Source organism: Bubalus kerabau, chromosome 1 (genome assembly GCF_029407905.1).
Source record: "Bubalus kerabau isolate K-KA32 ecotype Philippines breed swamp buffalo chromosome 1, PCC_UOA_SB_1v2, whole genome shotgun sequence".
NCBI classification, from domain to species: Eukaryota; Metazoa; Chordata; class Mammalia; order Artiodactyla; family Bovidae; genus Bubalus; species Bubalus kerabau.
The window spans coordinates 140711397-140955189 of NC_073624.1; the positions used below are offsets into that span (position 1 = coordinate 140711397).

General features: G+C 37.7%; 1 protein-coding gene across 9 annotated transcripts; it reads left to right on the forward strand.

The window, feature by feature from the left end:
- Nucleotides 1–79806: 79806 nt before the first annotated feature.
- On the forward strand, nt 79807–243555 carry CABCOCO1 (ciliary associated calcium binding coiled-coil 1). Of its 9 annotated transcripts, XM_055590189.1 has the most exons (9): nt 79969–79999; nt 93069–93172; nt 113992–114069; nt 116021–116190; nt 133993–134131; nt 142346–142418; nt 236487–236609; nt 237045–237185; nt 243203–243555. In XM_055590189.1, coding segments are annotated over exons 3-9 (723 nt in total). In that variant the 5' UTR covers nt 79969–79999; nt 93069–93172; nt 113992–114067; the 3' UTR covers nt 243278–243555. The 9 variants fall into 9 exon arrangements, with proteins under 9 accessions (XP_055446143.1, XP_055446149.1, XP_055446158.1 ...); XM_055590168.1 differs by lacking the exon at nt 113992–114069 and having other exon boundaries at nt 79807–79999; XM_055590199.1 differs by lacking the exons at nt 113992–114069; nt 236487–236609; nt 237045–237185; nt 243203–243555 and adding exons at nt 179672–179757; nt 208227–208383 and having other exon boundaries at nt 79810–79999.
- Nucleotides 243556–243793: the final 238 nt, after the last annotated feature.

Consider the following 243793-nt stretch of genomic DNA (forward strand, 5'->3'; position numbering starts at 1 on the left):
CACCCTACTCCAGTACTCTTGCCTGGAAAATCCCATGGATGGAGGAATCTGGTAGGCTGCAGTCCATGAGGTCGCTAAGAGTCGGACACGACTGAGCGACTTCACTTTCACTTTTCACTTTCATGCATTGGAGAAGGAAATGGCAACCCACTCCAGTATTCTTGCCTGGAGAATCCCAGGGATGGGGGAGCCTGGTGGGCTGCTGTCTATGGGGTCACACAGAGTCGGACATGACTGAAGCGACGCAGCAGCAGCAGCAGCAGCAGCAGTAGCAATCATGTGATTCATGTGTCTCATTGAATAGGATTATATCACATGGCTGGCTACCTCTCCCTCAAGAGAAATTGGTAAATGTAATTTTTAAAGCCATATACATTGCCACGTCAAGTGAAACTGGAGATCATTTAGTTATTTTAAAAACCAAGGCATAAGGGAAGAGCAAATAGATGACATAGGTGACTAGCAGTGTTGCCGTGTGTGGAATGTTATTCAGTGGCTATGTATCATCTTAGCCAATCATTCTACATGCTCTGTTTTAATTAGCATGTGATTTGAGAACAGTGTTAACCTAGCCAAGAAAAAATAGCTATATATAACATATATTTCTTTAGATATAATTATTGGGATTATTTCTTTCCCACAGCCTTCATCACTGGACTCAAATGCCAAGGATTTTTTTTTTTAATCTGAGAATTATCTCAAGAAAACAAGGAGACAGTTATTCACTGCTATGAGTCAACTCTTAATAGATTTGTTTAAACCATGATTAAGAGAGTTTAAAGATCAGAAATTCTCAATATAGGAAAAGTAAGTGATTAGATAAAAACAGGCTACAAACTGTACTTATTCTCTAGGTCACTCATTTGTCATTTAATTAAATGTGCCCTCAATCCCAACTCTTCTCTCTTCAGGAGCAGTGTAAGCGCCCCTTGAGGACTCCAACCAAACTCTGTGGTTTGAGTACCAAGAGTACCTGCACTCCGTTGGTGCTTAAGGATTACTTGTTTGAGGATTCTGGAAAGTATTTCCTAAAATTACTATTTCAAACACTGAACAAATAGGTTGTTAATACACATTAAACTGAAAAGCATTCAGATTTTTGTAAGGGACTAAAGCTCAATGGGAAACTATACAAATGAAGTTAATCTTAACTGAGAGAAATATTGCAACCAGGATCAAACAAATGATCAGTCTATATAATTTTATTAATTCTTCCTGTGCTTCCAACATGCTAACAGGGCTACCTGTATATTAAGGAGTTTGCTAGAACACAAAGCAACTTTAGTAATAACCTAATCCAAACCCTGTATTTACAGATGAAGACACATACTTGGAGAAGTCAAGAGACTTGAAGCCATTTAGCTCTTCAGTAGAACAGGTTTCCTGCCTTCTGGGGCTCTTGGTAAAATCAGTACAGTGAACTGTACTGATATCCCATCTCATTCAAATGTTTGCTTTGTTCCACGTGGCCTAATTGTTTTACATCAACATGTTTCATCCACCTGTGAGACGTGCCTTTCACAAAGGCTTGCAATGTGGTATGTAGCACCATATGCTTTTTCTAACCCTTGTCAGTGCCTTCCCTCCAACTTTGAGGAAGCACACTTCTGACTCAGTTACCACAGTAAAGGAGCTGGGTCTGCCTACAGAGGGATAAGTCTTTTTACCATGGTGGTGAAAAGATCCTGAGCTACTGTATTATCAGTCCTTGTGACTGGAATAATTGAGCCACCATAATGTATGGCAATGGCTATGATTACTCCAAAGGGCAGAGGCACGTGCTGTAAACTAACACCAACATTAAATTCAAGGAAAAGGACTCAAAGGCAATGACAATTATTTGAGATGTAAGTGCTCCCAAGAGGAAACCAGGAAAACATAATAATATGAAAAGAAAGGAAATACCTTTTCTAACTCAGCCAGTACCTCTGTGACCCCTGGCATGACACATGCTATGTCTGAGCTATAGTCTCAACATCTTTGAAATGCAATTGAACAATGCATGTGGCCCTAAGGTCCCCATCAGGTCTAACTTTTAAAAATCTCTGAAAGGTAAGAACTCCATTTTACTTTTAAAGGGCTCACTCTATTAACATTTCTTTCTTTATGGGTAGACACGTAAAAAAGCTTATAATCAAGTCCCTTTTCCCTTGATGGGCTTTTTAAAAGTGTTTTCTTACTTTCCAAGAAAGTGCTGGGTTGTTTTTTGTTTTTTTTTTTTTAACCAAATCATACAATTGTAATTCCAAACATGAGCCATGATTGTTTAGATCCATTTGGCCTATTGGACTATTCCCTAAAATATCGTAAAAAAACAAACAAACAAACAAAAAAACAACTTGATTCTCATTCTCGTCTGTTCTTTCATCCAACATATTTTTCTCCTCCAGCATTTTATTTGCCACAGCCAAGCCAGTTCGGCAGAAACTGATTCACAAACGCTTTAATCTGTGAGCCATTGAGGTTTCTGACCAACATACCAGAAACATGGGATTCTGGGTTGTGTTGAAATGAAAATAAGATAATTCCCCCAAGCCTATTTAAACTGCTGAAATGATACTGCCATCACAAAAACCAAATATTTAAATTTTAAAATATTGAGAGATAATAAAGTCATTATTAAAGTGAAATAATTTAAGCCTCCTTTTCTTTTGTTTGTTGATTCATTCTTTCTAGTCCATCACTCAGCCTGTGAATCAGACCTCCCAGAATAACCTGATTGGGGCAAATTCAACACATTTTAGTTTAATTTTCTCCAATTCAAACACAACTTGCACAATGAGGTGAGCGTCTAACAATTCAAAGGAACAAACCATTAAATTAAAATTCCTAACTTGATTGTTTGAATCACACTGGGCTAAATTTACATCCTCCATAACACTGTGGGAATTCACTCTGTGGGAGATTTTTCTAGCTACTTTTTTTTTTTTTTAAACAAACCTTTTCTCTTCTGTTGTTTTTTAAAGGGTGAATTACTTGTCCCTGTACCTTTAACGATAAGAGGAAAGAAATAAAACTGGGCTCTAGGAGAAAACAATGAGGCAATAATTTTGAAATTAAAATACAGCACATGATATATCAATATAATTGTCTTGCATATGTGAAGATAACTCTGTTTTGATGGTGTTATTTCCCAAGCACACAAAACCTAATAAAATCTGGAGGGCTGAATTGATGAGAAATTCAGCATTAGAGATTATGAAAAACACCCATTAAAATAGCCAAACAAAATTACTGAAAAAAACAATTTTAGTGGAAAATTATTTATCTAAGTAATGCAGTAAGATTTATAGAGATCTCCCAACATTAAAATAAATTAGTTACTTAAAACACTGAACTTCTTTGACAAAGGAAAATGTGTTTATGTAACTATCTGTTTGACCTTGAGCAAGTCAGTCAGCATATCTGTTCCTCAGATTTCTACATTGCTTATTATTCATCCTTAAAGAAATTTAAAAAATTTTTTCTATGATTATATTCTTGTGTGACAAGTGTTTTTTTCCTTCTCCTTTATCTCAGTTCTTCAAAATGGAATCATTAACTATAAAACAGAAAATAAAGGTTTGATAGTGACCACCTCACTAGCTGATGATACAAATACCAAATTCCAAGAGAATCAACCATGAGAGCATGCAGAATCATGCTTCCAAGCCTCCCAGCAGCATCTAAGGAACAAAATCCATGCAATGCCAGCCTTCACTACACAAATTACAGTTTGACCACATATAGGTTTGATGTGACCTTGAGCATGTCTTGTAACTGTTCTGTAGCTCTTTCCTTTTCTTCAGTTATAAAAATGGAGATGTAATAACAATCTCTGTTGCAGATTTGCTGGGAAACTTACATAAAGTCAAGTGCCTGCCATACAATAAAAGTGCAAGAAATAGTTCCCATTGTTATTATCATCATTATTATAAATAAGTTCTCATCTATCTCATTTGGAGAATAAATTTGAATGAGCAGAATATTCACTTCAATTAAATATTACGATTTAACATTAGATAGGAGAAATTTGGTAGAAGAAATTCTTCCCCTCTATCCCATATAAATAACAAAGTTGTCTCCCAAATCAAAACTCCCTGGAGAAGGACAACCCACTCCATTATTCTGGTCTGGAGAATCCCATGGACAGAGAAGCCTGGCAGGCTATAATCCATAGGGTTGCACAGAGTCAGGCATAACTGAAGTGACTTATCACGCACAACAAATCAGAACTAATTGTCTTATAAGAATGTGATACACGTTGAATGTATAGCCTTAAAAAGAAAAGGAATTGGCAAGCTATGGCTCTTCTATGAAGACAAACATGAAGGAGAAGGTGGAGGAAGAATTTTCTTTCCATCTCTTGGCATCTGTCCCTAGATTTTGAATTATTTTCCTAACTAGTTCATTCTATATATAAATCTACAAATCAAACTTTATTTAAAAAATACTCAAAAAGTCTTTAAAAAATTCTTTTTACACTTTTGATAACTTCCATTTCTCCTTGTACTCATCCTCATACACACATACTAGGTTCTACCAGCTTACCTAGGAGTTAGGAAGGTACACGTCTTCTGGCTGCTCCATCAGATGTTGACATGTTAGACCAAAGAATTTCCCTAGCCTCAACATGCACTGCTAATTCTTAACCCCAAATTATTTTAGGTCAGATTTATTTATCTGACATTAATAACAGAGGTCATTCATAGGTGGTTCTAAGTATTAAATCACAAATTTTTAGCAGATTGCCCAGGAAAGGAAAGTGCTCAAGGTAGAGAGGAGAGAAGAAAGCTAGCAAGATGGAGGTGGAGGCCATGGCAGCAAGAAGAAAAACAGCCAACAAGAATAGCTGAAAACTTTTAATGTACCATGGATGCTGTGCATCCATATTAAAGACATTTATCTTGCAAAAATGCAAATGTAAAATGTTCCCTGTTCTATGTACTGGCTCAGTTCTGCACACATACTCAACTTTGCCCAAATCTCTTATACACTGTATTTTGTGTCCTTAGTCTTCTCATAATAAACCAAAGAAGCACTGACTTGTGACCAGTAAATGACAAAAATCTCAGAGACAGTTATTTAAAAGAAAAAAAAAAAATTAATGGAAGAAAGCTATCAGAGTCAGAGAAATCCAAGCTCCCAACCCCGAGAACTTTTGGAGAAAGTAGGAAGGATTCTTGAGTTTTACCCCCATACATGGAGTGAGAAGTCCAGTGAATTTCATGTGGCAAGTACTTAATCAGAATGGTATCAGTGATGATCAGTTGTACTATTAGTGACGTTTTCTTTGTTTTTATTTCAGTTGGTTTTAGTAATAATGCTAACAAAGAAGCCAGTCAGAGACTAAGCATGTCATATGCCCCTTTCTGAAAGTTGCTGACCTTTTTCATATCCTGAGCATGAAAGAATGAGATAATGCTTTGGTTATTTGCTCTAATATCTGCACTCTATCTTTTCCCCTCATACAACTTAACAAAATTGTAACCATATATTTAATTTCATGGCCTAATTGATTGTCCTTCTTTAATCTGGTTAGTTTTGGTAGAATAACTATGCCAAATCTCTCATATTGCCACATACACAGAAAGAAACTTGCACAGCTCAGTTTTCCTCTTTGCCAGGTATGAAAGGACACCATTGACCCACAATTGAATTAGTCTACAGATTTCTTTACCTTGTCATTTCTCCTGACTATTCTCTGGCCACCTCAGGTAGATCTCCAAAATGCTCTAGTCCAAGAGAAGACGATTACAGGCTTCTACCCAAAAGGGAAACTTCAGCAAATGATAAAGCAGCATGAGACAACTCTATTTGACAGAGGGAAAAAGGAAGAGAGGAGATTTAATCATCATAAGACTCTAAGTGAGTCGGTTACTGAGTTAGGTTTCTTTACCTGCAAGAAACATAAACCAACTCTGCCTAAATTGGTCACACACTGAAAAGAAAATGGGACAAGGAAATTGTAATCAGTAATTTCACATAAAACTGAAATTTCAGGAGAAAAGTCTTTGTACTGTTTGATCTGTTATCATTAGTGTCTGTTTTATCTCCAACTTCCTGTTCTGCCCTGTGCCGAGACAGTTTCATTGAAAGTGAAAGTGAAAGTCACTCAGTTGTGTCCGACTCCTTGTGACCCCATGGACTATACAGTCCATGGAATTCTCCAGGCTAGAATACTGGAGTGGGTAGCCTTTCCTTTCTCCAAGCGATTTTCCCAACCCAGGGATCAAACCCAAGTCTCCCGCATTGCAGGCAGATTCTTTACCAGCTGAGCCACAAGGAAAGCCCAAGAATACTGGATTGGGTAGACTATCCCTTCTTCAGTGGATCTTCCAGACCCAGGAATCGAACTGGGGTCTCCTGCATTGCAGATGGATTCTTCACCAACTGAGCTATCATGGAAGCCCCTCACAGTTTCATTATCTGGCTCCAAGTAGTGATAAGGTCACTGGGAACTCTAGGGCTATGTCAACTCAGGTTCACTTCTACTAGAAAATAGAATATTCATCTAAAAAGCCCAAGAAAGGACTTTGATTGAACTTGATTGACTTGCTTCTTTCCTAACTCAACCAATCACCGTGACTAAGGAAAACAAACTATGCTCTTATCTTAAGCTTAAGTCATAAATGCACATGAAGGCCAAAACTTGGAGAAGAGGGAAGTTGTTCCCTAAAGGAAAAATAAGAATCTGATACCTGGAAAATAGTGCCTAATAACAACAACCATAAATTTAACATTTTAATGGTCCATTTTATTGGTCCAAAGTAATTCCTGTGTGTCAAGAATTATACTATATACTTTATGTATGCTAACTCATTTAATCTTCAACCACTCTGTGCACGGCTATGTGTTATTTCACAAATGAAGATATTTGGCTCATAGCACTTAAAAATAACTTGCACAGAAAAAACCAGATAGTAGATGACAGATTTGAGATTTAAATGAAGGCAACATGGAGCCAAAGTGTCTTCATAATGATTTTAATACAATTGTGCTATGCCTACATAGGGGAAAAAAAAAAAAAAGTCAGTTATAATTGTAAATTTTCATAGTTTCTAGATAGGTATTTCTGCTCATTGATTTACCCCATCCTAAGGATAATATTTGGCATTAGGAAACACTTGTTGAATAAATGTGTGAATAATAAATGAGTGAATGAATGAATGGTATATTGCCAGGGTCCAGCCCCGGCTGATCCAGGGTATTCGAAGGAGAGACGGCGTAGGCGAGGGTCAGGAAACAACTGCTTAATTAAATGTTAATTAAGGATATAAAGAATAATAGAATGAGGATAGCTCAGTAGGAAAATTCAGTGGAGAAAAGAGGCTGAGTAGCTTGGTTTACGCGGGAGACCAATAAAACTTCAAGACAAGAAGTTTGCACCACTTACGTAGGCCGCAGGCGTCCTTCCATTCTCCGGAAGGAGAGGAGACACTGAGGCCTCCCCGGTTGGATCTTAGAAGCCCAGGCATAATTAGCAAGCATGGCGGGTTCTGCACTCCAGATGGAGACTCAGCCAGAATTTGAAAGAGAGCGCGACATGGGGAGACCAAGTTTCGGTGAACAAGGCCCGCACTTTATTTTCCAAAGTAGTTTTTATACCTTAAGTTGTGCATAGAGGATAATGGGGGAAGGGGTGGAGTCATGCAAGGACAGCAGTTCCTGGTCCTAATCGAAGCCAGGCTTTCAAACTTATCATATGCAAAAGTTCAGGTGAATTATATCATCTTCTGGCCCGGAGGCCTGTTAACATTTTAAGAAACTTATTTTTCTCTAAAGGTGATTATTCCAAAGTCAGGCACCAGCCTCCCAAAAAGCATTGGACAAAGCCGCATTTTACATTTCTATACACCCATTATATCAATCAATACACTGCCAAGGACACAGTAGGTAAGGAGTATGGAGACTTAGCAGCAAACATTGACCCAATAAGTGAAAAACCCTTCACCAATACAATTTCTAATCAATCTTTTAACTACTCAAAGGAATCTGTGTTTAGACAGTTTAGAACATCTCCTGCCTCTCACAGTTGGGAGGCTCTGAACAATCACATGTGGCTGGAAAAACCTATTCAGGCAGGCTAGAGGACCTCCAAAGGAGTTTGTAGGTTAAACACTGTCACACCCAGGAATTATTAACTGGAGCTGTAAGCTAACTCTTTTTTCAGAGAGAGGTAGTGGGGGACAGCCCCCCGTAAAGTCAGAGGTGTAGGTGAAAGCACAAAGCAGAAAGTAGGCAGACTCTGGTTTTGGGGGTAGATGCTCGAGAATTTCCAGGGGGACTCCTGAGGCTCGATCCCGCCTTTGCGTATGCCGAGCCTCCTTCCTCATGACCTTTGCCACTGGTGGAGTGCCTCACACTGGCCCCCGGCAGTGATAGAATTCTAGTTGAGCTATTCCAGATCCTCACTAAATATGCAATATGCCGGCTCCCGGCAGTATATGAAGCCCACTGCAATATATCTGAGCAAACTCTAAACTTCAACTAAATTGTAAACTCTTGAGGACAGTCATATCTTGTGAGTTTTCTTTTCTTCTTCTTTTTTTTAATCTCAATTTTATTTACTTATTTTCTTACTTTACAATATTGTATTGGTTTTGCCATACATTGACATGAATCTGCCACGGGTGTACATGTGTTCCCCATCCTGAAGCCCCCCTCCCACCTCCCTCCCTATCCCATCCCTCTGGGTCATCCCAGTGCACCAGCCCCAAGCACCCTGTATCATGCATCAAACCTGGACTGGCGATTCATTTCACATGTGATAATTTACATGTTTCAATGCCATTCTCCCATATCATCTCACCCTTGCCTTCTCCCACAGAGTCCAAAGGACTGTTCTATACATCTATGTCTCTATTTCTGTCTCGCATACAGGGTTATCGTTACCATCTTTCTAAATTCCATATATATGTATTAGTATACTGTATTGGTGTTTTTCTTTCTGGCTTACTTCACTCTGTATAACAGGCTCCTGTTTCATCCACCTCATTAGAACTGATTTTTTAATGGCTGAGTAATATTCCATTGTGAGTTTTCTGTATGCTATCCAAAGGCAAGCACAAGTACCCTCCTCCAGGGGATCTTCCTAACCCAGGAATCAAACCCCTGTCTCGTTAAGTCTCCTGCACTGGCAGGTGACTTCTTTACCACTAGTAGCACCTAGGAAGCCTGCTAAACATACATGAAGTTCTTAAAAATAATCATTTCTAATTTGAAAGCCTACTGTGCAAGTAAATTTTACAGATGACAAAAACTGATGCTAAAAATGGTTAAGCCATTCTCAAGGTCATATAACTAGTGATGAGAGAGCTGGTGTTAGAATTCTTGTCTGTCTCCCCATCATTGATATTTTCCACAACTTCATTTTCCAATGTACTTCTTCCCTGGCTCAGAGCTCATACTTACAAGAGGTCATATATAGCAACTAAGCATTTCTGTATTTACAAGCTCTCATGTAGGTGGAGCTGTCTGTGCTTGTATGAAAGTTCAAAAAATTCATATTCAATATTTAAATTTAAAAAGCAAATTTTTGGAGCCATATATGGGTGGGAAGAAGGTGTGTTTTCTTTCATTCTATTGATAGAAAAAGTAAAGAAAGGAGAAATTTTTTAAACAGAAAAGAAATAGTCAAAGAAACTAATGGGATATACTGTGTCAGGAAGGTGAATAATATCAGTGAAGAGATTCAAAGACAAGCACCTTTTATTGAGAGTGATTTGACCTGCCTTAAGTCTCCTAAATTCAAATCTGGAATCTGCCAAGGGTGCTCAAATGTATTCAACCAGTCAACTGCAATAAGGACAATGAATGGGCTCCAGAACTTTCTGTTACTTAACTCATTGTGAAAAAGTTTAGGGTTTTGTTTCTGTATTAGATTACTTGTCAGTTGAATCAAAAGTTCAGAACTAACAGTAAGGAATAAATCAGTAGAGAATGAAAGCTTTTCTCCTCAAAGACTCCAATAATATAAAATTACTAGAGCTAGCTAAGTTGGAATATACTGAATAACTGAATATATTTATACATTACAGATGGTGTGGAATGCTGCCAGTGATACCTTAGGGATAACTTAAAGTCTGGCTTTCCTAGGGGCAGAGAGATAAAATAGCCAAAATAGAATCCCTTCAAACTTGAATCAAAGAGATGGAATGAAAATGTAAACTCATTTAAAAAACTCGAAGGACTTATCTACTCTAATACAAACCAAGGGAATAACTCAATACCTTTGGAAAAAAAATATTGTTTCTTATCAAATAATCAGAGTAAAAGGTCTTTGGAAAAATAAATAGGCCCACAATGCCACCATACAGATGAAAAATCTGAAACTGTGTTCAAAGGCAAAGTGGAAAGAAGAAGAGATGAATTTATTTTTCTAAAAAAAATAACTCACATAAACTGTTCTCCATTTTAAAGAGGCTGGAGGCCCAGAATTAACCAGATTGGCAATGTTGATTTAACTCACAGAGCAATTTAGAATTTTATTTTTATTAAAACCAAAAGGAGACTTAAAAAATCTAGTCCAACTAATTCATTGTATAGCTCAGACAGTCCAGGTTCAAAGGGATTAAACTGCCTGCCCGAGGTCACACCAGCAGTTTAACTGTAGCTAAAGAATAAATATCTAGGATGATTAACTCCTAGTCAACTGTTTTTTCCAACACGCTATCCAGAACTTGATTTCTGTGTCTATTATATTTTCTCTGGGCAGCCACACTTACAAAAACATATCTAAATATAAGCAGAAAACAGAATTTTAGGGAGCTCAGTTTAGTTGCAAAAGAAAATGCTAAATCTGAATTTTTCTAAAATGTATTAAGGCAAATATTTTATCATCATTTCATCAGGATATCTATTGGACATCTGTGATGTTCATGGCATACTTAAATATTGTGCCTTGTTTTCATTGAAGAGTAAGTTGGAACTAATGTTTCCTTAATATTTATCTTATTTGTATTACAACAAATTAACTTAATAGGGCAAAAAATTTCCAAAGTGTATGAATGTATGTATGTATATATATGCATATATATCCTGTTTGCTGAGATCACTATTTTTCCTGTCTTTTCCATTTGTGACCTCATTGTTATTATAGGGCCTCTTGACATGTTTGAAGTATAATCATTATACATGTTTAATTTCACTAAGATTATGCTCTGTGTAAGAAATGTTTTATTCTTCCTTCCATTGCTATAAAGCTTAAATATTCTTTTCATAAGTCTGACTCCTTGTCATCAGATAATCTATTTTAAATGAATTTTCCTTCTCTTGGTTCCAAAATGCAAATTATGGCGGGTGCTTGAAAAAGATTATTCCCTTGTTTTTAGACTGCCTTCTTCAAAGAAGATGTAGATCTATCTTGTTCCCCATAGGACCTTTAAGAACACCAGGTCACTTGTCCCATAAATATTCTGACTAAATGCTGATACTGTAGTGAAGGGAAATTACCCAGTGGTTTGAAATAGGAGTCTCCATTTCCTGCTCTAATTTGTAATTAAGTGTTCGCTCAGGATAGTGTTCTGTATTACAGAACCCCTGTGATTGGGTTAACAGCTTCATCCAGAAGCTGGACACCCTGGACCCAACTGTTACTGGTAAGAGATAAAGCAACTTTTAGTGTCAATGTGAAAAGTTCAGTAGATCCCTTAAAATGGCCAGTGTTAATCTTTTAATATTATCTATATTCTACTGCCTTTAAGGGTATCATATTTTGCTTTTTAGGGCTAAAAATTCCTTTCCTTCTAATGAGTAAAGAGACCAGAATTAGTAAAACATAGAATTACACAAATAACAATAACCTCCAAGGAACTGCCAACCCCAGAATCTGATTCTATTCTGGGTTTCTCCAAATAATAGCTCATTAGATCACAAAATACTTTTCATTTGTGAGGGTTCATCTTTCTAAGAAGGTTAATGGAAAGTGGATGGATGGATCCAAGCTGTTTCGAGCATGCCAAATACATCTTCTGCGAATTTAAATGATCTTTTGCATTCCCTCAGACAGATACAAAGCCACACAACTGCATCCTTAAAAGTAACTCTATAATCTATCATTTAGATCTACTACTTACGCACTTCCACATTAGTGATGGTGTACTAGGATAACCGCCCTCTGCAAGTGTTGAGTCTTGCATGGGACATACAAACTTCCCCTGTGTTTATGCCTCTTATCGAACAGTTAAGGTTCTAGTGGCGTCTTCAATGGAGCAATCAATGAATAATAACTGTTCAGCCAAAATCTCAAAAACTTCAGTGAAATAAGAGAAGCAGCTATTGGTTAACTTCATTCATTCAACAAATATTGATCTCTGCCTGGCCTTTTAAAGCTTCTGATTAGATAAGATCACCTTAGGGGGAAAAAAACATGATGTCAAAGAACTACACTGGCTCCTGTCAAACCCTCACACATCATTTATTTATAATCTCTCAGAGACGAAAGGGCACAGACTTCTTGGAAAAATTGAAACTATGGACCCTCACAAAGACAAAAACCTAAGTTCAGATGAACATACCAATTGCTTACATGCATGCTACTTTAAAGGTTTCAAGTATTCCTAAAATTTACCTAAAGACACATGCTTAACAAGTACTGCTCTAGACCAACATCCTAATTAATTAGCTGCTGACATTTCACACTGAGTGCCATATTTCTTATATCCTCAGCATTCACTTTAATACCATACACCTCAGTGATACAAAATTTTGAGATGAAAACACTAATTTGACTCACCAGTTAAGTCCATTGCTCTACTGTAGGAACAAAACACTCTCAAAAACTATAACCATTCAATAGAAAGAGTAGAAGAATAGTTCATCTATTCATGCATGTTCCATAAACACAAATTTCTAGGCATCAAAGTAACTTTAAAATTATTTTAAAGACTAAATTATTATTTCAATGATAAATAGTACAATTTTTCTCCAAGAAAGTAAGAAAGGAAAAAATATCAACAGAAGTAAATATTGATAATCGCAGTGAGTTCCAGATATTTTGCCTAAGAGAACAGATTGTATCCTACTTGGAACTTTGATTGTCACTCATTTCCCCCATCCAAGCTAGTGGTACTGCTTCCACCCTCATGGTATGGCCTGGGCACAGACTATACTCTTTGACCCAGATGTATAGAAAGGATTCTTGGTTGGCAGATCATTCTTTCCACAGCAGATCAACATCACCTTGCTCCAGTCTATGAGGTCTTGGGACAACTTGTCTCTGTCAGATCTTAGCATTCTGATCTCTCTCTGGACTCTATGCTCATGTACCTCTAAATACCTCTAAACCTGGGGAAGGGCATTTGGGGATCCACGAATGACAGACAGATGCAGATTATGCATGTGATAGCTGTCATCATGTCTTACACGAAAGACTTCATGTCTTACAATTTCATAGAAAAAGAGAATAATAGCATTTATTATGGTATATTATGCTATTATCCTCTAGCATAATAAATGTTCCTGTAGAAATCAATTGTCTTTGACAATTTTAATATCCACTAAGTAAATCAATCTAATATAGGAAGACAAACATAGCTGTGAAACATTAGGACATCAGTTAACCATATACCTGATGGAATTAGGAACTACTGTTTATGTTTTAGGTGTGATACTGGTGATATCTTTTAAAGGAGATCTTACCGTTTACAAATATATGTTGAAGTACTTACAGATGAAATGATATGTCTTGGGTTTGTTTCAAATAACCTAGAGAGAAAGGGAATGCTGAAATATGGATGAAACCAGATGGGTCACAAGTTGATAATTGTGGGAACGATAAGATTCTATTTGGGAGTTGGTTATACTACTCTCTTTTTTGCATACGTTTGACATCTTTATAATAAAGTATTTTTTTTTTCAAAAAAGAATTCACCCAAATGAATAATATGTGTGTGGTATATGCATACAATAGAATATTATTTGACCATAAAAAATAGTGAAGCACCAATACGTGTACAACATGGATGAAGCATGAAATTATGCTAAGTGACAGGAGTTGGACATGAATGACTACATATTATATTATTCTGTTTGTACAAAATGTCTCAGATAGGCATATCTCCAGAAACAGAAAGTAGATTACTGGTGCCTAAAGCTGGGGAGGATATGGGGATTTGGGGGTGACGGCTAAGGAGAGTAGGATTTCTTTAGGGGTTAATAAAAATAGATTGCAGCAATGGATAACACAATTATGGATAGACTAAAAGCCCCTGAATTGTACGTTTAATAATGGAGAAAGGGAACTATTTAGAAAATTTGAATATCAACTGTGTAAAGAAGTAGTGTTAATTTTGCTAGAGGGGATAATGACATGGGAAATACAGAAAGAAATCTCATATTTGTTTAAAACAGCATACTGGAATATTCAAGGATATAAATACATAAAAACATTATGTTGTCTTGGATTTGCTTTAAATTACCCCCTCAAACTAAGTAAAGCAACATGGCAAAATCTAGAGAGTTGTTACCAAGTGATAGGTATATGGGATTCATTCTTTTGCAGAATGAAAAAAAAAAAAAAAAAGGAAAGAAATCAATGGAACGTGGGGAAAGTAGACATTTTGTACCAGAATGGACCTGGTCGGAGAACTAGATGCACATTCCATAACTAACAGTTCCCATATGAACCTTGCTATCTCCCACAAAATCCTAGTTCCATGTTAATAATGGTTACTGAAAGGGGTATTTTTATGGTCAAATAAGTCAAGAAAACACTGTCAAGAAAGGCTGTGAAGACTTTTCAGCATCTTAACTATGTGAAGCCAAAATTGAGGATATATTGTATTCTTCTTAAAGTTTTGTTTTGTTTTCCATACACATGCTACTTATAGGGGCTTCCCTCGTGGCTCAGTGGTAAAGAATCTGCCTGCAATGCAGAAGACTTGGGTTGTAAAGATTGCCTGGAGAAGGGAATGGCTACTCACTTCAGTATTCTTGCCTGGGAAATCCATGGACAGAGGAGCCTGGCAGGCTGTTTATTAGATAATAAATAGTGAGGCAGCAAGATCATTCTGTAAATTATAGCCTATAATTTTTTAAATTAGTTATTTATTTGACTGTACCAGGTCTTAGTTGTGGGATGTGAACTGTTAGTTTGGCATGTGAGAACTAGTTTCCTAGGCAGGGATCAAACCCAGGCACCCTGCACTGGGAGCACAGAGTCTTAGCCACTGGACCACCAGGGATGTCCCTATGCCCCATTATTTTTGATAACTGATCTTTCTGCAAGGAGCCCACTCTCAGACTAGTACTGATCCTTTAATCTAGAAGCAAGAAACTAATAGACTAGCTCAATTTATTCAAATTTCTCAAACTCCCACTTATTTGAAAATTTGTTTGTATGGCCCAGAACAAGCTATAGTTTAGACTAGTGGTGCCAGGTCTGAATCATATATTGGATATTGCAGAACTTTAACCCTAGCCAATTCCTAAAGTTTTCACTGTATGTGTTCAATAGGCTGACACGTGATGGTGGAGTACATGGTTTTGGTTGACCTAACCAGAAGCCCATGCTTTACAACTCTTGTGCTACAGTCACTCCTCCAGTCCTTCAGAGTATAAAGCACATCCATGGCACAGACAGATGGACAAGTTCAATGTCCATAGTCCCCTAGAAATGGCATCATCTCCTTATGCTAGAAACTGTGCTGACAGTCATGGGCTAAGGATTTTGAAATACTCTTCGACGTACCACACTTTTGCCTTCAGCTTCCTGGATCTTTTGGTGATCCCCTGGGCCATTTTTTGCAGAAACAGCACAGAACTAGAATTGGAAATTATTTGTCACAATTCTCAATGCCACAGTTCACTCAGCTTAAAAAAAAACAAACAAAAAAAAAAAAACACCTAAAAGATACTAAATCTTGGGTACAGTAAAATTTGCTTCAAGGTGATTCCGAGAAGATATAAATAATTCAACTTTCACATTAAAATATAGCATCAACTAAACTGGTCCATCATGGGAAATAACTGTTAAGGCCCTCTAGACATGCCATTGTATTACAGGGCTGAAACTGTCAGGTCTAAAAATCAGATGCCAGGGCTTCCCTGGTGGTTCAGTGGTCAAGAATCCACCTGCCAATGTGGGAGACATGAGTTTGATCCCTGATCCGAGAAGATCCCACGTGCTGCAGAGCAATTAAGCCCATGTGCCACAGCTACTGAGCCTGTGCTCTAGAGCCCGGGAGCCACAATTACTGAGCCCATGTGCTGCAAGTACTAAAGCCTGTGCACCCTGGACCCCATGCGCCACAGTAAGAGAAGCCACCACAGTGAGGAGCCTGCGCACCACAACTGGAGGGAAGCAGGTACATCAAGGAAGACCAAGCACAGCCAAAAAAAACAATTTTTTAAATCAGACAGCATTCAAAGCTCAGCTTTACCATACGTTAGCTATAGAACTTGAAACACTTCCATTAACCTTTTTAATCCTTAATGACCCTCCTGAAAAAGGGAATATAATAGTACCTACTTTTAAGGGCTTTCATGAGGACTAAATGAAATGATAAGGAATGGATAATAGAATCAAGGGTTTAGTATACTGTTTGCACATCCTATTGTTAGGCAGGAAGCTAGAGCATGGAGGGGCGGCCCCTTAAGCTAAACATCCAATGGCTGCCTAATCCCAACGAGCAATTTACCAGCCCTCCTCCTAATATGCCCCCACCAATACTCCAAAATAATCAGGGGGCAGGAATAATTCCCCATCTGCCCACCGATGGGACTTTCCCTGCTCTAGTACGTGCACACACTTCACACTATCCTGTACTTACATAATCTTTGGCAGACATTGGACTCATTAACTACTCATAAGTATTCCGTGAATACATACATCTAGTTATAACAGACTGAATTTTGGGAAGGACATGCATGGTAGAATGTCTTGTTATATAACCTGCAGCTGTCTATCAAGACTGTCAATCAATGACACATTAGATTATGAAATGACCTTGCCTTAAAAACTCTGTACCCCAGTGCTTGGGAGTCATTGCCTCCTTTGGCATGTCCCACCTCTCCCTTGAGGTGTTCTCTCTGTTCTTTATTCCCTTGTCATTTATAAACTTTCTTGCAGTGGTAAGACCTGGTTATTTCCCTGGTCAGGGTACCCGCAAGCCTCAAGGCACAGCTAAAAAAAAAAGAGGGGGATTAGTATGTCACCAAAAAGAACATCATGACCAAATTCCATACAATGTTGGCATCAGAACTTCTTTGAATCTGATTATTATATTAAACCACATTCCAATGGGCCAGAGTATCTTATGAGGAAAATAATTACTCAATTACTAGTAATTGGCAGACATCCCATTAAAAAAAAAAAGACTTTTAACTTGCCTTTGCATTCCTTATTTCAATACCAGTTAAATCAAAAGTAGATTGTGATTAAAATGGAGGCATTTTATGCACTAACATTTACAGTATATATTTTCTAAATTATACTCTGTTTGGTCTTGTTTAACAGAAGGTTTAGTTCTTCTTGGTTTTTCCTTTCCAGATGAATTAAATTTTAAACCTTTCTTTTTCCAGTGAGAAAAGTATTAAAGTTCTACATATGCCCCTAAATGACATATGATATATGGATGACTTCACTTCTCCCCATTTACAGACTTTACATTCAGAAACTACTTAAACGGAAAAGACTTACTGCTTAAAACCTGACTTCTTTGTTTAAAATGTTCAAAGAACACAGAAGTTGAACAAGTACAAGTTTGTTTCAAATTCAGAAGCACGCAAGTAATGATTTGATTTAATAGTTATGTGTTTTAAGAAAAGTCACAATAGAACAACTTTAGTTTGAAGTCATTCTTAGGGATTTTGGAACATCGTTCTGGGTTGGATTTAGAGTATTGTGTATAAATAAAAGAAATGTTTTTTTAATAAGTTCAAAAGTATTTTAATGATCAACCATGTAATATTCAAGCTTGCAGTGACCTGGGGGAAATGAGGTCCATGGTTTCTTCTTAGATTTGCTAAATATTGGCTGTATTACTAGCACTGGTCACAAAGTCTCCCAGGAGTTGGGTTTCCTCATCTCTAACCTAGGAGATTGGACTAAATGACCTCTAAAGTCCCCTTAAGTGCTGTGACCCTATGTTGGAGTCAAATAGATTATGGGAAAATATAAATCACTGTGATCTGAAAGGAATGTGAAAGATGCTTTTGATAGTAAAATATTCTGAAATATCCAAACCTTATTGAATGAGAATTAGGCTATAATGCAAACAACATCTGGATGTGATTGTTAAAAACCAAATGCAAAAGGGGAATCCAAATTATGTTAGATGTTACACTAACATCAGAATCTTGGGAAAAGAAACAATTTAAAAGAAAAAACAAGACAGAAATGGCCCATAAGAAAAGAGTGGTTACAATAAACTAGGGTATATTCAGAACAGGGGAAATGATACTGAAGTCCAGGAGACTGACAAATCCAGAAAGGTAAAATACTCCAGCAATATACTGCTTCATGTTGGGCCTAATTGACTTCATAATATTTATTCTAAATAAAATACAAATTTATTTCTCCATGAAAGTCTAAATGATAGGCATTACCCGGACAAGTTAAATTAGATTTACTGCATTTGTCAGCCTGCTAAGCATTTTTATCTATCCTTTCCAGTAAAAACAGTTTCAGTGGTTATGACTACTAAATGTTCCCAAATTAGATGGGAATATTTTCAGTGGTGGGGTTAAATATTTGCTAAAATTTTCTTTGCTCTAAATTGACAAAAATTGAAAATCTCCCTGGGCCCATTGTTATCCATGCATCATTCCAAGTTCCCCAACAGTAGAATCTTTTGAGGAATACAGCCAGTCAGAACCTCAGGGCTGTGAAAAACAAAGGTGATCAAAAAAATAATGAAAACTACTACTCCTACCATTTATTGGGAAACGTATACATAATCTTATCATGTACCAAGATGTATTAGGTAGGTGTTATCTCTGTATTAGAGTTGAAGAAATTTAACTGAAGCTCAAACATGTTAAGTAACTTACCTAAATTCAAGGTTCTAGTAAGAAGCAGGGCTAGAACCTTAACCCAGGTCTACTAGTCCATGCTTACTCCACTATGCTGTACTGTCATTGACAGAGGTAGACAGGATATGAAGCCATATGCATATAAAGTGTGTGTGTGTGTGTGTGCGTGTGTGTGTGTGTGTGTACTCATGGGCACAGACCCATTTCTCTGCAGTGAATCCAGCAACAGATCCTGGCTGAATATTTCACTTGGAGAAAAAGCCAGAAATAACAGCATTAGAAGCTCCCATCTAAATTACTTCATATGTGTTACCATCTGCATGCTTCATAGATGCATAGTACTTTAAAATGTACACAGCTCTTTTTTCATCCTCATCAGAGCCTTTCTACAATCACCAGTTCTTCACAGGAGGAAACAGGCTCAGAGTGAATAGGAATCTCATGTAAGAGTTCCTCATGAGGTGAAGGTTGAACTATCCACTCCATCCTCACTCCAAATCCGGTCCTCTTCTCCTCCTGAGCCAGGCATCCTGGTAATGTGCCATCACGCAAGGCATGCAGATTCTCAGAGCCTCTCTCTCTCCCTTGACCAGGTCTCTTAAGTTTCCTTTACCAGTATGAGATTACTGAGGCTGCTGCCAAATGTTCTAGAAAGTAATACAGAATCAAAGGAAGAATTTTCCAACTCTTTCTGATGTCCACCAAGAAAAGGAAGAACTTGAGTTTCCATTAAAATAATTAATATTTTAGTCTGTCTGTTTTTAAAGTAAACTCAGTCCTTTTCTCCATGGTTATAAAGAGTGATTCTAAAGTAATTGCATACTGTCCCCACCCCCTCAAATACTCGTTTCCTTTCCCAGGCCACTAAAGGATCCAACTATTTCAGAAAACACTCTTGTTTCAACAGTTGTCCACCAAAACTGAATTGTAATATTGACTGATGCCTAATTTATGAGTCTGCTTAGTCTCATATTTTTCTGATTCTTTCCAAAGTATTTGTTATACATCTATATATCCTTCAGGCCCTGTTCAATTTCCAAAAATAGTCAACTATTTCACTATAAGTTTAACCTTGCCAAATATTCAGTTCAGTTCAGTCGATCAGTCGTGTCTGACTCTTTGTGACCCTATGGACTGCAGCAGGTCAGGCTTCCCTGTCCGTCCCCAACTCCCAGAGTTTACTCAAACTCATGTCAATTGAGTCAGAAATGCCATTCAAGCATTTCATCTTCTGTTATCCCCTTCTCCTCCTGCCTTCAATCTTCCCCAGCATCAGGATCTTTTCAAATGAGTCAGTTCTTCACATCAGGTGGCCAAAGTATTAGAGTTTCAGCTTCAACATCAGTCCTTCCAGGGAATATTCAGGACTGATTTCCCCCAGGATGGACTGGTTTGATCTTGCAGTCCAAGGGACTCTCAAGAGTCTTCTTCAACACCACAGTTCAAAAGCATCAATTTGGCACTCAGCTTTTATACTGTGCATATAAGTTAAATAAGCAGGGTGACAACATACAGCCTTGACATACTCCTTTCCCAATTTGGAACCAGTCTGTGTCAAATATACACAGATCTTATCACAGTTGCTAACCTAAAAAGGAGGAGGAGACAGCAATGGGGAGGAATGGAGACAAACATACAAAAAATGTATTGTATACATGTGTTCCCCATCCTGAACCCTCCTCCCTCCTCCCTCTCCATACCATCCCTCTGGGTCGTCCCAGTGCACTAGCCCCAAGCATCCACTATCGTGCATTGAACCTGGACTGGCAACTCGTTTCATACATGATATTTTACATGTTTCAATGCCATTCTCCCAAATCTTCCCACCCTCTCCCTCTCCCACAGAGTCCATAAGACTGTTCTATACATCTGATATTTGGCAAAACTAATACAATTTTGTAAAGTTTAAAAATAAAATAAAATTTTAAAAAAATGTATTGTAGGATTATGGCATCTTCATAACTGCTCTGGAGGGAGAGAATGAGGAAAAGAGGAAGAGAAAGAGATGGAAGGAGAACATTTTTTTTTTGGATAATATGGACTAGCTAGAGATTACAGCTATCAAGGATTTAGAAAAGGTAAATACTTTCCTTGGAAAGATCTTCTCCTTGGGGTTACTCTTCTGCCTTTCCTCCACTCATCCTAAGGTGCAGAGTGGTGGTATGTACCTTGGGGCAAACGTTCAGGTTTGTGGCCCAAAAAAAGGCTATGACCATCTATTTTGTATTGTTCTATAGCCAAGTTAAGCAATTAAATCTCTGCATCCTATCTACGTAATTTGGAAACCAATGGTCAGAGACATTATCAATACCCCTTGTCCCTTGCACATTCCAATAAATCAAACTCCTCCCTGGGACTTCCCTGGTGTTCCAGGGGTTAAGAATCTGCCTGCCAATTCAGAGCACACAGTTTTGATCCCTGGTCTGGGAAGATCCCATATGCCAAGGAACAACTAAGCCTACGCAGCACAACTACTGCTCCTACACCCTACAGCCTGTGCTCCGCAGCCAGAGAAGCTACTGCAGTGAGAAGCCTGTCCACCACAAGTAGAGAGTAGCCCCTGCTGGCTGCAACTGGAGGAAGCCAGAGCACAGCAGTGAAGACCCAGAGCAACCAAATTAATTTTTTTTAAAAAAAGAGCTTCACTATGATTTAAAAAAAAAAAAAATTCCAAAAGCCATTCCAGATTTTCATCTTGAGAAGACAGAGAGAACAGCTCTTATATGGCAAGTCTGGTTCAGGGCTTCATTGCTTTTCAGTGAGTCAGAAACATGACAAAGAATATCTTTGGCATAACATCTATCAGTGACCATTGAACATTTTCAGTGGGAGGATTCTGACTCTTTGATTCATGCCTTTAACAGGCTCTTAATTGATTTTCTTTAAGTAAGTGAAAGGCAAACTAATTTAAATATTAAACAAATTCTAATTATTATCTCTTAATAACAAGACTCTCCCTTATGGTGATAACTAATCTAAGTCATGGTCTCTGCTTTAGCCCCTCACCCAAATATTTAATACATCATTCCTTTCCTGCGTAAACTTCCCTAGATCCTGTCTCATGTTTCTGGGTTGTTTATGAGAACAGATAAAGGAAATGACTTCTCACTTTGTTCTTTTACCCATATGGCATAGATGTGTCTAAGAATAAAAGTCACAGGACCCTGGGCAGAGAACAGAGGAAGAGAGAGAGTGATTTATGATGGCCAAAGTGTGGGATGGTGCGGGAAGATAAGAGAATACAGCAATCTCTTGCATGAGCCTTGTTTTCAAGGATGATTAAAAATAAACAGCTAATCTTTCCTTCTGCTTGAGTGAAAGACTTATACTGACATGTGGGTGGAGAGGGAGGCCATTTCTTCTCATAAGGACTTGAACTCAAATTAGTCAAGAGATGTTTATTGACTATTTACTAGGTATAAGACTCTGTTATTAATTCCACATTCTGTTCTTGAACCAGATTTATCTAATGTTTACCTAATTTTGCCTCTCTTATCACTCCTGGCTCTTCTAACCTAGAATCTTGCTTAGCTCCTATTTTTCCATTTAATTCTATGGTAATGTAAGAATATATTACCCATTTGCTGTTAGTCATCAAAACTATTTCCCCCCATATGTTCATTGGGTAGCTGTTGTGGCACAGATTTACCAAGTTACACGCCATGGATCCCTGCATATCCCTTTTACCCGCAAGTTGACTTATTGTGCAGGTCCAGAGCTCTGTGCAAGCCTCAGGGGACATGGGACCCATCTGCTCAAAAGATTCTCAAAAATGCTCATGCCTTTAACTTTAAAAACTGTCAACTATTTCATGGTGAGACTGAGTCTTGAATTTACTTTTATTCTTCCCAAGCATGGGGATATTAATAAACCAGCAACCCAGTAGATTTATATTAAATAACTTGATTCACTCCTCCTCTAGATATTTTTCTTTCTCAGAAGCTGAGTTCATTTTCTCCATTTTTCAGCTGGTATATAAAAGTGATTGTCAATCAGCTTCATGGCTATGGCTAGTATTATCTGAAGTTTGTTCAACAAGAATAGTCCAGCTTCTGGGACTTCCCTGACAGTCCAGTGGTTAAGAATCTTCGCTTCCCAAAGGACAAAGAATTAATCTAAAAAATATACAAACAACTCCTGCAGCTCAATTCCAGAAAAATAAACGACCCAATCAAAAAGTGGGTCAAAGAACTAAACAGACATTTCTCCAAAGAAGACATATACAGAGGGCTAACAAACACATGAAAAGATGCTCAACATCACTCATTATCAGAGAAATGCAAATCAAAACCACAATGAGGTACCATTTCACGCCAGTCAGAATGGCTGCGATCCAAAAGTCTACAAGCAATAAATGCTGGAGAGGGTGTGGAGAAAAGGGAACCCTCTTACACTGTTGGTGGGAATGCAAACTAGTACAGCCACTATGGAGAACAGTGTGGAGATTCCTTAAAAAACTGGAAATAGAACTGCCATATGACCCAGCAATCCCACTGCTGGGCATACACCCCAAGGAAACCAGAAGTGAAAGAGACACATGTACCCCAATGTTCATCGCAGCACTGTTTATAATAGCCAGGACATGGAAGCAACCTAGATGTCCATCAGCAGATGAATGGATAAGAAAGCTGTGGTACATATACACAATGGAGTATTACTCGGCCGTTAAAAGAATACATTTGAATCAGTTCTAATGAATGGATGAAACTGGAGCGGATTATACAGAGTGAAGTGGGCAAGAAAGAAAAACACCAATACAGTATACTAATGCATATATATGGAATTTAGAAAGATGGTAACAATAACCCTGTATACAAGACAGCAAAAGAGACACTGATGTATAGAACAGTCTTTTGGACTCTGTGGGAGAGGTAGAGAGCGGGATGATATGGGAGAATGGCATTGAAACATGTAAAATATCAGATGTGAAACAAATCGCCAGTCTACGTTCGAAGCATGATACAGGGTGCTTGGGGCTGGTGTACTGGGATGACCCAGAGGGATGGGATGGGGAGGAAGGTGGGAGGGGGTTCAGGATGGGGAACACATGTACACTCGTGGTGGATTCAAGTCAATGTATGGCAAAACCAATACAATATTGTAATGTAAAATAAATAAATGAATTTTTTAAAAAAAGAATCTTTGCTTCCACAGCAGGGGGGTGCGGTGGGTTTGAACCCTAGTCAGGGAAGTAAGATCCAACATTCTGTGTGGTTAAATAAATAAATATTAGAAAATAGGAACATGCTAGCCAGAGTAGTTACGCAATCTGAAAGAAATAAATATTTTAAAAAGTAGCCCGATCTCTTTAACAAGTGGTGCTGGAAAAACTGGTCAACCACTTGTACAAAGAATGAAACTAGAACACTTTCTAACACCATACACAAAAATAAACTCAAAATGGATTGAAGATCTAAACGTAAGACCAAAAACTATAAAACTCCTAGAGGAAAACAGAGGCAAAACACTCTCTAACATAAATCACAGCAGGATCCTCTATGACCCACCTCCCAGGGTAAGGAAATAAAAGCAAAAATTAACAAATGGAACCTAATTAAACTTAAAAGCTTTTGCACAACGAAGGAAACTATAAGCAAGGTGAAAAGACAGCCTTCAGAATGGGAGAAAATAACAGCATATGAAGCAAATGAGACAAAGAATTTATCTCAAAAATATACAAGCAGCTCCTGCAGCTCAATTCCAGAAGAATAAATGACCCAATCAAAAAACGGGCCAAAGAACAAAACAGACAGTTCTCCAAAGAAGACATACAGATGGCCAACAAACACATGAGAAGATGCTCAACATCACTCATTATCAGAGAAATGCAAATCAAAACCACAATGAGGTACCACCTCATTGCCGGTCAGAATGGCTGCTATCAAAAAGTCTACAAACAAATAATGCTGGAGAGGGTACTGAGAAAAGGGAACCCTCTTACACTGTTGATGGGAATGCAAACTAGTACAGCCACTATGGAGAAGTGTGTGGAGATTCCTTAAAAACTGGAAATAGAACTCCCATATGACCCAGCAATTCCACTGCTGGGCATACACACCAAGGAAACCAGAACTGAAAGAGACACGTGTACCCCAATGTTCATCACAGAACTGTTTACAATAGCTAGGACATGGAAGCAACCTAAATGTCCATCAGCGGATGAATAGATAAGAGAGCTGTGGTACATATACACAATGGTGTATTACTCAGCCATTAAAAAAGAATGCATTTAAATCAGTTCTAATGAAGTGGATGAAAATGGAGCCTATTATACAGAGTGAAGTGAGTCAGAAAGAAAAACACCAATACAGTATATTAATGCATATATATGGAATTTAGAAAGATGGTAACAATGACCCTATATGTGAGACAGCAAAAGAGACACAGATGTAAAGAACAGACTTTTGGACTCTGTGGGAGAAGGCAAGGGTGAGATGATTTGAGAGAATAGCATTGAAACTTGTATATCACCATATGTGAAACAGATCACCAGTCCAGGTTCGATGCATGATACAGGGTGCTTGGGGCTGGTGCACTTGGATGACCCTGAGGGATTGGATGGGGAGGGAGGTGGGGGGGGGTTCAGGATGGGGGACACATGTACACCCAAGGCTGATTCATGTCAATGTATGGCAAAAAGCACTACAATATTGCAAAGTAATTAGCCTCCAATTAAAATAAATAAATTTATATTTTAAAAAAGTAGCCCAGCTTTACAATAGAAAGGATAAAGCTCTCTGGTTGTGTGTGTGAAATATTGCTAATGAAGTGAAGTGATGTGAAAGTCGTTCACTGGTATCTGACTCTTTGCAACTCCCATGGACTGTAGCCTGCCATGGAATCCTCCAAGCCAAATGCTGGAATGGGTAGCCATTCCCTTCTCCAGGGCATCTTCCCAAACCCAGGAATCGAACCCAGGTCTCCCACATTGCAGGTGGATTCTTTACCGTCTAAGCCACCAGGCAAGCCCAAGAATACTAGAGTCGGTAGCCTACCCCTTCTTCCACCAGATCTCCCTGACCCAGCAATGGAACCGGGGTCTCTTGCATTTCAGGTGGATTCTTTACTAGCTGAGCTACCAGGGAAGCCATATTGTTAATAGATATCTATTCACATGGTGTTAATAGATAACAACATATAAACATATATAATAAGCAACAAAGCAATCAAGAATAAGTAACAGTTTTGTGGTGGACTTGGTGAATAAAACACATACGTGGCAGGCAGTGGAGCCACAGGATATAGAATGAAAAGAGCCGGTGATGGGTGAAAGAACTATACAGACCATAACCACCTCCTCCCTCTGAATTTAAAGTAAGCAGAAAGTCACGGTGAAGGTTAAATGAGATAATAAATGTGTTTGGAAGGATACCTAGCCCACAGCAAGTGCTCAGGCAAGGTTATTACTACTACCGGGTTCTGTGTGCTTACTATTACTATGTGCCTGGCAGTATGGGAGATGCTAGGGTGGCATGGGAAACAAAGCCAACTAGGAGTCAGGTCTCATGGAGTTCACAGTGTAATGAGCAAAATAAACACAAAACAAAATGCATCTAAATGGGAAATTTTAAATGGGAAATTTCATAATTGGACAGGTCATGTGACAGGATCAAGCAGAATGCAGAAAGAATAAAGAATGTGCAGGTGTTCATTTCCATAGAGCAGCAAAGGAAGGTCTGAAGTGGAAATGTCTGCACTGGTCTGGGGACCTCAGATGGGAAAGTGCCTTCACCATGACCTCTTATGTTCTTCTCCAAGAAAAGAAATGATGTCTTCCCCTTGCCCTTAATTATACCATCAAAGTTGCTCATGAGCTCTCTTCTCTTAGTTACAATTCCATATAAACCAAGCACACTTCTTAGTTATCCCTGTATTTTTTTCTAACTAGTGATTAAGTGTTTTATGATTTTTGGCATCAAACGGATTTGGGTTGAAATCCCACTTCTGAGCTGTGTGCTCCTGGGCATTTTCTTCACCGGTAAAAATGTGGAAATAAAACTGCCTATTTCATAGAGATGGAATTGGATAAGTAAAATAATTTATGTGATGTCATTACATAGTTACTGACGTAAAGCAAGTGTTCAATAAATAGGGAGCATTTATAATAAGAATTGGACATTTTGGATTATTCAGAAAATTTAAGTGGATTTATTATTGAACAACCATGGTGATACCACTTTTTGCATTATTCATGATTATACTTATTTCACCTTCCTCAATCCAAGCTCTTTCAAAAAAAAAGAATGAAATAAGAAAGAAAAAGAACCCAAAACTCAAATGCATATATTCAAGTTGTTCACCTGTGAACCTAATTTGTGGACATCTTGAGCATCAACTGTTAGTTTTCTTTATTTTTTAAAGTTTTTTTTTATATGAACCATCTGTAAAGTATTAATTGAATTTGTTATAATATTGCTTCTGTTTTACATTTTGGGTTTTGGCCTTGAGGCATTGGGATCTTAGCTCCCTAACCAGGTATTGAACCTGCGTATCCTGCATGGAAGACAAAGTCTTTACTGTACCGCTAGGGAAGTTCCTGTTTGTTTTCTTTATGTGACTGTCAACTTCCCCAGTATCACCAAATAGTTGCTGGCAACTAGAAAAATCCATGCCATTGTCCACATAAATGCTCACATTTCCAAAAGCAAAGCTTATAAAAAGCAAGGGAAAGGGCTCATTCTGTCAACTCCTTTCATAGGACAGCTCAACTTCTTCCAGTTTTGCTAGAATGACAACATACTCCTTCTTTTACATCTTTTCTTAAAAATCACAGATAACTCTTTGCATAAGAAAGTGGCAGTTCTCACTGTGAGACATGTGGATTCAAAGCCAACATCCACTCTTGCCATATTTCGTCACGGGTGTCTGAGAGCCTTCACTCCCCTTGTATAGAGTACATAGATACACCCTCCAGCAGTCCACCCTCCAGACAGTTCTACAATGACTGTAATGAACTCATATGAACTGTTGGAAATACTGGCCTGTGTTGCTTTATACTTAGAATCCTACTTACTGCCTCTGCTTACCAGGCCCACATACACACAGAGGGAGTGTGTATCATTACCTGACCCCTAACAATTTACACAATACTCTACCAACAAGAAATGGTGACAGACTTTTATTTTTTTGAGCTCCAAAATCACTGTGCATGATGACTGCAGCCATGAAATTAAGAAACACTTGCTCCTTGGAAGGAAAGCTATGACAAACCTAGACAGTGTATTTAAAAGCAGAGACATCACTTTGCCAACAAAGGTCCATCTAGTCAAAGCTATGTTTTTTCCAGTAGGCATGTACAGATGTGAAAATTGGACCATAAAGAAGGCTGAGTACCGAAGAATTGATGCTTTTGAACTGTGGTGTTGGAGAAGACTCTTTACAATCCCTTGGAAAGCAAGGAAATCAACCCTAAATGTTCATTAAAAGGACTGATGCTGAAGCTCTGATAATTTGGCCCCCTGATGCAAACAGCTGACTCATTGGAAAAGACCCTGATGCTGGTAAAAAATTGAGGGCAAGAGGAGAAGGGGGTGGGAGAGGGTAAGATGGTTGGATGGTATCATTGATTCAATGCACATGAATTTGAGCAACCTCTGGGAGATAGTGAAAGACAGGGAAAGCCTGGGGTGCTACATACAGTCCATGGGGTCGCAAAGAGCTGGACACGACTTAGCAAATGAACAACAACTTACCAACAAGAGTTGTTTAGCCCTCTGAACTTACCAAGGCTTTGGGGTGTCTATTTTCTGATTCAGCTTTCCAGTTCTGTGGAGTACGGCAGCTGTCACAGTGCCACTTTACTAGAGTTTAGAGGATTTCTAAAAGCCACTATCAATAATTTTAGTATTTGCAAGTCGCTCATTAACAGGCCATCTGAAGGAATTTAGATTAGAAAGATCGCCTCATTTTGACGAAATTTAAAGCAAGTGTTTTCAAGCAAGTTCAGTTGGAATATGTGCATGCGAAGCAAAAAAGCTTACAGTTCAACATTTTAGTCCTCAGAACCACTGATTTTGACTGGTATGGACATCCTTTTAAAGTAGGGAGACAATGAAGCCTCGATCAAAGGTGCGATCTTCTCCCAGGTGAGTTACACTCTCCAAGTGCTAAATCTTTTCTCTTCTGCAAAGGCCCACCCTGGAGCTTAGTGGGCTGTTTCATAAATCCACATTTCTGATCACAGGAACAACTAGGTGAGACAGTGTGAACACTTCAAGTAAACTCATAACAACTTCTGGAAATCTTTCTAAGCAAATGCCCTTTTGCCTCTTGACAGTAAAAAGGGGCAGACATTGTGTATTATTTTTAATAAAAAAAATTGGGGGGGGCTGCCCCACATGGCATGTGGTATCTTAGTTTCCCAACCAAGCACTGAACCTATGCCCCTTGGATTGGAAGTGCAGACTCTTAACCACTGGACTGTCAGGGAAGTCCCCAGAAAGAAATTTTTAAATACATCAGAATACAGAATATAAAGTTTCTATTCACATACGTCTTCCCTTAAAAATAATAACCTGTAGTTCTTTTACATCACCATGAAAGAGGGGATATTTTTAAAAATATAATAGAACAGCAAACCACAGCCTGCCATCTGTTTTTTGTAAATAAAGTTTTGCTGGAACCCAACCATGCCCATTGATTTATGGTTTGTCTATGACTTTTATGCTGTAATGGCAGAAACTGTATGGCCCAGAAAGCCTACAATATTTACTATTTGGCCTTGTATGGAAAAAATTTGCTGACTTCTGTTAAATAATGTGGTCCCAAGGTATGAGGCAGAACAATATCCTAGTTTAAAGTACAGGCTCTGAAGTCAGTATTCTGTGCTTAAAGCCTGGCTCTGCTGTAGAGTAACTGAAACCTTGTGCAAAATACTTAATGTCTCTAGGCCTCCATGTCCTCATCTGTAAAACAGGAAGATTAATAGCATCAACCTCAGAGAAGTGTGGAAAAGATTAATTGAGATAATACATCTAAAGGGTTTTGAATATTGCCTGGTATAAAACATCATTATTAGTATCACATTGGGAACAGCTGTATAAACTGAACTCCCACAGAAAAGCTTCAGCTGAGTTTCAAATGGCACTTAAACATGCTTGTAAGAATTTCTAAGATTCATTGCTGTGTTATACAAAGGGGATTCTCAGCTTATTTCCACCGACAGGCTACAGGCTGACACAAATGACAGCTTCAGAACACAGCCCTTTTATATCCCTCCCTTATTCTATCCCCAAACCATTGCTTTTGATTTCAATAGCTTATGTCTACAAATGTTATATGTTAGTCAGTACTCAGGCATTCAGACTTCAAATTATTTGATCTTCAAACTTGTCATTCTTGGTGTTTTTCTTCCTCATCTCACCTCCCTTGGATGTTTTTACTCCCAGCACTCTCCTTTAATATTGATTTTATAGCTGGAAGATGCTGGAGAAGGGAATCCTCATACTTCCACCTGAGCCTGCTGCTGCTGCTGCTAAGTCGCTTCAGTCATGTCCGACTCCATGCGACCCCATAGACGGCAGCCCACCAGGCTCCCCTTTCCCTGGGATTCTCCAGGCAACAATACTGGAGTGGGTTGCCATTTCCTTCTCCAATGCGTGAAAGTGAAAAGTGAAAATGAAGTCGCTCAGTCGTGTCCGACTCTTAGCGACCCCATGGACTGCAGTCCACACCAGGCTCCTCTGTCCATGGGATTTTCCAGGCAAGAGTGCTGGAGTGGGGTGCCTTTGCCTTCTCCCCACCTAAGCCTACGATACTCAAAAGATACTGTGCTAAAATCCCTAGTAAGATTATTTAAAATGCAGATCCAAGCCTCACAGAATCTTATTTCATAGGATTGAGATGATTCTAGAAGACTGCTTCTGTAGGAAGCAAAGGAGCTGATTGCAGACCTTCCTGACCCAGGAATCAAACTGGGGTCTCCTGCATTGTAGGCGACTCTTTAGCAATTGAGCTATCAGGGAAGCCTGATTCTTACTTAGGATATTTCGAAATACACTGCCCTGTTCCTACTCTTTCCCCTGCTTCACCTAGACAGCAGCTTTTTGTGGTCAATACATTTGCATCACCATGTCCTCTTTCTCTCTGAAAATATGGTTTGTGTGTTTGAAGAGTTGGAAAGGATGGAAGTAGGGTTAATATTTTTATGGGCTTCCAATGGTCCCAAATGGCTAGCATGAATGGACTTACTGAAAAGAAAACAGAGTTTTATGTCTGCTTGTAGGAACTGTATAGAATTTTCCAAGTTGCATAATGATGTGTGCCGTGTACCAGAGGGTAAAATTAAGCTTATAAGACTCTTCAGCTGTATTTGATACTTTGGAACATGAGGGTCCTTATAGATCCATTTAAACTATCTGGTTGAACTATCTGCTTTAGAAATTACAGGACTTTTTTTTCCCTGACTTAGCCAGTTTTGATTTGTAACTCCAAGTTTGGGGAAATCATCTCAAGTTCAAGGCTGGTTTTTGAAAATAATTCTGTTCACCACCACCCTTCCTCACTTCCCTTCTCAGCAATGGGATGAATTATTAATAATATGCTGAGGGTGTACAGCGCTGCCAAGATTTACTTCCTGTTTCTACTTGGGCTGGTTTAGTATTATTTTCCAATGTTCTGAAATTACATGTCAGAATTTATTTGAAAACATAATAATTTGGAAATGGATATCCTGCTAATTGGATCATCTGTCTCTAGCTACAGCTCTTTTCTTCTCTTTGTAACATCCTGATTTATAATGATCATCTCACCTTTGCAGATATTGCAGTATTTAGGAATAATGCTCAACCCCATTCTGTCTCTGGAATAACATAAAGACATCTTGGATTATGCTATTATTCTACTACCTAAGAATTATCTCTATGCTTCCTTCCTGATCGTGTTGGTTTGTTGCCAAAGTGGTGATTTATGTTTGCTTGCTTCCAGACTATATTATGCAATGCTTTCATATACAGACTGATTAGACTCTACACAGAAAGGAACACAGTTCAGTTAATCAAGTATGTTACACACCAATCCTTGTTTCCTTAGGCTTCCTCATGGCTTCCTTTCTGAGATGGGATATGGAATTCACACCACCAATGTAAAAACCCTGACCATTCTCACTGATGACTTGCAAGCTTACAGAGCTTCTGTTTCTAGAATTAAAATACTTCTTGTATCTGGCATAGCAAAAGAGCTGCTGCTGTTTTGATAATTGAAAGGTTTAACAGTTGTACATACCAGAACTGGTTTTGGTTTTACTCTTGTCATTTAAATTTATGCATGATTTGTACATATAACCTATTCCTTATAGAGTTGGGCCCTTCAGACTGCCCGGAATCAAGGGACTATGGTCCTGCAGAAGGAAGGGGCTTCTCACATAGTCTAACATTTCTCTGCAGGCAGCCAACCCTTAACTAGCATCCCTGACCAATAGCTATTCAGCATCCCCATGGTCACCTTCAATGATAAGGGGTTCAGTATTGGAGACATAGCTGATCCCACTGTTGAGTATTACTAGTTGATGATTCCTTCTTTCTTTTCAATAGGCACCAAAGCTTCATGTGCAGTAATCTCTACCCTGTACCCTAGTTTTTCCTTTTTTTCTATAGCACTTACTATGGACTGGATGTTTGTATCCCTCAAAAGTCACATGTTGAAACTCTAATCCCAAATGTGATGCTATTTTGAGGTGGGGTCTTTGGGGGGTAATTGGGTCCTGAGGATGGAGCCTTCATAATGAGATTAGTGCCCTTATAAAGAAAGACAGAAGCAATTTTGCTTCCTCTCTCACTACCAAATGAAGATACAAAAAGATGGTCTTTTGTGAACCAGAAAGAGGGCCTTCACCAAGAACCCCACCATCCTTGCACTCTAGTCTCTGAATTCCAAATTCCAAAATTATGAGAAATATGTTTATTGTTTAAGCCACACCATCTCTGTTATTTTTGTTACAGCAACCCAAACCAAGGCAGAACTGATGAAGAACTTGATATGGCAACCATTCAAATAAAAAGACGTATCAAATTCCCTTCTCTAGCAAAACATGCCCAATTTCCCTTGCTATCCTTCACATCCATAGTTTTCAAGTATTTCACCTTTCCTTCAAATTTTTAGCAATCACTTCTCTCTGTCAGTTTCTCTTTCTGCTTCTAACCAGCCCATGTAATCCTAGAAATAATCATTTCCTAACTTGTGTTATGGATGAGATGGCTGGATGGCATCACCAATGCAAGGGACATGAACTTGAGCAAACTTTGGGAGATGATGAGGGACAGGGAACCTGGCGTGCTGCAGTTCATGGAGTTGCAAAGAGTTAGACATGACTAGGTGAGTGGACAACAACAACTTGTGTTATAACAAATACACATACCTTCCTACTCAAAAATTCTAGATTCTAATAAATCCACAGGAGAAACCCACTGCAGAATACTTATCAAATTATTCTATACAAATTACTCTATATAACTCAGTGGGAGAAGAAAAAAATATATATATGTACTTGCTAAAAGAATGAACATACTATTATTTTTTTTAAGTTTGAAAAGATAGAATCCAAATGATAATAATTATTCTGGAAATATTATAGATACATTTTTCTGTTTTTGCGTATTTGAAACTTTTTTCTACAATGAGCCAGCATTTTTTATGTAACTCTTTTTACAACCATTGTAAGAAAGACTCTGTATTTTTTAAACGATTTGTCAGTTAATTATTATGGCATAGGCAACTTCCAAGTGTTTAAACTCTGGGCATTTAAAACTTGGAAATTATATTTCAAAACCATTTAGTGTAAGACAATTATAGTTTTATAATCGATGCAGAATCATGAGAAATTATCCATGATCTGAAAGTAAAGGCAAGGATCTTGAACAAAGAATTCATTGGAAACATTTGAGCAAAAGCACTGCCTCTGGGTACATTGTTTTAAATCCATTTCTTTGAGAACCTTAATGTGGAAGATACACATACAATGATGTTAGCCTACGGTAATACGCAACAGAAAAATTTTATTATACTTGGAATACTTATAAGCCTCCTTAGACAAAAATGTCCAAAGTAGCTGCCTGAATTGAGACATCTGGAAAATGAAGGCATTATGTGTTGACCTAGGATAATTTGCCATGATGCTGGTGATTTTCTATTCATTTTCTTCAGTACTTTTCAAAAGACTATTGTATTTAAAAGCCAAATTGCTGGCACCATGCAATTTGAAAAAAAAAAAAATACATCAAGTACACAAATTACTGAAGAAAAATACTGCCTGTAGTTTCCAACCAAGTGAGATCCACAGAAAATGTCATGTCAAAATCCTGCAGGGTCATCCTTTATACATTTGTGGATGAATTTACTACCTTATTACCCAGACCGTCCCCACATTATAAAGCAAAGCTGCCTATGTAATGGAAGCTTATGCAAACATTGATTTCTTGTGGTTAACTTCCAAATATCTTCAGATCATTTCTGTGCACTCTGAAAGTTTATCTCTTCCCCCCCAGCAGCAGACCAGAATGTTAATATAGAATTCTTGTGTGTCCATTTCTGTTGACACAATGCCCAGACTATCAGTCGCTATTAATTCCAGGAGAATAAGGGCAGGGCAGAGGCCAGGCAAAGTGGAATCCCAACGAAACAGGAAAAAGAATAAGCGCTGTCAGATCTCTTTTTGTCGAATAGTTCAGTTGGGCACCACTGATCCTTTAAAGTCTGTGTTTGCACTACCTTCAATTATTTGTTGAAAGGAGCACAGATTGGCTGGTACATGTCATTGTTTGTATAGCACAGAAACATGAATTAAATCTGTCAGTCTTTTGATCTGCATGCCAAGTCAACAGTGTACTCATTGTAAGTACTTATCAAAAAAAAAAAAAAAAACAAAAAAAAACTCCTGTATTCTGCCATGAAGAGAGGAAACAATTTTTGCCCTTTTGCCTAATTTTGTCACTCTTCCTGTTAGATTCCTTTTAAAAGTGACATTTATTTGTCAGTGAAAACAAAAACAACAACAACAAAACCCTCTTGTCAGATACAATCTTAATTACATATTTTGAGGTCTGTGAAGACTTGAGTTACCTCTTTCCATTCCCTACATAACCACACAAGAGAGAAAGGTAAATAGTAACACAAGGAAAATACTATTTTGCATTGGTCTTTGGAGGATGGTGTGCCATTTCTTCCCTTAGAACTTTTTATAAAATCAAATACTGTGGAAGCAGACAGAACATAAAACAATATTTTAGGAAGAAAATGGAGAAGACAGTGAGTTCCATACAGGCTGAAGTTCAACATTAAAAAAAAAAAATCATCTACTGGAAAAAATTAAGCTGGTACTCTTCATTTTATTTAATCACCAAAAATAAACATTCTTGTCATGGAAAATGCTTCAAACAAGAGGAGATTTCTCTCCAAATCATGTCTTAGAAATCTCAGAATTAGAAGCTCCCTACTTTTTTATTTAGCTTGTATTATGGTTAATATTAATAGAAAGTGTGCAAAAATGTTACATTTTAATAGCCACAAATAATTAGAAGGAGATGGGTACCATTAACAATTGAACAATCTCTAAATCTCAATTTATTAACTGTTCTTTAGATAACTAATAAGTAGAGAATTCACGTCATCCAGTCATTTGTTGTGAAAAGGGATAAAGAAAGCTACAAGGAAGGTAAGAAAAGTAGACCAAACGATCTCAATAATAAATTATATAATCGAACTCTGAATATAGAGTAGGTAGGTACTTTATGACTAAAAATCATTTTTGAATTCCTTATCTCCACAAGACAATTTGAAGGTAAACCAATCCATGTTCCATGTGGAACACTTAGTCATTTATCTCTGGAGCTTTGGGGTAAACGTCTTTTATGACGGCTACATTTATTTTATTTGATGAACTTGAGAGAACCCCGCCATCTGACCAACAATTAATATTCAAACGAATGATGTGCTGAAAAACCAGGATGATCATAACTGGAAGTCACTGAAAGTCACCTCTTTTAGACTGAGCTGAGAACAAAGATGCTACTGAACGTGCTGTCTTGGGCCTTTTTGCCGGGCTGACCTTACTGTAGATGAGCAATCGGTGACAGCTGTAGCCGTGCATGACACAAAGACCGCGCTCAGTGTTCTCTATAACACACACTCTTCAGCTCACTTTGCTTTGTTTCCAGAGGCGTTTTATTCTCGAGTTTCAAAGCTGAGAGGCAAAAAAACGTGCCAACTGGAAGTCAAAAACGAAACAGCGAGGAGATACACTTTAATAGATTCATCTGCATTGCTTTGTTAACAATCTGTGATTCAGATTTTTTTTTCTCCATTGCTTGAATGAAGTACATCTGAGTCACATAAAGACAGTCTCTGAATAGAAAATTGTCATAGAAAGGTGAATAATTTGAGGCCCCCCATTTCCAGCAAATCAAGTTTCCAAGTAGCCATGGAAGAATTACACATTTTGTTTGGTCTGGTTCTACTGCCAGCTTCCAGGGTTTAATTATCTATATAAACCAAATATTTTATCCTTCAAAAGTAGGGTAAAAATTGTCTGTGTGTGTATGTGTGTGTGTGTGTGTGTGTGGCTGTTTCCTTTCATGAGTAGTCTGTCCAGAACTTAAAGCAATGTGAATCTGAAAAACAGTCTCTTATGTCTCTAATGCTTTTGTCAATCAGCAATGCCTCTGTTTGAACTTACTTGCTGAATATCGTATGTCTGAATTCTCTCATATAAAAACAGTAAGTATTAAAAATATTCAATCTGACAAAGATTTGGGGAATGTAAAACTTCAGGATTCATAATGTATGGATGGTTTTTTAGTGAATTAATATCAATGGGTTAAAGGAGTACTTTTAAAAAATGCACTAGTCAGCAGAAAATCAGGGATATTTGAGTCTGAAAATAAAAGCAATCCTATTTTCTATACCTTGGTGGAAGGCCAAAAATATAACAGATCCTCCTACATAGTAACACAGAAAATCTGTCCGTTAATTAAAACAACAGTTGCCATGATTGTGAGACTGTTTTCTAAGTTCCTCAGACAGCATCACAGTGGTTGATTTCCTCAGAAGAAAAGCTATGACAAACCTAGACAGCGTATTAAAAAGCAAAGACATCACTTTGAAAACAAAGCTCCATACAGTCAAAGCTATGGTTTTCCCAGTAGTCATGTACAGATATGAGAGTTGGACCATAAAGAAGGCTGAGCACCAAAGGATTGATGCTTTCAAACTGTGGTGCTGGAAAAGACTCTTGCAAGGAGATCATAGTAATCAATCCTAAAGAAAATCAACTCTGAATATTCATTGGAAGGACTGATGCTGAAGTTCCAATACTTTAGCCACCTGATGTAAATAGCCAACTCATTGGAAAAGACCCAGATACTGGGAAAGACTGAGGACAAGAGGAGAAGGAGGCAACAGAGGATGAGATGGTTGGATGGCATCACCACTCAATGGACATGAATTTCAGCAAACTCCAAGAGATAGTGAAGGACAGGGAGGCCTGGCATGCTGCAGTCTATGGGGTCACAAAGAGTCAGACACAACTTAGCAACTTAACACACACACACACACAAGATTCTGGAGAATCTTGATGCAACATCTTAAAGTTTAGATAAATTGAGACCCTATAGCTTAGTAGTTATAAATTTGGAATCTGGAACCAGATCGACCTGAGTTAAAGTCCCAATTCTGTCACTTACTGGCTGTGTGACCCTAGGCAAATGACTTTATTCTCTGAACTCGTGTACTCAACCATTACAAGTGGAAAATAAAAGAGCTTTACAAGTTTGTACAAAAGAGCTTTTGCGTTTGCTGGAAGGATTAAGATAGAAAACTCCTCTAAAGCGCTGGCAGGTAGTATGTACTTAGCAGAAGTCAAGGACTTAATTATTACATTAAAGGTTCCATCAGTTGTCAGATGACTCCCTGGGGGAATGTGGCTCATTGATTGGTCACAGATTAGTCCTTCACACACACTCAGTGAAACTTTCAGGAGTTTCCGGAATAAGAAACACAAGTAAGAGGAGGGAGGCAGAGAAAAGAGCCAGCAAGGAAGGAAAGTGAAGGTGGAAGAGAAAAACTCCTCTAACCAACTAATGTGACGTTGACATTGAGCCTTTCCACCAAAAGGATAAAATTAAGCTTTGACATCTAAACTGTGAAAAGAAACTCTAAAAGTCTCCCAGACATTTTCTCACTTGCCACTCCAGAGATCATGAGGAAGACTACAGGATTTCTAGTTGTTTTAAAAGCAGAAAACAGTAATGAGAGAACCACACCTGAGCAAAGTCATAAAGATTATGCGAAGTGTAAGACAGTCCAAGTGATGTGAGCAACAGGCTGCTTTGAGACTGGCTCTGAATTCCCTTCTGCTACCAGAAGTCAGCAGCCTCAAGAACATATTACACACACACACACATGTTCACATGTGTGCATTCACACACAAGCAGGCAGGCACAAATGCCATGTTGATTTCAGAAATGATTCCAGCACAACCATTTCATTACCAGATAAAACAGCTTAAGACTTAAGAGACAAGAATTTGGTCCCAAGCCAGCATCTAGGACACAAACACTTTAATATCAATAGTCAATCCAGAAACTCTTTATGATATAATACCCAACAGCTCACCAAATGGCTTCTCAGAAAAAAATAATTATAATTAAATATCAGTAAATGTCAAGACAGTAAATAGCACCTAGTTGTTCAAGCCAAAAAAACGATTTCTCTATTCCTTGCTACATCCAAACTGTTGGCAATTCTGTGTTCTCTGCTCCAAAACAGATCCCAAATCTGACTGGGTTTCACCATTTCTAATTCCACCATCAGAGTCCAAGCCCCACTCTTTCTCACCTTGTGACCCTATAGCTTCTCTTACCCCTTGAGAATCCAGACTTTAAATAGAAGTCAAAGACGTTGTTTTAACTGTGAATCAGAACACCTCATCTCATGCTCAATTTCCTCCAGGGTCTTCCCAAAGGAGAGAGGAGTTACCCTATGTTCAGCTTTCCAAAGTCACATCTTAGCTGTCTCCCCAGCCTTCGGTTCCTTCGAGTGAACTGTGCTGTCCTCTGTGTCTGGAATACTTGAATCCAAAATGTCCCAAGGCCGTTTCCTTGACATTAGCAAGGTGTCATCTGAAATGATATTCCTCACAGGGACCACTCAGGGAAAGGGTGATCCTTCTCACAGTCATTACCACCTAGAAGGTCACTGTCTGGCATGTATTTTTGTGGAATAATCATGTGTTGAGTGCTTACTCTGGACAAGTAGATGGTAAGCTTTTTGTACAGATTCTCTTATTTAATGCTCTCCAACATGCTGGAAGAGTCGACTCACTGGAAAGACCCAGATGCTAGGAAAGATTGAGGGCAGGAGGAGAAGGGGTGACAGGGGATGAGATGGTTGGATGGCATCACCGACTCAATGGACATGAGTTTGAGCAAACTCTGCGAGATGGTGAAGGACAGGGAATCCTGGCATGCTGCAGTTTGTGGGGCTGCAAAGAGTCAGATACAGCAGTGACTGAACAACAAAAACATGTTGGAGGCAGTACAACAGGTAGTCCTACTTTTACGGAAAGAGCATGAGACTGAGATCAGTTAAATAATTTGTCCAATCAGACAGCAAGGAGATGATGGTACCTGTATTTTAAAAAGTCAAATCTATTGAGACTTTAGTAGTTTATGTATAGAAAAATGTTCCCATTTTAAATGTAGAGAGTTTTGATAAAAGAATACACCTTGTAACCACTCCCACAATTAAAACCTAGAGCACGGCCATCACCCCCAAGATTCTCTTATGCCCTTCCCAAGCTAACCCCCAACTAAGCCTGGCCCCCAGCAGCTAATGATCTGCTTTCTGTCAATGACAGATTAGATACAGCCTGCATTCCCTTGTGGCATCCATATTTAAATCTTCATTAGAAGCCATATTCAGCTCCCTAAAGCCATTTCTTTTAAAAAATATTTATTAACTTTTCATTTGGCTGCATCAGATGTTAGCTGCAGCACACAAGATCTTCACTGCAGTGCACAGGCTCAGTAATTATGGCCTGAGAGCTTAGTTGCACCACAGCATGTGGGGTCTTAGTTCCCTAACCATTCCTACATTGGAAGATGAATTCTTAACCACTGGACAACCAGGGAAGTCCCCCTAAAATGGTATCTGAAGTTTACATCTTCTTTAATGCATGACCAGGTAACATTCAGTAGTTTAGATTCAATTGCTATGCATTCCAAAAATTTTAAAACAAAAGCTAACTGTGCAAGCATGAATGTAGATAAATAATAATGCATATAAATAAATGAATAACCATCACTTTTAAGGTAAAAAAAACTACACAGAGACTCACAAATTAGGTTCAGATTCTGGTTTTGCCTCTTACTAATTTGTTGACCATAAATTAGTCACACACCAAATCTTAGTTTCCTGATGTACATGTAAAAATAAGTATACCCACAATGGGCTTCCCTGGTGGCTCAGCAGTAAAGAATCCACCTGCAATGCAGGAGACCCAAGTTCGATCCCTGGGTCAAGAAAATCCCCTAGAGGAGGGCATGGCAATCCACTCCAGTATTCTTGCCTGGAGAATCCTATGGACAGAGCCGAGCTGGCTAAAGTCCATAGCGTCACAAAGAGTTGGGCATGACTGAAGCGGCTGAGCACACAGCACAGCATACCCACATTGCGTTGACAGTTAAAAGATTATGAGATCATGTAATTAATGCAAGGCACAGGTAGGTCATTGATAACTGTCATTACTCACTACTATTGATATTTCTATTCCAGAAGCTAGGCCATACTGCCCTAAATTCTTAGTACTGTTTGTCTTTTCAAAGTATCACAGTTGCCTTCTGAGATACAGACATCTCTGCAAAATAGGTAGAGGAAGAAAGTATGACTCATATTGTTCAGATGGAGAAACCAAAGCAAAGAATAATCAAAGTGTCTTGCACAGGCATCAAATAGACTATTGGCAGAGTAGGGTCAAGAACTCAGATTTTTCCAAAGACTCTCAAAGTAATTCCTGTGCATTATTCATTGCCACTATATTTTAGCTAAGTTGATAGAAGGAAACGGCCCTCATTGCATTTGCTAAACGGGGAATAGAAAGCAGGAGTGTGTTAAATGATTTATACAAATTGTAAATGTTAAATAATGACAGAGCAAGAACGAAAACTTCTGCCTGTGGATTTCTGAGCTTGCCTATCCCACCAACTTTAAAACTGGAGCTTCACAAAAACGAATTACTAGTCAGCACATTCAAGAAAAATGAAGAGATAAAGAGACAGAAGGGAAATAGAAAAAAAAAAAAAAACTCTGAAGAAATTTGATGGAATAAAGATAAACACTGAAAATGGTTAGAAGTTGTGAATATGGCCCATATGTTCTTCTGGAGCCAGAAATTACCCAGACAAATAGGTGGGAATATATGCCTGCTAGACAGACAATGTACCAGAAATACCCATTTAGGGATATAGTAATCAATGTGTTATCAAGAAATGTGTCTTTAGGATCATGGAGAATATGCTATTTCCAGTGATGCCTTCGAAATTTCAAAATTCTTGGTCTGTGACTGCATAAAATGAGTTATTGGCTTGAACTAGAACAGAGGAGACAGACTTGCAATGCAAAAAAAAAAAAAAAAAAACTTGACTCTCTTTTAGCCAGCTCCTTGCAAAAGAATGTTGTGATAGTTAGTGAAAAAGCACTTTCTAAAATAAGATGATCTGTTTTGGGTACAGAACAATTCTTAATATTTCAATGTTTAAAAGCAGTAGTTTGCAGCAGTCTTTAAAAAATTATTAGGGTATGATGTTCCAGAATTCGTGTGCCCCTTTTCTGAAAGCACAGAGTGGAGAGGAAGGTTTTGCTGATGTAAGTCATGAGCTATATAAGGTTTACTTCTCGAACACTTGCTGGCATGGACTTAATTCCACTCCCTACATGCTAACCTACTTTTCTTACCCTTTCAGGTAGAGCAGAGTAAAAGCTGTACCTTCATGTTTCTGATGGAGATACAGAACTTTGTTCTTTAAGAGAGATACTTTCTGAGTATTTTAAAGGAGATCTTATTTCCAGGAGGGCTTAATGAATACCACAGGTGTTCATATGTCAAGAACACTTTAAGACCAGTCCTGCCTAGAGGCAGAATGACAAATCTTCGTGGGAGGTGTTTGAATTATGCTGGAATTCAGAACATGCAATGACGCATGGCAATATTCAGTTCATTCCCATGCCCGAACTCTCAAGAAATAAAAAGAGCAAAACAATACTCCATGTTTCTACATGTTTGGAATGTGTGGGATTTGTGTGTGTATATGGTTAAGGTGGGAGAAGGAATGTCTTCATTCCTTACTGAAGTGACCCTGTCACTCTCTGAGCTCCACAGTTCAATTTGAACAACTGATCTAAGAAAATAAATAGCAGGGGAAGATAGACACTCAAAAAAATGTAGAAATCAGTAAAAGTTGTCATTGAGGGCTTTTGATGGGACCACAGCCACCCTTCCTCTCCAACGTGCGACTTTTTGATTCTCTGGATGTGCTATTCCCCCATCCTAAGCCACTCCCACATAGCGTTGTGTTCCACCCAAGAGCCATAGGCCTGAACTTTCCTGAGCTCCTGTCCAAATACTGAACTAGACCCAAAATATTGTACTAGTGTTTCTCCACAAGACACAATGACATGTGATTGTAAATGCATCTATTATGACTTGAATAGCCTCTTTTCAGATGTGATATCATGCCAATCATTCAAAATAGAGTGTTCATATACAAATCTGATTTTGTGCTTTTCTAGTAGAACTGGAAGATCTAAAAATACTGGGCTCACCATCCTCCAACATAGCAAACTCCAAAACAGCTGCCCCCCACCTCTTTCAACAGAATGGGCACACTACTCTTCCCCAAGCTTTCAGGGGGCACCTGCAGGTTTTTTACTGTTTCCTGGGGGGCTCAGGACAACAGAATGGGTTATTTCCCATCTGGAAGCACAGACTTGAGCGGTCTGGGGCTGCGACCTCTGACTAGAAGGTAGGTGAATGTTGACTGTAAACCTACAGGCACAACTAAGTCCAGCAGATTCGGGAAATCTTTGTTTCATTATTTTACCTTAGAGCAAAAACTAAAACAACAATAGGAAGGAATCTTAGACCAAACTACCCACAGCCCCATCACCTAAACAAATCAGCATTGTCTTTGAATGTATTATCTGGTGACCTTATCTGACACATTCACCAATTCTGTATTGTTGGTAATGGTGTAGAATGGACTGTGTTACTACTATGCATGTTCCCTTCACATTATATTAATACTAGGAATAACTTAGTGTTCTGCCTCCTTTAAAAAAAAAAATTCCTTTCAGTACTCAAGCTGCAGCTGCTGTTTAATCTCTAAGTTTTATCTGACTCTCTGTGACCCTATGGACTGTAGCCTGCCAGGCTCCTCCGTCCATGGGATTTCCCAGGCAAGAATGGAGTGGGTTGCCATTTCCTTCTCTAGGGAATCTTCCCAACTCATGGATTGAATCCATGTCTTTCACATTAGCAGGCAGATAGGTACGCAAGGTACCTATGCAAACATATACCAACATCTATAAACATACGTATAAAAGCATTTTGTTAGGGAAAAATGGGATTATGCTATGAACATTTCTCTGCAGTGTTCTTTTCTTGCATAACAATGTACCATAAATATAGGGAAGATTTATGCCACTTAAAAACCTGTGACAAAATTTCAGAGCATCCTATGAAGCCTTCAGCCTCTTTATGGAGGTTCTGTCTCCACCTATAGGGCCCCACACAGCCAGGACTGGGAGGCATCTCAGGCATGGCTCACTGGGAAAGCCACATTATCAAAAAGCCTGGGCTTTGGCATCAGACACACCTAAATTTGAATGCTTTCTCTGCCATTTACTGGGTTTGTCACCTTGGCACCAGGCCTCCATATAATTAAGGAGGAAAGTAAAAAAAAAAAAAAAAAACTGTCTTAAAACTCAACGTTCAAAAAACTAAGATCATGGCACCCAGTCCCATCATTTCATGGCAAAGAGTTGAGGAAAAAATGGAAACAGTGGCAGATTTTATTTTCTTGGGCTCCAAAATCACTGCAGAAGGTGATGCTTGCTCCTTGGAAGAAAAGCTATGACAAGCCTAGACAGTGTATTAAAAAGCAAAGATACCACCTTGCCAACAAAGGTCTGTATAGTCAAAGCTATGGTTGTTCCCAGCAGTCATGGATGGATGTGAGAATTGGATCATAAAGAAGGCTGAGAACCAAATAATTGATGCTTTTCAACTGTGGTGCTGGAGAAGATTCTTGAGAGTTCCTTGGACTGCAACGAGATCAAACCAGTCAATCCTAAAGGAAATTAACCCTGAGTATTCATTGGAAGGACTGATGACGCTCCAATACTTTGGCCACCTGATGCGACGAGCTGGCACATTTTCCTGGTGCTGGGAAACAGTGAGAGCAGGAGGAGAAGAGGGTGACAGAGGATGAGATGGTTGGATGGCATCACTGACTTAACGGACATGAGTTCGTGCAAACTCAGGGAGACAGGGAAGCCTAGCATCCTGCAGTCACCATGAGTTGACTCACATTATAAAGCAATTATCCTTCAATTAAAAATAAATAAAATTTTTTAAAAACATTAAGAAAAGGGAATGCAAGCTAGAGTGACAACAGCTGAAGATGGTAGCCGCCTTCAGCACTGATACCGGAAGCAGCTCTCTGTTTTCACTGCCTGCCTTACAGTGTGTATCAGTTAGTGAGTAGAAGTTAGGTGTTGGCTCACAAAGAGTAGAACATGACTTAGTGACTGAACAAGAACAACAAACAATAGCCCCTCAAATTTGATACAAGTCCACCTTCAAGTAATTTACCTGGGATTTAGCCATAAAACAATCTGAAAATAAGCTATTTTAACAAAGCATATATGTGAATGTATTGTGTGATGTGTTATTTTATTTTGAATTATATTGAGGAAGGGATGCCATAATCTCATGGAACATAATCTAGCTGTTCCATGAATCTTAGCCATGTCTCATGTGTATGTATGTGTGTGTGTGTGTGTTATTTTGTTTTAAATTTTATTTAGGAAGGGATGCCATAATCTCATGGAACATAATCTAGCTGTTCCATGAATCTTAACCATGTCTCGTGTGTGGTGTGTGTGTGTATTGAGATAAAATCTATTGTTTCTAAGTGAAGCTGACCACATTTGGGTTCATGAAGACTGCAGGAGACAAACTGATGGGAAGGTTTCATTCGGGCAGAGGCTAGGTGTTCCTCAATTGTTTCCCCTCATGCAGCCACCAATCCTCTCCATTCGGCCCATTTTCCCTCCCACAGGCCTCAAGGTTTGACCCCTGACAGCCTCCCTCCATAAACTTTCCTCATCTCCCTCTTTCTGTCCTCCTCATCTCCTTTACCATGTTCTTGTTTTCTGCATTTTTTGGTACCTTTATCTCCACCTCCAGATGGAAAGCTCCTTGAAGGCAGGCACCGAATCACTGCATTCCCAACACCTAACTTCTACTCACTAACTGATACACACTGTAAGGCAGGCAGTGAAAACAGAGAGCTGCTTCTGGTATCAGTGCTGAAGGCGGCTACCATCTTCAGCTGTTGTCGCTCTAGCTTGCATTCCCTTTTCTTAGTGTCTTTAAAAAATTTATTTATTTTTAATTGAAGGATAATTGCTTTATAATATTGGTTTCATTTCTACCATACATCAACATGAATTAGCCATAGGTGTACATATGTCTCCTCCTTCCTGAACCTCTCTCCCACCTTCCACCCTCTAGGTTGTTACAGAGCCCTGGTTTGAGTTCCCTGAGTCATACAGCAAATTTCTATTGGCTATCTATTTTATATATACAGCCACTATGGAAGACAGTATGGAGATTCCTTTAAAAGCCAGGAATAAAACTACCATACAACCCAACAATACCACTTCTAAGCATATACTTGGAAACCAAACTTGAAAAAGACACGTATAACCCAGTGTTCATTGCAGCACTATTTACAGTAGCTTGGACATGAAGCAACCTAGATGTCTATCAACAGATGAATGAATAAAGAATCAACCTATCTTTTTTAGCTCAGGCGCTGGAGTCCAAGTGTTAAATGCCTCATTAGCACCTTTCTTCTAGTGACTTGGAAGAACTAAGGTTCTCATGTGACTCTGAAGTTGACCAAGGTGCAAGGCTGTGGCAGTGGGGCAAGAACCCACCTCCCTGGGTGAAAGCAAAAGGGGTTGCAACTTTGTTTCTGTCCTAGTTCTTAAAACAGCTCTCATTTGGGGCTTTTCAGTTTCAAGTTGTACAATCTGTTTTTTTTGTTTTGTTTTTTGTTTTTAAGGGGCCAAAGTGAATTCTTTCTGCACTGGACTACAGCCCACCAGGCCCTCCATCCACGGGATTTTCCAGGCAAGAATACTGGAGTGGGGTGCCATTGCCTTCTCCGGTTTAAAAGAATACACAGCCTTAAACACTAAATAGGGTAGCGCTATAACTCGGGTTGCTCAAAAAATTAGGGGGCTTCCTAGGTGGCGCTAGTGGTAAAGAATGTGCTTGCCAATGCGGGAGACTTAAGAGGTAAGGGTTTGATCCCTGGGTTGGGAAGATCCTCTGGAGGAGGAAATGGCAACCCACTCCAGTATTCTTGCCTGGAGAATCCTATGGACAGAGGAGCCTGGCAGGTTACCGTCCATTGGGTTGCAAAGAGTCAGACACAAATGAAGCGACTGAGCATGCAAGCAAAATGAAATTAAGATAGGCAATCATAAAAGGGATTTTAATATATAAAAAGACTCATTGCCATAATTTGCCTCCTAAATAATAACACCCAATGAGCTGTAGCATATTTTATCTGAAGTTTTGGCTGCCTTTATTTACTCCATGAAACGGGGCCCAGAACCTACATTATTGTATTAAGTTTGCAAAGCTATCAAGATGGCCTTGAGTAAGATTCATCATCTTGTCCTAAATTCTCCACACGCTCCACTAAAAGCCTAGTGGCAGACTGAAGGGATTGTCAGAAAGCATAAAAGGCAAAATAAAAATTTTATGCTCTTTTAGGCAAGTGAAGATTTGCCCTCTAGCAATTTCTGATATTAACTCATTAATCCTCACAACCTATCTAGAGGATGGATTTCAGGAATGAACAACCCTTGTCACCTCAATCGCTTTTAAAACCTGCACCAGGCACAGCACTGGCTATTTTCCTGGGTTGGTCTGAGCATCGCCTCAGAGCCCAGGAAGAGCTGAGACTGAGACAGACAGGATTCAGAAGCATCTCTACAACTCCCTTCTTTCCCTGTCACCAGGGCCAGCAGCTGCCCAGGACCTGGTGCTTGGTTGATGCACTGTGCTGCCATCTTGAATTTTTTTTTCCAAATGAATACTGATCAAGAAGTACTGCATTTTCATTCTACACTGGGTCCCACCAATTATATAGCCAGTCCTGCCTGTCACACATCCTGGGTGAAAAGACATCAGTAGTATAAAACCTAGGCCTGGACGTGTTTCCTTGATCTCCATACTGATGCCCATAACAAACAAGTCCACCTCCTCTGCTGTGGCATCAGTCCTCTAGTTTTGCAATGCTTGTTCAAAATGAAATTGGACTATATGTTTAGAATTGTATATAAAACTTAAGGCCATATTCCTTCTCAACTGTATTCATGCCACATTTATGTTTTCTCGGTTTGAAATTTACTTTAGTGTGTTTTATTATTGCCACATAATACTGTACCTTCTTTGGCTGTGGCATCTCAACAATGTGCAATTTCTAATAGTCAGCATGAAATCATAACTTAGAAAAACATTGCTGAGCTAATTACAGGGACTATCAAAATACATCTACATCTTTTCTGGGCCACCGTCCATATCTGAATCATAATAAGTGTGAAAATGTTTACAAATCATTACAAGTTTTCCACCGAGTTTCGCTCTGTGTTGGGACCAATCGTGTTCTTTCAGTCATTTGAGTCGACAAGCTGGATCATCTCCAGTGAGAATGCCAATTTTAGAAAACAGCTTATTAGAGATTATAAAAATCAAAAGACAGAATTAAATAGACCTGAAAATGCAAAATGTAAGGAACATTCTTCGTGTAACTATTAGAATACACCCCTCAGCACAATATTTATTTTGCAAAACATTCCACTGAAGTTAAAAAGGGGAAGAATTGAAGGAAAGTAGCCAGGTACTTAATTTTGTATATTTTGATGAATTTATATGTTTTTTAAAAACCCTATTTAGAAGCCTGGAAATTAGGTGGTAAGGAAGTTAATAGTTCATGACAAAATAAAGGAAAATTATTTTAGTAAGTATTCACCTAGTATTAGTTTTATGACATTGGAACTGAGCTGCTACATCAGAATTCTGATTTTTCATTACTTCACATAAGATTCATTGTACCTATTGTGTACAAGGTATTGGAAGAATCCAGTAATGCTCCAAATTTCCTACTCCTTCACATGTTCTTAAGCCTTAACAACTGAACTAGACATATATTTTGAGGAATAATGAACCCATTTTTTTCCTCTAAATAGTTAGATATTATATGTTTTAATTCAAGGAACGAGGGTTTAGTTTTTGCATTTTGATAAAAATGCTGTGTATATGGTTGGATGGCGTCACCAACTCAATGGACATGAGTTTGAGCAAGCTCCAGGAAATAGTGAAGGACAGGGAAACCTGGTGTGCTACAGTCCATGGGGTCACAAACAGTCGGACACGACTGAGCGACTGAACAAAATATATATATGTGTGTGTGTGTACATATACATATATATGTACATGTATATATATGTATATATGCTTGACTCTAAAAATGAGCTTTAAATATGTATATGTATAACTGATTCACTTGGCTATACAACTGAAACTAACACAAGTCAACCATATTCCAATAAAAATTTTAAAAAATACAAATGAACTTTTGGGACTCCATAAAACCCCAAAATCGTTAATGAAATTTTGGATGGAGGAATGTTTTTCTGGTGTCAGCACTTGTAGTTTTCATGATTCTCAAAGAATTCATGATTCCAGGTCCTAACAGACTTCCCATAGTAGTGCCAACTTCTAGGCTTCTCAATCACTATCCTGAGAACCCGGTGCACTCAAAAACCATGAAGTTCAGAGTCAGGCAGATTCCTTATTCTGAAAGCTCTCTGAGATTGTCTGGTTGTAGCATTTTTTGCTCTTGGCATCATTTGGTTCTGTGCTTATTTTCCCTGTGAGTGAGGTGTGTACTCTCCATGGGGATGCAAACTACTTTGGAGCTATAAATATTTTTAGTCTACTGCAGCTTAGATACATGTTGTATCCTCAGACATTTCTGCAGTGTGATCCATAGTGTTTAGAGGATGTCAGAATTGAGAGCATTAAATTCCTTGATAGAAACAGAAAAGAATTTCCAACTTGACTAATATTGTTAAGTAATGTGTGAAACAAGAAGGGTTACAATGTTGATAATGTTATGATTTGCTAAAAGTGGAAATTACTTTTGTGGTTGAAATGATTCAAATGAATTCATTCCAGTCTCACTTCTATCTTGCTTAGTATTTTTTTCTGATAGAAAATTCAGCTACTTTTCAATAGAAAATAAACCAAATTATTTGTCTTTGACTTCAAAGTTTCACATATCATTCTCCAGAGATTCTGCAATGTGCTATATTTAATATAATTCACCTAGACCTCCTGTCCAGTCAACAATAGTAAACTCTTCCAAAGGTCACTGCTTGGGGAGAAGACTGATAAATTTTGAATAAGTGAAATTCTTTAACTATATCCTTGCTTACATGCTTATATCCATAGCTATTATTTATCTGTATAAAAGCAAAGAATTTGATGATATACAATGAAGGCTCATAATTACCTCTGACAGTGTATCTCAAACTTGGAACATACTACTAGGTCGGAAAGATGTAGTAGACATTTTGGCCTTCCCATTATCCATTGTCTTTTTTTCTTAGTCACTATAATCTAATTTCCTTTTGAGTATTCTCTCAACACAGCAACATTATATATATATATATATATATATATATATATATATATATATAAGTACAGTTGCATTGCCTTGTTGTATTAATTTCTGCTGTACAATAAAGTGAATCCACTATATGTATACATATATCCCCTTCCTCTTGAGCCTCTCTCTTGCCTCCCCCCATCCCACCCAGTCATCACAGGGCACCCAGCTAAGTTCTCTGTGTTATACAGAAGCTTCCTCCTAGCCATCTATTTTACACATGGTAGTGTATCTATGTCAATGCTACTCTCTCAATTCATCCTGCCCTCCCCTCCTCCAGCATGTCCACATGTTAATTCTCAATGTCTGCATCTCTATTCCTACCCTGCAATAGATTCATCTGTACCATTTTTCTAGATTTCATATATAGCAGCAATATTTTCTGATGAGAAACTGACTCATCCCCAATACCAGACATGTTGATGACTGGCCAAAACCAGTCAGCAAGTCCAATCTCTGACATAATAACCAGAGTCCAGCAGGAGTCAATTAAACAATATTTTGCTGAGAATTTCCCAAGAACTAAGTTTCCACCCTCTTCTTTGAGAACTTCCAGGGAGATCTTCTCTCTTTTATTGCTTAATATGAACTAGGATGCTTTCAGTTCCCCAAAGCTGAGGCTTTCTTGGTTGAAGCAAACACTTTGGCAGGCAGAGAGGATAGTCAGAAAGAAAATGGAAACATTGATAACACTGTTCAACCCTCTGAATCAAAACCTCACTTGAACTCTAACCTACCTTCGACTCACTAGCAAGTCAGTAAAATACCTTTTCAGTTCTTTTTTTCTGCAAAATACAGATGAAGTCATGAAGTCTGTAAATCTAGAAACTGCAGGCAAGCAACATAGAACACGTTGACAAATTTTATCTCTGAACTATCACTTTTTCAATAATACAGAGTAAGAAATATATTTAGAGATAGTAATATAGCCTCAGACATCTTTCCTAGATTCAGCTGCCCAATAAGCATTTACTGAATGATAATGAGAACAATATTTATCGACAACTTGGCATGTTCACATACACAAACAAAAGCTATTTTTCTTGTGACAAAACAGGCTTAGGTTAAGGTATTTGTCAAATGTCACCAAGTCAGTGTCAGAGGCAAAGCTTGAATCCATGTCTGTCAGACAAAAAAGCTCATGCTCTGAACCCATCACTTACCCTAACTTCAGTGGCCTAAACAGCTTAAGTTTAAAAGTACTTGTAGGACTCCCACGGTGGTCCAGTGGGTTAAGAATCCACTGCCAATGCAGGGGACACAGGTTCCATCCCTGGTCCAGGAAGATCCCAAATGCCACAAGGCAACTAAACCCATGCACCACAACTACTGAACATGTGCTCTAGAGCCCTTCAGGTGCAACAAAAGAAGCCATGGAAATGAGAAGCCCACGCACCAAAACTAGAGAAAGTCTGCATACAATGAAGACTCGGTGCAGCCATAAATAAATATATAAATAATTTTTAAAAGGTAGTATGCATCCCTATTAGACATCTATGCCTCACTCACAAAAATAATCCAAGAATCAAATGATACAAAAACACTGCAAAATAATGAAGTTGTAGAAACTCAGAGAAATTTCAGAATCTTATACCATGAAGCAAGTGGCAGCATGGTGCCAGGAAGAGATGTGGCCTTGTCGCAGGAAGTTGAGTTGATTACTCTGGACCTCAGTCCCCTCATCTTGCAAACGACCTGGTAAACTGAATAATCCTTAGATTCCCTTCCAGCGTGTAGAATCTGGTAAGCCTCATCAGAGGAAAATGTCAGAGCAACTGCATGTTTTGTCTTTAAACATGGAACTCTTCTATTTTGAGAGATAATTAAGTAGATATTCCTTTTATAACTTTATTAAAAGGATTCTATACCATGGTTAAACAATTTTAATCCTCAGAAAAATTAGTTCATGGAATAATACAATCAAGAAAAATAAGATGGTCTTCCATGTATATGACACTGAGTTAGTTCTGATTTTTATAATCAACTGCTGGCTGATTCTGTTATACAGTGTTACTTTGTACAGGTCTTTAAAATATGTTACTTATAACACTGGGAATTTTCCTGCCAATAACTTCATGATTTTGAATTTCCAATAGGAAAATTAGGAAGAAGATGAGTATTCTATGTTAAGTCTTATTATTTTAATCTTAATACACTGTTTTTCAAATTGGCTCAAGAGCTCTAGATCAAATTCAGATGTTAAATGGAAACTCTACACTGATTGACTGCTTTCAAAGGGACAGAGTTGGCTAAATATGTCACAGTTGCTTCTTGATGATGACCTTTTGGGGGGAAAACTAAAATCAAGTCACAGAATTAGGATCTGATCTAAGGTTTTCAATAATGATACTCCATCTTCCTAAGACATCTACCAGTGTGCATATAAACCAGCAAACCTGTCTATACCTTCCATCCCCAGAGCTCTAGCCCCCACTTTCATTAAATGTCAAAATTACTAATGGATGGGTAGGTATTACACAGAAGCTCTTTAGAGGAACACAGACTTTCAGAAGGGAAAAAAAAAATCAGGAATATTTTGCAACATTACACAGAATGACCCAAACTGACAAATTGACATATAGTATATCAATAAAATATGGCCATAGAGCAATAAATAAGCACAGGAAGTCTGTAGATGACTGGAAGCCACATGAACAATCTCAAGTCTCTTGGGTCCTAACTAGCATATAGAAGTCATTTGTTAAATGAGCCTCCAACCACTTAAAATCTGATATGCAGCTCTGAAGAGTAAGTTACATCCTGGGAAAGTTAGGTTAATTGAACCCCCTTATGGCTCTATTTTTATCAATTTAATGAACTTTGAAGAATTTGAAAATGATGCAGGACCTGTGAAATCTCTAGTGATTTATAACTTTGGTGTAATTCTCCACTAAATTTGCCCCACAGAGTACCACATAACAGATATTTATTGAAATGGTCAATAGGAAAAATTATGTTGACATGAAAATCATTCAAATATTTGTTAAAACAGCTTTAAAGAGGCCCACAATTCTGCACTGAATGTAGCATTGGATATCCACTATTAATATATTAAATGGCAGGTGCCAGTTAATTATTTACACAGTTACTAACAGATCACCTAAAGGCCTGAAAGAATTAATGCAATTACCTCATTTACACTAAGGTCATACTTGAACTATGAGAACTGATCCTCCAGCATTCATTCATTGATGATAGATCCAGCTGTCATTACTTCTAAAGAACTAGATACATTGGTCCCTATTTCTTCCCACTTTCCAGGAACATATTTATTGAATAAAGTGCATATTGGGTAATATTTTTGCATTGACTTCACCACTCTCCCATAAGAATTTTCTTTCCTAAACAGATTATGTCTGTCTACCAAACATATTTTACCTTTTCCTATCACTAACCATAGTTACATAGCATTGGATTGGCCAAAAAGTTTGTTAGATGCTATGGAAAAACCCAAATAAACTTTTTGGCCAACCCAGTATTTCCTTGTGCATGCTAAGTCACTTTAGTCATGTCTGACTCTCTGCGATCCTATGGACTGTAGCCTGCCAGCCTCCTTTGTCCATGGGATTTTCCAGGCAAGAATACAGGAATGGGTTCCATGTCCTCCTCCAGGGGATCTTTCCAAGACAGGGATCAAACCCTTGCCTCTTTCATCTCCTGCATCGGCATGCAGGTTCTTTATCACTAGAGCCACCTGGGATGCCCAGTATTTCCTCACCTGGAGCTTTAACTCCTCAACCTTGCCACACTGGATCCACCCTTTAGACCCAACTCTAGTCTTGCCATTACCTCTATTCCTACTCAAGGGCCTTCCCTTTCTTTCTGTTATTTATGTATGTGGTCCTCTCCACAGCTAGTTCATAAGCAGCTTGGATAAAGAAACTAGGCATTGCCTCTTTTGGCATCCCCCGAAGTATATAAGACTATTTCTTATAACCTGTGCTCACAATTTAGATCCTGGGGGTCTGACTTTGAAAGACAGCATACTCTTTTTCTATTTAACACTCGATGTGCAGTTGATCCCAGATTTTGCTGGACATGCCACTCTGTATTTGTTCGGCCATTTCAATCATTGCTTTTCAAATTACATATGGAGTTGAGAGATGACATCAAGTAGAAGACTTTTTAAAGAAGTTTGGTTCTAGGGACTTCCCTGGTGGCTCAGTGGTTGAGATTTCACCTTCCACTGCAGGTGATAAGGATTTATCCTTGATCGGGAAGCTATGATACCACATGCCTTGCAGCAAAAAGACCCATAAAAAAGAAACAATGTTGAAACAAATTCAATAAAGACTTTAAAAATGGCCCACATACAAAAATTAATAAATAGATAACAAACTTGTTGCCTGGGGGAAAGATAGGAGGAAGGGATAGTGAGGAAGTTTGGGATGAACATGTACACACTGCTGTATTTAAAATGGACAACCAACAAGGACCTACTGTATAGCACATGGAATTCTCCTTAATGTTATATGGCAGCCTGGATGGGAGGGGAGTTTGGAGGAGAATGGGTATGTGCATATATGTCTGAGTCCCTGTGCTATTCACCTGAGACTAACATGGCATTGTTAATCAGCCATACCCCAATATAAAATGAAAAGTTCAAAAAAATTTAAAGATAAATTTTAAAACTTTTTTAAAAGATTGACTATGAAGGAAAGAATCAAGCTAAGTCAACTGCTTAAAGAGAAGCTTAGATTAAGGACAAGTATCATGTTTTATGGACTGGATTTGGGGGGAAACTTGAGAGTGCAAATTTCAGGAAAGAGGATGGTGGAGCAAGAGAGACTGAGGTGATTCCTAATGGAGCAAAGTCTAGGAAACAGTGAGAGAGGATGAGATCAAGGGAAAGAGTTTTATATCCTTTGTAAAGATACACATTTGTGGGCTAGAAAAAAAATAAGAGGAGGAGCACAGCCAAGTTTTCAAAACAAAGCAATTTAGGTGGATGCCCAATTGAGGCTTCATGTATGATGTGAACAAGGTCAATAACCAGCATCATTGATGGATATTAATCATGTGCAGAGTGTTCATCATCTACCAGGCACTGTACCAAAGGACTCACATACATCGTCCCATTCAATTACCACCCTGGCACCTTAGCATGATAACATCATTAAGATATTAAACTCAGCATTAACGACTTCCACTAGGAAAACTTATCCAAAGGGTCATGTTGTTTTTTTAACTGAGTTGTAGCAGGAATGTCTTGATGCCACTTATAAGGCAACTGAAGGGAAGTGTTTACAAAGTGACTGCCTCAGAATAACTCCTTCTGACAAAGTTCCCATGCGGCAGTTCCTGGAGTAACTAGCAGTGCTGTTCTGGAGTCATAATAAAGCAAATGATTCAGTCAGTTGAATCCTTCCATTGTGTGATTAACAGAGGCACAGAACATTACACAGATCATCAAACTGCAGTGTGATCACAGCAAAGCCCCAAAGCCTTAGCCTGAGAGCCTAGAGGACTGGATATATACCACTGTCCGGAGGAAAACCAGCCTGACCAGTAAAAATGTTTCATTAGAGAAGAGTCCAGGAACAGGGTTTTCTTATTTTTGCTGTTTTGTTTTACTAGTTTTTCTTTACTGCACAGGTAAACCAAGCATCATTAAGCCATTAAAAAAAAAAAAAAAAAACAATGTATACATTACCTTGGGGCTTCCCCGGTGGCTCAGCAATAAAGAATCTTCCTGCAATGAAGGAGATATGGGTTCAATCCCCAGGTTGGGAAGATCCTTTTAGAGAAAAAAAAAAATGGCAAACCACTCCAGTATTCTTGTCTGGAGAATTCCATGGACAGAGGAGCCTGGTGGGCTACAGTCCATGGGGTCACAAAAAGTCAGACAAAATTTATCAACTAAACAACACCACCATACATTACTCAGTTAACCCTTTATATTTTTAAACAGTTATTATTAAGAAATACTTGCCACAAAGATATGAAGTATCTGGATATGTGTCACTGTTAACTCTCAATTAACTTAGGTATTTATGTTCTGAAATCATAAATTAAAAAATTCATAATCACTGATTAATATATGGAAATGCAGCAAAAACAGGAAGGGTTAATAATAATAACACCAACAGTCATACTTATGGAATCAATGGAATGTTTTATAATACACAGAAAGAAGTATAAATAAGTAACATTTTTAAAGAGAGCCCAAAACCAGGAAGTGGGCCTAAGAAGCATAGCTTCTCATCAGGATCACTTCCTCATAACATCAATGTCCATTCAGACTGCCCTGTACTATCCCAGAACGCTGGGAGTTTTAAAAACAAACCCTAAACTCAGGAGGTTAGTCTTACCTCATACCTCAGACACTACTTCACTAACCAGTGCAAAGGGAATCCTAAAATCTAAACAGAGAGACTGAGACACTAAAACACAGAGAACAAAATATAAGTCCTGACAACACCTATAGTATTCCAAACTTCAAAAGAAAACAAAGCTAAATTGTGATGAAACTGCCAATGTATATGTGCATATGTTCAGTCACTAAGTCATGTCCAACTCTGTGAAACCCCATGGACTGTAGCCTAGCAAGCTCCTCATGTGATTCTCCAGGCAAGAATGCTGGAGTGGGTTGCCATGCCCTCCTTCAGGAGATCTGACCCACGATTGAATCCACATCTCCTGCCTTGGCAGGTGGATTCTTTACCACTGAGCCACCTTGGAAGCCCATAAATATACACACACACACACACACACACATATATGTATATATTCATATTTGTTGCTTTATCTCATACAGTAGAAAGCTTAGATTACAGCCAGATTTTATGATTCTATTCAACACGTATAGATTGAGGTAACACTTATCATCATAAATCACATTAAATGAAGTAGGATTGATTCATGGTTGGCATCAATTTTTTCCATATTACTACTTTCCATGAACATTGCTGATACCAACATACACACAAACACAGTCACCGCAATCATAACCATAAACTAAATAACTCCATACTCAGAATAGATGGCTGTTAGAAAATACTCACACTAATTGATAATGACATCAAGCTGCTATGCACATTACAATGTAAATGAGACTTCCAGACTCTTTTATGGCTCTTTTATTCAAAGTTTAGTACTTATTAGTTTTTTTTTTTTCATGGTTTAGAAGGCTCTTCTTAAGGCTGTGGGATTACTTATTCCTGCTAATTTTGCCCCTTGGAATTGGACCAGGAGTACCCATTTTTGACTGTATTTTAAAACAGATGCTTAGCAGCAATGAAACAGAATTGAAATGTCTAATGGAAACCACATTAGTGAAAGAAAACAAGCAAAGAGAAAAACTGATTAACAGATTTACTCAGGCAGCCATTTGGCTTTATGAAAAACGTGAATTACTCTTTGCATCAAAATATAACAGCTTCTGTGCTTTTGTCTAGGTATGTGTGAAGAGAGAGCATCCAAATGAACACTTTTCGTTGGTGATATATTTTTGAAAAGAGGTTTAAGATCCATCTCAAACACATCTGTAAACTTAAGTGACTTCTCAGGCTCATATGAAAGATCTAGGAATACGATACAGAACTCTGAACTTCCCCTAGTGTTTATAAAACTTAGCCAGATTTAGCAAAACCTGGAAAGAAAACAATGCTTGATATAATGCCCAACTTTTCTTTGGCTTCTATTAGTGATGATTCACAGCAAGACCACATGGTTTCCCGATGTCTCAACTCCTTTTTCTAAGAGCTTGTGTTTCTAGAGCCTCTGTAATCTCCTCAATGCTAGAAAGTAAAGAGAAAAATTAGAGAAAGGCAAAGTTGGGGCCCTGATGGAGATGTAGAATATACTTGTTTTCTTTAAGTTACAGAAAGCTGATCGATCACACTGCTGCTGCTGCTGCTGCTAAGTGGCTTCAGTTGTGTCCCACTCTGTGCGACTCCATAGACAGCAGCCCACCAGGCTCCCCCATCCCTGGGATTCTCCAGGCAAGAACACTGGAGTGGGTTGCCATTTCCTTCTCCAATGCATAAAAGTGAAAGTGAAGTCGCTCAGTCGTGTCCGACTCTTAGTGACCCCATGGACTGCAGCTTACCAGGCTCCTCCGTCCATTTTCCAGGCAAGAGTACTCGAGTGGGGTGCCATTGCCTTCTCCAGATCAATCACACTACATGGTGGTAAAATTTTAAGTACAAGAAGGCTTACTTTTGCTGAGCTTAGCTCATAAGAACATTCCTTTATAACAATTGCAAATTCCATCTATAAATCACAGCATGTAACTCACTGCCTAGATTGTACACCTATTGCACTGTTCATGATGAAGATGGGAGAAGACTTCATGTGTTTAAAAAACAGGCTGAATAGTCCTAAAAAATATAGATGAGGGGATATATGTGTACATATACCTGATTTACAGTGGTGTACAGCAGAAAACAACACTGTAAAGCAATTGTACTCCAATTAAAAACTAAAATGAAAAAACAGACTACCAAAAATTAATATAATGAAGGAAGAGAAAATACTTTATTACCAAAAATAATTTATGGAGCTGTAAAATTGGGATCAGGAATGATGGAAACTTTGTGAGAACTCGGCCGTGATGACCTCACCAAGTGATATCACTAGTCATTTTTCAGTGCAGTAGTAATTTGGCAGAGGGATGGTCTGACAGTAGCTCTACATTTTGCTTAGCTGAGAGCTTCCCTGTAGCTAAAGACATCACAAAATTGAAAGCATTAAGCTTTGTTTTGCAAGTCACAATTCAGCCCAGGTGGGCCACTATTACACAATAACTGTGCAGCTGTTAGCATCATTGCCTAAATTGCCCTTCCTTTTTAAAATTTACAGTATAATCTGCTCAACCAATAGATACTAATGTCCAAAAACTCAGCTCTTATTTACCATTTACTCCCTATAAAGGTCCAAAATAACTAACAAATCATTCTCAAAGGAATTCCAATTATGCTGCTTGTTCCCTTAAAGAGTATAAAGGAGTAAAATGTCAGTATTGTGTGTAAGACATAAAGTACTCACACCTGCTAACAATACATACTGTATAAAGCACTTAGCCTATTATGCATTTCTGGAAATCATTTCAGAAATTTACAAACATAATTTTTGGCCTATCTTCCCACCATTGTAAAGACTCGCCATATGCTACAATTTTTATCTGAATTGCCTGATTCTTTAGTCCTGATGTTAACAGGGTGGCAGTGCTCTACAGGCACATAGATTATGTCAAATACCTAGATTTTTGTCAGTTAATGCTTATAAAAATTAATAGTTTCTGCTAAAGCTTTCTGATCCCAATGAAATTGTTCATTTATTTAACTGATCATATTTGTCTCCACAGTGGTCATGTATGGATGTGAGAGTTGGACTGTAAAGAAGGCTGAGCGCCAAAGAATTGATGCTTTTGAACTGTGGTGTTGGAGAAGACTCTTGAGAGTCCCTTGGACTGCAAGGAGATCCAACCCATCCATTCTAAAGGAGATCAGTCCTGGGTGTGCATTGGAAGGACTGATGCTGAGGCTGAAACTCCAATACTTTGGCCACCTCATGTGAAGAGTTGACTCATTGGAAAAGACTCTGATGCTGGGAGGGATTGGGGGCAGGAGGAAAAGGGGACAACAGAGGATGAGATGGCTGGATGGCATCACCGACTCGATGGACATGAGTTTGAGTGAACTCCAGGAGATGGTGACGGACAGGGACGCCTGGGGTGCTGTGATTCATGGGGTCGCAAAGAGTTGGACAGGACTGAGAGACTGAACTGAACTGAAGAAGTGTTGAGCACATCCAAAGAGCTTTGGTCAGACAAAAATGGTTAAGCAGAACATGTGTTTGTTCATTTGTTTTCAAGGCTTTTAAAATATTATTTTGGAGTTCTAAGTGCCTTCAGAGAGGACAATAAATTAAACAAATGAGTGAGAACTGAAAGGTCAGACTCCAGTGTAGTCTATGATTTGTTAATAGATAGTAGCTAAAATAACACAGTAATAAGACTAATAGTTTTTATAATACACAGGTGAGACTGACTACAAACTAGAGAAGCTGTTATAGAAACAGCACCTGGGTCTGCTTGCCTGTGTACAGTAAAGTCAATCTACTGACCCTGGTTTGTGGTGAAGGAAAGTGCAGCATTTACTGCAGTGCCCCAAACCAGGAGTCCAGAACAGCTAATGCTTAAAGAGCCCAAACTCTTCCTGATGGGTTTCAGCAAAGCATTTTTGAGGGCAAGGTGAGGGAGGGGAATCCTAGGGTGTGTGATCAGCTCATGCACAATTCTGATTGGTTGATGGTGAGGTAACAGGGCAGCATAACTGGAGGTAACAATATCTAACAACCCTTAGATTCTGGTAGGTCTGGGATGGTGGTGCTTATGGTCATCAACTACTTCATTCCTTCCATTTGGTGGGGGTTTTAGCATCTGTAAAACATCTCAGGAAATGTACACCAGGTACTGTTATCTAAGTACTTCAGAGTGGAGCTAAAGCAGAGGATATGGGAGAGGGGCCTGTCCCAGGAAGGCCCCAGAGGGACCTGCTGTTAAACTCCCTTCTATTCTTTGCTACTTCTCCATCCTGACTAAAGAAGGGAAATGATCTCTCTGGGTCCATCCTGCTGAACAGGGGCACAAGTCAATTTTTCAGGATTAGAGGAAAGAAAATCATTGACTTTCATTTCAAAGAATTCTTGAGTTCCAAGAAGCTTAGCATCAGTATTTTGTATTATGAAAACATTACCTCTCTTTTTGATGGTTTTTGTCAGAGTACCCAGAGAAACATTTGAAAATTAGTAGACACATTACAATTAGGAAAATGGTCAAAATGCACCCTTGTATTAATAGTATTTCCCAAAGGAATCTGCCTATTCCAGATGGCAACCAGGACAATAAGTTAAGATCTACAAATACCTTATAAAATTATTATATTTATTTGGGTTTCAATTTCTCCAGGGGTATTACATATCTAAAGAATCTAGTGACTTCTGCTGGGAGACTATAGCTTAAGATTGTCTTATTTATTATAAGAGAAAGGTTTCATGATACAAGAGGAGACCTTCAGACAATAAGGCTGCAGTCAGCAGCTGCTAGCAGATATTGTTTTGAGAACACCTGGCAATGTCCCTTAATCTTAAACAGTTTGGAAAATTCAAGCTCTCAGCCATCCATGAACATATCTGAAATTGTGTCCACAATGGCTGTCTAGTTTTACCTAGGGTGTCTGAACCATAGCTGCTCCATTTTGACTTTTAAATCCTCGCCCTCCTCAATTGCCACAGCAGATAGCAAGGTGTATTTAATAAGCAACAAGTTTGTCAGAAGTGTCAAAAATTTTCAAAACATTTGGTCAAATTGCATCATAAGGTACTGAATATATATTCATTTAATCAAAGTGACAAAAGATTTCAAAAGCAAATACAGATCCCTTCAATAACATAAATTGCAGCAATATTTTTTGAACCCATCTCCTAAAGGAAATAAAAGCAAAATAAATAAATGGGACCTAATCAAACTTAAAAGCTTTTGCACAGCAAAAGAGATCTCTAACAAAATGAAAAGACAACCTTCTTGGGGTAAAATGTTTGCTAATGATATGCCCAATAAGGGATTAATATCCAACATATATAAAAAGCTCATACAACTCAACATAAAAAAAAAACTAACCACGTGACTAAAAAATGAGCTGAAGAATGGAATAGACGTTTTTCCAAAGAGAAAATGCAGGTGACCAAAAGGCACATGAAAAGTTGCTTAGTGTCACTAATCTGAGAAATGCAAATTAAAACCACAATGAGCTATCACCTCACACCTGTCAGAATGGCTATCCTCAAAAGGAACACAACAAACGTTGGCAAGGATGCAGAGAAAAGGGAACCCTTCTACACTGTTGCTGAAAATGTAAATTGGTACAACCACTGTGGAAAACAGTGTGAAGGTTTCTCAAAAAACTGAAAAAGAAAGCTAACATATGACCCAGAAATTTCACTCCTGGGTATATACCCAAAACATTAATTCCAAAGATACATGCACCTCGGTGTTCACAGCAGCATTATTTACAACAGCCAAGATATGGAGGTAACTTAAGTGTCCATCAACAGATGAATAGATATAGATGTGGATATGAATGTGTGTGTGTATATATACACATATATGCAATGGAGCTATAAAAAATGAAAATTTGCTATTTGCAGCTACATAGATGGATTTGGCAGAGAAGGCAATGGCACCCCACCCCATGGATGGAGGAGCCTGGTGTGCTGCAGTCCATGGGGTCACTAAGAGTCGGACACGACTGAGTGACTTCACTCTCACTTTTCATTTTCATGCATTGGAGAAGGAAATGGCAACCCACTCCAGTGTTCTTGCCTTGAGAATCCCGGGGACGGGGGAGCCTGGTGGGCTGCTGTCTATGGGGTCACACAGAGTCGGACATGACTGAAATGACTTAGCAGCAGCAGCAGCAGCAGCAGATGGATTTGGAGGGCATTATCCATGGGGTCGCAAAGAGTCGGACACGACTGAGCAACTTCATTTCACTTGACTTCAAATCTGAAAACTACAACAAACTAGTGAATATAACAAAAAAGAAGCAGATTCAGATATAGAGAACTAGAGGTTACCGGTGGTGGTGAGGTACAACCAATGCTCCATCAGTCAGAGATGAAGCCACATGGCCATGCTTGATCCAAAAGGGAGAATCCCTAACCAATGACTGGTCAGAGAGGAAACCAAAATGACTGTCCAAAAGAGAAAATGCCAGTCAATGCTCTGCCACAGGTGAAGCCAACACAACAGGGAAGGATAGCCTGGTGTCCTTACATGCGAGCCCCGTTACTCACCAAAGATGTCTGAAGCAGCCAAAGCGATTGCCTTGTTTCCTTCACCACAAAAGCACTGTGGGCCAAGGACGCCCGAGTTGTGGCAAGCACTGGGGGCTGTCCCTGAGGAAAAGACGCTCTGTTAGCTGCTGCACAGGCCCCAGGAGCCACCATAAGCCAAGGTGAATGTGCCACGGGGGACGTCCCTTCAGGACCATGCCCACCTCAGGTGCCAAAATTACCAAACCAAACTTGGGGTCTGTCAAGAAAAGCCAATTTTTGACTTGGGTTGTCCTGAAGGAAAATGCAGAGTTTCTTGTAGGAGGAAGAGTCTGGGACTGCTAAAGCTCCAAAAACCTGAACACTTACAGCTAGACACTTTTAAAGACAAATTGCGGGGCATTGGGGGGAAAGGGCCTTCCTCCCCTGGGAGGGGAGGTACGCGATCAGCTCGTGGGCAACTCTCTGATTGGTTGATGGCCAGGTAACAGGGCGGGGTCACAGGTGTTAACATTATCAATCCTCAGGGTCTAGGGCTACATGCTCCCGCTGTCAAGTAGTTAATTCCTCCCGTTCGGTGGGGGTTTTGGTAACTGTAAAGCTTCCCTGGTGGCTCAGCTGGAAAGAATCTGTCTGCAATGCGGGAGACCTGGGTTGATCCCTGGGTTGGGAAGATTCCCTGGAGAAGGGAAAGGCTACCTACTCCAGTATTCTGCTCTGTAAAATTCCATGGACTGAATAGTCCGTGGGGTTGCAAAGAGTAGGACAGGACTGAGCAACTTTCACTCACTCACTCAGAGCAACTCAAATGTTCTTCAGATACTATTATTCAGGTACTTCAGGGAGGACCAAAAGCAAAGGATATGCGGGAGGGGTCTACCCTGGGAAAGCCCCATAGGGTCCTGCTCACTTACAAAGTCTTCTACCAGTAGTCTCTCTTAAGTGATCTTTTGGCAACTTTTGTGAGATTTATCAGAAGGGGGAACATGTTTGGGAACAAATTTCTGCAATATCATGTTTAAATACAAAAAACCTCGAATAGCCAAAGCGATCTTGAGAAAGAAGAATGGAACTGGAGGAATCAACCTACCTGACTTCAGGCTCTACTACAAAGCCACAGTTATCAAGACAGTATGGTACTGGCACAAAGACAGAAATATAGATCAATGGAACAAAATAGAAAGCCCAGAGATAAATCCACACACATATGGACACCTTATCTTGGACAAAGGAGGCAAGAATATACAATGGATTGAAGACAATCTCTTTAACAAGTGGTGCTGGGAAATCTGGTCAACCACTTGTAAAAGAATGAAACTAGAACACTTTCTAACACCATACACAAAAATAAACTCAAAATGGATTAAAGATCTAAACGTAAGACCAGAAACTATAAAACTCCTAGAGGAGAACATAGGCAAAACACTCTCCGACATACATCACAGCAGGATCCTCTATGACCCACCTCCCAGAATATTGGAAATAAAAGCAAAAATAAACAAATGGGACCTAATTAACCTAAAAAGCTTCTGCATATCAAAGGAAACTATTAGCAAGGTGAAAAGACAGCCTTCAGAATGGGAGAAGATAATAGCAAATGAAGCAACTGACAAACAACTAATCTCAAAAATATACAAGCAACTCCTACAGCTCAACTCCAGAAAAATAAATGACCCAATCAAAAAATGGGCCAAAGAACTAAATAGACATTTCTCCAAAGAAGACATCCAGATGGCTAACAAACACATGAAAAGATGCTCAACATCACTCATTATCAGAGAAATGCAAATCAAAACCACTATGAGGTACCATTTCACACCAGTCAGAATGGCTGCAATCCAAAAGTCTACAAGTAATAAATGCTGGAGAGGGTGTGGAGAAAAGGGAACCCTCTTACACTGTTGGTGGGAATGCAAACTAGTACAGCCACTATGGAGAACAGTGTGGAGATTCCTTATAAAACTGGAAATAGAACTGCCTTATGATCCAGCAATCCCACTGCTGGGCATACACACTGAGGAAACCAGAAGGGAAAGAGACACATGTACCCCAATGTTCATCGCAGCACTGTTTATAATAGCCAGGACATGGAAGCAACCTAGATATCCATCAGCAGATGAATGGATAAGAAAGCTGTGGTACATACACACAATGGAGTATTACTCAGCCATTAAAAAGAATACATTTGAATCAGTTCTAATGAGGTGGATGAAACTGGAGCCTATTATACAGAGTGAAGTAAGCCAGAAAGAAAAACACCAATACAGTATACTAACGCATATATATGGAATTTAGAAAGATGGTAACAATAACCCTGTGTACGAGACAGCAAAAGAGACACTGATGTATAGAACAGTCTTATGGACTCTGTGAGAGAGGGAGAGGGTGGGAAGATTTGGGAGAATGGCATTGAAACATGTAAAATATCATGTATGAAACGAGTTGCCAGTCCAGGTTCGATGCACGATACTGGATGCTTGGGGCTGGTGCACTGGGACGACCCAGAGGGATGGAATGGGGAGGGAGGAGGGAGGAGGGTTCAGGATGGGGAACACATGTATACCTGTGGCAGATTCATTTTGATATTTAGCAAAACTAATACAATTATGTAAATTTAAAAATAAAATAAAATTTAAAAATAAATAAATAAATAAAAAGTTAGTTACAAAGCAAATTTACTCAGCCTCACACTTCTTTGCATTTTCTTTTTGTAACTGAAACTGGGGTCCAGCTGGTGCCACTCGGAAGCCATTAAAGAAGACAGTTTAGTGGGAAGAAATCTTTGTTTTATTTTGGATGCCAGCAACCGGGGGTTGGGGGGTGGTGGATGCCTGTCCAAAGGCAAACTCCCCTCCCGATATGACCCCTGCAGACAATCAGGGGGCAAGAGCTTTTTAGACAGAGGGAGGAGGCTACATGCAGAAATAGCACAATCAGCTATGACAGTCATCATCGGTGGTCTGACCAGAGTATATCTTGATTGTTTTAAGTATAGTTAAACTTCAGTTCCAGGGTGGGTTTTTTTATTTTATTTTATTTTATTTTATTTTTTCTCATTTCTTGAGGCCAGTTCTTGGATTGTGGTCAGACCGTAGAGAATCTGCCTGCAATGCAGGAGACCTGGGTTCCATCCATGGGTTGGAAGATCCCCTAGAGGAGGGCATGGCAACCCACTCCAGTATTCTTACCTCAAGAATCCCCTTGGACAGAGGAGCCTGGCAGGCCTACAGTCCATGGGGTTGCTAAGAGTTGGACACGATTTAGGGATTAAGCATAGCACATGCCATGGCTACAGTTTGGTCATCACGTAGTTAACTTCTCCACGTGGGGTCTCGGTATCTATAAGACAGCTCATAATATATGGCTGAGAATATTATCTATAGCCCTTGAGAAGGAACTAAAGCTCCTCCACTATGCTTAATGACTAAACTATTATTATTTGATCTCCTTTGACTGCTTTCCTTTGTTTCTGCATTTTCTCACTTTTCTGACTAAACTACAGTTTGGCTAAAGTTTTTTCACAGACAAAAGGCAAGCATGGTGGGAAGGGGTGTGGTAAGGACAATGTGGTCCTGCTCTGTTTCACTTTATTGCTCACACTGGAAAGGTGGGTTTAATACATATTTTCTACCTGAAGTAATGTTTCCCTCTGATATAGGTATTTCTACTTCAAAGTATTTCACTAAAAAGCCTATGAATGTAGCTGACATAGTTTGTGATTATAATCTCCATGAGCAATATCTCAGTGTGTGTTATTAAAAAGTTATCTGATCCTGATACTGTTGTTTTCTGCTTCTCCCAAACAGCTTTTCTTCATTAATTATTTATTTTATATATATGAAATGTTCACTGCCGAAGGACTTCTGGGCTTGTGCATAAAATTTAATTCTGCAGCTAAAATCCTCTTAAACTAAAATGAAATTACCAAGTTAATGGAGTGGTATAATCAAACCAGAGTTAATAAATATGGTGTGGCCTTAATAGATGCCATAAGAACAAATGTCAATAGATATTGACAATTTGCCATGTGAAAGCATGACATTTATTATATTTATACTCATGTTGTCACACATTTATTATTTTTATGGTCCAGCTCTACTGAATGCATCGAAAGCACAGTATTGGACCTTATGGAAATAAAAGAAACAATTTTCCACTTTCCAAAAGTAAGTTATCTAGGATTTTAAAAAATAGCACACATTCAAAGTTCACCAGAAGGGTTAGCCCATCAAAATGCATACACACCCACCAACACACAGTATGAAAATGTGCCTTTAAATCTGGCGCAAAAACAGGAGTCTTAAAGAGAGGTTTTTAGTTATAAATATACTAGATGGTGTCTGTTGCATCTCTTTGTCTTTCATTCTTCAGAAGGGAAAATATTTAAACTCGTGGGAGTCTATTTTTTTTTTGCATGGAAGCACGTAATCCTTTGGAGAAGACATGGCTGGCTGTTAACTTCTCAAATCTCCTTACATTTCAAATATGCTTACATTTTGTACATTTCGTATTTCAGATTCTGAATTCAAGAATGAAAGTGCATCCCAAACTGATTACAAAGTCTATGGACCCTTTAACTTAAATGTGTTTTACCAAATTCTGCCTCATCCCTAAACTATATGAAGAGATGCAAGGACTTCACACAAGTGGCCACACGGCCTTTTAGATCTCATTGCTCATAAGCTTCTTGTTTATATATTCAGAGAAAAAGTGATAAACTGCTAAATAACAGAATTGTGGCTTTTACTTGGATAAAAATTTAAAAATCACATTATTGATTTATTATATTCATTAAAAACACTGCTTTGCACTTTCTCTTACAAAAATTTTTGGTGACTAAATTTTTGGTGTTTTGTAAACAGGATTTGGGCAGTGGAAACAAAATATTTTTAAAAGGAAAAATATGAGAAATCCCTTATTAAGAATCACATTAATAACTCCAGGAGGTTTGGGCACAATGGTTTGTGGATAACTGAACTTTGAGTGCCGAAGAATTGATGCTATTGAACTGTGGTGTTGGAGAAGACTCTTGGCCACCTCATGCAAAGAGTTGACTCATTGGAAAAGACCCTGATGCTGGGAGGGATTGGCGGCAGGAGGAGAAGGGGACAACAGAGGATGAGATGGCTGGATGGCATCACAGACTTGATGGACATGAGTTTGAGTGAACTCCTGGAGTTGGTGATGGACAGGGAGGCCTGGGGTGCTGCGATTCATGGGGTCACAAAGAGTCGGACCCGACTGAGCGACTTCATTTTCACTTTTCACTTTCATGCATTGGAGAAGGAAATGGCAACCCACTCCAGTATTCTTGCCTGGAGAATCCCAGGGACGGGGGAGCCTAGTGGGCTGCCATCTATGGGGTGGCACAGAGTTGGACACGACTGAAGTGACTTAGCAGCAGCGGCAGCATTATAACTATAAACATATTTACTTATTATAACATGCATTTGTCTATACTATAAAAACTAAAATAATGAGACTGTTTCAGTCATTCAGTCTCAGTAATGAAATTATTCCAAAATTCTGACTTGGTTTCATAATATTAAAAAAAAAAAAAAACTTGATCTACATAAGTAACTACAAATGGTAGGTTAAAAAAAAACCCATAACTTCCTGTAATCTCAGGATATTCTTCATTTAAGTAATTCAGAGCTTAAAATAAAATCAAGGGTTAGTCACTAATTATATCTCAATTCAGGCAAAAAAAACATCTAAACCGAACCAACGGCACTAGAATTACATTTTATATGACATTACATGACCATGTTATAGGTTCTTTTTTCAATATGTTGTCAAGATTCCATCATGATGATAACATGCAATCAGCAGACATTCCCAATCCTACCTCATGCTACACACGAGCTATTTTAGAATTTTCTGTTGAACAGAACTACTGCCTGAATTTTCTTAATCATGCAAAATTTAAACACTGAAATGGCAACCCACTCCAGTGTTCTTCCCTGGAGAATCCCAGGGACAGGGGAGCCTGGTGGGCTGCCATCTATGGGGTCACATAGAGTTGGACACGACTGAAGTGACTTAGCAGCAGCAGCAGCAGCAGCCAATGAAACATTTGTACAATGTTCAAATATATTCACCAAAGTGGAAAAAAATTTGCACATGTGCAAAAAGTACCTAATCCTCAGTTTAACAGGTTGAGGACCTCCAATATGTTAACATGTGAATTATTATATATTTAAGTACATGGTTTTAAACTGAGTTTTAAATATAAGGCTAATAATAGATGCTTTGAAAAACTAATGTCAAATCAAATGTCACTGCAACCTTCAAACCCAGTTAGAAAACTGTTGCTTGAAACATAGTACAGGATGCATGATTTGGGCCCTTGATTGGCGAGTCTTGAATTTAAATTCTATAGCCTCCACTAAATAGCTGTGTTACATGAAGTAAATAATTAACTTCTTTAAGCTTCAGTGCCTACATCTGTTATGAAATTTAAATAAGAAATGCACAGAAAACAGTTAGCTAGAACGCTAGTTACGATAATGGTGATGATAAGCTTGCACAATTGTCATCTTTTTTCCAAGGTGAATCCTGTCCATCCTACTTGAAATTTCAACATGCATAGATTCTCCCAACCCCACACTGCTGATCTCCCTTCAAGCTGGTCTGTTTTTTCCCATAGCACTTGGGTGTGCTAAGTGCTTCAGTTATGTCCGACTCTTTGTGACCCTATGGACTGTAGCCCAACAGGCTCCTCTGTCCATGGGATTCTCCAGGCAAGAATGCTGGAGTGGGTTGCCATGCACTCCTCCAGGGGATCCTCTCAACTCAGGGATCAAACCCAGGTCTCCTGAATCTCCTGCAACTCCTGCAGGTTCTTTACCACTAGTCCCACCTGGCAAGCCCATAGCACTTACCACTCTCTAATGAACTAATAACCATCAACCAGTAGGATATTATCAGAGAAAGCAATGGCACCCCACTCCAGTACTCTTGCCTGGAAAATCTCATGGATGGAGGAGCCTGGTAGGCTGCAGTCCATGGGTTGCTAAGAGTCGGACATGACTGAGCGGCTTCACTTTCACTTTTCACTTTCATGCATTGGAGGAGGAAATGGCAACCCACTCCAGTATTCTTGCCTGGAGAATCCCAGGGATGGGGGAGCCTGGTAGGAGGCTGTCTATGGGGTCACACAGAATCGGACACGACTGAAGCGACTTAGCAGTAGTAGGATATTATTTCCATTTAAAGAAACATCACATAAAATATTGAGCTCTTTTCATATCTTTAACTCTCAGATATTCATAGACAAAAAGCCTTCCAAAACACTAATTAGTGGGTTCTTATATCTTGAAATAGAATCTAGGTGTACTACCTCATTAGAATGGAATTTTTGGGCAGAGAGTTTTTTGTCTTTTTTTTTTTTTTTCTGTTTAGTCTTCTTGATATATCCTGTAACTGAAATACTATGATGTAAAATTAATAATACATAAATACTGTGATATAAACTCAGTACATCTTATGTTACATAAGGGAATAAGAGAAAAGAAAACACACACAAAGGTGTTCATAACAAGGAGAAAATACTCATGACGATTATAATCTTTGTTTCTGTAAATGGTTGGTAGTGAAGGTTTGTAGCTACGTTTTCACTATCTTTTATGTATTCTTTTTGCCTTCAGCAAGCACTCCAGCTGGTCATGGTTTTTCAGCTGATAAGGTGAACATTCCTGAAGGGTCTGGGCATTAGTTGTCTGGCCTGGATTGGGTTTTGGTAGTTTTCTATTGATCTTAATCCCAGGTAATATTAACTTCTTCAGTGGCTCAGATGGTAGAGTCTGCTGCAGGTAGACTTGGAAGATTCCCTGGAGAAGGAAATGGCAACCCACCTCAGTATTCTTGCCTGAAGAATTCCATGCACAGAGAAGCCTGGCGGCTACATTCCATTGGATTGCAAAGAGTGAGACACAACTGGGCAACTAACACTTTCACTTTCATAGTAATATTGATATTAACAGAGGCCCTAAGGAATCTTCTATATACCTGACATACTCTCTTTACCCCCACCGTAGAGTAGTATCCCAGTTTCCTCTTGGTAGTCAAGTCAATCACCTCAGCCAATACCATAACTCCCTTCTTTGTCTGTTGATTCAGGCGTATGGGGTTCAAAGTGGCTGGGTAGCAGCCTTAACATCCAATTCAGTGGGGTCATTGTTGTGTCTCCTGGTAGAAGTATTTGTCCCCCTGGAACTAAATGCATGCACATTCAGTCACTCAGTCATGTTCATCTCTTTGCAACCCTAGGGACTCCAGCCTGCCAGGCTCCTCTGTCCATGGGATTCTCCAGGCAAGAATACTGGAGTGGGTTGCCATGCTCTCCTCCAAGGGATCTTCCTCACCCAGGGATCAAACCCATGTCTTCTGCATCTCCGGCATTAGCAGGCAGGCAAATTGTTTGCCACAGGACCACTTGGGAAGCGCCTCTGGAGCTAAGACCACTAGGCTGACAGAGCGTAAGGACACGGAAACAAGAAAAAATATTTGGCTAGTGGATCATTCAGAGAAGGCAATGGCACCCCACTCCAGTACTCTTGCCTGGAAAATCCCATGGATGAAGGAACCTGGTAGGCTGCAGTCCATGGGGTAGCTAAGAGTCAGACATGACTGAGCAACTTCACTTTCACTTTTCACTTTCATGCATTGGAGAAGGAAATGGCAACCCACTCCATTGTTCTTGCCTGGAGAATCCCAGGGGGAGCCTGGTGGGCTGCCGTCTATGGGGTCGCACAGAGTCGGATACAACTGAAGCGACTTAGCAGCAGCAGCAGCAATGGGTCATTAGGGTATAATAATTGTGCCACTCCCATTTCCACTCCTTGATTCCTGGATCCATGTATCCTGACCGTGGAAGAAAGAGTACCATATATTGGATGCTGATTCAGAGCATATACAACCATCTGGATAAACTTGATCCAGGCCTGCAATGTAACTGAGTCTTCAAAAGGTCATTCCACTGTTTCAGTAAGCCAGCTACTTCAGGGGATGGGGGATGGGGAGCAGATATAATAAGACCAGTGAGTTCCATGAGCTTGGGCTCAGACCTGCACTTATTTTCCTGGGTAGTAAGTTCCTTGATCAAGAGTGGTGCTATGTAGAATACCATGACAGTGGATTCTGACAAATAAATGAGATAATGTATGTAATTTTTCTTCCCTCGAATCATAAACATGCATATACATCAGAAATGTTTAATAACAGTAATACTGTGTATTTGCCAAAGTGAACATTTCAGACGATGAATGCTTTGGGAAATTATATTCTAATGGAATTTTCAGAGATGAAGTTTCCTTAGAGATTACCTAGTGGATTTGAAACTTTTTAAAGCTCAAAGTCTTTCCTTCTAACAAAATTCACAAGAAAGCTATTATGTAAAACAGGTAAAATTAGACTTGCTATGTTTAAAAGTGGAGTGGGGTGGGAGGCAGCACAGAGAAGGGGGCAAAGCTTGCTCAGCCAAGGCACTTTTCAGAATCCCCCAGGATAAATTTTCTCAAAAATATGTCTGAAGAGCAATGGAGTCCCCTGCCATTAATTAAATGGCACCCAGTCACTTTTAGACAGTTTTAGAAGGAAAAAAAAAAAAATCAGTGAAACTGTTTTGATCATACATATTTCACAAATTAAAATGTAGGATAAATTTTGATTTTTACAAAAATTATTTATGGCTAACTCAAATCATGTGTTTAAAGAGCCTGCTTTGCACTTCAAAAATTTGCATGCGTTTGCCTGGGTGAAGGAAATAGGGTGCGGGTTTTTTGTCAGTGGAAGCATTTTCACTTTAGGTGTGTATTGTTGCTTAAATTTGTTAACTTGGTTTTTTGCATTAAGTTGTCTGTGTGTGTGCATGTGTGTGTGTGTGCACGCGTACATATGTGTGTGTATTCAGTCGCTTGCCCAGTTCCGTCCAGCTCTTTGTGATCCCTTGGGACTGTAGCCCTCCAGGCTCCTCTGTCCATGGGATTCTCCTGGCAAGAATACTGGAGTGAGTTGCCACACACTCCCTTCAGGGGATCTTCCTGACCCAGGGATCGAACCTGCATCTTTTCATCTCCTGCATTGGCAGGTGGGTTCTTTACCACTATCACTACCTGGAAAGCCCCAGTCCACAAGAATGGATTAAAGACTCTAAAGTAGTTCCCTGAGGAGAAATATCAATAACCTCAAATACGCACATGACACCACCCTTACGGCAGAAAGCAAAGAAGAAATAAAGAGCCTCTTGATGAAAGTGAAAGAGGAGAGTGAAAAAGTTGGCTTAAAGCTCAACATTCAGAAAACTAAGATCATGACATCTGGTCCCATCACTTCATGGCAAATAGATGGAGAAACAGTGGAAATAGTGGCAGACTTTATTTTGGGGGGCTCCAAAATCACTGCAGATGATGACTGCAGCCATGAAATTAAAAGACGCTTACTCCTTGGGAGAAAAGTTATGACCAACCTAGATAGCATATTAAAAAGCAGAGACATTACTTTGCCAACAAAGGTTTGTCTAGTCAAGGCTATGGTTTTTCCAGTGGTCATGTATGGATGCGAGAGTCGGACTATAATGAAAGCTGAGTGCCGAAGAATTGATGCTTTTGAACTGTGGTGTTGGAAAAGACTGTTGAGAGTCCCTTGGACTGCAAGGAGATCCAACCAGTCCATCCTAAGGGAGAGCAGTCCTGGGTGTTCACTGGAAGGACTGATGTTGAAGCTGAAACTCCAATACTTTGGCCACCTCATGCGAAGAACTGACTCATTTGAAAAGACCCTGATGCTAGGAAAGATTGAAGGCAGGAGGAGAAGGGGACAACAGAGGATGAGATGGTTGGATGGCATCACTGACTCAATGGACATGAGTTTGGGTAAACTCCGGGAGTTGGTGATGGACAAGGAGGCCTGGCATGCTGCAGTTCATGGGGTCGCAGAGAGTCAGACATGACTGATCGACTGAACTGAACTGAACTGAGGCCCAAAGGGTAGCTTCAGGGGCTAAGGGACCCACCTTAGCCATCAAGGCTTTTGGTGTAGGAAGCCAGCTACTGTACACCCAACTTGTAATCCTGAAGAAAGGAAACAGGGAGAATAAATGACCCTGGACCTCACTCTCCTATCATTAATCTGCTGGTGTTCCCACTGGCCAAATGTAACCACAAGTCTCAGGCTGACAAACTTGGTGAATCCAGCTGATGGGTCAGCCTTCCAGGGCACAAGGCCAAGTAGAGAAAGCAAGGAATGGATATTTGGGACAAATAAGATAGGATGTCCACACACCAAGGAAGACAGGACCTGGGACAGCCCTTGAGAAGACGGCTTTAGGAGAGCACAGGCAATTAGAGACCAACTGTAGGACATGGTGTGGTTAAGGAGAGGTGACACCATTTTTCTTTTAAAAGACCATCTGGAAGAAAAGGAACAAGTTACAAAATTATCTTTTTTATTTAAATGTAGTTGATTTATAGTGTGCCAATCTCTGCTGTACAGCAAAGGGACTCAGTTACACACGCACATGTGTGTGTGTGTTTAGTCTCTCCACTCCATACACTATAGCCTGCCAGGTTCCTTTGTCCATGGGATTTTCCAGGCAAGAATACTTGAGTGGCTTTCCCTTTCCTACTCCAGGGGATCTTCCCCACCCAGGGATAGAACCTGCATCTCTTACATCTCCTGCATTGGCAGGTGGGTTCTTTACCACGAGTGCCACCTGGGAAGCCCAAACACATACATAATTTCTTTTTTTAGTATTTTTTTCCTTTATGATTTATCTCAGGATATTGAATATAGTTCCCTGAGCTATACAGTAGGACCTTGTTGTTTATCCATTCTAAATGTAGTTTGCATCTACCCCAAACTCCCAGTTCATCCCTCTCACTCCACCCCTCTTCCTTGGCAACCACAAATCTGTTCTCATGTCTATGAGTCTGTTTCTGTACAAAACTATCTTAAAGAGGTCTCTGGGTTAGGAAAAGAGAGCATTTTCTGATTGGAGAAAAAGAAATTTCATCTTAAGTGCATAAGGATTCACTGTAAAGTGAATAACTGGATAATAAAGAATAACAGATATGCCCACAATGAGTTTTGAAGACAGGATGCAGTATTACATGAACAAGTTCAAAATCATACCAACTGATTGAAAATCATTACACTTCCCCCACCGCAACCAATAATTAGTTAGTCTCAGAATACATTCTACTACAGTCGGTTTATTATCCCATTTCCTATAAGCACTTTGTTAAGGTGAGACTTTAAAATGTTCTCACATATGACTTGAACAGATTAAGGTACTTAATTGAAATGAGAAGACCTGATTTGAGAAGTAGGTAAAGGTTAAGAAAATGAAATATATTTCAGAATTGATTAGCTACTGGAATACTTTCTTTGCGAAAAATTAAATGTGTAACAAAGAGTAAAGGGAATTATTTACAAAATAAAATGCTTTTTATAGCTTTTCTTTCTACATCTAACAATTCAATGTATCTCAAGGCTAAAATACAGTGTGTTATGTAAATTTCATCTCCACAACTTTGTGGTCTCTCAGTACTATTTCAAGAACAAACTGGAGTTTTTCCAGCCTGATCCTCTTAAGACTATCATGGGTGTCACTTAAAAGATTCAAGACCTCAGGAATGACAGTGTTGGAACTACTAATATGTCATTAATCTCATTAGTGACATCATTTCATTTATTGTTGAAGAACTTCTCTTATACTTAAAATGAACCAGTAGCACATAAATCATGAGGAGTGGAGTGAAAATAGTTCCTGACCCTAAAAAGACAGTGGAAATCTCACCATCAGTTTTCATTGTCTTATATTGCTACACTAGACCATCAATACCCAATAAAAAATTATCTAGCCCTTTCCTAAATGTTTATTTTTTTTAATGTATTTATTTATCTTATTTTACTCCATTGGGTTTTACAGCCTGAGTGATCTTTCAGTTGTGGTACTCAAACTCTTAGTTTCAGCATCTGGGATCTAGTTCCTTGACCAGGGATCAAACCCAGGTCCCCTGCTTTAAGAGCATAGAGTCTTAGCCTCTGGATCACCAGGGAAGTCCTGGTATTATTTTAAACATTCAAGGCTCAATTAGGGCTTCCCTGGTGGCTCACACAGTAAAGAATCTACCTGCAATGCAGTAGACTCAGGTTCAATCCCTCGGTCGAGAAGGTCCCCTGGAGAAGGGAATGGCTACCCACTCCAGTATTCTTGCCCGGAAAATCCCATGGACAGAGGAGCCTGGCGGGCTACAGTCCATGGGTTTGCACAGAGTCAGACATGGCTGAGTGAGTAACACAAACAAGGCCTCAACTGATAAGATTATAAAAATATCCCTCTTCAAGAAAATTTGATTTCACTTGTAAAATCTGCTACTCATAGGTTTATCAGCATGTAGACTGGAGTACTTTCATTAGAATCAGGGCCAATCCAATTGGGCAAAAAATACTATCAAGCTACCCCATATTTCACTGTGATGTGCTTAAAGTCAGAGGTCATTTAAAAAACTAATTGTAAACTACAAGACCCATATGTTTCCTTTTCCCTACTGGCCCTAAAACAATAAACTAAGATAACAAATGGAATTTTGTAGGCTTTAGTTAGAAGCCTTTATCTTCCAAAGAGACTTGAGAAGGAAGACATAACTGACCTTTCCATGTAAGAAAGCATATCAACTACTGAGATTTGTCTTTCCTGTTGGCACCTCCCTACAAAAGAAGTGAAAAGTTAAAATCAGCTCCAACTTCTCCAAATTAAAAGTAACCTTCAGGCTAATGGGTTTTCAACACCACTCCTTACCGGGCCAAAAAAAAAAAAATGTGCCCCATAAAATTAAATTACCTCCTCGAAACTGACTTCTCTAATAAATTACAACATTAAATACAGTAAAATTGAAATTACTACAAAACAATCCCAGCCCTGCCCCCACCAGAGGTAACCCTCCTGTCATTGGTAGAATTTCAGTTCAGTTCAGTCACTCAGTCATGTCCGACTCTTTGCGACCCCATGAACTGCAGCACGCCAGGCCTCCCTGTCCATTACCAACTCCCGGAGTTCACCCAAACTCATGTCCATCAAGTCCGTGATGCCATCCAGCCATCTCATCCTCTGTCGTCCCCTTCTCCTCCTGCCCCCAATCCCTCCCAGCATCAGGGTCTTTTCCAATGAGTCAACTCTTCGCATGAGGTGGCCAAAGTATTGGAGTTTCAGCTTCAACATCAGTCCTTCCAATGAACACCTAGGACTGATCTCCTTTAGGATGGACTGGTTGGATCTCCTTGCAGTCCAAGGGACTCTCAACAGTCTTTTCCAACACCACAGTTCAAAAGCATCAATTCTTTGGTGCTCAGTTTTCTTCACAGTCCAACTCTCACATCCATACATGACCACTGGAAAAACCATAGCCTTGACTAGATGGACCTTTGTTGGCAGAGTAATATCTCTGCTTTTCAATATACTATCTACGTTGGTCATAACTTTCCTTCCAAGGAGTAAGCATCTTTTAATTTCATGGCTGCAGTCACCACCTGCACTGCTTTTGAAGCCCCAAAAAATAAAGTCTGACACTGTTTCCACTGTTTCCCCATCTATTTCCCATGAAGTGATGGGACCTGATGCCATGATCTTAGTTTTTTGAAGGTTGAGCTTTAAGCCAACTTTTTCACTCTCCTCCTTCACTGTCATCAAGAGGCTTTTTAGTTCCTCTTCACTTTCTGCCATAAGGGTGGTGTCATCTGCATATCTGTCCGTCTTCAATGGAGTCCTCCACTAGTTCTGGGGTCCAAAACCAAAGAGAGGTGAAGAAAATGTAAAAACTGTAAAAGACATGACAGAACAATTAATGGCCAGGAAAATTAATCAGAACTTTGAGAAAATTAGAACTACAGTTTAAAGAAATAAATGTTTTAGCCATTTACTAAAGGCTAAATTTAAAGAATGCAAATGTTTTTTACTTTGCAGAAGGTTACCCATTGTTTTCAGTTTCTCCGAAGTACGGATCAGAAGGAAATAATTAATTAGCATTGTAATGAGTTTGTAAGGTGGTAGCTCTTAAGTATTAACTCTGACAATCACTAAAATTGTCTGTATTTTCACTAACTGATGGACTCTAAATAGGGTTTTAAAATAGAGTTGGAAATCATAAACACATTGTTGACTAAATATTCTGTACTAAGAACTAGTTTCTTTAGGTGTAAAATACTAAGGAGAGGAGGACTCTACAATCCACTTAAAAGACTGACCAAAGATATACAAAGGTAGAGACAATTCATGAACCGCAAGTTGACATTACAAATTGTGTGGCTAATCTTAACAAGTAAGACAAGGAAAGGCACAATTATCATGAAGTTATATAAAGGTAAATTGTTCAGTTTGGTCTGAAAGGCAGGGGTCAAATATAAGAAGAGGTCCATGATGGAAGTATTATTTTGGCAATGGTTGTACAGGATGGACTAAAGAGAAAAGTACAAACTAATACTAATCTTAATAATACAGAACTACAGTTGCTAGATACTGTCTTTAATATTTCCATATATTAACATGCTAAATCTTCACAATAATGCAATAAGGCCGACACTGTCATCATCTCATTTGACAGAGGAGGAAAGTGAAGCATTTAAATGTCTGATATTTGCAGTAAGTTTCCTGCAGAGCAACCCCCATGGAAGTTAATAAAAGTAAAACATATTTCATTATCGAAGCAGATACTATTGTTGAGAGAAGAACACTCACAAGAAAGTGAAAGTTGCTCATACCTGTCAGACTCTTTGTGACGGCATGGACTGTATGCTGCTGCTAAGTCGCTTCAGTCGTGTCCGATTCTGTAGGACCCCATAGACGGCAGCCCACCAGGCTCCCCCGTCCCTGGGATTCTCCAGGCAAGTACACTAGAGTGGGTTGCCATTTCCTTCTCCAGTGCAAGAAAGTGAAAAGTGAAAGTGAAGTCGCTCAGTCATGTCTGACTCTTCACGACCCTATGGACTGGAGCCTACCAGGCTCCTCCATCCATGGGATTTTCCAGTCCATGAAATTCTCCAGGCCATAATACTGGAGTGGGTAGCCGTTCTTTCTTGATGGGATCTTCCCAATCCAGGAATCGAATCCAGGTCTCCCACATTGCAGGAGGATTCTTTACCAGCTGAGCCACCAGGTAACCCCAAGGATACTGGAGTGGGTAGCCTATCGCTTCTCCAGCGATCTTCTGGACCCGGAAGCGAACAGGGATCTCCTGCATTGCAGGTGGATTCTTTACCAGCTGAGCTACCAGGGAAGCCATACAAATACTAAAAATATTGTTTTTCAACGTTTTTATTATGGAAAAAAAATCAAACTATAAAGTAGAAATAGTATAATGACCATGCACCTCCGCCAATCTTGATTCCTCTACTGTACCTTCAATCATTATCCATCTACCCTTCCTTATTTTGGAGTAAATCATGGACATTTTATCACTTCAGCATCACTAAATCTTTCAGCATGTTATCTCCAAAAAATAAACGCTGTTTTTCCTTCTAAACATAACAATAATATCCTAATATTTTAAAATTACAATTTTTTCATGTAAAATATTAATTTCAATAATATACCTCACTTTAACACTTACTGGGGGCTTGCCTGGTGATTCAGTCGATAAAAATCTGTCTGCAATGCAGGAGATGTGGGTTCGATCCCTGAGTCAGGAGGATCCCCTGGAGAAAGGAATAGCAACCCGCTCTAGTATTCTTGCCTGGGAAAAATGGACAGACTTGCCATGTATTAGTATTACACACCCACATTTGGTGGTGGTAGTTTAGCCGCTAAGTCGTGTCTGACTCTTGCGACCCCATGAACTCTATCCCGACTGAGCCACCAGGGAAGCCCCACTTCCCCGTTTACTAGTTCAACTGCTTTTTTTCTTTCCCTTTTTTCACTCTTACTAAAAGGAAAGTCCATCTCTATTCAGTTACTCAAAGCCCTGCCATAGGCTTTCCCGGGACAGCGCCCCGCAGCGGTAGGGCCTGCTCTCCGGCTCCTACAAGCCTGGTCCTAACCATTTCCCAGGTGGGCATGGGGCTCGGGACCGGAAGCAGCTAAGCGTGGGCTCAGTTCCCCAGCCCAGCGACCCCGGCCCCGCCCCCTCCCCGGTTGCCTAGGCGACGAGGGGCCGCAGGGCTGAGGCGGGATCATGGCGACGTTTGTGGGGACGACACCCGGGGGAACGACTCCCGCGGGAATGACTTCGGCGGGAACCACACCCGAGTCGGAGGTACGCCGTCTCTGCCCGGTACCCGCAACCCCCGAGCGCCCGACCTCTCCCGCGGGCCTAGGCTGTTCCCTCGGAGGCGCCCCATGCCCGAGTTGGGTGCTCGGCCCCGAGTGGGTGCGACGCCCAGGCGGCGCGAGCTCTCAGGGAGTGAAGGGGGATCCCCAAGCCACCGTCCCGCGCTCCCCTTGCCCTGTCGACCGACGCCCCTCCGTGCCCCCGAGTGTAAACTAAAAATCCCTCCATTGGACGGTTCTTTGCCCAAAAGGCCTCACAAATACGCGCTTTTCCTAGGATTCTCTACTTAAAAGGGAATTTTGAAAAATTTAAGTGAGAGCGTCTCCTTTGTAAATGACTACTAATTCTCTTCAGATATCACAGTTCTGTTGCTCAAAAGATGTCATGGAATAATTACTCTTCATTGATAGTGGATTGATGAATATTTGAAGGCCAATGTTTCCCGTATTATTTTACTATTTCTCTAAATAAGTAAATAGTTGATAGATCGGACAAAGGAGGAACGCCTAGAAAATCAACCTTCCGGTTATGGCTGAGTTGCTCATTAGCACCTTGTCTTTAGGAAAAGAATTTAACATTCTTAGGCCTCCAGTGGTTTCCTGTGCAAAATAAAGATTTCTTCTCCGGCCCCTCACAGCACTAATTCTCAATAATAAATGGGTTCTAAGTAACTGGGATTACTCAGAAGCTTTGTATCCTGAGATTTTAATTAAAAATATTTGCCAGATACTACTAAGAAATGTTTAAATCTTCACATACTGAGTCAATCATGTTATTCTAAGAAGTTTTTTCTTCAGCTTTTTTAAGACTCTGAAGGTGAATAATAATGTTATAATTAACATTGCTGGGTTGAACTCACTTATTAGTCTAAATAGCATTTATTTATTTTTTGTACAGAAGACGTGTATGAGCTGCAGTTTTATAAATGAGGATACACAGAGCCAGTAATACAGTGCCTTGCCCAGAGATATGCAAGTCATTCCCTACGGGTTCTTCCCAATACTGTATGCAGACCACTAAAGCTGCTGACTCTCCTATGAACCTTTTGAAATTAGCATACATTAAAAATACATTTTAATGTGATAAACTGGTTACTAAGCCAGTTACTCCCTTGTGATCTATAATGTAAGTAATACAGTTTCAAAAGTGGCATAGGAAATTTCCCAATTAAATCATGGTATATAAATATATACAAAAACTTTCTTGTGAGAATATACCCAGTACTTATCCATGTATCAATAATAGAAATATCCTTTATAAGTAACTGATAATTTGGAATTAATGAACCTGCACTTCAAAAAAAAAAAAAAAAAAGAAATACCCCTTAATTTTTTTTAAGATGCAAAAAAAAAAAACAAACCACCAAACTGTGTTCCAGGGTGAAGGGTAATCACTTTTTATAAAGGATAAGTGAAACTAATGAACCAGTTACAGACCTTAGGTGATTGTCTGCCATCTTAGCACAGTCACTGAGCTCTTTTGTTTAACTTCTTGGAGGAGCAGCAGGTATTCCTCATGGCAGTCAATTTGGGATATGCTTAGTCTTTTAGTTAGTAACATACTGAAAAAGTAAAGTTGGAATTTGGACTCACTTAACTGTTCATTTGCTAAGATTAACAGTCTGCATCTTGGAGGGTTCATTCTAAAACCAGAGTTCCTGTAGTTCATGGAGAAGACAGTTGATCCTTAGTGTTGTGTCATTCATTAGAATAAGTCCTGCCTGCCACCCATTTACCCCACTCCAGTATTCTTGCCTGGAAAATCCCATGGACGGAGGAGCCTGGTGGGCTGCAGTCCATGGGGCCACTAAGAGTGGGACATGACTGAGCGACTTCACTTTCACTTTTCACTTTCATGCATTGGAGAAGGAAATGGCAACCCACTCCAGTGTTCTTGCCTGGAGAATCCCAGGGATGGGGTAGCCTGGTGGGCTGCCATCTATGGGGTCGCACAGAGTCGGACATGACTTAGCAGCAGCAGCCACCCATTTGTGTCCACTGTGGGTTTCAGGGGTTAGATGGAAAAGATAGCAAAAATCTCTCTTGGTATCTCTATTCTCAAGGCTACTTCTTTTCAGTTAGGTATTGAAAGGTTCTTGTAAGGTGAGATTCTTTCCAGAGTTGATCCCTGGAAACCTAGTATTATAGCATTATTTCTCAATAATTTGTACCCAAATTGACTTAGCCAGTGGACCATTCAGTCATCTGAGCCAAACAGTAGTGAAATATTTTTTTTTTTTTTGCCAAGTTTGTTGGAAATAAAGCATACGCTTTCAATAGTCTGAGGTTTCCCACTTGTTTGTTGTCATTACCTAAAATTAAAACAACCAGTTTTCTCAATCATATAGTAGGCACTCAATAAAATTTGAGTAATTGGAATTATAGAGGGTTTGAGGTATGCCAGGTATAATAGTTATCATAGATCGAACTCTATAAGATAACCTTGAACAAGCAGACATGAGATATGGCTCCAGAAAAATATTTTTATGTAACATAAACTTACATAAACTTTCTTGCCAACTTTCTGCATTTAATAGTACAGTTTCTTTAGTAACATGGGAATAAATGCCTCTTGCGTAAGGCTAAAGTTTTGGGAGAGAAACATTTAAATGCAGAAAACCAGAGAAATGATGACAATCTGAAAATAAATATTTGCTACTTAAAGATCTGTAAGTGAAAGGAGTTTATAAATGCTTATAAGTTAATTTGTACGTGAGTGTGTAAATTCAGTTCCTAAACTGACTTTCTTAATATCTTCAAAAACACTGTTTGGGACATGTAATCATTCAAGTATTAATAGTATAATTAAAAGGGACTATATTCCAACTCTGGAGAAGGCAATGGCAACCCACTCCAGTACTCTTGCCTGGAAAATCCCACGGACGGAGGAGCCTGGTAGGCTGCAGTCCGTGGGGTCGCAAAGAGTCAGACACGAATGAGTGGCTTCACTTTCACTTTTCACTTTCCTGCATTGGAGAAGGACATGGCAACCCACTCCAGTGTTCCTGGGCTGCTGTCTATGGGATCACACTGAGTCGGACACGACTGAAGCGACTTAGCAGCAGCAGCAGCAGCATACTTCAACTCACATCAGAGACGTAAAAGAAAAAGTAAATCATTGTTTCCCAGTTGGCCTTCCCAGGTGGCTCAGTGGTAAAGAATCCGCCTGTAATGTGGGAGACACGGTTCAATCCTTGGGTTAGGAACATCTCCTTGAGGAGGACATGGCCACCCACTCCAGTATTCTTGTGTGGAAAATCCCATGGACAGAGGAGCCTGGCAGGCTACGGTCAGTGGGGTCTCACAGAGTTGAATGTGACAGAAGTAACTTGGCACACATGCATGGGCTTTGAAAACAGCCCACCCCATTACTGGCAGGTCGGAGAGAAACACTTGGGGCCAACTTGAGCACCAAGATGATCAGGTTCCTACAACTGGAATATCATTCAAGAGGGATTTATTGAAGCCATTCACACTACATGATATAGATAGTATAGGACAATGGACAGGATGCCAAAAAGTTGCTCAAAAATACTGTTGAGAAAATAGTACTCAGTCAGTTCAGTTCAGTTCAGTTGCTCAGTCATGTCCGACTCTTTGCGACCCCATGGACTGCAGCACATTAGTCCTCCCTGTCCATCGCCAACTCCTGAAGTTTACCCAAACTCATGTCCATCGAGTCAGTGATGCCATCCAACCATCTCATCCTCTGTCGTCCCCTTCTCCTCCTGCTTTCAATCTTTCCCAGCATCAGGGTCTTTTCGAATGAGTCAGTTCTTCACATCAGGTGGCCAAAGTATTGGGGTTTCAGATTTAGCATCAGTCTTTCCAATGAATGGAGAAGGCAATGGCACCCCATTCCAGTACTCTTGCCTGGAAAATCCCATGGATGGAGCAGCCTGGTAGGCTGCGGTCCATGGGGTCGCTAAGAGTCAGACACGACTGAGCGACTTCCCTTTCACTTTTCACTTCCATGCATTGGAGAAGGAAATGGCAACCCACTCCAGCGTTCTTGCCCGGAGAATCCCAGGGGCGGGGGAGCCTGGTGGGCTGACATCTATGGGGTTGCACAGAGTTGGACACGACTGAAGTGACTTAGCAGCAGCAGCAGCTTCCAATGAAGTGAATATATAGTATCATTATTTGTCAAACACTTAGAACCTCTGGAAATACTGATAGTGGGTGTGGAGGTGTTCACAGATGTTTGGTCTTCTAGTAAGTCTTTCATCTTACTATTGAGTTTAGTAAGTCCTTCATCTTACTATTAAGTCTTCCAATTTGCTATCTTATTCCTATCTATTTCCTGCTTCTCCCTACTCTGTTCTTGCTTTCAGGTTGCACAAATCATCTTCAATCTTTTTCTGATATTTAAAGTTTTATTTTACTAAAGTTAGGTATCTAACAGCTAAAATTAATTTTTGATAGATGTATATTTGAAATGGGGATCTAATTTTGTTCTAGTGTGAACCATCATGCTAGTTTCATTCACTATAAATTAGCTTTTTTTTAATTCATATTTTACTGAGAGTTCTGCTGCTAAATTCTTACAAATGCATATTTATTATTTACTTATATAATCATAGTTTTATCTTTTAATTTGACTAAAAAGTACATGAGACTTGTTAACTATAATTTATCCTTGCATTTATGAAATTAACCTTATCTTGTCATAATGATAGCTTCTTATTGTTTTAGTACAATGCTGGATTCAACATTCAAAAATGTCACTTTTAAAAAATATTTTTAAAATTTTATGTATTTATTTATTTTGGTTATGCTGGGTCTTCATCGCTGTGCTCAGTCTTTCTCTAGTTGTGGTGAGTGGAGTTTCTGTAATAGTTGCCGTACATGGGCTTCTCACTGTGGTGCCTTTTCTTGCTGTGGACCACAGGTTATGGGCTTGCCAGCTTCAGAAGTTGTGATGCACAGGTTTAGTTGCCTCACAGCATATATCAGTGATGGAACCCATTTCTGCTGCATTGGCAGGCAGATTCTTAGCCACTGGACTACCAGGGAGACCCTAAGATATTTTTAAGTAGAATTTTTGCATCTGAGCTCATTAATGATTTTGACTTTAGTCACATTTCTGTGCTAGTTCAGGTTTTTGTATATAGACAATGCTGATTTCTAAAAATGAATATCTACAATCTGTAATCATTAGACTAACAGAATTTATGTGTTCTTGGTTGTTTAGTAGAACCTCAAGTGTAAAACTGTCTGGACTTGCGACCTTTTAAAAAGTAGACTTCCAGTTTAGTTCATGTTTGTCAGGTCCATTTTCTCCTTTACCCTTGGTCAAATTTATAACATATATTCCTAGAAAATCACCCATTACCTTGTAATTTTCAAATGTGTTCATTTAATGTGGCATATATTTATTTCTTCTTTAATCACCTTTCCCCAGAATTTGCCTATTTTGTTCATTATTTTAAGGAACTAGCTCTTGCTTTTACTTATCCTTCTTTCATCTACTTTTTTTTTCTTTTTTTAATTGGCTCTTTATGATGTCCAGCACTATATTGATGAGAGTGAGGCACCCTCCTTGGGTACAAAATTTAAGGGATGCTAAAAAATTCCGTAGTCAAGAGAAAAAATTTAATGTAATATTTAAAAAATTATAATAAATGCAAAAACCCATAATGGATTTAAATTCTAAATAAAGACAGAATTGTTACTACTAATTTTTCCTTTTTGCCTCAGCTCCAACATGGCTCAACACAGAGCTGATCTTAGTTCATTTATTTTCAATCTTGAAGAAAGCCTTTCAGAGTGTGGAAATGGTAAACTACTCTATGTTCTCTAAGGCTATGAAACCCCTCTTAGGCATCTTTGGTGAACTGTGCTATATATTTCTTTAGTGAACGTTTTTTAAGAATCTTTTAAGACATATCAGTGATGGATACAAAGATGCCCCCCAAAGATTAAATTCTAAAAGAAAGTTGTTATGTTCAAATGTGAAAAGTTTAGGTGACATTAGAGAAAAAATTCACAGAAAAGATTATCTGACAAAAAATAGCAGCTTACAATTTTAATGCTTCTGGAATAACAGCTAAAATCCACCAGGTGGTGGAATAAAATGAGTTACAGTGCAGTTTAGCTCACATATTCTCCTAGTCAGAGATGTAATTTTACAGAGAAAGTGATAATTACATATTTACATTTTTATTAGCCTATTCATGAATTTTCCATTGTATCTTTAATTTTTACAAATGAGAATGTATGTATTGAAAGATTAAAGATATTTAACCACCTTACATCCTTTCTAGTGCACGGCAGTGTATAAACAAACAGAAGAAAAGCTCTCATTTAAAATAGGTCCAGGAATTCAATTTAAAACAAAAGAAAACAAAAAACCAGAGGCAAACCCTCCTACAAAATGATTATCTTAATCAATCAAGTTTTAGTAGAAGAACGAGGCACTGGTATTAGACTCCTTAGCTAGAATTATTATTGTACGAAAGATTAAGATTATACTCTTTTTTACAGTTCTTATGTGACCTATTTTCTCCTATTAAAATTTTCAAGTCTGAGACAATTGATCTGAATGTCTATATATCTTTCATGTATATCTTTATTCATTTTTAATAATGATAACAATTGTGTTTGCATTAAAACATATCAAAATGATGTTTTAACATGAATCTAATTTTAGGTTTAAATGTCTTGCTGTTAAGTCACAGAATTCATCAGTATATTAAAGGCATCATGATATCTCCAAATCTACGTCCGGCTTTTCATCATGGTCCATCATCTAACAATGTCATCACAGGATGAAGATGAATTCAGACACAGGTTGATTAACAACCTGTGTTGACCTAACTAGGAACTGCAGAATTCTCAAAAAAAGATTGAATGACTGTCCCTGAGGAATTTACAACCTAATGGAATTAATAGTACAGTAATAATTATAGTTTACTGCTAATAATAAAAAATGCATGTAACTAACAAATATTTAAACAAATATATACAATATATTATGAACTAAAATACTATCCTGTCTAAAAACTGCATGCATTTAATTCAATTTATAAGCATCTGAGTGCCTACTAGGTGCAAAGTATTGTATTAGGTACTAAAATATTTTTTCCTCTTGAATTTATAATCAAATGGATGACCTAGTTTAGGTTAATCTGCTGACTCTATACTGAGTAATGGAGAAGGCAATGGCAACCCACTCCAGTACTTTTGCCTGGAAAATCCCATGGACGGAGGAGCCTGGTGGGCTGCAGTCCATGGGGTCGCTACAAGTCGGGCACAACTGAACGACTTCACTTTCACTTTTCATTTTCATGCACTGGGGAAGGAAATGGCAATCCACTCCAGTGTTCTTGCCTAGAGAATCCCAGGGATGGAGGAGCCTGGTAGGCTGCAGTCCATGGGGTCGCACAGAGTCGGACATGACTGAAGTGACTTAGCAGCAGCAGCAGATACTAAATAAAGATAGTTAATAAAATAGCATATTTTACTTTTCAATTGAATTTTTAAAAATAAAAATATAATAACCTAATAGTAAATTACAAACATTAAACTGATTATTATTTCCAGTGAGTGTTAGCTTTGCAGTTTTCTGTTCTTGAAAAAGAATAAAGAAAATTTGGGATGTAATCTTATTAACTATAGCAGAAAGTTTCCTGTTGTTCTTATTTATTGGAGTTCATTGACATGGAAGGATAAATAACTGTTTGTTGAATTAAAAACATTTGCCCCACTCTTGCCCATATCTCACAATACTTTTTAAAAATTTATTTATTTTAAAAATTTTAAAGTTTATTCAGGCTTCCCCTGGCTCAGATGGTAAAGAACCAACCTGTGATACAGGAGACCTGGGTTCTATCCCTGGGTTGGGAAAATCCCCTGTAGGAGGGCATGGCAACTCACTCCAGTATTCTTGCCTGGAGAATCCCCATGGACAGAGAAGCCTGGCAGGCTACAGTCCATGGGGTTGCAAAGAGGCAGACACAACTGAGCGACTAAGTACAGCACAGCACATAGTTGGTTTACAATATGTTGATTTCTTTTGTGCAGAGAAGTCACTCGTTATACACATATATATTATTTTTAACATTCTTTTCTATTATATTTTGTCACAGGATATTCAATATAGCTCCCTGTGCTACACAGTAGGATATTGTTTTTTATCCATTCTATATATAATAGTTTGCCTCTGCTAATCCCAAACTCCCAATTCTTCCCTCCCAACCCCTCCTCCTGTTTGGTAACCACAAGTCTGTTACCTGTATCTGTGAGACTTTTTGTTTCATAGATATATTGATTGTGTCTTATTTTAGATCCCACGTGTAAGTGATGTCATATGATATTTGTCTTTCTCTTTCCAACTTTCTTCACTTAGTATGATAATCTCTAGGTCTATCCATGTTGCTGCAAATGGAATAATTTCATTTTTTTTTATGGCTGAGGAATGGATGACTCTACATATGGACATCACCAGATGGTCAATACCAAAATCAGATTGATTATAATCTTTGCAGCCAAAGATGGAGAACCTCTATATAGTCAGCAAACACAAGACTGGGAGCTGACTCTGGCTCATATCATGAACTCCTTATTACAAAATTCAGACTTAAATTGAAGAAAGTAGGGAAAACCACTAGACCATTCAGGTATGACCTAGATCAACGCCCTTATGATTATACATGGAAAGTGACAAATAGATTCAAAGGATTAGATCTGATAGACAGTGCCTGAAGAACTATGGACAGAGGTTCATAACATTGTACAGGAGGCTGTGATCAAGACAGTCCCAAAGAAAAAGAAATGCAAAAAGGCAAAATGGCTGTCTGAGAAGGCCTTACAAATAGCTGAGAAGAGAAGTGAAAGGCAAAGGAGAAAAGAAAATATATATCCATCTGAATGCAGAGTTCCAAAGAATAGCAAGGAGAGATAAGAAAGCCTTCCTCAGTGATCAGTGCAAAGAAAGAGAGGAAAACAATAGAATGGGAAAGACTAGAGATCTCGTCAAGAAAATTAGAGATACCAAGGGAACATTTCATGCAAAGATGGGCACAGTAAAGGACAAACAGTACGGACCTAACAAAAGCAGATGTTAAGAAGAGGTGGCAAGAATACACAGAACTATACAAAAAAGATCTTCACGATCCAGATACCACGATGGTGTGATCACTCACTTAGAGACAGACATCCTGGAATGCAGAGTCAAGTGGGCCTTAGGAAGCATCACTGTGAACAAAGCTAGTGGAGGTGATGGAATTCCAGTTGAGCTATTTCAAATCCTGAAAGATGATGCCATGAAAGTGCTGCATTCAGTATGCCAGCAAATTTGGAAAACTCAGCAGTGGCCACAGGACTGGAAAAGGTCAGTTTTCATTCCAATCCCAAAGAAAGACAATGCCAAAGAATGCTCAAACTACTGCACAGTGCATTCATCTCACATACTAGCAAGGTAATGCTCAAAATTCTCCATGCTGGGCTTCAACAGTGTGTGAATTGAGAACTTCCAGATGTACAAGCTGGATTTAGAAAAGTCAGAGGAACCAGAGATCAAATTGCCAACATCCATTGGATCATAGAAAAAGCAAAAGAATTCCAGAAAAACATCTATTTCTGCTTCACTGACTATGCCAAAGCCTTTGACTGTGTGAATCATGACAAACTGGAAAATTCTTCAAGAGATGGGAATACCAGACCACCAAGCATGCCTCCTGAAAAACATCTATACAGGTCAAGAAGCAACAGTTAAAATCGAACATATAACAATGGACTGTTTCCACATTGGGAAAGGAGTAAGTCAAGGCTGTATATTGTCACCCTGTTTATTTAACTTCTATGCAGAGTACATCATGCAAAATGCCAGTCTGGATGAAGCACAAGCTGGCATCAAGATTGCCAGGAGAAATATCAATAACCTCAAATATGCAGATGACACCACCCTTATGGCAGAAAGCAGAGAAGAACTAAAGAGCCTCTTGATGAAAGTGAAAGAGGAGAATGAAAAAGCTGTCTTAAAACTCAACATTCAGAAAACTAAGATCATGGCATCCAGTCCCATCACTTCATGCCAAATAGATGGGGAAACAATGGAAACAGTGAGCGACTATTTTTTTTGGCTCCAAACTCAGCGCAGATGTTGACTGCAGCCATGAAATTAAGATGCTTGTTCCTTGAAAGAAAAGCTATGACCAACCTAGACAGCATATTAAAAAGCAGAGACATTACTTTGCCAACAAAGGTCCATCTAGTCAAAGCTGTGGTTTTTCCAGTAGTCGTGTATGGATGTGAGAGATGGACCGTAAAGAAAGCTGAGTGCTGAAGAGTGGGTGCTTTTGAACTGTGGTGTTGGAGAAGACTCTTGAGAGTCCCTTGGACTGCAAGGAGATGAAACCAATCAATCCTGAAGGAAATCATTCCTGAATATTCAATGGAAGGACTGATGCTGAAGCTGAAGCTCCAATACTTTGGCTAAGTGATGCGAAGAGTTGACTCACTGGTAAAGACCCTGATGCTGGGCAAGATTGAGGGCAGGAGGAGAAGGGGATGACAGAGGATGAGATGGTTGGATGGGATCACCGATTCAATTGACAGGAATTTGAGCAAGCCTCAGGAGTTGGTGATGGACAGGGAAGCCTTGCTGGCATGCTGTAGTCCATGGGGTTGCAAAGAGTGGGACACAACTGAACTGAACTGAATGGAGTGTATTAGTTTGCTCTTTTGGTCAGGAAGTCTTCCCGGAGAAGGGAATGGCTACCCACTTCAGTATTCTTGCTGAAAAATTCCATGGACAGAGGAGCCCAGTGGACTACAGTTCATAGGGTTATAAAGAGTTGGATACAACTGAGCATACGCTCATGGCAACTCTATTTTTAATTTTTTGAGTAACCTCCCTACTATTTACATAATGATTACACCAATTTACATTCCCACCAACCGTGTTTGAGTTACCTTTTCTCAACATCCTCTCCAGCATTTATTTGTAGACTGTTTAATGATGGCCTTTCTGACTGGTGTAAATCTCATAGTCTTTGATTTTCATGAAACTCCTGGTGTCTTACCACTTTCTCAGTCTCCTTTTCCATCCCCCATTCACAGTTCTCTTTATACTCTGGCTTTGGGCAGTTTCATTCATTCTCATACTTGCAGTGACTCCTAAACTGATATCTGTAAAGTTGACCTTGTGACTCTACCATTTCTAATTAATCTCTAAACATTTCTTGCTATTCATATTCCACCTAAAATTCAACCACTGAAACCAAACTCATCATCTTGCCTTCTTAAAACTAGTGTCATCTTCTAAATCTCTTATTTCTTTTGTTGTAATAAGAGTGTTTGTGTGTTAGTTGCTTGGTCATGTCCAACTGTCTGTGACTTCATGGACTGTGTCCGTGGAATTCTCTTGGCAAGAATATTGGAGTGGGTTGCCATTCTCTTCTTCAGGGGATCTTCCCACCCAGGAGTCAAACCCGCATCTCCCACATTGCAGGCAGATTCTTTACCATCTGAGCCATCAGGGAAGCCCAATAAGAGTGTCATATATGTTTTTATGGATTATACTCTGTACAAAAGGACTCAGCTGAGGATTGAGCAGAAGGTGGAACTATTCTGTTCACAAGTGGTCCACTTGGGTGCAGGGCTGTGTCAGACTTACATCTTTTAATACTCTACCCAGAGAGGATTCTTTTGTCTGGTTCGTGCCTGGGGGCATATTTGCTTTTGGAGGCCCTGAGTCTCATCACCTTTTTCTTCTAGTCACCTATTTCAGAAACTCAGACTCTGCATTCATTCTTTCCTCTTTTTAGTCCCCCATATATATGTTGCATTTATCCTTATCCATTTTCATGCACACTGCTAGGAGGCCAGTGCAGCCAATGCTTCATTCCTGAACTGTTCTAATAATTTTTTATTTAACTCTTCCTTTTTATCCTTGCTCTGCTCCTGTCTTTCCTTCACCCTGCTACAGATTACCCTTCATTGAAGCATAGTTTTATTTTGTCATTTCACTGCTTAAAAACTTCACAGTCCATTTCTGCCTATATTATTAAGAACAGACTCTTCAACCTGACATTCCTCCAACAGCCATGGTCCAAAATATGTATGGTGATTTGTGCAATATCTTGTGTCTTGTAATCGCTTAGTAAATATTTATTAAATTATTTAAGATCTCCTGTGATATTTTCCCAACGCCCACCTTCCACTTAGGTTCAACTTGTACCCTGTGTGTATGCTTGGCACCACTGTGAATTACTGATATTCACAGAACTGGTACCCATCTGTCCTGGATTTATCACCTTGGTGTTGCTGATCATTCACCTGGGGCACTATCCACATTCATTCTCTGAAAATCTGTTCCTCTCTTTAGACTTTCTTTGTTCTGTTCCTGTCCTTGTCCCTTCCTTCCTTTAGACTGAATGAGAGCTATTTTTTAAATTTTAATCTATTTACTTATTTTTGGCTGCGCTGGATCTTTGTTGCTTTCTGCGGGCTTTCTCTAGTTGCTGCAAGCTCAGGCCACTCTCTAGATGTGTGCACCAGCTTCTCATTGTGGTGGCTTCTCTTGTTGTGGAGCACAGGCTCTAGAGCGTGCAGGCTTCAGCAGCCGTGACATATGGGCTTAGTTGCTCTGCAGCATATGGAACCTTCTTGGACTAGGGATTGCACTTGTGTCCCCTACATTGGCAGGCAGATTCCTATCCTTAAGCCATCAGGGAGGTCCTGAATGACACCTTTATTATGGCTCACTTATAATTTTATTTTCTTGTTTTAAAGTCACCTTTGGTTTCTTCCTTCCACAAGATGTTGAGCTTCTTTTGGGTAACAAGTCTTTGTAGTCTTTGCCTCCTCTTGTACCCCAGGTTCAAAGAGGAATATATAGATATTAAAAAATGTTTGTTATTTGAAAACCATCACCCAGTTTTAAATATGCACAGAAGACAGATTGACTAACCATTCAGCTTTGTAGAAGAGATACCATTACTTTAAAATTTTTTCCTGATAGCAGTAGACAAAAGTAAGAACAGATTTTGGTATTATTAGGATTAATAGGTGAAATGTGATTGAAATAATTATTCCACTTTTTTTTGTAGAAAGATGCTGAATTCCAAGAACATGAAAAGATTCTGTCTCCAGATTTTCTTTCAGTTGCCCAGATCGCTGAAATGCTAGCAGAGGATGTAGATGGAGTTCAACAGTAAGTACTTTGATATCACAACCAAATGTGGAACAGTTCTAGTTCTGCATCTATAAATGACATAATATGTTATTACACATTTTAAACCTTTTTTCAAAATATGTGTTATTATGTTGTGCACGGATATATATATATATATATATATCTCCAGACTCTGGAACACAAAAATTCTCAAACTGACTTTTTGCACTGCTCAGCAGTCTTCTTTATGGGAGAAGTGGATTTCAAACCAACTTGTTATCTTAACACAGAATAGGGATATATTGTTAAAAGCAACCATTAGCATATGACATCTTCTTTTCTCTTTCATTTGTAAAACCGACAGTATACATAAGAACCTCTAGGTCTTCCGTCTCATCATGACAAGAGTAAGATGTATTTTCTGTAATATTAATAGTCAATACATGTATAATTTTGGTAATCCTGAATATTAGCCATCCACCTATGATTTTTATTGGATACGAAGCTATACTAAGTATTCTAATCTCATACGTTTTGTTTAAATATGGTAATATAACTGAATCTATAGGCATCAGTTCTAATACAGGTACATCTTATTTTTAAAGCCATTGATTTCTACAGTAGATCATTTACTTAGAACTCTTAGATATACTCAGATATATTCACCACACAAATGCCTAAATGGCGTTTTTAGTAACATTCATTTTAATTATCTCATTCTAATAATGGAAGCCTGATTAGTTGTAATGTATGGAGAGTGGTAATGATGTGATGATGTTCTGGACTGTAATGTTCCAGGGTAAGATTTCTGTAGGCCAGTCATCTGGATGCAAGCAGAGTGTTGTAAACCATAATGGCAAATAGAAAATGACTCTGTCAGTGGTTATCATTTGCAGATCATAATATCAAATACTACAGAATAGAGGTGATTTACAGCTGAGAAGGAAATATGACAAACTTACTGGGTGGAGGAGAAGTTTGAGAAGGGAAAGCATATTAAGAGCAGGCAAATGACACTGACAGGCCTTTTCCTGAGATGCTCTTCATCTCCACTGCCTTCAAATCCTGCTAGAAATCTTGGTGGTCTGTGATTTGGCTATACAGCTTACTATCTGCATCTTTAGAAATATGAGTCAATTAAAAATTTCATGGATATCAAGTAAGAATTTCAAGGTCATTTTACCATTTTTATAGAAACAGATACTCTTTGGGAATTCTTATTTTTTAGTGCCAGAATTAATTAGAAAATTTCATTTATTGTATTAATTTCACTGATTACTTAAGTCAACCATATTATTTTGGACTTCTAGGTAACCCCAAATGTTGTTATTGAAATGTAAAAAATAGATATTTAATACTAGGCAGATAGAGTAATATGATATAAATGACACATTTAATATAGTTTATAGTTTATAATTTAATTGTATTGAATAGTAAATAAAATATAGTTTAAAAGTAGTTAATAAATAAAATTTATTACACAAATGCTTTTTAGACTTATGTATTTCTCATCACATCTTAACTGTACTGTTTATATAACAATCTTTTTGACAATTTTTTTCAATTATTGTCTCTTTTTTGTTAAATATCTAATTTCTAAAAGTATTTTTCATCTCTAAGAGGTGAGATCTAGGAGAAAGTAAATAATTCAAGGAGTGATACAGAAGTTAGCAACATAGAAACAACCCAAGCTAAACAGCAGGTTGACCTAAAAGGTCATTCTTTCAGGATATGTCATTGACCATCTGATTAATAGAATTCACCTGAAGTAATCTCAGATTATAGGACATCAGTTTTGGATAAATGACATCAGTATTATGCCAGGAACCAATTCTTAGCAGAGTAATTTTCTTGAGATTTTTTTACATGATTTTTTTAACAGTAATCCTGAAATATTTGCAATCAGTCATTCACTTTCCATTTAAAATAGCATTATTATAAGTCAGGATTATATACCTTTCAAAATGACAGAAATATAATTGAAGTATCCTGTCACCAACTGGCAAAAGTATGCCAAAAATCATACAATCTAGGAAGCTAAGAAAATGAAAGTGTTAGTCACTCACTCCTGTCTGACTCTTTGCAACCCCATGGACTGTAGCCTGCGAGGCTCCTCTGTCCATGGAATTCTCCAGGCAAGAATATTGGAGGGGGTAGCCATTTCTTTCTCCAGGGGATCTTCTTGACCCAAGAATCAAGCCAGGTCTCCCACATTGTAGGCAGATTCTTTACCATCAGAGCCACTAGGGAAGCCCCTGCAAAGCTATAGTGAAGTGAAGTCGTTCAGTTGTGTCCGACTTTTTGCGACCCCATAGACTGTAGCCTACTGGGTTCCTCCATCCATGGGATTTTCCAGGCAAGAATACTGGAGTGGGATGCCATTTCCTTCTCCAGAAGATCTTCCAACCTAGGGATTGAACCCAGGTCTCTCGCATTGTAGGCAGATGCTTTACTGTCTGAGCCACCAGGGAAGTCCTGCAAAGCTATAAACCTACTTAAATAAATTATAGGACATCAGCACATTCCCTTACCTTTTAACATTAAAAATTTTGCTCCATAAAAGCAACCAATCAAATGAAACTTTAAAGTAATATTAAAATATATTTCTGGAATATAATTCAAGCAAGGATAAATATCTAGGTACATTTCTCATCTCCTAACTGCTGTCATTCATGTTTTCATGTAACCCTGATTTTATTTACAGATCCATGCAAATCCCTTAAAAGAGAGAAACTAAATTGAAAATAACTATTTAAACAGAAATAATGTGGAGTGATCTTTTAATAACATTTCTATAACTGGTTTCCATGAGCTGTTCAGCTCTTGCCTTAAGGCTTATTTCTCCATGTCATCATATTCAGAAAATGAAAGATTCCAATTTCAAGAGCATACAAGAATAATGTAATATTTTTACTGAAATTCTTGGTGAGATAAAGTAGGTAGTTACATCACCTATCACTATAGCAAAACATCCTAAATCACTATTAAGCATATTTTTCTTTCCCTACTTTCTCCTGTGCTACATCAGTGGCCATCTCACTATTCTCTCTGTCCCCTCTCCTTATCCCTAGAGGAGAAGCTTACAAATTTGCCAGTAAAATGCATGGAAACTTTACATTCAAACCACAGCTGTATCTTGTTCCCAGCATCTCCCTGCACAGTTTCCTTTGGAGTGAAATAACTAAGAGAATAGAAATGTTAAATATTTAGCCTGCAGCTCAAGTTGAAGGTTAAGATTCGAATGGTACTTAGGGAAAGCAACGAAGCACACATTAGGGAAAGAGAGCAAAAGTGGAGGGACCTCAAGGAGATTTCACCAAAATATTCTCAGGCAGTTGTCTATTAATATACAGTTAAAACATTCAAACAATAAAAATGTAAAGCAAAGGACACATGCAGCTATTTAGGTCAGATATTTAATTGAAAAAATAACATGCAGATTGCAGATGAAGAATACATTTGGAAGGAAAACCAACTTCCGGAAACAAACAAACAAAATCGTTAGACAAAGCTGATGTTTAAAGAGGACACTGATTCCATAAAACAAGAGATGAAAAAGAGATTATAAAATATGTTAAAAAGGAGCTGTTAGGACTAAGACTGGAGAAGGCAATGGCACCCCACTCCAGTACTCCTGCCTGGAAAATCCCATGGACAGAGGAGCCTGGTGGGCTGCAGTCCATGGGGTCGCTGAGGGTCAGACACGACTGAGTGACTTCACTTTCACTTTTTACTTTCATGCATTGGAGAAGGAAATGGCAACCCACCCCAGTGTTCTTGCCTAGAGAATCCCAGGGACGGGGCAGCCTGGTGGGCTGCTGTCTATGGGGTCACACAGAATCGGACACGACTGAAATGATTAGCAGCAGCAGCAGGACTAAGACAAGAAACTACAGTAAAAAATAAATCCTGGGGAACAAGATGGCGGAGGAGTAGGTGGATGTGCAGTTCATCTCTCTCCACGGCTACATCAGGAATACACCTTTAGACACAGAAGTGCATGCAGAACACCAGCTGAGAGCAGACAGGAGTACCTGACAAGAGGAAAAGAATATATAGAACAATGCAAAAGTCGGTAGGACGAAGGAACTAGTGGGGGAAACAGGAGTGTTAGTAGGACTGGACCTGCCCTTGGCGTGTGGGGGAACTGAAGCAGGCATCCATCCCCACAGGGGCAATTGTCTGAGTCTGAGGAGAAACATTTAATGCTAAGAGTGAAACAGCTGATCTATGGAAGCCTAAATGGAATGAGAATCAAACAGTCCTTGCCACAGCTGTACATACCCCAGAAAGGGACAAGGGTTCCCTGGAAGGTGCAGCGGCTGGTAGTGTGGAGCGATCCCAGGGCAGGGGCTGCTGTTGACTGCAGAGAGACCGATTGAGGGGAGGTAAGGGAGGAGATTGTGATGGGAAATGCCTGTGGAGGAAAGCCAGGCAGCCATGGAAGCAAGGTGATACTGCTGAGTCACACGTAGCGGGTGGAGCCATCACCATAGCCTTTCTTTCTCCACACGCTAGCATTGGCAGCTGAACAGTACAGAGGCTGGCCCATTAAATGCCTGATGCACTGAACTACAGAGCAGGACCCCACCCAGGTTGCTGCTTTAAGTGCCTGACACGCTGATCTACAGAGTAGGAACCCAGCTAGGGGGGGCCCTCTAGGTGCATGATGCACCAAACAACAGAGAAGGACCCCAGGCAAGGGAGCCCTCTAAGTGCCTGAATGGGTGGAGCTACAGAGAAAGACTAGCCAAAGAGGCCTTCTGATTGCCAGCTTAAAAAAAGCTTGAAAAAAAGACCGATGGGGCCATACTCCTGCGGCGGAAGCAGTCCATATCCCTGCACACTTGGCACTGCCAGGGTGCCCACAAGCCAAGCAGCTGCACTACCTTCATGCTCAACTCTCATTGGGGCAGAGCTGCCACAGGCAGAAAAAGCTTTGCGTCTGTGCAGGCAAGGTCACCTGGGTAGTATCCAACTCTATGTGACTCTGTAGACTGTGGCCTGCCAGGCTTCTCTGTCAGGGAAGGGGGTTCTCCAGACAAGAATACTGGAGTGTATGGCCAATACTGGTTGCCATACCATCTAGAGCACTATATTTCCAGCTGCCCTAGCCACCAACTCCCCTGAGTACCTGGTGCTGGCAGAACCCCTGCGACCCAAGCAGCTGCACCACCTCCACACCTCACAGGGGAAAACCCGAGTCCTCCAGGGCAGCCTCAGGAGCAAACCCCAGTGGACGACCCTCATACAGAGGTGGAAATAAAACCACAATTGAAACCCAGGGGAAGGGTGGCTAAGGAAGAAGACCCAAAACCTTCCCGCCAGCTGTACAAGCTGCAGACTGAATCCATACGATCAATTAGGCAGACTCTGTGCCTATGGACACATATAAAAGATCATTGAGAGCTCTCACAAAAGAAAACATGCTAGTACTGATAGCCGTGGACATTGGAGGCAAGAACACACAGGAGTAGCACCAGAGTAGAATTTGAGCTGCCCCCACAGCAGGTCTAGAGATCAGCACAGTGTTGGAGGGCATCCTAGGGAGGTGAGGTGGACTGTGACTCCCAGTGAGGGAAAGGACTCTGATAGCAGTGACTCAAGAAAAACATTTATTATTCTTATGTGTTGACTTGCTCTGTAGATTCTTTTGGATTCCCCTCTCCCCCCTTTTCCCCCTGTGTTCTAGTTGTTGATTTTATTGGCACTATGAAATCTAATTCAGCTCTTGAGCTTTTTTTCCCCCTCAGATTCATTTTTTATTGCTTTTATAAACCACTGCCACTATATTGGGCTTTTGCAGTTCTGTGGAGTTTTCCTTTTTTTCTTTTTCTTTAGTTTTAATTTTTAAACCTATTATTATTTTTGTACATTTATTCATTTGTTGGCTTTTCCTCCTGTTCTTTTCCCCTTGCAGTTGATCTTTAATGTATATAAATCTTCTTTATCTACCTCTATTTAACTTTGCATATCTATTCTTTCTTTCCTTTCTATCTTTCCTTTCCTCTCAACATATTTGGTAGTTTTATTTGCATTGCTTTATTCCCCAGTTGGCACCTTGCTTTAGTTTTGTTTTCCAGTTTGTGCTTTAGTTAGTTTTGTTCTGGTAGATATAATTTTTGGTTTCCTTTGTTTGCTGGGTCAATAGGTTGTACTTTATTTTTGTTGGACTGTTTTGATTTTGCTTATGAGTGTATCTGTATATGTGTATATTCAGTCACACTTTTTATTGTTGCTATAAACCACTGCCTGGACGTGGGGCTTTTGCAGTTCTGTGGACTTTTCTTTTTCTCTTTCTTCTTCCATTATTTTTTTTTCTCTTTTTATAATTTTAATTTTCATTTCTTCAAACCTATTATTTTTTTTCTTCTTTTGTTCCTTTGTTTGCCTTTCCTACTGTTCTTTTCCCCTTGCAGTTAATCCTTAATGTATATAAATCTTCTTCATCTGTTTAACTTTTCATGTCTATTTTTTGTTTCTTTTCTTTATTTCTGTTCCTCTCAACATTTTATTAGTTTCATTTTCATTGCTTTATTCCCCAGTTGACACCTTACTTTAGTTTTGATTTACAATTTGTGCTTTAGTTCGTTTTGTTCTGGTAGACGTAATCTTTTAGTTTCCTTTGTTAACTGGGTTGATTTACTGTACTTTATTTTTGTTGGACTGTTTTGATTTTGTCTATGGGTGTATATGTATATGTGTATATTCAGTCACACTTTTTATTGTTGCTATAAACCTCTGCCTCTACATGGGGCTTTTGCAATTCTGTGGAGTTTTCCTTTTTTCTTTCTTCCTCCGTTTTTTTTTTTTTTCTTCTCTTTTTTATAATTTTAATTAAAAAAATTATTATATTTTTACTACATTTATTCCTTTGTTTCCTACTGTTCTTTTCCCTAATGTATATAAATCTTTATCTACCTGTATTTAACATTGCTTATATATTCTTTCTTTCCTTTCCTCTCAACATAGTTGTTAGTTTTGTTTTCATTGTTTTATAACACACTTGGCACCTTGCTTTAGTTTTGTTTTCCAGTTTGTGCTTTAGTGAGTTTTGTTCGTAACTGGTAAATATAATTTTTTATTTACTTGGTTGGCCGGGTCAATCTATTGTTCTTGATTTTTGTTGGACTGTTTTCAGTTTACCCATGGCTTTATATGTGTATGTGTATATTCCATTATTTTAATTATTACTTGCCTGATTTAATAACTGCCATTTGTCTGGGGTTTATCTTTGGTTTCTCATTTTTGGATATTTGTTTTAATCTCACTTAATGCCATAACAAACCAGTTGTGGAATCTTAATTCCTGACCAAAGATCAAGCCCTGAGCCTTTGGAGTACGAGCACTGACTCCAAGACCCTAGACTACCGGAGAACTAACCCTAGGGAGTATGAAATAGTGAGAACTCACAGAAAGGAAACCACTTAAATACAAGACCTGGCATCACCCAACCACCAGTAATACCCTATGCAGAACCCCTCATCTAAACAACAAACAAAACAAAAATACAAACCCAATTATCAGCAAATAGGATTACCACCCCATTCAGCCTTGCCCATCAGAGAAAAAACAAACAACAAAGAAAAACTCAGGATAAATCTCATCTTATAAGAAGCTTACACAAGCCACTGGATCAACTTTCGGTTCAGTTCAGTTGCTCAGTCGTGTTTGACCCTTTGCGACCCATGAGTCACAACATGCCAGGCATCCCTGTCCATCACCAACTCCCGGAGTTCACTCAGACTCATGTCCATTGAGTCAGTGATGCAATACAGCCATCTCATCCTCTGTCATTCCCTTTTCTTCCTGCGCCAATCCCTCCCAGCATCAGAGTCTTTTCCAATGAATCAACTCTTCGCATGAGGTGGCCAAAGTGTTGGAGTTTCAGGTTCAGCATCAGTCCTTCCAATGAATACCCAGGACTGATCTCCTTTAGGATGGACTGGTTGGATCTCCTTGCAGTCCAAGGGACTCTCAAGAGTCTTCTCCAACACCACAGTTCAAAAGCATCAATTCTTTGGCACTCAGCTTTCCTCATAGTCCAACTCTCAAATCCATACCTGAACACTGGAAAAACCATAGCCTTGACTAGACAGGCATTTATTGGCAAAGTAATATCTCTGCTTTTCAATATACTATCTAGGTTGGTCATAACTTTCCTTCCAAGGACTAAGCATCTTTTAATTTCATGGCTGCAGTCACCATCTGCAGTGATTTTGGAGCCCAAAAAAATAAAGTCTGACACTGTTTCCACTGTTTCCCCATCTATTTCCCATGAAGGGATGGGACCAGATGCCATGATCTTCATTTTCTGAGTGTGGAGCTTTAAGCCAACATTTTCGCTCTCCTCTTTCACTTTCATCAAGAGGTTTTTTAGTTCCTCTTCACTTTCTACCATAAGGGTGGTATCATCTGCATATCTGAAGTTATTGATATTTCTCCCAGCAATCTTGATTCCAGCCTGTGCTTCTTCCAGCCCAGCATTTCTCATGATGTACTCTGCATATAAGTTAAATAAGCAGGGTGACAATATACAGCCTTGCCGTACTCCTTTTCCTATTTGGAACCAGTCTGTTGTTCCATGTCCAGTTCTAACTGTTGGTTCCTGACCTGCATACAGATTTCTCAAGAGGCAGGTCAGGTGGTCTGGTATTCCCATCTTTCACAATTTTCCACAGTTTATTGTGACAGTCAAAGGCTTTGTCATAGTCAATAAAGCAGAAATAGGTGTTTTTCTGGAACTCTCTTGCTTTTTTGATGATCCAGCAAATGTTGGCAATTTGGTCTCTGGTTCCTCTGCCTTTTCTAAAACCAGCTTGAACATCTGTAAGTTCACGGTTCATGTACTGCTGAAGCCTGGCTTGGAGAATTTTGAGTGTTACTTTACTAGCGTGTGAGGTGAGTGCAGTTGTGTGGTAGTTTGAGCATTCTTTGGCATTGCCTTTCTTTGGGATTGCAATGAAAACTGACCCATTCCAGTCCTGTGACCACTGCTGAGTTTTCAGATTTGCTGGCATATTGAGTGAGCACTTTCACAGCATCATCTTTCAGGATTTGAAATAGCTCAACTGGAATTCCACCACCTCCACTAGCTTTGTTCGTAGTGATGCTTTCTAAGGCCCACTTTACTTCACATTCCAGGATGTCTGGCTCTAGGTGACTGATCACACCATCGTGATTATCTGGGTCATAAAGATCTTTTTATACAGTTCTTCTGTGTATTCTTATCACCTCTTCTTAATATCTTCTGCTTCTGTTAGGTCCATACCATTTCTGTCCTTTATTGTGCCCATCTTTGCATGAAATGTTCCTTTGGTATCTCTAATTTTCTTGAAGAGATTCCTAGTCTTTCCCATTCTGTTGTTTTCCTCTATTTTTTTGCATTGATTGCTGAGGAAGGCTTTCTTATCTCTCCTTGCTATTCTTTGGAACTCTGCATTCAGATGCTTATATCTTGCCTTTTCTCCTTTGCTTTTCACTTCTCTTCTTTTCAGAGCTATTTCTAAGGCCTCCTCAGACAGCCATTTTGCTTTTTTATATTTCTTTTCCATGGGGATGGTCTTGATTCCTGTCTCCTGTACAATGCCATGAACCTCCATCCATAGTCATCAGGCACTCTGTCTATCAGATCTCATCCCTTGAATCTATTTCTCACTTCCACTGTATAATCATAAGGGATTTGATTTAGGTCATTCCTGAATTGTCTAGTGGTTTTTCCCTACTTTCTTCAATTTAAGACTGAATTTGGCAATAAGGAGTCCATGATCTGAGTCACAGTCTGCTCCCGGTCTTGTTTTTGCTGACTGTATAGAGCTTCTCCATCTTTGGCTGCAAAGAATATAATCAGTCTGATTTCGGTGTTGACCATCTGGTGATGTCCATGTGTAGAGTCTTCTCTTGTGTTGTTGGAAGAGAGTGTTTGTTATGACCTGTGCGTTCTCTTGGCGAAACTCTATTAGCCTTTGCCCTGCTTCATTCCATACTCCAAGGCCAAATTTTCCTGTTACTCCAGGTGTTTCTTGACGTCCTACTTTTACATTCTAGTCCCCTATAATGAAAAGGATATCTTTTTTGGGGTGTTAGTTCTAAAAGGTCTTGTAGATCTTCATAGAACCATTCAACTTCAGCTTCTTCAGTGTTACTGGTTGGGGTATAGGCTTGGATTACTGTGATATTGAATGATTTGCCTTGGAAATGAACAGAGATTATTCTGTCGTTTTTGAGATTGCATCCAAGTACTGCATTTTGGACTCTTTTGTTGACCATGATGGCTACTCCATTTCTTCTAAGGGATTCCTGCCCACAGTAGTATATATAACTGTCCTCTGAGTTAAATTCACCCATTCCAGTCCATTTTAGCTCACTGATTCCTAGAATGTCGACGTTCACTCTTGCCATCTCCTGTTTGACCACTTCCAATTTGCCTTGATTCATGGACCTGACATTCCAGGTTCCTATGCAATATTGCTCTTTACAGCATTGGACCTTGCTTCTATCACCAGTCACATCCACAACTGGGTATTGGTTTTTCTTTGGCTCCATCCCTTCATTCTTTCTGGAGTTATTTCTCCACTGATCTCCAGTAGCATATTGGGCACCTACTGACCTAGGGAGTTACCCTTTCAGTTATCTATCATTTTGCCTTTTCATACTGTTCATGGGGTTCTCAATGCAACAATAATGAAGTGGTTTGCCATTCCCTTCTGCAGTGGACCACATTCTGTCAGACCTCTCCACCATGACCCTCCCATCTTGGGTGGCCTCACATGGCATGGCTTAGTTTCATTGAGTTAGACAAGGCTGTAGTCCGTGTGATCATATTGACTAGTTTTCTGTAATTACGGTTTCAGTGTGTCTGCTCTCTGATGCCCTCTCACAACACCTACCATCTTACTTGGCTTTCTCTTAGATTGGATGTAGGGTATCTCTTCATGGCTGCTCCAGCAAAGCGCAGCCGCTGCTCCTTACCTTGGACAAGGGGTATCTCCTCATGGTCGCCCCGCCTGACCTTGGATGTGGAGTAGCTCCTCTTGGCCCTCCTGCACCCACGCAGCCACAGCTCTTTTGACATGGGTTGTTCCTCTCGGCCACCTCCCCTGACCTCGGGCTTGTGGTAGCTCCTCTCAGCCGCCGCCCTGACCTCGGGCTTGTGGTAGCTCCTCTCACCACCGCCACTGACCTCCTTCATGGGGTAGCTCCTTCTGGCCGCCGCCCCGACCTCAGATGTGGTGTAGCTCCTCTCGGCCAGTACTATGTCGACACAGCCGGGCACTCTTGGTTGCCGCCCCAGACCTTGGGTGAGGGGTAGCTCCTCGGACCAACTTTAGGAGGTCAGAAACCAAAAATAAGAAAGAATTCAACCTTGAAGCTTGGGGATAGGAGATCTCAAAGATAGTCAGGTTTTGAAAAAATGAAAAAAGCAGAGAAATACTACACAAATGAAGGTACAGACTAGAAACACAGAAGTCCAAATGAATGAAGATGAATTAGGCAAACTACCTGAAAAATAATTCAGAATAATGATAGTAAAGATGGCCAAAAACTTTAAAAAAGAATGGATAAAATGCAAGAATCAACTAACACAGACCTAGAAAAATTGAAGAATAAACATACAGAAACAATCAACACAATTACTGAAATTTAAAATACTGTAGAAGGAATCAATAGGAAAATATCTGAAGCAGAAGAACGAATCAGTGAGCTGGAAGATAAAACAGTGGAAATAATTTCTGAATAGCAAAATAAATAAAAAGAATGAAAAGAACTGAAGATAGTCTCAGAGACATCAAGCAATATCAAATGCACCAACATTTGAACTGTAGGGGTCCCAGAAGAAGAAGAGAAAAAGAAAGGTTATGAGAAAATTTTTGAAGAGATTATATTTGAAAATTTCCCCAACATGGAAAAGGAAATAGTCATTCAAATGCAAGAGCCACAAAGAGTCCCATATAGGATAAACCCAGGGGAAAATATGCCATGACACATACTAATCAAACTAACAAAGACTAAACACAAAGAATATTAAAAGCATCAAGGGAGAAGCAACAAATAACATAGAAGGAAAACCCCATACAAGTAACAGCTGATCTTTCAGCAGAAACTCTGCACGCCAGAAGGGAATGGAAGATTATTAAAATATTGAAAGGGAACAATCTACAACCAAGATTACTATACCCAGCAAGGATCTCATTCAAAAGTGATGAAGAAATAAAAAGGTTTTCAGACAAGCAAAAGTTAAGAGAATTAAGTATCACCAAATCATCTTTACAACATATGTTAAAGGGACTTATATAGTCAAGAAATAGATGAAAAAAGATCTACAAAACCAACCCCAAACAATTAAGAAAATGTCAATAGGAACATATATATCAATACTTATTGTAAATGTAAATGGATTTAATGCTCCCACCAAAAGACACAGACTGGCTGAATGGATACAAAAACAAGACCCATATATATAATGTCTACAAGAAACCCTCTTCAGAACTCAAGAGGTCAAAACTGCAAGTGAGGTCACTTCAGACCTCACTTCAAACCACATATAGACTGAAAGTGAGAGGATGGAAAAATATATTCCATGCAAATGGGAAGCAAAAGAAAGCTGGAGTAGCAATCATCATATCAGACAAAATAGACCTTAAAATAAAGATTACAAAAGATAAGGAAGGAAACTCCATAATGAACAACATATCAATCCAAGAGGAAGATGTAATTGTAAATATCTATGGACCCAGCATAGGAGCACTTCAGTACATAAGGCAAAAACTTACAGACATAAAAGGAGAAATTCACAGTAACATAATAATAGTAGGAGACCTTAACACCCCAGTCACACCAATGGACAGATCATCAAAACAGAAAATTAATAAGGAAACACAAGTCTTAAATGATACATTTGATGAGATGGATTTCATTGATATCTTCAGGATATTCCATCCAAATCCAGAAGAACACACCTTTTCAAATGTACATGGAACATTCTCCAGGATAGACCACATCTTGGGTCACAAATCAAACCTCAGTAAATTTAAGAAAATAGAAATCATATCAAGCATCTTATCTGACTACAATCGTATGAGACTAGATATCAATTACAAGAAAAAGATGTAGAAAACAAACACATGGAGATTATACTGTAAGTTTCTAAATAACCAACCAGTTACAGAAGAAATCAAAAGGGAAATCAAAAAATTTCTAGAAATAAATGGCAATAAAAACATGACAACTCAAAACCTATGGGTTGCAGCAAAAGCAGTTTTAAGAGGGAAGTTTATAGAAATACAATCCTACCTCAAGAAACAAGAAAAGCATCGAATAGACAACCTAACTTTACACCTAAAGCAAGTGGAAAAAGAACAAAAAACCCCAAAATTAATAGGAAAGAAATCATAAAGATCCAAGCATAAATAAATTAAAAATAAATGAAAGAAACAATAGTAAAGATTAATAAAACTTAAAGCTGGTTCTTTGAGAAGATAAACAAAATTGACAAACCTTTAGTCAGACTCATCATGAAAAAAAGAGAGGAGAATCAAATCAACAAATTAGAAATGAAAAAGGAGTGGTTACAATGACAATGCAGAAATACAAAGGACTATAAGAGACTATTTTGAACGATATGGCAATAAAATGGATAACCTGTAAGAAATGGACAAGTTCTTAAAAAAAGTTCAATCTTACAAGACTGAACCATGAAGAAATAAAACAACATAATTACAAGCACTGAAATTGAGGCTGTGATCAAAAATCTCCAAAAGAAAAAAGCCCAGGACCAGATGGCTTCACGGGAGAATTCTGTCAAACATTTAGAGAAGAGCTAATGTCTGTTTTTCTAAAACTCTTTCAAAAATTTGCAGAGGAAGGAGCACTTCCAAACTCATTCTACAAGGCCAGCATCACCCTGACACCAAAGACAAGCCCAAAAAAAGACACTCAAAGACAACACAAAAAAAGAAAACTGCAGGCCAATATCACTGATGAACATACCTACAAAAATCCTCAACAAAATTACAGCAAACAGAATTCAGCAACACATGAAAAATCTCATACACCATGATCAAGTTGGGTTTATTCCAGGGATACAAGGATTCTTCAGTGTTTGCAAATCAATGTGATACACCATATTAACAAATTAAAAGACAAAAACCATATAATCTCAATAGATGCAGAAAAGGCTTTGGACAAAATTCAGCACCCATTTATGATTAAAAAATCTTCAAAACTAGGCATAGAAAGAACCTACCTCAACATAGTAAAGACCATATATGATAAGCCTACAGCAGACATTATTCTCAATAGTGAAAAACTGAAAGCATCCCCCCTAAGATCAGAAACAAGACAGGGGTGTCCACTTTCTTGACTGTTATTTCAAAATAGTTCTGAAAGTCCTAGCTACAGAAGTCAGAGAAGGAAAAGAAATAAAAGGAATCTAGATCGGTAAAGAAGAAGTAAAGCTCTCTCTGTTAGCAGATGACATGATACTGTACATAGAGAATCATAATGATAGTATCAGAAAATTACTGGAGCTAATCATTTAATTTACCAAAATTGCAGGATACAAAATCAATACACAGAAATCACTTGTATTTCTATATACTAGCAATGAAAAATCAGAAAGAGAAATTAAGGAATCAATCCCATTCACCATTGCAAAAAAAATAATTAAATATCTAAGAATAAACTTACCTAAGGAGACAAAAGAACTATACACAGAAAATTATAAGACACTTGTGAAAAAATCAAAGATGACATAAACAAATGGAGAGATATTCCATGCTCCTGGGTAGGAAGAATCAATAATGTGAAAATGACTATACTACCAAAGGCAATCTACGGATTCAATGCAATCCCTATCAAATTGTCAATGGAATTTTTCATAGAACTAGAACAAAAAATTTCACAATTCATATGGAAACACAAAAGACCCTGAGTAGCTGAAGCAGTCCTGAGAAAGAAGAATGGAGTTGGAGGAATCAACCTTCCTGACTTCCGATTATACTACAAAGCTACAGTCATCAAGACAATATGGTCCTGGCACAAAAACAGAAATATAGACCAATGGAACAAGATAGAAAGCCCAGAAATAAACCCAAGCACCCATGGGTACCTTATTTTTGACAAAGGAGGCAAAAATATACAATGGGGCAAAGACAGCCTCTTCAATAAATGGTGCTGGTAAAACTGGACAGCTACATGTAAAAGAGTGAAAATCGATCACTTCCTAACCCCATACACAAAGATAAACTCAAAATGGATTAAAGACCTAAATGTAAGACCAGAAACTATAAAACTCTTAGAGGAAAACATAGGCAGAACACACAATGACATAAAGCAAGATCCTCTCTATGGTCCACCTTCTAGGTTCAGTTCATTACAGTTGCTCAGTCATGTCTGACTCTTGGCAACCCCATGGACTGCAGCATTTTAGGCTTTCCTGTCCATTACCAGCACCCAGAGCTTAGTTAAACTCATGCCCATCAAGTCAGTGATGCCATCTAACCATCACATCCTCTGTCGTCTCCTTCTCCTCCCGCCTTCAATCTTTCCCAGCATCAGGGTCTTTTCCAATGAGTCAGTTCTTCTCATCAGAATACTGGAGTTTCAGCTTCAGCATCAGTCCTTCCAATGAATATTCAGGACTGATTTCTTTTAGAGTGGACTGGTTGGATAGGGACTCTCAAGAGTTTTCTCAAACACTACAGTTCAAAAGCATCAATTCTTCAGTGCTCAGCTTTCTTTATCATCCAAATATCACATCCATACATGACTACTGGAAAAAGCATAGCATTGACTAGACAGACCTTTGTTGGCAAAGTCATGTCTTTCCTTTTTAATATGCTGTCTAGGTTGGGAATAACTTTTCTTCCAAGGAGCAAGTGTAATTTAATTTCATGGCTAAAGTCACCATCTGCAGTGATTTTGGAGCCCCCCAAATTAAAGTCTCTCACTGTTTCTGTTGTATCCCCATCTATTTGGCATGAAGTGATGGGACCAGATGCCATGATCTTCGTTTTCTGAATGTTGAGTTTTAAGCCAACTTTTTCATTCTCCTCTTTCACGTTCATCAAGAAGCTCTTTAGTTCTTTGCTTTCTGCCATAAGGGTTGTATCACCTGCTTATCTGAGGTTATTGATATTTCTCCTGGCAATCGTGATTCCAGCTTGTGCTTCATCCAGTCTGGCATTTTGCATGATGTACTCTGCATATAAGTTAAATAAACAGGGTGACAATATACAGCCTTGATGTACTCCTTTCCCTATTGGAACCTGTCTGTTGTTCCATGTCCATTTCTAACTGTTTCGTCTTCACCTCCATCCAGATTTCTCAGGAGGCAGGTCCAGTGGTCTGGTGTTCCCATCTCTTTTAAGAATTTTCCACAGTTCATTGTGATCCACACACTCCAAGGTTTCGGTGTAGTCAAATAAAGCAGAAGTAGATGTTTTCTCTGGAATTCTCTTGCTTTTTCTGTGATCCAGTGGATGTTGGCAAATTGATCTCTGGTTCCTCTGCCGTTTCTAAATCCAGCTTGTACATCTGGAAGTTCATGGTTCACATACTGTTGAAGCCTGGTTTGGAGAATTTTGAACATTACATTACTAGCTTGTGAGATGAGTGCAATCTTATGGTAGTTTGAACATTCTTTGGCATTGCCTTACTTGGGTTGGAATGAAAACTGACCCATTCCAGTCCTGTGACCACTGCTGAGTTTTCAGATTTGCTGGCATATTGAGTGAGCACTTTCACAGCATCATCTTTCAGGATTTGAAATAGCTCAACTGGAATTCCATCACCTCCACTAGCTTTGTTCGTAGTGATATTTCCTAAGGTCCGCTTGACTTCTCATTCCATGATGTCTGGCTGTAGGTGAGTGATTACACCATCACCGTTATCTGGGTCACGAAGATCTTTTTTGTATAGTTCTTCTGTGTATTCTTGCCACCTCTTCTTAATATAATATCTTTGCTTCTGTTAGGTCCATAGCATTTCTTTCCTTTATTATGCCCATCTTTGCATGAAATGTTCCCTTGGTATCTCTAATTTTCTTGAAGACATCTCTAGTCTTGCACATTCTATTGTTTTCCTCTACTTCTTTGCATTAATCAGTGAGGCAGGCTTTCTTATGTTTCCTTGCTATTCTTTGGAACTCTGCATTCAAATGGGTATATCTTTTCTTTTCTCCTTTGCCTTTCTCATCTTTTCTTTTCTCAGCTATTTGTCAGGCCTCCTTGGACTACCATTTTGCCTTCTTACATTTCTTTTTCTTCGAGATGGTCTTGATCACAGCCTCTTGTACAATGTCATGAACCTTTGTCCATAGTTCTTCAGGCACTCTATCTACCAGATCTAATCTTTGAATCTGTTTGTCACTTTCAGTGTATAATTGTAGGGGATTTGATTTATGTCATACCCGAATGGTTAGTGGTTTCCCTACTTTCTTCATTTTAAGTCTGAATTTGTTGATATGGAGTTCATGATCCGAGCCATAGTCAGCTCCCAGTCTTGTTTTCACTGACTGTATAGAGCTTCTGCATCTTTTGCTGCAAAGAATATAATCAATCTGTTTTGGTATTGACCATCTGGTGATGTCCATATGTAGAGTCTTCTCTTGTGTTGTTGGAAGAGGGTGTTTGCTATGACCAGTGCATTCTCTTGATATAACTGTTAGCCTTTCCCCTGCTTCGTTTTGTACTCCAAGGCCTAATTTGCCTGTTACTCCCGGTATCTCTTGATTTCCTACTTTTGCATTCCAGTCCCCTATAATGAAAAGGATCTTTTTTTGGTGTTCTAGAAGGTCTTGTAGGTATTCGTAGAACCATTCAACTTTAGTTTCTTCAACATTACCTCCTAGAGTAACTGAAATAAAAACAAAAGTAAACAAGTAGGACCTGATGAAACTTAAAAGCTTTTGCATAGCAAAGGAAACTCTAAACAAGGTGAAAAGACAACCCTCAGAATAGGAGAAAATGATAGCAAATGAAACAATTAACAACGGATTAATTTCCAAAATATACAAGCAGCTCATACAACTCAGTGCCAGAAAAACAAACAACCCAATCAAAAAGTGGGAAAAGGACTTAAACATACAAAAAAGACATACAGATGGCTAATAACATGAAAAGATGCTAAATATCACTCATTATTAGAGAAATGCAAATCAAAATTACAATGAGATATCACCTCACACTGGTCAGAATGGCCATCATCAAAAAGTCTACAAACAGTAAATCCTGGAGAGGGTATGGAGAAAAGGGAACGCTCTTGCACTGTTGGAGGGAATGTAAATTGATACAGCCACTATGGACAACAGTGTTCAGATTCCTTAGAAAACTAGGAATAAAACAACCATATGACCCAGCAATCTCACTCCTGGGCATATACTTTGATGAAATCAAAATTTTAAAAGATACATGTATCACATTGTTCATTGCAGCACTATTTACAATAGGTAGAATATGGAAGCAACCTCGATGTCCATCGACAGATGAATGGATAAAGAAGTTGTGGTATATATACACAATGGAATATTACTCAGCCACACAAAGGAACACATTTGAGTCAGTTCTGACAAGAAGGATTAACCTAGAACCTATTATGCAGAGTGAAGTGAGTCAGAAAGAGAATGATAAATATCCTATTCTAATGCATATATACAGAATCTAGAAAAATGATACTGAATAATTTATTTGCAGAGCAGCAGTGGAGAAACAGGAGAAGGCAATGGCACCCCACTCCAGTACTCTTGCCTGGAAAATCCCATGGATGGAGGAGCCTGGTAGGCTGCAGTCCATGGGGTCACTAAGAGTCAGACACGACTGAGCGACTTCACTTTCCCTTTTCACTTTCATGCATTGGAGAAGGAAATGGCAACCCACTCCAGTGTTCTTGCCTGGAGAATCCCCGGGACCGGGGAGCCTAGTGGGCTGCCGTCTATGGGGTCGCACAGAGTTGGACACGACTGAAGCGACTTAGCAGCAGCAGCAGCAGCAGCAGCAGTGGAAAAACAGACATAGAGAATAGACGTGGGGAGGGGGAGGAGAGGGTGAGATGTATGGAGAGAGTAACATGGAAACTTACATTACCATATGTAAAATAGATAGCCAAGGGGAATTTGTTATATGCTTCAGGAAACTCAAACAGGGGCTCTGTATCCATCTAGAGGGGTGGGATGAGGAGAGAGATGGGAATGAGGTTCAAAAGAGAAGGGACATATGTATACCTATGGCTGATTCATGTTGAGGCTTGACAGAAAACAACAAAATTCTGTAAAGCAATTATCCTTCAATAAAAAAATAAAGGAAAAAAAGAATAAATCCAGTATCTTGCTGAAAATAAAGTCAGTAATGGAAAAAAATTTATGAAAACATTCAAAATGCAGATTATAGCAATTAGATGTTAGAGTATATATCCAGCATAGTGAATCAGAGAAGTAATTAAACTTCATAAAATAAAAGCTTTGATAGCAAGGAAAATAAGAAAAGTTGCTGTTCAAAAACTGTTTCTTAAACAAATATACTCTTAATGTAAATTTCCCCTCTCCCCCAAAAAAACCAAAGCTTTAAGGATATAATTCAGAATAAAATGCTACTGGGTTTGTTTTAGTTAATCCATGTATTGGTTAAAGTATTGTTTTATTTTCTATGTGGCTAGCTAGTGCTGCCAGCATCATTTTTTTAACTTTTTAATTTCTATTGGAATAAACTAGCATCATTCTTGAACAATTCGTACTTCCCTTACTGATTTTGAAATATTACCTCTCATATTCCTGTTTCCATATATATTTGGTCTGTTTCTTTGTTCTCTACCTGTTTCTTGGCCTATTTATTGATTCTAGTAAAATACCACAAGTTTTTACTACTATAGAAGTTTTCTTACTGCTTTTCACTTAAGACTAAGTGGTACTATAAACATTGAAAAATGAATCTTGCTGACTGATATCCAGTGCAAATGCAAGATGGCTGGCTAGTAAGATAACCTCCCTCCCCAGAGTGCCTGCCCGTTCTTTTCTGCATCTATCATTTAATTTCTCTGCTTGACAAAATGTATCAGTTGTGCATGCTTTTATTTTCTTGTAACATAAAAACTGATTGTATTGTCTTAAAAATAAAGTTTATGCACATGTACACATATAAGAAGGCTGGATGGCATCACTGACTCGATGGACGTGAGTTTGAGTGAACTTCGGGAGTTGGTGATGGACAGGGAGGCCTGGCGTGCTGCAATTCATGGGGTCGCAAAGAGTCGGACACGACTGAGCAACTGAACTGAACTGACACATATTTGTGTATGTAAACTATCACATAATGGGACATTGAGAGAGAGAGTGACTACAGTGTTGGTTGACTCAAGTCCTCAAAATTATCAGGAAGTAAGGCTTAATCTTGGGACTGATTTTTCTAAAACAGCTGCCAGTAGCAGTCAAAGCTACTTATTTATGCTTTTGATTTTTGTTCCACAGAAGAAAATTAACCTTACCTTTAGTTATGCATTAACTAGAACAATTTAGGACAGTACCCACTGTAGGTCAATAATTATAAAGAATGCCATATACAGAAAGGCATTATATAGCATTATGAGAAGGGAGCTATGATTACTGTGAAAAGACTCAGATCTCACTTTGGGGATTGGGGTCTACTCTGATACCACTGTAAATGAAATGTTTCTGAGTTGGATGAGAGTGTGTTAAACATAACATCAGCTTTATTTTTTCCCAAACTTGTTTAATCTTGCTGTATTCATTATTCTGATCATGTAATTTATTTCAATATTATAAATAATAAGGGATATCTTTTTTTTTCAATAGCTGTATAAAGTTGTCACACAGACAAACACGCACACACACTCTCTTTCTCCCTCAGAAATCACATATAAGCATCAAGGAAATATCAATTCCATCTCTGTACTAACAAGGAGAATGAAAGTCCAGACTGCAAAATGTGAGTATTACTGCCAGAAACATATGTGGTAGATCTAGCCAGAAACATGGTAGATCTAGCAGAAGTGTGGGGAACAGTACAAGGAGGATCACATAGTTGAAGATCTGAGAATGAGTTTTAAAAATATACTTATTCTCCCAGGTGAAGTGAAAACCCTGAAGTGCCATTCCAAGAACACTTGTTTGCAACAGCAGGGCTATATTATAAGGTGTGGAGCAGATACTTCCTATATCTATAAGAAATAGATTATTTATGTGGTATAAGGAGAACTTATTGTACATCTTTCATTTTTCCCACTAATTGAATAAAGGCTAAAAAGTAAAATAATTGACATAAACTTATTTCATATAGAAAATAGCTTATAATATGACCAGGTTTGAGCATTAAACTAGGAGTATACATATAAAGACATTGCGAGGATAAAAATGAAGAATAGGAAAAAGAAATGTCAGGCAAAGGAAGTACACAAGAAAAATATGGCCATGAACAGACAAAAAAAAAAAAGCTCAAATATTTATCGTGAATTAATAATAAAAACTCTTGTGAAGTAATCACAAGAACATAAGACAGAGATACAAAAAAATCAAGGTAGAGATAAAAAGAAATAAAAGGTGATGAAACTTTTTTTTAAAAAAAGTAGAGAAGGAGCGATCTCACAGAAGTGAAATTTATAAGTAGCCCAAGGGAGAATTAACAGTGCTGAAAATACAAGGGCCATAGACGACCGTAATGAGAAAAGCATATAAAATGAAAAGGAAATTGATTTAAAAATTTTTGAAGATAAAGAAAATTACAGTATTAGAAAAAAATGAGTAAAACATACATAATTGGAATTCTTAAAAAAGAAAACAATAGATATTTAACAATCCAGTTCAGAACACTGCCAGAAGTAAAAGAAACTTGATTGTATAAATGGAAAAAGACATTGAATTTGAAAGAAAAGAAAAAGTTACGACATTTTACTTCAGAGATAAATAAGAGAAAAAGGAACCTCCCGACAACTGTTGGTGGGAATGTAAACTGATATAGCCATTATGAAGAAAAGTATGGAGATTCCTTAAAAAAACTAGGACTAAATATACCATATGACCCAGCAACCCCACTACTGGGCATATTCCCTGATAAAACAGTCCTAAAAGGCATATGTACTGCAGTGTTCATTGCAGCACTATTTACAATAGCCAGGACCTGGAAGCAACCTAGATGTCCATTGACTGATGAATGGATAAAGAAGATGTGGTACGTATATACAATGGAATAGTACCTAGCTATAAAAAATGAATTTGAGTCAGTTCTAGTGAGGTGGGTGAACCTACAGCCTACAAAGTGAAGTAAATCAGAAAGAGAAAAACAAATTAATATATTAACCCATATATAAGGAATCTAGAAAAACAGTATCAATGAACCTATTTGCAGGGAAGGAATGGAGATGCAGATGTAGAGAATGGACTTGTAAACATGGTGGGAAAGGGAGAGAAAGAGTGGGATGAATGGAGAAAGTAGCATCAACATATGAGCAGCTGGTGAGAAGTTGCTGTATAACACAGGGAGCCCAGCCTGATGCTCTGTGATGACCTACAGGGGTGGTATGAGAGAAGGGAAGGGAGGCTCAAGAGAGAAGAGATATGTAGAATTATGGCTGATTCACGTATTCTATGGCAGAAACCAACACAACATTGGAAAACAGTTTTCCTCCAATTAAAAAAAAGAGGAGAGGAGAGAAATTTAGAAGAAGAAGAAAGAGGAAGTGGAAAAAAAAGAATAAGAAGAATTTTCATGTGCTCTCTCTTTTGAATGCTGTTTTGAATTTAGGATGTTGATATAATCATAGATTTTTTAGATTATGAGCATTATAGAATCTTCATTCAAGAATAGTATCTGTTTTCAAAACTTAGAAAAGGAACTGTTCAGTGTTTAATCAATTTTAATATCTGGATTTTTCTTGTTACAGGAAACTAGAAAAGTTTTTGAATTTCAAAAATCTTGAAACCTGTTTAAAGGAAGCCAGTCTACTAGATTATTATGTATCTGGATTTTTGTGGGCAAAAGGAATGGACTTCTCTGTTATTCAATATTCAAAATTTATGACTTTACTAGATATGCTACTTCATAATCTTAGAAGTAAGTACATTACTTTTTTTAAGAAAAGAAAATTTAGTCCACTGTCTAAATGAATTTTCTCAAGCAAAAGCTCCTAATTTTATGTAAATCCTACAATGAAAATTATGTTTTTTCCTTGGGTATATATAGCAAGAATATACTTCATAACTTCATTAAGTTGTAAAGTGTTAATACTTAATAAGGTTAATGTTCTCTTAATAATGAATTTGCCAGATATATTACTTTAATTTTGAAATCTCATCAGTGTCATCATCCCAAAAATGTCAAGTAGTTCAGATTTATCTAGATATTTTTTATTGTTTGAGCTGTTTTCATCTTATCTTACATTTAAATATTACTGTAATATCAGGTTTGCTGTTAAGAGGAGGCACTTTGGTCAGTATCAAAGCCCCATGAAATAGATATTAGTCCCATACACTTAGATTTTGTGAGTTTTTTAATTTACTGAAATGAGTTACTACAGAAATTTGGAAATTCTTCCTTGGAGCAGTTTTAAATGTGATGACTTTTGTTTGAGAATAAACAGAGTTACCTTCTTGGAAGGAGGAAAAGAAGGAAATCTATCATTACTTATTGCCAACTTTGTCCTAGGCAGTATGTTTGGTTCCAGTCTTCAACATAGATTGTAAAATGCAGAACAACTGGAGGGGAGGTATCATAACCCCTATATCACAGTTGAGCAAGCAGTCCAAGGTGCGTAGTTGGTAAATGGCAGAACTAGAACATGAATCTTACTGTATAATCAAAAGGCCATGAACACAATAAATGTCAAAATATTTCTAACTCCACTGAAAGACCTGCTTGTGTCTACGGGAAGCAGCTTTGCTTCCTTCCTTCCTTCATTTCCTCCTCCTTCCATTTTGTCTCTTCTTTTGATTATTTGCTTGTTTTTAGTTTCTTGTTTAAAAAAATTTGGGGGGAGAAGGCAGTGGTATCCCACTCCAGTACTCTTGCCTGGAAAATCCCACGGACGGAGGAGCCTGGTAGGCTGCAGTCCCTGGGGTCACTAAGAGTCGGACACGACTGAACGACTTCACTTTCACTTTTCACTTTCATGCATTGGAGATGGAAATAGCAACCCGCTCCAGTGTTCTTGCCTGGAGAATCCCAGGGACGGGGGACCCTGGTGGGCTGCTGTCTATGGGGTCACACAGAATCGGACATGACTGAAGTGACTTAGCAGCAGCAGAAGACCTTTCTACCTCTAAAGTATTGTCACCATTGTCCTACTAAAATTAATGGAGGACTTTTGGTCACACAAAGCTTATTTTGTTCCTTGTATCATTTTCTAACTGTTCAGAAGCAGGGGAAATACTGTGTTAGCAAAATTAATTGAGGAATCACTCATACCTTATGTATTCTTCCTGCTCCTCATCACTCTTAACAAAGGAGGAATTGGTAGTTTTTTGTATGTAAGGAAGAGAAATCCATATTTTTCCTGCTCTGCAAATAGGAGAATTTCATTTTTTCTTTACTTAGGTATATGGTGCCATGTTAAACACTAATAATGTACCAATAGAAGAAAAAAAATAATTATATTTGACAATGAGAAATATTGTATGATATTAATTGACTGATTTCAGATTATTCTGTACTTAATATAAAACTAAAACAAAAACTGAAGTCTTAGGTAGTTAGTTTTGAGAATTCAGTCTTTTCAGTACTATTTTATTAAGAGTCCTGATAAATAATATAACATTGTGTCAGTGTCAGTTGTTGAACTATAATCTTCCAAAAAAGAATTCTTAGTAAATCATCACAAAAACAGACTTTGGCTGTTTTTTCCCTCATGACACAAATATTTGTGGAATCTTTGAGTACTACCGGTCTCGAAACATTCTTTGAATACTATTGTCAAAATTACTAGGCAGACAAAGAGCTGTGTGGATCTCATCCTGCATGGAAAATATTAATAACTAGATACTAACAATAAGATGAAATGGATATTGAGATTAGATGACAAAGACTTCAAAACAGCTACAAGAGCTTAAAAGAACTGTTGTGAGCATTGTTGAAATAAACATTAAAATATAAAGAATCATGAAAGAAACAGAAGGTATAATCAAGAAACAAAATTTTAGAACCAAATTGTACAATGACCAAAATTAAAATCTCACTGAATGGAATCAATAACAGAATGGAGACAAAGGAAAAATCAGTGAACTTAAAGATGGAAAAGCAATAGAAATTATCCAATCTGTACAATACAGAGAAAAAATAAAAAAAAGATTGGTAAACAAATGAACAAAACCTCAAGGACCTATGGACAACAGACGTTCTAATATACATATCATTCAGAGTCCCAAAAGGATAGGAGAAAGAGTACAGCGGTAAACAAGCATTTGAAAAAGCAGTAGTTGAAAACATCCCAAATTTATCAGAAGACATAGACCTGTAAATTCAAGAGTCTGACTAGGTCACAAATAAGGTAAACCAAAAGAAAAACATCAACTGTCTGGATCTAATTGCCATTTACAGAACAGTATACCCCCAAACAACAAAATAGTCATGCTTTCAAGTGTGTATGGCACATTCATCAAGGTGAACCATATCCTGGGTCATGTAACAACCTTAAGTTTAATTGAAACCATACAAATATATTTTCTGACCATCATGGAATTAAACAGTTAACAACAGAAATATGTAAGGGAAATCTCCGAACACTTGGATATTGAACAGCACAATTCTTAATAGTCCATGAGTCAAAGAGAAAACCTCAACAGATATTAGAAAAGATTTTTAAGTAAATTAATAGAGCATGGATCAAGGAGAAAAGAAATAAATAATAAACAGAAGTCAATGAAATTAAAAATGGAAAACCAATAGAGAAAATCAGTGAAACAAAAATCTAGATCTTTGATAAGATCAAAATTGATAAACATGAAGCAAAACTGACTAAGAAAAAAGATGGCAAGTACAGGTTATTATTATCAAGTATAAAAAAGGATATCACTAAAGATTGTGCAGACATTAACAGAATAATAAGAGAATGTTAATTATATGTACATTAGAAAACAAAAGTAACTGACTAGTTTTCAAAAACCTCAAACTAATAAAATTCACCAGATGAAGTAGATATCTTGATAGTCCCATAACTATTGAAAAAATTGAATTTGTTGCTAAGAACTATTGGAAAAAATTCTTCAGGCCCAGATGTTTCTACTGGAAAATTCTGTTAAACATTTAATGAAGAAATACCACCAACTATATATGACATCTTCCAGAATTAACAGAGGAAAGAACTCTTTGTAACTCATTTTTTGAGGCTAAAATTATCTTCATACCAAACCTGACAAAGAGAAGAAGGAGGGGTGAGGAGAAAGGGAAAAGAAGAAAAAGTTGAGGAAAGGTGGGGGGAAGTAGGAGTAAAAGGAGGAGAAGAAATTACAGAGAAATGTCCCTAATGAACATAAAAACATCTCAACAAAATATTGTAAGAATTAATCAGGCAATTCATAAAAAAATAATATAGATGACCAGTTGGGCTTTATACCAGAAATTCAATGCTGAATGGTTTGGTGTTGAAAATCTGATTCATGTAAAAAATTGAAAGAAGAAAAGAGCACATGATCATGTAAATGGATGCAAAGATAGCATTTGACTAAGTACAACATCCATTCATTGTTTTTAAAGTCAGAAAGTTAAGAAAAGATGTGATTTTTGTCAACCTTATAAAAGACATCTACTGAAAAGCCACCATCATACTTAGTGGTGAAAAGCAAAATTCTTCCCTTGTAAGATCAGGATCAAGGTAAGAATGTCTGGTCTTACCTCCTATTCAACATAAGAATTGGAGACTTAGCAATAAGTGCAGTATAGTGAGAAAAAGAAATAAAATACAGGCAGACTAGAAAGGAGGGAATTATACAGTCCCTGTTGTCAGATGAAATGATTCTCTATATAGCAAATTCCACAGAATCAAAAAAATTCCTGGAACTAATGAATTTAGCAGTGTTGCAGGAAGAAGGTCAAAACACAAAAGTCAGTTGTATTTCAGTATACTAGCAATGTGTATTAGATACCAAATTTTTAACAAACAATTTCATTTATAATAACTCAAAAAATGATAGAAGTATTGATACAGAAGTATAAATCTAACAAAATGTGCACAATCTATATGCTAAAAACTACAAAATGATGATAAAATTAAAACCTAAACAATTGAAAAAATATACTGTGTTCTTGGATTAGAAATCTCCACATGATAAAGATATCTTCCCAAATTGATACGTAGATTTAATGCAGTATCAATCCAAATGCCAGCAGGATTTTTTCTAGACATACTCACTGATTTTAAAATTTATATGGAAATGCCAAGGAGCTAAACAACTAAAAATTTTTTGAAAAATAAGAGTAAAGTTGCATAAGGCTTAAACTCAGTTTAAGAATTACTATATAGTTATAGTAATGAAGTCAGTGTGGAATTAGTGAAGGGATAAACACATGTATCAATGAAACAGAAGACAGAATTCAGAAATAGAAAAATGATCATCTGACTTTTTGATAACTATGCAAAAGTAATTCAATGGAACCAAGTCTCCTTTTCAATAAATGTATTGAAATAACTGCTCATCTATATTGAAAAGAGTGCACTTCAGCCTAAACTTTTCACTTGATGCAAGTTAACTCTAATTGTTATAAACTTGAAATATAAAACTATAAATCTTTTAGAATAAAACAAGAGAAAATCTTTATGACCTTGGGTTATTGAGACGTTCTTAGATATGAACCCCAAAACAGTACCTGTGAAAGAAAAATTTATAAATTGAACTTAATCAGATTTAAAAATTTTTGTTTTATGAAAGTCATTGTTAAAAGAATGAAAAGTTGCAGACAGGGAAAAATATATTTGCAAATCACATATCTAAAAAAGGGCTTGTATCTGTAATGCATAAAGAACTGTCAAAACACAGCAATAAGTTAAAAAAAAATCCTATTAGAAATGGACAAAGCCATCAAAAACCCATAACTTCTGTTTAACCATCAGGCAAACTAAATTGAGGAACATTGTACAAAAATATTTGACCAGTCCTCTCCAAGCTGACCAGGTTATTACAAACAAGAAAAGTCAGAGAAACAATCTAGGGGGACCTAAGGGGCATAACAACCAAATGTAGTTGGTGTCCTGGATGATGTCCTGGAATATGAAGTAAAAATTATGGAAATTAATAAAAATAAGGGCTTTAGTTCATTGTAATGTTTGTGTGTGAAGACGCTCAATCGTGTCCAACTCTTTGCTACCCCATGGACTCTAGCCTACCAGGTTCCTCCATCCATGGGATTTTCCAGGCAAGAATACTAGAGTGGGTTGCCATTTCCTCCTCCAGGAGATCTTCCCGACCCAGGAATTGAACCCAGGTCTCCCGCATTGTAGGCAGATGCTTTACCGTCTGAGCCACCAGGGAAGCTCATTGTAATGTTTAAATTTGGTTTATTAGTAGTAATAAATGTACCATGGTAATGTTTGATATTAAAAATAAAATAAACTGTGTGGAGGGTTAGCAAGAACTCTCAATATTATTTTTGTAATTTTTCTATAAATGCAAATCTTTTACAAAATAAAGTTTACCTTTTTCTAAAAAAAATGGGCAAAGAATCTGAACAGATGTTTCACCAAAGAAGATACATAAAGATAGCAAATAAACTCCTGAAAAGAAGCTCAACGTCATTAGGGAAATGTAATAAAACCATTGTGATACCATTACACATCTGTTAGAATGGATAAAATAAAAAATACTGACAATATCAAGTGCTGACAAGGATTCAGAGCATCTGGAACTCTTGTTCTTTGTTTGTGGCGATACAAAATGGCACAGCCACTCTGTACAATAGTTGGCAGTTTCTTAGAAAATTGTATCCCATTCATCCCTCTCTAAAGAAATGTTCATTACTTTCATTACTCTAAAGAAAGAAAATCATATATTCACACAAAAACCTGCACATGAATGTTGTCTAGCAGCTCTGTTCATAAGTGCTCAAAAGTAAAAACAAATTCAAATGTCTATCAATGGATAAACAGGTAAATAAACTATGGTATATCCATACAGTGGAACACTGCTCAGCAGTGAAAGTAGTTGAGCCATGATACAACAATTTGAATGAGTCTCAATAGCATCATACTGAGTTAAAGAAGTCAGTCTTAAAAGATTGTATTCTGTATGATTACATCTATGGGAAATTCTCAACAAATCACAACGACAGCAGTGGAAAACAAATCAGTGTTTGCCAGAGGTTGAAGTGATGAGAGGACATAAAAAGATAGTATGAGGGAGCTTTTGGAAGTGATGTACCTTTTCTGTATCCTGATGGTTACATGGGCTATCCAAGCATTTAACTTTCTAGAACTATACACCAAAAGGAAAAGTGAATTTTACTGTATGATGGTGTTAAAAAATATTTATGTATAAAAAATATTTGTACATAAATATTTATGTATAGAAACATAATATGTATAAAAGATTTAGTGAAAGAAAAATACGTGCTCTAACAACAACAATAAAAGACTAAGTAGGAATAAGCTTTAAAAAGGCAATGTGCAGGCCCTATATGAAGAAAATTTCAGAGCATTTTCAAAGTCACACAGGAGGCTTTTAACATTTGGAAAAACTTACAACATTCTTTAAAAGACTCAACATCATAAAGATATGAAGTCTTATCAAGTTAATTTATAGCATTAATATTCCAATAAAAATGCCAACAGTATTTTGTTAATATTTTTGTCTAGGAGTGAGTTTCTAGGCAAGATGATTCTAACAAAATATGGAAATAAACAGGACGAATTGCCAGAAAAACTGTCTTCAGAAAATGTAATAAGCTCTAGCATACCTTAGTAGTAGTAGTACTTGTGGTAGTACTTCTGTAGTTTACTAACAGGAAACCTCAAGTATTTGAACACAGTGGTGAATCACTAGATAGACAGACCAAAGCAACAGCAATTTAACCAATAGAATTCAGTATTCAGTAAAATGGCATTTCAAATCTGTGATGGAAAGATAAATTATTCAATAAATAATACTGGGACAACTGAGTATCCATCAAGAAAAAAAAAAATGAAATTGGATTCAAACCTGTGTCTGTTAATATAAACCAGAATACATTCCAAATGTATCAAATGCTTAATTTTAAATTAAGTGAAGTCTTAAAAATATTAGAGAAAAACATGGTTTAATTTATTTACAACCTTGGATGGGGAAGATCTTTATACTTCAAAATTCTGAAGCCATAAAGATAAGATTTGATATATATTTGATATAAATTTCATTTATAAAAGTCAAAAGCCGGCAATGGGAAAATACCAAAATAAAAATTAGAACCTGGGGTAAACATTGCATCTCAGACATCAACAAACAAATTCTATAATATAAAAAAGAGCATACAAAAGCAAGAAGAAAAAGACCAATAGTGCAATAGAAGAGTATACCAAGGCTAGGACTAAATAAATACAAATGATTCTTAAATAAATGAAAAGCTCAGTCTTAAAGATAAGAACAATGTTAATTAAAACTACACAAAAATGTTATTCGTCATATATCAAATTGACAAAACTGTAAAACTTTGGTAGCATTTTCAGCTGTCAAAGCTGTAAGAAAACAAGTACTCCCTTGTGTTGCTGATGGAAGTAAGAGCCCCATTGTGGAATATAGGTTAGCAGCTGTCTATCAAATTTACAGATGTATTATCTCTTTGACAAATGTATTGACTATTCCCAGCAATTCAACTTTTGGGAACTTATCCTGCATATTCACTGGCACACACATAACCTGATATATATGTAGAGTCATTAATTGCAGTAATGTTTGAAACAGCAAAAAATTAGAAACATCAATTGAAAATATTGGTGTGAACTCTTGTTTAACATAAGAAATATACAGATGAATAGTTGTAGAGTTCAGTGTAAACATATATTCATAAACTTCTCAGCTCTATTCACAAATAGGGCCAAAAAGCAATGATATCCAATAGTAGTGAGCATACCACCCAGGACTCAGGCCTTGGTTTATAATTTCATTTTCAAATGAAAGGAACCAGGGCTCCTTAGAAAAATGGCTGATTGTAGACCTAGAGCAGGGAACATAAAAGGTGAGCGTGGGGCATCTTGTAGGGGCCAGAAAAAAGTGCTTAGAAATAAGAATGATGGGAGTATGCCCAAAAAATAGAGAAGCCAACTGAAAAAGCTCCCAATATCCACAGAACAAATTGAACAAGATAGCATAGTATTGAATTATAATCCAAAGTATGAAATTAACTTCCATGAGTCCATGCTGATGAAAATTAATGATTGAATAAATAATTTGAATAAATGAATTAATGCTTGAATAAATAATTAACTACCTACAAATGGCCATGGGATAACATGGCTTTGGCAACCTGAAGTGGTGTTGGTGGCCTGGGAAGTGGCTTCACAAAGATCACCCCAGAGACGGAGACGGGAGCAGGGTAGTGACAGATTGGCCCCAGGACAACCACCAGCAGTGGAGAGGCCTGGGTACTGTTCACTCCAAGGTGGCTGATTGGCTCCAGAGTAGACAGTGGCTCCACAGCAGACAGCGGCTCCTGGGCGGCACATCAGCTCCATGGTGGACGGTGGCTCCTGGGCAGCAGATTGGTTCCAAGTGGCCAGTGGCAGCCATGATGCTGGGGTGCCCTCTGCTCCTGGGAATCCTTCAACATTGGCTCCAGCCTTCCTCCGACCCACTTACCAGTCATTCCAGTGTCACCTTTGCCTCGATCCCCTGACTGCACATTGACTGACACTGGATGGCTAGTGACAGTTTAAATGCTCAAGGAGGACTAACAGTGGGACTGCGGGCCAGCCGGGTCACCATGCATGTAATCCAGCTACGTTGAGCAGCTGAAGGCCATGTCCCTGCTAGTTAGAGCCTGACAAAACATGGTCCACTGGAGAAGGGAATGACAGACCACTTGAGTATTCTTGTCTTGAGAACCCCATGAACAGTATGAAAAGGCAAAAATATATAACACTGAAAGATGAACCTCCCAGGTTGGTAGGTGTCCAGTATACTACTGGGGAAGAGCAGAGAAATAGCTACAGAAAGAATGAAGGGGCTGGGCCATAGCCAAAAGGATGCCCAGTAGTGTTTGTATCTGGGGGTAAAAGTGAAATCCAGTGCTGTAAAGAAAAATATTGCATAGGAACCTGGAATGTTAAATCCATGAATCAACGTAAATTGGATGTGGTCAAACAGGAGATGGCAAGAGTGAACATGGACTTTTAGGAATCAGTGAATGAAAGTGGAAGGGATAGGCAAATTTAATTCAGATGACCATTATATCTACTGCTGTGGACAAGAATTCCTTAGAAAGGATGGAATAGGCCTCATAGTCAACAAAAGAGTTTAAAGTACAGTACTTGGGTGCAATCTCAAAAATGACAGGATGATCTCAGTTCATTTCCAAGGCAAACCATTCAACATCACAGTAATCCAAATCTGTGCTGCAACTAGTAATGCTGAAGAAGCTGAAGTTGAACTGTTATTTTTTTTTTTTTTGAACTGTTATTTATGAAGACCTACAAGACCTCCTAGATCTAACACACACAAAAGATGTCCTTTTCATCACAGGGGACTGGAATACAAAAGTAGGAAATCAGGAGTTACCTGGAATAACAGGCAAGTTTGGCCTTGTAGTACAAAATGAATCAGGGCAAAGGCTAACAGTTTTGCCAAGAGAACGTACTGTTCACCATTTTAGTTCCTCTTCACTTTCTGCCATAAGGGTGGTGTCATCTGCGTGCCTGAGGTTATTGATATTTCTCCCAGCAATCTTGATTCCAGCTTGTGCTTCCTCCAGCCCAGCATTTCTCATGATGTACTCTGCATGTAAGTTAAATAAGCAGGGTGACAATATACAGCCTTGCCGTACTCCTTTTCCTATTTGGAACCAGTCTGTTGTTCCATGTCCAGTTCTAACTGTTGCTTCCTGACCTGCATATAGGTTTCTCAAGAGGCAGGTCAGATGGTCTGGTATTCCCATCTCTTATGGCAGAAACCAAAGAAGAACTAAAGAGCCTCTTGATGAAAGTGAAAGAGGAGAGTGAAAAAGTTGGCTTAAAGCTCAGCATTCAGAAAACTAAGATCCTGGCATCTAATACCATCACTTCATGGGAAATAGATGGGGAAACAGTGAGAGACTTTATTTTTGGGGGCTCTAAAATCACTGCAGATGGTGCCTACAGCCATGAAATTAAAAGACGCTTACTGCTTGGGAGAAAAGTTATGACCAACCTAGACAGCATATTAAAAAGCAGAGACATTACTTTGCCAACAAAAGTCCATCTAGTCAAAGCTATGGTTTTTCCAGTAGTCATGTATGGATGTGAGAGTTGGACTATAAAGAAAGCTGAGTGCCGAAGAATTGATTCTTTTGAACTGTGGTGGTGGAAAAGGCTCTTGAGAGTCCCTTGGACAGCAAGGAGATCCAACCAGTCAATCCTAAAGGGAATCAGTCCAGAATATTCATTGCAAAGGCTCATACTAAAGCTGAAACTACAATACTTTGGTCACCTGATGCGAAGAACTGACTCATTGGAAAAGACCCTGATACTGGGAAAGATTGAAGGCAGGAGGAGATGAGGATGACAGGATGAGATGGTTGGATTGCATCACTGACTCAATGGACATTAGTTTGAGTAAACTCTGGGAGTTGGTGATGGACAGGGAAGCCTGGCATGCTGCAGTCAATTTGGTCACAAAGAGTCGGACACGACTGAGTGACTAAACTGAACTGAGATGCAGAGTACATCATGTGGAATGCCAAGATGGATGAATCCCAAGGTGGAATCAAGATTGCAGGGAGAGATATCAACAAACTCAGATATGCAGATGATACCACTTTTAATGGCAGAAAGTAAAGAGCAGCTAAAGAACCTCTTGATGAAGGTGAAAGAGGAGAGTGAAAACCTGGCTTAGAACTCAGCATTCAGAAAATGAAGATCATGACATCCTGTCCATCACTTCACGGCAAATAGATGGGGAAAATGTAGAAACAGTGTCAGATTTCATTTTCTTGGCCTTCAAAATCACTGTGGATGGTGACTGCAGCCATGAAATTAAAAGATGCTTGCTCCTTGGAAGAATAGCTATGACAAACCTGGACAGTATATTAAAAAGCAAAGGTCCATATAGTTAAAGCTATGGTTTTTCCATTTGTTGTGTATGGATATGAAAGAGTATAAAGAAGGCTGAGTGCTGAAAAATTGGTGCTGGAGAAGACTCTTGAGAGTCCTTGGAGAACAAGGAAATCAAAGCAGTCAATCCTAAAGGAAATCAGTCGTGAATATTCATTGGAAGGACTGATGCTGAAGCTCCAATAGTTTGTCTACCTGATGGGAAGAGCTGACTCATTGGTAAAACCCTGATGCTGGGAAAGGTTGAGGGCAAGAAAAGAAGGGGATGACAGAAGATGAGATGGTTGGATGCCATCACTTTCTCCATGGACATGAGTTGGAACAAACTCCAGAAGATAATGAAGGAAGAGAAGCCTGTTGTACTGCAGTTCACGGGGTTGCAAAGAGTTGGCCATGACTTCGTGACTGAACAACAGCAAATAATTAACTGGGGCAAAATAGACTAATCTCCCATGTGGAAGTCCCAGTAATTTTTATAGATACCTCCCCTGGAGAAAGGCATGGCCACCCACTCCAGTATTCTTGCCTGGAAAATCCCCATGGACAGAGGAGTCTGGCGGGTTACAGTCCATGAGGTTGCAAAGTCACAGAAAGGACTGAGCAACTAAGCACATCACTGCATCCTCAAGAAGTTGAACACCTTTTCCCATTTCTTAAGAATGTGCTGCACACTTCATTTCAAAGAGGACAGTATGGAAAGGAGGGAAAATAGTAACTTTATATAGGGAAGCCTGATAGATACAACCTCAGCAGGTCCAAATACTAGCACTATTAGTGATGAGCCATGTTAAATAGCAATGTGATGTGGGTGGCAAAAGCACTCATAGTAAGGTGTGTGCATGCTCAGTCACTCATGTCCAATTCCTTGCAACCCTATGGATGGTAGCTCACCTCGCTCCCCTATCCATAGGATTCTCCAGCCAAGAATACTGGAGTGGTTTGCCATTTCCTCTTCCTAGGAATCTACCTGATCCAGAGATCATTTCCTACATCTGCATTTTTAGACAGATTCTTTACCACTTGATATAGTGTGAAGAAAATGGCTCTGTAGTCTTCCTCTCCAAAACCTTTATTCCTTATCTAATCATGCACAAGTATCAAATTTATACCAAATTTAAGTATACACTACAAAATACCTGATCAGTATTTCTTGAAACTGTAAAAGCCTTTAACAACAAGGAACGTCTGAAAAATTATGCAATCTCAGAAGATGAGATGAGTAAATGTAATGTGTCTGGAGGGAATCCTGGGACAGAAAAAAAAGACTTTAATAAAAACTAAAGAAATCCAAAGAGTGAACTTGAATAATAATATATCAATATTTGCTCATTAGTTGTGCCAAATGCACCATAGCAATATTAACAATGGGGGAAACTGTGTATAAGCTATATGGGAACTCTTTGTGATATTCTTGCAACTTTTCTGTAAATCTAAAACTACTCTGAAAAAACAAATTTATCTGTAGGGATTACCCTATCGCTAAATCATAATACCATGCAGCTGTAAAAAAGGAAAGAATGAGGAAGCTTTCTAGATATCATACGTTGTTACTTAGTCAAGCAAGGTGCAGAGTTGTATTCTTTTGTTTAAAAAAGAGACAAGAATAAGTCTTTATATGTTTTTATTTGTTATATATACAAAGAAGTGCTGAAATGATGTAGAAAAAACTAATAATCAAAATTTTATGTGCAAAGGGTATAGGAACTAGACATATGGACAATAGGATTGGAGTAAGTCTTCTTACAGTACACCTTGACATATATTTTTTGAACCGTGTGAATGTACCACTTATGAATTTAATTGTAAAAAGAAGTATATGACATGAATAGTCTTAAGCTTTGCAGCCTGTGAGCTAAGAATTTATAAACTAGAAACAGTAAAGGAAAGTAGAAAAATTTCATGAATCTCACATTCCAAATTTGACAAGAGATTTCCATTTTAAACTTTTTCCATAACTTACAGCTGCATCACAAATATTTCTTTGATGTGAAACTTTATATTGCTGATGTCAGTCCAAAAATGAATTTTTAAAACTTGAACAGGATCCATCCAAGTACTCATAAACTATGAGAGAGTGAAAGTACATGTGTAAAGGCTAACCAGAAAAAAAGCAAGGGATCTAGTTTTTTCCTTCTGATAAAAAAAGAAAATCCCCTCAAACCTTTCAACCTGAAAAGGTTCTAACTACCATCAGGAGAGAATGTAATCTTAGCCAGGTATGCCAGGGAAATAGGTAAAGTATGTTTATACTTAAACTAAAAGGTGGTAGAGTCCTGAGTGCATAGTGAGCACTCCCATCCCATTCTGCAACATCTTCATAGAAAAAGCACTGAAGAGCAATCTGCTCTGAACTGTAGCATGGTTGATGGTTACTAATAAAATTCTAGTGTGGAAACTGCATTTTATACTGACTCACTTCTAATCTGTCCCTTGTCTCAGATTTTGCTGCATTATCTATGAGACATTCTGCACCCACCTGGAGTCAAATTAGATCAAAATAAAGGACTATGGAACATAAGATTTGTACAGTTATCTGTCGTGAAGTCGCTCAGTCGTGTCCAACTCTTTGTGACCCCATGGACTGTAGCCCACCAGCCTCCTCCATCCGTGGAATTTTCTAGGCAAGAGTACTGGAGTGGGTTGCCATTTCCTTCTCCAATAGTATACATATTGAGGTCTAATTTTTCCAGGACCTGACCAAGCATTGAATGTAGACAGACAGTCTGGGTATTTGGCCTCTGTCAAGGTCAATGGGCCAAGATTAATTCTCCTCTATATAACATGAATTTATTAAATAATCATAGAACACTTCTTAGTTCTATTAAGTTGAATTGTTTTTCTTCCAAATAGGAATAATATTAGTAAATATTTCATAGAATTAACTTGTGTCACTCACGGTGCCATTTGCTTTCCAAATACTGTCACTTAATTCATCCACAATCTTATGATATAGTTCTATTAATATTATTCTCCTTATTTTAAAAATTATAAAAATAAATGAGATTAAGAGATGCCACATCTGAACTCCAGCAAGTGAAAGCCCATCCTCCTGACTACCTCAAATGTGCCTGGTTTGGGGTTGAATTCTAGAAAGCGCTATCAGTTCAGTCGCTCAGTCATATCTGACTCTGTGACCCCAGGAATCGCAGCATGCCAGGCCTCCCTGTCATCACCAACTCCCGGAGTCTACCCAAACCCATGTCCATCAAGTCGGTGATGCCATCCAGCCATCTCATCTTCTGTTGTCCCCTTCTCCTCCTGCCGCCATTCCCTTCCAGCATCAGGGTCTTTTCCAGTGAGTCAACTCTTCGCATGAGGTGGCCAAAGTATTGGAGTTTCAGCTTCAACATCAGTCCTTCCAATGAATACCCAGGACTGATCTCCTTTAGGATGGACTGGTTGGATCTCCTTGAAGTCCAAGGGACTCTCAAGAGTCTTCTCCAACACCACAGTTCAAAAGCATCAATGCTTTGGCACTAAGCTTTCTTCACAGTCCAACTCTCACATCCATACATGACCACTGGACTAGACTTGTGGTCGACCCTTGACTAGACAGACCCTTGTTGGCAAAGTAATGTCTCTGCTTTTGAATATGCTATCTAGGTTGGTCATAACTTTCCTTCCAAGGAATAAGCGTCTTTTAATTTCATGGCTACAAGCACCATCTGCAGTGATTTTGGAGCCCGAAAAAACAAAGTCAGCCACTGTTTCCCCATCTATTTCCCATGAAGTGATGGGACCAGATGCCATGATCTTCGTTTTCTGAATGTGGAGCTTTGAGCCAACTTTTTCACTCTCCCCCTTCACTTTCATCAAGAGGCTTTTTAGTTCCTCTTTACTTTCTGCCATAAGGGTGGTGTCATCTGCATATCTGAGGTTATTGATATTTCTCCTGGCAATCTTGATTCCAGCTTGTGCTTCTTCCAGCCCAGCATTTCTCATGACGTACTCTGCATATAAGTTAAATAAGCAGGGTGACCATATACAGCCTTGCCGTACTCCTTTTTCTATTTGGAACCAGTCTGTTGTTCCATGTCCAGTTCTAACTGTTGCTTCTTGATCTGCATACAGGTTTCTCAAGAGACAGGTCAGATGGTCTGGTATTCCCATCTCCTCCAGAATTTCCCACAGTTTATTGTGATCCAACAGTCAAAGGCTTTGGCATAGTCAATAAAGCAGAAATAGATGTTTTTCTGGAACTCTCTCTTGCTTTTTCGATGATCCAGTGAATGTTGGCAATTTGATCTCTGGTTCCTCTGCCTTTTCTAAAACCAACTTCAACATCTGGAATTTCACAATTCACATATTGCTGAAGCCTGGCTTGGAGAATTTTGAGCATTGCTTTACTAGTGTGTGAGATGAGTGCAATTGTGCGGTAGTTTGAGCATTCTTTGGCATTGCCTTTCTTTGGTATTGGAATAGACATATAATATGTATGTTTTCAGTTTACCAAGAGTTTCCCATGCATTCCTTATTCAATCTTCACAGCAGCACTATTAGTTTGAAAATTGATATTATTCTCATTTACAGATAAGCAAATGAAACTCAGATCACCTCGCTAGTAAATGGCAGTTATGAGGTACCAATCTAAATCTTCCAACTAATTATAAGTATATTTTGTTTTTTGACTCCCCTAAATTTTCAAGGATAAATTTTATTTCTAACAGCTTTTACTATTTAATTGGTTTAATCTTTTATATTTTAATCACATCACTAAAAGTGATTTTTTAAGGAGCAAACATTTCAGTTAGATAAGTAACTTTCATATTTTAAAAGGCCTTTCCTATTGAAAGACATTAGACATAAAAACAGTTTTAAAGAGTCAGTTATATTTTAACATAAGGAAATAGCCATATAAATTTATTTTTGTGCCTGAAAGTATAATTACATCTAGAATTATAATCATCTAAATTTTTTCTGTGCATCTCTAATTAATACCATTTTATTAATAAAATGATTCAGATTTTAGTCCATTCATTTCTTAGGTAATTTTATCCAACAGATTTTTTATTTCTGAAATTGCTCTCACTATTTTCAAAAGAAATTTGTCATAAAAAAGAAATAATTCAATAATAATTGAGCTCCACTTAAAATGATATAGGAAAACCTAGTTATCTAGCAATAATTCTATATCTCTGACAGATATAAAACTGTAAGGAGACTATGAGAATTAGACTAATTGTCATTCATTAAACTAGATTTTAATTGTTATGTAGTTTTATGCTTTTCTAATTCCTACACATAGAATCTAGACTAAACAAATTACAAGCTGGTGTTTATAGTGTCTCCCAAATTTTTAAATTACTGTCATTTTATTAGTAATTTGGGGACCTAGCACTTACATCCCAGGAAAAGTTGCTGTGTAACTCAGAAATAAATGGGTCCAACAATCAGCCTATATTATTATAACTTCCCAGCACTCTCCCCTTCTACCTCCCTGAAAAATCCATACACCCCATTAACAAGACGTGGAAACTTTATTAATAGTTTGGTTGGGCTTGGGAGGATGAGGTTCACATTGTTCAGCACGGTTCTCTCCTAGTCCCTCATCTAGGCCCCCAGCTGACACGTGCCTTCCCCAAGCAAGCAGTCCAACCTCCTGTGTGCTGCTGCTGCTCTCACTTCAGTTGTGTCTGTCTCTGTGCAACCCCATAGACGGCCTTTCAAATCTCCAGCTTCATGCTCTTTGGTGTCATGTCCATACACCCTTCACGTATCAGCAAAGGACAACCGAGACACTCCAGTTACCTGGATTCATCCTCAGCACGCAGGGAGCCATGACTGTCTGTGTATGTGTATTTTGTATTTGCCTGCCACAAGTAAAAATCTGAAAAGATGAAAGTTAATATTTGTAATATACACATTGTAAAAGTTTAAGTCTCATGCTTTTGACACTTACCTACTTCTTTTTCAACTGGATGCCTTAGGAAATAGTTTTCCTTTGTTGTTTGTTTGCTTTTAATAGTGAAATAATTGACTTGTTTGGTGTGATGGTGACACGGTGGTGCCAGTGTCACTCTTTTTGCACTGTCATCTGGCTCTCACCACCGCCATCAGGCACACGTTTGAGAAACAGCATATATATGTCTGTAGCTTGGAAAAGAAAAATGAAAAGTCTTGATGTTTTACATAAAAATCCATATTCCTGGCGTCTGTTGAAACTCTTCAGGCCCAAATTCCCACATGGTAACAATCAGCTAAAACTGAGTATTAGTCAACTCTAACTCTGTTCATTTACATTTTCAGCTCTGGGTTCGGTTTTGCTGTTTACCATGGCCGAGTCTACCATGTAGGCCTTCCTTACCAGCTAATCTAACCAACCTTTGGGTCATTTCCATCTATACTCTTAATCTAAGATCATAAAAAGATTTTCCGTTCCATTCTAAAGTAATTTTTTGAGGGTTTTTTCCCATCTTAAAATGGAAACAAACTCTTTAGACATTTGAATAGTGTTTATGGTAATTTACTGTTGTTCGGTTTGTCACCTGCTGTTCTTTTACATAAAATGTAATTATTAGCATAAACAAACAACAGTAGTATTACCATTTGTCCTCACAAGTACTGAAATTTTTACACATTAAGGACATCTTTGGTTATTTTGTTGCCAAAGCATCCATAAAAATAATGCTTAAGATTTCTCTGGATTTTTTTTTCAGCACTGCATATGTCCTTAGAAGACAGCATAAAATGGCTTGGAGAAGTTATGGCTGAAATAGGACCATCACACAAAAATGAAAAATGGAATATCTTTGATGTGAAACAAGCCAGTGCTATTGTTGATTACTTGAAAATCAGGTAGGGACTTTATTCAGTAGCATTTATTTTATTTTTTTTTAATTTTATTTTATTTTTAGACTTTACATAACTGTATTAGTTTTGCCAAATATCAAAATGAATCTGCCACAGATATATATGTGTTCCCCATCCTGAACCCTCCTCCCTCTTCCCATCCCATTCCATCCCTCTGGGTGGTCCCAGTGCACCAGCCCCAAGCATCCAGTATCGTGCATCGAACCTGGACTGGCAACTCGTTTCATACATGATATTTTACATGTTTCAATGCCATTCTCCCAAATCTTCCCACCCTCTCCCTCTCTCACAGAGTCCATAAGACTGTTCTATACATCAGTGTCTCTTTTGCTGTCTCGTACACAGGGTTATTGTTACCATCTTTCTAAATTCCATATATATGCGTTAGTATACTGTATTGGTGTTTTTCTTTCTGGCTTACTTCACTCTGTATAATAGGCTCCAGTTTCATCCACCTCATTAGAACTGATTCAAATGTATTCTTTTTAATGGCTGAGTAATACTCCATTGTGTATATGTGCCATAGCTTTCTTATCCATTCATCTGCTGATGGACATCTAGGTTGCTTCCATGTCCTGGCTATTATAAACAGTGCTGCGATGAACATTGGGGTACACATGTCTCTTTCCCTTCTGGTTTCCTCAGTGTGTATGCCCAGCAGTAGGATTGCTGGATCATAAGGCAGGTCTATTTCCAGTTTTTTAAGGAATCTCCACACTGTTCTCCATAGTGGCTGTACTAGTTTGCATTCCCACCAACAGTGTAAGAGGGTTCCCTTTTCTCCACACCCTCTCCAGCATTTATTACTTGTAGACTTTTGGATTGCAGCCATTCTGACTGGTGTGAAATGGTACCTCATAGTGGTTTTGATTTGCATTTCTCTGATAATGAGTGATGTTGAGCATCTTTTCATGTGTTTGTTAGCCATCTGGATGTCTTCTTTGGAGAAATGTCTGTTTTGTTCTTTGGGCCATTTTTTGATTGGGTCATTTATTTTTCTGGAGTTGAGCTGTAGGAGTTGCTTGTATATTCTCGAGATTAGTTGTTTGTCAGTTGCTTCATTTGCTATTATCTTCTCCCATTCTGAAGGCTGTCTTTTCACCTTGCTAATAGTTTCCTTTGATGTGCAGAAGCTTTTAAGGTTAATTAGGTCCCATTTGTTTATTTTTGCTTTTATTTCCAATATTCTGGGAGGTGGGTCATAGAGGATCCTGCTGTGATGTATGTCAGAGAGTGGTTTGCCTATGTTCTCCTCTAGGAGTTTTATACTTTCTGGTCTTACGTTTAGATTTTTAATCCATTTTGAGTTTATTTTGGTGTATGGTGTTAGAAAGTGTTCTAGTTTCATTCTTTTACAAGTGGTTGATCAGATTTCTCAGCACCACTTGTTAAAGAGATTGTCTTTAATCCATTGTATATTCTTGCCTCCTTTGTCAAAGATAAGGTGTCCATATGTGCGTGGATTTATCTCTGGGCTTTCTATTTTGTTCCATTGATCTATATTTCTGTCTTTGTGCCAGTACCATACTGTCTTGATAACTGTGGCTTTGTAGTAGAGCCTGAAGTCAGGTAGGTTGATTCCTCCAGTTCCATTCTTCTTTCTCAAGATCGCTTTGGCTATTCGAGGTTTTTTGTATTTCCATACTAATTGTGAAATTATTTGTTCGAGCTCTGTGAAGAATGCTGTTGGTAGCTTGATAGGGATTGCATTGAATCTATAGATTGCTTTGGGTAGTATACTCATTTTCACTATATTGATTCTTCCAATCCATGAACATGGTATATTTCTCCATCTGTTAGTGTCCTCTTTGATTTCTTTCACCAGTGTTTTATAGTTTTCTATATATAGGTCTTTAGTTTCTTTAGGTAGATATATTCCTAAGTATTTTATTCTTTCCGTTGCAATGGTGAATGGAATTGTTTCCTTAATTTCTCTTTCTGTTTTCTCATTATTAGTGTATAGGAATGCAAGGGATTTCTGTGTGTTGATTTTATATCCTGCAACTTTACTATAGTCATTGATTAGTTCTAGTAATTTTCTGGTGGAGTCTTTAGGGTTTTCTATGTAGAGGATCATGTCATCTGCAAACAGTGAGAGCTTTACTTCTTCTTTTCCAATTTGGATTCCTTTTATTTCTTTTTCTGTTCTGATTGCTGTGGCCAAAACTTCCAAAACTATGTTGAATAGTAATGGTGAAAGTGGGCACCCTTGTCTTGTTCCTGACTTTAAAGGAAATGCTTTCAATTTTTCACCATTGAGGATAATGTTTGCTGTGGATTTGTCATATATAGCTTTTATTATGTTGAGGTATGTTCCTTCTATTCCTGCTTTTTGGAGAGTTTTGATCATAAATGGATGTTGAATTTTGTCAAAGGCTTTCTCTGCATCTATTGAGATAATCATATGGTTTTTATTTTTCAATTTGTTAATGTGGTGTATTACATTGATTGATTTGCAGATATTGAAGAATCCTTGCATCCCTGGGATAAAGCCCACTTGGTCATGGTGTATGATCTTTTTAATTCAGTAGCATTTAGTTTTTTATTTCAGGTTTTCTAGAAAAGGTCTATTAAATAGAAACTGAATTTTTAACTAAGTTATACATTTACAAAATTTATACAGTAATTAAGTGAAGTGAAGTGAAAGTCACTCTTCATGTCTGACTCTCTGCGACCCCACGGACTACACAGTCCATGGAATTCTCCAGGCCAGAATACTGGAGCGGGTAGCCTTTCCCTTCTCCAGGGAATCTTCGCAACCCAGGGATCGAACCCAGGTCTCCTGCATTGCAGACAAATTCTTTACCAACTGAACTATCAGGGAAGCGATACAGTAATTAACCCAACCAATAATTAGATCATAGTCAAATCATCCATCCAATAGATCCAGGACATTGAACATTTTGGTTAACCTTGCGAATTTAAAAAATCTTTGTTTTTGATAAGTATAATATCATTGAGATGTAATTCTTGTCTAAGAATTTTTTCTCTGAATCACTAAGTACTACTGTTCTTATTAATAAAGTGATTTTTTTCAGATTTGATCACAATAGGTTCTTTAGGTAGTTGATCTTGACATTAAAATTTTACATTTTATAGAGTAAAATTTATTTCCAATTAAACATTTATTTAAATGGTTTGTATTAGAAATTGAAGAGATTTATGTATGTATTTCCTCAGATTTATTATGTGCCCTGAAATATTTTGTAGTATTGACCAATTAAACTCATTAAGTCTTTCTCTTTGCTTTGAAAATGATGAGGGTTGGAGGAAAAGTATTTTTATTACAGTGATTCTTCATTGTTGAACTAAGAAATCTGTCTTTTTATATGCTGTGTCACAAGATCTATGTGAGAGTCATGCATGTCTCTCAAGGGATATTTTTAAAGTTAGCAAATATTTAAACAAGAGTTGGAAAAAAAAATCTTTCTTTTGCCTAACTAAAAGTTTCTGCAGAATATCTTTGTTCCTCCATTACTATATACTGCAGTACTTTTCAACTTTAAAAATTCTAAAATAAATGGTGCTACATGATAGTCTAGACATGCTCGTAATTTGCTTGGCAAGGATCCTGGTTGTAGTCTGGAAGTTTTTTTTAAAATTAATGTGTTTAATATGATAAGGTTTATATACTGGTTTCTGGCATGCATTAATAATGGTGTATGATGTATTTTTATGTAATAACATTTGATATATAATAATATGATTTCTTAATGTAATAACATAACCTCCTAATGTGTGTTGCACTGAGAGCCACAGTAGTCTTCCTATCAACCAGATTAAAGAGAGATCTTGTGTGGGGAGAGGGAAGGGAATGGAAACCCAGAATTGGAAAGGAAACAGGAACAGGAGAAGGAAAGGAAAGGAAAAGGAAAACCTGTTGCCCAGGATCCTTCTTCCCATCAGAGTTTGGAAATCACTAGGCAGGGGCGTTTAGACCATTCTTCTTTCCTTTCTCTCTCTATTTGAGCCTTGGGATGGAGCAGCCTGTTAGGCTGCAGTCCATGGGGTCACTAAGAGTTGGACACGACTGAGTGACTTCACTTTGAGTTTTCACTTTCATGCATTGGAGAAGGAAATGGCAACCCACTCCAGTGTTCTTGCCTGGAGAATCCCAGGGACAGGGGAGCCTGGTGGGTTGCTGTCTATGGGGTCGCACAGAGTCGGACACGACTGAAGTGACTCAGCATAGCATAGCATAGGTCTCTCTTGCACATTTTTCAGCTGAACTCTCAGCCCAAGAGTTTTACTTTGGGCACAAGGATGGATAATTAATCACAACAGCAAAACCCAAGCACCTTCTAGATAGTGAAAGATGGCAGCTCTTTTCTTCTTCATCTCATCTCTCCGGACGAATATTCATCAACATGTTTCTTTTCATTTTATTTACATTCAGAAAATGGTTAGGTGAGGAGAGGTATCAGTATTAGTCATCTTTAGACCTAACCAAGGTAACTTCACAAACCAAAATTACCTAGTAATTTTGTAAAAAGTAAACAAGTAAAATTTTGTAAAAGGTAAAAAATCTTACCTTTCCCCACCCCACCCCCCAAAATTGGAAGTTTAGTCAAATAAAGTAAATCAGAACTAGTTTTTCTTTTTTAAAAAAATAATTTACTTACTTTTTGACTGCACTGGGTCTTCTTTGCTTTGCACAGGGTTTCTCCAGGTGCAGTGAGTGGGGGCTATGCAGCAAGCAGGGCCTACTCATTGGTGCAGTGCACAGGCTTCTCACTGCAGTGGCTTCTCTCGTGGGGCACAGAATCTAGGGTGCACAGACTTCAGTAATTATAGCACACAGGCCCATCAGTTGCGTCTCACAGGCCCTAGAGCATGCCGGATACAGTCGTTGCAACGTGCGACCTGGTAGTTGCAGCTTATGGGCTCTAGAGCACAGGCTCAGTAGTTGGAGTTCATGGATTTAGTTGCTCTGTGGCATGTGGAATCTTCCCAGACAAGGGATTGAACCCGTGTCCCCTCCATAAGCAGGTAGATTCTTATCCACTACTCCACTAAGGAAGTTCCAGAACTAGTTTTGATGCTATTAAATCTTTATGTCGTGATTTCAAAGAAATTACATGTTTTAAGTGTCTATGTCACATAGAATAAAATATCAGTTGGTAAGTAGGATATCTGGAATTGATACTGACATTGTGTAAAGAGAAATGTGCTTTACTACAACACTTGTTCACAGTGTCGCATAGATCCACAAATATTAGTTTAATGGCAGTTAAATCATATAATAGTTACCATTTTAATGACTACAGAGAAATTTTCTAAATATGAAGCTAACTCATGTATCAAAAATATAACCATGTTTCATTTTAGCCTGATAATTAAGTTTAATCAACCAGCAACAGCCCTAGTCAATTTTGGGAGAGTGCTTTTTATAACATGACTTATTACACATGAAACTTAACTGACAATAAAATTGAAATTTCATTTGATGCTCTTAATAAGTCTACACCATATACTCTATCAATATAAAGTGTTTATGAATTAAAAAATGAATACCAAAATTCCTTCCCAACATTGCTATGAATACTGAGTAATCTGAGTAATATATACATAGCTTTTTAACATAAGACATCATTTAGATATCCATCAGCTTCAAGGACACTTCTGTCATTGTATATTCTGTCTTCTGTAGAAATCAGGTGAAGGTAATGTGCACAAACTTATACCCAATATAAGAAAAGCAACACTGTCCCTGTTTGCACACGTGCTCTTCCTGGTGTGGAGCCAGGTATCTTGACCCATTTTCATTCTGAGTCCTCTCCTTTTGATTTAAGACCAAGACAGATGTTTGACAAAATAATATAGGGATTTAAGTCAACTGGAAGTTCAAAGGTAGAGGTAAAAAATACATTCCCATTTCAGAAGTGATACTTTGTTCCCATATAAGTCTCCCTGGTAAAGTGAGAGAACCCCAGCTGTGGTGGGGACCAGATCAAGGCACTGGGGGTGACTTGGCCAGCAACTGAGTAAGTGCCTCCCTTAGGTGGCTCCTCTCCTTGCCTGTCTCACTATAGTCCTGACCTTGCCCAACTTTGCCTCTTTGACCACTGCATCCAAGTCATGCGTTTTATATTCATTGTAAGAAGTGAATTTCTTTTTTAGTATGGGATAATCTAATAATGACTTCCCTGGTGGTTCAGGTAGTAAAGAATCTGCTTGTAATGAGGGAGACCCAAGTTTGATCCCTGGGAGATCCCCTAGAGAAGGGAATGGCAACCCACTCCAGTATTCTTGCCTGAAGAATTCCATGGACAGGGGAGCCCAGTGGGCTGCAGTCCATGGGGTCACAAAGAGTTGGACACAGCTGAGCAACTAATACTAACTAAGAACTATATGCCATAAGGAGAATAAGGTGGAAAAATTATGAAATTGCAGGAAGGAAGATTTATGAATTGACTTCATTGAGTGACACAAGATGGGGAAAGTAAAGTTTTATATCAGTTAACTGAAAAGAAGCCAAGCTCTTTCCAAAATACTCTACAGTCTTATTTTTCTATTCAGAGTCGGTTATTGACAATGTAATAGTTTTAATCTTAAAGCTTTCTCTAGGTAACCAACATAAGGGAAGGTGAGTTTGAATGTATTTTGCTTCATTGAATCATCAAATGTCACTAATCTTAATGTATTTTCTAGCCAACAAATCAAAGTAATGTCAAAATCTAAGTTAGTTTTCTGAATGTTGATGACTAATTTGAATATAGTAAAAAAAAAAAAAAATGACTGATCTGCACACACATCACTTTTTAATGGATTGTGTTAGTAGTGAGATCAACTGCTAATATAACTCAGAGAGACCCAGCTGCCTGAGGATTTCTTCATTGATTTCAAATGAATTGAAACTTTGATCCATTACAGCATTCAGAAGCCATTATTATACATGCTCTGTAGCTACATTTTGCAAATGTTAATTTCTCAGTTATATTAAAATCAATTTTCTTAAATAGCAAAAGGCACCAGAGTGAAAGAGAAACCGCTAAGACAATTTTTTGTTCTTCGGCATTTCATTGTATTATGAGTCTATTAATTTTCCCAACCAGCAGGAGGAGAATTAGAAAAATTCAAATATTATCACAAACAGGATATTAGAAGTCAACCTTTCAGTAAATTTTTAACTCTCAGTAACACATTGCTGAGATCTTTAACCTTACTAGAAATACATATATTTTAAGAAACTCCTATTTTTTATCTCTTTATAGGTTTTATACACTGACCACCTAGTCTTTAGGGTAGGAGCTAAAGAGATTATCTTTCTTAAGTTAATTCCTGCCTTTGATGTGTACTCATATATTCTTTAAGAAAATCAGACATCTTCTAAAAAGTAGTTCAGTTAACATTACATCATTTTTCAGGTGTTATTAGAGATTAATCTTGAAACAGTTTGAGAACATGAGAGGTATAATTGATATGGAAGTAGCCTAGAATTCAGTGCTATTCATATGAGAGGAAATTGATTCCAGTTTGGAAGAAAATATGAAAAAGAATATGAAAGTTGGTGTTTAGGTATATTGCATTATTTGGTCGTGAGCCAAGAAAAGTCAAGATGAAATCTACCCCAAACCTATCCATTCATCACAGATTAGTTTACTGATACTAATTTAGGTACTGTGTTATATTGTCATTGTATCAGAAAATAAGCCTTTAAATTTCTTAGCATTGCTGGGCAACATATTTTGAAGTAGTGGAGGTGACTGATACCATATTAGTGTTTAATGTCTTTAGCTTGGTCAGTGCAGACAACTTTCCTGTATTAAATATTCTTTTTTTTTTTAATTTTATTTTATTTTTAAATTTTACATAATTGTATTAGTTTTGCCAAACATCAAAATGAATCCGCCACAGGTATACATGTGTTCCCCATCCTGAACCCTCCTCCCCCCTCCCTCCCCATACCATCCCTCTGGGTCGTCCCAGTGCACCAGCCCCAAGCATCCAGTATCGTGCATCAAACCTGGACTGGCAACTTGTTTCATACATGATATTTTACATGTTTCAATGCCATTCTCCCAAATCTTCCCACCCTCTCCCTCTCCCACAGAGTCCATAAGACTGTTCTATACATCAGTGTCTCTTTTGCTGTCTCGTACACAGGGTTATTGTTACCATCTTTCTAAATATTCTTATATATTTGCTTTTTTCCCTGAAATAAATTTATCAATTTTCTACATTTATTTTGTGTTTCAGCTTATTTCAACACTACAAGCTGTATGAGTTTCTGTTCTTCTCTGCCAGGGAAGAAATTGTGATAGGAACTGAGGTAAGTAATTTATCTAGATGGAACCAATAAAGCTGAATCACTTAATGCATGCTGATCAGCATCTGGATATTTAACTGCTTAAAGCAACTTCTTGTCAAGATTACTCAAGTGTTAATATAACCAACTAGTAGTTTGCAAAAAGAATAATTACACAAAGTGAGCTTTGGATTAAGAAAATAAGCTGTCTTTTGGCATTAAAAGCATTGTTAATCACATATACTTTATGTATTTATGGATTATTTGACAAAGCTCAGTTGGATAGAGTATGTGTGTCTTCATACAAATAAAATCAGGGAAAGTGAGATAAATTAATTCAGTTAAATCTCTTCTAATTTCACATTTATTTTCAGTGTACTCATTGTTTAAGGCCTAATTCAAATCCCACTTTCTCAATGAAGCAAACCTTCCTTAATTACATCGCATCTCAAAGGAAGGGTTTAGAGAAACTCTAATCACATTCTATTATTTTATTCCAATTTATCTCTTTCTGCTGAATATTGGCTACTCTTAGCACACCAACAAGCATGTATGTTTACATCACATTATATGGTTTTTAATTGTTTCCCAGGGATTGATATAGTTGACATAATCCAACTGTAATTTCCTTGAAGCCACGAATCATGTGCTGTTTTATTATGCAACATATAGTATAATGCAGGGCACATAAGCAATGCCTCTTAATACTACATAAGTGATTCAGTGACAGTGCATATAATAGCAGTTGTACAAGAAATGGTTTACCTAAAGATATTTTTGAACACTCTTACATATAATCACATATTCATAATTACTAGAAATGAATCCATGATAAGAGAACATCTTATGAAGGCTGTGCTGTACTTAGTCACTCAGTCAAATCCGACTCTAAAGATGCCATAAAAAGTGCTCTTTAGATTCTCAGCTACAAAAATAGGAGACAGGAATGGTCATGGTCAGAAATAAAGTGATTAAGGGGATATTTACATTATCTGTATAATTTTCCTAATATTAAGAAGCAGATGCAATGTGCCAGCCATTTGGTCTTCCCTAGTATTGTTATTCTGCAGTTTATAAATTGCTGACTTCATTAAACACCTGAGTCATGGTGTCTCACTCTCCATTTGGGTACTTGTTCTACTGTTGGCCTTTTAAATGAGCTGAAGGAAAACAAAGAACCCTTTTTGCTTTTGACTTTCCTTAAAATTTCTTCTTTGCAGTCTCCTCATTCTGTATATTAAATTAAGTGGCACTTGACAAAGGTTTCACTGAAAACGTTTCCATTTCAGAATTAAATCATATAGTATGACAGCATTATAATAATCATCTGTTTGGCATACAACCCTATCTTATCTACTCAGCAGAACTTTGGGAAAATGGTAGTGGCTTCCAACAGCAGCATACATATATATTTAGAATCATGAAGAAAAAAAATTTCATGAAGAACTCCCTTTCCCTTTGTTAAGTACACAATCATGACTTTCTTCTCTGTTGTAAGGTTATATTTAGGTGACATTTATGCTTATGGAAAGAAAAAATGGAGAAAGTAGACAAGGATTGATACATTTATTTTCTATTGTCTTTTGCATTTTCCCCAAGTTGACCAGAGCTATAAATAGATTCCTTAAGGAAAGGATGTTGGGTCTTCAAGAATTATTCAAATAATTTTAAAGGATTAACCAAAGCAAATGTTATACTACAATTATTTTATAGCATTTTAGAAGTTTCTGATAATGTTTGGTGCAAAGACCTTTTTTTAATTAACAACCTTTCATAGAGGCCTGGTCCACTAACATAATTATTCATGCTGACCTCAGGGCTCTGGAACCAAACAAGGGCCATACAACAGCCATGTAAGTGTTCCAAATTTAAATCTCAGGCAAGCATTCAAGTTAAGTAACACTGACGAAATTTAGTTTGTTTCTTAGTTATGGATAGATGATTATAACAAAACATAAAATCATCTCTAAGAATAATTACTAAATATTAATTTTAATTATTAATAGAGAACATAAATCATACTCAATCTTTTCTTGGGTTTTAGTTTAAAGAAAATTGAATTTGTATTTTTTATTTTAACAGTTGTTTCTAGCTATTTCTACTCACCTTTTTTAAGAAATTTCATATTAGGTCATAGAGGCACATTTTTGTTAATTCATTATTCTTGACCTGAGATTTTTAATAATCTAGAAATCTAATGTATATAGTTCTATAAGCAGCATGTTTTGTAGTTCCTTCAATAGTTCACATATAAATATATGTTGAAAAAGGTAGTAGACAACTAGAATGAGCTAGAATAATGACAGGATGGAGCAGATATCTATCTATCTACAACTACAGGTATCTATCTGCTGCAGACAGCAGATAGATACCTGTAGTTGTAGCCATTTTAGAGGATGACACTTAATTTATTTATAGAGATGAGAATTTCCTTTTAATCACCCAAGCCAAGAACTCTCCAAGTCTGTTGTTTTGGCAATACGATTAGATCACAGATCCACAGATATAACAATTATAAGGGAACCAAAATCTCCTCAAGGCAGCAGTCCCCAACTTTTCTGGCACTAGGAACTGGTTTCGTGGAAGACAGTTTTTCCATGGACCAGGTTGAGGGGGATGGTTTCAGGATGATTCGTGTATATGGCATTTATTGTACACTTTGTTTCTATTATTAAATTGGCTCTACCTCAAATCATCAGGCATTAGATCCCAGAGGTTTGGGACTCCTGCCTTAAGGGGTATATATTTTCTATGGCCTTGAGGACCCACCCAGAAACCTGGAAACTGTCCTTTGCTTTTGTTACCTGAAAACTAGGAGAGACAGTAAATACTTGTACACAAAGAACCCTATTGGATAGTAGCAATGATGATGATCAAAAACTTACAGCAGATACCCAAAGACATGGTTCTAACCAGCTATCTACTGCTGGGCATCTACTAAAATGAGATGATACAATTACATTTATTCATTATTCCACCTGTTTATGTGATCCAGTTCCTATTATGCTCTAGGCCTTGTACAAAAGTTCTAGGGATACACAGTGACAAGCAATGATCCTTGTCCTCATGGAGTTTATTGTCGAATGAGAGGAGAGAGATGATAAAGTAATTACAATATAGGGGGGCTTCCATTAACAAGTGAAGTCTAAGAGGAAATCTAAAGGCTGTGACTGAGTTAGCCAGAAAGTATATTTTTTTGGTGCAGGTGAAAGAAATTCCACTCAAAATAGTTCAATTAATTAAAAAAGGGGAAGATATCTTATTATGTCATGTGCTTGTGTGCTTAGTCACTCAGTCATGTCTGACATTTGGGACCCCATGGACTGCAGCACAGCAGACTTCTCTGTCCATGGAATTCTCCAGGCAAGGATACTGAAGTAGGTTGACATTCACTTCACCAGGGGATCTTCCCAACCCAAGGATTGAACCCTGGTCTCCTGCATTGCAGGCAGATTCTTTACCAACTGAACTACCAGGGAGGTCACTAACAGGTAAAGGCAGGGGTGAAAGCTGGACTAAAACTAACTGGATCTCATAGTCAGCCGTGTTACTGAGTGTGTATGTACATGTGGATCTGTACATGCATGCATGTGGTTCAGTCTCTCATCTCTCCTAGACTTTTTTCATTTCTTTTTTCTGAAGGGCCTTGTTCCCTTCTATTGCAGTCAGGCTTCCTTCAGCCAGTGGTGGACATGAAAGAGACAGCTCCAGTTTAGCACCTCCAAAAGAAAGAGACATTCCTCCTCCCAATATTATTTTCTGTGTTTGTGTTATATGTCTGCTCTCAATTAGTCACTGTGACCAGAGGAGTGATATTATTAGAAGACCCAAGATGACCATATTGAATGAGTGAAAGAACATGAATAGATCCTCAAAGAAGCAGGAAGAACTTTTCCAAAGGGAACAGTGGTTTTATCAAAAGAATAAACTGAGCACACATGTACAATTCCTCTTGCATCCCAAATCCTATAAAAGACCAAAATTTTCAAAATTCAGAATTCTATAGATAAGAGGTTTGATGACATCTAAAATGATAAATTATTGATTAGATGAAACTGTAGTCCCATATGTACTAAAAAGACACTACAGAGTAATGCTACATTTCTTTAGGCACCCTAAGTTGATATAGAAATGAGAGAAACGTTGAGAGGGAAAATGATGAAAGCATTACTTTCAGGTCAGTTTTCATTCCAATCCCAAAGAAAGGCAATACCAAAAGAATGTTCAAACTACCACACAGTTACACTCATCTCACATGCTAGAAAAGTAATGCTCAAAATTCTCCAAGCCAGGCTTCAACAGTACGTGAACCGTGAACTTCCAGATGTTAAAGCTGGATTTAGAAAAGGCAGAGGAACCAGAGATCAAATTGCCAACATCCGTTGGATCATCGAAAAAGCAAGAGAGTTCCAGAAAAATATCTACTTCTGCTTTATTGACTATGCCAAAGCCTTTGTGTGGATCACAGCAAGCTGTGGAAAATTCTTAAAGAGATGGGAATACCAGACTACCAGACCTGCCTCCTGAGAAACCTGGATGCAGGTCAAGAAGCAACAGTTAGAGCCTGCCATGGACCAGACTGGTTTCAAATTGGGAAAGGAGTACATGAAGGCTGTATATTGTCACCCTGCTTATTTATCTTCTATGCAGAGTACATCATGAGAAATGCTGGGCTGGATGAAACACAAGCTGGAATCAAGATTGCCAGGAGAAATATAAAAAACCTGAGATATGCAGTTGACACCACCCTTGTGGCAGAAAATGAAGAGGAACTAAAGACCCTCTTGATGAAAGTGAAAGAGAAGAGTGAAAAAGTTGGCTTAAAACTCAACATTCAAAAAACTAAGATCATGCCATCTGGTCCCATCACTTCATGGCAAATAAATGGGGAAAGAGTGGAAACAATGATAGACTTTATTTTGCTACTGCTGCTAAGTCGCTTCAGTCGTGTCCGGCTCTGTGCAGCTCCATAGACGGCAGCCTACCAGGCTCCTCTGTCCCTGGGATTCTCCAGGCAAGAACGCTGGAGTGGGTTGCCATTTCCTTCTCCAGTGCATGAAAGTGAAAAGTGAAAGTGAAGTCACTGAGGCATGTCCATGGGATTTTCCAGGCAAGAGTACTGGAGTGGGGTGCCATTGCCTTCTCCGACTTTATTTTGGGGGGCTCCAAAATCGCTGCAGATGGTGACTGCAGCCATGAAATTAAATGATGCTTGCTCCTTGGTAGAAAAGTTATGACTAACCTAGAGAGCATTTTAAAAAGGAGAGACATTACTTTGCCAACAAAGGTCCGTCTAGTCAAAGCTATGGTTTTTCCAGTAATCATGTATGGATGTGAGAGTTGGACTATAAAGAAAGCTGAATGCCAAAGAATTGATGCTTTTGAACTGTGGTGTTGGAGAAGGCTCTTGATAGTCCCTTGGACTGCAAGGCGATCAAACCAGTCCATCCTAAAGGAAATCAGTCCTGAATATTAATTGGAAGGACTGATGCTGAAGTTGGAACTCCAGTACTTTGTCCACCTGGTGCAAAGAACTGACTCATTTGTAAAGACCCTGATGCTTGGAAAGATTGAAGGCACAAGGAAAAGGGGACAACATAGGATGAGATGGTTGGATTGCATCACTGACTCAATGGACATGAGTTTCAGTAAGCTCCAGGAGTTGGTGATGGACAGGGAAGTCTGGTGTGCTGCAGTCCATGGGGTTGCAAAGAGTTGGACACGACTGAGTGACTGAACTGAACTGAACTGATGAAAGCAAGTAGAGCAGCTACATCATTTAGCCCATTTACCTTCTGCTGCTTGTATAGGACACTGGGATTCTGTGGCATTCATTCCCATGCTAAAGAAACTATTGTGGGTGTTGACACTAAAGAGGAGGGCAGTTCTGAAGTGGCCAGTGATGTTCAGAAGTGACAGTGAGTACACCCTGAATGCCTCACCTACCTAACATCATTCTTTATGCCTCCCCTACAGTATCTAAAGGCAAGCTTGGCAAACAGACATCCACAGACAAATGAACAAGGATCATCTAATTTGAAGGTCAGCTGGCAGCACAAAATCAACAAGTAGTTGAGGAAAATAAAATTATAAGAGAGGCATGAAACTCTGTGAACAGGTCAAATGATAGCTAAGGAACAGAGTTGATAGAGCAAACGGTAGAAGATCTAAACGCTGATCAATAGTCTTACAAAAGTTTGAAAGTTTATTGTTTTCTTGACAAATGAACTGATAGAGATCTTGTTTGTTTAAAATGAGATTTGAAAATGTTTATAAAATATCAATTTTCTGTTAATAGGCTTGAAAATCCAGAAAAAGCAATATTCAGGGAGCTGTAAATTTTACTTGAGAAATACAAATTTACTTGAGAGTGTAGAAAATCTTAATAGAATGTTAAACATATAAAATATTGAACACTCAACACATAAAAATGCCATCAGATGTAGGTTTTATAGGCTAGTTCTACCAAAATTTTTTTTTTTATTTTGTCTTGGGATATAACCAATTAGCAAATAATGTTGTGATAGTTTCAGGGGAACAGCAAAGGGATTCAGGCATATATATATACATGTATCCATTCTCCCCAAACTCCCTTCCCATCTAGGCTGCCACATAACATGGAGCAGGTGCTATATTGTAGGTGCTCTTTGGGTGTCCGGATAATTAGGAAGTTTGGGATGGACATGTACCAAAATTTCTAAGAGGAAATATTTCCCTTTTATATGTTATTATAGAGCATAGAAGGAGATGGAAAGCTTTCAACTCATTCTCTGAAGTTAATATAATCCTGAGAAAGTTTTAAATTTATCCTTTGAATCGATAATGAATTATAATTAGAAATAGAAAAGAATAACAATATTGTAGGCAATCACAGTTATGAAAATATTATAGATGCATTAATCTTAAATAAAATATTATTAAGTGAAATATAGCAAAGGATTAGATGTTCAGATAGTGTTTATTCCAGATATGAAAGGATGGTTTAACACTGGGATATCTATTAATATAATTCAGTACATTATCAGATTAGAGGAAGAAAAAAACAAATGATGATCTCAATAGATACAGTAAAACATTTGATAAATATCCATTTCTCATTTTAAAAAGACTCTAGTTAGTCTATAATGTAGGTTTACACTCTTAACTGATAGAATATACCAAAAACTGAAATCTCTCTAAAATGTCTTAATGAAACCATTAAAATACCCACAAGGAACAAGACAAGGCTGATTATTTTTACCCAACATTGGATTTTTAGTTCCTCACCAATTTGATAAAACAAAAAAGAAGTCAAAATTAGAAGAAAAAGGGAGGTATTGAAAAATAAGATACAAAGCTGTCATTGTTTGCAGATGGTATGGTAAGAAACCATCATTAAGAAAAAAATATTTTCCTGTATTTTGGTAATAGCCTTGAAGAAAAGGATCACATTGGTAATAATGAAAACCATAGAATATGTAGGAATGAACTGAACAAAATATGCAAGAATAATACAAAGAAAATCGAGCATTTTATTTGTTGAAGACTTTAGATCTTCTATCCTATAGAATTTACTGACATTTAACTAAATTTTACCTAAATTTGACTGCATTTCTATGGTATCTCTTCCTTATTTCCAGAACACAGTTAATGTTGGAAGGCTAACTAGATTTCACTTAAGATATTTAGCAAGAATGATTTGAAGGTGGTTTTGTACTATCTTATTAAGAGGCAAATAGTGTCTGGTTTTCTTTTTATTTTCTTTTTCTTTTAATATTTTGTCATTCTTTCTTCATTTATGAGATCAATATTTCTAGAAACAGAAACTTTCACTCTTCAATTATTTGATTAAAATGAGATACAGTTCATATGGAAAAGAAAGAACAGGTTTCTTATTCTCTCCCTTTCTCTGAAAGTTTTCAAAATAATAAGTTGGATTTTTAGTATACTTCAAAAGTGATGGTGGTAGACTGAATAATTAATTTCCCTCCCATCATTTCAAGATGCCTACATACCAATTCCTGGAACCTTTGGATATGTAATCTTACATGTGAAAGAGATTTTGCAGATATGATTAAGCTGAAGGCTTTGAGATGGGAGGATTATCCAAGTAGGCTCAATGTGATCATGTTCCTCCTAAGAGGAAAAGAGAGGAAAGAGAGAGTCAGGTGACAAGGGGAGAGATTTGAATATGCTAAATTGTTGGCTCTGAAGATGGAGGAAGAGGCAAGGAACCAAGGAATTCAGGTGCCCTCTAGGAGCTGACAGAGAAGGCAGTGGCAACCCACTCTGGTATGCTTGCCTGGAAAATCCCATGGACAGGGGAGCCTGGTAGGCTACAGTCCATGGGGTCTTGAAGAGTTGGACACGACTGAGTGACTTCACTTTCACTTTTCACGTCCATGCATTGGAGAAGGAAATAACAACCCACTCCAGTGTTCTTGCCTGGATAATCCCAGGGACAGGGGACCTGGTGGGCTGCCATCTATGGGGTCACACAGAGTTGGACACAACTGATGTGACTTAGCAGCAGCAGCAGCTAAGAGCTGAATAAGGCAAGGAAACAGATTCTCCTGTAGTCTCTGAACTGAATGGAGCCTCTTCAACACATTAAGTTGAGGACTTCTGACTTCAAGAACTGTAAAATAAATTTATGTTAATTTAAGCCACTGTTTGTGGTAATTTGTTGTAGCAAGAATAGGAAACTGAAATAGATTTTATTTTGTTTTTGTTTTGTTTGATCCATATTAATTACTATTCTTAATGCTCAGTTTGACTCATTTTGACCAGTAATCCCATTGGTTTATTTGTGAATCCCTGTCAGAATATCATCCTGCTTTAATTACCATACCATAGTAGAATATCTTGCTGTCTACTATGGCAGTGCCTTCTTATTGTTATCCTTCTTCATTATTTGGTTGATTATATACTTCATACTAAAATACTGTAAAAGAAAAGAGGAATACTTTGATGAGCTTACTGGTAATCTGGAAACAACTGAGGAAAGAATCTCTGAGCTAGAGGATATTATCAAAAGAATCCTCAAACCAAAAACCAAAGAAAACAAACACTAAAAGAGAAAAAAAAAAAAATGGAACAGACTATCCAAGGTCTATAGGACAACTACAAAAGGTATAACATACATATAGTGGGAAAAGCAGGAGTAGAAGGAGATAAAGGAAGAGAAGAAATATTTGAAGCAATAATGAATGAAATTTTCCTTGGATGAATTTCCCTACATCCTGGGAGGTCAGAGAACCTCAAAGATGATAAATGCCAAAAAATTACACCTAGGCATGTAATTTTAAAACTATATAAAATCAAAGATAAAGAAAAATTCTGAAAGGAGTAGGAGGGGGGAAAAAAAACTCAACCTGTAAGAACTAATATAAAAATTACTTTCAGTTTCTCTGAAACCGTATAAGTAAGAACTGAGTGAAGTGTTTAGTGTTGAAAGGAAAAAACTACCAACCTAGAATTCTATACATTGTGAAATTATTCTTAAGAAGTGAAAAAGGAGGGCTTTCTCAAACAAATAGCCCTGAGGGAATTTGTTGCCAGTAGACCTTGCTTGCAAGAAATGTTAGAAGAAAGTTATTTATAGAGGTGAAATAATATAGGTCATAATCTTAGATCTGCATAAAGTAAAGAAGTGCATTCAAAGAGGGAATAAATGAAGGTAAAATAAGAACTTTTGATTTTCTTTTTTCTTAATTTATCTAAGAGTAAAATTTATTTAAATAATAATAAAGCATTTGATTTTATGTATATTATATATATATATGCTTATCTATAAGTGACATGAATTTCATGATGGATATAAGGGACAACAGAGAAGAAATAGGTTTATTTTGTTTTTATAAGGTCTTTACACTACCCACGAAGCAGTATACTATTATTAATATTTAAAATTGGACTTGGATTGTCTGTAAATGGATATTGAAAACTAGAGAACACCACTAAAAAAGTAATATGCTAAGAAATGGAAACAAAATGTAATTATATAGAATTTTCAATTAAAAACTGAAAGGGGCAACAAATAAAAAGCAGAAACAAATATGGTATGTATTAATCCAGCTATATCAAATTTAATGTCAGTGGTTTAAATGCATGAAAAAAAAAAAGATTGTCTTAAAAACAATACGATCATCTCAGTTGATCCAGAAAAAGCTTTTGACAAAATTCAACACCAGTTTATGATAAAAAAAACTCTCTAGAATGTGGGGATATAGAGAGCACACTTCAACATAATAAAGGCCATATATGACAAACCTGTGGACTTAGCTGGTGACTCAGATGGTAAAGAATCTACCTGCAATGCAGGAAGCCCAGGTTAGATCCCTGGGCTGGGAAGATCCCCTGAAAAAGGAAATAGCAACCCACTCCAGTATTCTTGCCTGGAGAATTCCATGGACGGGGAGCCCGGTGGGCTACAGTTCATGGGGTCACAAAGAGTTGGACACAACTGAATGACTAACATGCACATACACACATGACAAACCTATAGCTAATACTGTACTCAGTGGTGGAAAGCTGAAAGCACTTCCTATAAGAGCAGAAACAAGACAAGGATGTCCACTTTCACCACTTGTACTCAACATAGTTTTGGAAGCCCTGGCCACAGCAATCAGAGAAGAAAAAGAAACAGAAGGAATCCAGATTGGAAAATAAGAAATAAAACTGTCACTATTTTCTGATGACATGATGCTATACATAGAAAACCCTAAAAATGTTACTGGAAACTACTCCAAATGAATTCAGTAAAGTTGTAGGGTGCAAAATTAACACATAGAAATCTGTTGCATTTCTGTACACTAACAATTATCTGTCCCTGCATTCCTATACAGTAAGAATGAAAAATCAGAAAGAGAAATCAGAGACACAGTCCCATTTACCATAGCATTAGAAAGAATAAAATTCCTAAAAATAAACCTACCTAAGGATACAAAAGACTTGTACTCTGAATATTATAAGATGCTGATGAAAGAAACAGATAATACAAGTTAGATGGAAAAATATACCATGTTCTTGAATTGGAAGACTCAATTGTCAAAATGACTGCACTATCCAAGGCAGTCTACAGAGTCAATGCAATCTCTATCAAATTATCAATGGCATTTTTCTCAAAATTAGAACAAAAATTTTTACAACTTCTATGGAAACACAAAAGACCCCAAATAGCCAAAAAGCAATCCTGAGAAAGAAAAATGGAGCTGGAGGAATCAGACTCTTTTACTTCAGACTATACTACAAAGCTACATTTATCAAAATAGTATTCACACACACACACACACACGCGCGCGCGCGCGCGCGCGTGCACACAAAGAAATATAAGTCAATGGAACAGGATAGAAAGCCCAGAAATAAAACCAAACACCTCTGGTCAATTAGTCTATGACAAAGGAGGCAAGACTATACAATAGAGGAAAGACAGTCTTCAGTAGATGATGCTGGAAAAACTGGACAGCTATGTGTAAAAAAAAAAAATGAAATTAGAACATTCTTTGACACCATACACAAAAGTAAACTCAAGATGGAAAAGCAGTTTGGCATGCAGCCAGTTTTAAGGTCATTGTCCAGTCAGAGGGAGAGAGACTTAGTGCCACCTCTGAAGCCTGAACAAGACTACTTCACTAGCTTCCCCAACACAGGTATGAAGAGGACATCACAGAGTGATAAAAGGGTTAATTCTCCAAGAAAACATGATAGTTCTTAACATATGTGACTTAAAAACAGGGTATCAAATTGTGTGAGGCAAAAACTAATAGAATTACAAATAAAAAATGGATAAATCCTTTATCATAGTTGGAAAGTTCAGCACCCCTCTATTCATAAGTACATAGATCTAGCTGGCAGAAAATCTGTTAAAGACATAGTAAGACTCAACAACACTATCAGTCAACTGAATATAATTGACATCTATGGACTACTTATCCAGCAATAGCAGAGTACACATTCTTTTCAAACTCACAAGGAGCATTCACCAAAATAGACCATATTCTATACCATAAAACACACCATAACAAATTTAAAAGAACAGAAATCATAAATGTCTGCTTGCAGATCACAGTGGAATTAAACTAGAAATCAATAACAGAAAGGTAACTGAAAAATCCAACAATTTGTAGTAATTAAACACACTTCTAATAACACTGGCTCAGATAAGGCATCTCATGAGAAACTTGAAAGTATTTTGAGCTAAATAAAAACACAGCTAATCAAAATTTATGGGATACAGCAAAAGCAGTGCTTAGAGGGAAATTTATAGCATTGAATGTATATATTGGAAAATAAGAAAGATCTAAAATCAGTAATCTATATTTCCATGTTAGGAAATTAGAAAAATTAAGAACAAATGGAATACAGAGTAACCAAAAGAGAAATAGTCTGCTCCTAAAGAACTGGAGCAGAAATTAATGAAATTGAAAACAGGAAATCAATAGAGAAAATAAGTGAAACCAAAAACTAATTCTTTGAAAAGATCAATGGAATTGATAAGCCTCAGCTAAGCCAATTAAGAAAAAAGAGGGAGGACACAAATTACTGCTATCAGTAATGAAGGAGGGAACATTACTACTTCCCTATGGACATTAAAAGAATAATAAAGGAATACTGAGAACAGTTCTGTGCCCACAAATTTGATAACATTGATGAAATGGACCAGTTACTTGAAAGACAAAGTTTGCCAAAACTCACAACAGAAGAAACAGATGATGTGAATAAATGAATAAGCCTATATCTATTAACAGACTGGTTCCAAATAGGAAAAGGAGTACGGCAAGGCTGTATATTGTCACCCTGCTTATTTAACTTATATGCAGAGTACATGATGAGAATTGCTGGGCTGGAAGAAGCACAAGCTGGAATCAAGATTTCCAGGAGAAATATCAATAACCTCAGATATGCAGATGACACCATCCTTATGGCAGAAAATGAGGAGGAACTAAAAAGCCTCTTGATGAAACTGAAAGTGGAGAGTGAAAAAGTTTGCTTAAAGCTCAACATTCAGAAAACGAAGATCATGGCATCTGGTCCCATCACTTCATGGCAAATAGATGGGGAAACAATGGAAACAGGGCTGTCTTTATTTTGGGGGGCTCCAAAATCACTGCAGATGGTGACTGCAGCCATGAAATTAAAAGACGCTTACTCCTTGGAAGGAAAGTTATGACCAACCTAGATAGCAAATTGAAAAGCAGAGACATTACGTTGCCAACAAAGGTCCGTCTAGTCAAGGCCATGGTTTTTCCAGTGGTCATGTATGGATGTGAGAGTTGGACTGTGAAGAAAGCTGAGCGCCGAAGAATTGATGCTTTTGAACTGTGGTGTTGGAGAAGACTCTCAAGAGTCCCTTGGACTGCAAGGAGATCCAACCAGTCCATTCTGAAGGAGATCAGCGCTGGGATTTCTTTGGAAGGAATGATGCTAAGGCTGAAACTCCAGTACTTTGGCCACCTCATGCGAAGAGTTGACTCATTGGAAAAGGCTCTGATGCTCGGAGGGATTGGGGGCAGGAGGAGAAGGGGATGACAGAGGATGAGATGGCTGGATGGCATCACTGACTCGATGGATGTGAGTCTGAGTGAACTCCGGGAGTTGATGGACAGGGAGGCCTGGTGTACTGCGATTCATGGGGTCGCAAAGAGTCGGACACGAGTGAGCAACTGAACTGAACTGATATCTATTAAAGTAAATAGTAATCTTCCAAAAGACAAGACACATGGCTTAGATGGGCTCACTTGTGAATTGTAACAAACAAATAAGGAAGAAATCATACCAGTTCTCTACAAACTCTTGCAGAAGACAGAAATAGAGGAAATACTTCCTAACTGTTTCTATGAGGCCAGCATAGAAACAAATGGTAACAAAGTACTAAAATTAGACAAAGACACTACAACAAAAGAAAACTGTAGACTAATCTCTCATGAACATAGATGCAGAGGTACTTAAAGAAAATTTAGCACATCTCATCAAGTCATGTATTCACCATGACCAAGTGTGATTTATCCCAGGTATACAAGGCTTATTCAACATTCAAAAATCAATTACTGTAATACTTCAAGGCAAGATAAAAAAAGAAAAATCACATGGTCGTAATAGATTCAGAAAAAGAATTACATAAAATTTGATACCCACTTGATATAAAAACTCAGCATATTAGAAATAGAAGGGAACTCCCTCATTTGATAACAAATATCAAAAACCTACAGCTAACGTCATTCAACCGTTCAGTCCTAAAGGAAATCAACCCTAAATATTCATTGGAAGGACTGATGCTGAAACCAAAGCTCCAACACTTTGGCCACCTGATGCAAAGACTAACTCATTGGAAGAGACCCTGATGCCAGGAAAGATTGAGGACAGGAAGAGAAGGGGGCAACAGAAGATGAGATGGCTGGATGGCATCACTGACTCAATGGTCATGAGTTTGAGCAAATTCCAGGGGATAGTGAAAGACAGGGAAGCCTGGTGTGCTGTAGTCCAACGGGTTGCAAAGAGTCAACCACGATTTAACAACTGAACAACAAATATCATTAAATTAGAAACTCAAAACTTTCCACTAAGGTAAAGTGTACTACAAGGCAGGGATATCTCTTCTGTACTATAAGTTCTAACTAATAAGATAAGAAAATGATATAAACATTATACAGATTGAGAAAGAAGATATAAAAATGTCTTTGTTTGCAGATGACCTGACTGTCTTTGTAGGAAATCTGATAGAATTTACCAAAAAAGAAATCCTATGAAAAACGCAAGGAATTCTTGAAAGAGTACAGGATACAAAGTTAATATATAAAAGTCAATTTATTTCCTATGTATCAGAAAGAACAAGTGGAATTTGAAATTTAAATCACTTTATTCTTTGTATTAGCACTCAAAAAATGAAATACTTAGCCATAAAACTGACAAAATATATACAAGATTTACGTGAGGAAAATAAGAACCTCTGAAGAATGAAATGAAAAAAAAAAAAAAAACCTGATAAATGGAGCAATATTCCATGTGTGGGTAGAAAGACTCAATATTGTGAAGATATCAGTTCTTCCCAACTTTATGTATAGATTCAATTCAATCATCATCTAAACCCCCCAAATTTATTTTCAGTTCAGTTCAGTCGCTCAGTCGTGTCCAACTCTTTGCAGCCCCATGAATCACAGCACGCCAGGCCTCCCTATCCATCACCAACTCCCAGAGTCTACTCAAACTCATGTCCATCGAGTCAGTGATGCCATCCAGCCATCTCATCCTCTGTCGTCCCCTTCTCCTCCTGTCCCCAATCCCTCCCACCATCAGAGTCTTTTCCACAGTTCAAAAGCATCAATTCTTCGGCGCTCAGCCTTCTTCACAGTCCAACTCTCACATCCATACATGACCACAGGAAAAACCATAGGAAACACAAAAGACCTTGAATAGCCAAAGCAGTCTTGAGAAAGGAAAACAGACCTGAAGGAATCAGCTTTCCCAAATTCAGACTATACTACAAAGCTACAGCAATCAACACAGTATGATACCAGCAGAAAAACAGAAATATAGACCTATGGAACAAGATAGAAAGCCCAGAAATTAACCCACGCACCTATGAGCAGCTTATCTTTGACAAAGGAGGCAAGAATACGTAATGGAGAAAAGACAGCCTCTTCAATAGGTGTTGCTGGGAAAACTGGAGAGCTACGTGTAAAAGAATCAAAGTAGAACACTTCCTAACACCACACACAAAAATAAACTCAAGATGGATTAAAGACTTAAATGTTAGGCCAAAAACTATAAAACTCTTAAAGAGCGTATATATAAAGCAGTATACTCTTTGACATAATTAGCAAGATCTTCTTTGACTCACCTCATAGAGTAATGGAAATAAAAACAAAAATAAACAAGTGGAATCTAGTTAAACTTAAAAATTTTTGCACAGCAAAAGAAACAATAAACAGGATTAAAAGACAACCCTCAGGTTGGGAGAAAATAGTGAGCAGTGAAATAACTGACAAAGGGTTAATCACCAGAATACATAAGCAGCTCATACAGCTCAATATTAGGGGAAAAAACAGCCCAGTCAAAAAATGGGAAGAAGACATAAACAGACATTTCCCTAAAGAGGACATACAGATGGAAAAAACAAATGAAAAGGTGCTCAACATCACCAATTATTAGAGAAATGGAAATCAAAACTACAATGAGGTATCACCTCACACCAGTCAGAATGGCCATCTTCAAAAAAAAGCTACCAACAGTTAATGCTGGGGAGAATGTGGAGAAAAGGAAAACCACCTATACTGTTGGAGGTAATGTAAACTGATACAGCCATTATGGAGAACAATATGGAGATTCCTTTTAAAAACTAGGAATAAATCTACCTTATGACCCAGCAACCCCCCTGCTGGGCATATACCCTGAGAAAACCACAATTCTAAATGACCCATGTACCCCAGTGTTCAGTGCATCACTATTTACAATAGCCAGGATATGGAAGCAACCTAGATGTCCATTGACAGATGAATGGGTAAAGAAGATGTGGTACATATATACAATAGAATATTAGATGGATGAACCTAGAGCCTGTTATATAGAGTGAAGTAAATCAGAAAGAAACAAATATAGTGTATTAGCATGTATCTATTCGGATCTAGAAAAATGGCATTGATGAGCCTATTTGCAGGGAAGGTGTGGAGACACCAATATAGAGGATGGACTTATGGACACAGTGGGGGAAGGAGAGAGTGAATGAAGAAAGTAGCATCAACATGTATACAGTATCAAAGTGTAAGATAGATAGCTGGTGAGAAGTCGCTGTGTAACACAGGCAGCCTGGTCTGGCATTCTATTATGTCCTGGAAGGATGGGGTGGGGGAGGGGCGAGGGTTTAGCGAAGAGGGGATATATGTATAATTATGGTTGATTTACAGTGTTGTATGACAGAAACCAACACAACATTGTAAATGCTAAAAAATAAAATAAAAGAAGATACTGTACATGTGTACAGTGGAATACCACTCAGCCATAAAAAGAAAGAAAGAATGCCATTTGCAGCAATATGGATGGACCTAGAGATTATTGTACTAAGTAAGTCAGAAAGAAAAAGACAAATACCATATGATATCACTTATATGTGGAATCTAAAATATGATACAAATGAACCTATCAAAGAAGCAGAAACACACTCACAGACCTAGAGAAAAGACTTGTGGTTGCCAAAGGGAAGGTAAAGATTGGGAGTGTGGAAATAGCAGATCCAAACTGCTGTATAGGGAATGGATAAACAATAAGATCCTATTATATAGCACAGGGAACTATATTCAATACCCTCTGATAAATCATAATGCAAAAGAATATAAAAAAAGAACATGTATATGTATAACTGAATCACTTTGCTGTACAGTAGAAATGATCAAAACATAAATCATCTATACTTGAGTAAAACTAATTTTTTATTACAACATTTTTAATGAAATGATTCTAGATAGAAAGTGAAAGAAATAGAAAAGAATGAAAACAAGTAAAATGTGACAGTAGATCTGAATAATACTGAATTATAATACACCTGTGTTTTGTGTGGCTTAAAATATTACATAGAGAATTAAACTGATGAAAGTGAAAGTGAATTCTCTCAGTTGTGTCCAACTCTTTGCAACCCCATGGACTATAACCTGCCAGGTTCCTCTGTCCATGGGATTCTCCATGCAAGAATACTGGAGTGGGTTGCCATTTCCTTCTCCAGGGGATCTTCCTGACTCAGATCTCCTGGGTTCACTGCCTGAGTCTCCTGCAGGAAGACTCTTTAGAGTCTGAGCCACCAGGGAAGCCCAAATAAACTGATAATACTTTATAAATTGAAAGGATGGTAAATGAGTCTGGAGAAGGAAATGGCAATCTACTCCAGTATTCTTGCCTGGAGAATCCCATGGACAGAGAAGCCTGGTGGGCTACTGTTCATGGGGTCACAAAGAGTCAGATATGCCTGAGTGACTAAGCATCTTATAAATTGAAAAGAAGGTAAATGAGTTAATGTATTGTTTCTGACATTTTTTGAGAAGAGTCAAAGTATTGATTTATAAACATTTAATAATTTGAGGATGCATAATTTTGAAAAGCAGAGATATTAATTTGCCAACAAAGGTCCGTCTAGTCAAGGCTATGGTTTTTCCAGTGGTCATGTATGGATGTGAGAGTTGGACGGTGAAGAAGGCTGAGCGCCGAAGAATTGATGCTTTTGAACTGTGGTGTTGGAGAAGACTCTTGAGAGTCCCTTGGACTGCAAGGAGATCCAACCAGTCCATCCTAAAGGAGATCAGATCAGTCCTGGGTGTTCACTGGAAGGACTGATGCTGAAGCTGAAACTCCAGTCCTTTGGCCACCTCATGTGAAGAGTTGACTCATTGGAAAAGACCCTGATGCTGGGAGGGATTGGGGGCAGGAGGAGAAGGGGATAACGGAGGATGAGATGGCTGGACGGTATCACCGACTCGATGGACATGAGTCTGAGTGAACTCCAGGAGTTGGTGATAGACAGGGAGGCCTGGCATGTTGTGATTCATGGGGTCGCGCAAAGAGTTGAACACGACCTAGCGACTGAACTGAACTGAATCTCTAGGATAAGCTTTGGATAAATAATGTTAAGCTAGTAGAAGAGAAAATGGAATAATAAAAATCCATTGAATTAAAAAGTGCTAAATTTAAAATCTCTCATATGAAAACATGAGAAAAGTATGGAGGAAAGTAGTTTTTAATTTTGAGATTAAATTTAGTTGTAGGATTAACCGCCTAAATTTTTTTTAAGGTTTAAGGAAGATACTACAAAGAAAAATGTTTTTAAAAAGGCACTTGAAAATTTTTGCAAACAACATATAAAGGTCAAAATTATTTTATGCATAAATAGTAAGCACAGAGACAATAAGTAAAATACAAACAAGACAACAGCAACATTGCAAAGAATTTGAACAGACTGTAAATTTTACTGATACGAAGATATAAATATATTTAACCTCACTATTTATCAAGGAAGTACAAATAAGAAAAACTATTTTCAACTGTAATATTGGCTAATATCAACAAGATTGATTAACAGCCAGTATTAATGAAGATGCAAGAAAACACAGCTCTATGGCAGGGGATTGTTGAGAAGTTAAATTTTTAAAGCCACTTCGGAGAGTAGATTGGAAAAATCAAATGTAAATATCCTGTGTCCACTGAATTCTAATTTATAAGTATCTTTCATTTGGACATACTCATGTTATATAAAGATGTTTATTCATGAATATACATCAAAGTATGGTTTATAACAGCTAATAATTTCAGAAGGGAAATGACTAAATAAAATGAAGTATAATCACACTATGAAAAACTAACCAGTCTTTAGAAGGAATCCAGCAGATCCACATGTATGGTTATGTTAGGATCTCAAACATGCTTAAAGAAAAAAGAGCGGTAGAACAATGTGAATAGTGTTTCCACTTATTTTTATAGGCAGATAAACATGAAAATATATAGACATGTATATACATTTAAATGATGGTAAAGACTTGAAAAGCTAGAAGATTTATACTAACCTTTAACATGGCAGACCTTTGGGCAAGTGAGTGAAAGTAGGAATTGGATAGGATTTGAAGAGGGATATTTTATTCTGTGTATTTCAGGCTTATGGTAACCTTCTGCAAGTGTGAATATCTTCATGTATTACTTGTACAATAATTAAATTGTTCCCTAGTTCATTCCCAAGTAGTGAGGCGCATTTTGTAAATTAAATGCAGGCATATAAGCATGCTTCCGTACTAATATATTGACAGAGAATTATCATCTGGGTGTTTACAAAATGAAAAACTGAATAGAAAAAACATAGGTGAACTCTTGATCCATAAAATTTTTAGATACTTTACAAGTGTGTTGCTGACATATTTTAAATTTAAGTTTAAACTTGGTTTAACTGAAAAGTCATTTATAGATTAAAAATCTGGTGCTGTGCTATAACATCCCAAATCTTCCGTAAGAAATTAAAATTGATATCATGAATTATGTATACATAGCACATTTTAAAAATATTTATTCAGTTTAATTTCACCAGAGTGACAACACATCAAATCTTGGATCATTTGTACTTTCAAAGGTTATATTATATATATGTGTGTGTGTGTGTGTATGTGTTTAAACAGATGCACACACACATATACATATTTGCATTTAAATATAAAAAAGATTAAGTCTGCTTTAATACTTTCCATAATTTACACATGTAATAGGTATAATTTTATCTCTTAACTGTTTAAGCCAAAATGCTTAATGTTCAGACTTTAAGTTTATAATATGGACGTTTTCACACACTCTCCCTTTGCACAACTCCAGAGGGCACTGTTCACATAATGGTCTCTGTGATTAGTGGAGTTGTGCATTATGCAGCCTGCACAGCTGAAGGTGGAGGCCCTGTTTTCACAAGTGGTACTGTGGCAGAATCTGATTATTATAAATATGACATACTTAGAAAGATATTTAAAGAGAATGATAAATATACCTAAGTGGTTACCTTGCCTAGAGTCATATTTTGGCAGCCTTTCAAAACCTAAAATAATACCACTTATAGTCAGCAAATATAGAAAATTCAGACCTCTCTAAAGTCAGTGATGTCAATTGTATATAATTTTATGTTCTGAGCACTTATTCCTAAATCAAAAACAAAATAAATAAAACACTTTTTTCTTCCTTATTTCAAAACCCACACAGATTATGGGTGTTAATGACACTGTACTTAAAATGTTAGCTTTTGGCGGAGAAAAATAACCAGATAGAAATATGAATTTTATTTTCTTTTTTTAAACTATAAAGTTATGGTGTCCTTAATAAACAAAATATGACACTTATGTAAACGCTCAGCCTTTTAAGGAAAAACAAAAAGCAGAAACAGCATTGCGTGTCTGATCGTATTTTGGAACAGAGTGTGGCAACTGAAGCGTAGCTATGAAGATATCTTTTTTCTCTTTAGTTTACCCTTGAGATGTACCTATCAAAATAATCTAAACTTATCCAGATGATGTTTTTAATCTTGAAAAAGGCTTTTTTTTTTTTCCCTTGTTGGATGATCCTATTAGCAAACTGCTGGAAGGGAAAATCATACAGGACATAATTTGTAGCTTGACCTACTCACATTGGGTGTTGCTAAAGAAAATCAATCAGAAATTGTTGTGTTAAAATAACTCTATCTGCTCTACCTGGCATGTGTGACTGACTTTAGAATCTATCATTTAAAGAAAATGGTTGACACTTGAGAATACAATTTATCAAACTTCTTGTTCTTTTTCCGCAAAGCACAGGAAAATAATCATCCCGCCCTAAATATCAGTCTTTTAAGAGAAATTCAGGGGATCTGTCTCCAGTATAAAATAATTGATAGATGGCAGGAGCATAATTTAAAGATGGTTTCTGTCACCAATCATATGGCACCTAAACTCTTGAACCTGTTATTCAAGTCTTTCCATCTGTTGGCCCACTAACATTAATCTCAGTTCCTCTGTGACCAGTTCTCTGATGAACTAGGTTGGTCTTTTCATAATTACAGGGTTCCTACTTACTTTTGCCTTGATGTAAGCTTTTCCTGCTGCCTGAAATGCTCTTCAACCTTTTTTCTGCCAATTCAAATCTAATTGTTCCCTCATAGCTGTTTGAAGGATGCTTCTTTTAAACACCGAAGAAAAAGGAAGGGGTGGGGGGAGACTGACTTTCTCTGGCATTTTTACTTTTAATTTCCTTAGAATTAAATATTTTCTAAGTATAGAGTTGTATCACTTGAAACTATGTAGCTCTGGGGGATTAGGATAACTGATATTTTTTTCTCTTATTTTCCTCAGTAGAGAACCTATATATATTCACATACTTCCCTGGTGGCTCAGAGGGTAAAGAATCCCCATTGCAGTGCAGGAGAACTGGGTTCCATCCCTGGGTTGGGAAGATTCCCTGGAGGAGGGCATGTCAACCCATTCCAGTATTCTTGCCTGGAGAATCTGCATGGACGTCCATGGGGTGGCAAAGAGTCAGACACAACTGAACGACTAAGCACAGCACAGCATTCAGTAGTCATTTACTAAATCAATTAATGTAAAGGAAGGAAAATTTTATTTCACTGACTAATTCCAAAATATTTTATTTGGAGAATATTATTTTTGTGCACAGACTGAAAAATCTAAATCAACTTATTAAGATATCAATCATTAAACCCATTACCAGGAAATTAAAAGTCAGTATTAGAAGAAAATATGCTTATATGAGTTGTTTTAATCATGAAGAACCTCTTTGTATGGACCACCGTGGGAATGTTTAATTTATAATGGGAATTCCCATTATAAGTTGAGACTCTTAAGACATCAGAGACCACTAATATTTTAGACGACATCAAAATTTTAAAATTCTGTTTGGGGAGGGGAACACCATAGACAAAAATTAAACACTCTAAAAATAAAACTTACAGTATGGGTAGAAGAAAGGCATAATAGTATTAATGTGGGATGTAATGATTTCTTACAAATCAATGAGCAAAAGGTAACAATACTAGTGAAAAAAATAGTAAAGCATATTTAGAAGAGAAGATATATAAATATCCAATAAACTTATGCAGATTTCACTGTTTGTAGAACTCAAAGAAATGCAAGTTAAAATTATCAGATTCTCAAAAATTAAAGTGATGGCACCTTATCTTGATAGTATCTTGAACTGGCACTCACATACACTGATGGTAGGAGTGTAAACTGGTAAACCTTCCAGAGAGAACTTTGGCAAGATTTATCAAATTTTAAAATGTGTTTACCTATTGAGCTAACAGTTATTCTTCTTTGAGTTTATTCCAAAATGATAATCAGACACTAGACAGATCTATCAGTGCATATATTTGTTTATGATAGGAAAAAAAACCCTCAAACTATGAAATACCTGAACATCTATTAGAAGAAAATGTTCAAAATCTGTGGTGTCTCTATATTTGTCATCATTAAAAGTACTCGTGTTGTACTTATGATGAAAAATTATTCACGTTATGTTAAGGAAGTAAAAAAAAAAACAGACTACCAAATGTATCTATTGTGGTTGTGATTTAAAATTTTATATCCTTATTTATATAACTATATAAAGAACAGGTCCTGAAGGACATATTTCAAATTGTTAGCAGTAGTTATTTGATGTTGGTAGTATACCAGATAATTTTTGCTTGCTCTTTACACTTATCTATATGTCCTGAATTTATTTTTTATAATCAGCATGTACTTCAACACACAGCTGTTTTCTGAGTGAAGACTTAAATTAGCAAAGATTTATTCAATTTCCCTTTATTTTCCTTATCCAGCAGTATTTTTTTCTTGCTTATTTAACTTTAAAAGATTGCATAACATTATGAAAATGTCTTTTATTTTGAAGAGATGCATTTCATGTTTATGTGATTAGGCAGTGTTCTTTTTCCCTAAAGCAAAAGGGTCTATTGCCAATGAAGATTTAATTGTTACTTCGATGAGCATCTTATTATTCATGAGTTCTATAAATCACCAAAATGTCCAGGATGATCATAGTAAGACCTAGAAAACAAGGACACCAGCTATAGGGATGTACTCTATAGTTTCAGATACTTATCTGGCCAATAGATGGCAAGAAGTGAGGGAATGAATGGAGTCTTAAGAAAAATCAACATGTCTCAATTCTGTGATTACATACTCAGCAGAATCCATTAATAATCTAGCTTCTGGTTTAAAGAAAAGTCATCTTTTCATTCTTCACTAAGATGTCCAGACATGTCTAAAATAGACCATACAGGGTTCAGTAATGTACATTTGAAAAGGGATATATTCAAATCAAAATGTGTTCAGAAGAAAATAACCTGGATTTTTCAGGACCAGAGGTCTCTGAAGAAGAAAAAACTGAAGAAAAATATAACAGCTGTCTTCAAATCTGAAGGTCTGACAGGATTAAAAAGAAAAAAAAAAGCATATGGGAGACAAAAGACTATTGGCTGGCTCTTCTGGGGGGGATCTTGTCTAGGAATATGCAGTCACTCTCTGAATAATGAATGACATACCCAGTAATGGAAGCTCCTGCAAGCAAAAGACACTTAATAAATTTTATTGAATGAGAAGTAGTAAATTATATCTTCATTGAATATATTTTAAATTTAGCTGTATGATTTTTGAAACAGATTTTGTAAAGTTGTTTAAAGTATAAAATGTAAAATTGAGCCAGGACATCATAAGGATGTGACCATCTATCCTAGATTTTTATAGAATTTTCTAGGACAATTCCAATTCAAACTATTTTATCCTATTCTTCCTTTAAATATACTTCTAAATATTCTCATTGGTAGTGAAGTCCCAAATTTATGATAAGCCTGTCTTGTTCTAGGTAGCATAACTAATAGAATGACAAAACAGATTCTCTTCTACAGACTGAAAATCATGTTGGACTGATACAGTTGGTGTGGATAGAAACTATGGTTTTTTATAACTAGGAAGTCATTTATTATAAATATAGAGCTAGCTGTATCTTGGTGAATGCAGGCTTAACTGTTAATAAATTTATGTAATCAAATGTAAGTCAACCAATACTGTAGGATGATATATTTTTATTGATTACTTTCTTAAAAAGATGATTCTGGTCACAGTTCTATAATATTGGGCCACATACCAACCTTTCCTCAGTGTTCAAGTTTGATTATGAGGCCAGCCTTTAAGGCTTGGTGAGTGTTTGACAGATGGCTGAGAATATGCAAGTGAGTATGCATTGTGCAGAAAAGCATGCAAGTGAAGAGTCAATCAAGAGAGAATAAACATGCTTAGAAAGAGGCCACCTTATTGGTATTCTGACTACAGAATGGAGCAACTTTCTATGCAAATTACGCAGCTGCATCAGCACCATTGACTATAGGAGTGAAGAGGGAAAAAACCCAAAGTTTTCTGTGGCAAACTAGCTCTGTGCTTGATCAAGGAAATAATACAAGGATAGATGAAGTAGAGTGAGTTTTTTTGTTTTTTGTGTTTTTTTAGTTGCTTATTTCTTCTCTTGGCTTGAAGTACTAATGACCATAGCAAACGTGGCAGGTTTAAGTGATAAATATGGAGTTTCATACCTCCCAGAGCTTGGCTTTTAGACTAATCAGAATTTAGATGGGGAAGCAACTTTACTTTACTTCAGGATTTGCATGCTCGGTATATACAGAATCATATAAATGTGCCAGTGCTTGTGGGGAGATACACACACACACACACACACACACACACACACACACTCTAAGAAGAAGAAGAACTGATAGAGAAGTCTCTGTTATTCAGAAAATGTTTTTCTACCCTAATTCAACACACAGTAACTTAAGGAATTACAGGCTTTCAGCTAAAGAGATCAAGTATTTTAAATGGGAAAGAAATAATGCATGCTGCTAACAAATGAATACAGATAATTTTGCTCTACTTAAACAATGAAAATCTTTATTTAATTTATTTAAGAAACTACTTTTTTAATAACTCAAACTAGCAATCTAGAGAGACATTAGTATGTGAAGCTAAGCCTTTTTTATAAGCAAGGCTTATTACTGATAACTATACAACTTCACTGGGAGATGTTGGCTCAGTGCTCTCTTTGGCTCAGGAACAGGACTAGATGTGCATTTCAGCTCCACATGGGCAAAGCTGCCTTGCAGTTTAAGCTCATCTCCTAAGGAACAAATTATAGGTTCCAGATCACTGTCTTCTAAATGCATTTCCAGTTGTAGATGTTGCCTATGATCTTCAGGTTGCTCTCTATTTTCTCCTTTAATAATCAAGATATTTATTAAGCAAGTGCAGTGTGCCTACCACACTAAGTACTCTGGGAACTTACTGTTCATATGTTTATAAAATATTACTTTTAGTATCAGTATGTGACATTGTGCTAATGCAAAATAAGCACAGTTGTTCATAATGCTAAAGAGAGAAATGGACATTAATTTCTCTAAAGAGAGAAATGGACATTAATAAACTCACTGGAATATAGGACTTCCCAGATAGCTCAGTAGTAACGAATCCACCTGCCAATGCAGGAGACACAGGTTCGATCCCTGGGTTGAGACCCCCTGGAAGAGGAAATGACCACCCACTACAGTATTCTTGCCTGGAGAATCCCATGGACAGAGAACCCTGGTAGGCTATAGTCCATCCGGTTGCAAAGAGTCAGACATAACAGAATGCATGCACACACAGGCATATAATTACAAGCCAAGTACTGTAAAGGAAAACTACAGATTATTGTAAAGAAGGAGATTAGAGAGTGCTTTCTAATCTGAGGATTAGTGGGTCAGAGAAGGCTTCTCTGAGCCTAGTTATCTTTTTGGGGTGGATACCTGGAATAATAGATGTTAACTGGGCAAACGTTTAGGGAGAAGGGAAGTTAAGCTAGTTGAACATTTAGTATACACCAGGAGCTGTGTACAAACTTTAAGGCAACAATTTTCACAACAACCAAAGGAGGGAGGCAAGTTTTTAACCATGAAACCTGAGGACTAATGTCTGCATGCTTAAAGACTGTCCCAAACTTCCTCTGCAGAGGCTTTGATTTAATTCCTAGGATCACCAAAGGAAGCCTTGAATGAGACAGTTTAGGCCACTTTTAAGCTAAGCAGGATGTCATAACATTGGTTACCTACAGATGTTCAAACAATTAAACAGAAACAAAGTAGGACGCAGTTTAACTATAGTACCTTCCAAACACACACTAAAAAAAGATAATAGAAATAATACTATAACAAAGTTATTTTAAATTAGTTATCACTTTTACAGTCCTTTTAAATTCTTTATGCTTTCTACCCAGAAGCACCATGATGTTCTTTTTTTATTTCATAAATATCGTTAACCAAATATGTGCCTTTGGCTTATGTAGTTTATGAAAATGGACATTAAGTACAGTACTGTATATTAAGTTACAGTCAAAATTGAGAAAAGAAAAGTGAAAGTACTTCATTATTTTTGTTAAATATTGAATGTTTTGAAGTAATGTGATGATTAAATGTAAATGAGCATAACTCTGATATAAATGTAAATTTTTCAAAACTTAAGATGTTACTTAAGATAAACTCTGGCTAAAGTTCTGAATATTTAATTATACCATTTTCATAAAATGAGTGCAGTCACCTATTCAACATAATCAGTTATCTAGATAAAAATAATTATAATTGAACATAGCTATTTCCTAAATATATTTTAAATACCATAAACAATCCTACATTAAATATTTGACCTATTGCTTGATGTTTTCTGTTGGCTTCTCCAGATCCACTTTCTACCCTTTTCTACCCTTCTCTGTGTCTCAGAAAACCAGTGTTTTTGGAAATCATCAATAGCTTCTTACCTTCTGACTTCTAGGTAGGCCACTGTGTGGGCGTTGGTGGTTGAAGGGAGAGGCTGTGTGTTTTTACTCTCAGCTCCCCTCCCTGTGGGGTCACTGCATATTGAGTGTGGCCTTTACAGAAGGCTAGAGCTCCTGTCTTGTCTACATAACTCTTCTCTCTGTATTCTGGAAACTGCTCCCTCTCCTCCCAACTTGACGCTGGGATGAGAACAGGGTGCCAAACCATCCTTTTGCTTTCCCCTAAATCAGCCTCTTTTTTGGTAAATAACCACCTTTTTAAGCCCTCCTCAATTACCAAGCTTCAGTGTGCCTTTTTGTCACAGAACCTGGACTGTATAGTAATCAGTAACAGGAGTGGCCTCAGGAAACAGACCCTCAAAATGGGATTCTGAACTGAGCTGTCCACATATGTGTGTGATAACTTATTGTCCAGATAACTGATTGGGCAGGGGTTGGGGGAAATAGGGATGCAACAATGAAGAAAATGGTTGAGTTGACTTTAAAGGTATCAGACAAAAGAGGATGAAATAAAAGATGAGACAGTAGAGGCTGAGTAGGCTGAATATATTGATGGGGGTATGTTCATTCCATATTCAGGACTTGAAAGTATGACTTGAGTACTGATCTCATTTTATATCCCCAGTGCTCATATAGACAAAAACACATGAGACACCAGCTTTGTAAGTGAGTGAATGAATGAGTGTGTTCTTTTAATAACGAAACAGAAGTGGTTGGTTAATTATTTACCTTTCTTTCCATTTCTCTACCTGTGTTAAAATTTAGTCTCCATCTGCTGCCTTTAGAACCATGGACAAATTACATAACTCTACTGAGCTGTGGGTCCCTCATCTTTATTTACGTATTTATTTAATTTAAATTTATTTATTTTAATTGGAGGCTAAGTACAATATAGAACAGTCTTTTGGGTCCCTTATCTTTAAAACTGAGAGAACACATCTTATTCTTATAGGAGTTCTATAAGAAACAAAGGAGAATATGCTTAAATATTGGGAAAATAAGGAGTAGGGAGTACTACATAAATTTTATTTTGCTTTCTGTTTCCATTTTTATATCTCAAGTACCTGGCACATGATAAGCACTGAAACAATGTTTTCTATGGTGGATCACACATAAAGTTCTAATTTTAAAAGCTTATTTATACTCCATTTATTCCCTTAAAAAAGAATTCCTGAATATCAGATTACTGCCCATGGGATTGCAAAATATTTTTAAGCCTTTTATGGTTAAAATGCTCTAAGAATTTGGAAGAGGGAGGCCTCACTTTCGAAACTTACTTTAATAAATCCAAAGTAGATAGATGTGGAAAATATTTAACATTCAGCAGTTAATTTTGAATAGAAGAAATATTTAATTTTATCCCTTTTTTCTACAGATCATAAGGAGAGACAGTTTAGATAGGTTATTCAAAAGAGATTTCCCAAATCATTTCTAATGGAATACATCATCTCGAGTGTTGCCCAAGATTATTCTTAACAAATACACATATTGTTTGACTTTACTTAGAATAAACAAAAAGTTTAAAATTAGATTATTGCTTAGACATAGAGCCATTAAGTTAAAATAAGCCCAGACACTTGGAATTAAGTCAGTTTAAGATAGTCACCTTTAATTAAAACATGGCTAAAGTACGTGGATTGCTTTATTAGCTTTATGCTATAACCATAAAAGCTCACTTCACTTTTCACAGTAAATGCATAGTGCCTTTACACAAATCACAAATACAACAAATCAGTGCCTTTGCACAAATTCATTTTACATACTAGAAGGGACTCCAACAGCCAATAAACCACTAAAAACAAAAGACAGAAAGAGGAAAGATTGGTTTTAAAGTCATTTAAATCACTGTTGGCCTGACTTCTTTTCTTCTCTTCAGAAAGAGAAGAATACACACACACACACACACACATATAAAACTGACGAAACTCAGTGCTGTATCTCTCATTTTTTTCAAGGCTCCAAAAAATATAGCTAATTTAAACCGATTTAGAAAAAGAAGCTTTACTTAGAGCTTTATTTGTCTTGAGTTGCTTTTCAAAAAACACATTTTTCAGATTAAAGGAAATGTTTGTGGTAACATAAGCTCCACTTGCCATTTCAAAATTATAAAATGAATTAAAGGGTGAGGGACGTAAATTAAAGCAAGAGTGACTTCATAGAATAAGCATTTTATATAATTTATACATTTCAATTTTTGTTACCTCAAAATGAAGACAATGATTTAAGAATGTAATGCTTTTATTCACCAGAAACAAGAAGAAAATTACTATTTTAAATAAAGTTTCCAGTGAGTTTTTTGTGTATATAGATAATGGAAACCTTTTGTTCTGTGCCATAGTTTTCCAGTTCCTAATATAACACTGTGACTGGAGGCTTGAGATGCTGATTTTGTGTGTGTGTGCAGAGACATAGGTATAGAGAAAGAGATAACGATAGAGACTTTATTATAATAGTTTCTTTAAGGAGCTCTTACAGTTAACTAGAGAAACCCTATTGAACACAATTTGGATCCTAAAAGCAGTTGTGATGCTTTTGAAATCCCCTGGATATAAAGTAAACTCAAAAATATTCTCTTTTCAAAACAGTGGAAATTTGTACTTTGGGGACGTTAAACAATAAAGCATAAATTTGACAAATAATTATGTATCTTTCTAGTGTAAAAAATACTTCATCAAAAAATAATCATTCTATCACATCTGTTTCTAGCTCTCATGGAGTATCTTATAACAGAAGATGCTCTAATCAAGAACAAATAAAAAAGTGGATAAATTTTAAAAACTCATTTGGAGATTTTCCAAGGCAGTCAAGACTTAAGAGGCCATGATCCTAGAGAGATGTGAGCCCAGTATTTTTGAAGTAAGCCCAAGTATATGTGCTGCCTCTCTCCTGGGGTATTTGTTTTAGGAAGTACAAGTCAAGAAGTTGAGAAGCAAGCAAAGGGCAGTCCCTAAGAAGCAGACAAGCCAATAGAATTTTTGGCAAATTCATAAGACTTTTGTTGTTATTCAGTCACTAAGTTGTGTACAACTCTTGGCAAACCCATGGTCTAAAGCAGTCCAGGCTTCCCTGCCCTTCACCATCTCCCAGAGCTTGCTCAAACTCATGTCCATTGAGTTAGTGATGCCATCCAACCATCTCATCCTCTGTCACCTCTGTCTCCTCTTGCCCTCAGTCTTTTCCAGAGTCAGGGTCTTTTCCACTGAGTTGGCTATTCATATCAGGTGGCCAAAGTATTGGAGTTTCAGCCTCAGCATCAGTCCTTCCAATGAATGTTCAGGATTGATTTCCTTTAGGACTGACTGGTTTGATCTCCTTACAGTACAAGGGACTCTCAAGACTTTTCTCCAGCACCACAATTCGAAAGCATCAATTCTTTGGTATTCAGCCTTCTTTATGGTCCAACTCTCACATTTGTACATGACTACTGGAACAACCATAGCTTTGACTATATGAGGAAAACAAAAATTAGAGTATGGGCGTGCCACTGGTGCTAGGATTAGGAGATGGAACTTGAAGAGAGAAGGTAGGTGTATAGAAGTGAGCCTAACATTCTATGACAGTCATCTACTCCAGGTATATGCAGTTTTTCACAAACAGTGCTAAGAAAACAATTCAAATGCTGTGCAAAGAGCATCCAGCGAGCATAGCAGAACTTTTAGAGTCTTATACTGCTGAGAGCATAACAAATTAAAGTACAGAAGTCCAGAGAGGTAAGGGCCCTAGTCTTTGGGATTCTGGAGTGGAATGTAAATGAATGGTACACTTAGCCTTATAGCCTAATAGTGAGGATGAATTAAAGGTGCACTTAGCTTTACAACATTTGAAAACCAGCCCCATGATTTTCTAGACCATGCTTGGATTGAGGCATTTTGCTCCTACTCGATGCTTGTCTGGAGGAAGTTAAAATAAGTCAGTGAGCTGTGGGATATTTTCAAGTGGCCAAATACACTTGTAATTGGATTTCTTTTTTTTTTTTTTTTTTGCACTCTTTGTTTTCTTTTTTTTTTTTAATCTGTTATTTATATATATATATTTTTTTAATTTTATTTTATTTTTAAACTTTACATAACTGTATTAGTTTTGCCAAATATCAAAATGAATCCGCCACAGGTATACATGTGTTCCCCATCCTGAACCCTCCTCCCTCCTCCCTCCCCATTCCATCCCTCTGGGTCGTCCCAGTGCACCAGCCCCAAGCATCCAGTATCGTGCATCGAACCTGGACTGGCAACTCGTTTCATACATGATATTTTACATGTTTCAATGCCATTCTCCCAAATCTTCCCACCCTCTCCCTCTCCCACAGAGTCCATAAGACTGTTCTATACATCAGTGTCTCTTTTGCTGTCTCGTACACAGGGTTATTGTTACCATCTTTCTAAATTCCATATATATGCATTAGTATACTGTATTGGTGTTTTTCTTTCTGGCTTACTTCACTCTGTATAATAGGCTCCAGTTTCATCCACCTCATTAGAACTGATTCAAATATATTCTTTTTAATGGCTGAATAATACTCCATTGTGTATATGTACCACAGCTTTCTTATCCGTTCATCTGCTGATGGACATAGGAGGTAGGAAAGTATTTGAAGAGATAGTGGCAAATTTTTATCCAGATTTCCTGAAAACTATAAACTCATAGATCCAAGAAACTCAGCAAACCCCAAACATAAGACCATAAAGAAAACTAATCTGTAATACAGTATAATCAAACTGCTGGTGGTGGTGCTGCTGCTGCTAAGTCGCTTCAGTCGTGTCCAACTCTGTGCAACCCCATAGATGGCAGCCCACCAGGCTCCCCCGTCCCTGGGATTCTCCAGGCAAGAACACTGGAGTGGGTTGCCATTGCATTCTCCAAATCAAATTGCTAGACTAGTGATAAAGAGAAATCTTAAAAGCATCTGTAGAATTAAAAACATTATCTTTGTTTCTCACAGAGGAGCAAAGGTAGAATGAAAATAGAGTCCTTCCTAGAAACATTGCAAACCGGAAGAGAATGGAGCACCAAAATAAAAATGATCAACCTAGAGTTCTACATCCAGTGACAATATTGTTCAAAACTGCTGGTGAAATAAATACTTTTCCAGATACACAAAAGCTTAAAAATCCATTGTGAGCAGACCTCCAATACAGGAAATGTTAAGGAGATGTTCAGGCAGAAGAAAATGATATAAAGTGGAAATCTGGAACTATTCAAAGGAATGAAAGCACTGGAGGGGTAAATGTATGAGTCAATATAAAACAATTTTTTAACATTCTACTATTTAGAGAAAGAACGTATTTTTGGCTTATAGCATTTTAAAAAATTAGAATGTATGATAATAATGGGCTTCCCAGGTGGCGCTAGTGGTAAAGAACCTGCATGCCAGTGCAGGAGACATAAGAGAACGTGGGTTTGATCCCTGAGTCAGGAAGATCCCCTGGAGGAGGACATGGCAACTCACTCCAGTATTCTTGCCTGGAGAATCACATGATCAGAGGAGCCTTGTGGGCTATAGTCCATAGGGTCACAAACAGAGTTGGACACAATTTGACACACACATACATATGATAATAATAGCACAGAGACTAAAAAGGGAGATTTGGAAGTCTATTGCTAAAAGCTTCTGTACATGAAATGGTACAGTATCACTCAGGGTAGACTGGATTAAGGATGTACTGTTAACACTAAATCAACTGCCAAAAACACTTCAAAAAGTCCTTAACGAAGAAATGAAATCAAAATAATGAATCCAAAAGAAGACAGAAAAAAATGAACAAAGGTTTTATGGAACAAATAGCAAGATGGTAGCCCTAAACTCAGCTATATCAGTTATCACATTAAATGGAAATGTAAACCTAATCATGTGAATTATCATACTGAATGTAAGAACCCAAATAAAAGGCAAAGATCATAAAGTTGCCAACTATATGATGCCTACAAGAAACACACCTTGAATATAAAGATAGATATAGGTTAAAAGCAAAAAGATGGAAAAAATATATACCATGCTAATAAAAATGAAAAAGCAAGGAGGAATGGCTTTGTCAATATCAGATAAAATAGAAATCAGAGCAATGAATTGACCAATAAGAAAGAAGGTCATTTCAAAATGATACAGGAGTCAATTAAAGAAGAAAAAATATCCTAAATATTTATGTGCCTAGTAACTTAAATTCTAAATATATGAAACAAAAACCAACAGATCTATAAGGAGAAACAGATAAATCCACAGTTACAGTGGAAGATTTCAGTACCTCTCCCTTAATAATTGATAGAACAAGAAAACTAAGTTAGTAAAATATAGAAAACTTGAACAATATTATCAAATAGCTTGACATAATTGAACAACAGAAAGCTTTTCTTTTAAGTACACAAAGGATATTTACAAAGTAGTTCATTTCTGGACTATAAAGAAGTCTTATTAATTTCAAAGAATTCAAATTATACAAAAGGTCTTCTGATTATAATTGAATTAATTAGAAATCAGTAAGAGAAATCCCCAAATAGGTATAAACTCAGTAACACAGTTCTCAGCATAACCCATGGATCAAAGAAAAATAAAAAACGAATTTTAAAAGTATTTTGACTGAAATGAAAATAAAAACACACACAAAAAAATCAAAATTTGTAGGATAAAGCTAAAGCAGTATTTACAGAGAGATTTACAACATTAAACAAAATGTCCCACATCTCTGACCTCAGATTCCACCTTAAGAAACTAGCAAAAAGTATAAAATTAAGCATAAAATAAACAAACAAAAAACAGTAATCAGGAACAGAAACCAATAAAACCAAACAAAAAAGGTTGAGCTATTATTTAGAAGGTCAATCAAAGTTGATAAATATCTATCAAAACTAAGCAGTGAGAAAAGAAGACAAAATTACTAATATCAGCAGTAAATGAGGTTATATCACTGAAATTTCTACAAATATTGAAAGCATAATAAGGGAATAGTATTGTCAAGATCTGTGAAAGGACCAAGATTTTACGTACTCTACAAGTTAGCTGTCACAGTTTAATGGATGCTTGAAGAAAGAGAAATAAAAATTTTAAATACCAAATTACACTCGAAGGATAAGCAAGAAAATAAAAATCTAAGAGCAGAAATTAATGAAATAGAAAATAAACAACCAGCAGAGAAAATTAAGAAATATATGAGGTAATTCTGTATAAAGACTAATAAAATTGATAGTCTCCTAGAAAGACTGTTTAAGAAAAAGAGAAATGGCACACAATACAAGGTCAGTAATAAACTGTTACTCTTCAGTCGCTCAGTCATGTCTTACTCTTTGTGACCCCTGTCTGCAACATGCCAGGCTTCCTTGTCCTTCACCATCTCCCACAGTTGGCTCAAACTCATTGAGTCAGTGATGCCATCCAACCATCTCATCTTCTGTCGTTCCCTTCTCCTCCCGCCTTTAGTCTTTCCCAGCATCACGGTCTTTTCCCATGAGTTAGCTCTTCACATAAGGTAGCCAAAGTACTGGAGCTTCAGCATCAGTCCTTCCAGTGAATATTCAGGGTTGATCTCTTTTAGGATTGACTGGTTTGATCTCCTTCCACTCCAAGGGACTCTCATTGCTAAAGATTATATAGGCATTTAAAAGATAAGAAGATAATATAAGCCACATTATACCTAAATTTTCATGCTAGTTAAAATGACAAAATTTGGAAAGTTCTAATAGCTCTATATAAAAGAAATTGAAATACTTAATTAAAATATTTTTAAAAATTAACAAAATATTTTCCACAAGGAGATTTCCAGCATATCTTCATGCTTATAAGAAAGTAATAAAACTAATGATATATGAACTTCCTGAGTTCACAAAAAGATCAACATACTTAAACCTAGTAAGGATATTATAAGAAAGGAAAATTCTTGACATTTCTCCCTTATGAACACACATGCAAAAATTCCAAATTAATTGTTAACAAATCAAATCCAATGGTATATGAAAAGATAGTACCAATAAGCAAGCTGTTTCTTTCAAGAATGCAAGATTTGTTTAACATTTGGGAATCAGTCAGTGAAATTTGCCACATTAAAATAGAGGAGGGCAATCATATGATCTTCTCATTAGAAGAACTATCATTTCATAAATCTGACACCCAGTCATTATAAAAGTCTGTGGCAAATCTAGAATAGAAGAATTAATGGTCATAATAATCATAATTATGACCGATATGACATAATTATGGCAGGTATTGAAACCTTTCCTCTTAAGAATGAGAATAAGGATATCTCCTCTCATTACTTCTATTCAGGATATGCTGGAAATCTTAGCCAGTGCAATAAGGTAGGAAAAAGTTGAGGATATAGAAATAGGAAAGTAAGATTTAAAACTGTTATTTCTCACACTTGATGATCCAATTGTATATATAGGACCTACAAAAGAATTATTGCAATTTATAAAATAATTTCATAAATCAATGGACAAGTGACCAATAAAAAAGTTTTTTCATATATTATCAAGAAATAATTAGAAAATAAAACTTAATAAAATGACAACATTTACAATAACATCAAAAAACATGAGCTATCAGGAATTCTTTGGTGGTCCTGTGACTAAGACGCTGTGCCCCCAATGCAGGGAGGGCCTGGGTTCTACCCCTGGTCAGGAACTAGATCCCACATACCACAACCAAAGATTCCACATGCCACAATGAAAGTAGAAGATTGTATGCCACCATTAAGACCTGTCACAGCCAAATAAGTAAAAGAACTAAAAATATTAAACAAACAAAAAAAACACCATGAGATATCAAACTGGAAGTCTATAAAGAATATGTACATAGACAATGGCAAAACATTATTGAATGAAATTAAAACAATATATAAACAAATAGAGGAATATACAGTGGCCATGAACTAGAGGACTCAGTATAATAAAGATGTCAGTTCTATCCAAATTTATCTACATATTCAAGGTAACCTCAATAAAAATCCCAGCAGGTTTTGTACATATAATTGCTAATCTGATTCTAAAACATATAAAGAATCTCAAAAAGAAAAAAAAATCTTGAAAACAAAATGAAGGGTTTGTACTACTGTTTTCAAGATTTACAAATCTGTAGTAATGAAAGCAACTTATGTTTGACTTAAGGGCTTCCCTCATAGCTCAGTCAGTAAAGAATCTGCCTGCAATGCAGGAGACCCAGGTTTGATTCCTGGGTCGGCAAGATCCTCTGGAGAAGTAAATGACAACCCACTCCAGTATTCTTGCCTAGAGAATTCCATGGACAGAGGAATCTGGCAGGATACAGTCCATGGGATCGCAAGAGTTGGGCACGACTTAGCGACTAAACTACCACCATGTTTGACTTAATGATGGACAAATAGACCATCAGAAGAGAATTAAAAAGTACAAGAAGAGAACCATACATGGTCATTTAGTTTATGACAAAGGTGACAGTACAATGCAGAGGGGGAAACGGCCTTTTCAATAAGTGATGCTAAGTGGTATATATTCCATAAGAAAAAATAATGTATCTGGACCCTTAGCTCACAATATAAACAAAGATCAATTCCTAATGAATTTAGATCTGAACATACAGATAAAACATATAAGGTTATAAAAGAAAACAAAAATACCATGGCCTTAAACAGGGTCACAGAAAATACTAACCATAAATGAAAATGTTGATAAACTGTACTATGTTAATATTAAGAACTTTTTTCAACAAAAAAACACAATTTAAAAGACAAAACTTTTTAGTAGATTGTTGAGAATATTTGCCATAAAATGTATGTGACCAAAAAAAGAGATGTATTCACAATAGATAAAGAACTACAAATCAGTAAGATAGAGGTAAACCAATAGGGGGAAAAATGGGCAAAAACTTGAACAAAATCTTCACAAGAGAAGATATCCAAATGAAAAGGTATGTCCAGCTTTATTAGTCATCAAGAAAATACATATGCTTAGAAGCTGACCTCTCTCTCATGATCTCTACGCATTTCATCTAGCTGGCTGGACTCACTGCAGAGTCCTTGGATCTCAAAAGTGAAGGTTGCAAGAGGGAAGAAGCAGAAGCTGCCCAGTCCCCTTGGAGGTGAGGCTCAGCACTGCCAGTGTCACTTTGACCATGTTGCACTAGGGGAAGCAGTCACAGAACCAGCTAGGGTTCCAAAAGGAGAGGGAAGAAACTTCATCTCTCAGTGCAGAGAGTGACAGAGGATTAGCAGTCATCCACAACCCATCACATCTTCCCACCTCCCTTAAATGGATGCTTGTCCAAAACTAGCTCTATCATCAATGTTCACTTCAAATCCTCTCTCTTTTATAAATTATTAACCCCCTAAACTGAAAATAGCTCTTCTATTTCCCCTGTGAACTCTCATTTTATCTTTACCTTTCTTGGGGCATTTTTAAATTTCAACCTTGAATTATTTATATGTCTTATCTCCTCTACATTTTAAATAACATTATTTCTAGTTCCTTAAATAAGAAATTCATATTATATAAAATAATCAGCATCTATTTTGAATAATATGTGCCTCCCCCCATTGCTTTATATATATGAGGTAGTAATGTATATTGAGGAAGATTAGAATAAAATTTAAGCTTTCTAATAGGCCAATATTGGGTACTTCTGAGGGCCTTTGGCTTGCCATTTCCTTCCTCGTCCTTAACTGTGTTTTTTAAATACAAATATGCAAAATGACACTAAGTGATGTTTGTGTGTATTTTACCAGGCTCATGTTGGTGGTGCGCTGGGAAGCAGGGAATATCATAATAAAAGAAACACAATACTCAAGAAATGACTGTAGGGGAAAAAAAAGGGTATCTTTCCTCCCAGATTAGGATCTGAAGTGAAAAAGTGAAAGTGTTAGTCTCTCAGTGGTGTCTGATTCTTTGCAGCCCCATGGGTTTTAGCCTACCAAGTCCCTCTGTCCATGGAATTCTCCAGGCAAGAATACTGGCATGGGTAGCCATTCCTTTCTCCAGGGGATCTTCCCGACCCAGGGATTGAACCCAGGTCTCTCTCATTGCAGGGAGATTCTTTATCATCTGAGCCACCAGGGAAGTCCATATACACTTCCAGTTTTATATGGAGTATAGTCTATCTCATGAATTATAATCTTTGAAAACAAAATCATCCACTTTCTGCTTTATTGGAACTTCCAGGGCTTCAAATTATCTTGGGATACTTTTTACTCTTACTGGTGGCTCAGATGTTAAAGAGTCTGCCTGCAGTGCAGAAGACACGGGTTCAGTCCCTGGGTGGGGAAGATCACCTGGAGAAGGGAATCCACTGCAGTGCTCTTGCCTGGGAAATCCCATGGACAGAAAAGCCTGGGGGGCTACCATCCATGGGATCACAAGGAGTTAGACACAACTGAGCCACTAAAACTTTTCACTTTTTCAGGTTTTAATATAATGGTAAACCCTTGAACCACCTACCTACACAGGAGAAGCAAAATCTGACAATAACTGCATTTTAAAAAATTGTGATCTACCTAGAGGAAATAGTCTACAGTTATAAACAGAAAAAGGTAAACACATTACTCATACCTTTGACAGCCAAAAAGTATTATGTGTTCAGTGCTATGCTCTTTATGACTGTTGAAAAATAAAAAGTGTAATATGATACCTGATATCAGAAAATATACAGGCTACTTGAAAAGATAAATATTAAAGGAATTAACACAAAGGCTTTAGTTTAGAAATAAAAGGAAAAAGAGGAATCACTGTGGACTATAACAGCAAAATAAAATTTTGTTTGAGGAGTTTGGAAATGAGGTAGGCCTACAAAGAAGGGCAGCATTTAGAAAAGTTAGTAAAGAACATTCCATATTTGAGAAAGTGGAAATTAGTTACAGTAGAGCCAAGAATAATTGTTACATTTTAACCAGATAACAGGGAAGAGCTTACTCATCTTGAGCAAGGCTACATATTGGAGAGTGTTGGGAAATAAAATTTAGTGAGTAAAGTAGAGTAGATTATAACAGACTCTAAATGGTTGCTAGACACTGTGATTCAGGTTTGGTGCAGTAAACAACTTGAACCCATTTTCAAACTTGACTGTGAGGGTGAACTAGAGGGAACCTCACTGAGTTTAACATAGGAGAATTCTTCCTGAAGCACAGTTGGGTAGAAATCTTGTTTGCCATAAATTCAGCATGACTTTCCATAAAAAGAGTATTATTTTTGACATAAAGCAAAGGTCAGAGTTTGGGTGTGTGTTTGTGCCCATGAACACGATGATGTGTATAGGTGTTTTAGTTTCCAAAGTCAGGGTCATGAGGCAGGTTAGGGCTACACAGTGTCATGGCAACTAAGCAAGCTGTTCATTTCAGTCCAAAAAGTAGTTCAATTCACTAGAAAACACTCAGTCAACAAAGTTTAAAGTTTTCATTTCATAAATATGCTTTGAAAACACATTGTTAATTTTACAGAAAATCATTAGGTTAAAGAAATTACCTTTTGGATACACTTACTAATGGAGTAAAATAATTCCAATATATAATTTACTTCTAAATGCCTCAGAGTTTCAGGAAGTGTTAATAAAGCCCTGACTTCCTGTATCTTAAACCAAAGATTAAGTCTGATCATTGCTTTCCTGGGTCTTAGTAAAACAAATTTTGAAAGTTATAATGGACTTCTTGGAAAGGTAATGACATATAGGCATATTTACAAAATTCCTTTCTTTGATTTCCAACTTAAATTAAGAAAGGTTAGGCCTAAACAGAAAACTATAATGCCACTGAACAACTGTTATACAGTACTATTTAGACTGTACTCAAAGGATAGTTGAGAAAGGATACCGAGAGCCAAACTTAAACTTTCTAGTTTATGAAGACAGAACAGAGTTGCAGGTGACATATGATAGAAAATCTAAAGATTCACACTTTCATATTGTTAGCTTTGAAAAGCCAGAAAATACTCAACATAGGTTCTGGTCTTCTTCTGGTAAGCAAAATTGGCAGTAGATGAGAAACAGCTTCTCCAAGCTACAGGCAGTTATCTCTGATGTGTGCTTTTAACCAGAGGTGGCGCTGCTGCTGCTGCTAAGTCACTTCAGTCATGTCCAACTCTGTGCAACCCCATAGACGGCAGCCCACCAGGCTCCCCCGTCCCTGGGATTCTCCAGGCAAGAACACTGGAGTGGATTGCCATTTCCTTCTCCAGCGTATAAAAGTGAAAAGTGAAAGTGAAGTCGCTCAGTTGTGTCCGACTTTTAGCGACCCCATGGACTGCAGCCCACCAGGCTTCTCCGTCCATGGGATTTTCCAGGCAAGAGTACTGGAGTGGGGTGCCATATCTTGAGGTAAACTTTAAGCTGTAGGGTATGAGATCCTTCCTTTCATGTTTTTCTCTACATTTTTTTTAACTCCTGAACTGGAGGATGCTTCTCTGTGTTGGGAGTTTATCCTGTTTTGTGATTTGGTCCCTAGCCCGTCAGGCTCCTCTGTCCATGGGATTTTCCAGGCAAGAATACTGGAGTGGGTTGCCATTTCCTTCTCCATTTTAAAAGGTGGATCTATAATTAACAATAACATTTAAAAAATCAGAAAGAAGGAACAGGAGGAGGGAGGGAGGGAGGGAGGAGAGCTAGATAAGAAAAAGGAAAGGGACGAGTGAGGAGAAAAGGAGTGAAAAAAAACCAAATAGACCTACTAAAGATAGATGAAGATTTACCCTAAAGAGTTTAAACTATAATGCTTTCTATTTCTTTCCCCCGCCCAGTCCCCCCAATTTAGGACACGTGTCATTTAAAGATATAAAATGGAATAAAATAAAAAGGAAAATGATATTCTAAAGAGAGAAAAATGATAACACTGAAAAACTGGAAAATATTTAGAAATGGTGAAGAGTAGAAATTATACTAGAAAACCAAACCATGACAAAAAAACAAGCTTTAGAAAATCACACAAGAAATGTGAGGGAAAGGACATAGAGAGGAGAATTACAAGAGATCCAGTAGAGGTCCAATGTACAATAGGACTGCTTTATCTAAATAAAACAGCAGAATGAAAGGAATTTTTTTTAAGTATTTAAAGATAAACTGAAGTAACATTTCTGCAGTGAAGGAAGACAGGAAGTTAGTCCAAAACCATTTGGCATAGACCAAACATGCTCATGGATGTTTTAGATAGGATCACATTTCAAAGACGTTTAGGAATGGACCAAATTTCTTATGGCTATTTTGGACAGAACTAAAATGTCCTGCAAGGTGAAGAGCAAAAGGTGTCAGTGTCCTAGATGGAAAATATAAAGAATGACAAACCTCAAGACATCTCCATGTGAAGTTACTGAACTTCATGGTTAAAGCATTCCAGCAATCAAAATAAGCCACTGATAAAGGAAGAGGTAGAAACAAACATCAACTTAATTCTCCTTAGCAGTTTTAGATGTGAAGGAATAAGAAATAATGTCAATGAAGTTTAGGAGAAGAGATTTGACTCGGACTATCAGGCAAAGGAAGCCAATAATAACTAAATGTTTGTCATTTAGTATACCTTATATAGCCATATGTCATTTGTATTAGAATTGCATCTAATAAAAGGTATTTACTGTGGGGGGGTGGAGAGATTTGACTGTAGAATTACATACTCAAATTAGTATTCAGATGTCAAGACAATATGAAATAAGCACAAACAGACAACATTTGAAGAAGCATATGTCCCAGGTTTACAAGTACCATTTTTGAAAAGTATATTTGTCAGTACAGCTAATACAGATAATCATCCAAATAAAAACTATAGAAATGGCAGAGTCACTGGATGAGAGATGATTGATGAGTACTTCACTTAGTTGAGCGTAAAATTAAGGTCAAATTACTAATGAAGTATAAAACAATGTAATTATAATTCTTAAAAGAAAAACTACTTTTCATTGAGTTTCAGAAATAGTGATAAAAGATTCAGTGAACACCACAGTATCAGAATTCTGGGCATGAAACAGACAACATTTCAAAAAACTTGAAGATCATTTCTATATATCATCTGTATGTTTATATTGGGATGAGAATCCCTGCAGCCTGGTGAGCACCACATATAGTCAACAGCTGCTGCTGCTGCAAAGTCACTTCAGTCGTGTCCAACTCCGTGTGATCCCATAGACGGCAGCCCACCAGGCTCCTCTGTCCCTGGGATTCTCCAGGCAAGAATACTGGAGTGGGTTACCATTTCCTTCTCCAACACATGCATGCATGCCAAGTCACTTCAGTCGTGTCTGATTCTGTGCAACCCCATGGACAGTAGCCCACCAGACTCCTCTGTCCACGGAATTCTCTAGGCAAGAGTACTGGAGTGAGTTGCCATATCCTTCTGCAACAGTCAACAGCAGGGAAGGCATTATTGATACCTTTGACAGATTCTGTTACTACTGTTCACCCATTTCTGCCTCTACCTAAGGAGGCTTATACTTGCCCATTTCATTGAAGTTATACTTGGTCATGACTTACATGAGCCAATAAGATGTGAGCTGAAATGTCATAAAAGAGATGGGAAGAAGCTTTTAAAGCTACTTTGTGCTTCTCTATCACCTGAATCCCAGAATGGACATCAGGAAGCAGCATCACAACCAATAACTAATATTAATTAATCCTTATAGTTGTAAGTCACTCAGGTTTAAGGAGTAAGTTTTATACAGCAGCAAACTCAACCTTTTGTCACTAGCCCTAAGGCTGAAGAGGGAAGATCCAAGGGCTCAAGGTGTCACTAGAAGTAACAAATGAAATCTTGAAAGGGGAGCCACAAAGTTGGAACTGAAGTCATAAAGAAGCATAGTGTAGTCCAGAACCATAATCAAGTAATAGGGAATGGGGCAATAAATACCCTGATTTCTCTTTCCTCCTTGCCCTGTCTCTTATGTCCTACTTGTGGCTCTCTTTGGCCAAATCCAGCTGGAGGCTGAGGATTAAGGAATGATGCATTCTATAGAATTCATTGTCACAATTTGAGTATCCCATAGTCATTCTGAGATGAGGTTTGGGTGCAAAATCTTTACTAGGGAATCTTCCCAACCTGAGGATCAAACCTGTGTCTCCTGCATGACCAGTGGTTCTTTACCACTGAGCCACCAGGGAATCAGATCAGATCAGATCAGTTGCTCAGTCATGTCCGACTCTTTGCGACCCCATGAATCGCAGCACGCCAGGCTTCCCTGTCCATGACCAACTCCTGGAGTTCACTCAGACTCATATCCATTGAGTCAGTGATGCCATCCAGCCATCTCATCCTCTGTCGTCCCCTTCTCCTCCTGCCCCCAATCCCTCCCAGCATCAGAGTCTTTTCCAATGAGTCAACTCTTCACGTGAGGTGGCCAAAGGACTGGAGTTTCAGCTTTAGCATCATTCCTTCCAAAGAAATCTCAGGGCTGATCTCCTTTAGAATGGACTGGTTGGATCTCCTTGCAGTCCAAGGGAATAATTCTAGCCAAAGATTAATTCTATGCCAAAATTGTTAGGAAAATAACAATCTAAATACTCATTGCCAAACAAATGGATACAACCAAAGTTATACACAGGATCTTAAAGTTGTTTTAATATGAAACAGTTAAAAAATTAAAAAAGAGTAACAAAACATTCTACTCAAGGGTTTAAGAAATAAAAGTAATCACAGAACAAACAGAAGAAAATTATTAAGATAAAGGCAAAAATTAATGAATTTGCAAAAGAAAAGCAATAGAATTAATAATTACTCTTTAAAAAGAATTTTCTTTTTTACTAGGTGAAATACTAGGTAGCCTAAATTTTAAAAACATAAAAGAAAAGCACCAATACAAATGTAAACAGGAAATAAAAAGCAGGAATAACCAGAGATCACTATAGAGAAATGTGGTTGAAAGGGAAGAAAAAATTATTAAAATAGACAAAAGATGATACTGAAAGCCTAAACCAACTAATAACTATAAGATAAAAACTGAAAACATAAAAGTCTTCAGAAATGAAATATTTTTAACCTTCAGGTGATAGAGGTTGACATATTCAAGTTCTTCCAGGGAAACAGAAGGAAAGTTGCTCATACTTTTTATGAGGGCAAATAGTGATTCCAAATCTTGTCAAAAGTAATTTAAAAGAGAAAACTACAACTCAGTTCACTTGTGAATATTGGTACAGGTGACCTAAGTAAAATTTGGTCAAGTAGAATTCAGTGATACTTGAGAACAACAACACACTGTGATCAAATTGAGTTATTACAGGAGTACAAGGCAGACCCGCTGACATGTCATCCCTGCATAGACAAGAAGGAAAACTTTGTTATCTTCTTGATAAATATTAAAATGCATTTGATACAACTTAATATTCACACATTATTTTTTTAACTTTTTATTTTGTATTGGGATATAGCCAATTAACAAACACTGTTATGATAGTTTCAGGTGAACTATGTAGTGCTGAAGAAGCTGAAGTTGAATGGTTCTATGAAGACCTATAAGACTTTTTAGAACTAACACCCCAAAAAGATGTCCTTTCATTATAGGGGATTGCAATGCAAAAGTGGAAAGTCAAGAAACACATGGAGTAACAGGCAAATTTGGCCTTGGAGTACAGAATGAAGCAGGGCAAAGGCTAATAGAGTTTTGCGAGAGAACGCACTAGTCATAGCAAACACCCTCCTCCAACAACACAAGAGAAGAGTACATATGGACATCACCATATGGCCAAATCCGAAGTTAGATTGTTTATATTCTTTGCAGGCAAAGATGGAGAAGCTCTATAGAAGCTCTATACAGTCAGCAAAAAAAAAAAAAAAAAGACTGGGAGCTGACTGGCTGAGATCATGAACTCCCTATTGCTAAATTCAGACTTAAATTGAAGAAAGTAGGGAAAACCACTAGACCATTCAGGTATGACCTAAATAAAATCCTTATAATTATACAGTGGAAGTGAGAAATAGATTTAAGGGACTAGATCTGATAGAGTACCTGATGAACTATGGATGGAGGTTTGTGACATTATACAGGAGACAGGCAGCAAAACCATCTGCGTGAAAAAGAAATGCCAGAAAGCAAAATGGCTGTCTGAGGAGGCCTTACAAATAGCTGTGAAAAGAAGAGAAGCGAAAAGCAAAGGAGAAAAGGAAAGATACACCCATCTGAATGCAGAGTTCCAAAGAATAGCAAAGAGACATAAGAAAGCCTTCTTCAGTGAGCAATGCAAAGAAATAGAGGAAAACAATAGAATGGGAAAGGCTAGATATCTCTTCAAGAAAATTAGAGATACCAAGGGAACATTTCATGCAAAGATGGGCTCAGTAAAGGACAGAAATGGTATGGACCTAAGAGAAGCAGGAGATATTAAGAAGAGGTGGCAAGAAAACACAGAAGAACTGTACAAAAAAGATCTTCACGAACCAGATAGTCACCATCGTATGATCACTCACCTAGAGCCAGACATCCTGGAATGTGAAGTCAAGTGTGCCTTAGCAAGCATCACTATGAACAAAGATAATGGAGGTGATGGAATTCCAGTAGAGCTATTTCAAATCCTAAAAGATGATGCTGTGAAAGTGCTCACTCAATATGCCAACAAATTTGGAAAACTCAGCAGTGGCCACAGGACTGGAAAAGGTCAGTTTTCATTCCAATCCCAAAGAAAGGTAATGCCAAAGAATGCTCAAACTACCACACAATTGCACTCATCTCACGCGCTAGCAAAGTAATGCTCAAAATTCTCCAAACCAGGCTTCAGCAATACATGAAACGTGAACTTCCAGATGTTCAAGCTGGTTTTAGAAAAGGCAGATGAACCACATCAAATTGCCAACATCTGCTGGATCATCTGGAGAAGGCAATGGCACCCCACTCCAGTACTCTTGCCTGGAAAATCCCATGGATGGAGGAGCCTGGTAGGCTGCAGTCCATGAGGTCGCAAAGAGTCGGACACGACTGAGCGACTTCACTTTCACTTTTCACTTGCATGCATCAGAGAAGGAAATGGCAATCCACTCCAGTGTTCTTGCCTGGAGAATCCCAGGGACAGAGGAGCCTGGTAGGAGGCCATCTGTGGGGTCTCACAGAGTCGGACACAACTGAAGCGACTTAGCAGCAGCAGCAGCAGCAGCAGCTGGATCATCGAAAAAGCAAGAGAGTTCCAGAAAAACATCTATTTCTGCTTTATTGACTGTGCCAAATCCTTTGTGTGGATCACATTAAACTATGGAAAATTCTGAAAGAGGAATACCAGACCACCTTACCTACCTCTTAAGAAATCTGTATGCAGGTCAGAAAGCAACAGTTAGAACTGCACATGGAACAACAGACTGGTTCCAAATAGGAAAAGGAGGACGTCAAGGCTGTATATTGTCACCCTGCTTATTTAACTTATATGCCGAGTACATCATGAGAAAGGCTGGGCTGGATGAAGCACAAGCTGGAATCAAGATTGTCAGGAGAAATACCAATAACCTCAGATATGCAGATGATACCACCCTTATGGCAGAAAGTGAAGAAGAACTAAAGAGCCTCTTGATGCAAGTGAAAGAGGAGAGTGAAAAGTTGGCTTAAAGCTCAACATTCAGAAAACGAAGATCATGGCATCCGGTCCCCTCACTTCATGGCAAATAGATGGGGAAACAGTGGAAACATTGACTGACTTTACTTCTTTGGGCTCCAAAATCACTGCAGATGGTGACTGCAGCCATGAAATTAAAAGATGCTTACTCCTTGGAAGGAAAGTTATGACCAATCTAGACAGCATATTAAAAAGCAGAGACATTACTTTGCCAACAAAGGTCTGTCTCATCAAGGCTATGGTTTTTCCAGTAGTCATGTATGGATGTGAGAGTTGAACTATAACGAAAGCTGAGCACCGAAGAATTGATGCTTTTGAACTGTAGTTTTGGAGCAGACTCTTGAGAGTCCCTTGGACTACAAGATCCAGCCAGTCCATCCTAAAGATCAGCCCTGAATATTCATTGGAAGGACTGATGTTGAAGCTGAAACTCCAGTATTTTGGCCATTTGATGCAAAGAGCTGACTCATCTGAAAAGACTCTGATGCTAGGAAAGATGGAGGGCAGGAGGAGAAGGGGACTATAGAGGATGAGATGGTTTGATCGCATCACTGACTCAATGGAGATGAGTTTGAGTAAACTCCGGGAGTTGGTGATGGACAGGGAAGCCTGGCGTGCTGTGGTCCATGGGGTTGCGAACAGTTGGACATGACTGAGCAACTGAACTGAACTGAACTGGTGAGGGAACTCATCCATACATACAACTGTATCCATTCTTCCTCAAACTCCCCTCCCCTCCAGGCTGCCTCATAATATTGAGCAGAATTCCCTGTGCTACAGAATAGCTCCATTTTAAATATAGCAGCCTCATATTATTGATAGGGCCTCTTATTAAAATAGGAGTAGAATAACACTTAGTATTTTCAAATCAGACATTTCCCAAACTAATTACAAGAATTCCCATTAAAAATAGTGATAAGATGAGGGTTCCTAGGGAGGATAAATTAGGAGTTTAATATTAAAATATACACACTAATATATATAAAATAAATATAATAAGTAACAAGAATTTTGCTGTATAGCACAGGGAATTATAATCACTATTCTGTAATAAAACATACAATGGAAAAGAATATAAAAATAATATATATATGAATCACTTTGCTATATGCCCAAAACTAACACAACACTGTAAGTCAACTATTTTCAATTTTTTTTTAATTTAGTGATTTATTTTTCATTTTATGACTTAGTTCAGTTCAATCGTGCCAGGCTTCCCTGTACATTAGCAACTCCTGGAGCTTGCTTAAACTAACATCCATTGAGTCAGTGACACCATCCAACCATCTTTATACTTAAAGCCACTCCAGTAAGAGAATGAAATAAGTATATTATTCTGCTCAGGCCTCCATGACAAAATTCCATAGACTGGATGGCTTAAACAATAGAAATTTATTTTCTCTTTGTTCTTGGAGAAGACCAAGATCACAGCGCCAGGATGGTCAATTTCTGTTAAGAATTCTCTTCCTGGCCTGCAGACAGGCACCTTTGCCGTGTGTCCTGACATGGCAGAGAAAGAGAGGTTGTGCTCTGGTGTCCCTTTTTATACGGACACTAATGCCATAGGAAAAGGGAAACCTTTATGACCTCATTTAACCTTAATTTCTTACCTCAAACTTGGTCACATTGGGGTTTAGACCTTCAACATATGAATTAGTGGGGAGGAGGAGGGCATCATTTAATTCAAGAAGAATCAATATTAGAAAGCAGAAGGAAAAGCATGATTGGCTTTAAATTGTATAACTATTTACCTGAAAAACCCAAGAGAATCAACTGAAAATAAGAAAAAAGTAACCTTCTGTATGGCAACAAGTAAAAATTAAAGTATGAAAGTTAAGAGCATTTTTATGTTTAAACAATATAGTTGGAAAATATATTGGAATAAAAACTCCAATCACAAAAATAAGACCAAGTTTTCAATAGCCATGAAAAAATCAAAACAATATGATGAAACCAAATGAATAAACTGTAATTTACTGAAGAATATAAAAGAAGGCTTGAACAAAAAAATGAAGCATATTTTCTTCTTTCATAGAAGTACTTAATACTTCTGTATGAAAATTCACTCTTAATGTTTAAATCCAATGCAATGCCACTCAAAACCCCATTAAAATTTGTGGCTGGGGTACTCTTACTCTTATGATGAGGTATATAGACTAACAAGGGAGAATATAACAAAATTATTCTTGCAGCTGGAAGAATGAAAATGCCATGTTAATGAAGAGAAATTTATCCTACCAGATACAATGATGTAGGATCTGAAAAAAACCAGCAGGTCAAGTAGCACAACCAAGAGTTTAGAAAGAACTGTGAGCATATCTAAGATTTTAATATATGATAAAGATGGCATTCAAATGAATTGTTGAAATACGGAAAATTACTCATCTTACGCCTTTCATCCAAGAAAATGACAGATAAAGGAAATATATAAAGTTAAAAAATAAAACCATACTAGATCTGGATGAAAATATGAGCAAACTCATTTCTGATTTATTTATAATTTCCGATGAGATAGACTTTCTGAGCATGTCTCATAAGATATAAAGGAAAATACTGATAATTATAAAACCACAAATTACATTTTAACAGAAAGGTAACACACAGAATCAAGTTTGAAAATTTCTTAAACAGAAATGTTATTTTTAACAAATGTTAAACAAAGGATTAACATTCGTAGCATCACATAAACCATCCCAATAGTAAATTAAATGACACAAACAGCATTTTATAAAAGAGGGGACAAATGGTCACTAAATATATGAAAAAGATATTCAGGCCCACTAATAATGAAAGAAATACTGACAAGTTAATATGATACCATCCTGTCTTTATTGGATTGGCAACACTGAGAGTTAGCCTATCTGGGTATGAGAAACTACACTCCTTATGGAAATTCAAATTTCTTCTCTGCTAGTCTGCAATTTGTTAAAATGTATCAAAAATTTTAGAACGCATACCCTTTGACCTGGAAATTCTGATTCTATGGCTTTATCTCAAGAAGGTAATTCAGTGTGCGCAGATCTATCTATGAGGATTCTCCTCCTAGTGTTGCTCTTTATAATCATGAAAACTGGAAAACAATGTCCCTGAATAAGAAATTGATTAAGCACATACTAGTACATCCATCCAAATTAAGATCACATACCCATTAAATACGAGCTCTTGAATTTTCACATGAGATTGACAAGGAAAGACTATAAAATATCTGTATCATATCATCCTAGTTCTTACAGTAAATATATTATACATATATAATATTAAATGTAGTAATATAAAAGATGGGCTTCCCTTGTGGCTCAGTGGTAAAGAATCTGCCTGCCAATGCAGGAGACACGGGTTTGACCCGTGGGTTAGGAAGATCCCCTGAAGAAGGAAATAGCTACGCACTCTAGTATTCTTGCCTGGGATAGCCCATGGGTAGAGGAGGCTGGCGGACCATAGTCCATGGGGTCTCAAAAGAGTCAGACGTGATTTAGGGACTAAACAACAATATAAAAGATACAGCTTTATTTTTATGTGCATATTTGATTACATAGAAAAAATACCTGGAAAAATATTTAAATATTAATAATATATGGAATTCTGGTGACAGTTTTTTCATATATTTTTACTATTTCATATTGCTTGATCCATTTTAAGATGATGCTGTTTATTCTTATGGTCAAAAAATAGTAAAATCATTTTCATTGGTGGGAAACTGATGTAACAGGGGACAGCATGGAATTCTTTAGGCAAAAATACTAGAGTGGGTAGAATTCCCTTCTCTAGGGCATCTGCCCAACCCAGGGACTGAACTCAAGTCTTCTGCATTGCAGGCATATTCTTTACTATCTGAGCCACCAGGGAAGCTCCGCAACAGGGAACATGTTATTTATAACATTTAGAAAATACTATTTTTCATGAAATCATATAGGATTGCCCAGAATTGGATAATTTCCTTTGAAATCCCATATAACATTATGATACTTGTATAAATTAAAATTATAAAAGACAAAATGAGATTTATAAGTTATTACTTTCTGTTATAAACTCAATGAAATGAGGACATTTACTTAACTGACTTTCCTACAGATCTTAACATAGAGAAATATGCAAGAAACATTTATTCAGTTGAACCAGTTGGACTTCAACTATTTTTAAATATCATAATATTTTTACCTATACTAATAAAACTGGAATTTCCAAAGACCCTAAATTTACAAATCACCCTAGTGTCAAAAACCAGATTCTGCATGCTGAGTGAAACAAAGCAGATGGATGAGTTTATTGCAAGGTTTTCCGCTTACAAGCCAGGGAACTCGAGGCTACAGGAACAATGAGTTCTCAGTTGCTCACAGACTTAGGAATTTTTATGGGAAGAATGCAGAAGTTGTTTGGCTTTTTCAGCTGGTTTGTTGCCTGGTGGTCTTCTTTCTTATTTGGATCAGGGTAGCTGAGTTAGGACGGAGAAGGCAATGGCACCCCACTCCAGTACTTTTGCCTGGAAAATCCCATGGACAAAGGACCTGGTAGGCTGCAGTCCGTGGGGTCGCTAGAGTCGGACACGACTGAGCGACTTCATTTTCACTTTTCACTTTCATGCATTGGAAACGGAAATGGCAACCCACTCCAGTGTTCTTGCCTGGAGAATCCCAGGGACAGGGGAGCCTGGTGGGCTACCGTCTATGGGGTCTCACAGAGTCGGACGTGACTGAAGCAACTTAGCAGCAGCAGCAGCAGCAGATGAGTTAGGAAACAAGAAAATCCTGAGATGGCATGAAAAGACTTAGTATTTGGGGCCTGGCTAGTGTCCTCTGCTGATTTCTAAGAAGAAAGAGCTGTGAGGTTAGGTTAAGATTCATTTTTGCTCCTGTGTTTTGACTGACGCCACTTTGTCCTTGACATAAGTGACTCCATTTGGTTTGGTTCCACACTAATTACAAAAGGAAAGACTAATAAATTGACCATTGCATAAATCTCAAGAATAATTTTTACAATAGTTAAAATTTTCTTTGGCGTTCTCAGAATATTAAAGAAAGAGATTTAAAGCTGTTTCAAGATAAAATACATCTAAAAGACCTCTAGAGTTCAAAGAGTGCACAATCAAACCCCTTATACCCAGCACTTCTCTCCAGGAAAAAAAAAAAAAAAACAGAAATGTCTGTTTTTATCCATAACTCTTTTCAAACAGCACAAGCTCAGTTTGTTTTGTTTTGTTTTAAAGAATTTTTAATATATCTTGGATGAAAAAAAAGCAGAAATGTTTTCCCGATAATTGTCTGTAATTCTGTTCCTTTTCTGTATTTTCTCTAATGTGTATCTATTATGATCAAGAACATTTTCTAATTTTGTAAATGATCAGCATGACTCAATAAAAAATAAACCAAAACAATTTTGAACACCTAACTGGTAATATTTTTAAATTTTCCTTGAGCTGGAACAATTAGATGTTTGAATTACTTACTCTGAATGCTAATGTATGAATACTTTTCTCCTGTTCCACATTCATCTCTCTATATATAAACTATTTAAATCACAGTATAATTATAGAATATGTTAGTAGAAGGAAGGCAGTGTTTTATCAATGCCTGTAAGCATCATTTACATTAGCATCTGTTACAGAACTGGCTTGAAATTTTATTTCTAGAGCCTTAAAATCTGTGGGTCACACACATTCAGTGTTTCTAGACTCTAATGTCATACGACTAAAACCATTTTTCAACCTTCCATTATTTCAACATGCTTTTGAATGCATCCGAAGACATGGGTATTATGTTTTCCTGGTTTCTTATCTCTCTTTTTTTTTTTTTTTCATTGTGTCTTGATTGGTTTTTATTTTTTTTTTTTAATTTTGTTTCTTTAGATCCTTTCATCTCTGTAAGTCTTCTAACATGTTGTTGGCTTTTCTTTCTATTTTTGTTTTCTTTTAAACATACAAAGTTAGCTCTTACTCATGTTTATATACAAGGCCTTTAACACTTTTGGCATATCAATTCTCAGATGTTTGGTAATAAAAATATCTTTCTTGAAATATGGAAGTAGGAGATAGATCTGCAAGTGTTGCAATGGGCCTGTCAGTATTTACAAAGCAACACCTAATGTTACCAGGTGATTGCAGATTTCTGGACAAAGACATACTGGTAGGGAGCTAGTCTCATAAGTAAATTTATTAGATATCACCTTTTAGATATCAATTACAAAGAAAGAATAATCTATAATATTTCTATGGATTTTATAGAATATAAAGGGACTATAACTATTAGTTTCTTCTATATGCTTATATCAGAGAAGGCAATGGCACCCAACTCCAGTACTCTTGCCTGGAAAATCCCATGGATGGAGGAGCCTGGTAGGCTGCAGTCCATGGGGTCGCGAAGAGTTGGACACGTCTGAGCGACTTCACTTTCACTTTTCACTTTCATGCATTGGAGAAGGAAATGGCAACCCACTCCAGTGTTCTTGCCTGGAGAATCCCAGGGACGGGGGAGCCTGGTGGGCTGCCGTCTATGGGGTCTCACAGAGTCGGACACGACTGAAGCGACTTAGCAGCAGCAGCAGCAGCATATGCTTATATAGCTAACCTGTTTGTTTCAATTAGTATACAATAGACTCCAAAAGATTACTTCATAATTTGGATTTTCATAATTTTTTGACAAAGCTAAGTTTCTACCAGCACAACCCAGCAGGGGACTGTGTTTCTCTCCAGGTTTGTGTTTTAGTTGTGTGGAGGACTGTGATGCCAGAGCCAAGATTCTTTATTTCCTCCTTCCTTCTTCATCTACTTCCCATCCTCCTTCTTAGGTCCGAGCTGGGGGCAGTAGGAGAAAGAGAGGGCAGCATATATCTAGGGTTGAACTTTTGAATAACACAGCTTTGAAAATTGGTTATGTATGAGAAGAGACATAGAGAAAATAAGTAAGTGTATCAAGAACAATGGAGAGGAAGTTACACAAGTTATATAAGTAGTCAGGGGGAAGACTACATGGTTTTGGAGTTATCAGTTTGAACTAATGGGTTTTAAGATAGGTGGGTGGACAGATAGGTGGATATATAGACAGATAGGTAGGTAGATAAACACACAGAGAATAATATAGTGTGATGTAATGTAACTTTTTTCTAATTTTGTCTGCTGAGAGGACCCTTGGCAACAATGAGCACACTAAGCACCAGGCTCTTGGTTTCTAAATACTGTGGCACAATAAAAGAAACTAAGGCTCCATAAACATCTGACTTGGCTATAGGGAAGGAAAAAATTAGGTGGTTCTGGAATGTGTTATTGTTCTAGAAAGAAGTATACAAAGAGCGATGGGGCCTTGTCCATTGACACAGGCTCTAGTTTGAAGGATCACCTGCTGGCCAAACAGAACATCAGAATAAATCATGATAGTAATGAATGCTCTACTAGCTAATTTGAACACCAAAATAAACTATGATAGTAATGGACTCTATTTGTAAAATACATATCCGTGAGGCTTTACTGTTGTAAATTCATGAATTTTAAAAATAGATTTATGAGGGGAAATAGTACACATCAGTGGAATGACAACTTGTAAATCAAAAGAAATAATGAAATTAAACTATTACTATTTAATAATAACTTATTTAGATATGAATGATCAAAGAATGCTAAAACTGAAGGTGTACATTTGATGAAGAACTGAATATTTACATTGTCTCAATGTATCTTTCAAAAAAATTGTTACTAATTGCTTATTAAGTAAGTACAACATGCTGAATAATTAACTTCAAAGCAGAGTATTAAACCAATACCATCTCATCCAAGTAACAAACATTAATATTATAAGAAATTATGCAAATTAGCACTGTTGTCTCCTGATATGCTGTAATGCTGAAAAGGATATAACATTACTTCTGGGGCATCTTGTCAAAAATGCATTAAATCATGAGGAACATCAGAAAAATATTCTAAAAAGTTACTGTTAGGCTTTTCAAAAAATCAAGTTTAAGAAAAGTAAAGATAGACTGAGGGACTCATCAGTCTATCTTGACAAGACTAAAGAAACAAATACAAAACATACTTCTGGACTGGATCCTGGACTTACAAATGACATTATTAGGATAATTGGCAAAACTCTACTAGAGTCTGGGGATTATATGGCAATATTAGATCAAAGTTAATTTAAATAGCTGTCCTGTGGTTGTATAGGAAAGTGCCATTTTGCTTTAAAGCATATTGAAGTCTGATGAAAAATACAACATTGGTCTGCAGCTTAATCCAGTGGTTCTATCAGTGGTACTATAGGAACTCTATTGATGATTTTTATAACTTATATGTAAATTAGAAGATATTTCCAAAAAAAGTAAAACGCAGATAAAATTTTGATCAAACTTCTATGCATTATTTTTAAAATCCTAATGTCTAAATCATGGGAACACTGAAAATGTTGATATGGGTCATAGGGGAATCTGATTTCTCATGTTGTGACTCCCTCTTCTATTGGCTTTTGTTACATAATTCTGCCCACAGAGGCACAGTATGTCGTTTCATTCGCTAAAGGATGAAACCATGTAAAATCAATAGTTATAAATTGATCATTATCTCTCTTCTCTCTTGTATTATGGAGGTTTCTAGTACTCACCTAATGTCATATTACACCTTCTGATTGTTTTTGTTTCAAAATAAAAACATCAATCACCCTCAAAAAACTGTTTTTTTGTTTGGGGGAAATCAAAGTTGGAAATTAAATAGATTTTAGCAGCAAAATTTTGATTAAGAAATGAAGCATCCTGGTTAACCAAAATTTTGCTTTTTCTTTTGGACATACTAAATTTTGTGAAAAAATCTTATGGTACCTCTTCCTGACTTTGGTAAAAATGAAAAAGAAAGTGAGGAAGGATGAAAAGGAAGGAAAGAAGGGAGAGAGGAGAAAGTGAGAGAAAGAAGGGGGAAAGTCCATAGAAACTTGGCCTGTCTCTAATATAGATCCTGGAGCTTACATTTTTTTTTAATTACTGGCATAAAGTCATTTGACTAAAACTGAAATAATCCCACACATATATGAACAACTGATCTAAAAGAAAGGTGCTAAGAATACACAATTGGAAATGGATAGTCTGAACAAAAGGTGTTGGGGAACCTGGATATTCACATGCAAACAAGTGAAATTGGACCCCTATCTCACACCATACACAAAATCAACTCAAAATGTATTAAAAAACTAAATGTAATACCTGAAACTGTAAAGCTCTTAGAAGAAAACCTAGAGGAAATGACATGGGTCCTGGCAATGACTTTTGACTATGATGCCAAAAGCACAAAGAAAGTGAAAGTTGCATCTGACTCTTTGACCCCCATGCACTATAGAGACCATGGAATTCTCTAGGCCAGAATACTACAGTGGGTAACCATTCCCTTCTCCAGGGGATCTTCCTGACAAAGGAATCAAACCAGGGTCTCCTGCATTGCAGGGAGATTCTTTATCAGCTGAACTACTAGGGAAGCCCAAAAGCACAAACAAAAAATCAAAAATAGGTAAGTGGGACTAAATCAAACTAAAAAGCTTCTGCACGGCAAAGGAAAGAAAACAGTGAGAAGACAAACTGTAGAATGGGGAAATATTTTCATATCATATATCTGATAATGGGTTGATTTACAATATAAGAAACTTCTATAAATAGGAAAAACCAAATAATCTGTTTTAAAAAGTGGGCAAGGAACTTGAACAGATATTTCTCCAAAGTAGACATACAAATGGACAACAGATATGTGAAAGATGCTCAGTATCACTAATTATCAGAGAAATGCAAAGCAAAACCACACTGAGCTATTACCACACACCTGTTTAGTACAGTTCAGTCGCTCAGTCGTGTCCGACTCTGCGACCCTATGAATCGCAGCACGCCAGGCCTCCCTGTCCATCACCAACTCCCAGAGTTCACCCAAACTCATGTCCATCAAGTCGGTGATACCATCCAGCCATCTCATCCTCTGTCGTCCCATTCTCCTCCTGCCCCAATCCCTCCCAGCATCAGGGTCTTTTCCGATGAGTCAACTCTTTGCATGAGGTGGCCAAAGTATTGGAGTTTCATCTTTAGCATCAGTCCTTCCAATGAACACCAGGACTGATCTCCTTTAGGGTGGAATGGTTGGATCTCCTTACAGTCCAAGGGACTCTCAAAGGTCTTCTTCAACACCACAGTTCAAAACCATCAAATCTTCAGCGCTCAGCATTCTTTACAGTCCAACTCTCACATCCATACATGACCACTGGAAAAACCATAGCCTTGACTAGACGGACCTATGTTGGCAAAGTAATGTCTCTGCTTTTTAATACACTGTCTAGGTTGGTCATAACTTTCCTTCCAAGGAGTAAGCGTCTTTTAATTTCATGACTTTAGTCACCATCTGCAGTTATTTTAGAGCCAAAAAAATAAAGTCTGACACTGTTTCCAGTGTTTCCCCATCTAATTCCCATGAAGTGATGGGACCAGATGCCGTGATCTTAGTTTTCTGAATGTTGAGCTTTAAGCCAACGTTTTCACTCTCCTCTTTCACTTTCATCAAGAGGCTTTGTAGTTCCTCTTCACTTTCTGCCATAAGGGTGGTGTCATCTGCATATCTGAGGTTATTGATATTTCTCCCAGCAATCTTGATTCCAGCTTGTGCTTCTTCCAGCCCAGTGTTTCTCATGATGTTCTCTGCATATAAGTTAAATAAGCAAGGTGACACTATACAGCCTTGACGTACTCCTTTTCCTATTTGGAACCAGTCTGTTGTTCCATGTCCAGTTCTAACTGTTGCTTCCTGACCTGTATATAGGTTTCTCAAGAGGCAGGTCAGGTGGTCTGGGAATCCCATCTCTTTCAGAATTTTCCACAGTTTACTGTGATCCACACAGTCAAAGGCTTTGGCATAGTCAATAAAGCATAAATAGATCTTTTTGTGGCACTGGCTTGCTTTTTCGGTGATCCAGCGGATGTTGGCAATTTGATCTCTGGTTCCTCTGCCTTTTCTAAAACCAGCTTGAACATCTGGAATTTCATGGTTCATGTGTAGTTGAAGCCTGGCTTGGAGAATTTTGAGCATTACTTTGCTAATGCATGCTGCTGCTGCTGCTAAGTCGCTTCAGTCGTGTCCGACTCTGTGCGACCCCATAGATGGCAGCCAGCCAGGCTCCCCAGTCCCTGGGGTTCTCCAGGCAAGAACACTGGAGTGGGTTGCCATTTCCTTCTCCAGTGCATGAAAGTGAAAAGTGAAAGTGAAGTCACTCAGTCATGTCCAACTCTTAGTGACCCCATGGATTGCAGCCCACCAGGCTCCTCCATCCATGGGATTTTCCAGGCAAGAGTACTGGAGTGGGGTGCCATTGCCTTTTCCTGCTAGCACATGAGATGAGTGCAATTGTGTGGTAGTTTGAGCATTCTTTGGCATTGCCTTTCTTTGGGATGGGAATGAAAACAGACCTTTTCCAGTCCTGTGGCCACTGCTGAGTTTTCAAAATTTGCTGGCATATTGAGTGCAGCACTTTCACAGCCATCATCTTTCAGGATTTGAAATAGCTCAACTGGAATCCCATCACTTCCACTAGCTTTGTTCGTAGTGATGCTTTCTAAGGCCCACTTGACTTCACATTCCAGGATGTCTGGCTCTAGGTCAGTGATCACACGATCGTGATTATCTGGGTCGTGAAGCCCTTTTTTGTGCCACCTCTTTTTAATATCTTCTGCTTCTGTTAGGTCCATACCATTTCTGTCCTCTATCGAGCCTGTCTTTGCATGAAATGTTCCCTTGGTATCTCTAATTTTCTTGAATTGATCTCTAGTCTTTCCCATTCTGTTGTTTTTCTCTATTTCTTTTCATTGATTACTGAGGAAGGCTTTCTTATCTCTCCTTGCTATTCTTTGGAACTCTGCATTCAGATGCTTATATCTTTCCTTTTCTCCTTTGCTTTTCACTTCTCTTCTTTTCACAGCTATTTGTAAGGCCTCCCCAGACAGCCATTTTGCTTTTTTGCATTTCTTTTCTATGGGAATGGTCTTCATCCCTGTCTCCTGTACAGTGTCATGAACCTCCGTCTGTAGTTTATCAGGCACTCTATCAGATCTAGTCCTTTAAATCTATTTCTCACTTCCACTGCATAATCATAAGGGATTTGATTTAGGTCATACCTGAATGGTCTAATGGTTTTCCCCACTTTCTTCAATTTAAGTCTGAATTTGGCAATAAGGAGTCCATGATCTGAGCCACAGTCGGCTCCCAGTCTTGTTTTTGCTGACTGTATAGAGCTTCTCCATCTTTGGCTGCAAAGAACATAATCAATCTGATTTTGGTGTTGACCATCTGGTGATGTCCATGTGTAGAGTCTTCTCTTGTGTTGTTGGAAGAGAGTGTTTGCTGTGATCAGTGCGTTCTCTTGGCAAAACTCTATTAGCCTTTCCCTGCTTCATTCCATACTCCAAGGCCAAATTTGCCTGTTACTCCAGGTGTTTCTTGACGTCCTACTTGCATTCCAGTCCTCTGTAATGAAAAGGACATCTTTTTTGGTGTTAGTTCTAAAAGGCCTTGTAGGTCTTCATAGAACCATTCAGTTCAGCTTCTTCAGCATTACTAGTTGGGGCATAGGCTTGGATTACCGTGATATTGAATGGTTTGGCTTGGAAACGAACAGAGATCATTCTGTCGTTTTTGAGATTGAGTCCAAGTACTGCATTTTGGACTCTTTTGTTGACCATGATGGCTACTCCATTTCTTCTAAGGGATTCCTGCCCACAGTAGTAGATATAATGGTCATCTGAGTTAAATTCACCCATTCCGGTTCATTTTAGCTCACTGATTCCTAGAATGTCGACATTCACTCTTGCCATCTCTTGTTTGACCACTTCCAATTTGCCTTGATTCATGGACCTGACATTCCAGGTTCCTATGCAACATTGCTCTTTACAGCATCGGACCTTGCTTCTATCACCAGTCACATCCACAACTGGGTATATTGTTTTTGCTTTGGCTTTATCCCTTCATTCTTTCTGGAGTTATTTCTCCATTGATCTCCAGTAGCATATTGGGCACCTACTGACCTGTGGAGTTCCTCTTTCAGTATCCTATCATTTTGCCTTTTCATACTGTTCATGGGTTCTCAAGGCAAGAATACTGAAGTGGTTTGCCATTCTCTTCACCAGTGGACCACATTCTGTCAGACCTCTCCACCATGACCCACCCGTCCTGGGTGGCCGCACACGGCATGGCTTAGTTTCATTGAGTTAGACAAGGTTGTGGTCCGTGTGATCAGATTGGCTAGTTTTCTGTAATTATGGTTTCAGTGTGTCTGCCCTCTGATGCCCTCTCGCAACACCTACCATCTTACTTGGTTTTCTTTTACCTTGGACATGGGGTATCTCTTCATGGCTGCTCCAGCAAAGCGCAGCTGCTGCTCCTTACCTTGGACTAGGGGTATCTCCTCACAGCCGCCCCTCCTGACCTTTTCGACCCCATGGACTGTAGCCTACCAGGCTCCTCTGTCCATGGAATTTTCCAGGCAAGGAACTGGAGTGGGTTGCCATTTCCTTCTCCAGGAGATCTTCGCCACCCAGGGATCAAACCCAGGTCTTCCGCATTGTAGACAGATGCTTTACCGTCCTAGCCACCAGGGAATGTGATTCACACCTGTTAGGAAGGTTATTAATAAAAAACAAGATTTATTTATGTGAAGAAATTGAAACTTTTGCACAGTGTTGGTGGGAATGTTAAATGGCACAGTCACCTTGGCAAATAATAAGGACATTCTTCAAAAAAATTAAAAATAGTACTACCATATGATCCAGCAATCCCGTGTCTGATTATATAGCCAAAAGAGTTGAAATCAGGATTTCAGAGAGATACCTGCATTCCCATATTTACTGCAGCATTATTCACAATAGGAAATGTATGGAAACCACCCAAATGTGCATCAACAAATGAATGGAGAAAGGAAATGTGGTACAGAAATATAATGGAATATTATTCAGCCTTTAAAAAGGAAATCTTAACCATTTACAACAACACATGAATGGATCTGGAGGACATTGCATACTTGCATGCTAAATTACTTCAGTTGTGTCCAACTCTTTCTGACACTATGGACTGTAGCCAGCCAGGTTCCTCTGTTCATGGATTTATCCAGGCAAGAATACTGAAGTGGGTTGCCATACCCTCCTCCAGGGGAATCTTCCTGACCCAGGGATTGAACCTGCATCTCTTACGTCTCCTGCATTGGCAGGTGGGTTCTTTACCACTAGTGCCACCTTATGCTGCATAAATTAAGCCAGTCACAGAAGGACAGGTATGGAGTGATTCCACTTACATGGGGTATATAAAATAGTCAGATTCATGGAAAGAGAGAACAGAATGGTATTGCCAGGGGGTGAAGGGAAGAGTAGATAGGGAATTGTTCAATGGGTATAAAGTTTCAGGTATGCAGGATAAATAAGTTCTGGATATCTGCTGTGCAGCAGAGTACCTATAGTTAGAAATATGATATTGTACACTGAAAACTTAAGAAGATCAAGCTCATGTTAAGTGTTGCTATACCATACCAATTGGCATTTGAGGTAAATTAGAAAGGTGAAAAAACTTGGTAAGTGGGTACCTCCTAAACTGACTGAAAATCAAACAAATTGTCATTCTGAAGTGCTGTCTTCTCTTATTCTATGCAATGACAAGCCATTTTTCAATCAGATTGTAACCTGCAACGAAAGTGGATTTTGTGCAACAACCAGCTCAGTGGCGGGACCAAGAAGAAGCTCCAAAGCACTTTCCAAAGCCAAACTTGCATCAAAAAAGATCATGGTCACTGTTTGGTGGTCAGCTGCCCATGTGATCCACTACACATGTGACTGGTGATGGAAGTAAAGTCCGATGCTGTAAAGAACAATATTGCATAGGAACCTGGAATGTTCCTATGCTTTCTGAATCGCAGCAATACCATTACATCTGAGAAGTATGCTCAGTAAATCAACACCATGCATAGAAAACAGCCACACTTACTGCCATCACTGCTCAACACAAAGGGCCCAATTCTTCTCCATGACACCAGACCACATGCTGCACAACCAACACGTCAAAAGTTGAACAAATTGGGTTACAAAACTTTGCCTCATCCATCATATTCACCTGAACTCTCAGCCAACTGACTACCACTTCTTGAAGCATCTCCACAATGATGCTTCTGCAGGAAAAATGAATGCTTCCACAATCAGCAGGAGACAGAAAATTCTTTCCAAGAGTTCCTCGAATCCCAAAGCATGAACTTCATGCTACAGGAATAAACAAACTTATTTCTCATTGGCAAAAATGTGTTGATTGTAATGGTTTCTATTTTGATCAATAAATGTGTTTAAGCCTAAAAAAAAAAAAAAAGAATCAAAGGAAACACAAGAAATCTTTTGGAGGTGATGGGTATGCTTATTACCTTGATTGTAGTGATGGTGTAACAAGCGTATGCATATGTCCAAATTCATCAAAATGTATACCTTCAGTTCAGTTCAGTCGCTCTGTCTTATTCTACTCTTTGTGACCCCGTGGACTGTAGCACGCCAGGCCTCCCTGTGTATCACCAACTCCTGGAGTTTACCCAAACTCGCATCCATTTAGTCAGTTATGCCATCCAACCATCTTATCCTCTGTTGTCCCCTTCTCCTCCTGCCTTCAATCTTCCCCAGCATCAGGGTCTTTTCAAATGAGTCAGCTCTTCACATGAGGTGGCCAAAGTATTGGAGTTTCAGCTTCAACATCAATCCTTCCAATGAACACTCAGGACTGAATCTCCTTTAGGATGGACTGGTTGGGTCTCCTTGCAGTCCAAGGGACTCTCAAGAGTCTTCTCCAAAACCACAGTTCAAAAGCATCAATTCTTCAGTGCTCAGCTTTCATTATACTCCAATTCTCACATCCATACATGACTACTGGAAAAACCATCTTGATGAGATGGAACTTTGTTGGCAAAGTAATGTCTCTGCTTTTTAATATGCTGTCTTGATTGGTCATAGCTTTCCTTCCAAGGAGTCTTTTAATTTCATGGCTGCAATCACCATCTGCAGTGGTTTTGGAGCCCAGAAAAATAAAGACAGCCCTGTTTCCATTGTTTCCCCATCTATTTGCCATGAAGTGATGGGACCAGATACCATGATCTTCGTTTTCTGAATGTTGAGCTTTAAGCCAACTTTTTCACTCTCCTCTTTCACTTTCATCAAGAGGCTCTTTAGTTCCTCTTCACTTTCTGCCATAAGGGTGGTGTCATCTGCATATCTGACGTTATTGATATTTCTTCTGGCAATCTTCATTCCAGCTTGTGCTTCATCCAGCCCAGCATTTCTCATGATGTACTCTGCATACAAGTTAAATAAGCAGGATGACAATATACAGCCTTGACTTAGATATGTGCTATTTATATTGTAAGTAATTAGCCTCTAATTAAAATAAATTTAAATTAAAAAAAATAAATAATAAATAAATAAAAGTATACCTAGTAAAGCTGGAAAAAAAATTTTAAATGGAAGTTTCAAAAAAGCCAGTAAATTAGGTGTTCTGGTTAGCTAGATTCCAGATTCAAAAAGCAAAGGAAAACCTTGATCTTGTATGATTCTATTATTTAAGTATCTGACTATATAATTTGCCAATTTTATATGAGTAGTATATAAAAGTAATTTTTATTATGTGCAAGTAGAGTATCCAAGTCTTACTTTCTGATATTTTATTGCTTTTAAATCTACTGCTGAATTGTTTATTGGCTAGAGAATCTGTAAGTATGAGCTAAAAGAAAAGATATTTAAATTAAAACAGTCTGCTTTGAGTCCCCAGGGGAGTGATGAACTAGCATTTTAATTACCAACAAATTTAATTATTCAACCAGGTGTGAGCCATCAGAAGTTTAGCAAACCCTGTTTTAAGCACTTTGCATTTGTATAAAATTATGATGCCATACATTTCTCATACAGAATGCAGATTCAGAAAGCTGTCAGGCTTGCAGTGTGGTTACATCATTTTGTCTCAACTTATATTTCCAGAATACTGCAGTTATCAGTATTAGACCATAAAGTGGAACATGTTGCACCCAAAAAGTTAAGGCCATTGATATGGTGATTTTCATCAGTGCAACATTCTACCAACCTTTCCCTTCATTATTAGGATTTATCTAAATGCCATTTTTTGGCAGAACTATAATGAAATGAGTAATTTGCTTAATGGAAACAGATCTGTTATGTAAAGTTATAGAGCTGTATCTGTAACCCCTGCTCTTACTGCTCTGTAAATTTAATGAAACTTTCTATTCAGTGGAGCTTTTGTGGACTTGTACAGCATTCTCTTAGTCCTCAGAATAATAAGGCAAGGGCCACAAAGACACTTCATAACTGCCAAGATTACAATTATTCTTATATGGATTTAACTCTAGTAAAATATCAAATTTTTTATCTGCTAGAGAAAAACTTGGAAATACACTAGTGAAATTGAAAGTTAGGGCCAGGGGCATTTTGAAAATCTTTAATTTGAATCAAATCTCCATCATTATCATTGCAGTAAATGTTTTCAGATCCTTACTGGGATGAGGTGAACTAGTTTGGAGACACTTTGGTATTTATATTTTGATTCTGTTTCTACATTCACTAAGGTTGATTTACCTATTCACTGTCTAGTTAGGTAGACATACCATTATAAGTAACATGTACCATTTGTTATACCAATTTTATATACAATTTACATATACTGTTTATAAATACATGCCACCAATAAGTAGTAAATGCATTTATCTGTTTTAGTGTATTTTAGTTTTGATTGCATAGTCTGATAGTTCTAAAATATTCCTGTTGTTTCAATATTATATAACCCTAACCTATGTAGATTTTGCCTCATCCAGACCATGCACCTTACCACTCTTGCTGTATTTTAAGATAAGATTTTATGTTGAATGTATGGCACAAAAGAAAGATTAAATTACCCATACTTTTTTTTTTACTAAGAAAATAAATTTGCCACATGTAAAACCTACCTATCTTGAATTTTGAAAACTAGAATTTTCTAATTCAGAAGGACTCACTATTTTCGATGTTTAATCAAGGGTCAGATAATGACTGAATGGGTTGCAATAGTTACAGTTTATACCAGAGTCACACTATAGTGCCCTCCTGTGGAGGTTTGGTTAAAACTTTATTTTTATACCCATGAGGATGATTTTCAAAGTGACAAAATCATTACAATCAAACTACCAAAGTTTAACTTAACTTGGTCTTTTTTTGTTGTTTATAACTAGATGTTAAATTACTTTTAAATATAAAAGCATTCACAGTTCAGAAAATTTGCAATTCAAAGTACAAACTGAGGAATGTCAGCTTTTTATATTTCTTTATTTTCTTAAGATATGTTTTTCCTTGATTTTTCCTTAAACGATCAAATAATAAAGAGGAAAGAGAATAATCAAGCCCTTAACTAGAAAGATAAATTTTTCAGCTAAGACATTCTTAGATTTATGTCATGAAAAAGAGTTTTATTGTTAGAAGCATAAAGACTATAATATTTTTAAATTACAACAAAAAAACTGATAATAAAAGTTTAGTCTAGAATGTACACTCATTTATATATACCAAACATTGTGCAAAAGCTGACTTTTTTTTAACTCTAGCTTTTTTTTTTTTCAGTTTAAGATTTAAACTTTTTTCTGAGGATAAATCAATTATCATATATTAGGTATTTATTAATATTTCAAAATGATTTGGCCTGTTTTTTCTTCCAGCTCTAAAATTTCTTTTAATTTCAGGAGTATAGTAATGTAATGTTTATTACCATATGTGGCATCACATGCGTGTGTGTGTGTGTGTGTATCCATCCCAAGACCTTTTTACTCTTGGTCCACATTTATAATCAAGTTCAATGTGTACAACATTCTCAGATCAGTGGATTTAGGTGTCCAGTAGTCGCTATTGTATTAGGATGGTGCAGAAGTAATTGCGGTTTTGCATTGTTGAAATTTGATGTTTGATATTGGAATACATTCTTAAATAAATGTGGTTATGTTATACATCATTTTAATGAACATATTTCACTTTATTTCAATGCTAATAACTTACTGCTGTTTATTTTATATTTATTTTAGACTAGGGAAATGATGTTAGACAAAAAGCAAATTCAAGTTATTTTCTTATTTGAATTCAAAATGGGTCATAAAGCAGCAGAGACAATTTGCAACATCAACAATGTATTTGGCCCAGGAACTGCTAACAAACATAAAGTAAATGAAGTTTTGCAAAGAAGATGAGAGCCTTGAAGATGAGGAGTGCAGTGGGCGGCCATCAGAAGTTGACAGCAACCTATTGAGAGCAATCATCGAAGCTGATCCTCTTATGCAAGAGGTTGCCAAAGAACTCCACGCTGACCTTTCTACGGTCATTTGGCATTTGAAGCAAATTGGAAAGGTGTAAAAGCTTGATAAGAGGGAGCTTTATGAGCTGACCTCAAAAAAAATCTGTTTTGAAGTGTCTTCTCTATTCTATGCAACAACAATGAATCATTTCTCCATCGGATGGTGACGTGCGATAATAAGTGGATTTTATATGACAACCAGCAATGATCAACTCAGTGGTTCGACCATGAAGAGGCTCCAAAGCACTTCCCAAAGCCAAACTTGCACGAAAAAAAGGTCATGGTCACTGTTTGGCGGTCTGTTGCCCATCTGATCCACTACAGTGTTCAGGATCCTGGCAAGACCATTACATCTGAGAAATATGTTCAGCAAACTGATGAGATGCACCAAAAACTGCAGTGCCTGCAGCCGGCATTGGTCAACAAAATGGGCCCAGTTCTCCACAACAGTGCCCGACCGCCCATCACACAACCAGCACTTCAAAGGTTGAATGAATTGGGCTATGAAGTTTTGCCTCATCCGCCATATTCACCTGACCTCTTGCCAACAGACTACTACTTCTTCAAGCATTACAGCTTTTTGTAGGGAAAATACTTCCACACCAGCAGGAGGCAGAAAATGCTTCACAAGAGTTCATCACATCCCAAAGCATGAATTTTTATGCTACAGAAATAAACTTATGTCTCACTGGCAAAAATGTGTTGATAGTAATGGTTCCTATTTTGATTAATAAAGATGTGTTTAAACCTAGTTATAATGATTTAAAATTCACGATCCAAAACCACAATTACTCTTTCACCAATAATATTTAATCTTTTGCTCCAGTGGCCCACTGCTTTATTACTCAACCTTTTCCATTTGCTGATACTAAGGATGTCTGCTAACTACTCAAAACACACCTTACTTTTTTAATGAAAAATTAAACAGATGTTAAGAACCACTGGAACCTAATTAAGAGTTTCCTGAAGAAGTAGGAGGGGAAAAAATAAAACACTAAAGAGAGTTGAGACAAAAGCCAGAAAGCTATCTGCAACATTTTATGTCAACAACAAATACAGTGGATTTTTGCCTCCTTACTTAAGTCTCTTTAAATCTGTCTCCTGCAAATGGAAAGGGAAACACACTGGTTTTTCAAAGTTTAAATGTCTGAAATTACAGACTGTTAGACAACTGGCAGCATTCATAACTAGAGAAATAAGTGGAGCTCTTTCTAAAGCAATAGCCATGATCAAAGAGATTATGAGTAAGCTCATCCAAATTAGAAGTGTTGGACAAGGTCTTAAAATAAAAACAAAAATAAGATGAAATAATGTGGACCAGAGTGGAGGATGGCATTAGCTTCTTTTAGTAAAACTAGTTTCATTAGTGAGACCAGGTGAGATTTGTGAGAATTTCTCACAAATTAGTGAGAACCAATAACCAATGAAAGTTTGCTGCTTGTTGGTGGCTTGCTGAAAGTTAAGGAAAATGCAAATAGGTGACCAAGTCAGATAAATGAAGGATAAAAGGAATATTTATAACAACTCTGAATCCATCTTCCCTTCTCTTAGTCTCAAATAATGTGGTTCAGATATCCCACCAAGGAAACCCTATCCAGACATTGGTTAGGGTTCTCACTAATTGGTTCTCTAATTTCTCATTAGTGAGAACCATAGTTGAGAAATTCAACCTAACCTAAAAGTAATCTTAAATTTTTAGATGAAGCATGTTAGTACTGAGCATTCTTCTGTGTTCTAAAGAGAATCCAAGAAAAGAATGAGATATTCCAAGGCTGGAAATATAGAGTTCCACTGATGAGCAACGGTGAAATTGAAGGTATCTTTATACAACCATGAAGTCAATGGAATAAAATTGGGTCCTAGCCAGAAAATTCCTCTCAGAGGGATCCAGGATAAACCTCAAAAGGTGTTCACAAAATGAGGTTCACATGGTCCACAGTCAAAAGGGAACACATGGGGATTAGACTGCAGCCTTCTACGAAAGCTAATTCAGCAGGAACTTGATCTTTCTTTCTAGACTCCAGGCAGACACGAGAGCCGCTTTCTGTCAATAAAATCAAATAAAGTCTGCTATGTGAAATTATCTAAGAATAGGTAATGGCAATCCTTAAATCTTGAGTTTCAGTTTCCCACCAAAAGTCTCTGGAACAGCCAGACTTAGCTAAATCAGTCTGGGACCAGTGCATCTTAGTTATTACCTCACACTAACATTTCTCCAGCTTCCACCATGGTGTAGACCCTGGAGGTCCTTCTGAAAAAGATGAAGACATTGCCTTCAAGTAGTACATTTATAGCTCTGAATGTTGTCATTGCTACCTAAGTTCCTCGCAGGAAATTTTTTAAAGAAAAGTCGTAAATTCCTATTCCTCCTTCTATGCCCTCTGCCATATGAGCTGTGGCAAACCACTCTGAAGGCTTGCTGAAAGTTAAGGAAAATACAGATAGGTGACCAAGTCAGATAAATGAAGGATAAAAGGAATATTTATAACAACTCTGAATCCGTCATCCCTTCTCTTAGTCTGAAATAATGTGGTTCAGATATCCCACCAAGGAAACCCTATCCAGACATGACCAGGTAACTTAATCACCTATAGTGCTTGTACAAATAAACTTTTGATCCCTTCCACCATAATTCTAATTCAAGTAAGTCTAGATAGAGTTTGGCATCTCTAGTTCTTAAAAGTTCCATGGTGATTTTGATGTACAAGTATGGCTGAAAAACAGCTGACTAAAGTTTGCCTGCCCAACTGGGTATAATTTTCTGGCATAGGATCTACCCTCTCCATAAGAATGCAGTATGAGTGGTTTATTATTAGATAAAATTAGGATTATAGGATTTGTGGTAGAGTCTCTTGAGTCGTCTCCCAGCATCCATTCTCCCCCTTCTTCCCCTTTTCCCCTAGTAGAAAAATTTTACCGGGAAGATGATTGGCTAGGATAGACTTCATTTCCCAGCATCCTTTTCAGCGAGTGAGTAAGTAAACTTAGGCAAAACAGTTTTGGCCGATGGAATGTAAGCAGAAGTCAAGTGTGAATCTTAATGGAATTTTCATTAAAAGGAAGGAGCACACCCTTCTTTTTCAGTTCAGTTCAGCCTCTCAGTTGTGTCCGACTCTTTGTGACCCCATGAACTGTAGCACACCAGGCTTCCGTGTCCATCACCAACTCCCAGAGCCTGCTCAAACTCATGTCCATCGCAGTGGTGATGCCATCCAGCTATCTCATCCTCCATCGTCCCTTTCTCCTCCCACCTTAAATCTTTCCCAGCATGAGTGTCTTTTCCAGTGAGTTGGTTCTACGCATTAGGTGGCCAAAGTATTGAGTTTCAGCTTCAGCATCAGTCCTTCCAATGAATATTCAGGACTGATTTCCTTTAGGATTGAGGTTGGATCTCCTTGCAGTCCAAGGGACTCTCAAGAGTCTTCTCCAACACCACAGTTCAAAAGCATCAATTCTTCGGTGCTCAGCTTTCTTTATAGTTCAAATCTCACATCCATACATGACTACTGGAAAAACCATAGCTTTGACTAGATGGGCTTTTGTTGGCAAAGTAATGTCTCTGCTTTTTAATATGCTGTCTAGGTTGGTCATAACTTTTCTTCCAAGAAGCAAGTGTCATTTAATTTCATGGCTGCAGTCACCATCTGCAGTGATTTTGGAGCCCCCAAAAATAAAGTCTGTCACTGTTTCAATTGTTTCCCCATCTATTTGCCATGAAGTAATGGGACCAGATGCCATGATCTTAATTTTCTGAATGTTGAGCTCTAAGCCAGCTTTTTCACTCTCCTCTTTCACTTTCATCAAGAAGCTTTTTAGTTAGTTCCTCTTCACTTTCTACCATAAGGGTGGTGTCATCTGCATATCTGAGGTTATTGATATTTCTCCCAGCAATCTTGATTCCAGCTTGTGCTTCATCCAGCCCAGCATTTTGCATGATGTACTCTGCATATATGAAAAATAAGCAGGTTGACAATATACAGCCTTGACGTATTCCTTTCCCGATTTGGAACCAATCTGTTCTTCCATGTCCAGTTCTAACTGTTGCTTCTTGACCTGCATACAGATTTCTCAGGAGGCAAGTCAGGTGGTCTTGTATTCCCACCTCTTCCCTTCTTTTTGCCTTTCTCCTATTTTTCTGGGTAGACTATGAAAAGGATGGCTTCAGATGGAGCAGTCATTTTGGACCAGGAGCATATCTTGGGACTGGAGGCCAGCATAGAGGAGCAACAAGCTAAAAGGAGCCCAGACCCCAAAAGACTTCATACAGAGCAGAGTCAAAGTTGCTGTGTGTGTGCTGTGTAGCAGCTTTCTTTTGCTAACTTCTGAAATTTTATGTGAAGACACGATAAAATACTGTCTTGTTAAAGCTGCTGAATTTTGGGTTTTCTGTCACTTTAACAGCTAAATGCTATCCCACTACACCAGTGTCACTGCCATATAGTGTTAACAAACAACTATTATCCACTTTTCATTTTAAAAATTAAATTTAAAACATTTTTAATGATAGCATCCTGAAAGATGATGATGTGAAAGTGCTGCACTCAATATGCCAACAAATTTGGAAAACTCAGCAGTGGCCACAGGACTTGAAAAGGCCAGTTTTCATTCCAATCCCAAAGAAAGGCAATGCCAAAGAATGTTCAAACTACTGCACAATTGCACTCATCTCACATGCTAGTAAAGTAATGCTCAAAATTCTCCAAGTCAGGCTTCAGGAATACGTGAACCATGAACTTCCTGATGTTCAAGCTGGTTTTAGAAAAGGCAGAGGAACCAGAGATCAAATTGCCAACATTCTCTGGATCATCGAAAAACCAAGAGAGTTCCAGAAAAACATCTATTTCTGCTTTATTGACTATGCCAAAGCCTTTGACTGTGTGGATCACAATAAACTGTGGAAAATTCTGAAAGAGATGGGAATACCAGACCACCTGACCTGCCTCTTGAGAAACCTATATGCAGGTCAGGAAGCAACAGTTAGAAGTGGACATGGAACACCAGACTGGTTCCAAATAGGAAAAGGAGTACGTCAAGGCTGTATATTGTCACCCTGCTTATTTAACTTATATGCAGGGTACATCATGAGAAACGCTGGGCTGGAAGAAGCACAAGCTGGAATCAAGATTGCTGGGAGAAATATCAATAACCTCAGATATGCAGATGACACCACCCTTATGGCAGAAAGTGAAGAGGAACTAAAAAGCCTCTTGATGAAAGTGAAAGTGGAGAGTGAAAATGTTGGCTTAAAGCTCAACATTCAGAAAACGAAGATCATGGCATCTGGTCCCATCACTTCATGGGAAATAGATGGGAAACAGTGTCAGACTTTATTTTGGGGGGCTCCAAAATCACTGCAGATGGTGATTGCAGCCATGAAATTAAAAGATGCTTACTCCTTGGAAGGAAAGTTATGACCAACCTAGATAGCATATTGAAAAGCAGAGACATTACTTTGCCAACAAAGGTCCGTCTAGTCAAAGCTATGGTTTTTCCTGTGGTCATGTATGGATGTGAGAGTTGGACTGTGAAGAAAGCTGAGTGCCGAAGAATTGATACTTTTGAACTGTGGTGTTGGAGAAGACTCTTGAGAGTCCCTTGGACTGCAAGGAGATCCAACCAGTCCTTTCTGAAGGAGATCAGCCCTGGGATTTCTTCGGAAGGAATGATACTAAAGCTGAAACTCCAGTACTTTGGCCACCTGATGCAAAGAGTTGACTCATTGGAAAAGACCCTGATGCTGGGAGGAATTGGGGGCAGGAGGAGAAGGGGCCGACAGAGGATGAGATGGCTGGATGGCATCACTGACTCGATGGACGTGAGTCTGAGTGAACTCCGGGAGTTGGTGATGGACAGGGAGGCCTGGCGTGCTGCAATTCATGGGGTCGCAAAGAGTTGGACATGACTGAGCGACTGAACTGAACTGAATGATAGTTCAAGAATCAAAATTTTTTATTATAGTTGACCTCTCTAAATATGTTTAGATTTCACATAATCTAAGGTGAAAATTACTGTAGTATACATTATATTATATAACAGTTATATTGGACAATATATGTTGTAGCAGTTTGGATCTTCTGGCAAATTATAAATAGTTAAAAACCTCATTAATGCACCTATCAGCCTGGTCTGCACTAATAGTAAAACTTTAGTCTATAAAAGTACAAAAACAAATGATATAGACAATATTACGTGGAAGCTGTTTATAAACAGCCTCTGTTCTCTTAAGTAGGACAGGGTTTGAATTTGGCAGCATGGTTTGTATGCAAATGGACATTGCTAATTATGAATGAAGTGGGTTTTTTGTTTCCTGTCATTAAGGTAGATGCAGAATCTCTACTTGGTAACATTTTATTAGCAGTTTATATCAGTTATGGTTTATTTCAGTTACTGTATCAGCCTTTTTAACAGGAGTTCTACAAGAGAACTAAGTCCTACAGAAAATTGTTTAAATGATTATTTTCTCAAGGATGGCACATAGCTAGTAAGATTCAAGATGCACAGGAAAGAAGTTAATTCATTATAAACAGTAGATAATTTGGGCATGAAGGCTGAATTCTCTGGAAATCCTGGTAGAAAGGCTGAGAATTACAACTTGGAAATAAAGTTCTATGTAGAAAATATGCTATAAATCAGACGCTGTCAAATTCAGCATGGCTTTCCACTCAGTTCATCCTAATTAATATTTGAGAGATACGAAAGTAACTTTAATTCTTCAGAAATTTGAGCTCTTTTTATTCCATCTTTGGTAAGAACTGTGATCTAAATGTAATGAAAAGAATTTGATAAAAGCTGTATTTTGAGCAAAGTTAACTTGGCAATGTTATACACAACATTGTGAAATGAAAAGTGATTGGGGAACAGAAAGCTAAATTAGGAAATTGAGAAATGATTAAAAAATAGAACTAGGATATAGCAATCGAAATGGAAAGGAATAGACATATGTAAGAACTACTATAAAGAAAATTTAAAATAGAAGTTGATGACAATTTGGATATGAAAGACTAAATTAAGACAAGTCAAAACTTGTACAGATTTGAATAAAAGGATCTAAAAGTAATTGTGCTGTTGACATAATTAGAAAAGACAATTTTCATAATGATACTAAGGGTTGTGATGTTGAGTTTAGTGTTAAATACATTAAATTTAATGTGATACTGAAATGACAAAACATACATTTCCTACAGACAGTTGGAGATTTATGGCTAGATAAGTACATTAGAAAGGTCACTGATTGAACTGGGAGAGGGAACTCATGTGTAATAGTCTTTATCTAGCCATCTTTGTGCAAGTGTGGCTCCTGCCATGCACTATGACATCATGATGCAGAGGTTGCATCGTGATACAAGGTCACATTGTAATGTGAGTGTGTTCTTTAGGGCCAGGGCCTGGGCATGTGTGAGTGGTGGTATCTCGATAAACCAGGTTTGAAGCGTATGGAGGGAGAAGCTAGTCTGTGGAAAATTCTAACAGTCATCAGCTGTGTAAAAAGTTATTTAAGTCTTGTAATATGAGTTAAATGACATTTTAAGAACTCAAATATATTTTTGAAGACTTGGAATAAAAACCCAAGTGCAAATGAAATGCAAACATTTTATTCAACAAATTTTGAATATATCGTCTTAACTGGAATTTGGGCAGACTTTTGGAGTGTTTTAATTCAACAAGTGAGAAATTAACAACTTCTGATTTGGACTTATATTCAGAGCACCTTCTTTTGTCATCTTTAAATTGCTTTATAAAGAACTGAGAAAAAATCAAAATATAGTAGAATATAAAATAAGAGCAATGCAGATGAGAAATCAATATAAATTATTCTGACATCAGTGAATAAATTGTAACCCCTCAAAAAAATTGAGATCATAACAAAAGTAGTAACTCAATAAGAGGAAAAAATACATTTTAAATAGAAGCAATGACTAGGCCAGATTGCTTGATAGTCCAGTTAGTGAAAAGGAGTGAATCACATGAACAAATTGTAAAAAGATTTTAATTTCTTGCCTTTTACCAAAAAATACTAACATTGACGATAACATCAAATATATAATATACATCTACAGTGAAGATATTGACAGAAATTGCTTAATGAGTGCCATCTTTATAAGGATTAAGATTATTTTAAATTGTTCACTGTATAAGAGAATCTGAGAAGACCCTATAGTGTTACATTTCATATATGGAGGAATCTTGCTCCAGGTGTTTTTTTTAATTTGACATCAGTCCTAAAATTCACATGATATTATCTATAATGAGTTGTGACGCTAAAATTTTTCTGAGCTATGTCAATAACAGTTTTCATTAATCAAGCTAGAGGAAAGACTAGATAATCTTTCTAGTCTTTCTGTAGAAAATAGTATTACAACATTTTGTCATATGAAGAGCTGATTAGAATATGAAGCCCCAAAAGTAAAGTGAGATGAATTACAGATATAGGTCAAGCAGTTGACAGTTATTCATTTTTTTATTTTGCAATATTTGTGGAATTTGTCAGCTTTTTAATATATCTAATTTGTTGTTAATTCCTTGCATATTTATACATATATATATTCACTTGTGTGATTTCTATAGATCACTTGTGTATGTAATTTTTTTTCATAATTTAACTTCAGGCTCCACAAAGCCTGCCCTGGCTGCATCTTATACCTGGTTCTGACTGGATAGGGGAGCAGGAAGACCAATGAGAAGGTGATTGCTCTGGTCTGGGATGCTGGAAAGGGTGATAGTAGAAAAGTTAGAGAGAAGTAGATTCCAAATATATTTCAGAGCAGATCTGGCAGGAGTGGCTGAAGAACTGGATGTAAGGCATGAGGGAAAAGGAGAAATCAAGAATGACCCACGCCTCCACCACGATTCTGATTTGAACAGTTGGGTGAATATTATCACCATTACCTGGAAGCCTGGAGAAGGAGGAGGCTTAAGGAAAGAGATAAAGAACTCCATCAGGCATGCTGAGTTTGTCATGATTTCCTCGCTATACTACACTGCCTTTCAGGCTGCTTGTCACATTGTACCTTATAGTCATGCCCACATTAGACTGTAAACTCAAAGAGAGCAACAACTGACTTCTCTTTGTGCTCGTGAGCATAACATTTTCATTTAGTTGAATTTAACATGTATTGCACCAACTATATATGCAAGATGCTCTACCAGAATTTTATTTAAATCTTTTAAATCAAACTCTACCTACAAAAAAAAATGCAAATAGATAAGAACCAAGGTTTAGAATGAAAGATACCAGGGTTAGCACCTTAGTTCTGTTACCTGCTAATCATGGAGTCTTTGAACAATAACATAACCTCTCAGAGCCTCTTGTTCCTTATCTTAAAATGAGAATGATTATTCCTATTTCATTGGATTATTGCGAGTGAAAATAGACCAATGTGTGCAAAATGCCTGGCATACATGAGCGCTCAGTAAATGGTAGGATGCACTTGCATTTGGTTTTCTTGCCAATACAAATAATATCTATAGCACAGGCATGGCAAAATCAGTATACTAGAAAATGTTAAGAGAGAAGTTACATTTTCAGCCTAAGAACATATCTTAAATAGTTTCAGAAGGAGATAATAGGTTTTTGCACTTTCCCAGTCCTAAAAGGGGGAGGGGATAAAAGGCGCTGTGAGCAAAAATAGAATGAATTTACCCAATTCTTTACTTCACTGTTTAACCTCTGCTTTCTTAATCATATGCACAGCAGGGGAAAGGATGTGCTAAAACAATTTATGTGTCATGAACAAAGCAGCCGCAGATTTTAGCTCAAAAATCACGCTAGGAAAACCACCGGTTGGAAGTAAAGTAATAAGGCCAAATTTATTTTTTTAATTGAGTCTTGAGTTACAAGCAACCCTTTAATTACATTAATCAAGCAGCCTTCTTCTCAGCAAATGATGAGGGAAATGCATTGTTCTAACTTTTGCTAAACTTGTTTTTAAAATTGCTGGATATTATTCGGACATATGGAAATAAATACCTTAATTTCTTTTTCTCTCCATCATTTCAGTGTAGCTATAGCAAAAGACAAATATACACTTACTTCTAGACATGACTGACTCTAAAAGATTATACATCAAATTTTAAATTTCAAACCTTTACAACATTTAACTATTTAAAACATTAGCATGCTTCAAACAAAATTTTACATGATAACTTTTATTTCAGTTGTTCTGATCTTTGAGATCAGAGTTGATTTGACTTTTTGAGATTTGAGTTGATCTGACTTTTTGAGATGTTCCCACAAAATCCTCAAGGAAATGGGCTCTACCAATGGATGATGTCAGTCAGAAGGTTACTTGCCCCATATGATAGACTGAAAACCTAAAGGTTACAGGAAATTAAGTGACTTGTCCAAAAGTTGTGTAGTTACTAATGTGCAAGCTGAAACTCAACCTAGACCTGATTGGCCCCAACTTTCACCAACACTGTGTGCATCTCCTGTCCTGGAATGCTCTCCTTACTCTCTATACCTTTGAACATGCACTTCCCCTGTCTGTCTTTGTGTATGGGATTGTCTTTTGTTCAACCCCATCTGCATGCTAATCTCTATTTATCCTTCAGAATTTAATACAGGTACCATCTCCCCTTTATGCTTGTCCAGAATCCCTTCCTCTGTTCTTTTCTATCAGAATGGAGTAGCTGTCTTTCCTCTCTATTTCTAGAACACCCTACATATTCTTCTAACAGTTATTTCACTCTGCAAATTATCTTGTATGTCATCCCTACCAAGAGCCCCATGTACACTCTGAATTATGACCTGCTTGAAAGTAGAGGAATATTTGATCATCCCTGAAAACCTGGGGCCTAGACAATGCTGGTTTATAGTGCATACTCAGTAAAGTCACACTGCAAATGACTGCATAAATGAGAATTTTAAAAACAGAGTACCTTGTTTTCTGAATAAATTATGAAAGCTTTAAGGAGGAGCTGGGAGTTTAGCTGAACTTTTGAGGATTCATAGGATTTATAGAGAAGTAAGGAATGTTAAAATTTAAAGCAAGTGATTTGTAGTAATCCCAGAATTGAAAATTTCCAGTATATAATATCATTACAGGAAATGTCAAGAAAATTTAATTATATTTCTGTCATTTCCAGAATGCAATGAAATTGAGAATGCAATAACATAATTAATATTTTACAGTAAGAGCCCTAAAAGTATACATTAAACATTTTGTTTTCTGGTCTTTAAAAATTATTATTGCAAGGTAATTTACACTTTATTTAAGTTAGTAACAACAAACATGGCATCTTTTCAATCAGTGTCAACAAGCAACAGTTCTAATTTGATCTCATATTTCATAAAAGAAACTTACTTAAGCCAGATGGTTTTTCTCATATAACTAATAACAATTTTGGTTGGTGATGAAATAAAACTAGTCTTTCAGCAGGAGGCAGTCCTGTGTTTCACTGGCATATCAGCCCTCCTTATGCTAGGAGGCACTAAAGAGTCAGAGCTGATGTCCTCAGAAAGGAGATGCCATCAACCCTGATATTCACTGCTGTACAGCAATCATAAACCAACATCTAAGGAAAAATACAAACACCTTAAGTGTCTTAATAAGAGAATGGAGTTTAAAAAGCCCAGTAATTCAATAATGTTGAAATAAAATATGGTAAACATTTTGAAATGTGGCCTTGTGTTTCTAAATGCACACCTTTAGTCTACAGACCTATATTTAAGTAAATCAACCATTTGCTACTTTTGTCTTGGATTTAGTGTCTAGTCATTTGCAAGAGCAACAGCATTTCAGTGCTATTCTTGTGTATATATAGTCATTAATGTTTGTCAAGGGCTTTGGGAGAAAAGGACTACATAAATGTCAGTGGTTATTAATATTTGGATTTTTTATATTTAGCTATCAAATGTGTTTTTCATAATCTGTGTCCAGAGGTTTATCTGTGTGCCTCCAACCTTAAACATTTAAAGCAAAAATAATCATCAACCAATAATAGTATTTGTTCTGTTCTTCTTTATAATTAGAGTAATATTTATCAGTAATTAACAATTATATTCAACTTCTTCAAGAACCAAATTTATTTTAACATGTTTTCATATGCAAGTTATTTAATGCCACTTATTCCTCTGACTTTGGGTGATTATGATGAGAGTAGCCAGCTGACACAGTATCCACCCACATACTCCTCCTTGCCCTGCCCTTCCCTTCTCTGTTCTTGTCTTTAACTGGCACATCACTCAGTCATTCAGTCGTCAGCTAAATAAAGCAGGACTAGCCCAGTAGTCCTCTCTTCTAACCTAATCGTAGTCATTTTCACTTATTGTTATAATTGATTATACAGGTACTTGTATCCCCTGCCTTCTAATTCTACCTCAAGACTAACTCCTATAAGAGCAGAAATCCTGCCTGTGATGGGGCTACCTGGATGGAATGCATTCAGATCAATTGAATTGAACTGAAATCTAAATCTTATACAAGAGGAAAAACTCTTCTTTTAAATGCAGTCTGGTACAGCATAAAGCTTACTAGAAGAAAATCAGAGCGAAGCCAGCAAAATGGCCTTTTATTTTTCTCTTAAGTGGTATTTCCACTCTGTTTTCTTTGAATGATAACAATGTATTTTTTTTAAGGTGTTGGGAGTATGAAATAATTGGGTTGACTTGCAAGTGGTTCTCCAGTATAGAGTTCAAATTCCAGTTTAGGTTAAAAAAATAGACTTGGGGTCCTCTTACCACATGCTTATCCACTAATGCATTTTTAAAAGAATCATACAAATTTCCATGTTTGGCATTGACTCATAAGAACAAGAATAGGTCAGAATTTATTGGCAGAGCTACATAAAGCAGTCTACGAATATAAGCCTATACTCTTTCTGGCTCAAGCTAGCAGCATTAGCCCTTCACTTTTATGAGCACTAAACTCCACTCTAGTTTTAATATTATAATAATAATAAATATAATAATAAAATCTTGTTTATATAAGAAGTTCATCTTGTTAAAAATGCATTGAGACTCATGGTTCTTTATAGGACCCAGTTTATACTGTCTGATGATTTAAAGGTGATAACTTAATGTGATTCATTGCCACCTAGTTCTGAATTTTAATAATAGAACCACTCATCATGATTTTTTCATTTCTTAAAGAACCAGCTTGTCTAAAACCATTGCAGTGTTTTTTACTGGGGTCATCTGAACTACGGTTCCCAGAATACTCTTAAAAGAGGCATGCTTATGTATTCTGAACAGCCATAATCTATCGTGACTGGTGCCAGGTCGACACATTATGAGTTTACCGTGTCAGCCCAGTGAATTACAGCTTTGTTGTAGACCAGCTTGCTATGCAATTATTTCCAGTTCATATCCTATCATCACTCTTCACATGACAATTGGCAATTTCCATTTAGCATTCTAAGCATCCATATTTTGTCTTAATTGTGCTGTCTGATTCTGCACCTAGAATGGAGTGACATGACTGGTACCAATAACTTAGAAAATAAATTTCACTGTCACTGGAACCTATTTAAGGAATATTCTATGTTCTGCTGTTGTTGTTGTTGAGCTATTTGTTACTTATGTTAAAATAATAGGAAATTAATTTAAATAGAAACACTTCTCATGTCTTATCTCTGCAAACAAAAAAAAAAACATAATTTACAATAAATTAGCACAGCAGTTGTTAGTGTAGCTCAGCTTTATTTTGCAATTCTCACACCTAAGCTCACAAGATGACACTTTTTCTGATAAGGTAATCTTTATAAGGTAGTTTTTGTAGGTGATTAAAGCTGACAGATGCTAGTGAGATGGTGAAGTTCAGAGATATAACAGCAAACACTTTTTAAAAATTCTCATTAAAGTAATAAAATATCTTTTGATCTACCAATAGAAAAATTGATCTGACAAAGGATAAGTTAGTTACAATGCTATATTTCTGTATCCAAACCAAATTAAAAGTATAAATAAGAAAGTAAACAAATGATTATAACAAAATAAACTGTAAATAAATGGTATTTTTTAGGAATAAAGAATTACTGTAAAATCTTATCTTCCCAGTCATTTCTTAGTATTTACCATCACCGCTGAGCTGAAAGAGAATAAAATGTTTCAAATATAAACAGAAGCTACAGAAATAGAATATGTCTTTTCATAACATTTTGATATGCTATCTGTTCTTCACAACATGACCTGAACTCCAAATCCTTCAGAAGTAAAACCTTCATCTTTCCTAGGGTAATGATGATAATCAGTGGACTTATGTTTTCAATGATACTCCAATCCGAATCTGTTAAGATCCAGTTGTAGATTGAATAATTAGATTAACTCGATTAATACTATGACTTGGTTTTGCAGTGTGCCTTACTTATTATTATGGGTTTAGTTCTGCTTTCTCATATCTAACAGAAGAATTTTGAAACAGTAACTCATTGTCCGTGCTTGTTTTTGATTACTTAAATGACATTAGCTTTGCTAGAATCAATTTGTATTACAATCCACTGAAGCACTATATTACAGCATGTGCTGTTTTCCAATTTTCTTATCTAAATATCAGTTGTCTGATGTACAGAGTTCATTTATAAATACCAGGAAGTTCCCTGAATCAAGTAAATTAACATGCTGGGCCAGATTCTCCAGCTTCATTAGCAACCCCTCATACCAAGGCTGTGTTCATACAAGTGTGAAAACCAGAACGATCCTTCAAGGGTTTTCCTGGCCTGAATAATTTCCTCATCAGGGAACAGGCTACACTTATTCTAATATTCTGGTCTCATCGCCACAATCTATTCATTTTGCAAAACTCCATGGACACCACCTGGAAGAATCTAACCATTAGATTTGAGGAAAATGTAAAGTCATGGAACTGGACTGGACAACCATGATGAGGAGCAGCCTGAGTTACAGGTCATAGTGGGAGGGCAGGGGAGAGATACAGAAAAAAAATTCATAAAATTTGGCACCCCCTATACCAACAGACTATATAACAGGGGGAAACTAGTAATAGAATGATTTACTGACCAAATGAGACCACAATGATTTCCTGCATTCAGTTATTCAATAAATATTTATTACTGTCCCACTATTTATCAGCCACCTGCCAGGCAGTAAAGTAGGGAAAAAAACAACAAAACAGACCAAATCCCTACCCTCACAGAGCTTTGTGTAGACTTTGTTTATTGTAGACATAAATATGTGACATGAAAATCTAAAAATAAGAACAAGCTTCACACTTTTAAGCTCTTCCTACATGCCAGGCACTCTGTCCGTGCCTTAAACACATTGATTTAATCCTCACAAAAAACCCCATGTGGTGGGTACCTAACATCCCTATGTTCTAAATGAGGATAGTGGCCCTTGCCAGAGGACCATGGGTGAGCGAGCATCCTCAGAGAGCTGCAGTTATGCCTTTTGCTTGTGACAGTGACAATGTTTGAATGAAGCAGCAGATGATACAGGTTTTTTGGTGCAAAGAATTTTAAAATGTGTGTGCATTCTCTGTTTCCCACTCAAAGAAACGAGTGATTCAGACTATGAAACTAGGTGCCTAAAATCCACAGGACAGAAGCAACACCACAGTCCCAATAGGACAGCTGTTGAGATAAAGCCAAAGCACCACTGGGTTTGTGCTAGAAGAGTAACTTGGCACAGCTGTCTAATTCTTTTCATGAAATGGCTGGAACTGATCAGAAACCAGAGCCACAAGACAGACAATGAAACTCGTCCACAACAGACCTAATATCTTATTCACCCAGGTTGACTTTAAAATTATATCAGTCATGAAAATTTTTTCACTGTCTTCTGTTGTGAGTCATTGGGCTATATTTAATTTTAATCATTAAAATGTAAAAATAATAAAAGCCACCAAATAGTCTATAGTCAATTTTCTGATAAAGCAAATTTGTTTTTTCTCCCATTTGTGATTTAAATGGCCTCCAGAAAGTTTTTTGGAACTAAGTGTTAATTAAAAATATGGAAATGGATTTAAAGTACATTACAGCGCACAGTGGAAGAATAATCACAAGAGATTTGTTCACAATACCATACCCATTTCTCAATGTGTTTTTTTAACTATCTAGGTTATTGGTTGTTTTTCTGCATGCCTGTTCCTAGAAAAAAAACCTGTGATTCCAATGAAAACAGTAATTACAATTACAACAAATAGGATAAATTGCTATTTGAACAGGAACACGCAGTTTTAGCCACCAAAAGCAAACTGATGCTCCTAGACTTTCCTGTTTACACAGATGAATTTAAGCATGTTCTCAGATTACTTTATAAACTGAATGTTTTTTATATCTTGCCATCTTTAAAAACAAATTTAGTCCTCCGTGCCTTACTTTCGTTAGCTTATTCTGAAACAATGCCCTACGGTGCTGTGAGGAACCAGTGAACAAATTCTCTTTCTGAAATTCCCTGAGAAGTTATATTTTCAGATATTTAAATAGTGTGCATATATCATTTACTTTTCTGAACCTCTAGTTTCTCATTATAAATTCGAGAGAAAGATCATGAACTAGAGAGAAAGATTTTAGGGGATCCATAAAGAAGCAGAGGGGTTTCACTTGCCCCTAGGGATTGGGTATATGGACTTTGGAGTCAAATAGATCTGGGTTCAAGTTCTGAGGGAATTCCACATACTCTAGCTGTGTGACCTTGATCAAGTTACTTAACCTCTTTGAACTTTAGGTTCTTCCCCCAAAATTGGGATCAATAAAACCTCTCCTCACATCGTGGTATGAATTGAAGGGCCTAATGTTTGTAATATGCTTTCTGTAATGTCATTTCTAATGCCTAGCTTAGAGCAAGTTTCCCTATAAATGAGAGCGGCCTTTTTTCATCTTCCATGTTCAGCTTCCTGGTCATGGTGAGCACTGACAAAACTCCAGTGGGTACCATTCAAATTGTTTTGGGGGTTGGGGGCTGCCAGTGGACAACCCATGGAAAGCAATGTGAATCATGCCCCCCAGAGTTAGGCACCAGAAAATCTAGTAATTTTTTTATGTCACTCCCATCCGAAACTGTAGGGAGAACAGTATCTCTGAGGAATCCTTTAGAATTTTAAACTACACTGACTGATAACTATTAGTCAGTTTAAGCAATACAGTCAAGTCTTTGAAAAGCTGTTTTCATTGTGCTAATCAAATGAATACTCTAAAACTCCATTCATAACTGAGAAATACAGGCATTGCACTGATGCAACAGTGAACCATTAGATCTGCTTGTCCAAGCGGTATCATTTTTCAGGACAAACTTTTTAAACTGAATCAGAACTGATCAAACAGACTGGCAGCCCTGAAAATGTTTTCATGGATGGTTACTGTAATGGAAGACTCAACACCTAATGTATGCCTCCTGTGTACAGAAACCTGAGCTGAGGTCCCAGATACATGGTTCCTGCCCTCAGGAAGTTTCCACAAAGTAGTGGGAGGTCACTCATCCATGGTTGTAACTCAAGGCACAATGTAGCAAGTACTATCAAGAGGAGTAGGCAATATTCTGAAGCACAAGAAAAAGGTCACTGAGGTGATTTGAGCTGGCCTGGAAGGAAGGCCAGATGGAATTATCAGCTGGCAGGGATGAAGGAGAAATACCCTCCCAGGCAAGACACTGGTTGGGAAAGCACCTCCATCTATGGTTTTATTTTTCATATGAAAAAATATGTATTGAGCACCCCTCAAACTGTAGTGCTGGAGAAGACTCTTGGAGAGTCCCTTGGACTGCAAGAAGATCAAACCAGTCAATCCTAAAGGAAATCAGTCCTGAATATTCATTGAAAGGACTGATGCTGAAGCTACAGCTCCAATACTTTGGCCACCTGTTGCAGGAGCCAACTCACTGGAAAAGACCCTGATACTGGGAAAGATTGAGGGCAGCAGGAAAAGGGGGAGACAGAGGATGAGATGCTTGGAAGGCGTCACCACCTCAATGGACGTGAGTTTGAGCAAACTCCAGGAGACAGGAAAGCCTGGTGTGCTGCAGTCCGTGGTGTCGGAAAGAGTCGCACTCGACTGAGTGACTGAATGACAGCAACACTGTGTGCTAGGCACTGGACGTATTTTGTGCAAGCTGAGTACTCCAGTATGGCGGAGGTACTCAAGATCTGTAAGGCAGGAATTTGGATTTGAAGCCTTGCCAATGGGCACTGTCGTGTAAAAGAAGGGAGTGGGTCTGGCAGACATCACTGAGGTGCCCCCAACATGCTTTGTGACTGATTTAATATCAGGGACAAGGGAGAGTTAAGTACTGAGGACAACCTCCAGGTTTTGAGTCCGGCAACCAAAAAGCTGGTGATACCATTAAGAGATAAATGGAGGAGGAGCCGGTTTGGAGAAGATAAATAAGTAGAAATAAATGAACAAGCCGCAGCCTGTCTGATTCCAGTAAGCACTAAGTGTGTAATCCAAATATTCCTCTACATCATGACAAAAATACTGAATCTGAGGCTCTGTATAGGCTGGCGACTGTGATTCTTGTATAAATAGAGAAAAAAACCACTTGAAATTTAGTAACATAGGATAGAACATCTGTAACTGGACTAGAGATGACCTAGTTCAACCCCCTAATTTTACAAATAAAGAAACCACATCTCAGACATACTCTCTACTGAATGGCAGAGCCAACCTAGGACTCCCACTACACATTTAATGGGGGGGTGGGGGATGGAATCCAAATTTCTAAAACATTCAAATCTGGAATAAAGATACCACCTAAATTTTTCAGATGGTGAAGGACAGGGAAGCCTGATGTGCTACAGGCCATGGGGTTGCGAAGAGTTGGACCCAACTGAGCCACTGAACAACAAATTTTTTCAGAGTTGCTGTTACTTCAGTTTTTTAATTAAACTAGCGTGATTTATGGAGAAGGCAATGGCACCCCACTCCAGTACTCTTGCCTGGAAAATCCCATGGACGGAGGAGCCTGGTAGGCTGCAGTCCATGGGGTCACAAAGAGTCGGACGCAACTGAGCGACTTCACTTTCACTTTTCACTTTCATGCATTGGAGGAGGAAATGGCAACCCACTCCAGTGTTCTTGCCTGGAGAATCTCAGGGACGGCGGGGCCTGGTGGGCTGCCGTCTGTGGGGTCGCACAGAGTCGGACACAACTGAAGTGACTTAGCAGCAGCAGCAGCGTGATTTATTCGGAGAAGGCAATGGCACCCCACTCCAGTACTCTTGCCTGGAAAATCCCATGGACGGTAGGCTGCAGTCCATGGGGTTGCTAAGAGTCAGACACGACTGAGTGACTTCACTTTCACTTTTCACTTTCATGCATTGGAGAAGGAAATGGCAACCCACTCCAGTGTTCTTGCCTGGAGAATCCCAGGGATGGGGGAGCCTGGTGGGCTGCCGTCTACAGGGTCACACAGAGTCAGACACAACTGAAGCGACTTAGCAGCAGCAGCGTGATTTATTACTTATAGGCAAAAGGTCTTTTTGATAAAATCTCTTGCCTGCCGTATATGCCATTGTACACAGAATCAGTTTTGTAGTTAATTTCGAAGAATTCAGATTCCATGAAAAGTCTTGAAACTACGGTACCTAGAGCTGTTCCTTGCAAGGGAAGACATGCCTCTTCTTAGGTCCTTGAAACAATAATTGTCCCATGTAAATAATAAGGGGCTGCCCTGCATGGAAGGAAGGGCTTGGGTGCTTCCTGAAAGAGCCATGTTTCTAGAATGCCAGGCACATAAGAATAATCAACAGCAGTTTCCTCTGAAGCAAGAAAATCCTGCCCCGCTGACCAAAGAGTGCCTAATACAGTTAAAGAATTAGCTGAGATTTTTAAAAAGGAGGGGGAGGGAGGGGGTGGGAGCTAAGCAGAGAGAGAAATATTTATAACTATGACAACATGTTTCCTTGTAATAATTCGTGAGCCCACTGGAGAAAAAAGAAACATATAAACTATGAATAAAATATCCAAAATATAAACTTTATGCCTTCTGCAAATTTTCTTAAGTTAAAAATTAAGATTGTGGTTGACTAAAGTAAATGAGTATATTTTCATGGTCTCTTATTTCCTTGATGCTAAGGGTTACCAACTGATTTACAGCTTCCTGTGTTGTTTTTTAATCTATATTTGTCAGCACATTTTTAATGTCAGATTACTTAAAATAGACACTTGGGCCTAAGAGGTCAGGAATAATAATATTCTGTTGACTTTTGTAAAGATTTCATAGCACTTACAAACATTCTAGTTTAGCCCAAAAAAGCTTTATATTTCTAAATGAAATAAATTTCAATATAGTTTTAAAGATTTTCTTTCAGCTGATGACTTTGGGACTGAAGTGTAGCTCAATCCATATACTTTGAAGTTAAGTAAATTGCATGTGTAGCTTTCACCAAATAGTTTTAGCTGCCTTTTATTCTGATAACTTAAACTGGGAAAATAACAGAAAGTCCATGAAGAGACAGAGTCTAGAACCAAGGACTTAGGATTCTTCCATCATCGTTTCTCTTCTAACCATTATGATTTATATCTCTCATAATGTCTGCAAATTATAGATACTTGTTCAAAAGGAATATTTTCAAGTATAAAAGCCATGAAATAGCTTTATCTTCATATAAGCTATCATAAGATATAATTAAATGCAACATTTATAAAATCAAAATTTTAAATTTATATTTCATAATTCAGGATAGGCTCTCCACAAAGATCATTGCATAACTCATCTTATTATTCTGACTAACTGATACTTAATTTCCTAATTCTTAAAACAAGAGGCAATTTATAGTATTTCCTCATTTTTAAGTACTAGAAACCTCAAATTTAAATAGAATACACTGGATGAAACCAAACAAAAATTCACCCACCATCAGGGCTGTTTGAAATAGTTTACAGTGAGTTCAGTGATATGCCTTTTAGAGTATAACTTAGTAAGCTAAACAGATACACTCTGAGTGGCTTCTAAAAGATATTTTTGAAAAGAAATAGTTTTTTTTCTAATTATTTGTAATGGTATTAACCATATTTTCAGTCTCTCACCCTGAGGAAATTGCACAATAAGGACAATTCAAGAGTCAAAAGTACAGTGTTGAACTTCGTAGTTGTAAGAGCTCTGGTATTTTGATTTTCACAAGAAAGACGCATTTAAAGTTTGCCCTAACTGTGCTTTTGACAAAAATTTTTAAAGGAAATCTTTTTAATTGAACTCTATCTGGGAAACCACAAGCCACATTGGATACTGGAAAATGAAAAATAAACAGAGTGATAAATTGGGGGTGGGGGAAAGAAGCAGATATTCTAATTTTGAAAGTTGAACATAAACACTCTCCTTTTCTAAATAAGGTGATTTGCCATAGTCCTGACCAAGCCACATACCTACCTAATTATGTCATGGTATCTAAGTCCCAAAAGAGAAGTTGTTTGGGTCCAAGGAATTCATCAAATAAAAGGGCATTGGATATATGTTTGGTATTTTAAAAATTGAGACTATATGGAAACAGGGTGATGGGATGTCATCATTAACGAATTCTTCTGAGTGAATTGGATTGCTTGGGCGATGTTCCAATTAAATATAGAAATAGCATAGACTAGTATCCCCAACATGGCTACTCTAATCTGTCTTCCAGTGCTGGCATTAGAAAGATGATCCTTTCCATAATAACAGTAATTATAAGTGATAGTAATATAATACACCTTCAGGTTCAATAACAGTTTCCCTTTGAAGAACTCCCAACATTTTCACCCACATTATCTAATTTGTGCCTTGAAACAATTAGCCAGGTAGCAATTATCATTATCTTCCTTTTACAGATAAATAAACTGAGGCCTAGGGATTTCTTAGCATCACACAATTAGGAATAGAACCAAGTCTAAAACCTATAATTCAGTTCTGTATCTTCTAGATTATTGCCATCTTTAGAAAATAGATCTGAGTTTCTGAAGGACTGTTCTATCCCTCAGGAATTGTACCAGAGCCAGATCAAAACACCTTTTCCTCTTAAGTTGCCTTTACAGTATAAGAAGGTACTCTTTTTCAAATTCATTAGAGAGGATTTTGTCATCTGAGGTCTTTAAGATAGGGGTACTCAGATTTCTTTTCAAATTAGAGGGTTGGCCTTAAACAGAAGTACACTTAGAAATACTAAAGATGTCTAAAATACCCTGGAATCAATTTCTTTAACTATCTAACTTAAAAAAAATTTTAAGCCCAAGTTAAACAAGATCAAATCAAGAGATATAAATAAAGTGGGCACAAGGTGTTAACTGGAGTGTCCTAGCCAGATTGCGAATTGGTTTACTGGCGCCTGCCAACCTAAATTCCTCCTTGAAGCTTTAGCTGGACTGAGTAGTCTTCATTTCCTGTCTTAACTTGTTGTACTGTGTTACCGTTCACTGTTTAGGTGATTAGCATGTGAATCCGATGGTCTCAGAGCTCTATTAAGTTATAAATGTTCAAACTACCAGTATGCTGTGGATAAAAATAGAAGTTGCTATTAGATGTCTATTCATACCCTGCAGAAGCCTGGCAACATTTTGAACCTTTTCAAAATGTAAATACTGCATATTAAGCATAGGAAAGAAAATTAATGTGCTGCATTTGCGAATTTATTTCCAAGTCAAAAATGCAACTGGGGAGGAGGACTCCTAGCAGAATTGATATTCTACATTTATAGGGTATGTTAAGAAATTTATAATGGCCTGAACACACAAAAAATGCCACTTTAGAAATGGATTAATTAAAGTTTCTCCAATAATCTCAGCTTTTGAATTTCCTCTCTTTTCATTTTAAATTTATGGCCTCAGTATGACATTACCAGAGTTGATTGCGTTTTGCAGGTGGCATTCATATGTTGGTATTTTATGTGTTGTATATTGTGAGCAATGGGTTACAATTTGTGTTAAAATTTTCCAGAATGACACAATACGTCTTAATTAGACTTGCAAATGAGTAATGCTTTTTTTCAAGGAGAGAAAATAGTTAAAACATTACAGGAATTTTTGTGCCTTTTTTCCTTAGTACTGGGGAAGTTTATCATAAAGTTTTCTTTTTGAAACTTTGACATTTTGTAGTAAATTCTGATTTACCTATGATGTCATCATCTGACAATTCCAAAAAAATGTCTCTTTGACGCATACCAGTTTTTTTGTGTCTGTAGCTCAAAAAAAGTTTAATGAATTTTTCTTGTTTTTTGCCATTCAGAACAATAGAAAATTGTCATTTCAGTGACATTTTAAATATTTTGAATAACTTAATTTAATAATTGCCATCTTAATCATGGATTTCAGTGATACAAACACTACTGACAAATCACGTACGGTTTTTCCAAAGAAAAACTATACTAAATAACAATAAGCAAAAACAAGCAGCAAAAATAAGAAAACAAGTAACAAACACAATAAACTAGAGTTAATGCTACCAATGATGTTAACACATAAAGTAGAAAAAGAAAACATGAAGTAACACAATTTTCAGATAAGATCTTTATACTTCTGAGACACAGAAAGATCTAGAAGCAGGTTTTAATTCCTGTGAGTATTTTTTAGACCTAAACTGACCCTGTCCTGAGTTCCAGGAGGTTGAAAATCCGTATTATTTATTCCTGTAGTAAATGTCTATTTCATACTGAATATGTAAATTCTTAAACGACTTCTAGTGATTTCATTTGGCTTGTAAGTAAAGCTCTTGGATGTTTTTAAAGCTGCATAATGTTTGGTGATGAAATTTTGTACTTACGAGTATAAATTATGCCAAAAGCCATTTACTTGATATTCTTTAAATACCATGGCACAACTCAACTAAACTCAGATTATAAACCATCTTAAATAACACTAATGCAGTGTGCACTTAATGAACACTATAGCCAACTTAAGTTCATTTTCATGTAACAGATAACATCTGGGGGAAATGTATACTGGTAAGTTATGCAAAACAAATTTTCTAACGACCACATCTGTAGATGTTATTTATTGTACGTTCACTTAACAGTTCATTATTCTGTTTAGAAATCTATTCTCTTCTTTATTAGAGCTTTTAATGTACTCACCTTAGTTCAAATGGTCTGCTCATTATCAGAAAAAATATAAATGGCATTCACATGGAACAACATAATTGTTTTTATTATATCCATTTGTGTGCAAGCATTCAAAAATGGCAAGAGAAACACGTTTATTGCTTTACATTCAAAGTAATATTTAGGGGGTATTTGAAAGTCAGGCAAAACCAATCATTTGGTCAAATGATGTACGTGTATAATCAGAAACTCCTGAGTTTTAATCCCAGCATTAGGCCTCAGGCAAATCACTTAAAGTCTTTCTCTTTGTTTTCGGATCTGAAGATTATGGGTGCTATTCTCTTATAGACTCAAAGAGGGGGTTGCTAAACCAGAGTACCAAATAGGAGTATTTTTTTATCAACATACTTTATACTTTTTCTGTTTTTATTTTCCAGATTTAAGAGGTAACGTATTATACTTTTGAGGGAAAAAATATGAGACAATTAAGTTCTACAGGAATATATAAAATAGTTATAAAACTAGTTTAATTTGCTTCAGCTATTCATAGACTTGAGGAAATTATAACGTTCTTTCAGAAAATCTAACTTAATAAAGCTGACCATGTCTTTCTGTTTTAAATAGATTTTATTACAGAACCAGTGATGTTGTAAAACATGAGGTTTTGTTAAAAAAAAATACAAAGGCCTAATTGTATTTTTTAAAGAAAGTATTGCATCAGACGGTTTCATTTAAACATATTTGCTGGCTCTGTGCTCTCTCCACAATTATTGATTCTAATTTTCCTTAAACTTGTTTTCTAAAAAGCCTGCTTAATGGGGAAAAAATCACTATGATGCTTCTGGGCACTATGTTTATTTCAAGCTATATATTTGACAGTGTGCCTTCGTATTACTAATGAAATGACTTTACATTTACCCTCATCTGAAATTGGGACATTTCTCTCCCTTACAGTATCTTACTAACGTAACCAAATATAGACTCTTTGTGAAAGAAAAACATAGCTGTGGTTTGGTTCATTGATAGTATGCAAAACACCCTGAAGTAAAGAAATCCTCACTGCCAGTTATTGTACATGAATCAAATCAATGAATAGCTATATGAGCTAAACTCATAAAAATCAAGGAAAAGAAAGCCTAGTTCTCAGTCAGAGGTTCAGGTTCTTGGGATAAATAGGAGCTTCACCCCGCCAAAGAAACGATGATGTGGAGCTGAGGAGTTCCAAGTTTCAAAGTGTGTGCCCAGTACACACACACACACCAGTGCCAAAGACTAGGAAAACAGAGGAGTTGGAGTCGGCAAGCAGTTCAGATAAACTTTATAAAGAAATCCAGACCACAGGGGATTTAAGGAATAAAATGAGATCCGTGAGCACAAATATCTGTTTGCCCTTAAGTATTTAAATTATAATTTGTTGGAAGAAAGGCTACAGGTGGGCAGATGTTAGAATTCTCTACTACCAGGTTGAAGATGTGATCTATTGATGACTTCCACCAAAGGGAAAGAAAATTAGCAAAGTCTTAGCCTATGAATGGAAGACTATACCAGCAAGACAGATATGGCAAAAGCAACAAGATAAAATTCTCCTTTATTAAAAGAAAGTACTTTTACCTTGCAGGTTATCTCCTGCTTACCTTCTCAGTGCCTGTGGTAAATAAAATGAATTCCAGTCAATTCCTTTCTTCTTTTTTCAATGTCTAACTCACTACCACTGCCCTCAAATTGTTTCACCCTATATTAAAGTCAGCTTTAGTGAATTTAGTCTCCTTTAGTCAACCAAGTAAATACCTCATTATCTTCCCTTGTCTCTGGATTCCTATATACAGCTTATTTATTTTATCTATAATGTTTCAGAAGACACTAAAATATATTTAACTATTTTACTTTTCTAGCTTAGTAAAATAAAGTGCAATATAAAGTGTAGGAGGATAAAAAAGCAAGCATGCTGAAAAAATGTACAAATAATTTTGTGAGGAGATGAAAATGCTTGGATGTCCCATTTAGGAAAAAAGAATATTTTACTAATGTGAAGAGACAGAAAGATTATTCTGATACAGTTTTTTCAGTCTTCTATTTTTATTAACATTTAGTCATCTTGGTCAATTTAGGATGAATAATCTGGAATGATGTCATCTAACAGATTAAAGATTAAGTGCTTAATAATGTCAGCAACTTCCACATGTGGCAACATGAGGACATATTACAGTTTACTGAAAATGGCATAGGCCACAAAGTCAGCACACCAGGGCTTAACTCCTAGCCCTGTCACCAAGTAATTATTTGACCTTAAGCCAATCATTTAATTTCTTCATTTCCAAATTGCCTTGACTGTAAAGTTACAACACTTCAGTCCTTATATATATTTATACTAAGCAGCAACTTCCTATAAGATCAAATTAAAATTAGTAATACAAATTCAAGGCAAAATATATTGGTATGACCAGGCAATAACCTAGCCTTCAGTTCATTCCAAAACCTATCTAAATCAAAAGTATTAATATGTAAAAAATGAAGTATTATAATACGTGGAAAAGTTAGAAAAGAACATCATGATTTCAGGGTTTTTCCAGGTGCCATGGGATGCTAATTATTTGGTGTTTATGCATTTCTAGATTACTGTCTTAATGTAGGCCCTTTTTTTTTTTGTCTGCATCTGGTCTTAGTTGCAACACTCAGTCTTCTCTCTAGTTGTCATGAGCAGGTGCCAGAGCCCATGGGTTCAGTAGCTGTGGCACACAGGCTTAGTTGCCCTTAAGCACATAGGATCTTGGGCTTCCCAGGTGGCACAGTGGTAAAAAATCCACCTGCAAATGCAGGAGACTCAAGACATAAGGGTTCGATACTTGGGTTGGGAAGATCCCCTGGAGTAGGAAATGGCAACCTGCTCCAGTATTCTTGTCTGAAATTTTTCAGACAAGAGAAGTTGGACAGAGAAGTCTGGTGGGCTACAGTCAATGGACTCACAAAGAGTCAGACACAACTAGTGTGCGTGCACACACACACACACACACACACTACACACACATGGGATCTCAGTTCCCTGAACGGGGATCAAATCAGCATCCACTGCCTTACAAGTCATATTCTCAACCACTGGGCCTTGAGGGAAGTCCCAAAACTTGTAGTCTTAAAGACGTTGTCAGCATACAGTGGGTAGCTTCATCTCAGAGCCATAAAAACAAGCTCCTAGGACCTTACTGAATAAATCAGAACATGGGTTTATTGATTTACAATGAGGAATGTAATAGGCATGAAGATCAGAGCACTCAGCTGTAGAACAACTGAGTCATGTCTGTAGAACAACTGAGATGAGAAGTCAGATTATGATCAGAATGTTGCCTTTTAAACATGAAATCAAAGCAAGAGGAACCATTGAGATGCATCAGATGTTTAGTGTCATCAGTACCCTCATCTCTGCTCTCTCCCTCAAGGCATGGTGAGATGGACACTTCTTTGACTCGTTTCTTCATTCCCGCTGTTGACCACCCATCACCCTTCTCTGATTGGCACAATCTTGCCACAGAATTGTTAAATGCTTTCAGTGACATCTTGCCTTGCCCTCAGTATTTTTGCTTGACTTTGCACATCTCCTCTCTGAGTTACTCTGTGCTAACTTTGTACATTAACCTTTAGAACCTTTATTATCCTCATCACCAAGTTCTCATGGCCATTTCACCGTTGCCTGCAAGAACAGCTAGACTCTACTGGGTAATATCAGTCACCATCAGGCTGTCATTGAGTGTTTTAAGATCAAACTCTCTGCCAGAACTGAAGAAGATGTACAGAGAATCTAAAACATGGTCTCTGCCTCCAGAAAACTTGTAGGCAGGAGGAAGGGAACACTGACGCATGGAACAATTCAAGATCAAGGCAGTATAAAATGAAGTCCCAAACTACATAGTATAGAAAAATAAGACAGTGGAGGAAGTAAAATGCTAATTATCAGAGCCCAAAAAGCACTATAAGAGATCTGTGGCATCAAGAATTCACAGTCAATGGCATTTAAAAAATAATAGAATTGGAACTTTATGTATATTGGCTGAAATTGTGGTTACTCACCAGAGCTTTTGTCATAATACAGCTCTTCTCTTCCCCTCTAGCAATTGATAGAAGTTGTGAATCCTGCAGATCACCCTTTCCCTGATCCTCTAGAAGAAGGAATCTCATTTGATATTTACTCAACATTCATAGAGCCACCTCCACCATTGGATATGGAAATAAAGGTATGTTTCCTTTTGTCTCTTACTTCACTGTGTCTCAGTATGATATTCTCTAGTAGGACAGTATGATATTCTCTAGTAGGAGAAAAAGAACCAAATGCACTTCTATTTTCCTTCCGATCTTTCCTAGTTAAATATAAATGTTTCTTTTGGCATTGATTCAGAGGTGGGCCAGCTGAGGCTGATTAAGCAATTTTAATCTTTTCTGCTCCACCTTCCCCAATCTCTACCTTCATTTTCTCTGAGTAGGTAAAAGCGCCACTTACTGACCTGTCATGATGCTCATGAATAATGAAAATGCAGGAAAACGTCAAATCAAAATCCACCTGGATTGACATCATTTTTGATAGGAAAGCAGCCAAGAGAATTCTGAAGTTACGTATAAATCAGTAAAGGCTCCAGAAATTACTTGAGTGTTGTTTACATTTAATATTCTAGGGGTTGAATCAAGAACAAGGCCCTGAACAGTCCCAGCCAGAAGCCGATACTTCAGAAACTGATCTGTTAGTTGGTTTCACCATTGAAGAGATAAAATCGGTGCTGGACCAAGTCACAGATGACATTTTAATCAGCATTCAGGTACTCAGCCTTGATGGTGTGCTTACTTGATAGTGTGCTTACTTACTTTATTACTTGTTAATTAGCCAACCTCAACCTTAATGTCTGTAAACACTACCCACACTCTGCCAGCAAGAGTGATGCTGATGATGGAGCAGCTCAATGTAACATATCCACATAACTCTCAGTTGAGTCATCTGAGACTCAGTAAGATCACAAAATAAATTCACTAATAGCACATTTTGTGGTATGTTACCAGTTTATGGAATCATGCAGCATCAGGACCCATAAACACTCCATGCCCAGTCCCACTGACTGACTGCTCATGCAGGAGTAATGGTAGCACATTTGTAAACAGTAAACACTAAAGCTCAGACCATCATTCTTAGCTTAGTCTTTTCACGAAATTTCTAAAGAGAGGCTTTCTTATCTCTGAACTCCTTCTCAGATAGTTTGCTCCTTTTCACATATCAGTAAGAGCTAATGGATGTGTGAAAGTTGCTTAGTCGTGTCCAGCTCTTTAGTGAGCAGCCCATCTCTTCTCCAGGGGATCTTCCCAACCCAGGGATCAAACCCAGGTCTCCCACATTGCAGGCAGATTCTGTACTGTCTGAGCCACCAGAGAAGCCCAGCTAATGGAGATAGATATATATATATAAATGGTGTTACCACTGACACCAGTGGCTGCATGAAAATGGTGATGACAACAGCCATCTCAGTAGCAACTGCTAATGATGAAGCAGTAGGCTAAGCTTTATACTTACTTTTTTTCCTGTCCAAAACAAAAAGAACGCCACCATTTCTACCTCAACACAAAGGCTTGCATCCTTTCCCAGGCAAAATGATTAAGAGTCATTTGCATATTTTGAGAGGATTTATAATTTCCTGTGGAAATAAACATGAACCAATAGGACATTCTACTGCATGTTTAAAATATGAATGCATCTCAGGGAAAGATTCAGTTGTTGTTTTGGACATGAGACTATATATAAAAAGCACTCTGCATTAATGACAATTTAGAGGGAACAGAAGATTAGCTTGGCAATAGCATACCTTGTTACTTGTTTAATCATCAAATGTTAATGTACTATTTACACGAACATTTAATAGTTCGATGCCAACAGAATCAGCCAAAGTCCTCGGCTTAATAAGGGGTGTTTAGTGTTTACCAGAAATAGTGAAAGGACACGTTTTACACAAAGCTTCATTGTTAACAACCCCATGGATGTAATAACTGGTTACTCATGTTGAAGGGCAGAGAGCAGCTGAATTAAGCTGAGTTCAAAACATATCTTCTCTTTAGATTTGATAACATTTCATCTAAATATAGTTTATGGATAATCATGGCCCTGGGCTCCTTTGTGATCCTGTGGCTCTGAAATTATCACCAAGGCCCTAGACAGTAATAAAATTGTTTGCAGGCCCTCAAAATTGAAAACATCTTTACTGAGGCCATGTTCCATGTAGTGAGCAGTATGTTTTTTAAATATTCATTGAAATTTTTTTAATATTAGAGTCTGTAGCGTTTATATCAATACCCTTATATCAGAAGGAATATGATGGTTCTATGTGTAAGTGTTGTCCCAGTGGCCTGCAGCCATCCTTACTGGGCCTGGAAGTCCATTAGCTGGCTCATCTAAATGTAATTAGGCATAGAAAGAACTAGGGACACTGGACAACAAGATCCCCCGTCTCGTCGAGAATTAGGCATAGAAAGGACCAGAGGTGAGGGATGCAGATCTTTTCAGGTGCCTTGATCATTTCCATATTAAGTAGATTCATGGACATTCAGTTCAGTTCAGTTCAGTCGCTCAGTCGTGTCCGACTCTTTGCGACCCCATGAATTGCAGCACACCAGGCCTCCCTGTCCATCACCAACTCCTGAAGTTCATTCAAACTCATGTCCATCGAGTCTGTGATGCCATCCAGCCATCTCATCCTCTGTCGTCCCCTTCTCCTCCTGCCCCCAATCCCTCCCAGCATCAGAGTCTTTTCCAATGAGTCAACTCTTCGCATGAGGTGGCCAAAGTACTGGAGTTTTCAGCTTTAGCATCATTCCTTCCAAAGAACCCCCAGGGCTGATCTCCTTTAGAATGGACTGGTTGGATCTCTTTGCAGTCCAAGGGACTCTCAAGAGTCTTCTCCAACACCACAGTTCAAAAGCATCAATTCTTCAGCACTCAGCCTTCTTCACAGTCCAACTCTCACATCCATACATGACCACAGGAAAAACCATAGCCTTGACTAGACGAACCTTTGTTGGCAATGTAATGTCTCTGCTTTTCAATATGCTGTATAGGTTGGTCATAACTTTCCTTCCAAGGAGTAAGCGTCTTTTAATTTTATGGCTGCAGTCACCATCTGTAGTGATTTTGGAGCCCCCCAAAATAAAGTCTGACACTGTTTCCACTGTTTCCCATCTATTTCCCATGAAGTGATGGGACCAGATGCCATAATCTTCGTTTTCTGAATGTTGAGTTTTAAGCCAACTTTTTCAGTCTCCTCTTTCACCTTCATCAAGAGGCTTTTTAGTTCCTCTTCACTTTCTGCCATAAGGATGGTATCATCTGCATATCTGAGGTTATTGATATTTCTCCCGGCAGCCTAAGCCAAATTATTGCCAGTTTTTCAATAAAATGGCTTGATGATGTTTATTTATACAGTATCTCAAGATAGCAAACCCATTTATATATTTTCTCTCAATAATCCTAGTAAACTCCATTTGAATTAGGCAGGCACTTATCTGATAAATAAAATGAACACTGAGAGGAACAGAAATATTAAGTCATTTGTCCAGGGTTTCCAGGGTTAGAAGTTGACGAAAGACCCTGATTGGGAGCTGTGAACTGGGTTCTAGTTTTAATTCCAGTGTAATCCACAAAAACCACATAACCTCTAATATCACAACCAGACTACTTTGGTTTTTAATACTACAGTGGTGTGGCACTTTTTCAGTGTTTACTGTTTTGTCTTGGTCAAATTCCAAGTAGGGTAATTACTCTCTGCCTACCTAAATGTCTCCCTGCTTTAAATGGCTAAGTTATTTTCCACTTCTAAAACCTGCCTTCCGGTGTTCTTGGCTCTTAAAACTGTCTCATCCCTGTTCAAAGGTAGCCACTTATCAGTGGTCAGTGCATATAAACCAATGACTTGCTGTAGGAACATGTAATGAATTCTTATTTGTAAGATATTTTAAATTTTCCAATAGTTTTTTCTCCTTCTTTATCTAAAAATCATACTCAAAAAATATACAAAGGTAAAAATCATAGTCTTATTATAATTTTTGTAGAAAAAGACAGTAGTGAATTCATGTTTTGAGTACAATTTTTTTTCAGACCTCATTCTCCATTGTGGTTACAAGCATATTTCACTTTCTGTAACTCAGAAATTTCTGAAAATAGTGTGAATCCTTAAATTTTTTATGTTAATCTACTTACTTTCCCATTGACTCACTTTATAGCTTCAGAAATTTATTAAGAATGAAGTTATCTTGGCCCTGAGATGTTAATTAAAATTATACTGAATAGAGCAAACATTTTAAGCTTATATAGCCTAGGTATTTTAATTTTAAAGATACATTTAAAATGAAATTAGTTTGGCCCTGAGTTGTATAATAAAAATTATACCCAATGGAGCAAACTTTAATATATTTAAAGAATTATATTTCAGAGAAATATGAATGCTAGCACTAAATTCTTTCATTAAATGTTGGCTGTTGGCCCTATCTTAAGCAGTAGAGTAAAATAATGTGAAAACCTTAAGAGAAGTTTGCCATCCTGGGACCATAGGTATTTTTAGGTCAACTTCCCAGGTTAGAAAAGCTGAGTGGGAAATCACCTCAAGATGTGGGTGATCACTGAGAGGCTATTGGACCCAGGTCATGGATTTTCCATTCTTTCCTAAAAGGCAATAGAACTATACCCTATCCTGGGACTTGTAGATAGCACATCTGGTCATCAGTGTTCTGAGGATTAACATGGAGACACTGTAGACCAAGGACAGCCTGTTCTTGACCAGACAGGGGATCTTGTCGTCCAGTGTCCAAAGTACTGATCACCATGGTGTGGAAATCTGAGATGTGTCCTTCGGTCAGCACAGCTCTAGCAGGCATGCCACTGACTTTCGGGAGCCTTTTCCCCAGAGCCCTCACTTGCTGGCAGTCAATTCTGTCTCAGTGAAATACCAAAAAGACCTCCAGGTTAATGTGAAAACCCCAATGAGATAGGGAAACAGAAGCTGGAAGATAATAATACGTCTGTCCTTAGTTAAAAAGAAATGAGATTATTGGTGGACCTAAAATACATTTAATTGAAAGTGGGAAGAGTCAATTGTCTAGTTAGACCAGTACTTCCCAATCCTTTGGAACTGTAACAGAATCATTTCTTCAAACTATTTCATGCCCTGTATGATATAATATATAGCCTGCCATAAAGAAACAGAAGTAATATTTTTTAATATAGCACAATATCATGATAATGAAATAGTATAACATCAGTGATATATCACAGAATTAAGAGTTAGAATTATGAATTTAAAAGTTAACATACTTGGAATTATGAATTTAAAAGCCAACATACGTGAAATTTAACATACTTAATTTTAAACTACTTAATTTTTCAATAAGAACTAAAGGTGGTTAAGTGACCTGCTCAGGGCTGCAGAGCTAAACTAATCCCTAGGTCTCCGCACTCCTGGACCCTTCCTCCTTTCAGCTCTCCCAAAATTTTGCCCGAGGGGATTATAGGTTCCTAAAAATAAGACATTTCTTTTGTAACCTGGACAACCATGCTCATCCCTCATTGCCTCCTTCACTTAGCACCAAGAAAGGAAAAGAGGAAAAGCCAGAGGCCAGACTTGACCCCAGGACTTGATAAAACTTGAGCCAAAAAAGATATACTCGTGCGAGAACCCAGAATTATTGGCACCAATGTGATCTTTTCAGAAATAGTTTCTCTTAACTGTGAAAGTGAAACAATATCTCATCAGATAAGGCAAGCAGGTAGACCTTTTAAAACTAGCTGTTATAATTACAGTTATAAATAAATAAATAACAATGAAGGTATATTTGGACCAAAATCAGTATTTGATTTTTTAAATTTCTTCTATATAAATTAAAATGTTTCTTAAAATATAGTTACCCTGATGACCTTAAATTAGGTCATAGGCATTACAATTCTACATTTCTAATTACTTACTAACATTTATGTGTATGAACTATTCCTCATATGCTTGTTGACTGTTTTAAATCACCTAAACAAAGACCCCAGTTTTACCATGCCCGTGCCACTGGTTTCTTTATACATAATGTTATAATCCATCATGAAAAAAGGAAGACATTTCCAGGGCTACAAATGTTCAGCTAATATGAAAATATTTTTGGAAATGTGCAGGTAGCAATGTTAGTCCACAGAATATCACTGCCAGAGGCTAAATGCTATCATAGCCACAGCAAACATGAAAACCTGTCAGCAACTGCTTACTTTTTTACACCAAAACTATATATCACAAAGGGCATCATAATTTTAAGAGCTGTATATGTGGCGAATACTCTTTAATTATGAGAATCATTCTAATTGTGAGATTATTTGTGTTGTGATTTCACAACAGAAGCTTTCTGGGATCCCAATTAGAATGTATTACATGGGAGACAAAAACCTCCATTGCAGAGAGGTGGCAGTACCAACAACACTGCAATAACTGAGCCTAGAGCAGTTATTCTGATTCGGTGCTTATTGGTAAAGTCTGTCTGAAAATGCAGATAAATTAGCCTATCTTCCAACACAAGCCTATGTGAAAAATGGCTGTCCAAATACCACTTCCTGTTCATAGCAGACATGCTATACATTGGGAATGTGCAGAGAAATATGATAAAGTGTTATCACATCACTACAGGCTGAAACACGGCTGCGTCTGCAAAACAGGAAGGTGTGTGAGGGATAATGTCTGTCTTTAGGCACTATAGTATGTCAAAACCACAAAGACAATGTGCAGCCAAAGATAGCTCCATCATAACCACTTTTTTATGATTGTCTTCACAGACCGAGATAAACGAAAAGCTGCAAATACAGGAAGAAGCCTTTAATGCACGGATAGAAAAATTGAAAAAGGCCTGAGGACTCCGAACCAGGAGAGTGATACTAAAACTTCACGAAACAAACAAAACCGGCCGGAATCATAGACTCTCTCGAGCACCAGATCGCCTTCATTTAGTTGAGAGAGGAAAACCAAGCCCCACTTTTTATTATCCTAACTAATTAGAGAAGTATTGGCCCCAATTTCTCTATCTCCTGTCCTATAACAACCTCTGAATTTATTGCACTGTGTGTAATAAGAACATTTTTATATAAGAGTTTGGAGAACCATATATAAAAATACAATTACTTTTATAATACTCCTTTGACATTTTGACTAGTAAATGTTATTCATCTTCAAGGAGAATGAAGTCAACATTTTAAAATAAAGAAGAACAATGATTTTATCCATATTGACCCAAATGAACTGCCACATTGCTGAAGCCTTGTGAACACAGACCACCACCATACTGCTGAGGGTAAAATTTGCTAAACAATAGCAATTCAAGTGCATGTACTAGGGTTTGTTTGTTTTTTTTTCCCCCTTAAATCAGTTGG

Coding starts and splice junctions, on each gene's coding strand:
- CABCOCO1 (XM_055590168.1), top strand. CDS start 79,919: ATGGCGACGTTTGTGGGGACGACACCCGGGGGAACGACTCCCGCGGGA. Junction 142,419..236,486: donor AAATTGTGATAGGAACTGAG/GTAAGTAATTTA, acceptor CTTCCCCTCTAG/CAATTGATAGAAGTTGTGAA. Junction 236,610..237,044: donor CATTGGATATGGAAATAAAG/GTATGTTTCCTT, acceptor TTAATATTCTAG/GGGTTGAATCAAGAACAAGG.